The following is a 279,035-nucleotide window of genomic DNA, read 5'->3' as shown; positions in this document are numbered from 1 at the left end:
TTTGTTGTTGGACCTGAAATGGAAGAGAGTTTGTTTATCAAAAAACAGGATTAATTCCTAAAGTGTAACTAACTTAATACGTGTGGAGTTAAAAACAGAAACAAGTGTCGTTAAAGAAGGTGGGATCTTTTTTAGCGTTGTGTCTGCAGGCTGCAGATGAGTGTAGTGGTTGGCACTAGTTCAAGTAATTAAATTAAATTTGAAACTCTTCCTGTTCTTTCACTGTCTGGTTGTGATCAGTTTCAGTATGTTCACCTGTCTCACACTAATCACCAGCTCTCTCCAGCCTGCCTGAAAAAGAATTTTTACTAAAGTGCTTTTCTCTAAAATAATCTTCTGGATTGTGGATTTATTAGCTTTATAGAATGGACGTAATGCACGTGACCTGACCTCTATTCAGGGCAAAGTGAAAGAGACAAGGGGTGTGGCTTCAGCACCAAAACAACAAAAGCTGTTTTTCTCAGTGTGACAGTTCCTCCACTGCTGCTTTTCCTGACTTATAGTGTTCCCCTGTCTGCTGGAGGTTTTACTTGTAACAAAGTGACCCACCTTGTTTTCCTGCCACCAGTTTTACTTGACACTGAGCACAATTTCTGCCAATTTTTTCAGTGAAAACTACAAAAATAAAATGGGCTGCACGGTTGCGCAGTGGTTGGCACTTTTGTCTCTCAACAAGAAGGCCCCCTGTTTAAGTCCCGGCAGGGGGGCAGGAAACAGAACATCAGTGGGGGACCTTTCTGTGTGGAGTTTGCATGTTCTCCCCATGCATGCATGGGTAGGTGTGAATGTGAGAGTGCATGGGTGTGTGATTGTGGCCCTGGCACAGACTGGCGACCTGTCCAGGGTGTCCCCTGCCTTTGCCCGCTAGTGGCCGGGTTAGGCTCCGGCAGCTCCGTGACCCCTAAAGGGAAAAATAGAAGATGAATGAATGAACTACAAAAAAAAGTTTATTTTTACTAAAACTATTTATTTTTAATATTTGCCGGACTTTCACCACGAAGAACTTTAAAATTATCTAACATCAAAATTGTTCGATTTACATAAAACCAGAAAAGGCTATTATGTGGTTTTAAATACCAGGTTTTTAACAAGACTGAAGGTGAAAGTTGACTTCAAATGAAGTTTATTTTGCAAAACAATGCTATTCCTTTTGCCTCCTCTCTCCAGGGGTTTACCTCAATCACACCTGTGCATGCAGGTTTTTATTCTTTTAAGTAGGCTTTTTTGGTCTGGTGGAGGCATGTTGCAGGGTGGTTACTTGTGTAACAATAGGAACTATTGTTGTGTGTTTTGTTTCCAGTCGGACGTTGCACAGTCAGAATGAATGAGAGCATGCACCTGAGCTGCACTGTAAGAGTTTGACCTGCCTGAGTTAATCAAAAGTACTGCCCTGTTGGGTAGAATTGAAATATTCTGTGTTACGTTTCTTGGAAGAAAACCAGAATATAACATGGTGGCAGCGGCGGAGAATTATTTTTGAAAATACCAGCGCACTTGGAGTCGCGGGAAAGTCTGAGACCGGCATTGATAACGTGAAGCCATGGAAGGTCTGAAACCTCCACAGCCGCTCTGTTTTGAGTCCCGAAACCTTTCACGGATTTGGAAGACCTGAAGAGATGAATTCATCCTCTATGTGGATTTTATGGAGAGAAATTAGACTCAGTCGGATTTGTGCGTGCGTAATTTTTGATTTGTGCGTAAATTAGGATTTGTGTGTGCATATTCTTGCTTTGTGCGTGCGTCAATTAGGATTTGTGCATAAATTTGGATTTGTGCGTGATTTGTTACTCACATAATACGTTTTGTGTATAAGTTAAAAAAATATAAAATGAAAAAAATACAAAATGCAATTTACGTATGCACAAATTAAGATTACAACAGCTTGAAACTACTTACACACACACATCTTTAAAAACACGCACGAATCCCTTGTTACGCACACACGAAGCCAAAGTTACGCACGGATCTACCGTGAGACTGTTTGCTATGGAGTGATATTTCTGCCACCACGTTGCACACAAAACTTTCTAACTTTTTTGCTCAAAAATTGTTTTTTTTGCTTTCAAAAACTTTTTTTGCGTTTGCAAAACACATTTTTTTTTTTGCGTGCGTTGTGTCAAATCTCGCTTTTGTCTTATCTTTGATTTTGCTGACTACTTTGAGCGCGACTTAGCGTGATATGACTGCCACTGACATCGCCAAAAAGAAATTTGCAAGCGTTGTGTGTCATCTTACTTTTTTCCTATCTTTGCTGAGTTAAGTTTCGGTTTGACGTGACCAAGCTGCCATCAAACAGCTGATGATTGGTCCAGATTCTAACTAATCACATTGCCATATGAATCTAACATGGTGTCTGCTGCCGAGGCTCAGAGGCTGAACCAGCTCTTTTTACCCTCATTTATGTATTTTTGGATGAAGACGTTTTCATTTTTTTAAATATAATTTTAACAATAATTCATACTTTCTTTTTTTAGCATTAGTTCATTTTTATTAAGTAAAATAAAAATGACTTAATAAAAAGTCATTTTTAATTTTCAATTAGTAATTAAATTGGTCACGTCAAACTGAAACTTAACTCAGCAAAGATAGGAACAAGTGAGATGACACACAACGCTTGCAAATTTCTTTTTGGCGATGTCAGTGGCAGTCATATCACGCTAAGTCGCGCTCAAAGTAGTCAGCAAAATCAAACATAGGACAAAAGCGAGATTTGACACAACGCACGCAAAAAAATGTGTTTTGCAAACGCAAAAAACGTTTTTGAAAGCAAAAAAAAACAATTTTTGAGCAAAAAAGTTAGAAAGTTTTGTGTTCAACTTAGAAAGTTTTGTGTGCAACGTGGTGGCAAAAATATCACTCCATAGCAAACAGTCTCACGGTAGATCCGTGCGTAACTTTGGCTTCGTGTGTGTGTAACAAGGGATTCGTGCGTGTTTTTTAAAGATGTGTGTGTGTAAGTAGTTTCAAGCTGTTGTAATCTTAATTTGTGCATTCGTAAATTGCAATTTGTATTTTTTTCATTTTATATTTTTTTAACTTATACACAAAACGTATTATGTGAGTAACAGATCACGCACAAATCCAAATTTATGCACAAATCCTAATTTACACACGCACAAAGCAAGAATATGCATACACAAATCCTAATTTACCCACAAATCAAGAATTACGCACGCACAAATCCGACTGAGTCTAATTTGTCTCCATAGCGCGGGATGCATGGAAGATTGCAAACATAATTGAGAGGTTTGATGATCACTGTAGCCCAGGAACTAATGAGACAGTGGAACACTACAAGTTTTTCTCGAGGAACCAAGGTGGGGGTCAGTCAATCTACAGCTACGTCACGGAGTTGAAGCTGCTGACCAAATCCTGCAATTTCGGGACTTTAAGAGACTCTCTGATCAGAGATCGTATTGTGTTTGGAATTAACAATGCGCAAATGAGAGAAAGACTGCTGCGTGAGAAAAACATGACTCTCATCACATGGTTAGGAAGATATTTAAAAAAAAAAAAAATCTTTCCTTCAAACAGTTTTCTTATAAAATATTGAGCATCTATGATTGCAAATCACATGACAGAAATAAGGAGAAGTGCCCAGCTTATGGCAAGAAATGCAAAAAATGTGGCGAGGAGAACCATTTTGCAGTTAAGTGTAAAATGCGAGCAGAACATAGTAAAAAGAGATCAGTGCATAATGTGGCGGAATGCGACAGTGATGAATATGAAGAAATCCAATGTGTGACAGGATCAGAGGCAGAGCATGCAACAGACAGTAAAAAGGAAACAGAAACTAAACCTTTTGCTGGCATGCTCTTAGGCAAAGACATTGTAAAATTCCAAATAGATTGTGGTGCTACTTGCAATGTTATCCCAGTTAACTTACTGAATCCTGATACAAGACTGGAAGACACAAAGACACTTCTAGTCATGTACAACAAAAGCAAGCTCAGACCACTAGGAAAATGCAAACTGAATCTGAGAAACCCTCGGAACCAGAAGCTTTACAAGCTGGAGTTCCAAGTGGTGAATAAAGACTGCTCTGTGCCGCTGTTGGGCAAAAGAGCGAGTGAGGGCATGAAACTAAAGTCCATTATGAGAACATCATGGCAATAGACAGCATCGTCACACAACACAGAGTCCCTCAAAGGAGCAGTGGACATTAGAACAGATAAAGACTGAATATGCTGACGTGTTCACAGGAGATGGATGTCTGGACGGAGTTTACAAAGTTGAAATAGATAAGTCCGTCAAACCTGTGCAGCTACCAAAAAGACGTGTTCTTGTAGCAATGATGAAACAGCTGAAAGATGAACTACAAGATTTAGTGCACAGAGAAATAATCTCGCCTGTAGAGCGAAGCACAGACTGGATTAGCGGTATGGTGGTTGTCCAAAAATCAAATGGAAAACCAAGGGTTTGCATTGATCCAAGCCCCCTAAACAAAGAACTGAAGCGCAGCCATTTCCCTATGCCGACTATCGAAGATATTCTGCCGGATCTGTCCAAAGCTAAAGTTTTCACAGTGTGTGATGTCAAAAGTGGATTCTGGCATGTCAAACTGGAAGAAGAGTCCAGTTACCTGACAACATTTTCCACCCCATTTGGACGTTACCGCTGGCTCAGGATGCCAATGGGAATCAGTGCTGCACCAGAGATCTTTCAGAGGAAGTTGACACAGGCTCTGGAGAACCTACCTGGTCTGTACATAATCTCAGATGATATACTGATCACAGGCCAAGGGGAGACACAAGAGGCGGCTGAACATGATCATGATGACAAACTAAGACTGTTCTTAAACAGGTGCAGACAGTAGAACATCAAACTAAACGCAGAAAAATTGAAACTGCGTCAAAAAGAAGTTGCCTACATTGGACATCTTCTAACAGCTGATGGGTTGAAGATAGACCCTGAAAAATTGAGAGCCATCAATGAAATGCCACAACCTGCAGATGTCAAAGCAGTACAGAGGCTCTTATGAATGGTGAACTATTTAGCCAAGTTCTGCCCACATCTCTCTGACCAGTGTGAGGTGTTGAGAAAACTCACACATAAAGGCTGTGAATGGAGCTGGAACAAACAACACGAAGATGCATTTATAAAACTAAAGGAAATTTTTACTAATGCTCCTGTTCTGAAGTATTACAGCCCGGAGGAAGAACTCACGGTACAGTGTGATGCCTCAGACACAGGGTTGGGAGGAGCACTCGTGGATCTGCAGAGATATTATATGTTCTATGGTCTTCAAGGGAAAAGCAATCTCATTATGTGCAAAAAAGTCCCAAGTCCGTTGTAATGTATTGACTATGCTTGACATTTAAAATGCATTAAGTGCAAAATTCCTGGATTTGGGCCTCTCTTGCATGGGTTTAGCTTTATCCCATAGATGGTGTAGGAATTAAATTCACTACATTAACGTGGTTGTTGAGTGGTTTTAATCTCCCTTGGTGTAGCACACATCCAATTGAATGGTCAAACTGTAAATACAGAATGTTGAAAAAAAAAAACAATAATAATAATAATTCTTGGAAAAGATAAACAAATATATATATTAAACTGCTGTTAAACTGCTCCAAAATATTCCATTGTACAGACATAACCAATATTAAATTTTACATACACATTTTCAGTCATCTATAGCAAACTGACACAACTGACAAACTGTGAATACTGCGCTCAATCCACTCATCACTCAAAAAAAAAAACAGCAGATCTAACTCTTACCACGCTGGGGAGAGGATCACAAATTCTGATAAATGTTGCTGTTTCTTTAAATTTTTTTTTTCCTCCACTGCATCAAAACAAAGGCTAGAAGCTTTGAAAACTGCTCCCGCGGCAAATTCAAAATGGTGGCACCCACAACATCAACTTACAGTGGCTCTTAAATGCCAAAATAGGCAGGCGCCCAATAAACATTACTTGTAGCGGCCTCTAGCGGCCGTAACATCCCGGCCCCGATGAGCGATTGCGAAAGTAAATCGCTTATCCCTAGTTTCTACAATTCCCAAATGTATTAAAGAAGCAAATTTATAGTACTAAACAGGCAATTGCATGTGTTGCAGAATCAAATTTTAACAAGTGCTCATATATTCAAGTCTCCTTTGCATCAGTTCCTGAATCTTTGCTATGCGGTTGGCAACAAAGGTGGCAAAGCGTCGTTCTTGATTGTTAATGTAGTGAAGCACATTAGTGCTATCAGTCCAGAAGAAGGTTTGATCCACAGGAATTTCTAGATGGAGTTTGATATGCTGGTCCAGATCAGTTGCAGTGACAGCAGCGAGCAACTTCAGGCGCGGTATGGTGGTTGGGTTTAATGGGGCCAACCTAGCCTTGGACATGATGAGTGTGCACCTGTTGTTCACCCTGAGGTAGGATATAGCACCGTATGCAGCCTCTGAGGCATCAGAGAAGTGATGCAGCTGGACTTCTGAAGAATTGCCAGGCGTTGTTATTCTGAGGCATCTGGGAATAGTCAGAGCAGATAGGAGGGGTAGATCTGTCAACCACCTCCTCCACTGATCTGCAATGGCTTCTGGAAGTTGTGCATCCCAGTCCAACTTCTGACGACACAGCTCTTGGAAGAGCAATTTTGCTTTTAGTACGAAAGGACTTGCAAACCCCAAGGGGTCGTAGACGGAGCTGGTTGCGGACAGCAGACCTCTTTTTGTTGCTGGTCTGCTGATGGGTCTAGCATCAAAGGTGAAACAGTCCTGCTCCGCATTCCACAATACACCCAAGGTGCGCTCATAAGGTAAGTCGTCTTGATCAAGGTTGAGCTCGCACACAGACTTGGCCCATTCATCAGCTGGGATAAATTTCATCACCCTTTTAGAGTTGCTCAACCACTTAGTAAGCTTGAAGCCCCCGTTGGCAAGTAGTTGACGGAGTTCTGAGGCGAGTGCGATAGCCGCGTCCTCTGTGGGTAAGGACTTCAAGCAGTCTTCGACATAGAAGTTCCTCTTCACGGTTTGGACCGCATCATCCCCGTTGCTCCCTTGTTGTCTTCTCCAGCTCTTTGTAGGGCAAAGGCAGCAGCACTTGGACTCCATACACCCCCGAAAAGGTGAGCAGTCATGCGATATTGTTTGGGTGGTTTGTTTGGGTCATCATCTTGCCACCACAGGAACCGAAGTGCATCTCTTTGGTTTGGTGGTACTCTGACCTGGTAGAACATGCCTTCAATGTCGGCGTTCAGTGCAACAGGCTCTTGTCTGAACTTTAGAAGTACGCCCAGTAATTTATTAGTCAAGTCTGGGCCTTGATGTATGCGGTCGTTCAGAGAAGCTCCTTGATAGCGAGCAGCACAGTCATAGACTATGCGCACCTTGCCTGGTTTTTTAGGGTTTAGCACAGGATGGTGTGGCAAGTACCATATGGCTCCATCTACACCATCTTTATCTTTCACTTCCTCAGCATACCCTTTCTGCAAGGAGTCATTAATGCTCTGTTTGTACATCTGTTTCAGGTCTGGATCCTTAGTCAACCTTTTCCCTAATAGGTCCAGCCTGTGCTTGGCCATTTGGTAGTTGTTTGGTAGTTGAGGAGGATGCTGTTTGAAAGGTATGGGCAACACATAATGTCCATCTTCTTTGGTAACGTTCCTCTTCCAAAGTTCCAGAACTTCTCGATCAGAAGCTGATGGTAAGTCGCTATTTACATGAGCCAGATCATCAAGCTTCCAGAACTTTTCCACAACTTGCTGCAGAGCTGTCTCTGCTTGAGTGCAGTTAGCTGAAAAGTTATCTAGGACACCAGAGACTGGACCATTGAGAGTCCATCCGAGACCAGTCAAGGTTGCATAGGGCTCACCTGCCTCACCGCGTCAGACTTCACGTGGGGCCAGTATGTCAGGTTGGTCAAGCCCAATTAGCAGGTGAACCTCATTGGCTAAATCAATGTCCCCAGGACATATGTTTTCAGCGATGTCCTGTAGATGGGTAAACTGAGATATTTCCTCCACCGTGACCAGGTTGTTAAGGCTGATGTTCAGGCGGTCACGACTGAGAACACCCTTCAGCAGGTAAGATTCTCTGCGTTGATGGTCTTCCACCCGTAAATCCACAGACAGGGTGTCAACGTTGACATTCTTTGACTCCATAGTACTCAGTTTAATGTTCATCCTATGTGTCTCAAGCCGTAGTGCACGAATCAGCTGCTTGGAGCATAAGGTGGCATTTGCCCCATTATATAGAAGGGCGAAGGCGTTGATCGAGAAGTGGTTGTCTGGATCGGAGACCACGACTGGTAGAATGGGTAGAGCAACTTTCTGCCCATTAGGGTGGTTACGCTTCCTGGTAGCAGTGGCCTGGATCTCTGTTTGTTGGTTTGCAGTTGGTTCTTCTACACTGGCTGTAACAGGTGGGTTGTTGTTGGTTGTTGTGGTAGATTGGTTGTTGTTGGTTGTTGTCGCTACTATTGCAGAATGAAGCCAACTGTTATGCCTTTGTCCACACCCAGGCACCTTGCAAACCCATTTGCGGGTGCAGGTTTCTCTAGTATGCCCCGTCATGAAGCAGTTTTGGCAAAGTTTTTTCTGTCGCACCAGTGTCGGCCTGTCTTGTACTATCATGCCTCTGAAAGAGGAGCACTGGTTAAGGAAGTGTTCTCCGCTGCACTTGGGACATTTGAGGGTACCGCCTTTGGCCTTGGAGCTGGTGGCCTCTGACTCTGTGGCAAAGGACTGTGCCTTCATCGGCTTTGATGATGACTTGGATGATGTGCTGGTTGACATGCTGTGGGTGAGGAGAGATCCAAAGATGGGATCTGATCTCTTCTCAGCTTCCTCTTCAACAAGTTTAACAACATCATCCAGCCTTGGTAGGCGGCCCGATCTAGTGATCTCATAATTAACCGTCAGCCACTTCTTCTTGAGATCATATGGCAGTTTCTCTACAATTTGTAGCAGTGCACGCCCTCCATTTAATTCCTCCTCACACTTCATGGCTTTTAGTGTGTCTCTGCAGCTGCGGAGGGTGTCAGCGAAGCCTTGCAGCTGTGTGTTGTCCTTTATCGACTTGTAAGTCAGAACCTTGCCACTCCAGGCCTGGGAAATGGTGTATGGATTGCCGAATCGTTTCTTGAGCGTTGCCATGGCTTCAGTATAACCCACACTTGGCACAGGGTGATACAGACAGTGTCAGATGGCCTCCCTAGCTTGGCCGAAAATGTAGTGGTGGAGCCGAATAAGCTTTTCTTCATCTGGGACTGTGTCCTTATCGACCAGGGTGGTGAACAGTCGCATGAACTGCCAGTATTTCAGTGGCTCTCCATCAAACTTAATAATATCAGCAGGAGGTAGTCGCATTGTGTCAATATGTGCCTGGTGTTGTCGCCGTGACAACTCTAGCAGTTCGGCTACTGATGTTTCATTGTTGGCCGATGCCCCTAGTGGTGATGAAGGACCCAGGTTTCTTGTACTTGACTGCAGTTGCCTGCCAGACTGTAAATGCAGCTCACTGCGTAGTCGTTCCTCCTGCTCCACCATGAGCTTGTAGAATTCTTGCTTCTCATGTAGCCTGTGCTCACGGATCTCTTTGAGCTCAGCAAAGATCTGTTCTAGAAAAGGAGAGTCGCTGGTTGGTCGACTAGTTGATGCCTGCTCGGTCTCTTGGCCGTCATGGGTTTGTTGTCCCTCTTCATATATCCAGGTCATAGCTGCATGACGCAAGTCATGGATGTCACGTAATACAGCTGACAAATATCTGGATGAAGCATCTGTGTCGTCCTCATCTTCTAGGGTGCTGTGATATCGCATATGAGCTTCCTGGAACTTTGTTTCAGCCTCCGTAAGAGCGTGCAGCATGACCTCAGTTTCATTCAGCCGGTCTTGGATCATAAGTTCATTCACTTGGCTGATCAGGCGTGTGACAATCCCTTTTGCAGCCCCACGCTGTCGCTTGAGAGTCTGCTGCTCCTTGCCTTTTTCTTCTGACATCATGGCTTTCGCTTTGGCAGTAGTTGGGTTGATTCTCCCAGCGTGTTTGACTTTAATGTAGGAATTAAATTCACTACATTAACGTGGTTGTTGAGTGGTTTTAATCTCCCTTGGTGTAGCACACATCCAATTGAATGGTAAAACTGTAAAAACAGAATGTTGAAAAAAAACCAACAACAATAATAATAATAATTCTTGGAAAAGATAAACAAATATATATATTAAACTGCTGTTAAACTGCTCCAAAATTATGGAAGCGATTATGTAGCATAAATAAAAAGCAAAGTCAAAACCAGAAATGTTTTTTAATTTTCAAAATGAAGCTGCATTTTTTGACTCAAAAATAAAAAATAAAAAAGCAATCCACCAAAATGCTTTTTCATTTCTTTCCTCAACACAGCTTGTTCTGTCACTTAAATAAAATTAAAATGAAAATGGTATTTGACATTTCATTTTCAAGACGTTCTCTGGTAAATGTGTAGCATAATTCATTTAGAAATGTCTAATTTGACAATTAAAATGGATTAATAGAAATGCTTTTTAATTTTCAAAATGAAGCTGCATTTTTTGACTCAAAAATAAAATGAAAAAGCAATCCACCAAAATGCTTTTTCATTTCTTTCCTCAACACAGCTTGTTCTGTCACTTAAATAAAATTAAAATGAAAATGGTATTTGACATTTCATTTTCAAGACGTTCTCTGGTAAATGTGTACCAAAATTCATTTAGAAATGTCTAATTTGACAATTAAAATGGATTAACAGAAATGCTTTTTCATTTTCAAAATGTAGCTGCATTTTTTGACTCAAAATTAAAAAGAAAAAGCAATATTTCAAAATGCTTTTTCATTTTATACTTAAAACCGCTTATTCTGTGTCATTATTAAAACGAAAATGCAAAGAGGGGATTGCATTTGCATTTTAACATCCACCCTGCGCACCTTGTCGCAATATTCATTTCGAAAAAGCATTAGCAGAGGGGAGGCCGGGCGATGACGTCACTGCTTTCTCTGTGTGTCCGGCCGCTGAGCGACACACACGCACCAGGAGCAGACTGTGTTAGCGGCAGAGAAAACGGCTTTGAGTTGGTTGTGAACTTCTGATGAGTTTCCACAGCTTCTCAGGACTACATAGCAGCATGTCCGCCTTCTGCGGTCCTCCTCCGGACGCACCGCGGACAAGCTTTGTTCTGCGGACCGCCAGCTGCCTTCGCATAGCGGAGCGCAAAGCTCCAATCATGATCGCTGAAGGCGGAAATGCTGCTGCGATCTGAGAAACCATCATATGAATTTGTGTTTCCAGTGGTGTCCAGAACAAAATAAAGACTGATGTAATTCCCACATATTTACAAATTTATCTGCAGCTTCGCGCGGAATTTGCTGTTTGATGACAGCTGGAGCCCCATCAACAGATAGCAGATTTCACTGTGGTAAACGTTTGCTGCTTGGACCAAAAACACTCACTCAGCGCGAAGCTGCAGGAGACTATCTTCATAATGTGCTTTTATTACTGTCATGATTATTATTAAGGGCCTGCTCTGCTCGATCATATGTTTTTAAATCCGTGCGGTCAGACGACGCTGAAGTTGACTTGCGATTCACAGCTTCTGATTCACGAGGGCACTAAATGAACATTCTGCTGCATGTTTCACATTAAGATCACCTAAAACCGTGTCCTGTTCACAAACCTCTGGACCTGGACTGCTCAAACCTGGATCTTATTAATCAAACAGCAAATTCACCGCGAAGCTGCAAATAAATGTGTAAATATGTGGGAATTACATCAGTCTTTATTTTGTTCTGGACACCACTGGAAACACAAATTCATATGATGGTTTCTCAGATCGCAGCAGCATTTCCGCCTTCAGCGATCATGATTGGAGCTTTGCGCTCCGCTATGCGAAGGCAGCTGGCGGTCCGCAGAACAAAGCTTGTCCGCGGTGCGTCCGGAGGAGGACCGCAGAAGGCGGAAATGCTGCTATTTAGTCCTGAGAAGCTGTGGAAACTCATCAGAAGTTCACAACCAACTCAAAGCCGTTTTCTCTGCCGCTAACACAGTCTGCTCCTGGTGCGTGTGTGTCGCTCAGCGGCCGGACACACAGAGAAAGCAGTGACGTCATCGCCCCGCCTCCCCTCTGCTAATGCTTTTTCGAAATGAATATTGCGACAAGGTGCGCAGGGTGGATGTTAAAATGCAAATGCAATCCCCTCTTTGCATTTTCGTTTTAATAATGACACAGAATAAGAGGTTTTAAGTATAAAATGAAAAAGCATTTTGAAATATTGCTTTTTCTTTTTAATTTTGAGTCAAAAAATGCAGCTACATTTTGAAAATGAAAAAGCATTTCTGTTAATCCATTTTAATTGTCAAATTAGACATTTCTAAATGAATTTTGGTACACATTTACCATGGACCTTTTTTAAAATGAAATGTCAAATACCATTTTCATTATCATTTTAATTAAGTGACAGAATAATCTGTATTGAGGAAGGAAATGAAAAAGCATTTTGAAGTATTGCTTTTTATTTTTAATTTTGAGTCAAAAAATGCTGCTTCATTTTGAAAATTAAAAAGCATTTCTGGTTTTGACTTTGCTTTTTATTTATGCTACAGAATCGCTTCCATACAAAATATTTCATTGTACAGACATAACCAATATTAAATTTTACATACACATTTTCAGTCATCTATAGCAAACTGACACAACTGACAAACTGACAAACTGTGAATACTGCACTCAATCCACTCATCACTCAAAAAAAAAAAAAACCAGCAGATAGAACTCTTACCACGCTGGGGAGAGGATCACAAATTCTGATTAATGTTGCTGTTTCTTTAAAAAAAAAATGTTTCCCCCACTGCCATATAGGCAGGTGCCTAATAAATATTAATTATAGCGGCCTCTAGCGGCCGTAACAGATGGCAGCACTAGTTATCTAATATGGCAGCGCCCCTGTTAATTCAAGAAGGGCCCAAATCCAGAGACTTTAGTTTGCTAGTCCTCTGAAATTATGAAAGCGAGGTGCTTCATATTATAGTATTTGTAAGCTATACTGGTGCTAAATCTGGGTAAGGTATTAACCATTTTGTGTAGCCTACTCCATCACTGACGTCACGGCTGCAGTAAATGCATAGGGTTGTTTACTCAGTCTAGCTCAGGGGTCGGGAACCTATGGCTCGCGAGCCATATATGGCTCTTTTGATGGTCACATGTGGCTCGCAGACAAATCTTTAATTATAGTTTTTTTTTTTTCATTAGACCAGTCCTCGGGCGCGATGCGATGCCAGAGGCGCGCAGTAGTAGCAGTGCTTAGAGAGAGAAATCTGCGCCAGCGCTATCAGTTACTATTATCTATTAATTCACAGAGTTTGTACCAGCTGGAAACCTGTGAATTGACGTGCCTAAAACTGCGCGCTCCCGTCTCTGAGAAAGAGCGCGCAGATGCGGGGACGGGATGTGTGAGGGAGAAAGCAGGGGGGTGGGGCTGAGGTGTTGTGGGGACAGGCAGCAGGTGAATCGCGCAGGGATTGTAAAAACGTAAAACCCGTTGCCCGTCACTCACTGCAGCGTGTGAGTGTGTGTTTGACTCCAGATCTGCATGTGATCAGTCTGTCTCACATCTACAGAACATTCAGACCTACGATCACGTTTAAAGTCTCAACGCCTGCATGAAGCAGAAACTCACCACGTATCAACCAGACTAGACCATCAGCAAAACTACCACGAGAAATACTCACCATTTATTAGCAACAGCATAACAATGTTATTAAAAAGAATCCACAGACTTATTGTACTTTAAAAATGTTGAAATTAAATCAAATGCACACATTCACTTGTATATTTAGTTTTAAACAAATTGTCGCGGACTGAGTTGGATGGCTGTCGGGCCGCGTTAAAAGTTCTGGAGTTCATTGAACGCGTCAAGCAGAGATCTGATTGGCCCTCAGTTCTGTCGCTCAGCCTGTTGTTAGGTAGTTTGGACCAATGGGGTTCAGCTATGGGCCGAATAAGGGAAATGGGAGGGGCTGCAGCGGTAGCAGGGGAATATAAAGTTGGGAGAAGCGCACTCGTCTCGGCGGGAGAGATTCAGGAGTTGCTGAATTAATTGAACGGCGTTTGTTGCGGTCTGCAGTAATCGGAATAAAGAACTTTAAAAGAGGTTTAGTCTCCTTGCCTCAGTGTGAGAAAAGGACACTACATTATTGTATGGCTCTTTCGAAATTACATTTCAAAATATGTGGCATTTATGGCTCTCTTGGCCAAAAAGGTTCCCGACCCCTGGTCTAGCTAGTAGTTGGTAAATCTTCTCTTTTCTTAACTGCCCTGCAAATGGTGAAACTTTTCTGTATGGTTAGTCTCATAGTGGTGCTGAACGTTATATTCTTGGAGCACTGCAACCTGTTGATTATATACCAACCACACTGGTTTTACAATTGTCAATTTTCCTGGAAAGCTCTGAACTCCACTTCAACCATTTTTTCTTTTTGACAAATTTTTGGTAATTAGGGTGTCACTACTGATCCTTTTTATAGCAACGTAACAGCGGTGGGGATTACAGAGAACCAAACTGCATCTTACCCAGACACAGAGCTGTTAGGTTTCGCTTTTGGCACGTGCAAAGATATGCTTGCCGTTTCTCCTGTTTTGCTCTTCCTTTGCTCTCCCTAGTGGCGGAATTGCGCATTTTGGTTGTTTCTTTAAAAAATAACTCGCCACAGGAATGTAAGACAGAGTTTTAGTGCCAGTTTATGAAGAAACAATTTTTTTTTACTTTTAAGTTGTAAATTTACGAGAAAAAAAGTCATAACTGTTCAATTACGAGAAAGAAGTAGTGAATTTACGAGATTTAAAGTCGTAGATTTAAGAAAAAAAACTTGTAAATCTACAATAAAAAAGTCATACATTTACGTAAAAAAAACTCTACAGAGTACGATGGAGTTTTAGGGTCAGTTTACAAAAACAAATTTCATACAAACTGCTTTTCTAGGTGTGCACACACTGCAGCAGCACACTATGTCCGAATTCCGACCCTAATCCCTAACTGCAATAGTGCGGGACTATATAGTGAACTGGATTTTAAAAGCAATTCGGACACCATACTTTTTTTTTTTTTAACGGTAAAGTGAAAGTGTCATTGAAATGAGTGCAACCATTTATGAATCAACTGTGTTCTGATGATTAAAGCGTTAATATTTTATTGAAAAACTACATTTTCTTTTCAAAAATTGCTCAAACCCAATGTTTTGTGGTCTATATTCGCCAACCTAGTGTACATACACTGGTTTTTCGCAGAGACTTCTCGGAAATTTCTAAGGCACTCTATTTTGGAATTGTAGGTTGTGTCCGAATTCCTTAACTAGCGTGTTCGCCATTTTGTAGTGCTGTCCGGATCAACAATTCCAAATCGAAAATCACACCAGGATCATGTTATTGTAGAATGACAAGTGGCAATAGTTCGGTGGTTGAAAGAAGAACACTTTTATTAACACTCTCCACACACGCACCTTTATACTTGACTGCTGTAAATCACAGTGTCGTAAACCAACAGTTCTGAGCTGCATCATTCATTTTATTACATTTCCCCCTTTTTCAAAAGAAAACAAATAGTACAAAAAACATACTTCAGCATGTTTTACGTTGTAAAACATTTGTATAATATATTAAACATAAATTGAAATTGGATTTTCTAACAGAACCATTTAACTTTGAGAATAATGTCTATCTTTCTGCAAACATAGCACGTGGTAAAACAGTAGGTTCCGATACCCGAACGAATCAGTTTCAAGGAGCAATTAACCATCATCAATGAACTACATTCAAAATTCACATTTCAAACATTCATATAACTTAGACTCAGTCCATCTTTGTCTTCTGTCTTGTCTTCTTCTGTTTCTTCTCCCCCTTTTTTTTTCCCGAAAGAACCCCCCACCTCACCCAAAGGCCATATTGTGCACATTGCAGAGCATAGAGACTACAAGTCCAGTCTCTTGACAGGTTTGCTTATCTGTCCAGAATGTGTGTAGACAGTCATTGAAGCAGCTGCTAGAGAACTTGCAGCTGTGATGACCTGAGGTTGAATGGATAGATAGATAGATAGATAGATAGATAGATAGATAGATAGATAGATAGATAGATAGATAGATAGATAGATAGATAGATAGATAGATAGATAGATAGATAGATAGATAGATAGATAGATAGATAGATAGATAGATAGATAGATAGATAGATAGATAGATAGATAGATAGATAGATAGATAGATAGATAGATAGATAGATAGATAGATAGATAGATAGATAGATAGATAGATAGATAGATAGATAGATAGATAGATAGATAGATAGATAGATAGATAGATAGATAGATGACTTTATTAATCCCACTATGGGGAAATTTCATTTATCTGTGGCAGCAAAAACGACATTCAGAAATAATCTATATATGTCAACATCAAAAAAAGGACATCAAAAATGACATTAGTATTAAATTATTAAAAATTATTATGAAAATTATTATGACAATTCTGATCAAAAATGACATTCGTATTAAATAAATAAATACATAAATATTAAATAAATGCAGCTGCAAAAGTTTAAAAAACGTGATCAACTGCAAAAACATGTGATCAACTGTAAATAAATAAAAAATTTTAATGCAAAAATAAGTAAGTGATAAAGTACACACCAAAACAAACAACCGTTCAGGAACAAAAAAAACAATTGAAAAACAGCAACAACTGCAACAAAAGTAAATTAATAAGTTAGTAAAAGAAAGAAAAACACCAGCGGGAAGGTGGAGTGTCACTTTAACACGGTGTTGTACAGTCTGATGGCTGTGGGGAGGAATGACCTGCGGTAGCGCTCCTTCTTGCACTGTGGGTGCAACAGTCTCGTACTGAAGGAGCTGGTCAGCGCTTCTACAGTTTCGTGCAGGGGGTGGGAGGGGTTATCCATGATTGATGTCAGCTTAACCAACATCCTCCTGTCCGCCACCTCCTCGATGGACTCAAGTGTGCAGCCCAGAACACAGCCGGCCCTCCTAACCAGTTTGTTGAGCCTCCTCCAGTCTCTGTCTGTACTGCCACCCGCCCAGCACACAACTCCATAGAGGACCACTGAGGCCATCACAGTGTCGTAAAAGGTCCTCAGCAGCTGTCTGCACACGCCGAACGACCTCAGTCTCCTTAGCAGGTGAAGGGGACTCTGGCCCCTCCTGTACAGTCCAGTCTGTTGTTCAGGTGAACACCCAGGTATTTAAATGTGTCCACAATCTCAATGTCGGAACCCTGGATTTTCACCGGTGAGTGTGGAGTAGGAGACCTCCTGAAGACAAGGACCAGCTCCTACGTCTTGCTGGTATTTAGCAGCAGGTGGTTAATTTCACACCAGGCAACAAAGTCAGAGATGACCCCCCTGTGCTCCTGCTCGTCCCCCCCGATACACAGCCCACATTGGCACTGTCATCTGAGAACTTTTGCAGGTGACAGTGGTGGGAGTCATAGGTGAAGTCCAATGTGTACAGGGTGAACAGGAATGGGTAGAGCACAGTCCCTTGAGGTGCCCCCGTGCTGCAGACCACCACATCCGACACACAGTCACGCAGCCTCACAAACTGTGGCCTGTCTGTGAGATAGCCGATGGTCCAAGCAGCCAAATGTTGGTCCACACCTGCAACCTCCAGCTTCCTCCTCAGCAGTGATGGCTGAATTGTGTTGAAAGCACTGGAGAAATCAAAAAACATGACTCTCACAGTGCTCCCTGGGGACTCCTGGTGAGACAGGGTCCGATGCTGCAGGTAGATGATGGCATCATCCACCCCGATGCCTGGTCGATATGCAAACTGCAGTGGGTCCAGTGCTGAGCTCACTTGGGTGCAGAGATGGCTAAGGATGATCCTCTCCATGGCCTTCATCAGGTGGGAAGTTAAAGCGACATGTCTGAATGGGGAGCTTAGAGGCAGAAGCACTGGCTGAAGGAACAGGTTCCACCTCAGACGGCTCAGGTGAAGTAGGAAGCGCAGCAGTGACAACATGCTGTGGGGTGTCGCTGCGGAGATGACGACAGCTACGGCGGAACACCACTCCCTGTGGCGTTTCCAAGAGGTATGATCTTAGAGTAATTTGCTCCTTCGAGACAACTGCTGGAGTTGACCAGTTCTTTTCCTGATCCAGCTTGGTAACAACAGTGTCCACTGAACGTAGAGCAGGGAGAGACTTAGTGCCATGAGGACGGTTGTAGTAGAAAGCTTGTTTGGTCTTCTCCGCTGCATCTCTTTGAAAAACAGCCTTTCTGTCAGGCCATTTTGTTTGGAGATTCTTCTCCAAGGTGAGAAGCGTTGTGCAAATCCTTCTCCCCATGAGGAGCTCTGCAGGGGTGACTCCTGTGCTGGAGCAGGGAGTTGACCGGTAGCACATGAGAGCAATGAGTGGATCCTCCTGCCTGACAATCTTCTTAGCGGTTTGCACTGCTCTCTCTGTAAGACCGTTTCCTTGAGGGTGGTGAGGACTTGATGTAAGGTTTCGGAAATCCATGTCTTGCGAATTCTCTGAATTCCGCACAGGAAAACTGAGGTCCATTGTCGCTCACCACTTCAACTGGAATCCCGAATCTGGCAAATGTGGCCTTCAGTCCCTGAATGACTTGAAAACTTGTGGTGGATGGCAGATGTTATATTTTCAGAAACAGGAGTAGTAGTCTGATACCACAAGGTAATTAATTTTGTTGTATTCGCAGAGATCCGGTCCAATTCTGTTCCAGGGACGATCTGGCAGAGGGGTATGAGGAGGAGATGAGAGTTCGTTTTGTTGAGTACGCTTCTGTTCCTGACAGGTCTGACATTGAATCAAGGTGTTCTTTAACTCTGCTGAAAGACCAGTCCACCAAACAGATGAATTAGCTCTCTCTCTGCATTTTGTGAGCCCTTGGTGTCCTGCGTGTATTTTCTTCAGGATCTATCCCCTTTCAGACTTAGGGATAACAATTCTGCAGCCAAGAACGAGAAGGCCATTGGTCTCCACCAGCTAATTTTTTACTTTCATGTAAGCTCGGACATTTACAGGAACTTTTTCTTTGTATTCTGGCCAGCCATTTCTAAGTTTGTAGCTTGCCGTCTTTGGCTGTAGCTGCTCTGATGCTGTCTATTTGACTCTGAGAGGCAGGAATGCTTTGTTCTACCGTGGCTACACAACACTCAATCTCACTTTGCATACCTGTGGGTTCTCTGGTACGTGCCGCAGCTATCTGGGTGCAGGGGAATCTGCCAGAACACGCTAGCAACATCCAGAGATGAAAACACCATGGTACCACTCAATTTAGACGTTATCTCATACGAAGTAGGTAGGATGTACCGCTCTCTTTTCACCGACTTGTTCAGTTTTGTTAGGTCGACACAGATCCGAGCCTTGCCCGTATGCTTCTTTAAGACTGGCACCATTGGAGCGCACCAGTCTGTCGGTTGTATTACACGTATAATGATGTTGTTTTGCTCCATCCTTAAAAGCTCCTATTTCAATTTCTGTAGCATGGGGATTGGTATGCGCCTTGCTGTGTGGACTGCGTGTGATAAGGCACCTTCTTTCAGTTCTATTTTAACTGGATCTGTTTTTAAAATACCATGGTCCCCAAAGGGCTGACTGCTGGCTATTTCTTTATTTGTGTGGGTTGCGATCTCATCTACTCTTCTTACGATGTTCATTTCTACAGACAGAGTAAGCTGAGCATTTTGTTGACTTTATGCCCATGCACAACATATATTTTTAATGAGTAGCTCTTGCCTGTGTAGCCTACTGCAGCATCAAAGCAACCGAGGCACGATGGTTCTTCTCCGGGACGGTCTAATGGGAGGTCAGGAGGCTGTAAAACATTTCATGTGTCAAGGTCTGAAATTTGTCCTCATTTATAATATTGCCATTTTCAGCCCCTGTGCCAATCTTAATTTGGTCAGTAACAGATTCAACTTGGAGCAACACAGTTCATGCTTCAGACTTGTTTCTTTTTGCATTGCATATTGAGCCGAGAAAGTAGGAGGTCTGCTCCCCTTTCTCTGCTTCAGTGACCTCATTCACTGACCTGCTGCTACAACATGCTCTGGCCCAATGCCCCATCTTGTGGCAGTTATGGCACTTAGCTTTTGAAGCTGGACATTTCTCATCTCCTCTGTTTGGCAATTTTCCACATCTTCCGCATTTCTTCACAGGCTCCCCCCATTTACTGTGTACGTTAGACTTACCTGGTTTATGCTGTTGTCTCCAGTTTCTGTTTTTTATTCCTGTGCCGCACCTCTTGAACCGTCGCCTTGCTTGTGCTTGTGCTCCTATCTCTTCCGCTTGCGTTACAGTCTGAACTGTAAGCACCAAAGTTAGATCCGACTTCAACTGTAGCCTGCATGAGAGCTCTTTATCCTGGATCCCCACCACGATCTGGTCACGGATGTGCTCCTCTCTGGCTGCTCTGAAGTTGAAGTGCTCAGACAGTTCATAAGAGTGCTCAGATAAAACTCTCTGCTTTCTCCCCTATCCGCTGCATGCGCTGGTGAAAACACGCTCTCTCGTGGATCAAAAATTGTCGTCGAACTTTGCTAGGACAACCTCGATTTTGTCTCTGTTGCCCTCATCTTTAAATGTAAACGACTTAAAAATATTCTCCGCTTCCTCGCCCATTGTGTAGATAAGGCAGTTCACCTGCAACGTCCTCTCATCTTTATTAAGTTTCGTGGCAATTCTGTATATCTCAAAGCGCTGTTTCCAGTCCAGCCATTCTGTCTGCTTGTCAAAGGGAAGTTGACAGGCGGATTAAATTTAGCCATTTTGCTCAGTTCTTTGTCTCCTTACTCCGTACTCTACATAGGTTCTGTCCGGGTAACTTCTGACACCATTTAAAATGAAATTGCACTGTCCCACAGTGTCGTAAACCAACAGTTCTGAGCTGCATCGCCGCTATACGACAGTTATAAGCGAAAATAAACGCTTATTTAAAAATATTACAAATTATAGAAATTACAAACTTAGAAAAAAATTAACTACCCCCAGAGTTGTCACGAATCAAATATGCAATCATTGCTGAAATAAAATGTTTAAGCATCAGGCATGAAAGGGGCTTATTTAAGGGAGTAAATGGAAAAATGCTCACTCTAGTTGCTGCCTGGTTGAGCACTCAAGAACAGCGGGAGCCGGATGTGTTGTTTTATTTTCAAAGTAAACACTTCAACAGCTTGTTCGCTGTCAGTAAATCTAAACATACTAATACGTGTATTAATCCAATTATTCTTATAAATAAGTATAATTTAAAACTGGGCAATAAATAATTTTGTTTGTGGTATTTTGTTAATGAATTAAATTCCCACAAGGTAAAGACTTTATTGTGAAAGGATAGATCGGAAACACTGGCTCGGAGATCCTAAATTGTTCAGATGACGCTGGTTGGCTTCTGTGACGGAGGTATACTATCTACCTCAGTATTTTCTGAACCCTGCACCACCACAGACAGGAGGTCTTTCCGTTTCTTCGTCGATAGGAGCGATTAGTATTGTTCTTTCCTCGTCATTTTGCGGTTACGACTTGAGCTGGCGAATTGTGACATCTGTCTATTGCAGTAGACAGTGCAGTCTTCGCCTGGAGAAACACCTGTGCGACTGCCTCTTCTCGCAGCTGGCCGCCGTCTTCAATGTTGAGTAGGTACGTATTTAAACATGCGCCAAACACCTTAAACGAGCACGCGACGTTTTTAGTTTTTTACTTAAAGATTTTGAACGCCACAGCCCACCCAGTATTTTGGTCACTTTATTTGGATGGCAGTTGGCCTAAACACAGCAGCTGTGGTGGTCGGAGGAGTGAAAACAAAAGAGTGGAGTGTTTTCGCCCCTTATGCTGATAAGACTGGATGTAGGGGAGGATCTATCAGAGCAGCGTTGCTGGACCATTTTTGGTTAGAGTTTTCGATCACACTTGACGCATTCCACTCTTCTCTTTGTGGCTGCCTGTCCATTAACATTATAATCACACTCTAGCCCCTTTTTCAATTTTAATGGGATGGACAAACCACACGTTTCCACCATCCTCCATCTGAGGATCTGTGAAACTCCTACTGAGAAACCCATAAAGGCCTGTTAAAAAATGTGGGTGGGTTTTTCCTCACTGTTTACATAACTCACAGCTTCAGCCAGTTGCTCACTGATGGTAGGTTTCATGAAATAGTGTGCTGAAAGCTGAGCCCGAAATTGTAGTGATGGAATGATGATGATGCCTCCATGATTGTATTGATTAGGGTTGTGTATTGGCAAGAGTCTCACGGTACGATACGCATTGGGACATTGTACCGTAAATGTTTTATTTTTTTAAAGAGTATGACTTAGAAAAAAACATGTAGTGTGATAAGGCAACATGACAGGGTGAAAGAGAGCACTTGATGTGGATAAGATGCTTTATTTCCATGACAGTCTGCACTGCAGCTGTTTTCTCACACGCGAAAGTAAACACGGATTTCACCTCTTATGCCTACAACCTTGGCCTTTTTTCAGAGCGTTGTATACATCAGTCTGATCCATCAAGTCGCTGAACTAGAATATATTACTGTTAGGTTCCGAAAAACTTTGGCCTGCTATGCTGACAGCATTTTGACTGAAGCTCCATGCATGAGCCACTATGCAGCTGCAATGCTTCACTCGTTCTTATCTGAGTCCGCTACAGATGGACGATGGTATCGTCCATCGTGATGGGTGACTGACCTCACGATGGAGAGACACCATCGTGATGCCACGCCCCCGCCACGCTGCGAGTCGACACTATAAGCCGCGATTACATATGCAAAATATCTTGATCGGATCAATGGTCGGATTAGAATTCAACCGTGTACATGGGCACAGAAAAATGTTTTCAAAATATAACAAACGTTCACATGGGGTCACACTTTCGGTCGGAACAAATCATTCGCGCATGCGCAGTAGTGTTTGAAATACAGGAAAAGGAAATGAGTTCTGCCGAGCGGCTATATACATAGAAATGTCAGCTCGGTAATATACAAGATGATCTTCTAAACGTGCTTTTCTTAATGTTATGGTTATTATGAAGCACCTGTTCGCTCATTATTTTATTTTTAATCCATGTGGTCAGTGCTTTCTCTGTTGAAGAACGGAGCCGGAAAGAAGCCAGGGTTAGCAGTATGCTAACACGGACTACAATATTAGCTTTGGATGGACATAAAATCCATGCGGGAAATTCTGCAATCTGCATCTTGGCTGCACGTAAATGTGTGGGAATAACATCAGCCTTTATTTTTTCGGGACATGACTGGAAACACAAATCTACGTGATTGTTTGAACGGTTTCTAAGGACTGAGCGACATTTCTGCTTGAAAAGCTCACACACTCTCTGCCCCAAACAAAGCCTCTGTGTGTGCTGGCGGTCCGAACTCTGCTAGGACACACATTTTTAGACCCGGTTCTCCTGAGTTCCGTAGCTCGTTCACCTAGAGCTGCGCGACGGATCGCAATCCTAAGTCTCCCACACATAGTGCACACGTAACAAAGCATCCCCCCTTCCCCTCAAACACAAAGCTGTAAGTCCGCGCTCCACTGGTACACTTGACTAATTCAGTGCAGGAGCGGACTACTTCTTTGAATTCAATTCAATTTTATTTGTATAGCCCAAATTCCCAACAACAGTCGTCTAGATGGGCTTCATATCGGTAATTGAAAAAGTGAAACATAAAATCAAAAGGATCATGAATACATAGAGTTCAATAGGAAAATACTAAAAGGAATGAACAAACTGACTAAGCTATACTGGAATCCCTGCCCTTAGACCCCCCTTCGCGGTAAGGAAAAACTCCTAAACAAAACAGATTCCGGAAAAAACGAAGGAACCTCAGGGGTGCCCACATGATGGAGGGATCCTCCCCCAGGACGGACAGGCGATTTACCAGAACTCTTAGAGAAGAATTAACTTATCTAACTCTACAACTACATATTTAAAGTCCAGCAGACAAGCTTCATCCAGCCAGAGTTGGGGGGACAGTCAGGGGCCAGAGATGAGCCAGAGGCAGGATCCACAGCCAGGTGTAGAAGCAGTAGTAGAGGCGAGCCAGAGACGAGGTACACGGTCAGGAACAGGAGCACGGATGAGCCAACTGGAATCTGGAAGCACTCCCACTCCCCATGAGGGGAGAGGGAAAAAGGGACAGTACATGAATCGCACTGCACAAAACAGAGGCATGGAGAACTAAATGATGAATAATGATCAAGAATAGAGAGAGGAAGGGTAGAAGTAGATGAAAAAATTAGGGCTGCAGCTATCGATTCTTTTTGCAATCGATTAATTTAGCACTTAATCGATCGATTAATCGAGTAATCAGATAAAACGATTTGTGTGTGTTTTTGAACAACCAAAACAAATAATGCATAACAAAAATGATGTGGCTGTAAAATGAACAAGCATTTGATTTTAAAGATCCGCTCTGATGCAAATGTTACTTTTGGTGTTTTTAAGTTGGTCTTGAGAAATGTCGCTGAGCTAGAACATTTTGTATGGGGGGGGACAGAAGACTTTGAAAGGGTGACACAACACCAAAATGGAAGGCCATTAAAAATAAAAGAATCAGAAAAACATATTTGATCATTATCATTGTTTATTTTTCGTGTAAAAATAATGCTTTTGTTATTTTTGCAATGCTTAAAGAAGCCTCGCGGTCCGCCGAAAGGCGAGCTACCGCCTGTCCCAGCCCCTGCCTCTCGGCGCCCCCCCAATGCTCTTAGCTGAGTGTCCCGCGGGGTCCGAAGCGTTTACTTTGAAAAAATTAAAGTGTTCACAGCAGGCCCGGTCGCCTGAATACCGCAGCTAGGGGCTCTCGCCGCCCGCCGAGGCGGCCTGCGCTGGTCGCGGCAGAGGGGGCGCGGAGCGGCTGACACCGCCCCTCGCTCGCTGCCGGTGGCACGCGCGGGTCCCGCGCCTAAGGCCTCGGGGTTCCAGCGGTCGCGCAGATGTCTTCTGTTCAGATGCTGTTGTGGTATGCCAGCTCTATTTTGCAGTAGAGACACTGCACCTTGTTCTCTTCTTTATTAAGTGTGTAATGATCCCACACTTTAGACAATTTCTGCAGTTTATTTATAGATCTATTCTCCGCCATCGCGCCAACTAAATTCAAAAGGTCCATGTGAATAAACGGTCCGTGTGACACAATCAAATCCCTGCGTTGCGCGTATAGTGCGCGTCATAGGAATTTAACGAGGCTTCGAGGCAGAGTTTTTGCCTCGAGGAATTTTTGTAATCGAGTAACTCGAGTAACTCGAGGAATCGTTTCAGCCCTAGAAAAAATAGGGCAGGACCCCAGTGCACCATAGCTACCCAAGCTTCAACTTCTAGCAGACTACTAAAGACAAATTGTTATTGTTATTAATTTTAATTGAACAAATTAACATTAAGTTAAATAATCTCTGAATACTAACTAGTCTGGCAATAAGCCTTTCCAAAGAGGAATGTTTTCAGTCTAACTTTGAATGTACAAACTGTGTCGGTCTCTCTTACATGAGCTGGGAGCTTATTCCATAAAACAGGGACTTGGTGGCTAAACGCTCTACCTCCAACCGTACTTTTATTAACTCTAGGAACCACAAGCAGTCCTGCATTTTGTGAGCGAAGTGTTCTTTGCTATTTTGTTCATTTTTTTTTTTTGTTAAAGTCACTTCCCTCAGTTAATACTGGATCATTGCGGATGAGTCATTAGTTGGGAAATAAAATAAAAATAAAGTAATAAAGTAAAATAACTAATACTATTTATATAATAATTATTATAACGAAAAATTAACACACACACACACACCCCGACGATATCGTCCATCCCGATGGTTTACTGCAAACATCAACTACAACTACAGCCAAAGACGGCAAGCTACAAACGTCAACTGCCAATTTAAGGGACATCGCCCAACTCTACTACAAAGCACCGCAATCCGCGTTTTTAAATGGTACTGGCAGGAACATGGAAACGAGTTTCGGTTCGGTATCCTTCCTAAGTAAAAACTAAGTAGTGCATGTCTCATAAAAACAAAAAAGCTGTTTCTCGCTGAGATCTTGTAGTTGTTTTGCGTGGTGTAGAGCTGTTCAAAGAGGCTCAGTGGGCAATGCTGCCAACTAGCGGGGTTTAAGTGGAAACAAGAGTCAGACGCTGAAGGACGCTCATGTTTGTTTGTTTGTTTGTTTTCCCTTTCGGCTTTTCCCATCAGGGGTCGCCACAGCGAACGAGTCGCATGGTAAACTTGGCAATGTTTTACGCCGGATGCCCTTCCTGACGCAACCCTCTCAAAGCAACCGGGCTTGGGACCAGCACAGAAGTAGAGAAGGGAACAGGCTCATAAATAATTAAATAAATATAGTTTTGACCAATTTTGAATCGATACAGGTATCGCCAAATGAAATATCGCGAGTAGTATTGACACATTACCCAAACTGTGTCGACACTGAATTGACACTGTTTTGCTCCCTCTCTAGTGATCCCTGCAGTGGGAATGGGCGATACTGGGAATTTGGCTATTGATCCGATACCAGGTAAAAACAGGGCTAGTATCACCGACAGATACAGATACTTTTTTCTTAAACTTTTTGAATATAGAATACTTTTGGAAATACACACATTTTTGTTAATTAATTGTATTATAAAACACAGGACATAGACTTTCCTCAAATAAAAATGTTTAAGGAATTTCAAAAATCTGAACTGAACATGCATCAAACATAGAATGTGTATACAGTATTAATAATAGCATACTACAATAATAATAATAATAAAGCAGTAACTTGTGCAAAATAAAATAAAGAAACACAATGTAACAAAAAACAGCACCATAAACATATATCTTTAAAATAAAGGACACAATAAAATAAGAGTCACTAGTTTAAAAAACGGTTAAAAAAATGTTTAAAGAAAAACCGTGAGTTAAGTTAAAGACCCATTGAATGGGTTTTCTTCATTTGATTAACCTATTTGTTGTGTTAGTCAAACCTTGCCTAAACAAAAATTCTTTGCAGTTGCGTGCAAATATGTGGCTCTTAAATGACTCTCTCTGCTGTCCGATGAAGAAGGGGATCACAGGGTGTGATCAGCAGTGGAGGGGGGTGCTGTTTACATGAACCCTCCCATGAACTCTGTGAGCAAATTCAAGCTTGTTACTGTACGTATAAATAAAAAACTGTGACGAAAGTATCAATCTCATCACGCTAGTATCAATACTTCACCTTGGTATCGGTACTCAGATCGATCCACCCATCTCTACCCTGCAGTAATTGTGAAGTCATTGCATGTAAATAAAATAGGAATTAATTAATAAAAGCTGTTAAAGCCTCACTTCAATAAAAATTGTGTTTTTTTTAACATGTTCTTGCAGCATTTTTCTCATTACAGATGACATATATAAAGAAATAAAAACAATAAAAAATGTGTTTTTGAGTATTCAAAAAGTGGTGAATCAGAAGCAGACAAAAATGCCAATTGAAAAAAATAGCTCTCTTAGCAGGAGAGCTTAGAACACCAGATGATGATTTTCCATCACATTTCAGAGATGCACGTTGACTTTATATACAACATCTCACTTTGTTGTGCCTCTTTCTCTTTTTTTCCAGGAAAAAGATAACCCCAAAGTGCGGTGCCTGTTTGCAGAACAAGGAAAGGAGCAGCATAAACACTGCACAGCCAGACATCATGCAAGGAGAAACCTTCCCACGATGCACAGTGCTGAAATGTTAAGTCTGGAGAGCGAGAGGGTCAGATCAAACAAGCAGACTGTTTACGTCAGAGGCTATCATAAGAGCTGCCTGACAAAAGACTCAGCATCAGCCTGTGTTGAGGTTAAGGTCCCTTTCAATCACAACCCAGACAAGACACGTTAACGGATCTGTCGTTTTTATCAGGTTCAGCAATCCTGAAAGAATTCGGCATGGAGTGGTCACTAGAGAGCATTAGAGAGATGGTTGCTGGAGGGATGCAGTCTGTGAGGGAATGTGAGATCTGTGCTCTTTCCATTGCCATGTGTGTTCTGCTGCTGTTTATGTGGTACTGCTACAGAGTGGGCCAAGAGCATGGCTCCAGCCCACTGCGTGGGAGGTATCTTGTGGGGCCTGGCCGGATTGGAGGGGTGGTGGGGGGTTTCATGAGCTCAGACTGCCGTAACAGGGAAAAAGGAAAGCGTGGATCAATGCTGGAGGAGCAGAATGGCTTTGCTTTTTGCCAGTCATCAGAGTGCTTTCGCTGTACCAGTGCCGGCGAGAGTCTGAACCAGAGGCTCTACCACAGTCTGCAGGAGTATGCCAAGCGCTATACCTGGTCAGGTATGGGCAGGGTTCACAAAGGAGTCCGTGACCAAGGCAGATACCTTAACAGCCGACCAACTATTCAGCGTCCCGAGGTCTTCTTCCTCCCCGATCTGCCGTCTGCTCCTTTCTTTTCCAGAGAAGTTCAAAGACATGATGTGGAGCTGTTGGAACAGAGCTTCCCGGCCCTTCTCGCTGAGTTTGAAAGCATCTACCACCAGCCTCCAGCTCGCGGTGGCTCCTCCCTCCCACCAGGGTGGAAAGCTAATAACACCCCTCGTGGGCAGTGGTGGACCTACTACCTGGTCAACCAAGGTACCCCTTTGGTCCTGAATGTCAGGAGATGTCCGCGGGCATGGCGGGTGCTGGGGCAGCTGCGCACCTTCATTGCCAACAACGTATTTGGAAACGCCTGCTTCTCCGTACTGACGCCTGGAGCTCTTATTACGGAGCACTATGGTCCCACAAATGTCAGGTTGCGCTGCCACCTGGGTAAGAGAATTAAATGAACCACAAATGAAGATGCTCAGTGAATTTAACCAAAACAACAGAAGGATTTCTAGAGTAATGCCTGAAATGCACCTTATGCTAACATGTGTTATTGCTTGAACTGCACCTGAGCTTTAGATATATTTCCATCTGTACTGAATTCACTGATAAAAGTTAGGATGTATCCAGACTGGAAAAATCGTTGTTCTGGACCCAGTCGACTTAATTTGCGTTTGGTCTGTATTCAGACTGCCATGAAGCGGACTTTCCTGTTTCAAACTAAAGCTGGTAGATAAAACCACATGACTAAAGATCTCTTCACTCATTCGTCAGGAATTATGACGGCGGAACGTAGCAACTAGAGGCAGAAAATATGGAAGTCTTGCGCTTTGCAGATCTTGTCGGGATAGTTCATTCAAACTTTATATTTCGCTCACAAATTATAAACGTCTGTATCAACGCCAGGCTCCACACTTTTTACTTGCTTTTTTGGTGCGGTGGAGGCATGCTTTAGGGTGGTTACTGGCAAGAACACGTCTAAGAACATTCACTGATAAGTATTTATGACTTAGATTAAAACATGTGAGAAAAAACAGTGAGAAGCAACGTGAGCAATTGGTATCAAGTTAAAAGTTTTAATGAGCCTGCATTCATCCCACTACATTTCAAGGAGTTGCTGTGTCTCATTGTCGTGGTGTAATGGCATTGTTTTAAGAGAATTCTGTTAAGGAACTACGAGGTAGTATTTAGGATGACATCACAGCAGCATTGGGCGTGCCACGAATCGAGACACAGAAAAGCGTGCAAGACTCGTTTTCAGCTGTATTAAAACAAAACGTTCCAAAAAGTAAGGAGTTGGACCCTAACGATTGATAACATGACAATCGTTGCCTTATATTTGTCCGCGGCTCATTAGTTGCTGCATTCTTACCCTGTTTATATCCCATGACAACTAGTTACGGTGGCCGTTTGGTTCAGTTGTTCCACTCCAGGAACGGATTGTATTCAGACCGAGGAATCTCAGAGCAAACCGAAGCTTAGTCTAATTGGAAACAAACCAAGACCACCTCGAAAGATGGGTCAGAGAGCAGTTATAGATCCCTGACCAGGGTCCACTTGGGTGTATTCATTCCAGATGTTATGAACCACAGCCACAATTTAATCAACTTGCTAGTTATGCAGGTCATTTGAGATGCATGTGTCTTGACCTGGAATGACCTAAAGATTGTTTTGAATCTTTTTCTGCTAGGTCTCAGAGTACCACCATCCTGCGAGCTTGTAGTCGGCGGAGAGCCACAGTGCTGGTCTGAGGGCAGCTGTCTGCTTTTTGACGACTCGTTTCTCCACAGAGCCTTTCATGAGGGTAAGATAGGATTAACATGTTATGGGGTTTGTTTCTGTTTTCTAAATGGAGTAGAATTGATTTGAAGCAGTGCAATAATATCCAGTGATATTGAAAATCAATCAGCAAAAGTCAGAATGTCATCCTATTTGAGTGATTAATGTTTCTGCTTTTTGTGGATGCAGGTAACCTGGAGGACGGCCCCAGAGTGGTCTTCATGGTGGATCTGTGGCATCCCAATGTAGCTGCTGCTGAGAGACAAGCCTTAGACTATATTTTCACTCCAGGCCATTTAGATGACAAAGAGGGAAAATGAGTGAAACAGGTGGCAATAAGGGAAGTGTGTAAGTCGGGGAGGAACTTTACTTAGTGGGTCCTGGTTGCGGAGTGTGAAACAGAAAGGGCTGGTACAGTGGGCGGGGCAGTTGTCCCACTGCGCTCATTGACCCATTTTGACGAGCTTCTACGTCCGTTCATGTGAAGCTGAAACTCTAAGCTCAGACCTGGATCGGATTCATTCTGCATTCTACAACCAAGACTTTCTTGTAGACCGGCTTTCACCTACACTGTGTACATATAGTCCAATTTAAACAATATTGAAGGGAAATAACTGAACATTGGGCCTCTTTTATCTACTGCAGTTTCCCATGTGTTGCAGTGTAAAACAAGTAAGGGTTAATGGCCAAGGACGCCATGGAAGCCTGAATCATCCGACGCAAGGCGGAGGATGGTTAATTCTGATAATGCACACTCCGAATTTTACCATGGTAACTTACAAAAGAAATAAATATTTAATTATTTTTTAGTACTATTCTTGGTATTTTTTCGGTTTGGATCGCTTTTTCACAAAAAGCAGACTATTTGTTACGTTGTGCGCCGCATTGTCACGTTTACATGACTAATCACCACGATAGGTTAAATAAAGCATCCGTTCAGGGAGAAAGTTCTTCTCTTGCCGCTTGTTTTTGTCCAGATAAAAAATCAAAAGTTTCTTTAAAAGAAGCCAGTTATGTAGAACATTTGAGCCATGCGACCAGAACTTCTTTTTAGGCGTTTTTTCACTGTGCATTATCACTTTTTAATGTTAACCCAGCAGCCAATCAGAGTCGAGAATTCACTCGCACCATGGTATGAGCCGTAATAATAAGGCACTTCTAAAATGCACAATCAAATTTCTTGGCAACAGGAATGTTGGGATATGCCCTGTCAGACTGTTACTATTATACATTCTGCTGATCTACTCACAAACTCAAATAATTAACAAAAAGAATCTGGCAGGAAACGGTCCCATGTCAAGGAGGGATTTTCTGCAGCTCTTTGCTGTATTTTTTATTCCTAACAGACATTATCTCATTTTCTAACTGTACACTACCACTGGGTGTTTTTTCAATTTTTTCTGGCTTTTTGTGTAACCTCCTGGATGAAGCTCGGTGTCAATCTGTGGTGCAAATTCTGGCTACCCGTACCTGTATGGGTCTAGAGGTGTTTTCATGCAGGAGTTGCTGGGATCACAACTGCGTTATCTAAGAGAAATACTCTTAGGCTCAATTGTGTGTGATATCAGTCAGGATAATGTGTTTATATGGAGTCACTGGCCACAGCCTTAGCTGCTGATTTTTAATAGTGACTTAAATATACAACCGTTCAATCACACGGGAGTAGTTCATTGCATTTGCTCATGTAGGCATGGTTAAGGCGACCTGTACCAGTCCAGACAAGTTTTGTTGTGTAGAAGAGTAATTTTAAGTCAATGTGAAACTATAGATTTACTGAGATTTTCTCGTTATGCTGGAGATTATACAAAATGTTTAGCTTTTTTAATTAACCTTTAGTTTTCTGGGGGCAAATCACTGGTATGAAGAATGTTTCTGACCAAATTCCACAGCAGAAGTCCACTGCTGTTGCCAGGTCTGTAAGATCAAGAGACAGACTAGAATTCACATCAATTTGCCAGAAAAAGACAAGACTGAAAAAAATATGGTCTGATTTATATCTGTTCTGTGACAAATAGAGAATAGAGCAGAAATGCGACATGATCGATATGAAAGTACCCTGTTGTACACAACAAAACTTTTTTTTTTTGCTTTGAACTTCAGAAGATTATCCATGTCGACATAATTAAAAGCACTGAGTTGCATCCATGGGACAAGCTAATTATTTTCCTCAATATTTGAGGTATAACAAAAATCATAACTGTGTAAAAAATTTCAAAGTTCCAGTTTAGTCTGACTGGAATTACTCTTTGGCTGCTTTAGATGACCTTCCTGTAGAATGTGTTTTTTTTCCTTCAACATTAAACTCAACCCTGTACGAGACAATCTTAGTACTCTTCCACCTTGTCTTCCTCTCCAACGCTGTTGGTTTCCACCCCCTTCTAATCCTTCTCCAGTTTTGCCATGTCCTCTCAGGCCTCAGAGAACTCCCCCACATACCAGTGCACCAAAGTCCTCATGGCGTACACTGAGTTCAAATATGTGGTCCAGGCAGGCCCAGGCCTCGGCAATGGTGATGATGTTGCTCAGCATGCAGATGGCTCTACAGTGGGGGGCTGGTATTTGATGTCCGCTTGAACCCTGTTGGACACTAGTCCACAAACTGGATTCTGCACCTGGCCTTGATGGTGGCAATGACAGAATTGACGTCTTAAGGCACCGTGTCTCCACGGTACAGGAGACAGCAGGCCATGTACTTGCTGTGGCGAAGATCGCACTTTACCATCTAATTGGCTGGTTTGCAGTAGGCATTTGTGATATCTGGCACTGTTAGCTGCTAATAGGATGCTTTCCCTGCAGAGATCACAGGGGCAGAGGCGGCCAGAGGGAAGTGGATCCAAGGGGTAAGGAACTGTGTTGGTCTGGAACTCCCTCAGGTCTACGTTTAAGGTGCCATCAAATCACAGGAAGGCAGTAATGGAGGACAAAATTTGCCCAATCTGCCAGTTCAGGTTGGTGTAGTTAGGATGATCAATGACCAGGTTCCTGCACTAGATGTTGTAGATGGCCTCGGCCACCATGAAAGCACAGTCGGACTGCTCTAGGGTGGTGTGGGCGGTCAGAATGGAGTTGTAGGGTTCCACCACCGCGGTGGACATCTGAGGAGCCGGATACATGGCAGTGAACAGGAAGACCCCCCATCAGCAGAGAGGTGAAGCTTGTACTGCAAGCATAGTTGGTCGCATCTTCTTTCCCAGTGATCAGATGCTCCGGGTGGAAGAGCTGCCGGAAGGTTCCTGTATAGACCTTATCGATGGCCACCGGCTCCAGTCTTACTAAAGAAAATGTTAAAGGAGTCAAACCCTGTCCAGCTGGATGACGTGTTCCAATTAGTTGAGCTTAAACCGTCCATTACCTATGTGGGCAGTGCACCAGCTTGGCCCACATGCATTGAAATACATTCACGCATATTTTCTTAAAGAACAGTTGGTCCTCTATCGTCCGAAGTTGAAGGATTGGGCTCCAATGGCTGTCTTTAGAATATGTTTTGACACTAGTCTTGTGCTGTTTTAATACTTAGGTTCAGAGATGCAATCTTATTGTAGTAATGAAACAGTGCTTAAAACATGTTGAATACTTTTTGTGTTGGATCATCTTTACTGGAAAATAATTTCCAATATACTACATATAAATGTATGTTCTTATTTTTTGAATTTCCATTAAGACAGTTAAGTTGTTTGAAGGGGAATTGGAAAGAATATGATGATATCAATTTATAGGTTTTCCTGTTTGAGATTAATGCAACAGGATTACTCAGTAGTCATTTATCAGACATAATCAGTCTTCAGCTTTTAAAAAAGGCAAACAACACTGCAAATAATTATGAAAGGGCTTACAAAATTAATAATTTAGGGTTTTGTGTTTTTTATGTTGTAATTTGAGTTTATGGTTTGAATCATTTCCATTTTTTTTTTCTTTGCACTCATTTTCATCAGAATTTGTTAATCTGGTAATCTGATAAATGAATGAATGGCTTGCCTGCTCACAGATGGTTAATGTTCTGTGAGTGATTGTATTGCTCATTATGTCTTACATAGAAACATTAGCTGTGGTTACATGTGCAAAATATCTTTGAGTGGATCAAAGATCAGATTAGAACTGAACTGTGTACATGGGCCCAGAAAAACTTTATCTGATTACAACAAACGTTTACACATGCCACACTTTCGGTTGGAACAAATCATTTTGACATGAGTAGTACTATCTAAAATACCGGAAATGGCCGTAGAAGAAAAAATAGCGAGTTCCGTTGTAAAGAAACAAAGCTGTGGCATAGAGCGAGATGATCTTCTAAACGTGCTTTTATTGTTGTTATAATTATTATTAAGTGCCTGTTCGCTCATAATTTTTTTAATCCGTGCGGCCAGTGCTTTATTCTTGCCTGAATGAACCCAGTAGAAGCAGGGTTAGAATTGTAGTTGTAGTTAAAATCTCTGGGGGCAATGCTGCAATGTACATCTTGGCTGCGCGTAGATATGTGGGAATAATATCAGCCTTTATTTTGTCAGGACATGAGTGGTAACACAAATTCACATGATTGTTTGCACGGTTTCTCAGTACTGCCATTTTCTCATTACTGCCATGAGCAACATTCTGCATACAAAGCCACTCCTCTGCTCGGAGACACAGTTCTCCCGGGAGACATGGTTCTCATGCGTGAGCAGCTCGCTCATGCAGGGCAGCCTGACAGACTGCTGTCCGATGCATCCTCCGGATGGCACACCTTAACAAAGCAACCTCCCCTGCCCGCAAACACAAAGAAACAAAGACATGCCTCGCTTGCGTGGAGCAGCCGGCCGGCCTCCTCTGTAGTGCCACACTATCTACGCACGACGTAAGAGCCAGAACAGTTGTGACCCACTATCGGGATAAACTGTTTACATGCACCATGATCGGATCAATAATTGGCATAACCCACATATCTCGATTAGAAATATTTTTTTTTTGACTCATGAGTCTGATCGGGGAAGAGTATTTTGAACGGCATGTTTACATGACCCATTTTTATTCTGATCAGGCATTTATTCCGATTACTTTGGTCCAGGTAACTGCAGCTATTGTTGAAGTAGTTAAAATGCAATAACTAAATTACTGTTTAAATTTCACTAACCTTATCTATATGATGAGTAAATTAAGACCAAAATGGTTAAGAGATGCAGGATACTTTAGAATTTAAATGTGATAAGTTTCAATTCAAGTGCTGAAATATTTTCTATCAGTTTTCGTGTTATAAAAGTAGAACAAAACCATCCCCCAGCTTATCACTAATGAGGATGAACAGATTTTATGCGTGTGGTTTAATAATTGAGGTCCAATGTCAGCCGTGGTCAGAATATTTAGCCATTGACTCTGACTCACAGGTGTTACAGTGAATTGTGCTCCACTCTGAAAACCAGTGCCATGGTTAAATGGTTTCTTGCACATCTGAAGTGCAAGCTGTAAGTGTGGGACTGAAGATCAAGACTTTTTTGGTAAACTTCTTGACTCTTGTAATTTAGTTGCATTTGATATCAGGTTTGTATTTTTGTAAATAACCCTAAAGTGAAGAAAAAGAAAAAACTGCTCTGACTGGTCTGAGATATTTTGAAATGATTGTCTTCAGTGCTTTAACTATTGTGTTGTCTTAATTTCTATCTCAAGTGATTGAAAACCACCAACTATGAACGTCTTTTCTGACACATCCAATCAGTATATTCTGTGAAATGTTTATGAAGTCCACTCTCTGTTGTTGTGTGATGCTTTTAATTCACCAAGTAATGTTTTGATTGCACTGTATCCATTACAAAAGCCACAAACCCTTTAGCAGCTCTTCAAGAAGGTACACACTGTCAGGAAGTAAAAATGAATCTTCTGCTGCTTTGGTTGTCTGATGCAATTCAAGATACCCATCCATTCAGTTCTAATGTTTACAAAAGGTGTGGTTCTCACACACTGTTTACAACAGCAGATAACACTGACGCACACGCAGAGCAGTCCACCAATAGCTGTTTAAAATTCCCAAAGTATTGGCTTCAGATGCGGTGGATGATGGGGGCAAGAATTTTGCTTGCATTTTGATTAAGAACTTGTTTTTCTTTTTTTCAAAACATTATGTGGATTTTGAATAGTATTTCTGTAAATTTAATAAACTGTCAAGTCTCCTATTTAGGCAATCTGTGTTGGAATTCTTTATTTCACATCACTGTTTTGAATCTTCAGTTCTATAGAATTTTCTAAAATGTGAACTGCTTTCTGTCGGTGAGCTGCCCAAGCAATAACGTTTTGAAAATGAAAACTAGAAAACAAATGTTGGCGGGATTTACAGTATAGAAAGAGTGTAACAATGAATCAATTACCATACGTTTTTTGCCCAATCTGGCAACACTGTAAACAGACACTGTGCTTGCATGAACTACTTAAGTAAATTCAAGCTCTTTAGTGTATGTATTGAAGGACCTCTGAATTGTACACACTTTTCTCCCAGCAGATGGCGCCCATCTTATTAGGAGTTTTCAATGAGAGTATATATCCTTGGATACCTTACCATGGAGTATGACTTAAGGCCTTATCATCCTCATTCCAAAATCTCACAAAAATGTACTTTATATTGTCAACTGGCGACTCATCCATCTGCCTCTTTAAAAATGATTACAAAATATTGGCGTCAATATTTGCATAACGGATTCAATCTGTTCTTCACTCTATGATACACGAATCACAATCTGGATTTTTACCCAACAGACACATCTCAAATAATATTCAATTTGTAATTGATTTACTCAATTATTCATATCTAATTGCAGATAACTCTTTCATGTTGTTTCTAGATTTTTTTCAAGGCTTTTGATGCAGTGGAACATGATTTTTATATCACTCTTTACAAAAATTTGGTTTTGGCAGCTACTTCTGCAAAGTCATAAAACCTCTCTACAACAACCCTACCTGTTCTATTAGGTTAATCTCAGAAATTTGATATTAAATGTGTAATTATATCGAGATGTCCTATATCTCCCATATCTGTTTCTTCTTGTAGCTCAGGATCTCTGCGATTATATTAAATCTAGTCCATTATAAGTTAAATGGCGTAAATGTTAAATGGCATATACTTACATAGCGCTTTTCTACCAACAAGGCCCAAAGCACTTCACAGTCACAGTCCCGTTCACCAGTGCATACACACTTTCACACACTGGTGCTTGCTCCGCTGCCGAACACAGGCGCCCGCCTACCACCAGAGGCAAGGTGGGGTTCATTGTCTTGCCCACGGACGCATCGACTCATGGGCGTGCAAAGCGGTATTCGAACCTGCAAGTTTACGATCGTGGGTCGACCGCTCTACCGCTGCACCACGATAGGGCGTGGTGCAGCAATGGAACAATGGATCGCTCATAGATCCATTGTTACTAGTCCGCTTGCAGATGATACAACTCTTTTATTTTAAAGACAGCTCACAAATTCAGTAGGCAATAGATGTGGTTAAACTTTTTCTCCAACGCTTTGGGTCTTAAATTAAATCTGAAAAAATGAACTTTGGCCATATTTGAACTTAGTATGAACATTGACCAATCAAATAAAGTGATGTGAATTCATTTCTCAATATTCCTGTAAAAACTGGCACCTATCTTGGTATAAAATAACTAAAAATGAAAATGATAATGATGACACTAATTTTCTTCCAATGAAAATGAAACAAAAGATTCAACCTTTGGCTCTTATAACAGATCTATCTATTAAAGGTAGAATTCTCCTTTCCAAGGCTGAAGGGCTCTCTAGAGTCACTTATGCAGCTCAATCTCTATATATCAGCAACTTAACCCTTGTGCTATCTTGGATAACCCTTCCCTTGCATTGACGTGTTCTCCCTAGCATGACAAAGGTGGATAAAGGAGGAAAGATTTCATGTAATCCATGGACACCAGTGAAGATCACAAATCATGGAAGAAAAAAGGTTCAGAGCACTGTCTAGTGGGTCTAGATGACCCAACTCCCAATGTTAAAGTGCCTAGGATAGCACAAGGGTTACGCAAAACTGTCCATAAAATATTATTTGACTTTGTCTGGAAAAATAACACACATTAGGAAATCTGTTCTGATGAATGACTACAGTAATGGTAGCCTGAACTTTCTGAATTTTAATACTTTAAATATCCCTTTTAAGGTTAAATTTTGAGTTTTTGAAACACCCAAACTCTTTACGGAATTTTATCCCCAACTCTCTCAGCTGGGTGGCCTGGACTTCCCACTGCTCTGCACCTGTAAGGCTGACAAAATGCCCATCAAACTCTTTAATAAAACCAAGACCTTAAGGTAATTATAACTATACATTTTGGGAACAATATGAAGAAACATTATTACACATATTTTGAACCTGTAAGCACACTTAACTGATTTGGAACAAGTTGTCAACTCCAAATATAATTTTCTATAACTGGGCATGCCACACCCATCATTAATGGCTGTGGCTACATACATATCTAAAGAGGGAGAACTGCATTGACTCATGGGCATGCTCTCCTCATTCTCCCTGGGGATTGATCACCTGTGATGGGGCCAAAATCCCACTAACGATTAGAAAAAAATCGTATTTTTTACAACGGTATTAGAGTTTGGTGTGATGGGTTAAAACACCTGGTAAAAGACAAAAGTTAAGTCGTTGCTTTCCCCTATAATTCAAAATCCTGATTTTCCTGCTGGTCTGGGCCCATCTGTGTTCTCCTCCTGGCGTAATTTAGGGATTAATGTATTCGGGGAATTAATTAAAGACAACACTGTTATGTCCTTTCAACAACATTTTTTTGCATATCTCCAACTGAGACATTTTATTTCTTCTCATCTTATGTACACCTCCGCTGTTAATGATGTAGAAAAGTCGTTGTTCACAAATCTGTCTAAATCTGTGATAGTGAACACTTCTCCTTTGCCAAGACAATCCATCCCACCTCGCAGGTGTGCCATATCAAGATGCTGATTAGACAGCATGATTATTGCACAGGTGTGCCTTAGACTGGCCACAAGAAAAGGCCACTCTGAAATCTTCAGTTTTGTTTTATTGAGGGGGTCAGGGGACTCAGACAACCAGTCAGTATCTGGTGTGACCACCATTTGCCTCATGAAGTGCGACACATCTCCTTTGCATAGAGTTGATCAGGTTGTCTATTGTGGCCTGTGAAATGTTGGTCCACTCTTCTTCAATGGCTGTGCGAAGTTGCTAGATATTGGCAGGAACTGGAACACGCTGTCGTATACGCGCATCCCAAACATGCTCAATGTGTGACATGTCCGGTGAGTATGCTGGCCATGCAAGAACTGGGATGTTTTCAGCTTCCAAGAATTGTGTACAGATCCTTGCAACATGGGGCCATGCATTATTATGCTGCAACATGAGGTGATGTTGTTGGATGTACGGCACAACAATGGGCCCCAGGATCTCGCCATGGTATCTCTGTGCATTCAAAATGCCATCAATGAAATGCACCTGTGTTCTTCGCCCATAACATATGCCTGCCCATACCATAACCCCACCACCACCATGGGCTACTCGATCCACAACATTGACATCAGAAAACCCCTGACCCACACAACGCCACACACGCTGTCTGCCATCTGCCCTGAACAGTGTAAACCGGGAGTCATCTGTGAAGAGAACACCTCTCCAACGTGCCAGACGCCATCGCATGTGAGCATTTGCCCACTCAAGTTACGACGACGAACTGGAGTGAGGTCGAGACCTCGATGAGGACGACGAGCATGCAGATGAGCTTCCCTGAGACGGTTTCTGACAGTTTGTGCAGAAATTCTGTGGTTATGCAAACCGATTGTTTCAGCAGCTGTCCGAGTGGCTGGTCTCAGATGATCTTGGAGGTGGACATGCTGGATGTGGAGGTCTTGGGCTGGTGTGGTTACACGTGGTCTGCGGTTGTGAGGCCGGTTAGATGTGCTGCCAAATTCTCGGAAACGCCTTTGGAGACGGCTTATGGTGGAGAAATGGAAATTTAATTCCCTAGCAACAGCTCTGGTGGACATTCCTGCCATCAGCATGCCAATTGCACGCTCCCTCAAAACTTGCGACATCTGTGGCATTATGCTGTGTGATACAACTGAAGATTTCAGAGTGGCCTTTTCTTGTGGCCAGTCTAAGGCACACCTGTGCAATAATCATGCTGTCTAATCAGCATCTTGATATGGCACACCTGCAAGGTGGGATGGATTGTCTTGGCAAAGGAGAAGTGCTCACTATCACAGATTTAGACAGATTTGTGAACAATATTTCAGAGAACTAGTTATTTTGTGTATGTGTAAAATGTTTCACTGAGTGTCTTTGAGTTCATACCATTAAAAAATGGGAGCAATAACAAAAGTGTTGCGTTTATATTTTTGGTCAGTATATATATATATATATATATTTATTTATTTTTATTTTTTTTTTCTTTTAATTATTTTACTTGTATGGCTGTCTCAAGTTGAAGGGCGGGGTGGGGTGGGGGAGTTGACATCTTTTTGATGCTTGATGCTTAAATTGTTCAAATTTTTTTGTGATCGAATTGTTCAAATTTTGAAAACAATAATAAAAAAAAAAGATCTCCAAAATGTAAGGAGTGCCCTATGTGCTGCCATAAAGTGTTGTTGTGTGACTTCGGTAAAGAGGACGTTGGTAAAGACAGAATGAGAACGATAAGGAGGGAAGTGCGGACGTGAAAGAAGACCCCCCATCCCGCCCAATAGTACAAAGATGCAGGTATATGTTTGATAGATATAGAAATGCCGCCTGCAAAGAGACACAACGATGAACCACAGTTTAAACTGCAGGCTATCAGCTACGCAGAGGAACGTGGGAATCAAGCAGCTGCGAAAGAATTCAAGATTAATGCCTTGGTTCGCAAGAGGAGGAAGCTGGAAAACGAACTTTGAAAGATCAAGAAGATACAGCTGAGTTTCCGTGGAAATAAGGCTAGGTTGGAAGATCAACTCAAGTGCAGCAACTTCTAGCAGATTAAAATGAAAAGCTGTCCATCTTCCGCTCCTTTTAATTTCGTTTTTTCTCCTTTTTTAAAACACACACTAGCATGCATGTTTTACCGTTATGTTTTAACATTAAATGCACAAAAAAACACCCATAACTTAAACTGCGCACTTTAATCCAGTGATATTGTATTGTAAGTAGAGGAGTAGAGGAGTGTGTTATTGGAAATAATATGGCTTAATTCTGTGTTTGTGTGTGTATGTCTTCAGTGTTTGATGTGGCTTTTTGACTATCACAGTCAAAAATTTCAGCTCTATGTGTTAAACTTGTTTGCCACCCCTGTTTTATAGGCTTTAATAGCATAAAAAACAGCTGATGTAAAGTGGATTAAAATGTTAATCAACGACCCAAGACCAAGGTAAGAAAGTGCAGCAGGTTTTTCTTGCTGTAAGTTTTTCTCATGTGAGAACTGTATTTGTGTATTCGTTAACGTTTCAATCCACTTTACATCCCCCATTATTATTCTATTTAAGCCTCTAAAAAATGAAAGTCCCGCCCCACTGCCATTTGACATGCAAATTTCGGCCAGTCAGATCAACCAGAAAGGTTACCGCCCCCAAGTGTCAAACACCCCCCCTGGACACCACCCCCAAGTGACAAAAACACCCCTTTAACACTGCACGCAAACCCAGTGAGTGCGCAGGATCGCCGCTCAGTTAGGATTGCAGTTGTTAAATGCGGGGTTGCTCGGTTAGCATTGCGCTTGCGCGGTTGTAAGGTTCGCTTACTCAGATCTTCAATCCACTTGCGCAGTTATCTTTGCGCTTGTTCAATTAATGACAGCCATGAAACGCCATAACAAGCAGGTCTGTCCCTTATATTCGTGAACAGATAATCTGCCTCTCAACAGTCTTGAAAGCTCCTGTATTCTATCTTTCGTTTGGCCATTTTTGTGGAGGGTGAAATTAATTTGCCCGATGTGACTGGAGCATGGCTGTCAGTATACAGTATGGTATGTACTGTGAGCCAGCTCTAATGCACATTTGATATGGTCTCGCAGGCCAATTATAATCACACTGGGCCTAAGTTTGACACATGTGATTTAACCCTTGTGCTATCTTAGATGACCCCACCCTTGCATTGACTTGTTCTCCCTGCCATGACAAAGGTGGATAAAAGTGGAAAGATTTCATGTAATCCATGGACACCAGTGAGGTTCACAAATCATTGAAGAAAAAAGGTTCAGCGCACTGTCCAGTGGGTCTACATGACCCAACTCCCAATGTTAAAGTGCCTAGGATAGCACAAGGGTTAAAGTAACCAATTAACCTTTGAAGCATGTTTTTGGATGGTGGAAGTCTCAAAACGGGGAGAAGATGCAAACTCCACACAGAAAGGTACCATATTAGTGTTCTGTTTCAGGTCCCCAAGCCGGGACATCACCATGACCTCTTTGGGAATCATGGGAAATCATGTCCCAGTAGCCAATGGGCTTAAAGCCCTGCTCCACTTAAAATTTGGATCAGCTTCACAGCGAAAACTTAAAAACTGAATTGAAACAGAAAACAGAACTGAAAAAGAAGAGGCAGAAATGAAAACAAAAGTTGAAAATACAAATAAACATATTTTGTTACAGTTTTGGGTTTGCATTTTTCTTTTTATTCAAGTTTTAAATTTACATATATGTTTTCAAATGAATATTAAGTTTAAATCTACAATATATATTTTTTTAATTCACTATTTTATTTTTCAAATTTTCAATAATTTAGGACAGGTACATTATGGTCTATGTTTTCATCCAAGTCCTGAATTATTAAAGCAAACAATGCAGGTTTTTATATTTTTTCATGGAAGAGTTTTCTCTCTGGAAAGCTTAAGGACACGCACAAATAGGACATTATTTTTTAGAAAATGAGAGCAAATCTTTAATAAATTGATGACCATTTATATTTCTGATTTAAATTCGGGAGTATGTTTGTGTTATGTCGTTCTTTCCTACGTCACAGTAACGGTGCCATAAAAGAAAAGGGGGAAAAAACACATTAATGAACAGGTGACGCGCTCTGCGGCTCCGCCGTCTGGCAGAGTGAATGAGATCCGGCGCAATGAGCACCTCCTTCCCGAAATCTGAATCCACGACCTCCCTCCTGAAGTCTGCGGCAAAAAAACCGACACACCACCCCGAGCGCGCGGCTGAAAGCCATAGGGGGCAATATCACCATCAACACCAGCATCGCCACCGTCCCGCCGAACTCCAAGGCAACGGGAGAACGGAAGAATCCTTCCACACGGCCGACGGTGACGTAAGTGCCCGCAGACCACTGTGCCACCCCTCTACGGTGGGCGCCTGCCAGGACGGCCACAACTCGACCACGCGGAGCGAGTGCAAATCACGTGCGTGTTCAAACCAAGTCCCCGATCCGCTGGCGGCGAACAGCGAGGCAGGCCAAGGTGAGGGGGAGCGCTGCAGGACCTCCAAACATCGCCACCATCGCCGCAGGAGGCACCACCGCGAGGACCGAGCTCCGGCTGAAGCGTCCGAACCGCAGCGTCCCAGCCGGGGCCACGCGCGCTCCCACCCGGTCCCGAGAGCACCCTCCCTGTCAGATAGCAATGACGACAGGGTCCCGCTGTGTGAGCCTAGGGCCCACAAGGGGAGCCGTCTGACCAAAGGCAGCAGTCCATCCACGTCTTCCTGCTCTCTTGTCCCGCAGTCCAACAGGTCGTCCCGCCGCGCACGGAGGCCGAGCCTGGTTTCATCTGCGTCTGATATCAATCTGAGAACCATCATCAGTTCACTCTTTGGTCAGGTGAGACTCCAAACAAAAACAAACCTTCGGCAGGGTTTAGCAGGATTTAGAAGATTGATATTTGAAATTAATTTGAGGAAGACAGTCTGGAAATCCCTGGCAAATCGTGACAGTGTTGGTGTCTTTTAGTACTCCAAGGGGTGGCTAGATATAAAACACATACAAGGCTTCAGTTTGATCTGAAAGCATCTAAAGCCTCCCATGCTTTGCTGTTTTGATCTTTGCTGTTGTTCTACCTGCCTATCAGACAAACAGCTCCCATCACCATTTTTTTCTCCTTATGTAATTTGTAAAATACTGCTTCCTCCTACAGACTGCACTCTATCAGGCAGCTTTCTTTTTGAAGTGGATGTAGGACAAGTTGGATGTTCCACTAGCAGAGAGGTGGAAGTCTGATGTGCAAATGTTTCTTTTGTTGAAAGCACGGGCTTCGTGCTTTGTTCATCTTCCTGCAACCCTCCATCAGGAACACTGCATCTATTGTGTTTTTGTGTTTGAAGATGATCAGTGATGCTGGAGGCTCTATTTTTGAGCTGAGGATCTATTTGAGTCCCCTTAAACCATTAGCATAATTTGGGTCTGGTGACGAAATTTTCTCTTTTACATCTTCCAGAGGTCAGATTTTATTTGCTTCCTTGTATGGTACTCACTTTTGAACAGGAAATGATTACCATGAGCTGAACAGGGAATCTTTCTGTCATTGATCAGTTCCGTCATGGAAACGCAGAATTAGTCCTTTGTGGGTTGAAAAGAAACTTCTTCTAGTACTGATAGTATAAAAGCCATCTCTGCAAATAGCCAGTGAGTCAGACTGTGAGCAGCTCTGCGAAAACATTACCGTGACCCCTAAAATGCTCTTTGATTACACACCCACTGTCAATGGTGAGGAGTTCAGTCATGGGCAAGAAATGGAAAGCTCCATTTGAGAGCAACATACACACAATACATTAAAAATTGATGCAATTTTTCTTCTATTTGCAACTACCTGTGCACACCTGCAGATGACACTGTCTCTGCAAATGTCAGTTGCTGCTTTGCTGCTTTGTGTGCTTGTGTTTGGTGCCACACAGTGTGTGCAGGTCAGAGTAACCTTGCCATTGCCTGTGAAGGACACACAAACAGCCACATGGTGAAAATGTGAAATTCTGCATCAAATGCGTATTGACAAAATGTTTTTTATAAGAAAAAAGCATCAGGTCCTAACATTTTTTTAGACCGGAGGAGGGTTTTTTTAATGGTCAAGGTCACCTCAATATGCGTGCAACCCAGACGGCCTCTCTGGTGGGAAGACTGGAGACAGTTTTGTCAATTTTTTTTTATATGCATACTTTGTGTAATTTGTGTTTTCTGTAGTTTGGCTGGTGTGTCAGCAGTGTGCAATATCTTTCAGACATCTCCTCTCCTTTAATAGGCATTATTCCGTTTCCTTCCTTGGTCCACATCCCTCCCTCGTCTGTTTTCTTCTCCTCTCTCCCTCACTCGATGGTGTCCCTACTGTTGCAACATTCATTTACCCCAGAAGCTCAGTGGACTAAAGTTCCAACATATTTGTCCTGCTTTAGATTTTATTAGAATCTTTGGTTTCATGGGTCTTGCTAAAAGTAGAGTTTGTCTTCCTCACAAAACCCAAACTGCAAACCTGGTGGAGAAAAATTCCTTATGGTCGTATTTAATGTCTTTTTTCTCCTTTGGAATGGGAAACTGCTTAGACTGGCCTCTGAGAGCGGTAAGATTTTAAAAAACAAACTTCACACCCTGAAATTTCCTAGACTTTAGCGCTTTTAAAGGTTAATTGTAACATATTACTTTCTTTGCTTTGGACTTAGGATGACTTAGGTCATTTTTGCGCAATTTTTGAAACTCCGTACAGCTAAAAAGATTCAATTCATGCTTCAGTTTGAGTAGATTTATTTTAGATTCAGGCCATGGTGTCATGAGTTTGTTGAGAAGGAAGTGTTACTTGTTCGTCTCTCCTGCTTTGAGATTCTTAAAGTCCTAATGTAGATGTGATATTGGATTTTGGCAAGCCTCGGCTGTTCAACAGGAGCCACTTACTAATGAGAGCTCAATGTCCTGTAGAAGAAAATGTGCCTGCAGTGAAAGTCTTAGCCTGCTCCCTACTGCTTTCATTCTACTTTTTCTGCTTCTGTTTACTCTTTGTCAGACAGTGTATAGGTGTGAGGTGCCAGTCTGTACAAGTGGCAAGTAAACTGTTATGAGCAATGGGTGGAAAGTTGGCAACATGCTGTTTTATAGATGTATTTAGGTGATTTTTCCACCATGTTTTCATGTAGATGACATTGTTTTCTTACATAGGCTCTTGTATAACACACAGATATATTGTGCATCGGGCTTTATTTATTAGGGTTTTTTTCCGTAAAATGTAAAAAAAGTGTACACCAACAACTTTTTTTCTCTGCCCACCCATTGGAAGATGGTCCAGGATGCTGAGAGGAGACTGAGGCTGGTGCTGTCATGTGCAGAGATTGCCCAGTCAGGGTATCTTGGGCCTTATCAGGACTCCATTGTTTCCATGACACAAAACTGCGTTCTCGTGAGCAACCTATTGGGACAAACCTGTGTCTTCCTGAGTAAAGGCATGGCAAAGTGCATGCAGGCTGTACGTAAGTCTGAACAAACACGGTTTTTATCTGTGTTCAAAAATAACCACAGTATTGTGATCATTATCCTGTCACATTAGATGAGTGCTCTCTACTTTTCAGGCGTATAAAAGCCCAGATTTAGACAGTCCACCTTTTACTTTGTCCCTCTGACTCTCATAAACACATAAACTATTATCACCACTGTTTTCTCAGATAAATATCCTTCAATTCTCCGCTTTTAGGAACCCACACACCAGTGACAACAAAGCTCTAAAGCAAGGTGCACACCTGCCATATATGGTCTAGTGTTTAAAAAGAAACTAATGGAGAGAAAACGACTGACAGATTTGTAACTACTTGAAAATTTGCTGACCATAAAGCTGTAACCTGCATAAATTGGCTTTGTACAAAGTCAGGAGTAAGAGCTCCTGTCTAAGCTTTTTATTCCAAAAAACTGTGATGTCACAAATAAATTAGGATATGATGTGATTGAGATTTTTTTCTCATCAAGGGTCAGAAACACTCACCCCGCTATTTCCATTCTTTGTGCAAATAAAAAGCAAATAGCCATCTAAAAAGCCTTTCAGGTCTGAATGCCAGAATCAAGTCATCATTAATAGAACATTTAGCCATCTGTTTTGCATTATGTCAGTTTTACACAGAATAAGCACAAAGAGCTCTTATGAGTCCTTGTTTTGTTGCGTTAGAACATAGGAAAAAACTTCCTATGTCTCGACGATGGCTTGAATATGTCTGTAAAACTGTCAGTGACTGCTGATGTGGGATGAGCTGGCAGGGATTGACTGACAGAAGAAGCGCTGATGGTCCTCTGCAAACGTTGGTTGTTTTGGGCGCATGCCGTTTCGGTCAGTGATTCTGTTCAGACGTCACCGCTTTGTGTTTAGACTTCTCTCTTCGTCTACTGTTAACCCCTGGTGGCTCTGGAGTGTGTCTGCCTCTTTCTGTCCTTTAAAGGTTGCATTCATTATAAACAAGAAGCAGAAAAAATGTATATGTAAGTGCTAGTGTTGTTCTGTCCTGCTTGATAGTGATCAGTATTTTCTTTAAGAGCACATCAATATGGGTGGTAGTTTTACCCAACTGTTATTTCGCTGCAGTTCATTAAAATGTGTAGATTTAGATTTGGGCACCACTTAAGTCAAGGGTTAAGGATAGCTTTCAGTGGAAAGCTTACATGAAGCTCATAAGCTTTTTCTAAAAGCTGACATTGAGTTTTTATACTGATCACTAATAGTATTTCTTTACAGGATAGAGAGCTGCGACCAGAAGAAATGGATGGTAAGATGCTCTTCACTTTAAACTCAATCCAATGTGTTTTGAAAATAATAAAGCAAAGTAAACACCATTTTAGAATAAATCCAGCTATAAATGAAGACATTTAATTCCTGCGTTGATATACATGCTATTTTTACAGAACTGCGAGATGCTTTCAAAGAGTTTGACAAAGACAAAGATGGTTTTATCAGCTGCAAAGATCTAGGAAACTGTATGAGGACCATGGGATACATGCCTACTGAAATGGAGCTGATAGAGCTGAGTCAACAGATAAACATGAACTGTAGGCATATCTTCATTTGACATTTACATGACTGTTTGGAGTAAATTATTTCAAGTTTGAAGTTTTATTATTTGTCTTTAGTGGGAGGTCATGTGGATTTTGACGATTTTGTGGAATTGATGGGTCCCAAACTCCTTGCTGAAACTGCCGACATGATTGGCATTAAGGAGTTGAAAGATGCTTTTCGAGAGGTAAGAGTTTAAATGCTGATTTTTGTTGTGTGTATTTTTTTATTCTTTATTTCTGTTGTGTGCTGTTCTTAGTTTGACACAAATGGAGATGGAGCCATAAGCACATCTGAGCTCCGAGATGCAATGAGGAAACTGTTGGGCCAGCAAGTAAGAACTGGGCCAAACTAAGACTTGATAGCTCAAAACCGCACGCATGTTTCCTGACCTCGTTCATTTGTTTGTTATGCAGGTTGGTCTAAAAGAAGTAGAGGACATCCTGAGGGACGTGGATTTGAACGGTGACGGACTTGTTGACTTTGAAGGTAAAACATCTTTCACAAAGCACTCGTCAAAGCGCACTGTCGAGTGTTGAGCAGCAGTATTTAATGCTCCTTATCTCTTCTTACAGAGTTCGTACGAATGATGTCTCGCTGAGATCATACAAATGATCAGCACTGAATGTGAAGCTATGTCCTTTTTGTCCTCCCGACCACATAGAAGCAGGGACATGCCGAAACCCTCTGAGCCATTTAGATCTAAACCACACTGGAATTAAAACTATTTGAAGCAAAGAATCACCTCACTCTTTCAATCAATAAGTGTTCTTCCAGAAAACAGAAGTCTCGTTTGAACTGAGGCGGAATTTGCTGTAGCATAGCTCATAATTGCCTAAAATATGTTTTTTTTTTTCTTTTTTGCACTTTAATTGTCACCAAATAAGTCTCCATCTGACTAGCTCATGTCCTGTCTCATCATGTGTGAAGCACCTCCAAATGTCGCCTTCGATGTTCAGTAACATCAGAATCAGACTCGATGCTGAAAGGATGTCAAACAATCAGCTCTGTTGAATGTTTCTGTAAGAATCCACTTCCTATGCATTGTATAAGAAGTTGTATGTACCTTTGCATAATATTGGTGCTCCACCAACACAGTCATGTGGTAGACTCAGATCTGTATGTAACTGTACGTTTTCACTGTGCAAGTCCAGTTAATCAAAACAGTCACTGTCTGAGATGCAGCAAAGATCTATTTTATATGCCTTGCATACAGTCAGGACCATATATATTTGGACAGAGACATTTTTTCTAATTTAGTTTCTGTACATTACCACAGTGAATTTTAAATAAAACAACTCAGATGCCATTGAAGTGCAGACTTTCAGCTTTTATTCCATGAGCTGAACAAAAAGATTGCATAAAAATGTGAAAAACTAAAGCATTTTTGAAATACAATCCTTTCATTTCATGGGCTCGTAAGTAATTGGACAAATGAAATAACTGAAAACAAAATGGTCATTACTAAGATTTGGTTGAAAGCCCTTGTTGGCAATGACAGCCTGAAGTCTTGAAGTCATGGACATCATCATATGCTGGGGTTTCTCTTTCTGGATGCTCTGCCAGGCCTTTACTGCAGCGGCTTTCAGTTGCTGTTTGTTTGTGGGCCTTTCTGTCTAAAGTTTAGTCTTCAACAAGTGAAATGCATGCTCAAATGGGTTAAAATCAAGTGACTGACTTGGCCATTCAAGAATATTCCACTTCTTTGCTTTAATAAACTCCTGAGTTGCTTTGGCTGTATGTTTTGGGTCGTTGTCCATCTGTATTATGAAACGCCGCCCAATCAGTTTGGCTGCATTCACCTGGATCTGCGCAGATGGTATGTCTCTGAACACCTCAGAATTCATTGCTTCTGTCCTGTGTCACATCATCAATAAACACTAGTGTACCAGTGCCACTAGCAGCCATGCACGCCCAGGCCATCACACTGCCTCCACAGTGTTTTACTGATACTGTAGTGTGCTTTGGATCATGAGCTTCTCCACGCTTTCTCCATACGTTTCTCTTGCCATCATTCTGGTAGAGGTTGATTTTGGTTTCATCTGTCCAAAGAATGTTTTCCAGAACTGTGCTGGCTTTTTTAGATGCTTTTTAGCAAAGTCCAATCTAGCTTTCCTATTCTTGAGGCTTATGAGTGGTTTGCATCTTGCAGTGTACCCTCTGTATCTACTTTCATGCAGTCTTCTTTTTATGGTAGACTTGGATATTGATACGCCTACCTCCTGGAGAGTGTTGTTCACTGGGTTGGCTGTTGTGAACAGGTTCCTCTTCACCATGGAAATGATTCTGCGATCATCCATTACTGTTGTCTTCCGTGGACGTCCAGGTTTTTTTGCGTTGCCGAGTTCACCAGTGCTTTCTTTCTCAGGATGTACCACACTGTTGATTTTGCCACTCCTAATACTGTAGCAATTTCTGGCATGTTTTTTTCCCGGTTTTCTCAGCTTAATAATGGCTCCTTTCACCTGCTTTGAGAGCTCCTTTGACCGCATGTTGTCTGTTCACAGCAAAATCTTCAAAATGCAAGCACAAGTCCTTTAACCCTTGTGTAACCCTTCACATTTTCACATTGGGAGTTGGGTCATCTAGGCCCACTAGACAGTGCGCTGAACCTTTTTTCTTCAATGATTTGTGAACCTCACTGGTGTCCATGGATTACATGAAATCTTTCCACCTTAATAAACTTTGTCATGGTAGGGAGAACACGTCAATGTAACGGTGGGGTTATCTAAGATAGCACAAGGGCTAATCAACTCCAGGCCTTTTATCTGTTTCACTCATAATGACATAACAAGGGAATTGCCCACACCTGCCCATGCAATAGCATGAAAGTCAATTGTCCAACTACTTACAAGTCCATGAAATGAAGGGATTGTGTTCAAAAAATGCTTTAGTTTTTCACATTTTTATGCAATCTTTTTGTTCAGCCCATGGAATAAAAGCTGAAAGTCTGCACTTCAATGGAATCTGAGTTGTTTTATTTAAAATTCACTGTGGTAATGTACAGAAACTAAATAAGAAAAAATGTGTCTCTGTCCAAATATTTATAGTCCTGACTGTATGTATTGTCTACTCATGTTTGTACGACAGTGGTACAATCAAAATACCTTATAAAATGTGCTGCTCTTCTAAAGTTAAAATAAAGAAAGCCAAGTGCTCATGCACCCAGAGAAGTAGCGGCTTGCAGCAATATGGACCATTTCTAGACTTTAAGTTTTTAAAGGCTCACATGTTTAAATTCAATAAAACTATTGGAGCTGTATTTTTTTAATGTCCCAGCATTTACTAGAATAGATTACATAAGTAAACTGTATTTGCAGTTGATCTAACTATGTTGTATTTGTACTGTATGTTACTATCATTGGGTTTGTAGGTGTGGTAATGTACCACACGTGTTATTATTTTGTATGCATGCCAAAGAATGACATTCATTGAACTTCGTATGCACATTTGTACTTTGGTCCAAAAAAATATTTCGCCATTGTAGACAAATAAAATATGTTTACATTTGAGCTTTATTTTACTGTTATGTTGGGGGACAAACTTTTGTGTTGTTAAAAGGACAATGTTAAGAAAGAACCTTCATACAATAATGATTTAACTGTAAGCAGTGGCAGTTCTAGCTTGAATTTTACCCTGAGAAAACTACTCCACATGGCTTACCCTCTGAAAAAGGTTTATTTGACGTAGCAAAGTTAGGTGGTACTTTATTTGATCTCAAGGATAAAACTGCGTCCAATTTTTATCAGTGATACTTAAAATCTTAAATATAAACTTAAAACTTAACAACAACAAAAACTTCCATCATTGAGAGCATTAAGGATTAAACATGGCTTGATCTTCCAGCATGACAATGATTCCAATCACATCATCTAGGTCAGTGGTCGCCAACCTTTTTCAGGCCCGGATCGGTTTCATCTCAGACAATATTTTCATGGACCTGTCTAGGAAAGTTTCTATTAAATGAAGTTTGTATTTAATATTTTTAAGATTCCGGATTATAAAAAAAACTGTTTTTCAAATGAAAAAGTTACAACAAGGAATTGTGTTTAAAAAACATCTGAAAACATTAGTAATTTTGTTTTTACAGATGACAAAGATTCAATAAAACAAAGTTGTTGATTTGTAGAAGTTGTTTCTGATTTGCAAACAATTCAATAAAAGCAACATTCGTGTTTTTTTTGTCCTAGAATATTATTATAACACTAAAACCCAACCAAATCTATGATCATCTTTCAAGGCAAAAAGATTAATCAATTTTTTTTTAAACATAAATCCTGACTAACTTTGTTTTTTTAACACAGAGGATCATTTGCTGTGCTGACGTTTTTTAACAGATACCTGCTTAATTCTGCCTTGCTGTAGGAAAAATTCATAAATGTTCTTTTTACAAGTTTTGCGGTTTTAACTTAGACTTTGTAATGAAAATTTTACCTTTAAAATCAAAGTGGATGCTAACAACCAGACACTAACTTTTAAGCTGCGTCTGACTTTAAGGTGTTATGGATAAATGAAGAAAAATGAAATGACACAACTGTCGTAAAACTAGTATTTTCTAAATACAATAACAAACATGTCTATGTCTGAAACTTTATTATCTGCGTTTGTGAAACATTCAGACATTAGTTGCTGCATATTAGGCAGAGCGAGGAGCATCTGATCAGTAAATCCTTATTTGGAGAAGGACTCCCATTTTTTTCTGTAAATAGTAGCTTTATTTTTCTTTGAACTCAAAGGCTGTTCTTCGGTTTCCTCACACTAACTCTTTCCAAATATGTTTTAGTGTTTCTACCAACTTTGCTGTCCACACAGCTACTTAAAGTCATGTCATGCATCGAGCCAGACGGATGAAGTAGAATCTGGCAGTTTTCCAAAATAAAACTTCCTTTAGTATCAGAAGATAAACGTAACAAAAATAATCGAAGTTGTATGCATCTTTTTTCTGTCAGCGGCCCTGTACCAAGTGGCCCACGGACCGGTACCAGTTCACAGCCCATGGGTTGGGGACCACTGATCTAGACAACAAAGTAGCTGCTAAGTAAAAAGCATTTCAAGGTTCAGCAGTAGCATAGCCAGTCTTTGGACCTCAATCCAGCAAAAAATCTGGAGGGAGTTGAAAGTCTGTGTTGCCACAAAGCATCAAAAAGCATCACAGCCCCTGAGAATATGTACATGGAAAAATGGACCAAAATATGGTACGGTGTGAGCAAGCCTGGTGAAGACCTACAAGAAACCTTTAACCTATACCATTGTCAACCAGGCTTACATCCCAACGTCTTAAGGTGAACTTTTGTTATTGATCAAATACTTATTTTCTGCACAATCTGTCACTGGTAGTTCATGTTCATGACTTCTATAAATAGTTTTTTCTCAAACTGTATTTGTGTTTTGTTTTTTAGTATTGCTGTTGAGTGTTCCTTCCATTGTGTTGGCATTCTGAGGGACTGCAGATGCTAAGTAATTTATTAGTGGGCAGTAGCTCGGGAGGTTGAGCAGGTTGGCCGAGGATCCCCCCTCCCCCCTTTCTTTACTCAAGAAAAGTGGAACTAGATGGGTCTTGATTTTCATCTTCTGGTTCGGACAACATATCAGATTTTAAGGACAGCTGCTAAGCGAATGAGGAAATAACACACACAAAAGAATTTTCCATCAGTGAAAATTAAACATGGCTGGATCATCCAGCATGACAATAATCCCAAACATATCAGTTCAGTTTCAATTTAACTAGAAGCAGAAACATGTTTTAAAGATGCCCAAAAGTGCTCTGAAAAAAGTACAGGAGTTTGACATCCAAAAATGTATTTTTTTCTGATTTTATACACCACGTCAATTAAAGTTTACCAGAATAACAACTTGACTGGTTAATCTGTAATTGCATTGTAGGTTGTGCACTCTAAATATACCTAAGAAAAATCATATATTTTTGCCCTAAAAGTAACAGCAGTTGAAGTAAAACTGCAGAGCATGAACATGTTAAAATTACTTTAATTAAAAGCCTCTCTACTGACAGGAGAAGAGTAGCTCTGTACATAACTTTGTGTTGGGTATCTTTCTCCTCTTATGCTTTTCTTTTGTTCCTAATTGAGAAATGTGATGGTTTAGCGCCTTCTTTCATATCTAAAATGAAATTGTTGCTCATATAAATTATAAAGCTCATCCTAATGCTTTTATACTTTTGCTTTTGCCCCCCTAAAAACTACGTCTGGCAGGATGCTGCCCTGGGTGATTGCCCACAATGCCAATCCCTTAATCCGCTTGACTGTAAATCTTGAAATGAAAGTGCCCTACCTGCAGCAGTGGAGTGATGGTATCTTTCTTTGAAAAATGTCAAATAGGAAACTATGCTGGCTTATTGTCTGGCCTTTGGCTTCCTGACCGTTAATCTGACAGATTATTCCGACATAAATGAATAAAATGGGGTTTCCTGTTTCCAGAAAATTTTATGAAGATACAATATTTATTTTAAAGACATGGAAACATTTAATCAAGAATATTTATTTATTACATGATAAAAATAATTTACAATAATGTAAAACAAAGAATAGTGAGGCAAACTAATATGAAAAGTCAAATTCACAAGCATATTTGTGGCATTTATTTATTTTTGAGAAGGTACATTTTTAAAACGGGTATCAAGAAAACACAAAAGATACAGGGTAGTATTATGAGTTTGTTTGTTTGTTTGTTTGATTTTATTGTATTACTGTGTTTTTTATTATTTGTCCCTTCCTTGCTGTTCTTGCACTGATGGCGATCCTTAAATCTCATAACTATGCACAATGACAATAAAGCAAATCTAATCTAATGTGTGAGAAGGTAATTTGATTATTATAGGTAAACAATTTCCCTCATGATTATTTATGTCAACCTGTGTCTGGAAAAAGCTTCTAGGAGCAATTTTAGTGTAAACTGGCAAAAATGTGCTTATAAAATCAAGCTGTCATCTACAGGGCCGTCGCCGTAGTAACTATCCAGTCATTTTCCAGCACAGCGTGCGCGTTGCGTTGGACCTCTCTGATTGGACAAGAAAAGGACTATACCAAACTGGAAAAGATTAGGGGGTCGTAGCGACTCCTTTGAGAACACGTGTAAGACGCTCTGGTTAAAATATGTTTCAACATCTTTAATAAATCGTAAATCTAGTGATAATATCATTGACACCGAAATAGTCTACAAATATTAAACATGATTTAATAATATATTTCTATCTATTGCAATGAAGGTTATCAAAACTATTGGAAAATAAGACCTATAATTTCGCCCCGCCTGCATCGGTGAATTGAGGATAAAAAAAAAAGTATATTTTCTTATCGAACGGTAATTTTTCATGCCAGTATGTTCAAATGAAAATTGTACTAAATAAAAACATTTTTAAAGTAACAGTAGAAAACACTAAAACTAAAACATTTTTTTCACAACAACCAGGAAGCATTAAATGGAGGATGTGATTCGACATTGTAGCTGTCAATCATCGGTCATTGTAAACGTCATGTTAGGTAGCACTTTAGCTAGCAAAAGAGCAAACGTTAAAATCGAGATTGAATGAATGTCAGTGATAGAGGCTGTGGCCAGCTGCCGCAGAAAGGAAAGTTGTTTTACTCAGTACTCCTTGTGTGTGACACTGACCCAAGCAGAAATACGACTGCTGCACACTGACAAAAAATAGGTTTAAATTGTTGTGGAAGGGAAAGGTAAGAGATACATCTGTAGCCGTCCACAGACACACACACCAAGAATTTCTGGTTAAGCAGGTACGTTAGCTAGATCATGGACTACAAAAGCGAAATCGTTAACTACTGCCAGTTCCTCTTTGTCTTCTGTTTTTCTGTGTAGAATTAGAATGTTTTGAATTAGTTCCGCTGGAGTCTGTAAAATATTTATTACTCATCTGTGTCAAAACTATCGTTACTACTGTTAACGTTAGCACACTGGCTAACTTTAAATATCATGTTTCATGTCACTTACATGCTGGCTAGCTCCTTTTGCTTGCTAATCCCGTGTTCTGTCAATTTCATTCGAAAGGGCTTCGTGTTGGTGTAAACCGACGCTGTCCTGTGAGTGTGTGTGTCGGAGCAGACTGCTGTAAGGTGCGAGAATGCAGCGGCTCACGGCACAGCTTGTCGCCGGTCTGGTCGCAGCGCTTCTGTCGCTGCTGACCAAGCACTGCGTGGCGAACGGCGGGGGCCCCAACCTCGCAGAGCGGGTTATCTGGGCTGTAAATGCCGGTGGTGAAGCACATGTAGACGTACATGGTATTCATTTTAAAAAGGACCCGTTGGAAGGAAAAGTTGGTAAAGGTGAGCATTGGTATTAATCAGTTATTATTTATTTTATTTTTTCATAAGCGTGGCTGGGCTTCAGCTGTCAATTGCAACGGTTGGTGTTGGCTAACTTGGAGTAACGTACGTTTCCAGCATAAACCTTTCCATGCATGTCTTCCGCAAGTGACTACAAACTAATGAGGAGTCAGCATTGAGGGCCGCAGCCCCGCCCCTCTTTGCATGTAAAGGAAGTAGGTGATATGATCAAACGGCAGTATTCATTCCTGGCCCAATTTATAAAACATCAATTATTTAAAGACCCACTGCAATGTAAATCGTGTTTTTAATATCTTCTTGTAACATTTTCTCATGATGGAGCACAGAAATAAAGAAAAATGGGCCTAAAATTAAATTTCTGAGTTAAATTTTTAAATTCAACTTGTAAATCAGGAGCAGACAAAAAAAAAAGCAGTTTAAAATAGCTTTGATGTTGTTGCTACAATCGGTAGGCCACAAGCTCCCTGCTCTGCTCCATTCTGATGCATCCACTTGCAGACGACCAGTTCCATGTACGTCTTTGTTTTCCTGGCCTGAGCTGGTATCTGGCTCAAAACTGCACAGCTGGACAGCTCCAATATTGCTCGTCATTTTTACAGCGCCGCCAATGTTAGGTTGGGGTTGTGAGTGGGTTTAAGCTAGCAGGAGAGTGTAAACAGATGGATGATGGGAAGTGGGGGCTTGCTTGCTCAGTGCCAACTGTCCCACCCCCAACCCGGAGGTTAATTTCTAAAGAACTACTTTTCCTCTGCAGAAACTATGTAAAAGAAAACAGACAGGTTTTTTACTTTGACTAAAAACGGCAAAATCATAATTCAAAGACCACTGGTAACACTTCTTTATAATGGATCAAAAGATGATTGGAGTGGATCTATAACCCAATGCTATATTTCGATGAATAGCTGTTTTTTGTGGTATCTATACGTTTTGAACAGCACTTGATGCTGTTTTCCTTCTATAGCATCTGATTATGGTGTACGCCTCCCAATACTACGCTCCAGTCCAGAGGACCAGATTCTGTACCAGACAGAGCGCTACAATGAGGACACTTTTGGTTATGACATTCCCATTCGTGAGGAAGGAAACTATATATTAGTCTTGAAATTTTCAGAGGTCTACTTTGCACAGTCGCAGCAAAAAGTAAGTTTAATTTCCTCTTAAAATGTAAATACTGTAAAAAGCACGTGATTCAAAACTATTCTTGTTCATTTGGCAAGGATGTGGGTTTTTTATTGATGTAGGAACTACAATTATATAAATGTAAACATTGTGAAAATGTGTCTCTAGGTGTTTGATGTTCGCCTAAACGGCCATGTGGTGGTAAAAGATCTGGACATCTTTGATCGAGTGGGTCACAGTACTGCTCATGATGAGATAGTGCCCTTCTCCATTAACCGAGGCAAACTGACCGTGCAAGGAGAGGTGTCCACTTTTAATGGCAAGCTCGCTGTGGAGTTTGTAAAGGTGAGTTTAGTTTAATATGCTGGTGTAAGACGCACTGTGCTTCTCATTTAATGATGAATCTTTGCTAATAACGTGGAGAGGTTGTTTAATACAACATCAGTGTAAAGTTTAGATGTTTACTTGTTTGTTGGTCTTACCGGAATAGGTTTTTGCTGAAAATCAATTTAAATTTAAAAAAAAAAAACTTCTGAAATGTGCTTACCGGAAAGGAAACATAATAAAATAATTTATTATTTTATTCTCATGTGTTTTTATTTATTTATATAATTTTAGAAATTTATGACTCTTTTTGCACAATTAAAAAAAGTTTTGTCACAGATCTGTTGAAAGTAATGTTTTTGTGTTACACTTTTGAACAGCAAACACGTTAAAAGGCTTATATCATGCTTTTCTTAAACCTTTCAAAGTAAACTATATCCATATGTATGATCATATATTACCTTTTGGCACACTGAGCTAATTTTCCTACCCGGAAGTAAGATCTCGATCTCTGAGGCACCGGCCTTCTCTCCGTCTGGGTGCTGCCTATTTCATGAAGTCAACCTAGAGTCGGCCTTAGCAGCATCTCTGCGTTTCGCTCACAAAAACAAACAATATCCAATTTTTTGCAAAGATGGATGTACATATTGTGCATATAAAATAAAAGAGTTTTTGCATATCACCACTAGCTCTGCGTAGAAAGTGGGTGTTTGTGTTAGCCTGGGGGTGGTGCTGACTGCACAGACTCTTCCTGGAAGGGGCTGTTCTCACTTTCATACTTATGAATGTGAGAACCCACTCATTTTTGCGGATTGGGAGCAGGTTTTTAGAGGAATGCTCAGGAATGCATGAATGGAGCAAATGACTGCTCTGGGTTTTTTTGTAAGGATTTAACATTGATATTAAAATTAAGTATTTATCCAAAAACACACTTCATAGGTTAATTGGCTGCTTAAAGTGTGCATAGGTGTGGATGGGAGGGATTGTGTGTCCTTTGACAGACTGGTGACCTGTCTAACGGATGGATGTATTTTTACCCCGTGCTTCAGACTGTTTCAGCACACCTAAATACATTTTTTTTTTTTTTTTTTTTTTTACAATTTTCAAGTTACTCTTTATGGGGGAAAAGTAAAATTCACATTTGTTTTTTTTTTGATAATTACCCTACATATATTTGTTAGCAATATATACAATAGGTTTGTGCAGCAACATCCTTTTTCTTTTTGTGACATCTGTTTTTTTAAGAGGTATATTTTACTGTTTCCTTTCCAGTTTTTAAAATCAATTCCAGCTCTACCACGTTGCACATGGTTCAAATTTAACCCTTGTGCTATCCTAATCACTTTAACGTGGGGAGTTGGGTCATCTAGATCCACTAGACAGTGCTCTAAACCTTTTTTCTTCAATGATTTGTGATCTTCACTGGTGTCCATGGATTACATGAAATCTTTCCACCTTCATCCACCTTTGTCATGGTAGGGAGAACACGTCAATGTAAGGGTGGGGTCATCTAAGATAGCACAAGTTTATATCTACAGGCTGAAGGACTTACTTTTAAGGTGAAAGCATAAAAAAGTCTAAATAAGTTGGATGAAGTAAAAGTTTTCTTGCATTAAATATGTGGATCTTAAGATGACACCAACTAATCTTTATAGACTCTGTTAACTCTGATTTGCTTCTTTTTTATTTTCAGGGTTATTATGACAACCCCAAGATTTGTGCTCTATATGTGATGAAAGGGACTCTAGGAGGTGAATTGGATTCATTGTTTCTGTGTAATTTTGGTGATGAAGAGCAATCAAACTCTGAATGATACATTTGAGTCTCAGTTTCTTAATGATTTTTAGCTAACTTAACCTGTTTTTTGTTTTTGTTTTTTTACCTGACAGATGTACCAAAACTCCAACCTCACCCTGGCTTGGAGAAGCATGATGAAGGTGAGGACGACGACGATGACGAAAGTGAAGGAGGTGAAGAGGGCGGCAAGAAGCCCGTCTTGTCTCGTTCCAAGAACAGGGTCCAATCAGGCCCCAGAACACCAAATCCTTACGCAGCTGACAACAGCAGCTTAATGTTTCCTATCCTTGTTGCTTTTGGGGTGTTCATCCCAACACTGTTCTGCCTATGTCGGCTGTGAGAATGAAAACAAACAAGCAGAGGGACAGAGAGAAATCGGGGCTTAATGGACACAAGACGATGAAGAGAAAAAGGGAGAAAGTGGGAAAGAAGTTGAGCTGACAACAGCAGCACAGGTAAAAACATACAAACAAGAGAGAGGTGAAGAAGGCTGGGGGCAAAAATTGGAACAGCAGAGGATAAAGAGACAAAAAGCCACTGCCAGGTGAAGTAAACGTTACCTCTGGAAGATGAGGAGACGCAGCAAGTGTGTGGCGTGAGATTCTGCGTCTGTTTCGCATCCACCTCTCTGCTGACCTTTTTTTTCTTCTTCTTTGTTTTTGAACAATGTTAGTCAATTTTACGCAGAGGTTGGGCAGGATTTATAGATCCCAGTCTTCGTGGATTAAAGCCACATTTCTGTAGCTCAGAGCTCAGAATTGATGGATATGAACTCAATTTTTTAACCCGGAGAGTTTTTTTACCGGGTGCCCTTCAGATTGAGCGCGGTGGTGTTAAATACAGGTTAAACTGAATAAAAGTCATCAAAGGTAATGGTAAACTCTTTTCCCATTTTACAGCTCCTTCCTTTTTTTTCACAATGTAGTTGGCCTTTTTATGGATGTGCCATCATTTATCTTCCATAAGAAGCTGAAAGCCCCAATTGTGCAACGGGCAGTATAAGCACTGCCCACATCTTCTCCTTTCCATAAACAAAGATTGGATTTATCTAGAAGAATTATCTTTGACATTCTTCCACCTAATAATTTAGGTTGAATAAAAAATGTTTAAAATGCTGTGTTTTTCCCTCAAAAGCTGGATACATTTTGAAAATCATGTTTAACCCTGATAGGCTTTAATATTAATAATTGGTGCTTTCTTTTTTTTATATTTTTTTTTACTCTTATTGCATGCCTGCCTTTTTTGTGTCACTAAAAGAATGCCTTTTTACTGTGTAAGAAATGGAGAACACAGTGGCCTCTTTATTTAAAAAAATGATTACAGATAAGGTTTTCTGAACTGGACAAAAGTAGTGATATAGGCTCTGTAGGAATTGATAAAAGCAATAGGTTAAAATGTATACATTTTTGGTATGTGAGATTTTTCCTTCAAAAAAGCTTTTGAGTTAAGAATGATTTCAACTACTGAGCCATAAACAGTTTCTCTATATGCAGAAAAGGCTAATTAAAAAAGCACAAAAATGAATTAAAGCTGAAAATTTTATTTACCAAATTTCATCAACTTTTGTTCAGTTCTTCAAATCTTTCAACCTTTTTAGTTCGGTTTTCTGACAACATTCATTTTGATTTTGAATCATTTGTAGCTGAATGGAAAGCAGTTTGTTATTCGCCTTTGGCTAAGTTTTTCTTCACTTTAGCGTTTGTCTGTGAAATTGCCTCCTTAAGTGCTTAGATCTTCTCCAACAAGGATGACTTTGCCTCCACCTGAAACCCTCCTTCACCTCACTAGTTCAGCTGTTCCGACTTGGATAAGAAAAAACAAAAATCCAGGAGCTGTGCGTCTTTCCTAACGAACTCTTTTTTTTTTTTATATACATTTTTTGTCATTCTCATAAACGGTTTACTTGATGTCTGCGATGAAATGTCTTTCTTTTGTACACATCAATTCATTTTGAACTCATGAGCACCTTTCTGTTTTTGGAAAAAAAAGTTTTGATTTTTAGCACCAAAGTCACCAGTCTGGCTTTTCTACACAGTTGCATGTGTATATACGGTACAGAAACACCATTTTTGTTGCATCAGTTGTCCTTCCATTTGTTTTGTGTCAAAGTTGATGTGTTAGATTTTTTTTTCTGAAGACTTGTGGCCTTTCTTTTTGGGGAGAACGTGAACATTTTTTTCAAATTTATTTTATTTTTATTTTTTTTACAGTCAGCCTCATAAACTGACTGATAAAGTCAAATAAATGAAATTGTGAGACTGAACTATGTGATCTTCCATTTTATGAAATATAACTTAAATTGGTGAGGGGCTGACCTGATGTTTTATAATTTGTACATTTTTTTTCTGCTCAGGATCTCTGTCTTTTAAACCGTGATATTTTATTAGTGTGACATTTTGCACTGCTTGATACATTTTAAACTGATTTTTTTTCTTTTGCTTTTTTCCTCGTCTTTGATGCCTTGATTTATTGACTAAATTGTGCTTTATCCTAATTGTTTGCCTTGACATTTTTCTTGGAGGTTTATAGTAAAGCAAGACTTTGTTTGTTTTTGATCCTGTCAAAGTTTTCATGGTTATTTATTCCACACATTTTGACTTTTGACGATATAAGATCAAGAATTTTAAATTTAAAAATCAAAACTTATTTACCTTGGCTGTTTCTTAATTTGACATTAAACAGGAAAAAATGCCTTCTTTTTTTTAAATCCATCCTGATTTGTCAGTTATGCTGCAGTGGGAACTCAAATATTTAAAGTGTGTTTGTGAGTGTGGGTGCTTGTTTTGGTCACTTAAGAACCAAAGAATTGTCCCCATTTCATCAAAGTGTTTTTACAGTGACCAACCATTGTTTTTGAGAGGCTTTTTTTCTATCATATAAAAAAAGAGGCTAATAAACACAATGAATGTCATGAGATTTGGTTAAAAATTATTAAAAGCAAATAAAAGCCAGTGAATCTGTTGTGTTTTTAATAGAAATGTATATATTTTTTTTCCTCTAAAAATTAATTCAAGGCCTATTTGAAGTGGGATGGTGGAACATCCAGGCAGCAAATCACACACTAAAAGAACCATGTCGGGTTTTGATTTATCCTGTCAAACTGTAGAGACATTTGTTGGATAAATCGTAGTTCTTCGGGAGCTTGAGGCAGCAGCCGGATTGGGAAAAAATTGTAAAACCTTTGATCTTCTGCATCACAAGTGGCATACTGCTGCAAAACGGGGACATGCTGATTAATACTGTCTTTTTAATAAATGTGCTATTTTATCATAAAATCTGTCTGCTGTTTTTATTATTTTGTTTCTTTTATCTTCATTCCTCTCTAAAGGTAAACAGAAACTGATGGAAGGTTATGAAATGTTTTGGTCAATTTGCTGACATTACAAAAGGTAAGATGTGGGATGCAAACTGATCTGGGGGGTATTCCAGAAAGCAGGTTATGCTAGCTCCCACGGTAAGTTTGAGGCTAATGAAGTTGATAACCTCAGCTTTCGGTTCCAGAAATGGAGGTATGTTTCAGGATATGTCAAGTTGCCATTGTAACTCATGCTCTGAACATAACCTGGTCTGGAGCAGGTTTAGTTGAAGGTTAGTTTGTTTTGAGAGAGGTGAAGCAGCATGGCGTGTCCATTTGAAGATGATTTAGTGGATGAAGAAGCTCAGATAATACTTTTTCCACCGTGAGAGGGTGATAACACCACATATGGATGTTGGAAAAGTTAACTTTTTTACATTGTTGATCTAACTTAATTATTTGCTTCAGTTAAGATCATTAAAAATCTTTTTTTAAGTCAGTTTAAAAATAACACGTAGTTTTCAGACAGTTATTTTATTTTCATTCAAATTAATTCAATTAAGTAGGTGTAACTTTGGTGCTGCTGTTAGATCGGCACCGAAGGGATTGTAGGAAACCATTCCCTTTGCTTGTCTGGACGGATTTGGTTTTAAGTGTGGGTTTTTGACCAAATGTGTTTAGTTGTTTAGCTGTTTTACTGTGTTTTACCGTGTTTTGCAGAGTTATTTTGTCCTACTTTGCTTTAGTCTCTGCACCATAAGGGAGAGGGAGGGAGAGGATGATGACTTTATATAGCACCCCTACATTGAACCCTGTTATAACAACGTTAGAAAATACCTAAAAGGATACATGTATTTTTTCATTCAACTCAGCAAAAAAATGAATGAATACAAAATGCGAATGTTTGTACTTTGTATATTATTTCGTTCTTTTTATTGTTATAAAAATGAGTATATCTGCCGGCTCAAACTTAGACATATGAGAGTTCAAGAATTATAATTTATTAAGATGGAAAAAATGTTAATTGAATTGGAGTAATATGACATTTAGTTAAATAAATATGTAAATTTGAGTTGTATAAACAATTAGAGTTTTATAGACGTAATAAATTAGGTTGAATAAATTTAACTGAAGTACTTGTTACCAATAGAAGTAATTTATTTAAGGATAAAAAAATTGGATAAGCTATATATATATATATATATATATATATATATATATATATATATATATATATGCGTCACAAGGAAAATGGAAAAAAGATCAGAAACTCGTGCGTTTACTTTGTCTGTTCTTCTACTACAAGCAGAAACTCTTTCTTTTGCTGATGCAGCAAACTTTTTTGATGGACGTATAATCTTCATACGCCGTCATTAATCTCAGACTCCGTCTCACTGAAGTGTAGCGCTCTCTTTTTTTCACCACGCGTTTCCATGGTGACTCCGGAAATCGGCGATCCATTGAGAATGTCTTCATGTACCTGCTGTGCACGTGCATTAACCCAGGGTTACCAAGTCGAGCGTAATTACGCCAACTCATATCCGGTCTTTTGGAACCGACATACCCAGAGTAAGCAAGTTCAGGCGGATTTCAGCCAGAGTTTAGGTTTAAAGTCAGGCTAGTTTAAACATGCTTCCTGGAATACCCCCCTGTTTGTTCCCTTAGTTGTTAGTTCTTGTTTTTTGCCCATTATCTGTTAAAATGCCCTTTAACCCTTGCGCTATCCTAGGCACTTTAACATTGGGAGTTGGGTCATCTAGACCCACTAAACAGTGTGCTGAACCATTTTTCTACAATGATTTGTGAACCTCACTGTTGTCCATGGATTACATGACATCTTTCCACCTTTATTCACCTTTGTCATGGTAGGAATAAGATGTCAATGTAAGGGTGGGGTCATTTAACCCTTGTGCTATCTTAGATGACCCCACCCTTACATTGACATCTTATTCCTACCATGACAAAGGTGGATAAAGGTGGAAAGATTTCATATAATCCATGGACACCAGTGAACATCACAAATCATTGAAGAAAAAAGGTTCAGCGCACTGTCTAGTGGGTGTAGATGACCCAACTTCCAATGTTAAAGTGCCTAGGATAGCACAAGGGTTACAAGTGGAAAACCAAAGTAAATGACATTTTTCTTACACGAAAAACCACACAAACTACTAAAATATTTACAATTGTTTTTATACATTTATGGCTTAAAAAAACATAAATAAATCATTGAAGTGCATACTTTTATGTTTGGGGACAAATGTCCATGAGGGGGGATATTTTAAATGTCTTATCTGTAGTACAGAACCATGAAAGGAGTGTGTGAGAGTTGAATGCTTCTTCTTCCACAGGGTACCCAAGAACCAGCCTTTCTGCAACCCAAGATCAAGCCCAGATCCAGAGCCGGTAGTGTGCTGGCAAGCCCTTCCCCCCACATTTCATCATGGGGGTCCCCCGGTGGATCCTCGCCGGAGAAGAGCATTGACTGTCGAATGTTTGTCAAGCTGGAGCCTCGTCCAGCACCACCTATCGACCTCTGCAGACTCTGGAAGAGGAAGAGGAGGTCCACCCTGAGCTCCACAGTGTCACCGCGTGACCCCACGCTATACCTGGAGGAGATGTTAGACAGCTGGCTTTACAACAAAACCCAGAGGACCACAGCAAACCTCGACACCAATCGCTTTAAAGCATTTTGAAGGGGTTTACCTGGTGGGGAGGTTGTGTTTGGACAAAAACTGAATCACTGGGAGGAAATCCACATTTTGATGAAGATGAAGGTGAAGGTGAAGCTCAGCTCTCATAACTGCCAGTGCCAAAATATCTCTTGTGAGGACAAACTCCACGACTGAATCTAAAGAGGAGGAAGAATGGAAGTTCAGCACACATCCTGATTTATGACATGATCAATTACAAAATGTGCCACTGGACAAGACTAATCTGCCAGCAGGCTCTCAGTTATAGTAAACAAGTTGAGACTCATTTGTATCCAGACTTCAGACTAAATTGGAACATTTTGAGTTTATAATATATATAAATATATAATGAATATAAAAAGTAAACCTAAAGTATAGTCTCATTTTTGTTATAGACTCAGCATAGTACATTTGAATAGAGCACTTTTTCTGAGGGTTGCGTTAAAGCTTAACCTAGAAATTCTACAAAAAGGCTGGCTTAAATCTTGTCTCATGCATCTCTCCCTTCATTTTGTGTCTGTTTAGTCTCAGCCATTGTGTCACTTTCATTCACAGAAACTTTCTCAAACTTGTCCTACTTTGTGTTTGTGGAGCTTCAAACTCCCAGAATTTTCCCAAATGGGGGTTGCTTTCAAAACCTGGGTCATTAATTCTTGAAATGATCCCAATATCATCAATACAGAGAAAATTTGCTAATTATCTGGTCTCTTACCTCCTCTCTTGCTGCCTTGGATGCCTCTGACGTCCCTGCAGATCACTCCGTCTTGACAACAACGATAGACCCGTCGGATAAAACTGAAAAGATTCTTTCCAGGAAAAACCAAAGCACTTGAGGTGCCCGGAGAGAACGGCCGCACACGAAGCTGCAGCAACGTGGCCAGAAGAGTTCCGGGAGCTTCCTGCGCGTTTTCCAGCCATGGCGCAGTCAGCTTTGCGCATCTCTCCCAGTGCGTGTCCGTGCGTAAAGCCAGATCAGAACCTGCTGCGTTTGAAGCCTGTGACAGAAATCCCAACGAGTCCACTGAGCGAGCGCATACTCCAGTGTCACTTGTCATGACAGAGATGAAAAATGAAGCAATCCAAATGCAGCGTGAGACAGTCATAGTGAGCGCCAGGATCCTGGATGATCCTCTTTCCAGCTCTCCAACGTTTTCCTTTGTAGCGTCTCGTCCGCGCTATATACCCCACTGACAAAGGGAACAACTTTACAATTTGAATCCTGTCCCTCCCCGCAGACCCTGCCCCTCACCGCTCCTTTTTACCCTCACGGCTTTCTCTTAATGCACGTACATAATTAGGCGCCCCGAAGCGCAGCGACCGCATCTATTCAGATTTAAACACTTAGCTAATGACTCTAATCACTCCTTATAAGAACCATCAAGAAGCTGCTTAAAAACACCACGCATGGCACATACTTAAACACCGAAGAAAAAAATCATTTAACTTCATATCAATGCGCACACGCACTCCAATGAGACACTTTGGAGGTGGAGACCACCAAGAGCTGTTCCCATAAAGAACAGTAATCAGAAAAAAGAAAACTTACAAGGGCATTTTTAAATTTGATTTTTTTTTCATTTAAAATAAGCTTCAACAAAACAAGCAACTGAAGCCGCAAACAAAAATGACACTCATGTTTGTAGATTAAATGTTCTTCATAAAATGGAAACTTACAACAACAAAGTTGAGGTTTTCTGCAGCAAAAAATCATCAGAATGTGCAGGAAAAATGCTTAAGTTTGATCTGAAATTTCAGGTTTAGTTTCTGACACATTAACATTTATGTTCTTATCTTGAAGTCATGGAATGTTTATGCAGAAAAAATGAGGTTATATTTGAGCTCAATATAGTAAATGTAAATGTTTTTGAGGAAAAACCAACTCTTTATAAATACTAAGTTCAGGCGTCCTGATACTGTGCAGTCAGAGCAGGTTCACTCCATGTTTCAACAGTCGATGTCGAGCTTTGCTCGGCAGTGAAAAAGCGCTGTCCTGGTGGTTTGGGATACCCGAGTTCCTCGGGGGTCCACCGAGCTGCTGGAAGAAAGTTTCCTGCGCCACGTTGCGGGTTCCATACACTGCAGTGCCAGCACTCCTGGATGAGGGAGGGGGAGAGTCACATGTCAAAAAGAGAGAACACAAGTAAACAGTTGGGATGTTGCTTAAACAGTAAAGAAAAAAAAAACATTTTTCAGGATGAGTGCAGTACAACAAAGTGACAAATATATCCCCACCCCCAACTAGACAAAAAGGGCTCCCCCTAAGACATCAGAGTTGGGCTGACCTGATAATAGCCTCCTGCAGAGTTTCTGTGCTACAGAAATGCGAGTGAAGCAGCGACGTGGCTCTGACAAAAGGATGCTCTAGGGCTCCAACCGCTCGGCCAGACACGTTGGCTGCAGAGGCACAAAATAACAGAGGACCATTAACCTGGACAGACTTGCCTGCTGCACAAAAGAATGTTGATCACAGTCTAAGTAATTATGCGTTAGCTAGCTCATTCAGAGACAAATATAAAGTACAACCTCCCCACAAACCAGATAAACCGGCAGATTTTCCTGATTTTATTTATTTTTGTGAAAAAGAAAGACTAGGCAGAACAGAGATGGAGATGAATAAAGTGACAGCAGGACCTTACTTGTTAGAGTGTTCTGAATGCAGTCATAGTGGGCAAATAAGTATTGTCCTGCAGGTTCTGGTGCTGCTGGGGAGATGGTATGCAGATGGGCTTCCAGTCCATTGAGTGAAGCCAGGCTGCTGTGATACTGATCATAAAGGAAATGCATTATAATGCAAATCTACAGAAAACACGGGAACAAAAACATAATGAAATGCTACTTTTCTCACCACTTCCTCAATAGAAGCCGTGTCATTCAAGAAATGAGGTTCTACTAGCAGAGCCAGCACCAAGCTGTTGACCCGGTGGACGTAGAGCGTCATGGCGATCAGAGAACTCTGCTCATTGCTCTCTAACGTATGAGGGTGAGGAAGAGTGAGGTGCTTCACCTCTGTCATGTGATCTTTAGTACTCCTGCAGCAGGCTTCATTATCTCCAGACACCGTCTTAACATTGGCAGAAGGTCCACTAAAGTCAAATTCTGTCTCGCAAGCTCCGTCACCTCCATTTAGATGGAGGTTTCCTTCACATGTGGAGCTTTCTTCACCTTCTATCTGGCTGACTCCTCTTGTGCTATCGTGAAAACTTTGATAGTAGAACTTGTGCAAAGTTTCCTCCTCAGCTTTATGGGAGTTTCTCCTCTGTGAGGAAGAAGGCCTCTGTGCCCGAGGTGAGCAGGTGGTTGAACCTGCAGCACTCTGTGTTGGAGTTGGGCTAAACACTGAATTATCCAACTCTGACCAATGAGGGTGGACGCTTAGCTTTTGAGAAGAGTGAGGGGAAGTTGGATCTGATGGCTCTGGCTCACTGGAGGGAGTGTCTGACAGTGTTCTGGAGAGGCGGCTCCTCCTTGGCAGAGCATCCTTTTGGGAAGAAGAGTGGGAGCTGAGGGTGGAAACATTTTTGAGACAGTCAGAAGTTTCTTCAAAGTCACTCAAGACACAATGAAAATTCTTTCAAGCGGAAAAAAAGTGAAGAAGTGAAGAGAGAACCTTGAATCTTTGTTGACAGGAGGAGACCGCAGGTGTTGCAGTTCAGGAGGAGTCAGAAACACACCTGTGGAGCTGACAGCACACCCAAATGAACCTGGTGCGCTTGTGCCGTTTGTCCTTTGGGCCTTCATACAAAATACAACATATATTGTATTTATTTTAGATAAAAGTTAGAAAATACAATTATAATGCAGTCCATTTGTATCTAAAGTTTTGATCAAACCAGGATTAACCTGTCCTACCAGTTAGAAAGAAGCTAAATTTACAAAAAAAGTCCAGGGCTGCAATTGGCGCCACCAGGTGTCACCTCAGTGGCCACCCCACAGCCATCCCACTAGCCACTAGCATCAGTTATGCATTTAATCCCAAATACCCAGCAATCCAGGTGACAAGTTGCTTTGACCACGTAACTCGGCCCCTCCCCCCTCCCCTCCCTGCTGTCTTCGCGGACGCAGACTGCTATAGCTCAAGACGTGCCGCTGGACGCAGAAAATGATTAAGACTTATTATTCTTTTTTTTTTAGCGAAAGGAGAGGGGTAATATTTGACTGTGCTTTTTAAGTGCCAAATGGTTATTCTAACAAGTGCTTTTCAATAATTTTTTTTGTACAACCCATTCACAGTCATTTGGGCTAAAGTGCATTTAGATGTGTTTATGGTTTATGTGAAGAAATAAAAAAAAAACACTGCAATGAAAATGTTAATTAACTTTTCAATTGCATTTAATCTTATTAAAAATAGTTCAAGAACGCAGGCCAAATGGTTGGCCCTCACGCAGTTTCACCACACTAAAGCGATTGACAGTTCGCATTAAAAAATTCTTTTATTGTCTAAATGTAAAATACTTTTGTTAAGTAAACCTTTGCTAGGAAGGTAATTTGTCAAAATACTAACAAAGCTATAAAGACAAAAAAGAGTTTATGGGGCTGGCAAATTAACAGTCCAAAATGGATAATTCCTTTGAAGACAGCTGGATGAAACTTTTATGTCCTACCTTGTTATACATTTCCCTCTCATGAACCATGACCTTCATCGTCAGTTCGGGAGACAGTTGTGTGCTAACAACTCTTAAAGGACAGAGATGATTCACATATTTCAGAACCAATCATAAAAAACATTCTGATAGAGATGCAAATATGAAAAATATCTTGTTACCTTCCTTTGAAGATAATGCAGCCTGCTAACACTAGAGGGCAGCGCTGACACGCCTGAAGGATGAGAGCAGCTTTGAGGAGGAGAAGCGGGTCCACCTGAGAACAGGAAGCATAATGTTAGGGTGTTTGTGTTTCTGTTTGTGCAGGGAAACATTCTCCATTTGCATAGAAAATTGACCAGTTTAAGTTTATCAACTAAATACATTTTCACAGCTATGCAGATGAGGCCCAGATCACATCTCCACCAAACCACACTCTGCTCACCCACCTGCCTCCATCACTAGCTGTCTTCACTCATTAAAATCCTGGTTCACCTCTAATTTCCTCAAACTAAAAAGCAATAAAACAGAACTTCTACTTGTGGGCACCACGTCCACTCTCAGTAAAATTAATCATTTCATAATTCCTTTTGATTACTCCCTAATTTTCCCCTCCCCTCATGTTAAGAGCCTCGACAGCACTCATTCCTTCACTTCTCACATCAACAACGTCACCTGGACTGCCTACTTCCACCTCCGGAACACCCCCGTCGTCGCTGAATGCAGGGCATTCACTCACTCTGCCCCACAACTCTGGAACTCCCAACCCCCTAACCTGCGGATTATGGACTCACTCCGTGAGTCATCTCCAGCCTCAAAACTCATCGTTTCAGACTAGCCTACTCATCCTGATTGTAGTGTATTTGTCTTTTTAAACTTTTAACCTAACATTTATGTTTTTTGAAATTTGTGCTTTTATCCCTGTTCGGTGACATTGAGTTCAGAGAAAGGCACCTACTAAAATTTACTACTATTATTATTATTAAACATTTAATGAGACAGGTAGGTTTAAGATTAAATACACCACAGATTAAATCACATATTCCTACTTTCTGCTGTTTAAATCTATTCTACAAACAAACACTATAATAAAGTATTTTTATGCTGCTAATATGAACACTACAATAGTGTTATATGTTTATAAAGACAAAAACAATGAAAAATTAAGAGCTGCAACGGACTGGTGACCTGTCCAAGGCGTAACTCGTTTTTGCGCAACAATAGCTGGGACAGGCTGTGGCAACCCCTTGACCCCAAATAACATTCAAACTACTTTAATTTCTTTTTAGGGGCAGGTTTCTATAAGCTATGGTTCTGCCTGTTCTATTTCAAACATGTTTTGTTTTACTGTTATGTTTTTGATGTTGTAGCTATTATTCTTAAACTACTAAGTTTGCATGACATTGACTGTATAATCATTTTAAACAATTGTTAAAACATATGTAATTTTAAGAATTGTTAATTGTATGTCATTATGATGCTTTTTTTGGTGCGTGCCCGATCACGGTTTGCCTTTTTCTTTTCTCAGAAATGTATTGCCTTATTTAAAATACTTTTCCATTTATCTATTTATACATGTTAACTAAACTAAAAAAAGGTATTAAAGGCTATAGAAAACCCTAAATCAAAGTTCTGAAGCAGTTCCGAAGGCTTGAAATGTTCCCACCTTGATTACCGTGGAGTCCCAACTTGTTCATAATTCAAAAAACAAATGCGACCTTGTGCAATCACACAATCAACCAATAGATCTCTCATAAATATATAAAAAGATCATGAAATTTGGAAAAGCTTGCACACACATTTTAAATTACCCATTATTTTATTAAATATATTTCATTTGTCTTTAAAAACCTGTTCATTATTTTAAAACAGCATTTTAAAATATTTATTTTTAATCATGTTGAATATTATTATAATTCTATGGCTTTTTTGGAAACTCAGATTTCAAAATCAATATTTTCTAAAGTAGCTTTGTTTTTATTTTACATTTCTGTTTTTCAGAATGACTTATTTATTTCATGATGGGCTTTTTCAGCAGAATGAGTCTGTCAATCAAACCACACAAGGCTGAGACTTTTTTGTGATTGGATACTCCTTTACTCAGACATATATAAAATAATGGGATGGGGATAATCAACAATATACAGCCGTTTTGTTTTTTCTTCCTACTGGACAGGTCCGGTAATATTTTCAAAATAAAAGATAGTTCAGACTCGTAATAAAATGAATACAGTATTCAATATTTCTTCAGCGGACGGGCCTGGTGGTTGGGGGTTGTACAAATTTTGGAGCATGCTGTTCATTTTATTCAAGGATTTTTTTCTGATAAGTACAGCAGCATTTCTGGAAAATGCACAGGTTTAATCCGAAAAAGTGGCTCGACTGCCGATAGGTCAGTAAATTCTGCAAACCACTGTATTTGAAGCTAAATGCAGCATGTCAGAGTTTATGTTCCTCCTAATATAAACTCTGATAAATCTGTCTTTTATCACAAACACTGACATCACAAGCCTGATGGCTCTGTGAGGGGAACGGACAACCGAAAAGACCTTTGATTCACAAGTAAAGCTCATTAAATGACATTTTCAGTTTTAAATAAGATGTAATTTTTGAGAGCAACTCACTCAAAAAGCTTTACAATGGGTAACTTTATGAATTATAATTTATAATTGCTACATATTTTTACATTACGTGTCTGAAAATTTACTTTGAGAATATACACTTTTTTTTATTTTCTATGTTTCAAAAACAACTTGATTCAAATGATTAACCAAGATGATAAGATTGAAAGAAACTTTGTCATCTGTTAGGGTTTTCAATAAAGCACAACGTTTCATGTCATTGGACACCATTTTTATCCCCATTCGCGTAAAAACTAAGTAAAATCTCCAAATTGCATTTGCAATAAAGTTGCAAAAATGGTCTGTTTGCACAATAAACCATTTGCTGGTTGCTTACACAACATTGCAGTGTGCACAGTGACAGTCATATCCTGACCTGTGTGAAGAAGCAGAATTGAACTCTAAGCAAAAGCAGAACTTTGTTGATATCCTGTACATACGTTAGTCAAATCCATGGTCCTCAAACAGCTGAAGATGTAGTGCAGCGGTGATTGTGCTGACAGCAGGTGTGACAGGAAGCAAGTCCACCTCGCTGCCAGAGTTTCCCGACTGTTAAGCTATTGGAAAAAACATGTACATATTTAATAACGATAAAATAATAGACAAAAAGCATTTATAAGTGTTTTTGCTTAACCCTTGTGTGGTGTTCATATTGTTGTTACTCAGCCAGTGTTCGTGGGTCTGGTGGACCCGTTGCATGTTGTGGTTTTTAATGCCTCACAATCAAACACTTTGATGTTAAAATACTCGACAGATGTTTACCTCATCCAATTACAATCAGTATATTTGGTTGATATTTGCCCTTTACCTTTGTTAGATCACATTCATAACTCATTATTTAAAACGTGATAAAGAAAATCAATTAAAATCAAGATATGAGTGGAAACAAATTTTCAAGTGAAGCAAGGGATTTCAAACCTCCGGCCTTTATTTATTTGAACACAGAAACTGAACCCATTCAGGTGCACAACACAAGCTGAACACATAGAGTAAACCTATTAGTCAAGACAACACATCAGCCCCATTGAACACATGGCCTTCTAGCCACTAGCCTGTACAACACATGGTCCTGGCTGCTGATGGCCTGGTCCTGTGGCTGGGTGCTGATGGCTTCGTTTTGGAACTGGCTGATGCTCAATCTGAATGGTAAATTGCAAATGGCATATACTTATATAGCGCCTTTCTTCCTACAAGAACAAAGCGCTTTACAGTCACAGACCCAGTCACACACACATTCACTCACTGGTGGCGGCTCCGCTGCCAAACACAGGTGCCCGCCTACCACCAGAGGCAAGGTGGGGTTCAGTGTCTTGCCCAAGGACACTTCGACTCATGGGCGTGCAAGGCGGGAATCGAACCTGCAATATTACGATCATGGGTCGACCGCCCTACCGCTGCACCACGGCTGCCCCAATCTAATCATCTTCTTCAGAGTCACTGTCAGACTCTGAATTTTCAGAAATGTGATCCTCTAATTCTGAAACCTCCTCTTCTGAATCGTCTCCCTCTACATCATCCTCAAAAACGTCTCTCTCTTCTAAAATCAATTCCAGGGCCCTCTGCGCAGAAAGTCTTTTGGCCATTTTGATCAGTTGTGATGAGAAACCACACTGGCAAAGCTATATTTATAGTGTCCCGCCTCCAATTTGTAGCAGATAAAGAGCGAGATATTAAAGATTCCCGCAAGAAAGTCAAATGGTCAAATGTGCGGGAGAACGGGAGCAAACAGAGTTGATGCTTGAATTATTCTAACAATGTTGCAACCTCGTGCGGGAACCGCAGGTGCAGAAACAGAACTCACATTTACAGTGAATCTTTCTCTCTCTGCCACTTTCTCTCTCTCTTTCTCACTGGTCACACACACACACATACACACCTACACACACCCACACACACACAGCAGGCCCAGACAGGTGGAGGACAGAGAGTAGGTACATAAAACATCAATTTCCACACTTCTATTAGCCCCGGGTCCAGTGGACCCGAACATCTTATATGTAATAGAAATGTGTTGGGGGGGTATACGGTGTGTGGTCATTAAAAATGTATTCTGATATCTGTTCTTCACAGAAAATGAGCCAAGGTCAGTGAGTCTGAGTTTGAAAAATTAATTAATTGTATCATTTTTCTTTTGAAAAAAAATGAAAACGGGTCCCACAGACCCGAACACCACATAAGGGTTAACTTGCAAGCATATAACCATTTAGCAATATGTCTAAGATTATAAGAAAGAAGAGAAACAACTTTTTGAATCTGAAATAACTGATAAAAGTAGACATTTTTTATGATTTTTTGACTTGATCTTGAGAATAATGAAGACTCTATGCATAGAACAAAAGAGCAGCAGGCTGCACCTCATAGCTCATGCGAACAGGGCCGTTATAGAAGCAGAAGAGGTTTATGAGCTGATGCAGGAGCTCGCAGACACTGACAGTGGGGGTATCCACCGAGCAGCCCAGAGCCTGAGGGAGACAAGAAAACTCAAAGTCAGAAAGACCCTTAGATTTTGCTACTGAACTGTCTGGAAGAGTCCTCACTCACCCAGAAAAAGTCATCCTTCATCCGTATAGCGAACTTGCAGCGTCGCAGCCTGAGAGTGCTCACCTGAGAGGAGGACAGCTCAGACACACAGCGGCCAACACCAGCCAGCTGACTGCAGAGCAAGTCCTGCTTATCTAAAGGAGTCTGTCAAGGGGAAAACAATGATAGAATCAGCTCTGAGGGGTTCACGATCACCATACACACTGCTTCCACAAGCAACTAAGTCCTGTGAAGCTCAGACCTCCTCAGGGTAGAAGTAACAGATTCCCTTTCTTGTAGGATCGTCTTCTCCTCTGACTTTGGATCCATCATAGAGGAAGAAATAATGACACCTGCAACATTAAAGCAAACTGAATATGTAAATTGACAATGATTTACCATGAACTCCTATGTTACAAACAGAAATGTTTAAGATCACAGCAGTAATGATCACTAATCCTGCAGAGTTTCTGAAGAAGATCAGAACCTCAGACAGACAGTCTCACCTTCTCGAGTCTGGCAGTATGAGTTCAGCCATGGGTTATTCTATCTATGTAAGCAGGTTATGGATAACAAAAAAAAAAACGAGTTACACCATTCAGACTCGGTCAGACCCTCCCGCGAACCATGGAATGATGGCGGCAGATCCACGTCAGGTCACGCAGCGGGACACGCGCCTTCGGACAACTAAATATTTGCATTCCGCAGCCGACATGAAAACATGGCACTAAGTTAAGAACCGATAGTGACACTGAAGGAATGCAGGCCAGTCACACGCAGTGGAAGTCATGTGAAAGTACGGCGAGCAAACAAGGACAAAATACTCTCGATTTCAGAAAATTTTTTGAGAACTCAACAATAACACACACTTTTCTCTGGAAAATAAAAGTTTTTATTTTATTTTATTATTTTTTTTTTGTACCTCTGTGGTTTAGTTCTTTGTTTACGTAATTTTGTTTGCCACAAAGACATGACGTCACTGTATTGCCTATTTTATGGGTTGGTTAAGATTTATATGAACAACATAAGTTGAATATTTATTGTGAGATAATGATGATCAGGAAATCGAGTGTCATAATTGAGCTAAAAATACTAATAATAAACAAGAAAAGCAACTTAAAATAATCTTAACAAATGATCACAAAAAATGATTGTACATGTTGATTTTAAAGTTTTATTCCTACTTTTTCTCTCGATTCTGTAAATAACTGGGTCAGAAAATGTCTGTCACATTGATACTGCATAAAACAGTCATTCCAGTGGAATAGTTTTGTAGATAATGAAAATTCAATGTAGTGTTAACCAGATCATTTATGTTTTTTTTTATCTGTTCTCCAACAATGGTAGTCTTGTCAGTCTCTATAAAATTGTTAATTAAATTAACTACATACACCCTTAAACATTCACATGTTCTCATATTTTCTCCAACATATGAGACTTAGTAGAACATGAAACCAAATTAACATTAAATTTAACATTTAAACAACCACAGTAGGTGGTAACTTTTTGTCTGATTTAGTAAGTAAAAGTGAGCATCTAAAATCAAAACATGTTTCAATTTCCAGTTTTAACAAAATAAATTCTGCTTTCCAAATGCTTGTGGGCCAATACTAGAAATTTTTTAACTGAAAAACTTTCTTTTTTAATTGTTATTTTTTGCAGACATCTTCTAGGAATGTCTAAAATGATTTAAATTACTCACACAAAATATGAATTATAAAGTGTGTGTTTCTGAGATCCAAGTTTCGTCCACAGTGCGCATGGAAGTGTGAGGCTTTCACGAATCACGTCTTCGTATTTCGATTAACCACGTCTGCATGTGCAAACTGTAAACGCCCATTAGCGGCTTCGATGAAGCAGGAAGTGTTTACTCTGGAGGAAAGCTTTCACGTTTTTCTTTTTTTTTTTTTTTTGTATTGAACAATTGCAACATACAAAACAAGAAAATACAACAATTATGCACATATAATGTACAATAGAATTCTGAATACAGAACAAACGTGTTACATTCTTTAAAAAATACTAATTAAATACAATTTCAAAATACGTATCACATCTTTACAGGGATCTTAAAACGACAGCTGTCCTGACAGTACTGCTGTATTAAATTAACTATTAGCTGAAAAAGCAAGTGGCATTTTGAAACAGAAATGTGAAAATTTATCAACAGAAGAGATAAGTTGGGAATTAAAAACCACTAATTCAACAAATCACTATAGCAATGATGGATTGACCACATAATTATATTACAGATACTCAACGGATGTTTCTGAATTTTCCCCACCTGTTAATCTTTCACGCAATGAAGCAAGGCGTTATAACAATGCAAAAAAACAAAATTGGATCCTTTAATCATAGACAATTGGCATGGAATTACATTATTGAATAATGACTATTATATTTACTGGCTCTGGTGTTAGCTAAAACACAAAAAAATGGATTACGTGCCATCATCCATGAGTCCCATAATGGTTCTATGCTTGGTCGGCACATTTCTGATAACATTAGACTTAGCGTTCGATCAATGACTTTTAAAGACTAATTGATTACTTTTCTTTAGTTACTGTATAAAATTGTAATTAAATTACTTTACTCATTCTTCAATTTAAAAAAGTGATTCTCTACTTGCTACTTTACATTTTTCCACTCACATTAAAATTCTCAAGGGACTAAAACTAGCACAAACAAGATACCTTTGTAAAATGCACAAAACAAAAACAGAGGCTACACAAGGGCAATCAGGCTTTTTAGCACCACCTTGTTAATTTGAACACACAAACATAAAAAATGTACATTTTTTAGTAGCCAACATAGCGGATAGACAGGTTGCTCGTTGACACCAAGGCAGTGGAAAGCAGTTCATCTCCAGGGGCCTGTTGCACAAAAGTAGAATTAAGACATCCGGGATAAATGACTGAGCTGAGCTCAATGAAGCCAAAACATGTGCTTCCAGGCTTAATTGGTTGCACAAAGACCAAGCCAGGATGAGCAGACACGGATTCATCAAGCCAGGGGCCTGTTTCAGAAAGGAGGTTAAGTGTAAACTCTGAGTGCGTTAACCCTGAAATCAGGGAAACCCTGGGTTTTCCGTTTCAGAATGGGATGTTTCTTAAACCAAAGAAAGCAGAGTAAGTCAAACCCGTTTCTGAAAGAGAGGTAATTTATACTCTGAGTCAGTGTCCATGGTTACTTATGCTGTGAACCTAACCTGGTCAGGAGCAGGTTTTATTCTCTAAACTCAAGGTTTCTGCCGGTCCCCTCCCCTTTTTAAAGACGAAGCGGTATTTTTTGCTTTAACCTTCATTGTCCAAACTTCCGTCACACAGAGACAAGTGACAAGAATGTCTTGTCCTTTTTTGGAGGACCCAATAGACGAGGAGGCTGCATTAATTCCTAGAGAATTACATTTACGTCGTGGGAGGATTTTGAGACCTAGACTCGATTTTTTGTCATTTCCCCATACGTTTTTGTTTGAGCGTTACCGTTTTTCGGTGCAGTCAATTACATATATACAATGAAAACAACATTAGGTATTGCTATGTAGATGTTTCATATGTCAAATATTGTCAACAAAGCCTACATCTATGACATGCTCAAATTTGACCTGATTGAATTATGTTTTTATACTTCATTTTTAGCTGCTGCCATGTTCTTTTAATTCCTGCAGGATTGCATCTACATGAAAATGAAATCAGGGACATTGAATTAGATTAATGTAACAATTACTTTTTGGAAACACAATTTCCTAGTACTGCTTACTTTCTTAATCCCATATAAACCTATACCACTCGATCAATACAAGGGTAGACAAAAGTTCACTTTTAAAAACACAATTCTGTAGCAGCCCATGCAGTGTCTCATGTTCATGCATTTACTACTGCAGTTACGGTAGTGGGACTGTAGGGGGCATGTGTTCTGCTGTGTAAGATTTATAATAAAGAGACATGTGGAGTGAACAGACGTGTGTGTCTGAGCGCCATAATTTCATTCACATCTACCGACACCGAACCCTGTGAGGCCGGCTACAATTGCATGTATTAATATTAAACTGACCAACGTTTGCAAGAGGGGAAGGTTAACAAAAAATTCCTCTAAACATTACCGACGTTAAATGCATTTTTCCCCCAGATTGGTTCTGTACACTATGCAGCATTTCCTGCAATTACACCAGGAATAACACTTCAAAAGTACACCTAAATTTCGCCATTTTTTATTTCACACCTTACGCTATTTAAAAAGTTATTACAACCAAAATTTTTATTGATTGATTTAAATGCAAACTTACGCATTAACTTGAGCAGCTACGTTTTCCCACGCTAACTGTCTCTGTTTTGCAGATGCAGCGGTGTTGCTTTTCTTCTGGAATATGTGCTCATTTTCACTGTAACTCTGCAGCAGCACGTCAAGTTCAGCTGGCGAAAAATAAGCAGACCTCTTTTTTTCACGGTTGCCATGGTGACTCGTGATATCTGCGCTCCATTGATAATGGCTTCTTATAGTCGCGGTGCGCACGCTTAACTCCGAATCAGTCCACTCAGAATTGATTGACCTAACTCCAATCAGCTTCTCTGAAACAGAAAACTCAGAGTTGTTAATCTCTCGATTGACCAACTCAGAGTTCAAGTTTAACCTCAGAGTTGGTTGAACCTCCTTTCTGAAACAGGCCCCAGGTGTAACCAATCCTGGATAGGTGCGCGCTCACGGCTCACTCAAATAGACCCTGCCACAGATCACAGATAAACTGATTTACCATGGCAACTAGAGCCGCGTACTTTTCCCTGTCGGAAGCACAAATCCTCATGGAGGCATACGAGGAGGTTAAAGATATAATTAAGAAGAAAGGCAACACCGCCAAAGTGATAAAGCACACTCAAAAAGAATTTAAATTAAATTTCCAGCCAATTAAGTTTACGAAAATGTAACTTGTCATTTCAACCAGAAAACTTTATGTTTGTAAATCTTACGTGAATGAATCGTGTCGATCGTACATAAAAATAATCCATTTAAAAGTTACTAATTTCAATCATGTTGATCCAATATGATACTATTAAATTGGATACATTATTAATTGCAAGGAATTGTGGGATTCCATTTTCTTTGTCTATCTGGGCAGATTGGGGTCTTTTTGTCCATGGGTTTTATTGTCTAGCTGTTTTACTCTGTTTTAACTAGTGATTTAAACTGATATGTTTATTTCTTTTCTGCACCATGAGTTAGAGTGTGGGAGAGGATGATGCTCCACCCCCTTGTGCGGTAAACTGTTCATGTAACATAAAACAGAAATCGCCTTATTTAAACTCCTGTCTTGTGATGTGGGACATTACTGCGTATTTCATGTCTCTGATGTGAAAATTAAAAGACCCGTTGGTTGAAACTTTGGAAAACCTTATCAATGTCAGATGTATAAATAAAATTAAAGCAAAAAATTAAGTTATATCAACATAAATTGTGTTAGGTAGTCATACAAATTTAAGTTGAATAAACTTAATTTAATGAGGTGTGACCAATTGAAGTGATTCAGTTAAGTTGGATCAACTTTTATCTTTTCAGAGTGAGCAACAATATTAATTTAAAGTTGGGTCCAACTGCAGTATTTAGATTGAATCAACTTAAATTTATTAGTTTGAACCTAAGTACATTAAGTAGGACCAATATGATTCATTTTTGTTCAAGTCACCCTATCTAATCATGTGGAAATCATTTCCATAATTTTCTTATGTTCATTCAAAGTGAACCTTTTTTTGAGTGTAATTTACCTGCTTTACTTTGTCCTTATTCAATAAAGGAACATAATGTTACACATTGTGTTTTAAATGGAATGTATATTATTTTATATGACAGAGTACTAGGGCCCACTAAGGAAAAAAGGATAAAGTCATAAATTTATGAGGCTGGTTCCTTCTGCAGAAAAGCAACATATTCTTTTTACAGTTTTGATAGTGATACTCCATATTCTGGCACATCAGCATGTCTTCGTTTATGAAACCATACTGAAGCACAATTTCACGAAATGCCCCACATCTGTCATTTTAACAACTGTCCTCCTTTAAAACAACTGGTTACAATATTATGACTTGTCATTTTTTCCCGTCTGTGGCCCTAATATTCTATTATTTTACATATAGCCTTATAGTCTATGGGAAACTGTAAATTATCTGATGATAGCAACATCATCTAAAACTAGTCTAGTTTTAGATATAACTAGTCTAGTTATATGTGATAACAATGTATAGTGAGCAGTGAAATAACTATTGGTTTCCAGTTGTGGCGACTGCTGACTGACATTAGGGATGAGATTAAATAGATCCTGGAATTTAGCCTGGTCTGGAGCAGGCTAGCTCCACAGAATAAATCTCCATGGTAATTTATACCATAACATATCCTCCTGCCCCCTATCCAGCTTTAGTGCAACCGGATTGGGGATCAATTGAGCCAGGATCACCAAGATATCCTGGCTTAATCCCTTATCCTACTTTTGTGCAACAGGCCCCAGGACATAAAATTAACTGAAATGTTATTGCCTTTGTTTTCAACAAAATGAAAATAAACAACATATCTCCAGTTGCCGAATGCCCCTACGAATGTCCATTTCCATATTTTCTGTCTTTTCATCTTACTTTGATCAATCTCCAACTCTGCATTAGCACACATGCGAAGTGTTTACACAAATTAATTTGTTTATTAGTCATCTATGGTTTCACTGCACCAAAATGTGACTAATGAAGTAATGAGGGTTTCTGTAGTCTAGTTATTGTGATTTAAATATTACAATTTGAACTGTAATTTGTGAACTTACTCCTTACTGACAAAAGTAATGAAATTACAGTAATTCGTTACCCCCAAATCTGGTACTGGACTTGATGGAATATGGTATATAGAAATGATCCCTGGAGATCCTGTAATTCTCTTTTTAGATTTTTAGAAAGCTTTTGACACAGTTAACCATCAATTTATTATCGACACCTCATCTTTTTCAAACATTTGTCAGTTTTTCATTAAAGCCTTTGAAATTCCCTACAATAATAGTGCTGTTCAACTTTGGCACTTCTAGTAGATTTAACATTAACAAAGGAGTCCAACAAGGATGTCCAGCCTCCCCCATATTGTTTTACTTGTTGGCCAAATGGAAAAGGAATTAAGTTACTTGATAAAGATTTTAACATTTTTCAACTTGCAAACAATACTACAATTTTTTAAGAGATATCAAAGGACCTCTGGGGGCTTTATCTGTAATAACTACGCTTTCAAGTGTTTCTGGATTAAAACCTAATTTAAAAAACTGTGAAATTTTACCTTTAAAATATGTACTGCTAATGACATTTGTGGTATTCCTGAGAAAGAAATCAGTTACATATTGAGGTATTAAAGTATAAAAGAACGTAAAGATGTGGATGGAAATCTTACCTGTTACTGAGTCTATCAAAAATAAGTTTAATGGCTGGTCAACCACCAGGGACTTATCAATACATTGTAGAGTTTAATTAACTGTTGTGCTATCAAAGGCACTTTAACATTGGGAGTGGGGTCATCTGTACCCCACAAGACAGTGCGCTGAACCTTTTTTCTTCAATTATTTGTGATCTTCACTGATGTCCATGGATTACATGAAATCCTCCTTACCTTTATCCACCTTTGTCATGGCAGGGAAAACACGTCAATGTTAGGGTGGGGTCATCTGGACCCACTAAGATAGCAGCACCAAGGTTAAGCAAAGCAGAAGAGATGTCTCAAGCTTCTTATTTTTTTGCGCCACTAGAGGTCATCAAAACTCAAAGTTCCAACTTGGATAAAATCTTGTTTAATTTTCTATGGAAAAACAAAACTCACAAACTCAGATTAACTGTTCTATATAACTCCTTATCTGATGAAGGATTAGGTGACCTTTAGCCTTTACTGACTTTAATCAGATTCTAAAAATTAGTTGGATTAAAAGATTTCTTAAGAATCCAAACAGTCTATGGACATTTTCCCCATAGTAATTCTTTGGTAAATTGTTCAATCTAAATTTCTCGCTGAAATTTTCATTTTTCGTTGGGAAGCTTCCAGTCAAATTGTCTCATTTTCATCAACAATCAACAAGTTCCAATATGCTAATAGAACTTGTTGATAATAATAAAATAATAATTGGAATTTGTTTGATTGGATTTATCTGCGCTTTTCAAGACACTCAAAGCGCTTACATTGTGTCCATTATTCATTCACTCCTCATTCATACTTGGTGATGGTAAGCTATGGTTGTAGCCACAGCTGCCCTGGGGCAGACTGACAGATGAATGTGTTGCCTTTATAAATATGTTATTAACAATAGAATCACATAATGTATTTTATACATACAGTACAGACCAAAAGTTTGGACACATCTTCTCATTCAAAGAGTTTTTTTTTATTTTCATAAATATAAAAATTGTAGATTCACACTGAAGGCTTCAAAACTGAATTAACACATTTGGAATTATATACATAACAAAAAAGTGTAAATCAACTGAAAATATGTCCTATTGTAGGTTCTTCATAGTAGCCACTTTTTGCTTTGATTACTGCTTTGTACACTCTTGGCATTCTCTTGATGAGCTTCAAGAGGTAGTCACCTGAAATGGTCTTCCAACAGTCTTGAAGGTGTTCCCAGAGATGCTTAGCACTTGTTGACCCTTTTGCCTTCACTCTGCGGTCCAGCTCACCCCAAACTATCTCAATTGGGTTCAGGTCCGATAACTGTGATGGTCAGGTCATCTGGCGCAGCACCCCATTGCTCTTATTCTTGGTCAAATAGTCCTTACACAGTCTGGAGGTGTGATGGAGTCATTGTCTTGTTGAAAAATACAAAATGCTACTAGATGCAAACTGGATGGAATAGCATGCTGCAGCAAGATGCTGTTGTAGCCATGCTGGTTCAGTATGCCTTCAATTTTGAATAAATCCCCAACAGTGTCACCAGCAAAGCACCCCCACACCATCACACCTCCTCCTCCATGTTTCATGGTGGGAACCAGACATGTAGAGTCCATCCATTCACCTTTTCTGCATCGCACAAAGACATGGTGGTTGGAACCAAAAATCTCAAATTTGGACTCATCAGACCAAAGCACAGATTTCCACTGGTCTAATGTTCATTCATTGTGTTCTTCAGCCCAAACAAGTCCCTTCTGCTTGTTGCCTTCTTTAGCAGTGGTTTCCTAGCAGATATTCTACCATGAAGGCCTGATTCACACAGTCTCTTTTTAACAGTTAATTTAGAGCTGTGTCTGCTGCTAGAACTCTGTGTGCCATTGACCTGGTCTCTAATCTGAGCTGCTGTTAACCTGCGATTTCTGAGGCTGGTGACTCAGATGAATTTATCCTCCGCAGCAGAGGTGACTCTTGGTCTTCCTTTCCTGAGCCAGTTTCTTTGTAGCGCTTGATGGTTTTTGTGACTGCAATTGGGGACACTTTCAAAGTTTTCCAAATTTTTTGGACTGACTGACATTCATTTCTGAAAGTACGGATGGCCACCTGTTTTTCTGTACTTCTCTGCTTTTTTCTTGCCACAATTCAAATTCTAACAGTCTATTCGGTAGGACTATCAGCTGTGTATCCACATGACTTCTCCACAACACAACTGGTGGTCCCAACCACATTTATAAGGCAAGAAATCCCACTTATTAAACCTGACAGGGCACACCTGTGAAGTGAAAAACATTTCAAGCTCATTAAGAGAATGCCAAGAGTGTGCAAAGTCAAAACGTGGCTTTAAAACCTGACCTTGATTTTAAGGTTTGATTTTGCAGGTTCACAACTACCTGGTGTTCTTGGGATGACACTTGCACTTGTCAGATAAAGGGATGGCACTCTTTGGATGTGCGTAGACTACTACCCATTAAATGCCAAGACCAGAAAGGATGCGTTCCCATTGTCCCATATTAAGGAATCTTTGGATTTGTTGACAGGTGCCCACTGGTTCACAACCATGGACTTGGCTAGTGGCTATAACCAGGTCCCAGTGGCAGAAGCCTAATGACATAAAACGGCCTTCTGCCCCCCTTTTGAATCGTTTGAATGTAATCGAATGCCATTTGGACTATGTAATGCTCCCAGCACCTTTCAAAGATGAATGCAAAGGATTTTTGGTGATCAACAAGGCCAGTCTTTGCTCCTCTACCTTCTTGATATAATGGTATTCTCTTCGACCATACCTCCACATCTAGAGAGGTTGGAGGTGGTGCTGGGGTGCCTTCAATCAAAAAGCTTGAAGGTGAAGCTATCCAAAGGTGCATTCTTCCAGTGAGAGGTGCATTCCCCACTGCTCGCTTTGTCACTATGGGGAGCAGAGCTTTCAGCTGCTCTGACCCCAGGCTCTGGAACTCACTACCTCCTGACCTCAGAAACATTGGCTCTTTCTCACAATTCACCAAGAAACTAAAAACTCACCTTTTCCAACTTGCCTATTTCCCTCCATAACTTGTTATTCCTGGCCTATTTTAAATGTTCATTTTATTGCTTTTATTTTTATTTTCACTTTTATGTACGGCGACCTTGGGTTCCTAGAAAGGCGCCTAACATTATTATTATTATTATTATTTTTACGTGGGTCATTTCTGACCGGCGTGTCTATACTGACCTGGCTAACTGGAACCCCCTAAGACAGCATTGGAGCTGCGTTCATTTTGGGGTTTGCCAGTTACTATCGACGATTTATGGAGGGTTATGCCAAGCTTGCTGACTTGCTTATTTATTATACTTATTTACTTCTGGGTTTTTCTTAAACTATTTTGTTTAACCACTTTTTAACCTGAATGTAATATAAATTTATGTCTACTTTTAATTCTGTCTTCAACTCTAACATTGCACAGACTGTGCCTTGGCATTAGTGTTTCCTTGTGCCAAAATCCCAAGGTGGCATTGTTAAATAAGTCTGAAGGTTCTCAGACGAATCCCTATTGCCACTATAACACCATGGTCAGTCAGTGGTGCAGCAGAAATTAAACTCTGTAATTTAAGATGTGACTAGTCTGGTAACCAACCAGTGATTGATCGTAGATTTCAGAAAAACTTTTCAAAAACTGTATTTGGGTGACTATATTTGGTGGGAAATTTGTCTAAGAAATCATGAAATCACCACCAACTATGATATTGAGTATTTATTTTGAAGTTCTTCTAAGTCCAACTGAGTGAAGTCCTCTTACTAAAAAGTTTTAATGAAACCGATTTAAAAATGTATTTGGCCTCCTCAGAAAAATTAAAAATATAAAATCGCACAATATCCAAAACATTCAAACTACTAAAAGCTTTTAAATTAATTTATAATTTGTAAACCCATATCCGTAATTCCTCGATTTTTAACCTTTTTTTGTTATTTCATCATGTTTTTTTTTTATTATGGGTCGACTACGTAGTAAAAAGGTATTGTTAAACTTTTTTATATTGTGATTTTTGCTGTACTTGAAGATATATGTATATAAGTACGCCTATACTACAATTTGTTTATTGTATTGTAATTTTGTCATTTAAAAAACTGCGTTCATTCCCAAGCAGCCACGCTTCTGTGTGGCTCACTGGCAGGACATCCAGACCTTAGTGAGGACTGAGAGCAAGCGTGGGCAGTTTCAATTCCCTACGAGAATTATAAATTGTATACAACTGTGGGCTTCTTCTATCCTCTGGAAAGTTTTAATATAATTTTAATAGACATTACATAAAGAAACACTTTCCTGTGGAAAATCCGCCTATAATCTATCAATAAAGGCATAAAAAGCCACAATATCTGGGAATATTTTCCTTAATGTTTCACACACAGCAAGCCCTCAGCTAAGTGAACATTTTCTTCTTTTGTTTTTAATGTTTTCAAGCAAACTTTGTTGGGTTTTAGTTATAAAACTACATGATTCCAATACATTTCCAATAATATAATAATTTTTCAGTCATAGCTAATATAAAATATCAAATGAAACTAAAAATTCCAAATTATTTAATAGCTGCAACAACAAAAATCCTCCAAAAATCATGTTTCCCATATTCATGAGTCAAATAAATAAAACAACAAATAGAAACACAATTTTGGTTGAACTGATATATTTACAACTTCATTCAAATAAATTACAAGCATTAATACCTAAATACAATGTGAAATAAATACAGTTTAAAAAACAAAACAAAAAACAAGTGCTTCTAGTTAGAAAATATATTTCCAATTCTTTTGGGACCATTTAACACCTGTGTTCCTTCCTACCCCTTTCGTTAAAGTTAAGCAACAGGAAATAAGGTCTCCACAATGTTTCTAGTCTTCTCTGCACAAATTAACAAGCCAGTGGTTTTACTAAGCAACAAAAACTAATTTAAAATCCACACTAAAAAGTCAATAAAGTTCAGTGAGTGAATGCAGGCATGCTGCATGTCTACATGTATGTTCATTGCTCATGGATATTTTTGTGTTGAAATGCATCCAAACTGCAGCTTCCATTATCCATCCATTCCTGAGGTTTTCTGTTAGTGCTCCCTGCTTGGCACAGTTGGAAGAAAAGTACATTATTTTAACATTTCAGAATGTGTCCTATCTTTTCATTTTTTGTTTCTCTTAAAAGTCATCAAATACTTTTCTGGACCAGGATGAAAGGCATATGAAAATGTGTCTCCATGGGAACAACCTGACCGCATCACATGAGGCTGCACAACACTGTGCAGCATTCAAGACCCATCCTGGGGAAAATCTTGTTTTTGGTGTGTTTAACATCTTTTTTTATATGATGGAGGACTTATGTAAAGAAAGTTAAGCTTAACATTTCATTTCTGAGTTTTTTTAATTATTTTTTTTATCAAATCGGAAATCAGGGGGAGACAAAAATGCTGTATTTGTTGCACTGGTAATGTCACGTTGGGGTTGTGAGAGGCTGTGAGCTAGCATGAGAACACGCAAACAGACGAGTGATAGGAAGTGGGGGAAGGTTTGCCCCTTAACCATCAGTCCCACCCACAACTTAGAGGCAAATTTCTTTTGAACTCCTGCTGCTCTGCAGAAATGATGTCCAAGAAAACTATGCAGTCTTATTGATTTTGGCTAAAATGGCACAATCATAATTAAAAGACTACTGGGAACTCTTTTACAAGAGGTCCAAAAGATGATAGGTGATTTTGTTGCTGTCTGGCCTGATGTTAAAATGTATTCTTTATTATTGTGGATGGACTTTAAAAAAGCGGTTTCACTGTCACATGAGCTGTTTGTCAAGTAACTGAATTTCTTTTTCCAGCTTCCTCATTTTAAGTGCTCTGTATGCCATTTCCTGGTCCCGGTTATCCATTTCCTTTTTGAGATAGGAGCAGTAAAGAGTCTTTAGGTCTTCTGTCTGCTTCTGAGAAAATTATAACGAACAAAAACACGTTTTAGCATGTTAAGTTAAATAATCATTTTCAAAAACATGTTTTTGGATTAATAATCATTAGTATCATTAGCAAAGCTCTGTGCTGACTCACACATGTCATCTCATGGCTGCTGCCCCCACTTGTAGCTCCTTCAGAGTTCCCTTCCTCCTGGAAGCTGCTGTGGTGCACTTCCTAAGAAAAGCAAGCTGTATGATTTGAAGGAATATCTTTGAAGAATTTCCATCTGCAGGTGCTCACCCCATTAAGATGAGTCTCACTGATGTCCGTGTCATCCCCACTCAAGCTCTCTGGTTCAGTCTTGGCTACAGGCAGGAGGAGGACCGGATGGCCAGACACTTTAATCATAGAGGGAGGACACAATGAAGCTATGGTGTAAAGTTGAGAGGATTTACTTTTCAAAGAAACTAAAATGAAGCTACCACTCATGAAAGAGCTGTCAGATCCACTCATGGGGCAGATGCAGGCCCCCCCAGGCAGGACTTCTACTCTGAATGCACTGTCCCTGTGATGCAGCACGTCCTCCTCAGCAGAGGTCAGAGAGGGTGTGACCGAAACCCCCTCAGCCCTCATCACCTCTGCGATCTTTCTTTTTGCTGCATCAGGACAGATTTAAACATTGTAAATCCGAAAAAATAATTGAATGTAAGATGAATAAATTTGATTTAGAAGTGTTCTTTGATTCTGTGGTTTCCAGATTCAAATACCTGTCTGGACAATGTTCTTGTGTTTGACTTTGACTTGTTGCCATGTCCTTTCATATCCACTATCTGAAGCTCTGGGAAGAGTAAATGCATTATCACTGCACTCATCCTGGCTACATTAGCCAACTACTTAATCTGTTAAAATACAGTGGTGGACAAAATTGTTGGTACCCCTCAGTTAAAAAAAGAAAGTCCACAATGCTCACTGAAATGACTTGAAACATTCAAAAGTAACAATAAATTAAAATGTATTGAAAATTAAATAATCAAAATCAGCCATTACTTTTGAGTTGTTAACAGAATTATAAAAAAAAAAAAAAAAACCTAATGAAATAGGGCTGGACAAAAATGATTGTACCTCCATAAAAGACTGAGAACTAATTGCCCGGGGGGTCATAATGATCTCAGGTATGTCCTTTAATTGACATCACAGCTGTTTTCAAACCCATAATCAGTCAGTCTGCCTATTTAAAGGGAGGTGGCCTGGCCTGGTCAGACGGCGGTTGCAATTGAAAAGATCGGAATCAGGACGGCATACCCAAGTGGCCTGGGTCGCATTTGAAAAGATTGGATCTGTGTCGTTCAGACTGTCATGAAAAGATCGGAATTGGGTCGCATTGGGGCAAAAAAATCGGAATTGGGTCGTTTCAGCCTGCAGTGTGAACCTAGACAAATAGTCACATTGCTGTTTGGTGAAAAGGTGTGTAACAACAGAAAGCCAAGGAGAGAATTGTCCCAGGACATTAGAAACAAAGTTGTAGAAAAACATCGTAAAGGTAAAGGCTATAAAACCATCTCTAAGCAGCTTGAAGTTCCAGTGACGGCAGTGGCACATATTATTCAGAAGTTTAAGACCCACGAGACAGTAGCCAACATCGCTGGACGTGGCCGGAAGAGGAGAATTGATGACAAATTGAGGAGACGGATAGTTGGAACTGTATCCAAAGAGCCCAGAACAACCTCCAAAGACATTAAAGGTGAACTCCTAGATCAAGGTACATCAGTGTCAGATCGCACCATTCATCGTTGTTTGAGCCAGAGTGAACTTCAGGGGAGACGACCAAGGAGGACACCACTGTTGAAAGGAAATCAGAAAAAAAGCCAGACTGGAATTTGTAAAAAATGAGACAAAACTGGAGCTTTTTGGTAAGGCACATCAGCTCTATGCTCGTAGACTCAAAAATGAAGCATACAATGAAAAGAACACTGTCCCTACCGTGAAACATGGAGGAGGCTCAGTTATGTTTTGGGGCTGCTTTGCTGCATCTGGCACAGGGTGTCTTGAAGTTGTGCAAGGTCAAATGGAATCTCAAGATTATCAAGGCATTTTGGATAGAAATGTGTTGCCTACTGTCAGAAAGCTTGGTCTCAGTCGCAGGTCTTCCAACAGGACAACGATCCAAAACACAAAGCCAAAAACACCCAAGAACGGCTAAGAGAAAAGCGTTGGACTATTCTGAAGTGGCCTTCTATGAGCCCAGATCTGAATCCCATTGAACATCTGTGGAAGGAGCTGAAACATGCCATGTGGAGAAGACAAATGGAGACAACTGGAGCAGTTTGCTCATGAGGAGTGGGCCAAAATACATGTGGACAAGTGCAGAAGGCTCATTGACAAATACAGAAGCAGTTTAATAGCAGTGACTGCCTCAAAAGGTTGTGCAACAAAATAGTCAGTTATGGGTACCATCATTTTTGTCCAGCCCTATTTCATTTTTTTTTTATAATTCTGTTAATCAACAACTCAAAAGTAATGGCTGATTTTGATTATTTAATTTTCAATACATTTTAATTTATTGTTACTTTTAAACGTTTCAAGTCATTTCAGTGAGAATTGTGGACTTTCTTTAACTGAGGGGTACCAACAATTTTGTCCACCACTGTAAATAGCCCTAATCTGAGTCCGGATTATGAAAAGTTTTCATCAATATATTTTGTAGGATTTCTTTATTTCAAAGAAAAATTAAGAATTGAACTCGTAGATTTGCGAATATACAGATGTTTTTTCTCAAATGCAGCAATCTCCATGTCACAGGTATTCTTACGCATTTATTTTATCAGCGATTCTCTGCCAGGCTTCCTCCCTGAGTTTGGAGGCGCTGGTGGTGTTGGATTTAGCTGTGAGGATCTCTCGCTCTTCTTCATACAACTTCAGAATAAGTTCCTGTTCTTTGGAGCTGAAGAAGTGCGCCCTCTCCTGTTTTTTAATCATCTGGAAGTCTACACACAAAAACCAAAACAAAGGAGCCCACAGTAAAGTGAAGGATGTGCCATCGTAGTGATTTCGGTTGTTTTTATTTTCGTATTTTCCCACATTTTCTCACCTCTGTCCGAGTTCATCATCATCATGATCTCGCTCTCGGTGTTCGATTGCTCTCCCCTTACGCGGCTGAGCGGCCGCGCGCAGTTATCCGAGATGTTAGAATGCTAGATTCAGAAATCGAATCGTAACTCACGTCCTAGTGTAGTTGATGACGCCGGAGTGTGAGCTCCCACTGGCATGTCGCACCGAAAAGTCCTCTGAGAGGCGGGAACGGGGCACAGATAAGCAGCGACATCAGGCAATAAAGCGACAGGCTTTGTTAACCCAGGATTTTCTAATTCGGTTTAAGGCGCGTTCACGTGAAAGGGGTGGAGTCTGGAACAAAGAGGGAGTGACGTGTCCCGTGGTAGCATCATAGTCGTGTATCTGAAAACAAATAAACCATTACCATACGGATTAAGGTTTAAGCCTGTTTCTACCTTCATATGCCGTGTCACCTTTGATCATTCTGCTTTTACATTGATCCCCTGCTGCTTAATGCTGTTCAGAGAAATCACCGTTTAGAAAAACCCATTAATTACTTGAATTGTAATATATCAATGTAACTTCTGTATTTATTCTCTGACTTATCAAAATAAGCAGTGAAATAAAAAAATATCTAAAGTGACAATTGTGGCACATATTGATTTTAGAAGTGAGCTTCCAGCCTCAGTTTCCTTCATTTTAGAACGTGTTAATGTGTGCTTAGAATGTTACAGAATTGATAACCTGAGGCCTATGTGGCTGCAAGACCAAAGTCAATTGAGTTTTTTCATGTGCCTTTTTGTGCTTTAAACAAATAAATATTGGTGGTGTTATAGTATAAGATTTTGTCAACATGTCCTGGATAAATCATTTATTGTGCCATTATTCACATTTCACCATAATTGTAATACATATTTGGCATTGTAATGCTCTTAACTGTACTGTACCCATTCTAAACTAATCCAGAAAACAGCAATATAACCCACTGCTCGTTCCTAATCTGCCCTGGGTGGACCTAGTTCTAATCAATTTATCACAGTAAATTAAATGAATTATATTAGGCTCCATGACACTTCTAGCTAAGTGGAAAGTTTTTCCCCTGCTACAAATTCAAGTGGAGGTTAGTTATTCTATGGCTTTTACTGGGAAAGGAAAAAGCTGGTTGGGTTTGGGGCCACAGCTGGTACCAGTACTTTTATTTTACCAAAGTGACATTTATTGGTCATTCTGGGACTTTAGACTGTGCAAAGTGATGTATAAGCATCCCTGGCTCCTTGTAAGAAGTGCAACCTCCACATCTAAGCAAAGTAAGAGTGTGACCACATGTTATCCATCCAACATCTCTACAAGGACAAGATTAAAAATAACGTTTTTTTTCTAATTTTACTTTTTTTAACCAGCATGATTCCGCATCACCCTATAGACAAAAGTGCAGCAGAAAACTTGTTAATTTAACACCAATGTCCAGGTTCTTTGACATCATTTTCCTTCCTCATCTAACATCTAAAACCTGAAGTGTAATAAATAGAAAACAAAACACACAACTAAGATAACAATATTTTATTTATGCTAGTTCAATTGTAGCTGACATTTTGTTTTTAATGGTCCACAAAAGTGGAATTATTATTTTGTTTTTTTGGTGCTCCGTGCTGAAAGCACAGAGGTAAAAGCAACAAAAGCATGACAAAGAGTAAACTGTAAATAGGAGTATGGTCCTCTAACAGTTGCCGACAAAGGACTTGAGTGACTTTATGAAGGTTTACTCGTCATGTCCTTCGTAACCATCAGGAAGAGCGTTCACATGTGGGTTGTGGAAAAGGCTTTTGTTGCCATCTCCCCAGGGAAAACGCTAAACAAAAGAACCATGACAAGATTAAACCAATATTGAGATTGCTTCTGTAAATGTGCCGATTGCTGTGAATTGGTCAGACCTTTGAACGAATGCGAAGATGGGAATATGGAACAAATTCTGGTTGTGTATGTTCATGGTGTTGCTCCTTTAAGAAGGTGTTTAACATGCACACGGCGACACCAGGCAGAGCAACGATGAAAGTCAGGATCTTCCATGTTTTGGCTGTAGAAGAATGAAATCATTTAGCCTGTTGAACCTCAAAAAAATGAAATCAACTAACATTTGGAAATAGGACAGCAAAAATCTTTATCCAACCATTAATAAATAGATAAATGAAAAATTCTTAATTTTTATTATTTTAAATCCAAACATTTTACTCATAGAAAACAGTTTAAGTCATTAATATCATGTTCAGAATAGCTCAAAAAGACTCATTTTAACTTTATTTTTTTTGTATTTGTACAGCAAACCAAGGAACCTAAAAGCAACAGAATTCAATGTTCAAATATTCAACAATAAGAAAAAAATTTATTGTTCACACATGATCACTATCTTAAGTGGAGAGACAAATCACACAAACAAGGTTCCTACTTTCTTTTACACTTATGTCTAATGGTTTAAGAGTTGTCGCCAAAATAATGAACAAAAAGAAGTCTTCCATGTTGGCCCTATCGTATCTTTTCTAAATAATTTCTTGCAGCAGTTTAAACTTGTAACAGCAAAAACTAATTTTTCAGTCACCTTTATTCCGACAACAAATTACGCTAATGCTAACAGGACAAGCTAGCAGTAGCTTAGCAAGGTCACTTTCAGTACAAATTGGATTTCTTCTTCCTGTAAATACATAAGACACTAAGAATGACACAGATGAAAGTTTAACATTTACCTGAATGCTCCCCTCCCTCAGCAGCAGCAGCAGCGAGCTGACGCCGAGTTTGGTTCAAAGAAGACCGCAGCAGCACCTTGGAGAAGCGCCCGAGAGTCGCCATTTTCGTTTCTGACTTCCCCATTTCTTTTTCTTCCTGCTTTTCTGGGTAACCACAGATCAACATCTTCATCCATAGCGCTCTCTAGCGTTCAGGCTGTGCACTAACAAGGCTAAAAACGTTGCATTGAAAAGCCCAATGCATGCACAAGCAACTCTTGATTTTATTTATTTATTTTTATTTATTTAACCTTACTTTGTCCAGACAAAACAGATTACGAAAAAAAAATCCGCTGTGGCCTGGCAAAATGCAAGACCATTTGAGATCATTAGTGAAAAAGATCATACTGTTGAAACGACAATAAATAAATGTTAAAAAACAAACAAAAAATTTGGTAAAATGTAAAGAGCAAATAGTACAGTTGGATTTCTATAAAACTTCACAAAAAAGATTTTATAGACTGTGAGTTTCATGTTTCTTGTTCTTTTCCTTTCAGCTTCCTCCATCCACTGTCTTCTGCATACTCCACCTCAGACAAAATTTTTATGGACCAGTCCGAACGGGGAAAAAGTTTGAGTTTGATTTTTTTAAAGCTTCCGGTTTCTGAAAAACCTATCTTCCAAATAAAAATGCTACAAGTGGTTTAGTTTTTTTTTTTTAAACCGGAAAACATTAGTCGATTTTTTTTTTTCAGATGACAAAGATTAAATGTACGACGGAGTATTAGGGCCACCAAAAAAAAGTAAAATTACGACATTTTATCTCGTAATTTTACTCGTAAAAATTCATAGATTAACAAGGAGAAAACACCAAAGTTGTCCGTTTATCGAAGCATCGCTTGAAGATGAAAGATGTGGAGCCATTTGTGAAGCTTTATTTCCAGGTTTATTATCGGTTTTAAACAAAGAGATTCTGAACCTTTGGCGACTCAAAATCAGATTATTGTCAGTGGAGCCGGTTTTCCGGGGTTCAGTGTCAGTAAAGCGGAGTTTCATATGTAAAAGGAGCTCAGAGACACGTTTGGGTGCAGAGGATCGTTGCAGCTTTTATTCTCCTTTTCATTCACAAACCCTGAAGTTCATCTGTCACCTTACGTCATGAACCTGTCATCAGATCCGAACACCAATGCGGAAGTAAACGTCCCGTTATATCATCAAACAACAAAGATGAATGAAAATAGTCTATTATATTAGCATTAGAACGTTGAAAATGCCAAAAAAGTGATCCTCCTCCTCAGACGGACGCGTCACACAATTGTAGAGATCTTGTTTTTGGTGGAGGAAGAAAGGATTCAAGTGACCGCGGTCAAGTGAGCCGACATCCGCGGAAGTGCGGTCTCGCTAGCCGTCACTAACTTTCTGCATGCGCGTTTACATCATAGTTTACGGTGCACACCGCCAGCGAGCTGAAAAGACGGTATAAAGCGCTAATATCACCCATGTCACAGTTACTCATTATCAAATAACATGTACTGTGCTCAGAAATCAATGAGAGACATTGCAGCTCTATATTGTCATTTGATGTACAGATTTATTCATTTATATTGCATGTCTGACCATTCTATAATGAACTACCAAGAATAAAGTGTTTGTTTGAAATATATGCATTAAGTCAGATTCTAAAAGTGAGTTTGAACACTAACAAGAGTGTTTTGTGTGTTGTTGAGCATGGCATGGAATGGAATGAAACAGTATAACTGCAAGTTTGAAGAAGATTTACTGTATAAAATTAGAGATATTATCATTATAGTCTCATTCAGGCCTCCTCATTCATAGTCAGAGTGTAACATGGACACCCCCCAAAATGCCACTTTATTGAAAGATTACACAAAAGTTTCACTGGATTATTGTTGGTAACGATCTTAACTAATATCACAGCAAGTTTGAAGAAGATTTACTGTATAAAATTAGAGCTATTGTCATTATAGTCTCATTCAGGCTGTCTCATTGAGCCAGCATATAACATGGAAACCACCCAAAATACCACTTTATTAAAAGATTACACAAAAATTCAAGTGGATTATTGTTAGTTATGATATTCATGATCATCTCAGCAAGTTTGAAGAATATTGACTGGAGAAAATTAGAGAATTTCAAGTTTTAGTTCTCCTAAGCCAGTGTTTTTCAACCTTTTTTGAGCCACGGCACACTTTAACCTTGACAAAAATCCCGCGGCACACCAGCATCCAAAAAAAAAACAGAAATTCATGGTCTGTATTGATCGACAGCCCCCCCCCCCCCCCCCCCCCCCGCCCGCCCGCCCGCAATCTCACGTGCATTTTTGTGATAATTGTGGCCGGAAAAGCAGGAAGTTGCGGCTGTTTTTTCTAAGAGATGAAATGAAAGTTAAATTAGAAAATTTAGAAACTGTTTGTTTGTTGTGGTTTCAAGGCGTTTCTCAAGGACAACTCATTGTGACACTGGCCCTTTAAGCCAATGCATCATGGGAGATGTAGTGTGAAAACTGCCGAAAACTTGCAGAAAGACTCGCGTCTCTGAGCTTCATTGTATTGTTCACTTGTTCCACGGTCTGACAACGGACTCTGTGGAAAGCTACACCGCTAAAGAAGAGCTTTAGCTGGTATTTTTGTTAGAACTGAGTGACTTTATCAGCAGAATTAAGAACAAGGAAGTGAAGACTTTAACCACTTCTGATTGGTCAGACTGATGACATGTGATTAAGACTTCAAGAATGATTGGTGGAGACAGTTAAAGGGGCGGGACCTTTCCGCAAACTGTCATAGCTGCAGGTAAATCGCGGTAACATCATTCTTATCAAAATGTCTTTAATAGAATTAAATAAACACAAAGAAAAAAGTAATTTTAAGATCTTTTATATTCCTAACTACTCAGTGTTTTATCAGGGCCAGTTTGGATGAACAAAGAGCTGATTTCCTGGAGATGGGAAATGTTTTTAGATCAGTTAATGATTAATGAGGGCAATTTCCCACGGCACACTTTACCATCTCCCACGGCACACTAGTGTGCCGCGGCACACTGGTTGAAAAACACTGTCCTAAGCATCCTGCCTTTATAGTTAAAGAAGAACATTTGATCCACCCAAAATGCCACTTTTTCCAAAGGTGATGTAAAACTTCCACTGGATTATTGTTGGTGATGATGTTCACTAACATCACAGCAAGTTTGAAGTAGATTGACTGGAGAAAATTAGAGAAATTGATCTAATAGACCGATCCAGGCCTCTTCATTCATAGTCAGAGTGTAACATGTAAACTATCTAAAATGCTACTTTATTAAAAGGTGACGCTAAAATTTCACTGGATTATTGTTGGTGATGATGTTCATGTTCATCACAGCAAGTTTGAAGAAGATTTACTGCAGAAAAATACTCTAACCATGTATTTACTTAATATAGAGGTTTATAAACATTTTATACTATGAAAAAGGAGGCCTGAATTGGTCTATTATGTAAATATCTTTACTTTTCTACAGTCATTCTTCTTCAAACTTGCTGTGATGATGATGATGGACACCATTACTAACAATAATCTAGTGAACGTTTAGCGTCACCTTTGAAAAAAGGGGTATTTTGTAAGGTTTAAATATTACACTGTGAATGTGAATTGGTCTATAACTTGACTTTCTCTAATTTTCTCCAGTCAAATTTGTTCAAACTTGCCGTGATGTTAATGAACGACACTTACAACAATAATATGTTAAATGTTTGGCGTCACCTTTGTAACAAATTTTATTTTGAAAGGTCATAAGTAATACTATGACTGTAAAGGCAGCATGCATAAGTGTACTATAACTTTGATTTCTCTAATTTTATACAGTAAATATTCTTCAAACTTGCTGTGATATTAGTTAAGATCCTTACCAACAATAATCCAGTGAAACTTTTGTGTAATCTTTTAATAAAGTGGCATTTTGGGTGGTTTCCATGTTACACTCTGACTATGAATGAGGAGGCCTGAATGAGACTATAATGATAATATCTCTAATTTTATACAGTAAATCTTCTTCAAACTTGATGTGATATTAGTGAACATAATTAACAACAATATTCCATTGAAAGTTTTGTGTAACCTTTTTATAAAGTGGCATTTTGGGTGGTTTCCATGTTACACTATGACCATGAATGAGGAGGCCTGAATGAGACTATAATGATAATATCTCTAATTTTATACAGTAAATCTTCTTCAAACTTGCTGTGATATTAGTTAAGATCCTTAACAACAATAATCCAGTGAAACTTTTGTGTAATCTTTCAATAAAGTGGCATTTTGGGTGGTTTCCATGTTATATGCTGACTGTGAATGAGGAGGCCTGAATGAGACTATAATGACAATATCTGTAATTTTATACAGTAAATCTTCTTCAAACCTGCTGTGATATTAGTGAACATCATTAACAACAATATTCCATTGAAAGTTTTGTGTAATCTTTTAATAAAGTGGCATTTTGGGTGGTTTCCATGTTACACTGACTATGAATGAGGAGGCCTGAATGGGACTATAATGACAATATCTCTAATTTTATACAGTAAATCTTTTTCAAACTTGCTGTGATATTAGTTAAGATGCTAACCAACAATAATCCAGTGAAACTTTTGTGTAATCTTTTAATAAAGTGGCATTTTGGGTGGTTTCCATGTTATATGCTGACTGAATAAGGAGGCCTGAATGAGACTATAATGACAATATCTCTAATTTTATACAGTAAATCTTCTTCAAACTTGCTGTGATATTAGTTAAGATGCTAACCAACAATATTCCATTGAAAGTTTTGTGTAATCTTTTAATAAAGTGGCATTTTGGGTGGTTTCCATGTTATATGCTGTCTCAATGAGACAGCCTGAATGAGACTATAATGACAATATCTCTAATTTTATACAGTAAATCTTCTTCAAACTTGCTGTTATATTAGTTAAGATCCTTACCAACAATAATCCAGTGAAACTTTTGTGTAATCTTTTAATAAAGTGGCATTTTGGGTGGTTTCCATGTTACACTCTGACTATGAATGAGACAGCCCGAATGAGACTATAATGGCAATATCTCTAATTTTATACAGTAAATCTTCTTCAAACTTTCTGTGATATTAGTTAAGATCGTTACCAACAATATTCCATTGAAAGTTTTGTGTAATCTTAGACAGAAGCCACTTTAGAATGAATTGACATGACTGGACCAGATGTGGCATTTTACGTGGAGAATCTTTATCTCTGTTTCAGTCCATTCCATGCCATGCTCAACAACACACAAAACACTCTTGTTAGTGTTCAAACTCACTTTTAGAATCTGACTCAATGCATATATTTCAAACAAACACTTTATTTTTGGTAGTTCATTATAGAATGGTCAGACATGCAATATAAATGAATAAATCTGTACATCAAATGACAATATAGAGCTGCAATGTCTCTCATTGATTTCTGAACACAGTACATGTTATTTGATAATGAGTAACTGTGACATGGGTGATATTAGCGCTTTATACCGTCTTTTCAGCTCGCTGGCGGTGTGCACCGTAAACTATGATGTAAACGCGCATGCAGAAAGTTAGTGACGGCTAGCGAGACCGCACTTCCGCAGATGTTGGCTCACTTGACCGCGGTTTCAAGTGGAAAACTGCAGGGACACCGATGGCTTCATCGGGCTGCAGGGATCCTGCAAACCAACCATCAATAAATAAAACTTTAATAAATTGTAAATCAAACAAATGAGTTTCCAGATATTTGGAACGTTCACCTGCTGCTCTGTATGCACACTTGCACTTAATATCGTAAATTTACGATTTTTTTTCTCATAAATTTACGACTTAAAATCTTGTAAAATTACGAGTTTTTTCTCATAAATTTAGGAGATCAAATACGACGGAGTATTAGGGCCACCAAAAAAAAAAAAAAAAAATTAGAACCACCAAAAAAAGAAAAGTAATTTATCGTAATTTTATACGAGATTTTATCTCGTAAATTTAGGAGATAAAAACTCGTAAATTTAGGAGAAAAAAACTCGTAATTTTAGGAGATTACAGTGGAAGTGAGCATGCAGAGCAGCAGGTGAACGCCGTGCAGCAGCAGAGCAGACCGACTAAACTTTGTTGAACAGGTGAGCTGAATGTTTATTGATAACGTTCCAAATGTCTGGAAGGTCATTTGTTTGATTTACGATTCATTAAAGTTTTATTTATTGATGGTTGGTTTGCAGGATCTCTGCAGCCCGATGAAGCCGTCGTCGGTGTCCCTGCAGCTGTTCGCTTGAATCCTTTCTTCCTCCACCAAAGACAAGACTCTACGTCTGTGTGACGCTTCCGTCACACAAAAGGAGGAGCACTTTTTTTTGGCATTTTCAACGTTCCAAAGCTAATATAAAACACTATTTTCATTCCTCTTTATTGTTTTATGCTGAAACGGGACATTTCATCTGCAGGAGGGGGCGTTTGTAACACTGTTTACTTCCGCATTGGTGTTGGGATGACAGGTTCATGACGTAATGAGACAAATGAACTTCAGAAAATGTGAATGAAAAGGAGAATAAAGGCTGCAGCGATTGTCTACACCCAAACATGTCTCTGAGCTCCTTATTTTACATATTAAACTCCGCTTTACTGACACTGAACCCCGGAAAGACTGCTACACGGAAACTAATCTGATTTTGAGTCGCCAAAAGGTTCAGAATCTCTTTGTTTTAAACCTATAATAATCCGGAAATGAAGCTTCACAAAAGGCTCCACATACTTCATCTTCAAGCTAGGCTCCAATAAACGGACAACTTCGGTGTTTTTTCCTTAATCTACGACTTTTTTCTCTTAAATTTATGAGATTTTAAGTCGTAAATTTATGAGATAAAAAGTCGTAAATTTACGAGTTTTTATCTCCTAAATTTACGAGATAAAATCTCGTAATTTTACTTTTTTTTTTTTTGGTGGCTCTAATTTTTTTTTTTTGGTGGCCCTAATACTCCGTCGTATAAATGAAACAAAGATGCTGATCTGTAGAAGTTGTTTCTGATTTGTAAATGATTTTATAAAAGCAACGTTAGTTTATTTTATTTTTTTTCATGGAACACTATTATAAAACGTGAAACTCAACCCTTACTCAGACCATCTTTCAGGGCAAAGAGACTGATCATATTTTGTTTTTACTTAAATGCTGGTTGTGTATTTTTTTACACAGAGGAACATTTTCTGTGCTGGAGTTTCTTAACTAATACCTGCCTAATTCAGCCTTGCTGTTGGAAAATTCATTAATGTCCTCTTCACAAGTTTCCACTTTATTTGATTGAATCTTAATTCTCTGTAAAATGTTTGCTGCTTGTTTAAACAAACCTTGTGATGAAGATTTTCCCTTTAACGTCAAAGTGGATGCTAACAACCGGACGCTAACTTTAGCCGCATCCAACTTTTAATGGTGGAGAAATAAAGCAAAATGAAATGACACAACTGTCGTAAAACTAGTATTTTCTAAATATAATAATAAACACGCATCCACTGTGTCTGAAATGTTATTATTTGCAAGTGTGAAACATTCAAGTCAGTCGCTGCATCTTCAGCAAAGCGGTTACATTTTGAGATAGCAGCTTTATTTTTCTTTGAAGTCTTTCTTTTCTTCGGGTTCCTCCCTGGCTCCCCAAAGAAACTGTCCATATATGTTTAATTGTTTGGCTTTTATCAGCTTTTTAGCTTTGGGCTACTAACTTAGCGGTCCAAGTGGCTGCTCAAAGTCATGTGACGCTCCAAGACAAACGGATGTGCTGAACACACAGACTCTAGACTCAGCATCCTAGTATTAGTATATTCACCATCTCTCCTCCGGACATGTCCATACCATCTCACTCTGGCCTCTCTGACTTTATCTCCAAAACCTCTGACATGCGCTCTCCCTTCGATCTACACATTCCTGAATCCATCCTGGTCACTCCCAAAGAGAACCTCAGCATCTTCATCTCTGCTACCTCCAGCTCTGCCTCCTGTCTTTTCCTCCGGACCACTGTCTTTAGGTTGAATAACATGGCTGGTCTCACCACATTTTTGTAAACCTTTCCTTTCATTTGAGCTGAAACTCTCCTATCACATATCCCATCTGACACTTTTCTCCATCCATTCCAACCTGCCTGCACTCACTTCTTCACTTCTTTTACACTCTATCCATTACTCTGAACTGTTGACCCTAGATACTTTAAATTCTCCACCTTCTTTATCTCTTCTTTCTGTAGCTTCACTCCATTTTGACGTGGCTAACCTTCATTTCTCTCTAGCTTCTCCTCCACCTGTTCCCTGCTCTCACTACAATATCATCTGCAAACATCATAGTCCTTCCAAACCTCCTTCCATCAGCAAGGGCTTTGAAGATGAAACATGGCTGGGTCTTTCACCGTGACAATGATCCCAAACACACTGATCGATGAGAAGCATTTCAAGATCCTGGAGTGGCCTAGCCAGTCTCCAGATCTCAACCCCATAGAAAATCTTTGGAGGGAGTTGAAAGTCCGTGTTGGCCAGCGACAACCTTAAAACATCATTCGTCTAGAGGAGATCTGAATGGAGGAAAAATACCAGCAACAGTTTGTGAAAACCTTGTGAAGACTTACAGAAAAAGTTTGACTGCTGTCATTGCAAACAAAGGGCATATAACAAACTATAGAGTTGAACTTTTGTTACTGACCAAATACTTATTTTCCACCAAAATGTACAAAGAAATTCTTGGAAAATCGTACAATGTGATTCTCTAGATTATTCTTCTCATTTTGTCTCTCATAGTTGAGGTATACCTATAAGGAAAATTGCAGACCTCTCACCTGTTTTTGAGTAAGAGAACTGGCACAATTGGTGGCTGACTAAAAACCTTTTTGCCCCACTATATATTCAATTCATTTCTGAAACAAATTGTAACAAACCAAGAACTGTTTGGAGCTGTGAGAAATTAGGTGCCGCTGTTTGAAATTAATGTGTAGCAACATTTTTTAACCTTTACAAAAAAAAATCTTTGAATAGCCAGATGTTTGCTGCAAAAAACTGCAATTGTCAATTACAGTGGTGATGTAAACGCTGGAAGAGACTGGTGGGAAAGAAACATTTGAAAAATTGAATCCTTTCTTGTCAGCAGCTTTGCAAAGACATTCATTTCTATCAAATTTAAAAGATTTAACAATTTTAACATTTTATTGAAGATGCAGTGGACTTAAAAAAGTATATCCCCAATGGTAAAATTGACTGTTCTTTTAAAATCACATTTGAATTGTTCCGATTTCCAACCAGCTTGACTTCTTTTCACAAATTTGGACAAATAAGACTGGGAAGAAAAAGGGAAAAACGTTTTTGTGATTAAGAATTATTTATTGACAAGTATGACTTAAAATAGTTTGTATGAAAAACAGTCTTGCAAGTGTCTAAAATCAGGCATACAAGTTAGTCCAGTTTCAATAAAAGAAAATCAACAGCTGTTCATTTCAACCCTTTTCAAAATAAAAGGCTGAGTGGTGCCACTGAAGTCTATATTGGCTTGTAAAGGAGAGTGGTCACATACTTCTTCTTGTATCGGTGAGTTGCGCTGAGAACCATCACGCCATCCTGAAACAAACATAGCAACATGAGAGCTGCATTTAAGCCTGGTCTGAAAAAACAACAAAAGCATGAATTGATAGTCTGTTGATTGTATCAAGATAAGCACCTTTGAGTTCCTACTTCACTTATATATATATAAAAAAAAACACACATTTAACTACTTGACATTAGTAGTTTAAAAATATTCCCACATTCATCGCAGCAAAGGGCATGCACATGATGCCACAGGTTGATTGGTGCCATTTTGGCTGGATGTCTTATGAAGAGTTGAAGGGAACTCTAAAAAATATGGTTAATTCCTCTAAAGCTGCTGGATGTCGTGGTACTTGTGATGATAAAATGGAGTCAGCCAAAACTGTGGGTCCTAAGAGGCAAAAAACAGTGAATTCAAACTATTAAATGCAAAAGCCGGCATACTGAAATCTGTGGATCTGCAGTAAATGCTCATCAGCAGAAAGTGGGTCAGGTTATCAGCTGATTGTGTGAATCTTCAAAGCATTCACACAATCATTGAGATTCTCCTGCTGCTTTTTGTACGTTTTTCAGCTATTTCAGCAATCTTGGTCTCAAAACCTTCAGCTCGTTCAGGGCATTAGTGCTTGTAATCTTGGTAGTCATAAACTATACAGTATTTAAAATATTTGGAAAAATTTGCCCCATAGGAAATGAAAGAAAAATTCTTCAAATCCTTCAAAAATGTGCACTTGAAACGTATAAACTTCTGCTTACTTTTAGCTATCGACACCATTCAAACTTTAAAATCTTGAGGGAAGATTGATCAATTTACATGTATTCAGCTTTTCAAAATAACTTGTGTTTTTTATGCAAATATAGTTTACAGTTTGTGCAAATTTTAGGTCATTTCAAATACCCGACTGTTCAAAATCTGCCTGCTGCTTCTCACACCAAATCATGTTTTTCACTTGGGATTGTGAGAACATACTTAAACCTATAGACATGAAACTTTCACACGTTGTAGACCAAAGCATTGTGATTTTCACAATGGTTAGGATAAGTGAAACAGTTTTGAAGATATGAACATTTGTTTGGAGGTTGTGAAAGTCACAACTCATCCAGAGTGTCACAAAACAGGCAGATGGCTGGTTCCGATTGAAGTTTGTTACCTCAGCTAAAAATCCACAAAGCTAAATCAGGGTCAGGCAGGCAGGTATGGAAGCATACTGTATGTGTCTCATATTTGTGGTGCAGCGGTAAAGCGGTCGACCTCTGATCGGAAGAATGCAGATTCATTTCCCGTCGAAGTGTCCCTGGGCAAGACACTGAACCCCACCTTACCTCTGATGGAATGTGGCGCCAGTGTTGGCAGGGGAGCCGCCACCAGCGTGTGGATTGGTTTGTGACTGTAAAGCGCTTTGGGCCTTTGAGGAAGGTAGAAAGCGCTATACAAGTAAACACCATTTACCGGAAATGCTTTTTAATTTTTACAATAAAGCTGCATTCATTGACTCAAAAATAAAATTAAAAATCAGTTCGCCAAATGGCCTTTACTTTTTATTCTTCATTTAATTAAAATGATAAAGAAAATGGTATTTAACATTTCATTTTCAAAAAGTTCTCTTGTAAATGTGTAGCAAAATTGAATAAGAAATATCTAATATGACAATTAAAATGGATTAACAGAAATGCTTTTTCATTTTGGCACTGGAAAAAAGAGGGACGACGCAATAATATAAGAGTGGGGACCAAGAGGTTGGGAAATTTTGTCAGAAGCTATAGATTGCTTAAGCTTACAATGTGGAATAAAGTTTTATTCAAAAAAAGCACATGAGCAAGCAGCCGCTGTGACTGGAAGTAGCGGAAGTGCTAGGTCCAGTAGCTGCTCCCCAAATCCCTCTGCCGCCCCATTCGAAAGCGAGTCATGTGACGGCTTCATGGCGACTGTTCACGCGCCTGCCCCTGAAGGAGAATGGACGTTTTAACTGGGCTTTAACTTAAAGAAAAAAACAGACAAAAGGTCGGATAATATAAACACATGATTTATTTTGATGTCTATATTCATTGCTGTCAAATTATTTCCTCCATCCATCTTCTAACCCGCTTAATCCCTGCAGGGGTTACGGGAGTCTTGCTGTCACAGGCAACATACTGTGAAACTTTTCGTAACTCCAACTGGGAAGGTAATCCCAACAAGAATTGTGCACATATGTGAGAACGCCAGGTCGTTTGCTGGTAGGGCCAACAATGCAGAAGAAGAGTGAGCACGGATTTCTTCGCCCCACCTACCTCCTGGAACTGCTGACCGGAATTGAATTATGCAACACTTTTCATGCAGCGGATGTGAAATCAAAAATGCAATCCCCTTTTTGCATAATCGCTTTAATTATGTCACAAAATTAGCGGTCTTAAGGTAAAAAAATGAAAAAGCATTTTGGAGGATTGATTTTTTTTTTTGAGTCAATTGATGCAGTTACATTGTGGAAATGAAAGAGCCTTTCTGTTAATCCATTTTAATTGTCAGATTAGATATTTCTAATTGAATTTTACTATACATTTACTAGAGAACTTTTTGAAAATGAAATGTCAAATACCATTTTCTTTAGCATTTTTATTAAGTGACAGAATAAGCGGTGTTGAAGAAGAAGAAAATAATCTATTTGATGTTTCATTTTATTTTTGAGTCAATGAACGCAGCTTTATTGCAAAAATGAAAAAAGCATGGGAGTATATACTTTTATTTCGAAATGAGACAAATTTGCTTCCATTTTACTTGCTTCTTTATATACACGAATATTGTGTGTTGTAATTACGACTGCAAGCGGAACCGGCACGCACCACCATATAAGGACATGGAAGTGCTGAAGGCTGTTTATGCTTTTTGTCTGTGCTGAATTGCTTATCGAACAGAAAAGAAACATCTGTCCTTCACACCTGGAACTGTTGGTCTCTTAATCTTGTGCTTGTACGGATAGACACAGAGCTATTGTAGGACTTGATTCACACATGTTATTCCGTTGGATAGTAAAACTGCCTGCCGTGGGGTTTTGAGCTCAGATCAGAAGCAGAGCACTTTTTTGCAGATCAACCTGGCTCTCCCATTGCAAAGGTTTGAAACTTTATGCAGTGTGTGATTTTTTTCTTTTCCCACAGCTCATTAGGTTTTTAGTGTCCTTAACCATCTGAACCTAAGAAGGCCTTACGCCAACAGACAGATGGACGGAGAGACAGATAGATAGGATAGATTAAGCTTACAATGTGGAATAAAGTTTTATTCCAAAAAGCGCATGATCAAGCGGCCGCTGTGACTGGAAGTAGCAGAAGTGCTAGGTGCAGTAGCTGCTACAGACAGGTAGGTTGATCTTTTGTTCATGTTTTTAAAGGAAGGCTCAAAACCTACCTTTTAAATCTTGCTTTTAATTGAAATTTAGGAATTTATTGGATATTTTTATTTTCCCTTTTTTTCAATTTGATATGTATATGTGTATATAGCTATTTTTTAAATCAATCTATTTATTCATTTTAATGTATTTACTCACTTTTACCATTTTATATGTCTACTAAGGTTTATTTCTGTACTTATTTTCCTTTTAATTTATTTTATCTTTTATTTTACTCCTTTGACATTTTAGCTGTAATTCCAGTTTTCCTCCACATCGCTGCAACGGGATCTCTCAGGTCTGGCTCTTTGTCTAGATCTGGGGGATCCTGTCTGTGGTAGTGGACTCTGTGAACCTGGGTTGGGTGTCACCGAGGTGGACATGTCCTCAAAACTTAGTTTCCTCAACCTCAGTACAAAGCCAGGTTTTTTTACATTGCATCTTTTTGTCTTTTATCACAGCGAGTGAGTATATGTGTGTGTGTGTGTGGGGTGGGGGGTTTGGCATTGTGCCGGTTTTTAATTACATATTTGTTTGTCTTGTCCTTTGTTTTTAAATTTCATCTTGTAAAACACGTTGTATGCCTTGTGTTTTAAAGGTGCTATACAAATAAACTTTGATTTGATTTGATCTTTTGATGCTTGTCATCTCAAAAGTAGCTGGCATGCCAAAAAAGTGTGGGCATCCCTGAACTAATCTAATGCAGCTGTGGACTCTGTGGCGGTTTATGATATGGGCGATATGGGCCGTTGCTCAGGGTGGAATTTTCCAAGGGGCCGACGAGGGAAAATAATCATTCAGTTTTTCATTTCTATATTTTAGAAATGCTACAATGAAGGAGGCAGGGTGACGGAATAAGAAATACTTTGAGTTTTTATTTTGAAATGCATAACGTTTTACATCGCACCAGGGTGATCATCCTCTCCCCTCCCCACACTCATGGTGCAAAAAAAGAAGAAGTAAGAACAACAGGATGAAATAACTAAGGGTGAAACAACATAAAACAGCCACATAAAAGGGCACATGGGCAAAAGAAAAACCTGTGCTCAACCCCCTTTCGACCAGAGCAGGCAAAGGGATTGTATCCCACAATTCCCTGCTTTACCAGCTCCGACAGCAGACCCAGCGTGCACGTGACCGCCCCTACCATATGAATAGCTAAGCACGTCCATCATTGTCATCTGAAGGTTTCATTTTAAATGTTACACTGAGCCCTCTGCTGCACGACACTGAAACATGCGCCCACACTAGAGGGCTGCATTGGGATCGGGTCCCGCGGGACCCAACCCAAATCTCGCGGGATTGGGCGGTTTGGATTGTGCTGCGGGCGGGAGCGGGCGGCAAAAAATAAACCCCGCGGGATCAGTGCTGGCATGAATATCTCATGAATATATATTAGCGGATTACGTTAGGCTGTGTGGCTGTTGGATTCTTATGTACTGAAGCTCCGTGAAGGCACCAGGTAGAGACGCCCAATGGGCTCTGTCATGTAACCTGATGTTGGGGGTGCGCCCCGCCCCGCCTCTTACTAAGAGTGCGCTTCAGGCCGTCTGTCTGCGCGCGCACACACGGACACTTTTAACCGAACAGGATTTGTGAAAATATATTTAATATTTAAGTTGCACATTACACAAGAGGAATGCATCAAAAGATGAGGCTGGAGGAGGGACATGAATCTCTTTAGTAATATCAATAAAAATACGTGTTTTTTTCCTGCGGGACGGGGGACGATACAAAATCAATGCATCTCTATTACTGTGCGGGACTGAATTCTCTGAGTTTTGCGGGTGCGGGCGGGAGTGGACATACATATTGCGGGAGCGGGCGGGAGTGTAACGCATACGTTGCGGGAGCGGGCGGGATTGGTCAAAAATTCAGCGGGCGCGGGCGGGAGCGGGATGAAGAAAATAGTCCCGCGCAGGGCTCTAGCCCACACCTCTTTGCGTCACTCTTTGGAACACAAGTCCAAAAATTCGAGAGGGGTCGCAATTCCCGGTGGCTGAGTAAATCACACACAAACACAGGTAATTGGAAGTCTTTTTCAGGCTATCATCTCTAGCTCAAACTACCTTCATATCAAATTACGGACAGCATTCACCATGAATGTATTTGTAAAACCCAATTCCAATCTATCAATCATACTAAGAAGTATTGGCTATTAGCCAAGCTGATGTGCTAAGCGGTAGTTGGTGTCAGAATATGCTAACTTGTTTGTTTTCGTGAGCACAATAAAATGAAAAGGACAAAACCATCCGGTGCTCAATTTAGAAAAAATAAGAAAGAAGACCAAGAGAAACTTTTTACTGGCATTACTTAAACCTAAGACAACTTTATTAAACATGCACAATAATATTTGAAGAGTAGTTAGGCTAAGGCTTTTGTTAGCCAAAACTTTTAGTTAATCCAAACTGAATTTGTGCAATAAATTCAGCTAATTAAATACAATTTTATATTCACTCATATCTAACCAATCACTAAACTCGTGCTTTTATTAAAATAGCTTAATACGACATGATGATTTGCTTTCAAATTATTTAGATATTTGTAATTACATATATTCAGTACTATGTCTCTTATTCTCAGTATTATTAGAATTATTTTGTGGTGGTTCCTCAGCTTGTTGCCAGAAATTGCATTTTTTTAAACAGTTTTAATCCCCTCTACTTTGTTATATGTGTCTAAATATTTTGTAAGAATGTTCTGTTTTTCCTTTCATATTAGATGCACTTCTAAAATATTTTGAAGCACCTGCTACCGTCCAAGACGAAAATGATGTCCCACAGCCATCTACCTCAGTCTGTCACTCAAAGAGACTGAAACCACTTCAGAACCCGTTTTGGAAGATCAGGATGCAGAGCCAAACATTTCCAAAGACACTGAAGGCCCATTTGCATCTGATCCACAACAGCAAGAAACATCAGCTTTGCACATCATGTAAGTTACTAGTGCAGTATAAATAAAATAAATAAAATTGAAAGTAGATATAGTATATATTTACATTGTCAGTCACAGTGTGAACATAATTTCATAAAATGTATGACAATCCATACTGCCTCAACAAATTCCGCAAACACTAATTTATTCACAATGTATGTGCCTTTTTTAGGATTACAAACACACAAAAAATCTCCATCCATTATGGGGGTTCAGTTGATGAAAAACTGCCCACTGACCAAGCTAACTGGCCCTCATCTATGATTGACAGGAATCGAACAGATCTGGTTTGCACATTTTTTTCCCCCAAGAATGATAACGATGGAAGAAGCTGTCATCACCAGTACTTAAAAAACATTAAGTTAATGGAGAAGAGGTGAAAAGAACATGGTTGGTGTATTCGGTGCTGCAAACTCTTTTCCAAAAAGAAAATTAGTTTAACAAACCCTGGATTCAATGACTGGAAGCATGCCAGTTCTTTGATCACCTCACATGACAATAGCCCAGATCCTATCCACTGCATAAAAACTTGGAAAGAATTAGCTATAAGGATAAAAATAAAAAGCATTCATGCTAGCACTATCGCAGGTAATGCATCTTTTCTAGTTTTTTTTGTTTACATTTCTGATTGCTGGATTTTTTTTTTTTTTGCAGCATGAAAGTTAGCTGACCACACATCTAGTTATTTTTCACCTGTTAAATAATTTAATCTAAAGCCAGCAACATTAAAAATCTGACAGGTGAGAGTAGGGTTAAGGTGCTGTGTGTTTGTGTGCAATTGAGTGTTATTGGATGATACGCTTCACCCCTCTCAATGCAAGTTCCTTGTTCACTGTTTATCACTGGCATCACAAGTGATGCTCGTCTATCGCAAACTTGGCGTCAATAATTCTTCTCCTACCTGACCTTTCCTCAGACAAAGAGGTTAGAATGAGAACAACATTGAATTACTTTGGAAAATTTAGAGCATAAAGAAGCATAAACACTAATCAAAGCCATGGCTCCTGAAAGCCTTCAAATTCTGTACTGTGTGGTGTGACTGTGTAAATATCAGCAGGTAGGATTACCGATTTCCACAGCTCTGTCAACATTGATTTTGGCAGAAAATATAGGTCAATCTGTCGAGTTAAATGAACATTTTTGAAGTAAACGGTCCTGGCTTTGTCTTTTAAGTGGTCTACTTCTCCAGATAGAGTGAGATCAGAGTAATTTTGAGATATCTTGATAAGTTTAATGCTGGGGCACTTCAACTACACTACAGCTACCCCACTAATAGGGTGAGGTAAACAAAGTTACATAAGTGCACACACTTTATAGCTCAGAGTAAAAAAAGGAAAGTATTTTCTCTCTAACCTTGATAGAAAGGGCGTACAGGTGGTTGAGCATGACGTGGTTGGGTTCTGGAAGCAGCGTTGGATCACACTGATGAGAGATTAAGAAAGTTCTTACAGGATTTGCTTCATGGAAAGATGAACAAGCATGCAAGCTTAACCTACAGAGATCCCCGTGTCCTTGTTGAGCAGCACCTGGAGCAGGTGAGGGGGCAGGATGGGGGGCTGTTTGAGTTTGTCCTCTGGCTTCATCACATATGCGTTTTGTTGGTAGGGGCCTGGTGGGGAGCTTGATAGGTCTGAAACAACAAAAACAACAATATAATTATTTTAGAAAATCTGAACACTGACAATGACACCGACACCATCCCAACCATCACCTGTTCCTACTGCTACCGTCAGAACGGCGGTACAGAACACACAAAGCTCGCACCAATAGACTAAAAAAAAGTTTTTTTCCCAGAGCTGTCAACGTCCTGAACAAAATGTGAACCTCAAAATAAAAACACTGTGACATCTGTATACCAATCATGTGCAATATCTAATAGTCCGGAAGTACAATAAAAGTTACGTGCAATACATATATTTAAGTTGTATCAATGTATATATCCATAGTTCCACATAGTTCAACACAAAGGATCAATGACCAAAACTCCAATCATCACCTGATCTATTGTAAAAGCGTTCCCAGTGGTCTTTTAATTATGATTATGCTGTTTTTAGCCAAAATAAAAAAAAACTTGTGTTGTTTACTGGGACATAGGTTCTGCAGAGCGGTGGGTGGTTGTGGGAGGGACTGTTGGCACTAAGTAACCCCGCCCCCTTCACCTCCCCATAGCTGAGAACTCTCTGTTTACACGCTCTCCTGCCTGCTGCTATTGAATTTCCCTATGGGGATTAACAAAGTTTATCTTAATCTTAATATTAGTTTGCAGCCCCTCACATCCCTAAACTAACATTACCGGAGCAACAAAAATAGCGAACAAATGTTGAAGCTATCAAGCCATACAGTTTTGAGCCAGATGCCATTACAGATAAGGAAAACAGAGACATAGACAGATTTCGTCGTCTACAAGTGGATACATCAGTATGGAGCGGATCAGGGAGTTTCCGGCACGCCCAGTGTATTTTCTACATCACAAACACAGTCTTTTTCAAAATGCATTTTTTTCTTCTGCTCCTGATTCACAATAATTAAAATAAAGAAATACAATTTTATGCTTAATTTTCTTTATATATGTCCTCAATCATCAGAAAAATGTCACAAAAACATGTTCACCAAAAACAGGATTTTCATGGGAGTAGGCCATTAACTTTGGTGTTATAACTTCGTGCTTAACTCTAAGAAAATCAAATTCTAAAAATTAATACCAGATACTATCATGCATTTACGTCGACATGAGAAAACAGTTTTTCAATAAAGACCCAATTGGAATGAAAAGTCTTAGGGAAAACTATTGCAGTTAAATCCGCAGCTGCTGGAATACGCACAGGGTTAAACAGGCAAGAAAGACAGGATGTTTGAGTCAGTGGAAACACTTATAAGCACGTTCATTTTAAAACTGTATTAGATGGTAAATGGCGTATACTTATATAGCGCCTTTCTTCCTACAAGGACAAAGTGCTTTACAGTCACAGACCCATTCACCCAGTCACACACACATTCACACACTGGTGGCGGCTCCGCTGCCAAACACAGGCGCCCGCCTACCACCAGAGGCAAGGTGGGGTTCAGTGTCTTGCCCAAGGACACTTCGACTCATGGGCATGCAAGGCGGGAATCGAACCTGTAATATTACGATCATGGGTCGACCGCCCATGATGCACCACGGCCACCCCACATGATGATTTGATGAAGCATATATTCCGTAAATCTGGACAGAATTTGCTCAGAAATTAACTTCATGGTTCCACTTGTAATTCTAAGTGAGAATTGTTGGTAGAAGAGCAGAAAAGTCAACAAATGCTCCAGAGTGTCCCATTCACATTACTGGATTTTTAAATCGGGGGCGGACTTAAAAAAAAAAATGTTAAACCAAATGGGGTTTTAATTACGTTTTTGTTCTACCTTAAAGATTTCTCAAATCATCAATCAAATCATCAAAGGTATGCTGTAGTTTTTTTCAGTGCGTTTACCTGCATGTCGCAGTCCCAATGCACATTTGTTTCAGGAGGAAGCTGCATGCTGACAACGCTTTCAAGCAAAAAATGTGGTATCAGTCTTTGTCCCAAAGACCAAAATAGTCATGACATCAACCAGCCAATACATTTCATGTCCCTGGTTGCTGGCACGAATTTAAGGGAGAACAAGGTGGGAATAGTGGCTGTGAAGTTTTGCAGGTGGAAATATTTCAGAGGTTTGAGACATTTTGCGGGTTAGAAACAAACAATGAAAGGAGAAGAGCCAAGCAGAACGAGACAAGTGTTCTCGAGTGCCCATCGTCACAGATGATGACAAAAATTTGAACAAAGGGTAGACTGAAATGCAAACGCCGCCTCCAGGTAGACTAAATCAGGAGGGAGTCAGCTTGGAAATGTCAGATTAGTGATGTGGCCCTGTTTATGCAACTGGACAGAAACTAGTCTTTGGAATGATACTAAGCATTTCTATGAGAACTACAGCATTTCTAAATGAAATGAGTTTTTCTGAAAGGTTTCTATTCAGTTTTTCGTAATGGAAATGCAGAAAACTGCTAAAATGTTGCCAGTATTTGTTTTTTTAAAAGTTGTGTATTGCTTTGTCGTTGGTCAAACTTTGAACACGCTTGTGATGTGCTCATGTGTGTTCAAATGAAGAAAAGATTTTTTGGGAGGGTCCACAATTATTTATTTTATTATTTATTTTAATCAATTTAATTTTGAAACCTCTTTTAGGAATAGCAGTACAAAAGCGCTTGAGACATTGGCTGCATTTTAATGTGAAAAGCTGCTTTTAACATTGTAGTTTGCAATAGTTACAGTTTCCTATAGTTTTCTCATATATACTCATTCTCATATATTTTCATTTTAAGCAAACAAGAAAAAAAGGTCCTTTTTGTGATTTTCACAATAAAAAAATTAAATTTTATACTTTAATTTGGCTTTTTGAGTTATGTTCAGTGTGTTAAAACAGTTTGGCAAACTGAGAAAACAAACAAACTGTAAGGTCACACAGCCGTGGTTATGCCAGAAAATGATACCAAAAAAGAAGCTCTTTTTAAGGTTAATGTATAAAGGTAAAAGAAAATAATCAAAATCAGCCAATTATATCCTGGAGTCCTAAAAGTTAACATACTTCAAAAACAAGACCATTTGTAAAAATAGTAAACATTTTCTGCCTTAAAAAAACTGCTTACAATCATTATTAAAAAAAAGTTTGCGAACATGTTGATTAATGTGGGTGCCCTCACCAGACATGTCGGCTGAATCCTCAGAGTCTATCCTGAGGGCATCGAAGACCTCAAAGTCAGTTCTCTTCACCTGTATGACATTGTTCACTGATCCAGTTTTAGATGTAGCCACAGCCTACAGGTCAGCAAAAACAGAAACAATTCTCAACATACAGTACATGTTTTCACACCAAGAAAAAAAAGGGCACTTCTTAACTCCTCCACTCACCCCAGCCGGATCCAAAGTCCACTGACCATCCACGCAGAACTTGTACTGGTGATCTCCCTCCGGCAGGTCAACGATCGCCACAAAGTTTTTCTGGCTGCATTTGAAAAACAATTACGTTTAACTCCAAGGTTCATTCATAAGGCTTCCTCTAATTTTGCTTTTTGGGGAGTCAGACCTTCTATTCAGGGGGATCTTGGTGGCCCAATTGTTGAAAGATCCAGAAACAAAGACTTCCTTGGCTGCCCCGGCCCATCTGAACACAGTCGGTCTGGCATGCGTTGGACTTTTGCTGTCACAGTCCAAGTCCTCCTGCCACGCCAGGAACTCCTGCATCTCCTGTGGGGCCTGAGAAGAACCGGATTTGAAACACAAACTTTCTTTACCAGCTGACGAAACAGATGTGAGACTAAGGGGAAGATAATGCATTTATTAAGCCAATGAGACCCTACACAAAATCAAATGAAACTGCTTGGTCCTGAAAGTCAGTGATGCTGGACCTGGAATAATAAATGTTTGTTTTACTCTGTTTAAATTTGCAGAACCTATCATTAATGTAAATCCTGTTTTTGGTGTTTTTTAACATGTTCTTGTGGCATTTTTCTGGTGATTGGGGACATATATAAAGACAATTAAGAATAAAACTGTATTCTGTATATTTTATTCAAATTGTTGTGAATCAGGAGCAGATGTAAAAATGCCATCTCAAAGAGCTCAAAGATGTGACATAGAAGCTACTACAGGAAGCCACAAGCTACCTGCTCTGATCCATTCTGATGCAAGCACTAGCAGACGACTAGATATGCAAGTGCTCTAAATGACACCGGGTTTTTTTCTCTAAAACAGCATAATCATAATTGAAAGACCTCTAGGAACACTTTTACAAAAGATAAAGAGAGGTTTGGAGTGAGGGGTCAAAAGAAAGTAATGTTTGTGAAAAGAGATGATTCACTGCACATCAAATTCAAAGTAAGCAGGTAAAAGAAGCATTTATATCCATGAGTGGCTGAAATGAGCTCCTTTCGTAGGGTGGCTGGGCCTCCTTAGAGATAGGGTGAAGAGCTCGGTTGGAGGTGAGCCGCTGCCCTCCACATGGAGAGGATCCAGATGAGGTGGCTTAAGTTGGGGATCTGGTCCGGATGGGAGGTGTTCTGGGCATGTCTCACTGGGTGGAGGCCACGGGGAAGACCCAGGACACACTGAAGAGGCTACATATCTCAGATAGTCTGGGATCGTCTCAGGGTCCCTCAGGAGTGGGAGGAAGTGGCCAAGGAGAACGAAGTTTGGGCATCTTTGCTTAGCCCCTGTGCTATCCTCCAAGGCACGTTAACGTTGGGAGTGGGGTCATCTGGAACCCAGGTCCCTGAACTTTTCCTTCAGTTAATTTTTAAAATCTTTACTGGTGTAAATGGCAGACATGGAATCCTGTCGTCATGGGAGGGATAACACGTCAATGCAAGATAGCACGAGGGGTTTAAACTGCTGCCCCTGCGACCCAGCCAGTCCGGATAACCGGAAGAAGATGGATTGATTAAATGTTTGTTTTGTTTAATAATTGCACGATATTAGTGGCTTAAATTCCTTCCCACACCTTGGCATCTTCCCTCTGGAAGAGGTCTGCATCCTCGCTGCTATCCATCATGATGTTGGGTCGCGTCTCCTTCCCTCCGGGCTGTCCATCTCGGTATAACCGTTCCCCGCTGGACCTGTCGCTGCTGCTGTTGCCCATCCTCCGTCCTTTACCGGGTGGTTCTCTGTCAATCCAACCAGGAGTTTAAACAAAAATCGCGCGGAAATCCTGTTTACGACTAATGTAACCGTTGGACTGCAAAGGGAAATGGCTCATGAAAAAAACGAACTTTTCTCGAGTAAATAAAAAGTCGTATGCTAATGTTCGGTTGTCTACATCAGCCTGAGGTCCAAAGGTCTGCAGGTCCCGATCGACGACCTTCCTGTTGTTCCAGGCTGAACTACATGAGTTTGGTCTGGAATAGTTGAAAACAACAACAATTAAGTCCTAAGCGCGAGACTGTTCCTGTGCGCACGCGACGGCTCAGCAGTAACGTAACCTAGTTTAGAGCGCGGGTTTTTCCTCCTTCCCTCTGGTTGTTTGCCGTTTCATCCCGTTTCTCATCGTTTATTAGGCGTGTTTGAGATTTGAGATGAACCAGCGCCTCGCCTGGATGATCGTTGGCGAGACTAGGTGGCTGCAGCAGGCGGAGGCGGGGAAAGGCGAACGCGGAACTGCAGCGAGACTGCACGAGAACAGGAAGTTGGAGTTAAAAAAAAAACTTTATTAACCATACATGGAACAACAATTTCAATGCAATTTTCTTTATTTCAAGCACAAATGTACTGAGCTCGTGTCCTGACATTAAAAAAATAAAATTTTTCTTGTTCCCACAAATTAATATCTTGTTCGCACGAAATAATATTCCGTTCCCACAATATAATATTCCGCTCCCACGAAATACCATTTTGTTCCATCGAAATAATTAATTCGTGCGAACGAAAGAATTAATTTGTGCGAACGGAATAGCTGTTCACGTCATAAGTAATTCATAAACACGGATATGCTCTCCATCCGGCCGCAAAAGCCGCTTTCAGCTGTAACTTCCGTGTCTCTGTGACACTTCTGCATCTATGCAGAAGTGACATTTTTGTTTTTAGTGACAATTTCTTGCCTTGTACAGTTCCATCAGTGACATCTTTTAGATTTTTTTGAATGCATTTAAACTTTTGGTTTGTTTTTAACTTTCGTCCAATCCGTTCCATAAATCCACACTACAAATTGATAACCCCTTTACTTTTTGTAGTGCGAATGCACGGCTTTTTGAAGTTCAGCATCCATTCAGAGTTCCCATCTGTGTCCTTGAACATTTCTTGTAAGTTTATTGTTAGCAAGTTATTTCTGGCTTTATTGGATGAGTGCTGTTTTAAGTTTTACAAGTTACCATAATTTCAATAAACCTGACTTTAAAAATAGTGCATTTGTGTCCCATAATCCACACCATGAACTATTCGAATAGTTTTTTTTTGTAATGTAGTGGCGGTCACATGCACGTTGGGTCTGCTGGCAGCAGGGGATTGTGGGATGCGGTCCCCTGCTAAAAATAGGGCTGAGCACGAGTGTTTCTTTTTGCCCACGTTTTTTTTCATATGGCAGTTTTGTTCTTCCTGTTATGTTTGTTTCTTTTTGTTGCACCATGAGTATGGGAAGGGGAGAGGATGATAATCCATGTGTGATGTTCAGTGTTGTGTTTTTTCAAAATAAATGGGCTTAATGCCGGAAAAGAGGTTACGCATTCAGCTTCTGTTACTGCCTTCTCCTCTTTGAGACTGTTCGGAGTCGTGCGGCGTATGGGACACGGCTCAGTTGACTGACAGCTTGGCTCTCATTTTCCTCGCTACGAGTGACGTACCAGCTGGGTCGTTACAGTATGTACAAACATTGTAGATTTGTTTTATAAGACTTTAACACTGTATTGTAAATGTGGTAGTATTATCGATGAATATATTAGTAGACATGCTTTGTGAGTGAATGTATGATGCGTTTTTCCCAACACTGCTATGCTTTTAGCAAGTTTAGCTCTGACTTGCTTTATTTGTGGCTTCCATCTTATTTTGTCATCCGTAATTAGGACTTGAGAGTGGAATGAATCTTGATGCGTAGGCGAGGCAGGCTGGACGGTTCGGCGGCAGAAACAGGAGTTCTTGGCAGGATGTCAGGACCGGACGAGGAGCATGGACTGAAGACTGCGACCAGAGGAGCACCTGTGGTGATAATTCCTGGGGGTAAGTAGCAGAGAGGAATATTAACGTGGCAAAGTTAGGCAAGAACAAGAACATGAGTTGACCAGACTGTGCACCGTAGAAGAACAACGAACTGGCGTTGAATACTGGTCTTGGATCTCATTATGAAGCTGCATGCTGATGAGGTGAATGGAACCAGCTGGTCGCAGAGCAGAGCAGAGAGGGGGAGGGGGAGAGTAGCTGACAGAGGCACCATGACAGTCCGACAATAGTTTAAGTTTCTCAACAATATTGGCCTCCAGCCAACGCACAATCTGCCCTTCTGGCTCCTTGAAGGACATCAGCCATTGAAGTGCTGAGTGGTCAGTACGGACAGTCCACACAGGTAATATTTAAAGAGGCTAACTGCTCTCACAATGGCAAGGAGTTCTCTGCACATCACGCAGCAGCGGCTCTCTGCTTTGTTGAAAGTACGACTGAAGTACGCCACCACTCTCTCTCCCACTGGTCCAACTTGGCTCAGTCCTGCCCCCATCCCTACCTCACTGGCATCTGTGTCTAAAATGAACGGAAGATTAGCTATACAAGAGAAGCCACGCATAAATCATCTGTAGTAGTAAGCCAGGGCAATGAAACTCTTCAGCTCTCTCAGATAGATGGGGGTTGGCCAGTCTCTCACTGCTTGCACTTTCTCCTCCAGTGTGCTGGTGCCCTCTCCACCAATCCTGTGCTCCAGAAACTCAAGCTCTCTTTTCATAAAGCAACATTTGTGAGGGTGGAGCTTCAGACCTCCTGCAACTATTCTCCATTTGCCACAGAGACCCCAAAGCTGTCTCAAAGGAGCTCCCGTGGACAAGAATGTCGTCCAAATAGATCAGACATTCCTGTCGTGGGGAGTCGGCCAGCACCTTCTCCATTAAATGTTCAAAGGTGGAAAGTCCAGTCCCAATATGCAGGGATCTGCATTGCTGCAACCCACACCTTAAAGTCTACAGACAGTTCCTCAATCCGTATGGCTATCCGTATGGCTGGTTCCTTTCTCCAGCATAGGGTCGAGCTCACCAGACACTGTCCGCAGTTTCACAATCTGAGGTTCCAGCTGTGTTCCCACTGGAACCAGGTCAGGTCTCAAAAGCGTAGCTGTGGAGCCGCTGTCACTCAGAGCTATGCAAGGGGTCCCGGCCAGGGCAACGGGCGTGTTACAAAAATCCCTTTTATTAGTCCGGCCCACCACCCTCAATGACTCTGTGTTGTCGTCATCTGTCTTTGGCTACAGTGAAGCTCTGTTCAAACTGCTAAAGTGAGCTTCATCCAGGGGGAGCGAGGCAGGGGGGCCTGTGTTGTCCCATCTACACAGGCCCGGAGTCATTTCCCTAAACACCAGCCTGCTTTGGGCATTGCACGCTAATTAGGCCAGGTTGGCCGCACACCCAGCAAACGGGAGGGTCCCAGCGAGAGCAAGTGCCACTACGTGGTGGTTGTAATGACACCGCTCGGATCAGTTCAGTCAATTCGTCAGCCCATACTTGCTTTTCTTGGCTTGAGTCTGGGTGCACCCCTGTCCTTAGAACTGGACCGCTGCCAACATAGTCGTTCTCTGTTGCTGCTGCTCTTACGATCTCTTGCTCCAGAGCCTCTTGCAGGCTAGAGGGGTGTGCCAATTGTGTCTGTATCCGCAGCTCTCTGGGGTTTATGGCTCTGATGAACTGGGGGGTATTCCAGGAAGCATGTTTAAACTACCCTGACTTTAAGCCTGAACTCTGGCTGAAATCAGCCTTAACTTGCTTACTCTGGATATGTCGGTTCCAAAAGACCGGATACGAGTTAGCGTAATTACGCTCGACTTGGTAACCCTGGCTTAATGCACGTGCTCGTCAAGTACATAAAGACATTCTCAATGGATTGCCGATTTCCGGAATCACCATGGAAATGCGTGGTGGAAAAAAAGAGCGCTACACTACAGTGAGACGGAGTCTGAGATTAATGAGGGTGTATGAAGATTATAAGACCATCAAAAAAGTAATACGGCTGCATCAGCAAAAGAAAGAGTTTCTGCTTGTAAGAACAAAGTAAACGCACGAGTTTCTGATCTTATTTCCATTTTCCTTGTGATGCATATATATAACCTTTGTCCAATTTTGCCACCTTCAATGAATTACTTCTATTGGTAACAAGTAATTGAGTTAAATTTATTCAACCTAATTTCTTACGTCTATAAAACTCATTAAGTGTTTATACAACTCAAATTTACATATTTATTTAACTAAATGTCATATTACTTCAAATTCAATTAATTTTTTTTTTCCATCTTAATGAATTACAATTTTTGAACTCTCATGTGTCTAAGTTTGAGCCGGCAGATGTGCATCATTTTTATAATGATAAAAAGAATTAATCAATATGTGATAAGTGCATATATTCGTGGGAGTGGGGTCTTTTTTTCCAACCTTGTCAATACACCACTTGTCTGTAGGGGTGCTATATAAACTAATCATCCTCTCCCTCTCTCTCATGGTGCAAAGGCTTAAGCAAAGTAGGACAAAATAACTCGGCAAAACACAGTAAAACAGCTAAACAACTAAACACATTTTGTCAAAAACCCACACTTAAACCCAAATCTGTCCAGACAGGCAAAGGGAATGGTGTCCCACAATCCCTTGCGATGCCGCTCTAACAGCAGCACCAAAGTTACATCTACTTAACTGAATTAATTTGAAAGAAAGTAAAATAACTGTCTGAAAACTACGTGTTATTTTTAAACTGACTTAACAACAAATGATTTATCTTAACTGAAGAAAATAATTAAGTTAGATCAACACTGTAAAAAAGTGGTAACACTTTATATTAAGATTCCTTAACAAGCTTTGTTAACACATTAACAAGCATTATAAATTAATTCATAGGGTGTTAGTAAAACATTTATTAGTACAATAAGTCTAATAAGGTTTATTAAATTACTTAGTTAACACATTTACAAGCATTATTATTAGGATGTTTTCAAGATGCTAATGATGCATTTACTGATATTATAGGTGCTTAACAAATATGTCAGTGTTAATAAGCTTAATAAGATTTATTAACAACCTTTGTTAACAAATTAAGAAGTATTATTATTGTTTGGGGTTCTAGTAAGATATTTATTAGCATTATAGATGCCTGACACAAGCCTAAGTGTTCATAAGCTTAATAAGTTTTATTAACTAACGTAACAAATTAATAGGCTTTATTAATGTGTCAGATGCTTGGAAGATATTTATTAGCATTATAGATGTCTTGCAAATACCTGAAAGTGTTAATAAGATTTATTAACATCTAAAGTCAGACCATTGTCTTCTAAATCCATATTACTAAACTGCTTATAAGCTTTACAAATGTATTAATTAACTTTGTTAATAGTTTATTAATTGTTTTGCAGCACCCCATCTAAAGTGTGGACGTTTTTTACCACAAACAACCACAAAGCATAAAGATTGTAAAAAGAACTTTATGACATTAAAACAGACTAAACATACACAAATCGTTCTGTAAAAGATATATACAAATTTAATTCAGACAAATAAAAGTTTTGTTAAAACATATATACTGGTGTTGGATGACTAGCATCATAGCTAATAAGGATAAAGTATTAGCATCTATCCTGAGTGAAACATTCATTGCAAATCCCATCACCTGGAGACAATTCTCTGCATTCAATGCCAACAGCATTCAACCACTGTTGCCTTGCTTCAAAGTCGACAAGAAAGTTGAACAAGCCAGTAATTTTGGAAGAACGAAGACAATAAACCTACAGGAGCCATGCTAAAGCTAACACGCTAACGACCGACCGGTACAGAATCAAAGATGGGCGGGGCTTTTTTCGTCACCTGTGTGAAAGCAAAGTCTAAGAGGCCATTCAATTGGCTGAAAGTGAGCACGCTTGTTTTGCTGATGAGTTTGATTGACAGATTCATTAGCCAATGGTGACATTAGTTAACCTGCCCATCTTTGATTATGAATCAAAGATGGGCAGGTTAGCGTGTTAGCTTTAGCATGGCTCCTGTAGGTTTATTGTCTTCGTTCTTCAAAAATTGGCTTGTGCAACTTACTTTCTTGTGGACTTTGAAGCAAGGCAACAGTGGTTGAATGCTGTTGGCATTGAATGCAGAAAATTGTCTCCTGGTGATGGGATTTGCAATGAATGTTTCACTCAGGATAGATGCTAATACTTATCCTTATTAGATATGATGCTAGTCATCCAACACCAGTATATATGTTTTAAAAATGTTTTTATTTGTCTGAATTAGATTATTAAATATCTTTTACAGAACGATTTGTGTATGTTTAGTCTGTTTTAATGTCATAAAGTTCTTTTTACAATCTTTATGCTTTGTGGTTGCTTGTGGTAAAAAACGTCCACACTTTAGATGGGGTGCTGCAAAACAATTAATAAACTATTAACAAAGATAATTAATACATTTGTAAAGCTAATAAGCAGTTTAGTAATATGGATTTAGAAGAATATGGTCTGACATCAATGGGGGACCTTTCTGTGTGGAGTTTGCATGTTCTCCCCGTGCATGCGTGGGTTCTCTCCGGGGTCTCCGGCTTCCTCCCACCATCTAAAAACATGCTTCATAGGTTAATTGGCAACTCTAAATTGACCATAGGTGTGAGTGCGAGAGTGAATGGATGTGTGAGTGAGGACATTCTACCCTGCAACAAACTGGCGACTTGTTCAGGGTGTCCCCCCTGCCTTCGCCCACAAGTGGCCGGGATAGGCTCCGGCAGCCCCGTGACCCCGAAAGGGATAAAACGGTTAAGAAAATGAATGAATGAATGGTCTGACATTAGATATTAATAAATCTTATTAACACTTTCAGGTATTTGCAAGACATCTATAATGCTAATAAATATCTTCCTAGCATCTGACATATTAATAAAGCCCATTAATTTGTTACGTTAGTTAATAAAACTTATTAAGCTTATGAACACTTAGGCTTGTGTCAGGCATCTATAATGCTAATAAATATCTTACTAGAACCCCAAACAATAATAATACTTCTTAATTTGTTAACAAAGGTTGTTAATAAATCTTATTAAGCTTATTAACACTGACACATTTGTTAGGCACCTATATCAGTAAATGCATCATTAGCATCTTGAAAACATCCTAATAATAATGCTTGTAAATGTGTTAACTAAGTAATTTAATAAACCTTATTAGACTTCTTGTACTAATATATGTCTTACTAACACCCTATAAATTAATTTATAATGCTTGTTAATGTGTTAACAAAGCTTGTTAAAAGTTTATTTTTCCAACATCCATATGTGGTCTTATCACCCTCTCACGGTGGAAAAAGTATTATCTGAGCTTCTTCATCCACTAAATCATCTTCAAATGAACACGCCATGCTGCTTCACCTCACTGAAAACAAACTAACCTTCAACTAAACCTGCTCCAGACCAGGTTATGTTCAGAGCATGAGTTGCCATGGCAACTTGACATACCCTGAAACATACCTCCATTTCTGGAACCGAAAGCTGAGGTTATCAACTTCCTTAGCCTCAAACTTACCGTGGGAGCTAGCATAACCTGCTTTCTGGAATACACCCCTGATCTCTGGCCAGTTCACTCTGCACATAAGCAGGCATGTGTTAAGGTTTCAATGTCATTGGCCAATACACGGAGCGGCTTACCGTCATGTGTCCGTCTGTTTGCCAACTCCGAACGAAGAACACTGGGTCTGCAATACCGTCTAAACCGTCGCTGTAGAGCACTGACAAAAGGTATATGATCACCACTTTCTGCAGGGCTAAGCAGCAGCAGGTATGTTAATGCTTTGTCTGTGAGGCACATGGCGAGCTGCAGAGCTTTAACATCTTCTGACCAGCCCGCAGCCCACGCTAAAAGTTCTAACTGGGCATGGAAGGCCTCCCAAGCTGCTTTGCCGGAGTATTTCGGAGTTTTCATTTGGATCTGGCCGGACAAGGCACCGCTATCTTTGTTTACATTCGACCTGACACCACTATCCGCACGTTTTTTGTGCCGGCGCTGGCTCCCTCGCTGACGGGCTACGTGTTAATCAGCGTGGCTCAATCACACGAGATGGCCAGAAAGACCAGCGTGATCGTGTACCGCCTCCTCCTAAATTTTGTGACGAGCGTCGAGTTTTCCTCGTGGCGTTGCCATCTTCTCCGAGTTGCAATGCACAGTGAGGACGAACAGACTAGCAGCGAGGTGAGTCAGAACTTCCAGTTTCTACCTTTTTTTTGAATTTTTTTTTCCCCTCAGACACCAATGTGGAGTTCCAAAGAATGCAGATGCTGGTTTTACCACAAACTCCTGGTTTATTCACGAACAGCTCTCATTACTGTCAGCCGTAACCACGCCATACAACCAAGAGAACCTACAAAAAGAACAAACTTCCCTCTGGTCTCGCGGCTTTACTCTCTCTCGCCACGCCCACAGTCCTCCACCAACAGAGCACTGAGAACAGAACACAGGGATGTCACAATATTTCACACAAGTAGCAAACATGAAAATGGTTTGAGGAAAGTTTTAACTTATGAACATCGTATTTCTAAGTTTTAAACTTCATCTAAACTAGTGAGAGCAAAGTCTGCCGCTTACCGTCCTCACAGAGACGGAGTGGAATGCCGCGAAAGAACAAGAAGTAGCAGTGAACCATCAAAATAAAACTATCAGCTTAGAACATTTTCATACAAACAACAAAAAAAAAAGACAAGGGGCAATTTTGGTGAAACAACAAATATTACATGGGCTACACATGCATTTCTCAGTTGTCATCCATGGGTCTTTATTATATTGTTTTCTATTACAGTATTTTGTATGGTGGTGCAGTGGTTAGCGCTCTTGCTTCACAGCAAGAAGGCCCCCGGTTTGAGTGAAACAGAACATCAAAGGGGGGGAACCTTTCTGTGTAGAGTTTGCATGTTCTCCCCGTGCATACGTGGATTTTCTCCGGGGACTCAGGCTTTCTCCAACCGTCCAAAAACATACATCATAGGTTAATTGTTTACCCTGAATTATAGGTAAAACGCTCATTTTAATTAGATTTTAACTTTGTGAAATCAATGATGTCATGTCCGCCGTTAAAAAAAAAAAAAAAAAAAAAAAAGTAGTGAGCATGGTGTCCGAATTGCTTTTAAAATTCACAGTTAGGGTGGGAATTCAGACACAACCCATGTTTCTCATGTATTAGTGTGTCAACGACTGTACAGCCAATCAAATATTACAAAGTAATCACTAGTCGAGCACAGACATCACATTGTTCTGTCATTTCTGTCAACTCTTTGCTGAGACCTGGCCACCAAACTGACTACTTGTGTGACCGAATGCCGTCTCACATTCACACCCCAAATGGAGACTAGATTTGGTAGTAGCAAGAATATATAATTTATGAAAAACCTGACAGAAGTAACAGAAAAGAAAGAAGTTACAATATAACACTGAATGAGGGCAGCTGCCTCCAAGGACTCTACGGCCCCACTGCACAAGTGGGTAGCCAACTCATAACGCGAATGGAGATCTCCAATCAACCTCTTCACCAGGAGTACCTGCTCAGGGCCCCAATACAAACACACCATAACCCCAACAGTGATTAAAAGAAAACACAAAATAGAGGAGGTGCACCTGAGCAGGACACCACCACTTGTGGGCCGAAACAGGGGGGTCCCCCTTTACACCACACTACCATATGGCAACCACAGCAAGGATGAAGGGAGAAGGCAGCCACCTCCAACCAGGTCCAACCACCAAAAAAACTAAGATGGGCACACAGTTTAAAATGGATAAAAACAAGGGTGTCAAGCTCGATTAAAACATTAAAAACAATGGCTAAAAACACTACAAGCAAAACAGCAGTGGCAACTCTGCTGGAAAAAAAATAAAAATAAATGAGTTCTCCCTGGGACATGTTTACGAACCCTATTTTACCTCTCATGACCCATGGTCAGAACTCATATCGCCACCTGTTAATATAAATTAGGGATGGCCCGTTTGACACGGCGCTTCGGCGCGCGTTTCACTTTCATGAAACGGAGTGTTTCGGCACAATGTTTCGGGGCGTGTGTCAACTAGCGCAGATCACGTGATTGATGACGCATGACGCGCCAAATCCTTCGTTTTTGTCGAACCACGGTTCAGATCTTACTTTGTTACTAACAGTTGGGCGCGCTATTCTTTAGAAACACGAAATGAATCCCGAACATTTCCCGACCAGTTCTATTGTTTCCCCTGTATCAGAATCAGCGTCAGTTCATGGCACTTTACCATGACTCCTAGTAAGAAACATACTGTGGCTCAAGATCGTTTGTACTCGATTTTTCCTAATAAAACAATGCACTGGGAAGACAAGTTAGCATCAGCAGCGATAGCTCAGTGGAACGGTCGATGGGAGTCACATCCAGGGATTCTGGATTCAAGGCCAGCAATTTACAGTTGTTTTTTTTTGCTTTGCGTTTTTTTTCTTCACGAGATGTGTGTGTTGCTGTCAAACACTTCTCACAGAAAACGTCACATGTTGTGTTGTTTTACATTGTTCTTTTTAATAATCATTAACAACATTGTTTTGTTTTACGTTTTTTCATCATCATTTCCACATTGAAGTGTTACAAGGAGCTTAGTTGAAGCATATGATATACGTCCAGTCCACCACCAGATGCCGCTGTTCTGTGTGGTTTCAAAGCACTGAAGGGTGGTTCATTTTTCCGGCACAATTACATGAACCCCAAAGGAAGCTTCATGGGGCTTCAATTCCCATCCTTAATATAAATAGTTTAAAATGTTGCCAACACAAATTCTTAAAAACTTTAGTAAAAGGTTCACAAAAGATCACTCACCTTGGTCAAGCCAGGAAACCAGAGTCTAGTTGGGACTTCCACAGCTGCTATTTATCAGCCTAGTGGGCCAATCACAGCTTAACAGACAGGTGGTGGCCATGAAGGTTAGCCTATGGTGCACCATGAGGACAAACTATCCCCCACAGCCCTGTCTGTTAGACTTGGCTCTTGCTCTGCACTTAGGCCGCATTTACACTGCATGGTTCAAGTGACCCAATTCCGATTTTTTCCTCTCATGCGCCACAGATTGGATATGACCGGTGAACGTGTAAGCAGGACAAAAGCGCATGGATTCCGTTTTTCTCAGATCGGATCCAGGCCTCACTCATATGTGGAAATAAATCGGATACGGATCAGATACGTGCATTTGCGTGTGCCATGTAAGCAGACAAATCGGATATTCCCCAGTAAATGCGAGTCGTACGTCAGTGACATCAACTCAGGACACCACCAACTGAGATCACATGACTTATGAAGGTGCTTTTGTGCACTGATTTTGCTGTCAGCGTGTTACCTTTCAGCCTCAGGCTTCAGACCGTAGGCGGAAACCGCTGTTATTTCCGGTCCGGTCCCGGTCGGGACGCAAACGGTAACTAATCAAGCGGGACACCGTTGCTCTGGAACAGGCTAGAAGCTGTTTATTTATTTGCTTGCATTGCGGAGTGTGGGCGTGTATGATGGCGACCGCGCGTGCTGTGTGTGTGTGTAAGGAGAGGAGAGGGGGTGTGAGCGCTTAGCGGCAGAGTGTCGGAAAACCGTAATAAAAAGAAGGTGTCTCCCCCAAAAGAATTTTTTGGAGTCTTTCTTAACCCACTCTGTGCAGAATCCGCCTTCGGCCCTTGAGAAAATCTCCCGTGCGCTTCTGACCACGGTCGGAAAAAGAAGTCATTGCGCAGAAAAGGTTCAACACTTGGATCAAACTGTAAGTACAACACATCTGCAAACACTTCCTCATTCAAAACTTAGAGAGAGCACATAAGACGGCCGAGCAGCCCTCCTTTTACTCCCCCGTGCATCCCCTCAGGAGTGCCCAAGGCAACGCCTCCTTCCGTCGCTGCGTTGCCTCCATGAAAACCGCAGTCACACAATAGTCCAAACGAGGTCTGCGGAATGCGGAAATGCTTATTAAGGGCTTGCGGATTAATTTTTTTAATCCGTGCAGTTAGTGCTCAGGTCCGCGGAAGGCGGAAATACTGCTACGTAGTCCTCAGAACGTCTACGTTTGATAGTTTCAGCATTGTATAGTTTAAATGCAAATATCGGATACAGGTCACTTTTAAAAGATGATGTAAGCGGGTCGTCAAAAAAAATCGGATATAGTCAGAAAATCGGATATGGGCATCAAGACCTGCAGTGTAAATGCAGCCTTAGTTATCCCCAGATTTTCTTTGTGCAGCTTTGAAAGACTGTCCTTCAGTGATTCTGGAATCACTATTCTACTATTGTAAAGTAGCAAACCACTGTGAACTGAGAGATCTCCAGAGAACTGCAAGTAAGACTGCAGGGACCTTTAAGCTGAGAATGTATCAGGCCATCCTTCCATGCAACACTTTTTGAGTTGCTGAATAACAATGTTATTCTCCTGATGTGTCTTGATTTGCTGAAGCCTGCTCTCAGTAGTTGGTAGGCTGCTTATAACCATGTCCACATACAGGTTTATGTCTTCCTTTGGTAATTCAATATGTTTCCCTCCAACAGGAGCTCTTGACAGAACATCTGCAGTCGATGTTTTTGCCTGCCACTTTCACGGCGGGGGAGGCTCGAGAGCCGGAAGGACCCAGACGCAGAGGCGGAGGCACACGGTTCAAGGACAAGGGGTTTAATACAAACAAAAAGCGCTGCAGAGCAGAATTACAAAGAAAAAAAAACTTACTTTGGCGTGGCTTGAAACATGGAACAAGAGCGTGGCAAAAACATGGAACAAGGCATGAAGACAAGATGACAAAAACACCATGACAAAGCTAATGGACCAGCACAGGAGGAAGGCAGAGACAAGACTTAAATACAGACAGGGCAGACAAGACACAGGTGAACACGATCAGGGCAGATGGGGACCAAAGGAAGTAAAACTCAAGAAACAAGACAAGACAGGAAACTTTTCAAAACAAAACAGGAAACAGAACCAAACAAGACAGAACAAGAACTAAAACGAAAAACAAGACACAACAAACTCAAACCATGACAGCCACATGAGAGATGGTAAAAGAAAACCCTTATCAGTCTCATGTGTAACTGTGTATGGGGTGTGGCAGCTCATCCAATTTATGACTCCTTCACATTCACACTTCAACCCATTTTGGTCTGTCAGGGTCAAAATAAGGTCAATGAAACCTCCAGGTTTACCTGGGTTTACTTAGAATGTTATTCCAAAGATTTCCTGCCTATTTGCTGAATGCCAGACAGAAAGTGTAAAGCTGAACTATTGTTTTTGAAGTTATATTTACCTTTTGTCAAAGACTTTCATGTGTCAGCTTAATTATTGATCTGGATCAACATGCTTAAATACTAGATACTTTTTATTTTTTACTTCTTTGGGTTAAATGGGCTAACGTTGTAATTGTTTTATTATGGTCTTTTGCATTTTAACTTCAGACCTGTTTTTCTAAATGAATTGTTTTGTGAAGGATACTAGACCCTTGTCAGTTCTGTAATATTTCAGACATGGCTCTTCCTGAACTCAGCAATACTAAATCCTCTGCATAGTTATGAAAGTTCTACTTTTGCTAACTACTGTGAAGAAGAATTAATCATTCCTTTCACCTTGCAATAATAAAACTTTTGGAATATAGTTTCATTACAATGTAATTTACACAACCCCAGAACCCAAAGTGCATCCAACAGTGAAGTGAGCTGTTAATGACAGACGCAGAGCCCCCCCTACAGCCAGCAAAGCCCATCTCACCAATGCAGTCTAAATTTCTTCTCCACTTTTACAGATCCCATGCTGTAGGAAGAAAAAAGTGTGTTAATTATCGGATCATGGGTGCCCTGCATATACGCCGCAGTAAAGTGTACATTCACGTCTACATTAAGGATCACAAGATCAAATTTCTTAACTGAACATATGGAGCCTCCCTAGTCCAGTAATAGAGGAGAGACCATGATACTGATGAGGCACAGAAACCAGCGAGCTGGCCCCTCATGGCGTCCTGTAATGTCCCGTAAGATGGCAAATATGAGGGCCAAAGCCACAGCTCTGAGACACTGGGAGTGTGGAGTTGAAAGGAGGGAAGAGGATGCAGCGAAGCAGAGAAAATGGAAGAGAGAAATTATCCATCAGAGCAGGTTATGAGAGGGACTCAGAAGACATAAACAAAATGAGGAAATGAGCCCAATACATATAATGCTGGTTTCAAACATATGATGTATTAATTCACAAATGTGCCTTTTTTGACAAACAAAAAATAGAGTTGTTGGTGGTTGTTTGATTTCAAGTAAGATGACGTAATACAAAATTGGTGAAGTAAAAATATTGAACAAATATTCATTGATTTTTTTTTTTTATCAAATTGTTTTGTAGTCCTTTGACAATTCCTACAAGAATCTCGGTTGATGTATCTGTGAATTCTGGTCTGAAACAATATCACATAAATGCAATACAGGCATTTTTATTATTCATTCATCTTCTAAACCCATTTTGTCCCTTTCGGGGTCATGGGGCTGCCGGAGCCTATCCCGGCCACTCGGGAGCAGACAGAGGCAGAAGACATCCTGGACAGGTCGTCAGTCTGTCGCAGGACCACAAATCACACACCCATACACTCTCACATTCACACCTATGGAGAATGTAGAGCAGGTTGGAAATGTCAAATAACCCAAGAAACAGTTAAAACAAATGCCGACAGACAGTAATCACGAAAAAAAGAAAAAACAAACACAGCCAACATGACAAAAACAAAAACGCACAGAAAAAAATATTTAATTGTGGTGCTGTTGTGTAAAGTGACATGTTTCTTTTGCTTTTTTAAAGTATCAGATTATTCGGCTGGATGTGGCTGACACAAGGACCAGTGAGGTGAAGTTTCAATCATCACTGACAGGACACACTGACAGACGGGCCAGATCAGCTCTGTAGCAGCTTCTAACCCTTCCAGCTTTCAGTCTGCAGTTCTGCACTGAAACACAAAGCAGCTGGATCACTTACTGGTCAGGTAACAGGTGTTTTTCAGATGTTGCATTGAAGAAAAAGACAAGTAGAAGAGCAGTGACTTACACTCTCAGTGGTAGCCGTTAGTGAAGGCTGTTGCAGTCAAAGGGCCCTGTGGAACCAAGCATGCAACGTTTAATGCTTTCAACCCAAATTGAAAACAGTCCATCTGTTCTAAAATGTTCTAAAATTGTGAATAATTAATCTACAACATATAAACATAAAAAATAAAAAAAAGATAAAACCAAGCTAGTGTATATGAAACAAAATTTATACTAAACAAAGCCATAGATTCCCACCAACAAAGCTGAGGTTGTCTTAGGAAGTGAATGTCTAATTCCTTCTACAAAGCCCTGTGAGCATGTTTGCCACGTTCTCCTTCAATTACACTTTAAACAACTGTGAATGTTTTTAAGAGCTTAGATTCTAGCATCTAGAATATAGCCCTTCCTTCTCAGTTTTTAGATAAAGTAAATATAAACGCAAATAGTGTAAATATACACTTATCAGTAAAAAGCTGGTGATTAACAATGCTTTGAAAAATCCTTTGAGGAGCTCGAGTACAGCTTCACACACAAGAATAAGAAGTATCTAAATAACTTAAACATTATACACAGATACACAAAAAAGCCAATAAGGTTTAATTAAAAATACTTTTTTCAAATGATTATTTTTGTGTCTTTTGAATGTACTTATAAAACTTTCTTCCTAGTTGTCTTTCTTTTTCTGGGTCACCTAGGAACCTTAAATACAGAGTTGTGTCAGGAAGGGCACACAGCATAAAAAACTCACTGCCAAACCACCTGTGTGAATCATTGCTGTGGCGACCCCTGACAAGATGTGCCAGGTTGAAATAATTATCTAGCAGACATGTGACATAACAATTTACATAAAATCATTTACCGTCACTTTAGTACATTTTGAGAAAAATGTTACTCCACTAAATATTTCTGTTGCTCCTTAAGTTTTACTTTTAATTCCTAACTTTAGGAAAAAAAATGCTATACATCAATTTTGTAATATGTTCAAAGTAGACATGCCCCTTTTTTATTTTAAAGGTCATTGAAAACCCATGATTTCAAGAAATCTAGGTCTATGATAGGGCAGCAGTGTTAAGCCTGAGTGTTTTTCTTCTCTGTAAACATAATTTTGTGTGAAATAAAGTGAAATGGGTGCTGAACCGTGGCGCAGCGGGTAGCACTCTCGCTTCACAGCAAGAAGGCTGGCGTTGAATCCCAGCTGGGTCCCTTCTGTGTGGAGTTTGCATGTTCTCCTCATGCATGGATGGGTTTCCTCTGGGCACCCGTCTCTTTCCACAATCAAAAAACACAGGTTTATTGTTGTCTCAAAATTGCCCTTAAGTGTGCAAGTGAGTGTGAGAATGGCCCTGCAACAGACTGACAACCTGTTCAGGGTGTACTCCGTCTTAACCCAACAGTGGCTCGGTAGGATACAGCAGCCCCAAGACACCAAAAGGGATTCAGTGTGTTCTAAAGATAAATAGATGGATGAAATGAAATATGGGGACAAGTGTGTTCGTTATAATGTCGTTCAATAATTAATCTAGACCAGGTGTCTGCAACCTTAACCACTCAAAGAGCCATTTGGACCAGTTTCCCACAGAAATTAAAACAAAGGGAGCCGCAATACCCTTTGGAAAACCTGGTGTTTCCAGTGAATTTCATCATTTCAGTCATTTTTAAATTTCGTGAAGAGATGTTCATTTTTTCTGTATCCTCTATCATTTAATTGGTTTCCAAGGAGAACTACTTCCTGAGAGGCCACAAAACGAGCAAATATGTGGTAATCAACTAGCAGTTAATCCGCTTCTACAATAGATTTTTGTCAACAAACAACATTTTTTCTCATCTCAATCAGGATGTTGGGCCAAAGCTGCATGCTTATTATGGATTGTCTTGCCATTTGAGACTTTTTTTATTTGCTTATTCCTCATTACATATCAACTGTAAAAGTCATTGAAAGCAAACAAATCTGCCCAGGTGCCATTAAATGTACTGTTTTCTTCAGGAACTTCAAAGTTTTAAAAATTCACCATCGTTGTCCTACCTGGGTCGGAACATTGTTGGGATTACACGCCGGCGGGAGTTCTGGCGGTGACGCAGGTCAATAGTCACAAATTTTTACCTAAAAAATGTCAACATTTAGATTTTGTTTTAAACCTAATACTCAGCCCATTAGTTTTTTGTTTTGTTTTTTAAAAATATTTGTATGAACTTCTCCTGTTTACTGTTTGCTGACGTAGTCGTTGGCACAAGGGAGCTGCTCCAAGGATGAGCAGCTCGCCTGGTTCCGACCCACTCCTGGTTCAGCCTTGCTCACAAAAATACAACTGGTCGACACTTCTCATTCAACATGTACAGTCTTTTTAAAAGAATTTTCCATCCCATGGCCAACTATACCTGGGTGCAGTGGGCAGACCAAGGCGTGGTACAATGTAGGCGGGGTTACACATGTTTAACAAAAGAGGACAAAACGGCTCTTATCTCATATAAATATTGTAACGACCCAGGGTTTGGACAGAGCTGCAGGTGGCTGGCGCCCCCCTCTTTCTGTCAGTTGCTAAACCACAGTGTGTGTCAATCAGCGGTGGGCTGGTGACTGATGGGAGAGAGGGGGCGGGGTCTACCTGTGGGTGTGTGTGTGTTCGGTGAACGCGCTCGCTGAAGTTAGTAGAAGCTGGCTGTGCCTGTTGGTCATGCTGTACCCGTTTTGAGATAGAGAAATATTATTAAAGAGCTGTTTGACAACCGGCCGCCTAAGGAGCTTCCTTGCAATCACTACACTGGTGTCAGAAGTGATTTCGGACGCGGGGCGGCGTACTGACGGTCAGACTGGTTCACGCCGGCGCTCGGATTAGCTGTGCTAGCTGGAGCTAGCTTTGGAAGCATGGCCGTGCGGCGAAAGACTAAAGTAAAAGAAGAGGTGAGCGGAGAAACGGGGGAAGACGGCGCATGCGGCTGGTCGGATGACGCAGTCAAGGAGTTCGCTAAAGCTACAAGTGAAGGAAGAGACCGCGTGAGGGAGGCCGCAGTGAGAATGGCTGACGCAGCGGGACTAACTCCATTGGCACGCGACACTTCTATCCGCTCCGGAATCGGCGGCCATGATGCAGCCTTGAGCGGGAACGTCGGCTCTAGAACGCCAGTTGTTGTCTCAACCACCAAGATCCCCAAGTACACCGGTAGGTCAGATTGGGAAGCGTTTCTGGCGCAATTTGAGCTGTTGGCGGAAGCTGAAGGATGGACTGTTCAAAAGAAGGCTCTAAACCTGGCACTTTCCCTCACCGATGATGCGTTGTCCTGTCTTTTGCTGCTGAACCCGGCTGACAGACGTGATTATGGAGCACTAGTGGGTGCTCTACAGCGACATTTTGGACAGTGCTTACAACCTGAACTCCTGCGCAATGAACTGAGTAACCGGGTCAGGAAGTCTGGTGAGCCACTACGGTTGTTGGCCAACGATGTGGAAAACCTGACCCGGCGGGCCTATGCACACATGTCCCCTGGCGTACAGAGCGAGTTGGCGCGGGACCAGTTCATTAGAGCTCTCACACCCTCAGAGCTGCGCATTCAGATGCAGCTGCTGCACCCTCAGACCCTGCAGGCAGCCCTGGAGATGGCAGTGGAGAGGGAGAATGTGTGGGGAGTGTCGGTTTCTGGTGGGCCCGGTTCTTATGGAGACCGCCCTGCCAGGGGAACTGCAGAGTCATACAGTGGAGAAGCCGGCCTGGGTGAGTGAAATGACTGAACTGTTGAGAGCTGTATCATTACAGACAGCCCGCTGACCTCACCCAGGTCCCAAGGCCTGCTGTGGATGTGGTCAGCCTGGACATTTGGTCAGAGAGTGTCCCAACTCAAACAGACTGCAGGGAAACGACTCTGGGTCTGCATAAAGGGGGATATGCAGACCCAGACCTCTGCTTTGCATGTGCCACCCCAGCTAATTCTCTCGCTACCACCAGGAGGCGCAGCCTTCCCCAGAAGCAGACGCCACCACACACTGGGAGCCAATCATCACGGTGGGACGTGCCGGCACTGGAGACTCTTGCTACGTTCCTGTCACAGTTGAAGGGGTTCCCTGTTTGGCGCTAATGGATACAGGGTCAACAGTCACTGTAGTGAGACCTGACGTGGTTCCAGAGGGAACCGTGCTGGAGCCCACTTTGGTACGTCTACGCACTGTCACAGGTGAGCTGGCCCCAATGAAAGGCAAAGGTGTGCTCTCTTGGACTGTTGGGGGGAGAACACTTCGCCACACCGCTTGGATAGCGGCAGTGCAGGACCCGTGTATTCTGGGCCTGGATTTTTTAAGGGCTGCAGGCTGTCAGTTAGATCTGTTAAGAGGGACTGTGAACTTCTTCGCGGGGTCGGTTTTCACCTTGTTTCCTAGGTGTAGTGAAGAAGGACACCCAGAGCGGCTAACAGCTAGGGCCGCAGACACAGTTGGTGTCACTCCCTTCCAAGAGTCACCTTCTGGGAGTAACAGCGGTTGTGCCACTTCAAGCAGACATTTTTGCGCATCAACCTCTCCTGCTGGAGCTCAAATGGAGAGAGAGGGAGCGGTGGAGGTGATAAGAGAAATATGGGAGAAAAACTGCGAGGGTCTTGAACCACAACAACGGGACCGGTTGTGGGAACTGCTAGTGGAGTTTCAGGACTGTTTTGCCATGAGTGATGAAGAGGTGGGGAGGACGGAGCTGGTGCAACATGAGATTGACACGGGTGATGCACGGCCTATTAAGTCCCGCCCGCGTCGACTCCCACTGGCTCGACAGCAGGCATGTGATGAGGCTGTGACCAAAATGCTGCAGGCAGACATAATCGAACCTTCAGACAGTCCATGGGCGGCAGCTGTGGTCATGGTCCCAAAGAAGGTGTCAGGTTGGCGTCTCTGCTCTGACTACAGGCCTCTGAACTCTGTGACAAAGAAAGACTCGTACCCGCTTCCGCGCATTGATGAGTCGCTAGATCTGGTTTCAGGGTCCTCCTGGTTTTCCTCCTTAGACCTCCGCAGTGGGTATTACCAAGTGCCTCTGTTTTGTACTGGACGACGCTTGTGGCAGTTCAAGGTCCTTTGTTTTGGACTCTGTAATGCCCCAGCTACTTTTGCCAGACTGATGGACAAAGTTCTGGCCGATGTACCCCGCCAACAATGTCTGGTCTATCTGGATGACATACTTGTGCATGGCAGCTCCTTTGAGGCAGCCTTGGGTTCCTTGCAGCTGGTCCTGACAAGAATCAGGATGGCTGGCCTGAAGTTACATCCAGACAAGTGTCACTTCATGCAGTGGGAGGTGTTCTTTCTGGGACATAAGGTGGGAGGAGAGGGGATTGGCACTATGAAGGAAAAGGTGCAGGCTGTAACTGACTGGCCCACTCCAACCACTCAGAAACAACTGAAGAGTTTTTTAGGCCTGGCGTCATACTACCGTATGTTCGTACGGGGTTTTGCATGCACAGCCGCTCCTTTGTTTCAGCTTATGCAAAAGGACAGAGACTATGTATGGACCGAGGCATGCCAGGAGGCTTTCAGTTGCCTACAGCGTGCATTGAGTGAAGCTCCAGTGTTGGCTCCGGCTGATCCCTCCTTACCCTTCATCTTAGACACAGATGCTAGCAGTATTGGAGTGGGAGGCGTGTTGTCCCAGGCGGGGCCAGAAGGGGAGCGGGTGGTCGCTTATTTTAGCCGGGATTTTAACAAGCACGAAAAGCGGTATTGCGTCACCCGCAGAGAACTGCTAGCAGTGGTGCTGTCAATCAGACATTTTAAATACTACCTGTGTGGATTAAGATTCACAGTGAGGACTGATCACTCTGCACTGCAATTGCTCATGATGTTCAAGGAGCCTGAAGAGCTCCAAGCTTTTGACTTTAAGGTGGAGCATAGGGCTGGGGCACGCCACGCTAATAAAGAAGCTCTCTCTCGCCGTCCATGTGCAGCAGATGCTTGTCGATTTTGTGAGAAGAGGGAGGCCAGAGAAAAGGAGCTACAGGAGGTAGGAATGGGGGCCACAGAGCAGCCAGTAGTCGAGTGGACTTGCCGGGGGCTGCAGACTGTAGACATGGGAGAGTGGAAACGGCAACAGGAGCAGGATGTGGACCTACAGCCTGTGCTGCAGTGGGTTGTCGCACAGCAGCGCCGACCGTGGGAGGAAGTGGCAGCACTATCCACCGCAAGCAAGGGGTTTTGGTCTAAGTTTGAGGCTCTGCGGTTAGAACAGGGTGTCTTACAGCGGGCATGGGTGGCGCCTGCAACGGGTGAGAAGAAGTGGCAGATCGTGGTCCCAAAGGGCCTTCAATTGGAGGTGCTGCGGGCCATGCATGGAGTGGCGGGGTCTGGACATTTTTTCAGGCCAGTCACATGCTCCTCTCCAACCATTTCAGGTGGGAGGGCCGATGTAGAGGGTGGCTGTTGACATTGTGGGCCCGTTGCCGCACTCTTCTAGAGGTAACCGTTATGTTCTTTCTGCTATAGATTATTTTACTCGGTGGCCAGAGGCGTACGCATTGCCTGACCAGGAGGCAGAAACGGTGGTGGATGCCCTTCTGGGGGGCATGATCAGCCGTTTTGGGGTTCCGGAGACCATACACTCCGACCAGGGCCGGAACTTTGAGTCTCGGGTGTTTGCCCTCATGTGCGATCGCCTTGGTGCCCACAAGACTCGCACCACCCCCTTGCGACCGCAGAGTGATGGATTGGTGGAAAGATTTCACCGCACCTTGGGGCAGCAACTAGCTATCATCACATCAAAGCACCAAAATGACTGGGATGACCACCTTCCCCTGGTGCTAATGGCATGTCGGTCAGCTGTGCAGGAATCCACATCCTGTACACCTGCTCTTCTCATGTTGGGAAGAGAGCTCCGTACACCGGCCATGATGGCTTTTGGCCGGCCACCCGATTCTGAAGACACGAGTCTGGGGCCTGAGTATGCTTGGAAACTTCAGGAGCGTCTGGACTCCGCACATACTCTTGCTCGGGAACAGCAGCGAAGTGCCGGACAGAGACAAAAGCGCCACTATGATGTGAAAGCTAAAGGAAGACATTTCGTAGTTGACGAGCCAGTGTGGGTTTACAGCCCCCAACGCAAAAAGGGACGATGTCTAAAGCTGGACAGCCAGTGGATTGGGCCATACAGGGTCCTAGAGAGGCTAGGAGAAGTCGTTTATAGGGTGCAGTTTCCACACAGAGGGAGAAAGGGGATTCTCCACAGAGACAGACTGGCTCCCTATCGGGGTATCTCTGCTGCGCCTACACAGACAACGCCAGCTGTCCCATCCTTGCTGGTTTCTACACCAAGTCCCTTTTCTGCCCCTCCAGCTTCTCCAGATCCACTTCCAGCGGCAGCAACACCAACCCTCTTAACCCTGTTGCCTCCGCGGGGTAGGCCGCAGCGTCAGAGGAAAGTTCCAAGCCGATTCAGAGACTTTGTTGCTTCCTTTTAGCAGGGAAAGTTGTTAATGGTGGGACAGTTTGTTTTAGAGGGCAAGAATGCGCCCTGGTCCCTCCGGAAGGTCTGGTGGTCTACCCAAACCTTCTTTAAAAAAAAAAGAAAAAAGAAAAAAAAAAGAGGAAAACTGTGTTGATGATGATGGTTCTGTCCCGTTTTTCTTTACACGTTCCTGGTGTGTAAAATTGTGGGTCAGGTAATATGTGTCCCACGTGGGCGAGGGACTTGGTGGGGGGGGGGGGGGGGTAGTGAAACGACCCAGGGTTTGGACAGAGCTGCAGGCTGCTGGCGCCCCCCTCTTTCTGTCAGTTGCTAGACCACAGTGTGTGTCAATCAGCGGTGGGCTGGTGACTGATGGGAGAGAGGGGGCGGGGTCTACCTGTGGGTGTGTGTGTGTTCGGTAAACGCGCTCGCTGAAGTTAGTAGAAGCTGGCTGTGCCTGTTGGTCATGCTGTACCCGTTCTGTATGGAGTCCTATACTGTTCATAATTAAATAAATAAATATTTAATTAAATAAATAAATATGACCTCATGCAAATACACAATTAACCAATAAATCTCTCATAAATATATAAAAAGATCAGGAAATTGTGAAAAACCTGCATACTGATTTTATATAAGCCATTATATTATTCAATATATTTCATTTTGCTTTAAAAACCTGTTCATTATTTTAAAACAGCATTTTAAAATATTAATTTTTAATCATGTGGAATATTATTATAATTCTGTCTTTTTTCAGAAGCTCGTATTTCAAAATCAATATTTTCCAAAGTAGCTTTGTTTTTATTTCATGTTGCTGTTTTTCACAATGGCTTATTTATTTCATGAAGAGCTTTTTCTGGAGAATAGGTTTGTCTGTCAATCAGTGATAGTGGGCGGGATCTAAACGCTCATTGGCTCATCCATGGAAATCGACTCATATTCCTCGATACCAACTCAGCGGTGTGCCAGTCAGAGAGATTACATGTTTCAGCGATATCCGCGCGGCTTTGCTGACATTAGAGATCAAATAGAGACAAGCTATCTGTCTGCTGCAGCAAACATCTACGACTCTGTTTTTGTAGTTTGAGGGTTTGTGTGGACCAAACCACAGAGGAGCTCCGGGGGGTATTCCAGAAAGCAGGTTATGCTAGCTCCCACGATAAGTTTGAGGCTAAGGAAGTTGATAAACTCAGCTTTCGGTTCCAGAAATGGAGGTATGTTTCAGGGTAGGTCAAGTTACCATGGCAACTCATGCTCTGAACATAACCTGGTCCGGAGCAGGTTTAGTTGAAGATTAGTTTGTTTACAGAGAGGTGAAACAGCATGGCGTGTCCGTTTGAAGATGATTTAGTGGATGAAAAAGCTCAGATAATACTTTCTCCACCATGAGAGGGTGATAAGACCACATATGGATGTTGGAAAGATAAACTTTTTTACTTTGATCTAACTTAATTATTTGCTTCAGTTAAGATAAATCATCTTTTTGTTAGGTCACCTTAAAAATAACACATAGTTTTCAGACAATTATTTTCCTTTCGTTCAAATTAATTCAATTAAGTAGGTGTAACTTTGATGCTGCTGTTAGATCGGCACCGCAAGGGATCCTGGGATATCATTCCCTTTGCCTGTCTGGACGGATTTGGGTTTAAGTGTGGGTTTTTTACAAAATGTGTTTAGTTGTATAGCTGTTTTACCGTGTTTTGCCGAGCTATTTTGTCCTACTATGCTTAAGTCTCTGCACCATGAGTGAGAGTAAAGTAGAGGATGATGAGTTTATATAGCACCTCTACCACCCAAACCTGTTATGACAGTGATGGAATATTCTGTGATGAATTTTAGCACTCCGTGCATTTTTTTCCGTTCTTTTTATAGTTATAAAAATGAGCATATCTGCCGGCTCAAACTTTCCGTTCTTTTTATTGTTATAAAAATGAGCATGTCTGCCGGCTCAAACTTAGACATATGAAAGTTCAAGAAATATAAGTAATTAAGATGGAAAAAAGATTAATGAAGTAATGTGACATTTAGTTAGATAAATACGTAAATTTGAGTTGTATAAACAATTATTAAGTTTGAATAAATTTAACTAAATTATCTTTCAGCCGTGTTACTTTTTTGATGGACTTATAATTTCTATCCGCCGTCATTAAAATCTCAGACTCCGTCTCACTTCCGTCTCAAGTGTCGCGCTTTCTTTTTTTTTTTTTTTCTCCACGCGTTTCCATGGTGACTCCAGAAATCGTCGATCTATTGAGAATGTCTTTATTTACCGTGCGTTAACCCAGGGTTACCTAGTCGAGCGTAATTACGCCAACTCATATCCGGTCTTTTGGAACCGACATACCCAGAGTAAGCAAGTTCAGGCGGATTTCAGCCAGAGTTCAGGCTTAAAGTCAGGCTAGTTTAAACATGCTTCCTGGAATACCCCCCGGGGCCTGTTTCAGAAAGGAGGTTCAACCAACTCTGAGGTTAAACTTGAACTCTGAGTTGGTCAATCGAGAGATTAACAACTCTGAGTTTTCTGTTTCAGAGAAGCTGATCGGAGTTAGGTCAATCAACTCTGAGTGGACTGATTCGGAGTTAAGCGTGCGCACCGCACGCTTAACTCCGAGGTTAACTACGAGGTCTCCGTATTTTTCGCCAGCTGAACTTGACGTGCTTGTGCAGAGTTGCAGTGAATATGAGCACATATTCCGGAAGAAAAGCAACACTGCTGCATCTGCAAAACAGAGACACTTAGCGTGGGAAAACATAGCTGTTCAAGTTAATGCGTAAGTTTGCATTTAAATCATTGTTATAAAATATTGGCTGTAATAACTTTCTAAATAGCGTAAGGTGTGAAATAAAAATGGCGATATTTATACAATATACAATATTTGACATATGAAACATCTACATAGCAATAGATATCTAATGTTGTTTTCATTGTATATATGTAATTGATTGCAACGAAAGACGGTAACGCTCAAACAAAAACGTATGGGGAAATGACAAAAAAATCGAGTCTAGGTCTCAAAATCCTCGCACGACGTAAATGTAATTCTCTACGAATGAATGCAGCCTCCTCGTCTATTGGGTCCTCCAAAAAAAAGGACAAGCCATTCTTGTCACTTAGACCGTCTCTGTGTGACGGAAATGTGGGCAATGTTTTGTTTCAATGGTTAAAGCAAATAATACCGCTTCGTCTTTAAAAAGGGGAGGGGACCAGCAGAAACCTTGAGTTTAGGGAATAAAACCTGCTCCTGACCAGGTTAGGTTTACAGCGTAAGTGACCATGGACACTGACTCCGAGTATAAGTTACCTCTCTTTCAGAAACGGGTTTGACTTACTCTGCTTACTCTGGTTTAACAAACCTCCCATTCTGAAACGGAAAACCCAGGGTTTCCCTGATTTCAGTGTTAACGCACTCAGAGTTTACACTTAACCTCCTTTCTGAAACAGGCCCCTGGAATACCCCCTGTTGTGGATCAAAGCTTGTAAACAAAACCATGTGACTAAAGATCTCTTAAGTCATTGGCCAGGAATTAAGAAGGCAGGGCAAACCAACTGGAGGCAGAAATTATGGAAGTCTTGCGCTTTGCAGTCCTTGTCAGTATAGTTTATTTATTCAAACTTTATATGTCGCTGACCAATTTTCAACGCCTGTATCAAGATCTGGTACAACACCTTTTAACTTTTTTTTGGGGTATGGTGGAGTCATGCTGCAAGACAAGGTTAGTGGCAAAAGAACAACTAAGAAGGTATGCTAATAAATGTTTATCACATATAGATTGTAGGGAAAACAGTGAGGAGCATATGTATCACATTAAAAGTTGTTTTGATGAGCCTGCATTCATCTGACCAAATTTCAATTATTTGCGGGATCTCATAGTTGTGGTGTTATGGCATTGTTTTTAAAAGAATTCTGTAACTACAAGGTAGCTTTTAGGGATGACGACGCAGCAGCACCGGGCACGAGCTGCTTTAGGAGACACAGAGAAGCATGTAAGAAGTACTTTCAGCTGTGTCAAATAAACGTTCTAACAAGTTAACAGTTGGACTCTTTTTTTTCTGTTTGATAACACTACAATCTCTTGTTCACTTTAAGCAAACCAAATGCGTCCAGGTTGAAAACACCCTCAGTCTGAAAACAATCCATTCTCAGCAGAACAGTTGGATCAAAATGGCCACCGTAGCTGGTGATGTGATGTATGTGATGTAAACAGATTAGGAATGAAGAAACCGATGAGCCATGACGATTGTCAGCAGTACGCACCCAATGCTGATGTAATGTCATCAAAAAGCTACCATGTGGTTCCTTAACATATTTAACTTTAAAACAATGCCATGAGGCCACGATGATGAGACACAGCATCTCATGTGGTTGAATGAACGCAGACTTGTTAAAACAACTTTAAACATGATACATATTGCTTACACCAGGGGTGGGCAAACTATGGCCCGCGGGCCGGATCAAGCCCGCCTCCATGTTTGGTCCGGCCCACTGAACAATATTAGAGAAGCACGATTTTATTTTATCTGGCCATACTATCAAGACCTGCATAGAACATTTATTCCACCATTCTGCAGTCTATACTCCGGTCTGAATCCCTCTAAAATCCCTGTCAAACAGAACAGAAGGCATTCCTACCTTTCTATGCACATCTTACGTGGTTTTGCTCGTTCTTTTAGAGCAATTATGCTGCTTTTTTGTTTTGTTTCAAACAGCGCACAGTGTTCTGTGTCCTGATTGGCTGAAGACCTTGTCAATAAATCTCCTCCATGCCGTGTCTCCTGTACAGAAACGCGGAGCTCTTCAGGGGGGTATTCCAGAAAGCAGGTTATCCTAGCTCCCACGGTAAGTTTGAGGCTAAGGAAGTCATTGAAGCCATTGAAGAAGAGTGGACCAACATTCCAGAGGCCACAATAGACAACCTGATCAACTCTATGCGAAGGAGATGTGTCGCTCTTCATGAGGCAAATGGTGGTCACAACAGATACTGACTGGTTGTCTGAGTCCCCTGACCCCCTCAATAAAACAAAACTGAAGATTTCAGAGTGGCCTTTTCTTGTGGCCAGTCTAAGGCATGTGTAATAATCATGCTGTCTAATCAGCATCTTTATATGGCACATCTGCGAGGTGGGATGGATTGTCTTGGCAAAGGAGAAGTGCTCACTATCACAGTTTTAGACAGATTTGTGAACAATATTTCAGAGAACTGGTTATTTTGTGCATGTGGAAAATGTTTCACATCATTGAGTTCATACCATAAAAAATGGGAGCAATAACAAAAGTGTTGCATTTATATTTTTGGTCAGTGTACTTTCATTCAAATTAATTCAATTAAGTAGGTGTAAATTTGGTGCTGCTGTTAGATCGGCACCGCAAAGGATTGTGGGATACCATTCCCTTTGCATGTCTGGACGGATTTGGGTTTAAGTGTGGGTTTTTGACCAAATGTGTTTAGTTTTTTAGCTATTTTACAGTGTTTTGCCGAGTTATTTTGTCCTTCTATGCTTAAGCCTATGCACCTTGAGTGAGAGGGAGGAAGAAGATGATGAGGTTATATAGCACCCCTACCAACTCATTATTGTAGTGACAATGATGGAAATATATGAATGGATTCATGCACCCTAGGCATATTGTTTCGTTCTTTTTATTGTTATACAAATGAGTATATCTGCCGGCTCAAACTTAGACATAGTTCAAGAATTATAATTAATTAAGATGGAAGAAATATTAGTTGAATTGGAGTAATATGACATTTAGTTAGATACATATGTAAATTTGAGTTGATAAACAATTAATGAATTTCATAGAGTAGACGTAAGAAATTAGGTTGAATAAATTTAACTCAATTACTTGTTACCAATAGAAGTAATTCATTTAAGTTGGCAAAATTGGATAAGTTATATATATATATGCGTCACAAGGAAAATGGAAAGCAGAAACTCTTTTTTGCTGATATAGCAGTATTACTTTTTTGATGGACATCCTCATAATCCTCATACGCCGTCATTTAAATCTCCGACTCTGTCTCACTGAAGTGTAGCGCTTTTTTTTTTCCCACCACGCGTTTCCATTGTGACTCCGGAAATTGGCGATCCATTGAGAATGTCTTTATATACACGCCGTTCACGTGCATTAACCCAGGGTTACCAAGTCGAGCATAATTACGCTAACTCATATCCGGTCTTTTGGAACCGACATACCTGGAGTAAGCAAGTTCAGGCGGATTTCAGCCAGAGTTCAGGGTTTAAGTCAAGGTAGTTTAAACATGCTTCCTGGAATACCCCCCAGATCTACTGAAATCTTTGATCGTGATCAGATCTTTGTTTTCCTTCTAAGATCCTGGACTTATTTTCTATGAAAGTTTGAACATTGAGAATTTAAACAAGAGAAAAGGGTGAAAATTCTCATGTCTGTCTGAGAAAAGGATAGTGTGTAGTGTTAAACTTTTCCTGCGTGGTTTTCTGACCGTGGTTGGAAGACGCTAGGGAATCTTCTCAAGGGCCGAAGGCGGATCTGCCTTTGGGGTTCACTTCCCCATTCAAACCCTCAGAGACTCCAGAGTGGGTCAACAGATGAACCAATCTATTATTTTTGGAGAAAATTTCTAATTACTTATTTTCCGTAACTCAATCACAAAAATTGAATGCGCACTCCAAACACTCACTCTCGCTCCAGCCCCCCTCCTTCCTGCACACGCGCAAGCGCACACACACCGGCTTCAACACACACCCACACATTGATCTCACAACACTAGTGAGGAGTTTTCCTTTGCGGAATTCACCGATCATGGGTTATTTTTAGAATGTAACTCCTGCAATAAACAAAGGAGCTCTGTACTGGTGAAAAGGTAACGCAGATATATGCCTAGCTGCAGCAGGTGACATAAATGTGCTTTTTTTTCATTATTACTGGATGAGAAACAGACATGCAGGACACAACGCAGCTGCTCAGTAATATTCTGGAAGTTTAGTGCAAACTCTGAGACGTATGAGGAGCTGCAGTCCTCAAGGTCTCAACGCGACTATAATGGGAGAGGATAGACTATTGTTCTTTTTAAAGTCTATCAGTATTGTTTTTCCTGACTTTTTGTCTTTGAAAATCAAAGTTATTATTAAAATTATTTGGTCATTTTTTATTTCAGAAATTGTGTTATTTATTTTTCTAAAATATCATGAATGAATGAGAGAATGAATGAAACTTTATTCATGTAGCACTTTACAACTCCCCAAACGGCTTCACAATAAAAGAAAAACAAGCGAAGTTTAAAGTTTTAAAGAAAAAGAGTTATTGTGGCCCTCACTAGAAAAAGTTTGGGGACCCTGCTAGCATCCATGTGGTGTTGGAAGATTTGATGTTTTTCATTCTTACGATCATTCAAACACCACATGTCTCATTTCTCTAAATTTTACATGTAGTACATCAAGCCATTGGTGCAACTGGCTCTAAAATGAGAACAAGTTTTAAACTAAAAACTCTAAGATGTTCTGTTTTAAAATATAATTTTCAATCCAAATGTTTTCATCCAGATTCCACGTTATTTCTTTCTCACCCCACCCATCTGCTCCTGGTCCAGCCCTCCTATCGAATTTTAGAACCCTATCTGGCCCACGAGTCAAATAGTTTGCCCATCCCTGGCTTACACTGTTTTCTGGACAATTTATGTCATTTACACTTATCAGTGTACGTTCATAGCCAATGTCTCTTTGGCAGCCACCTTCCAGCATGACTCTGCCGTACCAAAGTAGCAGTTAAAGGTGTTGTACCTGATGTTGAAACAGGCGTTAAAAATTGTTCCATGAAGTATAAAGTTTGAATAAGTGAACTATCCCAACAAGGATTGCAAAGTGCAAGACTTCCATAATTTGTAGCTTTAGTTGCCTTGCCTGTCCCTCGTAATTTCTGGACACTGACTGAAGAGACCTTTAGGCATGGTTTTGTTCACAAACTTTGGTTCAAAGCAGGAAAGTCCTCTTGATGGCTGTCTGAATACAGACCAAATGAATGGTTTAGGACTCGATCCGGACCAAATTAAGCGGAGTCGGTCTGGACTAGATGATTTTCCAGTCTAGGTGAAAGCACAGGTAAAAGATTCCTGCGTGGTGTTTCTACATGACGCATCTCCGCCAGTAGGGCAGCTGCAGGCTCATCAGCCAGAAGCCACTCTTCATTGATGTTTCGGTCCATTAATCCCGGAACATCTCACGGTGGTGAAGCAACGGCAGAGACGTCTCCCTGCCGCCGCCTGCAGCTGCCCCTAGGACCCATTTTTTCCCCATGAACTGTCCCTCCTCCTTAACCATAACCAGAAACTGGCTTTTTCCACCTCTTCCACCAAGTCCTTGAGTGCCTTCTTCAACTTCTACCCAGTCACTGCCATCTTCCTAAGCATGAGCTTGGTGGATGTTCCAACAAAGCCCCTGCAACCAACCTCAACCGGGCAGATGATGGTTGATCACCCAGTCTCTCTGCACTCAGCTCAGCGTATTTGTCCATCTTCCTTTCGTATGCAGCCTCCATTCCTCCCTCCCAAGGGATTGTGAGCTCTGCTCACTGGAACTTAAGCTGACGGTCATGGTCCACCCTTAAGTTCCAGTCACATCCTGGTGTTAGTAGTGATGGTGTCCCTCTCTGGATGGTGTTCTGTGCTCCAGCCCCTTCTCCAACAAAGTGAATCAATGTAGGTGTCTTTGTGAGATGATCTTTGGCTGCCTCTATCCTCCGTACTTCAAGGGCCTTAGCCAGTTTCCTCAAGACTTGGTTGTGCCGCCATGTGTACCTACCCTGGGCCAGAGCTGCCTTGCAACTGGATAGGATGTGTTGTAACGTAGGGTTTGTAGTGCTGCAGAGATGGCAGTTGGGGCTGGGTAGGGTGTCATAGGTGGCCCTGATGAGGAAGCTCAGTCTTGCTTGGTAGTTTGTCATAGGTGGCCCTGATGAGGAAGCTCAGTCTTGCTTGAGGCATCTTCCACATGTTGGACCACCTGATGGTCCTATTAACCAAGCCTTCCCATGTTGTCCATCGCCCTTGTTGTGGCTGGCTGAGTGCTTTGATCTTGTACTGGTTTTCTTAGCTCCTGGTCATCTCTTCAATCACTGTCTTTTTCCTCTCCCGTCTTGTGGCTTTGGACCAGAACTTGGGGGCTGTTCCCCAGCCTAAGCCCGCTTTTCCTGACTGCGTCCTTCCCACAAATTTGTTGTGTTTATGCTTGCTGATGGCCTTAATGACGGCCTCTTTTGCCTCCATTTGCACCTGGTTCGGACAGGTGGCTTGGTGTTTCTTACAAAAGGGTCGGTTGGCTGAGACTCTCAGCTCAAGCACAAGCCTCGCCTTCTCCTGTCTGTAGCCCAGGCTGATGGACTTCTGTGGCAGCTGGAGTGTGTTTTTCCCAAAGAGACCTAGTCTAAAGACATTGTGAAAACCACAAAAAGGAGCATTGTTTTTGTTTTGTTTTCTAGAAGGGTTTTGGTAACGATTGTTAAAATGGTTATAAAATTTAATGATCACATAATTGTTAGCATCGTAACGCACGAGTAAAATGTCAACCTTCTGCTTTCTAGAACTCCTTTTTTATTTTTGTGTAACTAACTGTAACTTCTTAAAATAAATATTCATGTATAACCCGATTTCAAATGTTTTGACTTTGTGAGCAGGTTTAGATTGAAAATGTGAGCAGGTTTAGATTCCCTGCACCCTCACAGGTGGTTTCAAACTCACAATTTCCTCTGTTTCTGTTGGAATCCCTGTGTCATGTTTTGAGTTTGTTGTGTCTTGTTTTTCGTCTTGGTTCTTGTTCTGTCTTGTTTGGTTCTGTTTCCTGTTTTATTTTGAAAGGTTTCCTGTCTTGTCTTGGTTCTTGAGTTTAACTTCCTTTGGTCCCCATCTGCCCTGATTGTTTTCACCTGTGTCTTGTCTGCCCTGTCTGTATTTAAGTCTTGTCTATGCCTTCCTCCTGTGCTGGTCCATTACCTTTTGTCATGGTGTTCATGTCTCCATGTTTTTGCCACGTCATGTTTCCATGTCCCTCGCCACGCCACAGTAAGTTTTTGTTTGTTCTGAAATCCTGCTCTGCAGCGCTTTTTGTTCATTAAACCCTCTTGTCCCTGAACTCTGTGCCTCCGCCTCTGCATCTGGGTCCTACCGGCTATCGAGCCAACCCCTCATCGTGACAGAATGGACCAGCCATATTTTCTGGACCCAGCAGAGCGGGACATGCGGCTGCACAACCCTCATCCAATGGTGGTCAGGGATGCACCCCGACCCGTCCCGGCTCCCAGGAGGGTGCCGCCTGCACCCCGACCCGTCCCGGCTCCCAGGAGGGTGCCGCCTGCACCCCGACCCGTCCCGGCTCCCAGGAGGGTGCCGCCTGCACCCCGACCTGTCCCGGCTCCCAGGAGGGTGCCGCCTGCACCCCGACCCGTCCCGGCTCCCAGGGGGATGCCGGCTGCACCCCGCCCGGTCCCTGCTCCCAGGGGGTTGTCGGCTGCACCCTGACCGGTCCCCGCTTCCAACGGCTCCACGCCTGACCCGCCGGAGCTCGGCTCCACGCCCGACCCGCCAGAGCTCGGCTCCACGCCCGACCCGCCGGCCGACTGCTGGCCCGACCCGCCGGCCGACTGCTGGCCCGACCCGCCGGCCGACTGCATGCCGGCCGACTGCATGCCGGCCGTCCGCATGCGGCATGCCGTCCGCATGCACCGCCTGCACCCCGACCTGTCCCGGCTCCCAGGAGGGTGCCGCCTGCACCCCGACCCGTCCCGGCTCCCAGGGGGATGCCGGCTGCACCCCGCCCGGTCCCTGCTCCCAGGGGGTTGTCGGCTGCACCCTGACCGGTCCCAGCTTCCAACGGCTCCACGCCTGACCCGCCGGAGCTCGGCTCCACACCCGTCCCGCCGGAGCTCGGCTCCACGCCCGACCCGCCGGAGCTCGGCTCCACGCCCGACCCGCCGGAGCTCGGCTCCACGCCCGACCCGCCGGAGCTCGGCTCCACGCCCGACCCGCCGGAGCTCGGCTCCACGCCCGACCCGCCGGAGCTCGGCTCCACGCCCGACCCGCCAGAGCTCGGCTCCACGCCCGACCCGCCGGCCGACTGCTGGCCCGACCCGCCGGCCGACTGCTGGCCCGACCCGCCGGCCGACTGCTGGCCCGACCCGCCGGCCGACCGCTGGCCCGACCCGCCGGCCGACTGCATGCCGGCCGACTGCATGCCGGCCGACTGCATGCCGGCCGACTGCATGCCGGCCGACTGCATGCCGGCCGACTGCATGCCGGCCGGCCGCATGCGGCATGCCATCCGCATGCCGGCCGACCCCCTGCCGGCCGACCCCCTGCTGGCCGACCCCCTGCCTGATGACCCCCTGCCTGACGACCCCATGCCTGACCGGCCCGCCGACTCCACGCCTGCCGCCTCGCCTGATCTGCCTCGCCGGACCGCTCGGCCCCCCAGCTGTCCTCCGGACCTGCCTCGCCGGACGGCGCGGACCCCCAGCCGTCCTCTGGAGTCTTTGGACTCTTATGCCCGTCGAGGTTTGTCCTCCGGGGCCCCCCCCTTGGGACACTTTTGGAACCTCAGAGCGGTTCCTTGAGGGGGGGTACTGTCAGGTTTTGAGTTTGTGTCTTGTTTTTCGTCTTGGTTCTTGTTTTGTCTTGTTTGGTTCTGTTTCCTGTTTTATTTTGAAAGGTTTCCTGTCTTGTCTTGGTTCTTGAGTTTTACTTCCTTTGGTCCCCATCTGCCCTGATCGTTTTCACCTGTGTCTTGTCTGCCCTGTCTGTATTTAAGTCTTGTCTCTGCCTTCCTCCTGTGCTGGTCCATTACCTTTTGTCATGGTATTCGTGTCTCCATGTTTTTGCCACACTCATGTTTCCATGTCCCTCGCCACGCCACAGTAAGTTTTTGTTTGTTCTGAAATCCTGCTCTGCAGCGCTTTTTGTTCATTAAACCCTCTAGTCCCTGAACTCTGTGCCTCCGCCTCTGCATCTGGGTCCTACCGGCTCTCGAGCCAACCCCTCATCGTGACACCCTGTGCTCTTTCGTCCACCTCTTGTTTCCTGTCAAACACTGGCAGGAATGATAAGTTGGAGCTCTAAGGAAAAAAGGGCAAAACCAAATGGGCAAAAACCTCAGAGTTAAAGCGGTCTTTTATCTTTGCTCTCTCTTTTCAGATTAAAATGCTTACTTTTTCTGAATGGATTAACCTGTACCATTCTCAGGTTCAGCCCATCAGCACCTTTTTATGTCGAGCTCTTGTTACCCCACCCCACCATTGGGAAGATGGCATTATATTGTATTTGGAAGGGGTAACAGAACTGCCTCTATCTTCCTGAGACATGCCACTGACCTGTAATTAAGTTCCATTGTACTATTCTGGGGAAACTCTTCACCCAGGCGGACAGAGGGCAGTGTGCTCAGACTTCCAGCAGCTCCGACAGTGCTGTGACTAATGCTCCATCACTCAGGCCAGGTTTATCAAAAAGGAACACATGCAGCACACAATAGAGCTCGCATTTTTTCTCGACACAGAACTCAAAGCTGCGGTGATTGGTATTGGGACAATCCAAACTGTCCATCTCTCATTAGTACGCCATTGCTGGCGGTCTCTCTGTATGTCCTCCAGTTTGTCACTACCTCAACCTAGTGTGCTGCCCCCTCCTCTCCCCACCCCCAGTTCCACCATTCAACTCCATTGATCATGCATGCAGAAATTTAACACACCCCTTAATTCCTGTCCAAATAGCCTCTGTCCCACTTCCAAAGCTTCATCTATTCTGCAGAGAGAAGGCCTACGTGCAGGCAGGACACTCGCTGCTACGCTCAATGTGTTGGAGAGAACAATGTGTCTGCACAGCTACACTCTTTCGGCCGGTCTCAGTAAGTTATGTGTTTCAATGGATAACAGCGCTCCAAAAAAATAAGCAAAACCAACTTCAAACTTAAGTTTTAGAGTCTCAAACCTCATCTCAAACAAATGCCAGGACAGCATCTGGTCTGTAAATCAATTCGACTTTGTTTAAATTTCTGTGGCTATTGATAATGATCGGCCTTAACGCTAGTTACCAGGTCACATGTTGAGTCAATGTTTAGAAGATTAGCTGGAGCTGGCTTTGGTGCCGATTAAATACTTAAAGCCCACCAATGAATGAGCACACAAACTTCTTAGCATAAGCCAGTTTGCAATATGGGGCACATTTAAAAAGGGGGACACATTCCTGATTGCACTGTAGTCAAAAACATAGACGCACATATATTCTTCCTACATTTATAGATTTTGAAACTGTCTGTTTATAAATTGTCAAATTTGGAAAAATCAGAGTTATTAGACAAAGTTATGCAATTTGGTCCCACATCTGACGGGATGTTTTAATGGAGCGCCCACAAAAACAAAAAGGAAGAAAGGAAGAAAAAATAAAAAAATGCAAAAAAAATGTCTATTCACATGTAACTTTTGAAATATGTGCGGCAAGTCCTGAACTTTTTTTCTTGGGGGCACTGACCTAGAGGAAGGGTTAAGGATACGATTAGGGTTTTATGGTTAAATGGTTCCTGAGTCCGGCTGTTTCTGCTGCTCACCAGTCCTACATGGGATTGACCAAATGAAGGAGAACACATTTCACACACTTAGGTGTGTGTGGGAACTAATGGGACTTACATTTTAAGTTTCATTTTAATTACATGAGGCCAACAGCAAAATGCAACCTTGGACATACGTATTACGTGTGGCCAACGTGATGAATTTCCATCAATTTTTGTGCTGATCGCACGTAAATACGTGCGAATCACATCAGCCAAAAGAAGAAACATCATTTCTGCAACTCTAAAAGCCTCTCTCCTGTATGTGTGTGTAGGTGTGACACACACCTTGAATAAAAATGCTTGTTTTTATTTGTTAGAATGTGTAGTTTTGGTCCGTGCGCATGTACCCTGTGCACATACGCCCAGTGCTGGCGTTTAAACTCCACTCCTGCTGTATGGATTCTTTTGACTACTGTAACTTTTCAACTATTAACATAATTATCATGATTCCAGCAGATTCTGAAGCAGAGAAAAGCAGCTTCGCGTCGCAGCTCTCTACGATATTAATGTGTTGCATATCGGTGCAAAGGCAGAAATAAAAGCCGCTTTTCTCTGCGTTAGAATCAGCTGATTCACAGTGATCGTGTGAATGGCTGAAGATTTACTGTCTATAAAAAAAAAACCTATATTAGGTGACGTTTTAAAAATAAATAACAATAAAAATAAAACGTTTCAGAAAACAAAAGTACTTTCCAGAAAATAAAAAGAAATGTTAAGCAAAGAAAAAATTAAGCAAAGATGAAATTGGAAAAGGTAGGTATTGTAGCATCAGCACTGACTGGATAATGACGTTTGTGCATCATTTTAACAGACAATTATTAGACATGAAAGCGCCTTTAACCAAAAACACGAATGTTATTGCTGACCCAAACATACAGTACATTTGCTGTTGCTACTGAAAAATCTTTTAATTCAGGACATAACTATGAAGTGATTCTGGATATGCTCTGTACTAATCACAAAACAAGTTATTTAGTTTTTAAGTTGAAATTTCACTTCAGTGAAGCATTTCAAAGTCCCACTCCGATCATCTTTTGATCTACAAGTGTTCCCAGTGGTCTTTTAATTATGATTATGCCGTTTTTAAGTTAAATCAAAAAATCCGTGTAGTTTTCTAGGATATAGTTTCTGCAGAGCAGCAACAGTTCATCAGAAAATCACCTTTGATTTGTGGGCAGGACTGTTGGCGCGGAAGTAACCCTGCTGATATCCAATGAAATCTTTGATTACATTCTCTCCTGCTAGCTTACAGCCCCTGACAACTCCAATATAAATTTTCGGTGCAACAAAAATGGCGGGCAATATTTGAACTATCCAGCTGTACAGTTTTGCGCCAAATACCAGCTCAGACAAGTAAAATGAAGACATACACGGATCTATTTGTCTGCAAGTGGATCCATCAGAATGAGGCAGAGCAGGGAGACATTAGTCCACCCATTTCACTTGCTGCATCACAAATTTGAGCTTTTCAAACAGCATGTTTTTATTTACTCAGATCTGAATAAAGACATACTCAGAAATGCAGTTTTAATCTTAAATTCTTTTATATTTGTCCTCTATCTTTACATTCTACAAGAACATGTTTAAAACACCAAAAGCTTGGATTTCATTGGAGTAGGACTTTAAACACCAACTTTTTCATGTCATTTATCATTATTGCAGATTAAAGGGCTTTATGTTTACCAGATTGTCTGTTAATTATTTTCAAGGCTTAATTCTTATACCGCAATTAAAAAGGAAAAGAACTGTGTAAATCTGCTAAGCTAAATACAATGTGGTTGAGAAGGTGGCTGCACCAAACTTTCGTGCTGGTGCACCTAAGAAATAAAGTTAGGCACACCAGTGCAACCAGTGCAAAAATTTCGTCTAGAGCCCAGTTATGTTTGGGCTATTATGAAGATGACTATATGACAAAGCATATATGTAAGAAACCACACATCATTAATATAAAGTTTGAAGTCTGTCAAACTTTCACTGCACTCTCTCACCTCCTTTATCTGTTGAAACAGCTTCAAGAAGAATTCTGAACAGGTTAGGATAAAACCAAAGACAACTACCTTTATCGTTCCCTGTGGGGGAAAATTTAGTCATGGCTTGCCAGAATACGGCAGGAGTAAACAAACTTTTTCTTCACAATAATGACCCAGTATTGGTTAAATAAATATATAAATGAATGAATGAATGAATAAATAAAATAAAAAAACAAACAAATAAAATAAATATTGTTGTTTCTAGGTCAATTTACATGACTACAAATATCTGAGATTGCTTTAATCAGATCTGATGTGTTGCATCAAAAACATTAAGTTACATGGCTTAATCTTAAAATAGAATACGTACTTAAAAAAAGCTTTGTGCACATATATTTAAGCATCCATTTTTCTGATTACTTTTATACAGCTAGCATCTTACCATGGTATTATGGTTCGTACCGCCTTTGAAAAAAGAAGTTTAACCTGGTTACCTGATCATTTGAATAATCTGATAACTCAAACAAACTGAAAGTGCCACTTTTCTGCTTTCATGAATTTATTTCTTTAACAGTTCACACCACATGTGGCAGCAAAGTTAACTTTTTTTAACTTCAGCCAGAACTCATTGAAAAATTTGGCTAATCATACCATTTTACACACTTTTAGAGACAGTATTAGTGTTTAAAACTGTAAAATACTTGAATTCCAGTCACATAAATTAATTATAATAATTACATGCAAATATGAGAAGTCTGGTCAAAACTAATTATTAATAAATGTTATTGATAAACTTATTAGGGACGAGTAAAGGCAAAAAAAACTGCACTTTAGTTTAAGTATGAGTAGAGTTGCATCAAAAAATATTATTTAAGTAGCATTAATACAAAGTTATCCTTAGACCTTATTATTAGATGATGATTATTATAGTAACATGAAATTGCTTTTATGATGCTTTTACGTTGAAATATGTACCTAAAGCGGTGGTGCTAGCAGCAGCTAGCTGGACGCCGGGCGGCGTGCCTTGGTGGTGGGATGAGAGAGGGACAGCAGCAGGGACTGAGTGGAGGAGGTGGAGTCTGTCCCAGCCTGCATCTGGCCCGCTCCCCTTTCTGTCACCCCGGGCCAAACCCGCCCAGCTCCTCTCACTCACTCTCCGCCTGTTATCCCGGACGACTCGGCCCGGACCCACGCAGCGGCATCCAGACCCCCACACACGGCTCGAGGACACGGAATGGAGACAGAAGGGAGCCAGAGCAGCCTGTCCAACGCGGACTCTCCCCACGACCCCTGGTAATAAGAAGAAACTTTTGTGTTTTTTTCCCCCTAGTTTTCTTTTCTTTTCAAACTTTGCGTCGTCCCGCGCGCCTTAGAAAAACAATCCCGGTGCTGTACCACCTTCTCACTCATTCGTATACACACCTCCATTAGCGTAAAAGCAGAAACGATACTCTTCAAATCCGGCCGTTACTCCTGGAGTACACTCTGAAAACCTCAGTAACAACTTCGCTATGACTGGGACTGCAAGGAAACATTCTGACCCTTTGTTGAAACGTAAATATTTCTCTTCTCTTTCACAGTAAAATGTTCATAGGTGGACTAAGCTGGCAGACAACACAAGGTAAATCAGTTTCCACTTGTAGCTCTAAATGAAGTCAGGGTGTTAGTTTTTTTATTGTACCAAATATTTTTTTTAGAGTTTCTGTTTCCTCTAATTAAAATAGTTTCCTCTGTGGAATTTTGCTGTGAAACCTGCTTCTAAATGAATACCCTCATTCATCACATACTGGTAATTCATAAAAACATGTTAGAATTTGAAATGATTAAACCCTCATCTTGTTGAATATATGTTGACACCTTTCATCCAAAAATGATTGAAGTTTTATGACAAAGAATAAATAAATAAATCTCAGCCTTAACTCTTTGCAAATTTTTATTTTTAAAAATCAAATTTGATTACTTTAGACATAATGATTATTTTCATGCCACTTTTTTGTTTTTGTTTCCCAGAGGGTCTGAAGGAGTACTTCTGCAAGTATGGCGAAGTGAAAGAGTGCATGGTGATGCGGGATCCAGTTACTAAGCGTTCGAGGTGAGGGAGCTGCATGCCCAGCTCCTCCGCAGGAGCTGAAAGTTTATCTGGCCTGCGTGATTCCTTGCTTCTCCTCATGTAACATCACTTCCTATGTCAGTAATAATCTGCTCTCCTAATTTCCTACAGGGGGTTTGGATTTGTCACTTTTGTTGACCAGGCCGGCGTGGATAAAGTTTTGGCTCAGAGCAGGCATGAGCTGGACTCAAAAACAGTGAGTTCTCTGTATTTACTTCCCACCACTGACTAATCCCATTGCTCACTGTTTGATTAGTGGATTTTCCAATAATCTGCCAAAGAGGTGTAACATTGCTGCATTTGAGCGAGTTTGCTAAGGTTTGATGGTGCTGTTGCTCCTCTCTTTGTCATCAGTGAACACATTGAGGCCGCCTGCTGCAGCGCTTTATATGTTCAAACTATCGCTCATCTGACACATGGGGAAAGTGTTTTCTTTTCCTCTCTCCTCTGATTAACAAGAAGGCAAGAAAATGTCACCCAGTGTCAATTTCCATAGAAACAAGGGGAACAGGACGGGCTTGTATTCGCTGCCAATCTCTGAATTGGACTCATTGGATGGGTGAACCAAGACTTGTTTTATTTTCTATCCCCTGGGGGGTCGAATTGACCTAAAAAAAGTTTCTCAGTGGAAGAAGTAAAATGCAACCTGATTCCATCAAGGTGTGACAGCAACAATCAGATGCTTGATCTCAGGGAGCATAAAGTGACAAGTTTAAGTCAGTGAAGCACGTCCTTCCACCTGTGCAAACTGTAACTTGAAATGTAATAACGGGCTCTTTTGCAGAGTGTGTGATTGTGTATGTGTGTGTATGCTTCTTTTTTTTTGTCAGTAATGAATGTGGGCTGGTGTAGGAACAATGTGGCCCGTTGGTCGCCATAGGGACCACTGCCCCCGCCTCTCTCCTCAGTGGGAGTGGTGATGGCTGAGGGTTAGTCACTGTATTGAAATGAGGATAGCCTGTTTCTTCTTCCCCCTTTTGTGCTTTGAGCGATGCACCTTTGTGAGCATTTAAAGCTTGAGGTTGCAATAGAAAGTCAATGGAGGGACAAATTCATTGGTTGTTTTAGAAAGTTGCAACCCATTGAACATTATTCCCAATTTGGATAAGAAATTACTTTTTTCCTGATTTTAATGTTTTGATATTTTCCAGTTTGTTATCCCTGTGGTATAGTGTCACTTGCAGGCATGACAGCTATGATGAGTAGTGCCATCATGGCTGGATGCCACCAACTCACCATGGGATTTGTTTCCATAGTGACACCCCCTTTCCACGATTGAAGAATGGCTTGGTCACAGAAAGACAAAATAACCATATTTATCCCTTACAACCACTTTAAAATACCCCAAATCAAACTGCATTGATGCTCCCTTAGTGAGGAACTCTGTCAGCGCTGCTTCCCACCACCTCTCTTGATGAGCAACTTATTAAGTTGAATCAGATCATAGTTCACAAACACGCAAAAAGTCTGCCCTAGGGACAGAAGGCCTGTTCCTGCACAGGCTAGTGGGCCATGGCAGGGTCTCCTGTGAGTTGCACTCAGGTGTGATGGTAGCCTTTGCCAAGGGCCCATGGCGGTCTCAGCAAGTCCGTGTTTGTCACAGAAAGGGCTCAGTGATCAGCCACGGGGGTTTGATGGTGAGTAGAGTGGGCCTTTCAGACCACTCCTCCCCCCTCTCTCTTTCATGAGAGGAGGTTATCCTGTTAGAGAGGGGCAAGAGAAAAGTTCTCCAGTGGCAACAGAAAGAATGTGCCACACTGCCACCGACTGAACAGCTACAGCTTTACGCAGCCATGAGCCTGAGGAGGAAAATACAGTCTTGCACAAGTATTTATTGGCACTCATTGTGTTAAAGGACAGATGCTATCCAGTTTTTACCGGCGCAGTAGGTCAAGAGCTGGATTTACTGCGGTCTATATTAACTGCTGATACCCTTCAGGTTCCTTCTAACTCAGAGATGCAAGTTGCACCTTTTTGAAGCAAGTTTTCAGTCAGCAGTGTTTCGGAACAAAGACTGAGATGCATTAGACATTTGTTGTGACCCACTCTATTTCTTCCAGAGTTGGAAAAAAAGTGCTCCTAATGTTTTAGTCTGTTAGAAGGGAGGGTGGGGGTGGCGTTGGATAACCCCATCTGTGATTACTATGGTTCTCCTAACTAATAGGATTGAAGTCATCAAGCTAGAGTTGTTCCTCTGAGATGTTGAGTGCTGCCCAATCGGCAGGTTGTGTTAAGTGTGTTTCCAGCTCAGACTGTGACAGGCAGCACACTCAGCCAACTGTTGCTTTGCTGGGATGTAGCTGGTTAAAAAGGATTACCCTGATTTCATAAACCCCTTTTGGAATTACCTTCAGCCTCTTCGCTGTTTCTTTACCATGTTGTGCTTTTGTAAGACTTCCATCCAAACAACACATGGAAAGGATCAGTAATTTCTAGTGGCCTTATACAAGAGGAGGTTTTCACTGAGCTCTTAAACTAATCGCCAGTGTTTCATATGGCATGAATTTTGTTTATCTTTGTAAAAACTTTGAACGCGAGAATATTTGTCCAACAAGATCCACTACACAAGTTCCAGTTTTTGGTCACGACAAAAGAAAAATTACCTTCAATCATTTAATTTACTGATTATGCTTATATCTTATTTAGATATATATGTCTTATTTTTATTAGATTTGATTTTGAAAGATTTCTAGTTGAAATGAATTCTTACAAACTTGTAAATTCTTTGTCGTCCAGTTATATAAAAATACTGGTAGGTCTGACTTTCACTGCTAAACTATTGCATCATCTCAATTCTGGTTCAACTAGATTCTAGAAGCTTTTCATTTTTTTGAATATACACCTCTAAAATGCATTTTTTTGGTTGTGAAAAACTGTTTTCATGTAACTGTTGGTATACAAAGGTGAAATGCTAACTCATATTATTAAAGCTCGTATTAAAAACTAATGGAAAAGCCAATTTACTTGATAGAATAAATTGCTTCCAAAGAAATCAATGGTTTTGATACATTGACACAACATTTAGTGGAGATTGATTGCACTTTAAGCGAACATTTCTTTAAACTCATCTTAAATTGGAATACTGTTATGGAAATGTGACCTTTTTGAATTCATCAGATTAAACTACATTCTAAAAGTCTTACAGAATTTAACTTTGATGTTCTTCGCGTTGAGTATAGTTAATGAACCGACACTTTATTAAGATATTTTGGGTTATATGGTTGGTTAAATTCAAATGATTGATGATGACTTTAGAAAAAGTGACCTAAAAATTCTAAAGATATGTGTGAACAACTAAACCCGGACCTATCCCTTCAAACTGACCTCGAAGAACTGGCCATCACTGCATCCAGCCGCCTCAATGAAAACTGAAGGTCTGACAGTTTGCTGCTTAGAAGTTGTTTGTGTGTGATAACACAAGGACGCCATCAAAGGACAATAGTTGTTGCTGATATCCATCTCTCTTGCAGTGGTTGGAATATCATTTCCAAAAAGTTTGGAGCCTAATGTCTCTGTAGAGAAAAATAAAGACAAAGAAGACTCTTCCAAGAACAATGTCAAAACCTAGTGGTAGTCTTCAGAGTAGTTGCTTTTTTTTCATGATGGAGGACATATATAAGAAAAATTAAGATTAAAATTGCATTTCTGAGTATTTCTCTATTGAAATTGTTACGAATCAAGAGGAGGCTAAAAAATTGGAAAAAGCTTGTAACTTTGACGTAGAACCTACAATCGGCAGGCCACAAGCTCCCTGCTGCGCTCCATTCGGATAGATCCACTTGTAGACGAGTAGATCCATTTATGTCTTTGTTTTCCTCGTCTGAGCTGGCTAAAAACTGTACGTTTGGATAGCTCCAATATTGCTTGCCATATTGTTTCATCGTTTATGTTAGGTTGGGGTTGTAAGGGGATGTAAGCTAGTGGGAGAGCACGTAAACATGGATGACAGGATGACAGGATGTGGGGACGGGGTTACTCTGCTGCAACACTCCCACCCACAACTCAGAGGCAAATTTCTAATGAACTCCTGCCGCTCTGGAGAAACCATGTACAAGAAAACGACACAGGTTTTTAAAAGACCACTGCTGAGGCTTTTAATATAGATCTAAAGATAATCGGAGTCGGACTTTAAAAAAATAAATGTTGTTCAGCTCTCAGCATATTCTGGAGTAACAGCACTAGCCAGATATACTGGGAACTAAACTGTAAAGCACGGCAGTGGAATTGTGGTGCCATGGGCTTATTTTGCCTCTGCAGGACTTTTGCAGTTGAGAAAAAAGCAGTACATTATAAGAGATACTTTATTAATCCTACAATGGGGAAATTCTTCTCCGCATTTGGCCCATCCCCTGGGGGGGTGGTGAGCTGCAGCCGAGCCGCGCTCGGGACGCAGCAGCGTTGAGGGTCTAGCCCAAGGGCCCCCACTGGGTGATGTGAATTGCTCGCCTTTGATATGGTAATTGCCCCCATTACCATTGTTTATTCCCCTTCCAGAATAGAGCCCTGGATTCCTGCGTGACAGCCTTCTACCTTACCAACCGAGCTACCCAGCTGCCAAATAATTTAATAATTTAATAATTTAAATAATTCACTGCTTTTACCTCAACTACAAAAGTCCTGCAGAGGCAAAATAAGCCAATGGCACCACAATTCCACTGCCTTGTTTTAGCAGTAAATTATTTTATTCCAGAGTATGTGAAATCTAATCTGAGCCCCTCAGCCTACTAAAAAAAAACCACTTAAAGCAAAGTAGTACTGTGTAAATAGACAATCGTTCCTTAAAATATCTGCAAATTATCAATAGAATGTCTGGAAAGCGGAGAATTGGGCTGCATTTACACTGTAGGTCTTGATACCCAAATCTGATTTTCTGACTATATCCGATTTTTTTGACGACCCGCTTACATCATCTTTTAAAAGTGACCCATATCCGATTTTTGCATTTACACCATACAATGTTGAAACTATCAAACGTAGACGTTCTGAGGACTACGTAGCAGTATTTCCGCCTTCCGCGGACCTGAGCACTAACTGCACGGATTAAAAAAATTAATCCGCAAGCCCTTAATAATAATAATAAGAGTAATAAAAGCACATTTAGTAGATGCGTGTTGGTCCAAACGGCAAACGTTTAGCATGGTGAAATCTGCTAGAGCTGCTTGTTAGCAGCTTAGCTTCCCCCCCCTTTTTTTGTTGTGTTTCTTTTGTGTGACTGCGGTTGTCATGGAGGCAATGCAGCGACGGAAGGAGGCGTTCACTTGGGCGCTCCTGGAAGAGGCAGGCGCACGAAAGGGGATGCGCAGGAGAGGAAAAAGGAGGGCTGCTCTGCTGTATGTGGTCTCTCTGAGTTTTGATTGAGGAAGTGTTTGCAGACGTTGTGCTGTACTAACAGTTTGATCCAAGCGAAGAAATAAATGGCTTCTAGCCTGTTCCAGAGCAACGGTGTCCCACTTGAACAGCAAAATCAGCACACAAAAGCACCTTAATAAGTCATGTGATCTCAGTTGGTGGTGTCCTGAGTTGACGTCACTGAGGTACGATTCGCATTTACTGGGGAATATCCGATTTGTCTGCTTACATGGCACACGCAAAGGCACGTATCCGATTCGTTTCCGATTTATTTCCACAAATGAATGAGGCGTCAATCCGATCTGAAAAAATCGGAATCCATGCGCTTTTTTCCTGCTTTACACGTTCACCGGTCTTATCCGATCTGTGCCACATGAGAGTAAAAAATCGGAATTGGGTCACTTGAACCATGCAGTGTAAATGGGGCCTTGGAGTGGTGCAGAGCTCAAAGTCCAGAGCTATATTGGACTCAGGAAATTAAGTAAAGAAAGAAAAACTTTTTCCACTACTTTTTCTACTAAAACTACTTCTTTTTTCTATTTGTTGTTTATCATTTTTTTTCTTTTGTATTTGCTTCCTTGAGGTATTTTGGTAGTGTATTGTCATGAGTGGTTCACCGGGGGGTATTTACCTTTTAGGATTTGGGGTCTGTACCATGAAGCTGGATTAGGGGCTTAGTGAGGTAAATTTAGGTTCAACTGTTCAAGTGTCACGGAGCTAGTTGGTTTATCACCATGGCAGCCCATGCTGGAAACATAAACTGATCCAGAGCAAGCTGGTTTTTAGATAAGAAATCAACATATGTAACAGGACTGCTTGTTGACCTACCTGGTAGTGAAATCATCAAAGCATAATGTGTGTGGATGCTAGAAGCGGATGACTCCTCTGTGTCATAAGGAAACCACTTTGTTTGTTTTTTTGTAGTCTCTTTTTTGTGTTATCATTTGTTTTTGGTTACCGGATAGCAACTTTACTTCTTAATTTGATGTTGCTTAATTAATGACCTGATACAAGCATTGTTGCACTACTTTATCCAATGTTGATTGTGAATGGTTACTCAGGGAGAGCACTTAATTCTTGGATGCATCAAACTAAAAGCAGGTTCCAATATTTCACCCCATCTTGCTTCTACACCAAATGTTTGTTTGTAGATACACAATTTTAGGTACCGGTAAGTAAAACATGTAAGAAAGGGGAGGAGTTTTGAACTTAATCTCTTGCAGTCAACACTTGTTCGCAGGAATCAAATCCCCTTTTCATTCATGCGGCAACCTAATCTGTTTAATGTCCACACTTTACTCCACTCGGATGTGCTGTGGGCTGTCATGTGTTTGATTTATTTGTTTGTGTGTGTGTTTGTTTGTTTTTGAATGTGACAGGAGTGTTGGACATCGGGAGGGTTGGTGACCGGAGGTGACTATCAGAGTAGTCTAGCCACCATAGAGACTAAACAGTAGACTCTGCATCTGATCCTCAAGTTTTTAGCATCTAGTTTTCTCACTCTGCTCTCTAGAACAGAAATAATAAAAAAGAGAAGAACTTAAACTTGCGGTGATGTCAACATTGTTGCCATTATTCTGGTAAACACATGTGGTTTACCATAGAGGCTCTAGCTCTACTGTAGTTCAACTCTACCCTCTCATGGTTACAGACTAATCACAGCCCTGTACGGTCTCACTGTCTGTTAGTGTAACAGCAGTACAGTGTGGTGTAGTCTAGCTGTTCTCTAGCTCTATTAGACCAGTTTAGACTAATATAGAAGTCTTAAACTCCAATTTTACAGCCTGTTTGTGATTGCATCCTAAAGGCATGGCGTAGATCTTAACCTTGGTGACAATCACTGGGCCAGTTTGCTGTTTTAGATTGTGTTGGTAGAGATTCAGAAGATTGAAGCTGGTAACAAAGGTGAAACTTCTTCTCTTTCCTGGGAACAAAAGCAAGCACAACGACAGGGCAGAGGACGATCCAGATCGCCTAAAGCAGGACAGAATCATATAGTCCTTTTTATCCTGTCTTTAAAAATAAATGAAGCAAGCGAACCCAAACAAAGTCGTGCTGCCATCAGTGAGCCATGATTGACGGCTTCTGTTTTCTCTGAAACCTAGTTTTTCTCTCACTCCCTCTCAGACACACTCTCAGTGCTCCTCACTGAGGACGTGAGGCGTGTATGTGATTGTGGTGCCTGTGTGAGATTCCAGGAGATCACATGTCACAGGATGGTGACAATAGAGGCTGGGGTTCACTGGACGTTCCCAGGGATCCAATCTTAATACTCACGTGCATAAACACGCACAAAGGTGTTTGTGTTTATTAGAAAATACAATCACAAGCATAGTCACATTCAAGAATAGAATGAAGATGGTTAAAAAGACAAATTAAAGCCGCAAGTGGCGTTGTATGGCCCGCATACGCAACCCGCCTTCCACGCCCAACTCTACGCACCACCGCCGCCCTCTCCGCCCTCACCTTCAACAAATTAAAAGCTAGTCAAGGCTGGATTTTCTAATTATGCTAACTATGCTAATGTGGCTAAAAGTGCTAGCTTTGCAATCAGCATCATCAACTCTCTCAGAAAAACACATTGCTCAAAATGCTAATTATGCTAACTATGTTAGTTATGCTAATGTGGCTAAAACTGCTAGCATTGTGATCAGCATCATCAACTCTCTCAGAAAAACACATTACCTAAAATGCTATTTATGCTAACTATGCTAGCTATGCTAATGTGGATAAAAGTGTTAGCATTGAAGTCAAAGGTTGACGAAACTCCAGAGGTGATTGTAGACTTAGGCTAGGTACATGCAAGTCAAATTTCGTGAAAATCGCTCGAAAAAAAGTTCCTTTTTCCATATCGTGTAAAAACGCGAAAATCTCAAAATGGCAGATTTTGGCACAAAATGGCCGCCAAACCATAGGTCGTGTCGCCATCACGCAATGATTTCAAAACTTTGTTTGGATATACCCGACAAACTTATCTGGGTTTCGTTAACCGATTCCTAAAAAAAAAATCCAGATTTTTTTTTTTTTTGCCGAGTCGGCACATTTTTTTGCGACATTTTTTTGCTTACCACGCCCTCATTCCTTCATCGATCTTGTCGTGCATGACTTCGTTTTGTTCAGCGTGGGCCAGGGAATCGCATATTTCCTCTTCACGACATTCCGATAAAAGATGTGCGAGCTAGCTAAGAACGCAACGGTTGAGTATCCGCCACGCGCACGCCGTTCAAAATTTACAACTTCTAATTCCAACATTTTGTCCGCATCACCTTGCTATGGATGCCTAAGAAATTACGAGACAATGGCGAAAAATCCCTAAGACGAAGACAAAAATCGCCAATTCTCAGAGTTCGCCACAAAATGGCCGCCAGGCCGTAGGTCGTGTGGCCGTCCCGTAATGATTTCAAAACTTCTTTAGGATATCCCCAAAACGTGTGTTTGGGTTTCGCAACTGTATTCTGAAGTACATTTTGTTCGGCCCCATACGCGATTTTCGGCCCATTCATTTTTTTGACGGGATCGCTGGCCGTGATGTCATCGTCTTCGGGGGGGTGACGTTGACTTTGTGGAAAATTCATTCGCAATTTATCCCAGGTGTGTGCACATTTTGGTGACTTTTCGAGCATGCGGCGGGGGTCACATTCTCGCTGAAAGGCGGCAAAGTCGTCGTTTCAACTGCGAAAACAATATGGTCCTTGCAGTCAGTGACTGCTGCTGCGGGCCATAATAATAGGTTTTTAAGCTCTTTCTATCCAAATTGACATGAGGAGTTACATTAGATATTTTAAAGTCTGTAAAAGGGATTATTGGTTTCAAATATTAAGTGATCAACAGAGCTTTTTTAAATGTGCTCTTTTACATGGGGAAAATAATTTGGTTATTTGAAAAAATAAAAGTGTTCTTATATGCATAAATCACTGCTCAGTGGTGATTGTGAAAATGTTTGGATGTTCTAAGCTGTTGAAACGTTGTAGCAAAAACACTTTTTAATGAAGCAGATGTCATTTTATTTTCTGAGAAAAACATCTTATTTTTACATTTATCCACAATATGTCAATCCTTTAATTTTTCTGCTTATAAACTGATTTTTAAAATTTTCGAGACTATTTTTTGCAACAACAAAAATGTTTCCATCACTTCTTCTCTGTAATGTTATTATCATTATTCTATTGGTTTTACCAGATAATATATATATATATATATATATATATATATATATATATATATATATATATATATATATATATATATATATATATATATATATATATATATATATATATATATATAATCTGGTAAAACCAATAGAATAATGAGATTGTGCATGCATATGAGATTTGAACAAAAGACAAAATTGCACTTTTTATTTGGGAAAGACAATGTCAAAACCTGAGTGAGAAATATGTGAAGCCTACAACCGTATGGCTTTCGTTGGACGCTCGCAGCTACAATCATTTTTGTCTTTGACAGAGGTGAAGTAGTGTTTGTGCTGATTTGGAGTGTGTGCGTTTGTCCCATCTCTTATCTACAAGCTAATCAGACATACATATATATATATATATATATATATATATATATATATATATATATATATATATATATATATATATATATATATATATATATATATATATATATATATATATATATATATATATATATATATATATATATAATTTTTTTTTCTTGCATTTTTATAAAGAGAAAAAGAATTCTGGCTTTAACATATAACATCAAATTTCACAAAATAATTATTTTATATTTATAAGCTAGATTGAAGCTTGTGTGTGAATGTTTGTCCATCTAAAATGTTCTGAATACACCTGTAGAAATGCTCCTTGTTTATAAGCATGACATTGAGGTTAAATGTTAGACATTACAGCATAAAGAAGGAGAGCAACAGGTCTTCTATTCTGTACATACATTTCACTAACCAGTTCTCTCTATTTCTGTATCCTCTAGATTGATCCAAAAGTGGCCTTCCCTCGAAGAGCTCAACCCAAGGTGAGCTAAATTGTCTTCTGTTGTGTATTGTTTGCAGCAGGTTCGTGCATGTGGAGCATTTCAATCTCTTATCTAGGCTAATGCTATGTAATCTGATGAACACGAGCGTGGTTGACTACTCTGAAGATTTATGTGAGACCATGTTAACAAAAATCTTTACAATTTTAACTTTTATCCCTTCTTTTAGGGTGTTTGGAATTTGCTGTCTCTTTCTGTGTCATTTTCTCTTTTTTTTACTTGTAGACATACATTTAGGTAGAAAGCAAGGTAGAAAACAAGAAATTAACCTGCCATAAAATTCGAAGTGGTCGTTTTTTACTTAACGGTAGCTGGAAGTTAAAGCTGCTTTGAAACATTGTGGTCAGCTCTGCAAACTGTTACACTTTACTCCATACTGGTTAAAACTATTTGTTTTTTTTTAAATAATAAACTTCTGGATTTTTAACTTTACACATCTTTGAGTTTTCATGGTGATAAACATTGTTTAAAAAAAATATGTGTTGGCTCTGATAGAATATGAAAAAAATAATCAAAGCTGTGCATTTTTGTGTCATTTAATATCATAACTTTGGTGGTTGCGTTACTTTGTTGCTGCATGCATTACATAGAGCTGTTTGAAAGCAACCAAAGCAGACTGAGGTCTAAATTCAGATCTTTCTAATTAGCCAAGTTGGTGAGTACATCCTCGTCTGCTTTCAGCTGGTGACTCGAACTAAGAAGATCTTTGTGGGCGGCCTGTCAGTGAACACAACCATCGAGGACGTCAAACAATACTTTGACCAGTTTGGAAAGGTGAGTGATGTTTTGAAAAGTTTGTCAAAGCGGTCATGAAGATACCAATAAGAAAATCTCAAGTAGATTTATATTTAAAAGATGAGTCGTAGTGGGACTTCCTTTTTTAGTGGCATTAGTGCTGATAAAAGCAAACTAACAGCTCAGAAACACATATTTCCACATCCCACCATCTCGGCTAACTCTATTCACCACAAATTCTGAGAAAATTTTCACTTTGAGTATATCAGCTGCTTGGAGATTAAGGAGTTACTGCAAGTAAGATGAGGAAGGCAAGAATGGAGGGAGAAAAAGAACTGTAAAGGCCCGTACACACCGGGACGAATATTCGGCAGGCGTTATTCGCCAGCGTTTTTCGCCACATTTTTTGTGTTCACACCCAGGCGATTTTCACTGACGATGAGCCGAGCGAACATGCAATTTCATTCCCTGACATTAGATGGCGCTTAATGTAAACAGAAATACTCCTGTACACAAGGTGGCGCTGCCCAACTTTACGCTTCTTAAAGTCGCTTTTGACTCAGAAGAAGAGAGCAAGCATTTACACGCTTGTCAGAATAATACAAAGAAAACATGAATATTTCAAGCACCAGTAGCTCCAACTGATGCTTGGTTCGGGGATATTTTAGAATGTCCATCATTATTTCTTCGCGGCAGTGTAGACGCTACTTGGCGTCTATCTTCTTCGCTGGTATGTGTGCTCAGCAAGGCAGTTTTGTGTTTGAGCGCCCCCAAGTTATGTTTTACTGTAACCTCAGAAGCTCCAGACACGTGTGCAAAAGCGCCATTCTCATTGGTCGAATAGATTTCGACGCGAGGCGTCAAAAAAAAAAAACGAACCCGAGGCGTTTGTTTTTTTTTTGACGCTTTGACGCGTGGCGTTTTTTCGCGTCGGTGTGCACACTCACATTGGTGCCCTTTGTTTAGTCACGAGGCGTTAAACGTCGGCGAAAATCGCCGGCGAAATCGGGCCTTAAGAAAGTAGGAAAAAGAATGAGGCTGTGAGGCTCCCCGAGCAGCAGGCAAACTTAGGAGAACTGGTAGAGGGTGCTGAGAAAGAAAGGGAATGGTGGGAGGTGAAGGCGGTAGGAGGGAGATTTGGAGATGGAGTGGGGGGTCACAAAAGTTTTCTACTGAGTGTGTGGTGATGGTGAGGAAAGAGGAGGGATTATCAGAATCTAAATTAATCTGATGTAACAGCTGCTATTACCCACAACCCCCTCCTAGCCCGTTACCGTGGTGACCGGGTTTGCCCATTGTCCCTGAGTAACTCTGTGGGTAAGGGGTTTTTGTTCTGAAGGAGAAGAGATGAGGTGGTGTTTGGGGGAGTTTGAATGAGGTGGGAGTGTGTGTGTATGTGTGTGTGTGTGGGGGGGGGGTAAATTTAGATTTGAAAACCAAAGAAATATGCAAGTTAAGAGCTTCTTGAATTGTTTCTAGCAAATGTGTCCCACTGTTGCCATATTTGTTTCTAAAATCATTTTCGTTCTAGAAGTTTTTATAAGTTTCTTATTCGTAATTTAGAAGACTGAAAGCTTTGAGTCAGAGAAAAGATGATGGGCTGACAAAGGGCCTAGCTGGTGAGGGAGGGTCCGGTGGAGGCATAGGAGAGGGAACTGGGGCAAAGATGGAGCATTTGTGTGCTGGGGGGTGGAAACAAGTGCATTTCGTCGCTACACAAAGCTAGGCAAATATTTTGTTAGTTTGTTTAGAACCTATCAGCATACTGAACTTTCTTCGGCCAAACTTGCTTTTTAATTGACAAACGAGCACAGATTTTATTGTTTGGTAAATCTTTTAATGGAAACAGCAGAAAGAAAGTTGAAAAAAAACTTTTTTTAAGTCACTTCACCGTTACTCTGAAAACATTCACAGGTTGGAGAAGCCAATGCCGGTGTTTTGCATTCAGTGTCCGACGATGCTGTACTTTATCTTTAGTGCCGAAGCTTTAGCCTCGAGTTTCTCTGTGCTCCCTCTTCAATCATAATGTCTAGATGAATTTTTGTGAAGAGAGATATCGAGGGATGGATGGTGAAATGTAAGCTGCAGCCATCCATGGAAGTTCCTGATTAGACTGCCTCAGTGGATCTTTTGTGTCCCGTCCTGGTGTGCACAAAGAAGTGTGGAGAGGGATGGGCAGCGGAAAACCAGGAAGATGAGAGTTACGATGAAAAAAAAGAATGAGGGGGAATATTGTTTGGCACAAAGTCATTAAAAATGTCCAGTGTTTGAAATGCTGACCAGCAGTTTTGTTTGTGGAGTTGAATGTAGTTATTTCACTGAAGTCTTATTGTATGATTTGAAACAGAATAAAGTCATAATTATGGTGTGTACTCTGTGCAAGCTCTATTCCCTTCTTCTTCTGGTCAGACTGTGTTTTGTGGTTTTGATTGTTCTGAGTTGAAATGATCTGTTTTGTGTGAAAGTTTGTCGTTAAAGGTAACATCTAACGTTGAATAAAAATGAACCAATGTCAAATTGAAAAGATGGAGTGGCTTGAGAGGTGGACTAAAAGGTCCTCTTTCCCGCTGACAGTCTTCCTTCACCTTTGACCTTTGAGTGGGCAAAGTGCCCCCAGGGTTCTCACACACACTTACACACTCCTGCTGTCCTATCACTGACACTCCTCTGCCTACTGTGACAGATCATTCTGTGGAGCACATCCAGTGCACTTATTATAGACTGAGAGCTCAGATTGATTTGCCAAATGTTGACGCGTTTAGACGCAATCATGTATGCTTGTAATTTGAGAAAAGTGCAAGCAAAATAAAAGAATAAACTTTTACACAAGAAGTGAGATTGTGCATTGAATAGACACCGGTGTCCTAGCTCCATAAGGGAGGCTGGGCCAGAGTAAGAGGTCAAAGCGGGAAGAGGAGGAGGAATTATGGCTGACTGTGCCAACAAACAAAGCCTCCAGGGCTCTTTGTTCTCCCTCTCCCTTTGTTTCTTCCTTTTCTTCCCTTTCCACTTTGACCCAATCTTTCTCTCATACAGGACTCTCTGTACTCTTTCACCATATCTCCACCTGCCTCTACTCCGCAAACTATCAGCTCTCCTCTATCATCAGGTCTCCACCTGCTTGCCAGATTTACCTTTCTGCTTGTGACTACTTGTGTGTAAAAGTTTCTCTCTTTGCAGTCCTCTGTCTCCCACCATTCATAAAAACACATTTGATGTTGGAGTGAGTTTTTAAGCAGTTGCCATGGAAATACCAAACTTGAGAGAGGGTGTTTAAATTTTATGAACATTGAGAGTTTATCAACACGACTTCCAGCTTTCTCTTTCTCTGGTACATCTGTTGGTGGCACACAGTACTGGGGCTTGTCGTATGATTTTCAGCATATTTTCCCATCTTTTGCCCCCTGGGCTTCCCTTTGTAACCTGTCGCTCCTCTCCAGTCCCCTCATCCCCCCTCTCTTCCGCCTTTCTGTCCATCTGTTGCTGAGCCTCCCTGCAGAACTTGAGAAGGGCTGAGGTCAGGCAATATGCATGTGGCAGGCAAGCGTTGTGTAAAATAAAGTGTTGTTTTTTTTTCTCCTAAGGTCGACGATGCTATGCTCATGTTTGACAAGACCACAAACAGACATAGAGGTGAGATGAACCGACCCTTCTCTCCAGCCATCTTTTCCCCACCTCCCTTATTTTCTGTTCCTATGTTTTTCTTCAATCTGCAACCCTTCCTCCAGTACTTCTTGGGTGTCTATTGATCCTCCTTTACCCCCCGCAGGAGTCTCCTTCCTGTGGGTTGAGCTGGAGGAGGCAAACGAGGCTAGTCTAATTAGCCAGTCCGTTAATCAGGATCAGGATAAAGCCTCTTTAAGCACCTCCTCTTCATCCTTGGTTTGATCGATTATGACAGGCTACCAGCTTTTCCTGGTCCTGGCCAGGAAGGGAGGGTAGAAAAGATGAGTGCAGAAAAGCAGTACTGAATAAAAGGGGGAGGGGAAAAACATGTTAAGAGGCTATTGCAACACTAATTACTGCAAACTCCTTAGCTCTATTACTGTACAGATGGGCCTACCGTCTAAGTCAAGGATGCCCACACTTTTTTGGCATGCAAGCTACTTTTGAGACAACTAGCTCCAGTGCAGGACATGTAGAACAATACTACTCATGGTCTGGAGTTATGCGCCAAAGTCACTTTATTCCACTTCAAAATTGACAACTTCTAATACATTTTCTGTCTAAAATATTATTTTTATGTACCAATAACAAAAACTACACAGTAAGAGTACACAAATCTTTGTGAAGAAAAAGCTTTGTCGTGTGTATTCATATTATTTTGTAGTAATACCTAATTAGAACAGAAAAGGTGTTTCATTATGAAGACAGAAAGCAGTGATGATCTTGTCTTATGATTTGCTGTAAACATAATGAGGGGAGCATTACATTTCTAAAGTGCGGCTGGTTTAACCACGGCTGATCAAACAGCGGAGGGCTTGAGAACCACGTGCTTGTGGACAGTACTGCTTGAGTGGGCTCGGATCCCTCTGCCAGGAACCGTGGAACCGGCAGCAGGCCCCGTGGTAGGATGGCGGGGTCAGACGGGGCGTCTCAGACTTCCGATCGAGGATGCGGGCCGGCTCGCAGGCCTCAATAAACTGTGGGCTGGAGTGGTCTTTCGCCGGGGACCTGGCTCGCAGCGGGCCAACATAAGCGCCAATGCGTGCCGGGAGAAGAAAGAAAGGAAGAAAAAGAAAGTGCACTCAGTGTAGTTAAACACAGTGACGTATGTTTCAGATTGGCCATTCTGTATGTCACTTGGTGTCAATCAAGTGGCATATTACATGGTGACAGTGATGATTTGTCGATGGATTTAAAAAAAAAACACATTTTTTTTGTTTATTTAATCTTGGATGGCCCACGATTCACCGTCATGTCTTTCGACGTAATGAGCACCCCCGGTCTTATTCCACCATACTGTGTCAATTATTCTGAACTTTCTTTTTGCTCTTTAGGATTTGGGTTTGTGACGTTTGAGAATGAAGATGTGGTTGAAAAAGTCTGCGAAATTCACTTCCACGAGATCAACAACAAAATGGTGAGCAGCTCAGATTAATTTCCACCAACGCTTTCCAAATGCACGGTCTGATTTTTCCCAACTCTGGAAACAGGTGGAGTGTAAAAAAGCCCAGCCCAAGGAGGTGATGTCTCCCACAGGCTCAGCTAGGGGACGCTCTCGGGTTATGCCATACGGTATGGACGCCTTCATGCTGGGCATTGGCATGCTGGGTAAGTTGATATTGATCAGGACAGAAGGGACAGAACCACAAACCTGAAGCTAATAGTTTTCACTTCAACAGTAGAAGAGCTGCAGCCTCAAAAGTCACATGGACAATCCCATGGAGTTTGTTGAAAAGTGAAGTGAACTGCTGACTTTAGCTAGGTTTTTTCTCACCATACAGCTTGGATTACATCTCAAGAGATTAAAAGTGGGGAGAAAACAGGTTTTATAAGAGATTTGTTTTGAGTTTTCTACCTGTTATTGATCATGCTCCCGTTATTAAATGTTAGCTTTTTTTGTTTTAAATTAGTTTTTTTTAAAGCCATTTGATAGCCAAGATATCGTGTTACCTTCTCAAGCATCTCATTATTAAACGTTTTGACAGGATTTCTCAAATGTTGAATTTTTTTTTATATGCTTTATTCTGTTAACCCATGTGCTATTAGGCACTTTGACAATTGGAGTGGGGTCATCTAGAGCCCACTAGACAATGCGCTGAACCTTTTTTCTTCAATGATTTGTGATCTTCTATAGTGTCCATGGATTACATGAAATCCTCTCCACCTATATCCACCTGTGTCATAGTAGGACTAACACGTCAATGGCCATTTGACCCCATAGGATAGCACAAGGGTTAACTCATTTTTCCAAGTTTGGTTTTGACTGTAGCTTGATCCCTGAACGCTGGTCTTGCTGCACTAATGCCACCACCTACTGTCCAGTCTGAAAACTGCTTTCTTCTGTGTTGTAGTTCTTTAATCAGCCATTAAAGATGACGAGATGTCAACTGCACTGAGAAGAAATAAAACGTGAATACTTGCATTCAGTTGTGCTGTAATATGGTAGTTGTCCCTTTGAGTGTTGTCACCAAATCAGTTCATAAAGTGTAGGAGTGCAACTGAAAATCTTTAGTGTGACAAACTGGTGAACTATTGAGTCATATCCTTGTAAAAGAAATCCCTTCCAGAAGTATCACCCAGCTGCATGTTAATTGTAAAGCACTCTGGTATTAATAAAATTGGACTTAATCTTAAATTCAGAGGCTATATCTGATTTTCTTCTGCCTGCAGGTTATCCAGGCTTCCAGACTGCCACTTACACCAGCCGGAGCTATGCAGGCATCACTCCCGGATACACCTACCAGTTCCCTGGTAATCAGCTCTCACACTGACAAAGAAAGGCGCAGCCATATTTAGTCAGCATAGGCAACTATTAAATTCATGGTGGAAAGAGCGTAGTTGGCAGTTTTTTTTGAAAAACAACGAAACAGAGACACAAAGTGAAAATAGAAATTATGACAAAAATTTTACAAAAACCAATTTTGTACAGACTTCATGTTAAAATTGTAAAAAAAAAAAAAGATCTTGTAATGTAAACTAATGTAAAATGTTCTTATTTTTAGTCAAGCAGTTGGTTTCGGCAGTAAAACTTGCAGCTCTACTCCTCTGCATCTCCCATTGTGTCCATTAAAATCTGTTTGCAGCTTTGGAGCTATATATAAGCATTCAGAAGAACTGCAGAGGTCGGAATTTCCAACTAACACAGAAAAAAGTACAGCAATGAGAAGGATTCTTAGAAGTAATGAAAAAAGTTAGAGCTAAGTACTGGTACTAGGAATTCATTTCTTTTTTAAGTTATGTTGTAAAAAGCAAAATGAAATGACGATTTATCACCTGATCTGAACTAAATGCTGGGAAATCCTAATCTGACCTGGCTATGTTATAATTTGACTAATCTAAATGACATATTTCGGACTTATACAACCTCCACAAAAGTGACATGGTTGTGCTATATCTAAATTGTTGTATTTAATTTATTTACAGATAGATTTTTTTTTATTTAATGTTACTTTTGAGTTTAATCAGAACAGTTTGAAAAATACTAAGAGCAAAGAATGAGTGGTGCTTCATTACCTTTTGAGAAAACCTTTTGCAAAATCTTTAAATGGAAAACCAACCTGTTTATGCTGAACAAATACAAACATGAAACACTGGAAATGTAAATGGCTGCTTGTAAAAATCAGGGAGAGGAAACGCTTTGTGTGAGTGTGTGCATGCATGCTAGACTTCCACCAAAGAAAACTTTAGTCAATTGTTTTGCCTTTAAGAAAAAAACGTGAAGCTGCTAGTTAATTAAATGAAATGACATCTGCCTTATTTCTTAGTGTTATAGAATGATCACTCTGTTTGGACTGTCAAGCCTCTTTCCATCCTTTAACCCCTGTTTGCGTTCCTCCAGCCTTGTGTGCTTACCTGCTCACATGTGAGGTGTTCCCCAGGCTTTGAAGTGTGTGCGTGCTGTCCTTGCTGGTGACGGCAGTGTGAGTCTCAACAGCACTCTGATGTTTCTGTTTTAGAGTTCCACTTAGAGAGGACTCCCCTTCTGACTTCACCCCACCCCCCTGAGCTCACAGGTCAGTCAGACCCTCCTCTGGACTTTACAAGCAGCATGCTGTCAGTCTGCCACACCACACATTAGCATAATCACCTCTGGTTTGCATGTTTGTGTTTGTTGATCCTCCTTGTCTTCCATCTGAAGGCAGCACGACTCACATGATGTAGACATTGCGATTTGCTTTGAAGCGTCCCTCCACTGGATTTACCAGAGGCCTTTTTCAGTTATTTGACTTTCTGGGGTGACTGTACTGCAATGGAATCTTGACGTTTCTGTCTTTTCAGCCATTCCTCTTACAGCATACGGACCGATGGCTGCAGCAGCAGCGGCAGCAGCAGTTGTCAGAGGTATAATCATATGAACAGTCAGTAAACACATTGACTTCTGGGAAATGTTTTAAATCTCCCTACAGATGTGTCCAATAGCTAATGCATTTTTGCTTAACATTTAACTAAGGTTAATTTCTTATAAAAATGGTCCTATCCACTGACTGTATATGAGACCTGGGCTGAGTGACCCCTCCCCCCTCGCATTAATAGGAAGTATCTGCTGGTTTCAAGAAGCCAAAACTCCATAGACTCCTATTGAAAAATAAACAGCTATTACTCAGTTATTAAAGTATGTGGTCTCACGTTCAAAACGTTTGATTGACATGTCCTCCCAAGCCTGCTTTCAAGTGGTAGGGGTGTGGCCTTCCAACAAGCTCACTTCTGATTGGCAAGAGTGGTTGCCATATAAATGTTGACTCAGACCAACTCACACCAATCACTGTTTGTTGATTATTTCTGGTTTCAACGTGGCGGCAAACGTATTGTGAAAAAATGTAACCAGAAGTAAGCTATTTTCTATGGGTGATGTCACACTCGGTCCAGGTGTCTTAGACAGTCAATGATCCAAGCATGCCATTTTACATCTTACATACCTTTATACCAGAATTACTTTTTCAATGGACCAAAGACCTTGTACTTTATCTGCTATTCCTAAAAATTGTCACCAGGACATTTATGGTCTTTTATGACGTTATGGTCCAAATTGAGGCCGGGTCTACCTCCACAGAAACACCAACAACAAGGGGGAGATTTGTAAAAACACAAAAAAACTAAGGCCATCCATTTTTCTGAAGCTTCAGCTAAAACCTCTTTATTCCTTGAAAGCTCTGGAGTCCTTTTTACATAAAAATGTAGCTATAGAGATATTAGCATAAAAAAAGTCAAATGAGATAGTTCATATGGAGCTGTTGTTGTAAAGAGAAGAGTATTGAAAATAATCTGCAAAACACTAAATACTAAAAATAATACAAAAAAGTTCAGCTTTTCTGGCCAATGCCTATGGCTGAATCCAAAATGCTTCCCTACCTCTACAGCTTCTCCCTACCCTTATATTTATCCATCCAAGCGGAGAAATGTGGAAAAAAATAGCGTCTTCAAATTCGGTCATTACTACCGATCGATGACTCAATAGTAGCCGGTCATCTACTTGGTGCTACGTTAGTGTGTGGCTGTGTTTCTCTGCATGTAGCGGACAGCTACGTAAGTGTGTAGCTTGCCAGTGCTTGGAAAATACATATACATACAATCAGCACAAACACGTATTGACCAATTATGAGCGGCTTGAGGAGAAAAAGAAGTAAGAAAGAGTGAAGGACAGTGTGGCCACACACTGGCGGCTCTTGTAGTTCGCTTTAAAGAGCCAAGGGATCGGCCATGATTGCACCAGTCGTATCCACACTCGCGCGTTGTTTGGATCTGCCTGCGACTATGATCGTCTCCAGGGTTTATAACATAAATGACATCCTGATCATTGACTTGCTGCGTCTGCGAACGCGCTGAGGATGGGGGGAGGGTGGTGTGTCCGTCCACTGAGCAGAAGCAGGGAATGCAGAGGCAAAAAAAAGAAGCGAATTGCATTTTCTATTCAAGTGCAAAATATGAGATATATTTATATGAGATAAGAGCCGTTTTGTTCTCTGGGTTAAACATGTGTAACCCCGCCCACATTGAACCACGCTTCGGTTTGCACACTGCACCCAGGTATAGTTAGCTATGGGATGGAAAGTTTTTCTAAAAAGACAGTACATGTTGAATGAGAAGTGAATAAAACCCTGAACCTGGTCATCTGTCGACCAGCTGTATTTTTGTGAGCAAGTCTGAACCAGGAGTGGGTCGGAACCAGGCGAGCTGCTTGTCCTTGGAGCAGCTCCATTGTGCCAACAACTACGTCAGCAAACAGTAAACAGGAGAAGTTCATAAAAATATTCTTAAAAAACAAAACAAAAAAACTAACGGGCTGAGTATTAGGTTTAAAACAAAATCTAAATGTTGGCATTTTTTAAGTAAAGTTTTGTGACCATTGACCTGCGTCACCGCCAGAACTCCCGCCGGCGTGTAATCCCAACAATGTTCCGACCCAGGTAGGACAACGATGGTGAATTTTTAAAACTTTGAAGTTCCTGGAGAAAACAGTACGTTTAATGGCACCTGGGCAGATTTGTTTGCTTTCAATGACTTTACCAAGTACAGTTGATATGTAATGAGGAATAAGCAAACAACGAAAGTCTCAAATGGCAAGACAATCCATAATAAGCATGCAGCTTTGGCCCAACATCCTGATTGAGATGAGAAAAAAAGTTGTTTGTTGACAAAAATCTATTGTAGAAGCGGATTAACTGCTAGTTAATTTAATTTAATTCAATTTTATTTGTATAGCCCAAATTCACAACAACAGTTGTTTCGATGGGCTTCGTATCGGTAATTGAAAAAGTTAAACATAAAAGCATCATAAATACATAGAATTCAAAAGGAAAATACTCAGTTGAACTAACAAACTGACTAAGCTAAACGGGGCATCCCTGCCCTTAGACCCCGCTTCTTTTAGGAAAAACCCCCAAAAAAAAACGGATTCTGGAAAAAAAGAAGAAACATCAGGGGTGCCCGCATGAAGAAGGGATCTTTCCCCAGGACAGACTGGTGATTTACCAGAACTTAGCACTGTCTAGTGGGTCTAGATGACCCAACTCCCAACGTTAAAGTGCCTAGGATAGCACAAGGGTTATAGGCATTTTCTGTAAAGTTTGGAATTAAAAGTAAAACCTAAAGAGCAACAGAACTATTTGGTGGAGTAACATTTTTCTCAAAATGTACTAAAGTAAAGGTAACTGAGTTTATGCAAATTGTTATGTCACATGTCTGCTAGATAATAGTTTAATTAGTTATTTTTGATAGCAAGATATTTTAGTAGAGACACAGTCGTAGGTCGTCTTTAAATATTTTCTATTTTGATTGCTCTTTTCGTTCTCTGAACTGAGTGGCCTCTCAGCCTAAAAGAGACACACATGAGCTTGGTTTAAAATTATTTGAAATCCTTACAGATTTAAAAAATTTACATATTTATGATTTTTTTGATTTAATTTAATCATAGATGTCCTAACTGTAAAACTCAATGGAAATGTGTTTTTTCCTTCCTTTTTATGAAAGAAACCATACTTTTTAAGACAAACATTTTTAAAAATCTGCGTTTTCTAAATGGGATTTTATTATTGTTTTGGGCCTTGATTGTATTTAAGAAGTAACATTGTATTTTGCTTTTAGGTTCCACTCCTTCTCGTTCAGCTGGATTCTTAGGTACAAGCAGCCCAGGTCCAATGGCTGACCTTTATGGAACAGCCAGTCAGGAGTCAGCTGTTAGCAGTTACCTCAGCGCTGCCAGCCCCGCACCAAGCACTGGATTCAGCCACAGTTTGGGGGTGAGTGACTGTCTCCACTTATGAGTTTGACCTTCAACCTGCAGGTTATGTGTCCAATGTACTCCTTTTGAAATAAATAGGATTTTTTGTCATTTTTAACCTATGATATATGGACTAAATGCATAACATTTTTATTGGAAACACAAAGCATATTTTTATTTTTAAAAAAAAGCATATTTGATTATGAACAATTTGGTTCACAGTGCCTGTTTGTTGCACCCACACAAACAAGAAACAGCAATCTAAATCAGGATTTATCTTATATTTTTAGACTTTTACACGTTATTTAAACTAAAAGGTCTTCTTTAGTTTGTAGGGATTTGTGTAAAACACTCTACAAGGTCAGTTATTGTTTGGGTCACAGTCTCAGAGAAGCCAGAAATGTTGGTTTTATGGTGTAAAGGTAACAGAGATGTTTTGTAAACCAAGCCTTAAACAAGTGTTATGTCTCATAAGAAGGCATTTAATTTCATATTTCATATTTTTTCCTTAATGTTCTCCTAAATATAATTCACTGTTAAATGTGCAGCAAACTATTTAGTTTTTTTATGCCACTGTACTTGTTCACCTTTTGGCACATCCTGTCAGGGGTCGCCACGGCAATGATTCACACAGGTGGTTTGGCAGTGAGTTTTATGCTGGGTGCCCTTCCTGACACAACTGTGTGTTTAAGGTTCCTAGGAGACCCAGAAACAGTTAGGCCGCAGCTTGAAGGGTCTTACCTAAGGACTCACACTGGACTGTACTCATTGCATGCCCTGGAAGGTAAACCCAGGTTTCAAGCGTGCCAGTCCAACACCAACAGCCGACTGAGCCATCCAGCCACTTTTTTTATGCTACTGTACTAATGAGGAAAATCTAATCACCATTTTCAACATAATTGGATAAGAAGAAATACAACTAGGAAGAAAGTTTTATAAGTACATTCAAAAGACACAAAATGATAATTTGAAAAAAGTATTTTTAATTAAATCGTATTGGCTTTTTTGTGTATCTGTGTATAATGTTTAAGTTATATAGATACTTCTTATTCTTGTGTACGAAGCTGTACTCGAGCTCCTCAAAGGATTTTTCAAAGCTTTTTATACATTTTCAATCACCAGCTTTTTACTGATAACTGTATATTTACACCATTTTCATTTATATTTACTTTATCTAAAAACTGAAAAGGAAGCACAAGATTCTAGCAGCTAGAATCTAAGCTCTTAAAAACATTCACAGTTGTTTAAAGTGTAATTGAAGGAGAACATGGTGAACATGCTCACAGGGCTTTGTAGAAGGAATTAGACATTCACTTCATAAGACAACCTCAGCTTTGTTGGTGGGAATCTATGACTTTGTTTAGTATAACTTTTGTTTCATAGACACTAGCTTGGTTTTATCTTTTATTTATTTTTATTTTTTTAGTTCTTCCTAAAGATTCAGCGACTCTTGTAAAGAAATATTAAAATTAACCACTTTCTGGAAAAAAATGTTTTTATATATTGTGGATTTATTATTCACAATTTTAGAACATTTTAGAACAGATGGACTGTTTTCAATTTGGGTTGAAAGCATCAAACCACATGTGTCAAACTCAAGGCCCGCGGGCCAAATGTTGCCCGCCATGTCATTTTATGTGGCCCGCGAGAGCAAAAGAAAACACAAAATTGGTTTGTATTTATTCATATCTAGGGGGAATCAGACTTGAAATATCAGATTGGGTAACTATAAATTAGGAGTTAAACACTGTCAATATTACCCAACCTCGCAGAATGCATTTTAAAAGGATTTATGCTAGAGTAACAAGCAAACATATGTTTTTTATGCAACTGTAATTGTCACATTAAAAGGTTATAATAACTAAATATTGAGTTATTTAACATTGAGTAGTTTTCCATTACATTTAGTTACACGTATAAGTTATATCTGGCCCTTTGAGGACAGCCACGATGCTGATGTGGCCCCCGGTGAAAATGAGTTTGACACCCCTGAATTAAACGTTGCATGCTTGGTTCCATAGGGCCCTTTGATTGCAACAGCCTTCACTAACGGCTACCACTGAGAGTGTAAGTCATTGCTCTTTTACTTGTCGTTTTCTTCAATGCAACATCTGAAAAACACCTGTTACCTGACCAGTAAGTGATCCAGCTGCTTTGTGTTTCAGTGCAGAACTGCAGACTGAGAGCTGGAAGGAGTAGAAGCTGCTCCAGAGCTGATCTGGCCCGTCTCTCTCAGTGATGACTGAACTTTCACCCCACCGGTCCTTGTATCAGCCACATCCAGCCGAATAATCTGATACTTTAAACCGACAAATAAAAAAATAAAACAAAAAAAGTAAGAAAACTTTGCAAAACTTGGGAAAAAAACATAAAAAAGCAAAAGAAACATGTCACTTCACACAACAGCACCACATTGAAATCTTTTTTCTTTGCGCTTTTATTTTTGTCATGTTGGCTGGGTTTGTTTCTTCTGTTTTCATGATGACTGTCTGTCAGCATTTGTTTTAACTGTTTCTTGGGTTATTCGACCTTTCCAACCTCATCTCTGAGATACACTGCATCTCTGAGGAGTCCTGCTGGAAGCCTGGGGCCTGGAGCTAGAAAATAACTGGAAAACAATATTTATCTCTAGTTCATACTTAATTTTGACATTTGGTATTAATTCTATTTCTTGAAAATATGTCATGAATTGTATATCTTGTTAGTTTTCAACAATAACTTGCTACTCTAACACCAGTCAGACAAGATGGTCATTAGTTTCTCAACTAGTCCTGGCAAACTGTACAAATTTTGTAAAATATTGTAAATAGGACTGGTTTTGGCGTGGCAGGGATCTGCTAAAGTTTGTGTCCGGGAGGCTGAATACTTTTTAAGTGGTATGATTACTTAGTCATGTTTTAAAGCTTGACTGTTACATATTAAAGTCCCAGCTGGAGGTCGAGGACATTTTGATTTGTCTGTCTATGTTAGACCAGCTATACACTGTATTTCTCTTCAGGCATCTGGGAATCATGTGTTCTGAAAATCAGATGCTGTCTTTTGGGGAGTGTAAAGACGCTCCTCGTTCAGCAGAGGAGGCAGGCTTTTGACGCTGTTCTCGTTATACCGTTTTCAAATGTGCTGATGATTTGTGAAGGAACTAGAGGGGTTACCTTGCAGGGTCTGTCATGCACAGTTCATGGCTGAATCCCTCTGTAGGGTGTGTTGATCTTCGAGCAAGATTGTCATGTTTTTAAACACATTGGTTTTCAATGTGCCATGTGCAGATTTTTTGCAAATGGTTCCTCGGTTAAAAAAAATGTGAATTGTACTTTTTTTTTTGTATGTCAGAGTGTGGATAGGTAAACCTTTCTGAAACCGGCTCCTCCACACAGGTTACTCCCACCCTTATCCATTACTGTATATCCACTGGAAGTCACAGACTGAAGCAATGTGACGTCTCTTTGTAGACCAAACCAAGAGTTACTGAGATGTGACACTGCCTAATTACAAATAAATGTATTTTTCTTAAAGACAACAGCTTAAGAACAAAAGTACCCTCAATCTGCAAACACCAGGTTTTAAATTTTGATACTATCACTGCTGCAGATGTGTCAGACTTTGATGCTGACTAATAACAACCTTGTCAACACTGTAACATTTAATGATTTTCGTTTTTCCTGTCATGGTTTTCTTATGAGGGGGAAAAACTTTTTAAAATTCCTAATAAATTATTCCAAAACATTCCAATTTTGGTGTCTGTCATTTTTTACATTTTATTATGAGATTTGGTTATTTGGTTCTTTAGTTTTTCAATCATTTAGAAAACAATTATCACAATGTTTTTTACTAAGTCTCATCAATTGCTACCCTGGATGACCAAAAAGGTCAGGCTACTCCTAAAAGGCCATGCCACTGCCTTTAGGTCAGGGAACAAGGATCTGTACAGGACCTCCAGAGCTGACCGGAAGAGAGGGATCAGGAAGGCCAAATTGGATTACAAAAGACAAATAGAGGACCACTTCTCCAACAACAACCCTCGGTGTGGCAGGAACTACAACAGCTGACCAACTTCAGGGGACAGACCAGCACCGAAACACACTCCAGCGCTGCACTAGCGGAGGAGCTGAACGCGTTCTTCTCGCGCTTCGAGACCACACCACTGCAGTCTGAAGTCCCATCACCTCATCCTCTCTCTGCTTCCAGCTCCGAACCCCTGACGCTGCAGACACAGGACGTGGCATGGATGTTCAGCAGGGTAAACCTCAGGAAAGCGGTTGGACCTGATGGAGTCCCTGGGAAGGCTTTGCGGGCCTGCGCCGACCAGCTCCCCCAGGTCTTCACAAAAATCTTTAACCTGTCGCAAGCACAGGCTTTCATCCCTGCTTGCCTGAAGTCATCCATCATCATTCCAATACCCAAAAAGTCATCCACAGCCTACCTCACGGACTACCGTCCAGTTGCACTCACCCCTGTCATCACCAAGTGTGTGGAACGGCTGCTCCTAGGATGCATGAAAGAATGCCTTCCTCCAACCTTTAACCCCCTCCAGTTCGCTTACAAACCAAACAGATCAACGGAGGATGTCCTATCCATCACTCTCCTCACTGCGCTGAGCCACCTGGAACACAGAGACACCTACACCAGGGTGCTCTTTGTTGACTATAGCTCAGCCTTTAATACCATCATTCCTGACATTCTGTTCAGCAAACTGCCTGACCTAGGACTCCACCCACTCACCTGTACCTGGATCAAGGACTTCCTTACAAACAGACCACAGACAGTCAAACACAGTCCCTACTTCTCCTCCACCCGGATGCTGAACACAGGCTCCCCATAGGGATGTGTGCTGAGTCCTCTGCTGTACACGCTCCACACAGCAGACTGCAGACCAGCCCACACCAGCAACACCATAGTGAAGTTTGCAGAAGACCCTACTGTGGTGGGGCTGCTCTCTGGGGGTGATGAGACAGCCTACAGAGATGAAGTCCTGAAACTGTCCAGTTGGTGTCAGGCTACTAACCTCACCCTGAACACCACCAAGACCAAGGAGATCATCTTGGACTTCAAGAAGAACAGAGCAGACCCACCCCCACTCTACATCAACGAAAACTGTGTGGACAGGGTCCACAGCTTCACCCTCCTGGGCACCACCATCTCGGCTGACCTTGCATGGTCTATCAACACCATGGCTGTCATCAGAAAGGCACAGCAGCGTCGGTACTTCCTGAGAAGGCTCAGGAAGAACAATGTGAGCCAGGAGCTGCTGGTAACCTTCGACGCTCAACCATCGAGAGCATCCTGTCATACTGCATCACAGCGTACAAAATGGAAACTTATGCCAACAAAATACTAATATGTGCACACAAAATGCTAATTTATGCTTACAAACTACTAATTTGTGTGCACAAAAGGCTAATTTGTGCCTACAAAATACTAATTTGTGTGCACAAACTGCTGAAAAAATGCTAATTGTGCCTGCAAAATGCAAATGAAATGTTCATTTATGGCCACAAAATGCTAATAAAATGCTAAATTGTGGCCACACAATGCGAATTTGCGTACACAATAATTTGTGGGTACAAATGATCTATTTGAGGGAACAATAAAAAAGACAAGAAACTAATAAAAGCGTTGGATGGTTCACCCACTTAAAGGAAACATGAGCTGGGATTAGACCGTCGTGAGCAGCCAAAAGAACAAAGGTTGTTATTTTTTTTTTTTTTACCTTGTCCTGTCCAACAGCTGGGCAAACAGATGAGAGCTGAGGGCCTCTTGTGTTGGACATATTTTACTTTAACAAGAGGGGTTATTAATCTTCAGACAAACCAAAGGTATGTCTGAATAAACCCCTTTTGTAATTGAGGCCAAACTTTATTAATTTCAAACATGTTTGAAGATCTTTGGTGTTGGACCGGACGGAAAAGGAAAGAGGGGAAGAAGAGAGAGGGACGTTAGAGAGAGGGGGGGAAGGAGGGTGATAGTAGGAGGGGAAGGGGGATAAGACCATGAAGCAGCATAAAGCAACAAGTTTACTGGTTGTTAATCACCATGGTAAGGCTCAAATGCAGTACAAAAAGGGCGGAGCCTGTCCACACACACACCCAAGTGTCAAACACACCTGCTAGCTGCAAAAATGTCCATCTGTCGACATGTACACAAAACAGATAGTGCTCACACGCATACTTATGCCTTAAAACCAACTAGTGTGAAACATTTCAGTCATTCAGTCACGCAAACCGCCAGTGCAAAGGTGAGCCAACACCCGTGCTCAGGTGAGTGCTCATGTTCTTCTAAAATGGATGGTGGAATGTGTAAAGAAGGAGGGAGAGCGCCCAGCCATCCCCACCCCAAGACCCCCACCGCAGCAGCAGCGGCAGCCGGAATCCCCCCCACGCCACACGGAAACCGGCAGGGAACAACCGCCGCCCGGGCGACCAAGCCCGCCACCCAGGCCAGGGCCAGCAGGACCGCCGCAAGGCCCCCAGAGCCAGAGAGCAGGGAGGCACGGAGGGAAAGAGAGGGCCGCCCCAGCCCAACCAGGAGAACAGCCCCCCCGCCGCGCCGGGAGAACCCAACGCAGGGCCCCACCGGAGAGGGACGCCCACAGCCCCAGACGAGCACCCCACCACCACCCAGGAGTTCTGGGCATCCCCCCGCCCCAACCCCAGGTACGAGCCAGGACCCCCCAAGGGAGACCCGCTCCGCACTCCAGGCAGCCATCCGCCCGGCCCACGGTTGGTCCAGGGAGGAGCAAGGCAGGGGCCCGCCGCCCCCGCCCAGGAGGGGGGAACCCCGGGGAAAAAAGAGGGCCCACAAGGGGTGTTGTAAATAACAACAAAGGTTGTTATTTAATATTTTTTTTAAATGGGCTACCAGTGGCACAGTGGTTAGTACTCTGGCTAGAAGGCCCAGTTCGAGCCCCAGCTAGGGGATCTGAAACATCAGGGGCTTCTCTGTGTGGAGTTTACATGTTCACCCCATGCATTCGTGGGTTTTTCGGGGACTCTGGCTTCCAAAAACATGCTTCATAGGTTAATTGGTTGCTCTAAATCTTGGGTGTCAAACATACGTGTCCGGCCCGCCAGATGGCTTAATCCGGCCCACTCATGAAGAGTAAAAATTGTTAGTATGTTTTTAAAAAAAAAAGGAAATTTCTATCCCATTTCTGTGGCGAGTTATCTTTTTAAAGAAATAACCGAAATGTGCAATTCCACCACTAAGAAGACCAAAACAGGTAGAGATATTAGCATTAAAAAAGAAGATGAGATAGTTCATGTGGAGCTATTTTTTTGTGAAGAGATGCATGTTATAAAATAATCCGCAAAACGCGGCTTTCTTTTTTTTTTTTACTTAAATTTTATTTATTTTTTTCAAGCAAGACATAACACAAATGTACATGATATCAAGCAAAATAAGTTTTCAAACAAAGAGAAGAAGAGTAAAAAAATAATAATCATAAATGAAAAAGAAAAGGGGGGAAATAAGACACGACAGCAGCCGTTCCAAAAGTATAAACAGAAAAATCATGCAATGACCAGAGATTTTTTTATATTCAGACCATCTGTCCCATTTTTTCTTGAATTTTCCTTCTGTCAGTCTTAAAGCAAAACATAGTTTTCCATGATGTTGATCTCCTCCACTATTTCAGTCTGTGATGCGTGGGGGTTCTGGCTTCAGCCATTGTCTAGTTATTGCCTTCCTTGCTGCAATTAGCAATATTTTTACCAGATACTGATCTTTAACTATGACCGTTTCAGACATTTTACCCAGATGTAATACTAACTGAGTGGGATTGTATAGTGCAGAATTTGTGTTTAAACACGATGGATGCAATGCCAAAATGGCCCTATTTGCAAACAGATCCAGAAGATATGGGAATGGTTTGCATTTACTGTATCACATTTTTTCTCCAACACGTCTGTGGATTTGCTGATTGTTTGCTTTTGATTGAAGGGGTAATAAAGAAGCGCATGAGGTTTTTCCAGTTAAATTCCCTCCATTTCAGTAATGTGGTAGAAGACTGAGTTAATGCACACATTAAGTACCATTCTTTCTCTGAAATAGTGATGGACATTTCCTTCTCCCCCTTTTCTTTAACATGTAAAGTAATGGGGCGTCGGGAGTTGGGAGCGCGTGGGGCAAGGGACCCTGCTCGGATAGTTGCTGTCTCATCCCCCGGCTTTTCGGGACTGCTCAAGGTCCGGGAGGAGGGCTCGCCTGCCTCCGGGGCTGGGCCCCCGTCATCTCTGGTCCCGGGGGGTTGTTGGTGCTGTCCTGGTTGGCCTGCCTGTGCCATTGGGCGCCTCCTGTTGGCTTGGCCGGGGCTGCTGGGGGTTGGGGGTGGAACACTCGGTTGCCTGGGGGGGATGGGGATGATGTGATCGGGGGACGTCTGATGGGTCCGGGGTTCAGGCGCCAGGGAACCAGAGCTCCCATTGGGGACCCGGTTGCCTGGGGCTGGGGCTCTGTTCTAAAATTGGTGGAAGCATCAACCAATTTTAATTGGACCCCTCCTAGAACATACACCACACACTAAGCACCAACATACACAAGACACTCATGTAGGGCCCTGTGGTGGACACACTTGGATGATCAGATTCTGCTGTTGTAGAATGGAAGAGTTTGTATCGCCCCTGTCCACCAATTTTAACTGCACCTCTTAAAACGCACACACGTATACAAACACAACGAGAGGGGGATGTTCACATTGCTCCCTGTCCCCTACCCCCCACGCTGAGTAGGATTGGCCGGCATCTGCTGCCGGGGTGTTGGTGGCGCCGTGGGGGCTCCTGCGTCCCTGATCTTGCAGCTCTTTCTCCGTGCAGGAAGGGAGTCTACAAAATCTGAGCGGGCTGGACGGCATCACCTGGGGCCGGGTGGGGCTCCTCTATTGGGCATACCGGGACACCCCAATCTTTTCCATCATTGCTTACAGCAACTAGAGCCTGGTCCTCAGGGTCACCGTCCCCTGGCCCTGTCTGGGGCCTCCGCTGGTCGCCTGCGTCCGCCTTTCCACTCGGGCGGTCGGTTTCTACCGCTTCCCCCCTCTTGACCTCGGTGGGGCTGGCGGGCAGGTTGCACGGGTGCGCAGTGTGGGCTGACCATGGGCTGCGCTGGCCTGCCTCTGGGGTTGGGGGCGGGTGGGGGCTCAGGACTCCCGGGGGGTGGCGTGCCTCTCATCTGGGCTCCGGCGTAGGTCTCGAGCGGCTGGGGCATTGGGCAGAGGCCCGGTGCGCCTTGGGGCGGGGCGGGTCCCTGCTGGGGCCGGGGCTCCGGCTCAGCGTGTTCTCTGTTTCTCTTTCTCCTCGACCGGGGGGCTACTGGGTCATGACCTCCGTCTCCGTTTCTATCTTTCGGGGTCAGGTGCACGGGAGGGTGGTTGCTCTTGGATCTTTGTCTGACGGTGAGGCTCTTGGATGCCTGGATCGGCCGGGTTGCTGTGCTGTCTGCCTCTAGCTCTGGGGTGTGGGGTGCCCGGGCCTCCTGCCTTTGCAGGAGCATTTAGTGTAATCAAGGTGCACTCTAAAATGTACACATTCATTCAACCCACCCGCTTATTCACCTTTTAAACTGACCAACGTTTGCAAGAGGGGAAGGTTAACAAAAAAGTCCCTAAACATTACCGACGTTAAATGCATTTTTCCCCCAGATTGGTTCTGTACACTATGCAGCATTTCATGCAATTACACCAGGAATAACACTTCAAAAGTACACCTAAATGTCGCCATTTTTATTTCACACCTTACGCTATTTAAAAAGTTATTACAGCCAATATTTTATAACAATGATTTAAATGCAAACTTGCGCATTAACTTGAGCAGCTATGTTTTCCCACGCTAACTGTCTCTGTTTTGCAGATGCAGCGGTGTTGCTTTTCTTCTGGAATATGTGCTCATATTCACTGTAACTCTGCAGCAGCACGTCAAGTTCAGCTGGCGAAAAATACGCAGACCTCTTTTTTCCCACAGTTGCCATGGTGACTCGTAATATCTGCGCTCCATTGATAATGGCTTCTTGTAGTCGCGGTGCGCACGCTTACCTCCGAATCAGTCCACTCAGAGTTGATTGACCTAACTCCAATCAGCTTCTCAGAAACAGAAAACTCAGAGTTGTTAATATCTCGATTGACCAACTCAGAGTTCAAGTTTAACCTCAGAGTTGGTTGAACCTCCTTTCTGAAACAGGCCCCAGGGGCCTGTTTCTGAAAGGAGGTTAAGTGTAAACTCTGAGTGCGTTAACCCTGAAATCAGGGAAACCCTGGGTTTTCCGTTTCAGAATGGGAGGTTTGTTAAACCAGAGAAAGCAGAGTAACCCGTTTCTGAAAGAGAGGTAACTTATACTCTGAGTCAGTGTCCATGGTTACTTATGCTGTGAACCTAACCTGGTCGGGAGCAGGTTTTATCCTCTAAACTCAAGGTTTCTGCCGGTCCCCTCCCCTTTTTAAAGACGAAGCGGTATTTTTCGCTTTAACCTTCATTGCCCACATTTCTGTCACACAGAGACGGTCTAAGTGACAAGAATGGCTTGTCCTTTTTTGGAGGACCCAATAGACGAGGAGGCTGCATTCATTCATAGAGAATTATATTTACCTCGTGCGAGGATTTTGAGAAGACTCGATTTTTTGTCATTTCCCCATACGTTTTTGTTTGAGCTTTACCGTTTTTCGTTGCAGTCAATTACATATATACAATGAAAACAACATTAGATATTGCTATGTAGATGTTTCATATGTCAAATATTGTCAACAAAGCCTACATTCATGACATGCTCACATTTGACCTGATTGAATTATGTTTTTATACTTCATTTTTAGCTGCTGCCATGTTCTTTTAATTCCTGCAGGATTGCATCTACATGAAAATGAAATCAGGGACATTGAATTAGATTAATGTAACAATTACTTTTTGGAAACACAATTTGCTAGCACTGCTTACTTTCTTAATCCCATATAAACCTATACCACTTGATCAATACAAGGGTAGTGTTGCAGCGTGTGTGTGCTGAGCGGGGTGCGATCCACGAGAGACAAGGGGAGGGGCGAGTGCAGGTGCAGATGGGGGGGGGGGGGGGGGGTGAGCACGGAGCAGAGGTGTGTGCGTGGTATATATTGTGTGTTTGGAGGACGGAGCACTTAGTTAAATAAAGAGAAGGTGTCATTCCCAGAATAACTGTTTTGGAGTCATTCTTAATCCGCTCTGGAGGTTGAGGGTTTCCCACGGGAAGTGAACCCCGAAGGAGAATTCCCTTCGGCCCTGAAGGAAATCTCCCCTGCGCTTCTGACCACGGTCGGTCGGAAAGACGAGAGAAAAGAAAGGAGAAGTCTTCGCGCAGCGAAAGGTTCAACAGTAGACAAAGGTTCACTTTTAAAGACACAATTGCATGTATTAATATTAAACTGACTAACGTTTGCATGAGGGGAAGGTTAACAAAAAAGTCCTCTAAACATTACCGACTTTAAATGCATTTTCCCCCAGATTGGTTCTGTACACTATGCAGCATTTCATAAAATTACACCAGGAATAACACTTCAAAAGTACACCTAAATATCGCCATTTTTTATTTCACACCTTACGCTATTTAGAAAGTTATTACAGCCAATATTTTACAACAATGACTAAATGCAAACTTAGGCATTAACTTGAGCAGCTATGTTTTCCCACGCTAACTGTCTCTGTTTTGCAGATGCAGCGGTGTTGCTTTTCTTCTGGAATATGTGCTCATATTCACTGTAACTCTGCAGCAGCACGTCAAGTTCAGCTGGCGAAAAATATGCAGACCTCTTTGTTTTCACGGTTGCCATGGTGACTCGTGATATCTGCGCTCCATTGGTAATGGCTTCTTATAGTCGCAGTGCGCACGCTCACCTCCGAATCAGTCCACTCAGAATTGATTGACCTAACTCCGATCAGCTTCTCTGAAACAGAAAACTCAGAGTTGTTAATCTCTCGATTGACCAACTCAGAGTTCAAGTTTAACCTCAGAGTTGGTTGAACCTCCTTTCTGAAACAGGCCCCTGGTCTTTGATGGAGGAAGAAAGGATTCAAGTGGACATCTGCAGGGAAACCCGGCCGATGGGCTGCGGAGATCCTGCAAACCAACCATCAATAAATAAAACTTTAATAAATTGTAAATCAAACAAATGAGCTTCCAAACATCTGGAAAGTTAAATGTAAAGTGTAAAACACCAAGTACTTATCAACAAAGATTTATGATGTCAAGTTTAGTCTACAGCAGCATTGCCTTGCTGTCTTTTAGTTCTCCTTCTCAGGGTGCTGGATTTGGGATGGAACCCTCCATGTATGGGGAGAAGCTTTCGGCCATCTTATTATTCCTGCAGGGTATCTGATAACTGGCAGTGCGTAACAGTTTATTGCCCGGGTCTTGTTCTTGCCATTGAGCTGGCTTTTCAGGACTTGCCTTACTCGTTGCAGGTATTTGGCTGTCGCAGTTTTCCTTGTTGCCTGTTCTAGGTTGCCATTTGCCTGTGGAAATCCAAGATACATGTTACTGTCCTCAATGTCTGCTATTGTTCCTTCTGGGAGTGAGACACCTCCTGTGTGGACTACCTAGCCTCTCTTTGTCACCATCCAAATGCATTTCTCTAGCCAGAATAACGTCCCAATGTCAGTACTTTAGATCCTGGTGTAGATCAGGGAGTCAATGTCACACTCACTCTTAGCATATAGCTTGATGTCATCCATGTGGAGGCGAATGATGGTGGCCCCAATTCTAAGTCGTTATCCATAGCCAGTTTTATTTGGCTGAGGGGGTTCAGACCTATGCAGAACAGCAGTGGGGACAGAGCTTCACCTTGGTACATCCCACATTTGATGGACACTTGTGCAAGTGCCTTGCCATAGGCTTCAAGGGTGGTTTTCCACAGTTTTGAGCTTCCTATGAAGGCTCTTAAGAGTCCTGTTGATGTTGTGAGTGTGGGTGTATGTAGGTAGATCTATAAATAAAAAGTGTGAGCAGCCCTGCACTACAAAGATAGAGACTGAAGCCTGGAGGTTTTGATGAAAACATATACAACAGCGCCCTCTACTGGAAAATATGGGGAGGTAGAAAAACGTTTTCTTACACTAATTTTTGCAGTCCTTTGGTCTAAGCTTTTTAAAAAATGTGAATACGGTATAGCATAAGGAAATAAGTCAAAGTTCCAAAAATGTTGTTTAGTTGTGAAAGTGAAGTGTTTGTGAAGAAGTTAAATCTCTGCAGCTTCTCCTCTCATGTCATTTGTGTTATTTTTTTCGTTTTTTGCTTGATGCAGTGTGCTGAGGGTTTTGCAGATGTGCAGTTCTATACTTTTATTTTGATTTTTCTTTAAACTGCACTTTGGTCACTGTTGGGGACTGAGGGAGTGGGTACAAAGTTCACAGGGCGCTTGTAAGGAGGAGGGGGTGAAGAGGAGGCAGGTTAAAAAAAAAGAAAATTGACCTTTGAAAGCAAAACAGCAGGTGGAGAGCTAAAACCAGGCAGCTCAGGAAGCATTGGGAAGAAATTCAACAGGGAAAACTAAAAGTGCATTTTTTTCCTAAACTGAGGAGGGACTGCAGGTGTGACAATGAGGCTCTGCGTTGACTGTCTGGCCTCCTTTTGACCGAGGTTGAGCACATGCGAGCAGAGTTTGCTTGTGAGGAAGTAGCAACGTAAGGCAAAGGACTAATGGAGGGAGACGAGAGGGCCGGTGGAGTCAAAGTGAGGCCGGGGCGTTTGACTGCCCTGCAGGAGCAGCTGATCTGGGCCCTGCTGGAATCCGGACTTTCCAGAGACATCCTGGTCCAAGCTGTGGGGGAAATGGAAAAAAACAGAGCGAGTGTTGGTGCAGAGAGAGGAGAAAGAGGAGATGGAGAGAGTTCTGAGGAGGGGGAAACCGATTTCCCACCTCCTATATTCCGTGAGATAGAGAAGCTTCCTGCGGATGAAGTGTCAAAGCTGAGGACTGAAGTCGACCAGTTACTGCAGTGAGTAGATCCCATGCTTCTCTGTAAACTCCAGGGCAACATCATCTTCACAACTATGACACTGAACTTATCTGATCTGTTAAAATCTAGGAAAAGTGACTGCATCATCATCAACGCTGCTTAATTATCTTGCTCCTACTTTGACTTTGCCCACAAAAACGCAGATCCCCCTGCATATTGAAGCACCAGTTTACCTGTCTGCATCCATATTTTCTAATTCTTCCAGGCTGAGCTCACCTTTCTTTTCAAAATCCTCCCTCCTTCCTTTACATGCTCCTCTGTCTCTCTCTGCATTCTGGCTCCTGAGGCGAATTTAAAGAGGGTTCCTCCTTTGCTAGTTACTAATTACCCACTCCCATCATTATTCCTTTGCCATTTCTTAATATATACGCTACAAGCATACAGGTAGGTGAAGATTAATGGAGTTGGGCTGGTCTCGAGGACTTGAAATCCTTCAACAATTTTTTAGCACCCAGTTTTGAAAATAAGTTAAGAAAATCCAAAAAGTTTTTACAAGTTTTAACAAGTTCATATGAAATGTTTATATGGGAAATAGAACACATTCATAAACATGTCAGATATCACATTAGTTATTTTAACTTTTATATCTATCACTAAAATTTTATAAAGTTGAAAATATTCAAATTATCATGCATTTTTCCTGATCAAAATTGTGAGTTGAACTGTCAAATGAGTCCTCATAAACCTTTCACACATTTTTCCCCTCCACTGGTCTGAAAGAGCTGGACTTTGCTCCAGTGTGCTCTCCCTTATCTCTCTCTGTCAATACTCTGGAACTTCCCCCTGAATGTTCACACTCTGAGCTTCATGTTGTTACAACCTGCAAAACTGCAGAACTAGCACAGGGGTTTAAAAAAAGAAAAATGCTCATCTTATTCTACTAAAAGTACAAAACTGATAGAATGGCAGACAGGGTCTATTTTTAATGTATATGGAGTCGTGTAACACATTATATAATGAAGCATTCAAACAAGGATACTCAACTAAAACTTCAATGATTTTGATGGTTTTGTTTTCCAGTCCATCATCAAATAATACATTTTAAAATGTGTCTCTTTACTGGGGACACCGTGAATGTACTGAAATTAATATAGACCTGAAGTCCCATCAATTCTTTCACACCTGGATGTGTGAAATGTACCCCCCCCCCCCCCCCCCCCCATAACACTGGATGTCAACCAGGGAAACACTGGGACCGATTTGTAGTTAAGTGTTCAGTATTTGAGTCTTTACCATGAAATGACCCTTCAAATCTCAAGACGGACACTCTACCACTATGTCACTGTGGAGAATGTGTTTAGATTAAAATTTAAATTACAATACAGCAATTCCATTAACAATACAAGACAAATCATGTTCAAATAGAACTTAAATGATTTTATTGGCAAAATCAAACTAAAATATGTTTTTTTTAAGTCCTTTTAAATAATTTAACATAATTTATTAAGTCATTGGTGCATCACATGTTTTTGTTGCAGTTGCTTGAAAAAGCATCTGTAACAGATTGGCCACAAGATGTAAATGGAAGATTTTTCATTTTTGAAACACAGATATGCTTTAAATCAAATTGTTGTAATAAATTTTTTGTTAAAATTAAATGGGAGAATTTTAGAATAAACAATGATATTTAATGATGAGTAAAATAAATGCATCATGTAGTTATTCACAAAATGAGATGACACCTAGATCTCAAGAAAACATTGAAGTTTTTTTTAATTTTATGTTGTATTGGAAAGTTGATGAGAGACATTCTTTCTTTTGCAAATAAGCAAACAAATTATCTTTGACTGAAATTTGGTGGGAACAAAAGAAGCATACTGGATCCTGGCCGAAATTGTGAAACTCATCATTCATCACAAAGGTGGCTGAGTCTAATGCATGCAAAAACGGCCCTTCTGTGTAACAGGGAGGAGCCCTGGCACGTTGCAAAAATGGTGAAAAGCTACATGCAGCAGCACAACTTACCTCAGAGAGAAGTGGTGGAGTCGACAGGGCTCAACCAGTCCCACTTGTCCCAGCATCTCAACAAAGGCACACCTATGAAGAACCAAAAGAGAGCTGCTCTGTACAGCTGGTATGTCAAGAAGCAGTACGAGATCAGCCAGCGTGAGTACACAACTCTCCCAGTCCGATCATTCTCCGAGACTGAGACATATGTCTTACAGAAAATGTTATCTAATTGCAGAGTTTACCAATGCCAAACATGGCCTTACAATGGTAGAGGAGCAGGGAGACGAGAGCAAGAAGGGACGGAGGAACCGGTTCAAGTGGGGTCCTGCATCTCTGCAGATCCTGTTTCAGGCTTACGAGCGACAGAAGAACCCCAGCAAAGAGGAAAGAGAGGGGCTGGTAGAGGAGTGCAACAGGTGAGGGAGGATGCTTTCATTTTCAACTTTTCATCATCAATATATCATCTGTTACAGATGATAAATTGTCTTGTATTTGCAGAGTTGAGCTGCAATCAAATCTTTTGGATGGCCTTTGTTTTTTTTAGGGCAGAGTGTCTCCAAAGGGGCGTGTCTCCCTCTCAGCTTGCTGGCCTGGGCTCAAACCTGGTTACCGAAGTCCGAGTCTACAATTGGTTTGCCAACCGCCGTAAAGAAGACGCTTTCAAACACAGGCTGTCCCTCGACACACCTTACGCCAACCAATCAGCTTCCTCTAACACCGCCCTTTCTGCAAGTCCCGAGCATGGTAACTCCTCCGTTTCCAGATCTACAGAAATACATCCTAGCTATAAAAGCTGTAAATCATGTTAACTTTTATTTCTCAGGTGTGAAGTTCACCCAACAGATGTCAGGTGACACAGTGAGTTCAGCTAGAGGCAATGGAGGGGAGAGGGCAGGGCGCCTCATGGTCAGTCCCATCCAGCTGGAGCCCAGCCACACACTCCTTGAGAGCCATAACCCCAAGCTGGTGAGAATCTGCCTGGTGATTCTTCACCACTTTAGACAAAATGTTCTGCTGCCATGACAACCGGGCTTACCTGTGACTGCAGGTGTCCAGTAGTGGCCCGCTGCCTCCAGTAAGCACCCTGACCTCTCTGCACAGCCTCTCTGCCTCTCCTGCTTCCTCCCAGAGCCTCATCATGGCTTCTGTGCCTGGCGTCATGAGCCTGGGGGAGTCCTCTCTTCTCATTGGTAATGCGGACTCTAGGAAAACTCAATTTCCTTTCTGCTGACCACAATTATGATTTTTTCTGGAATTTTTCAGGTTTGGCCTCCACACAGCCTCAAACTGTGCCCGTTATCAACAACATGGGGGGTGGGTTCACGACCTTGCAACCAATCTCCTTCCAGCAGCAGCTTCATGCATCTCACCAACAGCCCATATCACAGCAGCTCCAGGGTCACATGGCTGCCAGTCCATTGATGGCTACCATGGCTCAGCTGCCATACCACAGTAAGGTTGAGCCCCCACCTCCAAGCTAGCTGAGACACTGATGTATAGACTCATTCATCTGCTTCTCCTCACAGTGTACAAGTCAGACTCACCCCCATATCACTCATCCAGTTTGCTGTCACAGGCCATGGTCATTGCTGACAGCAGCGGTCTAGGGACTCTGACGAGCCTCGCCGCAGTCAGACAGGTACCTGGACAGGTTTCTTGTTCGGTTTACAACCTAGTCAATTCTACTTTTTAACCCTGACTTGAAATTTTCCCCCTGGAAGATTCTCACGACTGACCCAGAAGAACAGACAGACCCGCCTCTACAGGAAGACTCTATGCATCTGCAGCCGCACACACCTGTGCCAGGTAGAGTGAACAATGAAGAAAAGTGACAATACTTGAAAAACTATTATTATTTATTAGTTAAAAAACATTTACAAAAGTAAAAAATTAAAAATGTTATTTTAATAATTCAATTTAGATGGGACACTGTGGAATTTAATGAAAAGTCTCACTTTCTTTTAACCAAGAATATTTATTTTGGCTTTTTTGCCAGCGAAAAAGATCAAAAAGTGGGTTAAAATACACTGAAGTAAAATCAACATGCATACACACTTTTATACAAACTTTACAAATATTTGTAGGAAAAGAGGCAATAACAAAACACTCATATAGTGCTTTTGTACCTTGCTTTAAGGTCAAACGCACTTCACCCATGCACACACAAATTCACACACTGATGGTGTCTTACAATGGTGCCAAGCTCAACCATCCTAAACCTCATGGAGCAATGCGGGTTCAGTGTCTTGCCCAAGAACACTTAAACACACGTGACCACCAGTCAGAGGTCCACTGTTCTTTCCCTGCACCACAGCCGTCCTTTAACCCTTATATGGTGTTCGGGTCTGTGGGACCCGTTTTCATTTTTTATTAAAAGAAAAATGAAAGAAATAATTACTTTTTCAAACTCAGACTCACTGGCCTTGGCTCATTTTCTGTGAAGAACAGATATCAGAATACATTTTTAATGACCACACACCGTACACCCCCCCAACACATTTCTATTACATTTAAGATGTTCGGGTCCACTGGACCCGGGGCTAATAGAAGTGTGGAAATTGATGTTTTGTGTACATATACTCTGTCCTCCACCTGTCTGGGCCTGCTGTGTGTGTGTGTGTGAGTCTGTGACCAGTGAGAAAGAGAGAGAGAGACTGGCAGAGAGAGAAAGATTGACTGTAAATGTCAATTCTGTGTTTCTGGACCTGCGGTTCCGCACAAGGTTATAACATTGTTGCAAAATTCAAGCATCAACTCTATTTCCTCTCGTTCTCCCGCACATTTGACCATTTGACTTTCTTGCGGGAATCTTTAATTTCTCACTCTTTATCTGCTACAAATTGGAGGCGGGACACTATAAATATAGTTTGGCCAGTGTGGTTTCTTATCAGAACTGATCAAAATGGCCAAAAGACAGTCTGCGCAGAGGGCCCTGGAATTGATTTTAGAAGAGAGAACAGTTTTTGATGATGATGTAGAGGGAGAGGATTCAGAAGAGAAAGTTTCAGAATTAGAGGATCACATTTCTGAAAATTCAGAACAGTGTAAAACCCTGGGCCAAATGTCACCATTGATGAACAGCTGATGCCATTTAGGGGCCGCTGCCCCTTTCGGCAGTATATACCATCTAAACCTGCAAAGTATGGTATAAAGATCTGGGCTGCCTGTGATGCCACTTCCTCATATGCTTGGGATTTACAAGTCTACACAGGGAAACCTGATGGAGGAGCCCCTGAGAAAAACCAAGGAATGAGATTTGTCCTGGACATGTCTCAGGGCATCAGTGGACAAAATATCACATGCAACAACTATTTTACCTCGTACAAGCTGGGAAAGGAGTTCCTAAAGAGGAAGCTGACCATGGTGGGAACAATACGGAAAAACAAGTCATTAGTTTTGAAAACTCTTGCTTCAATTGAAAATGTGTTTCCTCTCATATCTTGATTTTAATTGATTTTCTTTATCACGTTTTAAATAATGAGTTATGAATGTGATCTAACAAAGGTAAAGGGCAAATATTGACCAAATATACTGCTTGTAATTGGATGAGGTAAAGATCTGTCGAGTATTTTAACATCAAAGTGTTTGATTGTGAGGCATTTAAAACCACAACATGCAACGGGTCCACCAGACCCACGAACACTGGCTGAGTAACAACAATATGAACACCACACAAGGGTTAAATAACGTTTAAAACTACCCTTTTCTTCCAAATCTGCAGAAGTGACTTTCCTCAAATGCTTCCAAATTATCCTAGGACAACTGCAAGGAAAGAAGTGAGAGCATTGAGAATACAAAGAGAAGTTGTGAGAGTATTAACCCTTGTGCTATCTTAGATGACCCCACCCTTGCATTGACGTGTTATTCCTACCATGACAAAGGTGGGAAGATTTCACGTAATCCGTGGACACCAGTGAAGATCACAAATCATTGAAGAAGAAAGGTTCATCGCAGTGGGTCTAGATGACTCAACTCCCATTGTTAAAGTGCCTGGGATAGCACAAGGGTTAAGCAGCATCTCTCTCCCAAAACAACATTGAGATAGTTTCAGTTCAGTTCAGAGATGAAATTCTGCTAGCCGTGATGCTCTACTATCTCTTCAGACTGGGCTGAGCAGATTAACCAGACTATCATCAGAATTTGGGCATGGATCACACCAAATGACGTCTCATTCAACTCTTTTGACTTGCCTGAGCCAGACTGACTGCCAAAGGCACACAGATTTTATCACAAGTGTTTGGAAAATAGTCATCAATCCACAGCAGTGGATCTCATTTTTTGTTAAATTAACTTTTAAACTCATCACTCATCTTGTTTTCTCCAATTGTTTTCAACAATCCAGTCCATCAAACAAAAACAATTCCCATTTGTGCAATTTTTACATTTACAGAACATTTCTCAGAGAAGGGTTACTTTTTGAAAAGGAAATTGCACAAGCTTTAACTTATTTAATGTTTGCTTTGTATTTATGCCCATAGCTGCATTTAGAGATTTATGGTCTTGATATAAAAAGTGCACTTAATTCAGGTGTAAGGATTTATTCAACAAAACAATGAACAATACAGATGTAGCTTATAAAAAATGCTAAAAAATAATTCTGCTAGCTCAGGAGCGGGCAAATTTATAGACTCATGGGCCACAATGAATTCTAAAATTTGGCAAAGGGGCCGGACCAAAAGCAGATCAGATGCGTGTTTTGGTAATCCACTTCATAAGACAATACCATGGAGTCTGGACAAAAATATGCTTTCATTTTGAATAAAAATAAATGTATATATTTTAAAACAGAACATTTTGGAGTTTTTATTTAAAAACTGTGGCTTTTGTTCTAATTTTGGTGCCGATTGCATTGATGGGTTGATGTCCCTCAGGGAAAAATGCAACTTAGAGAAATGCTGCGTTCATGTGGCGTAGGAATGATCGGAAAAATGACTGCCGGACTTGGAAAACACACATGAACATGAAAAAAATCCCACAAATCTTCCAACATCAATGCAGAATAACTTTCTGCACCTAAACAAAGGTCAGTTACGGTAATTTTTAGTTCACCATCTATGGGGACACACTAGAAAATAAAACATTAAGTATTATCAGCGTGATTTACTCCAGTTTGGCTGGCCAGATAATAGTTTCATGGTTAGAAATGGCCATAGTTTGCCCACCCCTGTGCTAGCTTCTATGGCAAAACACTAACATTTTAAGTAGAAAAATCTTCTTAAGAACTAATAACATAAGTTATTCATTACTGTTCAAGGACTTTAAACTTGATTGTTTTCTTTCACGTATTGGTCATTTCCTAGGAGCACAGAAGAAATAAGACACTTTAAAATCTCACATGTGGTTCAAAAGATTTCCTCAGAAATTGAAGCTAACCTGTGATTTTTCTTTTGTTTTGAAAAGCGTCTTCTGAAAGTCTGGAGCTTTATTCTTCCTCTCAGACCACGGAGCGTCATCAGTCTCTCCTCCTCTCACCATCACAGACAGACATCAGCTCCTATATGCCTACACAAATGGTGTCCACAGCACAGTAAAACCTCGCTGCTGATGTGAGGTTTTCTTCCTTTCTGCCGGAAATTTCCAAAGAAACCTGGGGACGGGGGACGCCATAGAGATCACACCTGAGACTGACTGACTCATTCTTTATTAGAACATGCTCTAGAGGATATTCATCTTTGAAACAACAGACAATCAAGTCATGATCAACACTGAAATGTACTTTTTTATTCAAATGTTTTGTAATATTAAAACAAAAAGTAAATTAAGTAAAACCTGACAACAATGTTTGTTTGTTTTATTTTCAATCATAAAAATAACTTTACATGTAGAAAAGAACAATGTGATAAAAACAGCAGCCCATTGGATTCTAAACGTTTTCTGTATAAGACGTTATAAAGTTCAATCACCTTAAGACTACGTCTGTAACAAAAAATACATCCCAAAGCAGTGGATAGTTATTTAAAAATATAAATACATGTTTAGCTTTGTCTTTCCGATTTTCTTTTTACCTTGACAGGAGTGAGTTCACACTGCACTCCAACTGCTTTGGAATTACAAGCGGAATTTTGTTCAGTCTCTTAATTATTTAGTCTTTCCTTTTCTTCTTTTTCTTGGGATTCTCTTCTCGTTTAGCTGCATTTTTCTTTATTTTTTCCAGGCCTACAGGCTCTGTTAAGGAAGACAGGAGAGCGGATGCGGGTACAAGATCCTCCACAGACACAGCTGTCTCCCTCAACCTCATTTCCATCTCACTGTCGCTGTCACTGCTCAGGGGAAATTTTTAAGTAGAAGGATCAGAATAGAACTATACAAAGTAACTCAACATTGTAATCAAAGTAATCAAGAAGACCTTGAACTTGGGATGGGTCGCCGCCTCACAGTAGATGGAAGCTCGGTAACTTTCTGTCCTGGGATAGATGTTGAAAATAGACGAAACCCTAAAGAACATAAAAAGTCATCCTTAAAACTATAAAAGGTTAAACAAAAAGCAAAGTTTGAAGGAAGCAACAAAACTTTACCTCCGTCATCATCACCATCTTCGCAGTTTGTTAATGTCAGATAGTTTGAAGTTTTAGACCGCGTCTCTGAAAGGCAACTGAAAAAAACCACAATAGTACTGGGGTTTACAATTTTTGATAAAGCATTTTAAAAAATCCCACATCACTGTACCTGTCGAGATAATGTCCCAGTTTTTTAGCCACGTGTTTTTGAAACCCTTGGGTGACTTGGAGCTCATTTTTGGCATCATGATCATGCCCCGCGACAACAACACTGTTTTCAACAAAAAGTAAAAAAGAAATCAAACTCAAATTTTAAAAAGGCTAAGTCATCCTTAACGCACGCACGGGCACACACATTCGTTGAAATGAAAAAATAATTTTCTTCAACCGGTACTTACCGCTTTGACTCTTTCTCATTGCTGTCCGCATCTTAAATATGCAGAAGTGCTCAATGATCAGAAACAATAAAAGTTAAATGACAAACTTGCATTTTTGTAAAACAAGTTTAGCTAAATGAATTTAAGCCTCAAAAATCCTACTACAAACCAACATTATGGTAATTTCATATCTGAATTACGTCTTTTCCCAACATGTTTAACCTATTCACGTGAATGAATGTGCAGCAAAACATACGGAGAATTCACGGAGCTACACATTTTTGCAGGCTACACGGACCTGCATGAATGGTTCATCTTTTTATTGACACAAAAATGAGAAAATAAATATTCACCCTTCGCTTTGTGAATATGCGTGTCCCAGACTGCTTCCCTACATTTTTTCAGCTCTTCGTCGTCGCTACTGCTACTATCTGCCGCCATGTTGAATCAGTTGCTTGTTCTGGTCAATGAGTTATATCACTAGAGGAGACATCACGTGGTTCCTCATGGGAGGAGAGCACCGCTATCTTGGTGAGGTCAAGTTACTGCTGCAGTGAATGCATTTGAACACATTTCTGACTCAGTGACTGAACTTTTCTTGCAGGTATCCAAGAGGTATGATGTATGTATGTATGTATATATATATATATATATATATATATATATATATATATATATATATATATATATATATATATATATATATATATATAAATATATTATATTTTATGTGTATGTATATATATATATATATATATATATATATATATATATATATATATATATATATATATATATATACATACACATAAAATATAATATATTTATATATATATATATATATATATATATATATATATACACATAAAATATAATATATATATATATACACATAAAATATAATATATATATACACATAAAATATAATATATTTATATATATATATATATATATATATATATATATATATATATATACACATAAAATATAATATATATATATATATATATATATATATATATATATATATATATATATATATATATATATATATATATATACACATAAAATATAATATATTTATATATATATGTATAAATACATTTAAATCTAAAAATATATACAGTTTATAAAAGCTACTTAGACACCACTAAAATCAATAGAAATCAATGTCATGTGGGCGTCGTCGACCTCACCAAGATGGCGTCGCGCTCCGCCACCGTCGGCCAGGCTTCTAAAGTGGGCGTGTCTCCTCTAGTGATATAACTCATTGGCTGTGTCCGAATTACTGCCCTAACCCCTAACTACTAAAACCCTATATAGTGCGGCACTATATAGTTCTCTATATAGTTCTCTGAATTTTCAAAGCAATTCGGACACCCGTGCTCACTAGTTTTCTCTTTCGGGTGTTTTCAAATGGCGCTTGGCACGGAAACAAAGTGGCGCATTACCGCCACCACCTGGTCTGGAGGGGAACTACTTCTATTTAATGCGGAGAATGACACCCATTTGTCAAATTAAAAATACAATAAATATGAACATTTTATGAAGACTATTTATGAATCTGCTGTGTTCTGATCATGGAAAATGTGGCTGATTTATAAATAATAAAATTACAAACACATTGGTGGTGATTTTATGTATTTGTTGATAAATAAACCCCCATGTTATTACTCCATGGCAATATTTATTTTTGTGCCGCTGAACGATTTACGGGCTCTTGCGAGGAGGCATTTTTTTTCTGTTGTTTTCTCTTCTACCTTACTGAAAATAGCTTTATATATGAATCTGTCCGTGTTCCTGGCAATAATTCCACCGTTTTTCATGGGATCAAACCAAAAACGAGCAGATATGCAGCATCACAGGACAGCAAGGAGAAGCAGACGTCTCAGAAGATTTCCCCTGGATGCCCCTGACCAGACATGAACAACTTGTGAGTTAAACTTAAAGTTTTTTATTAGATCAATTTAGGCATTTGTCACTAATTGTGCTCAAGGTTACACAGTCTGCTGGGTAACCAGCAGACTGTTTGGCGCGTGGCGTTTTTTCGCGTCGGTGTGCACACTCTCATTGGTGCCCTTTGTTTAGTCACGAGGCGTTAAAGGTCGGCGAAAATCGCCGGCGAAATTCGTCCCGGTGTGAACAGGCCTTTAGAGTTTAAAATTCTTTTTCAACACTGGATTATGAGTTGTATAGTCTAACTACATGAAACACTTGTGAGATCAAAGTTTAGTATTTTTTATTCAGTCAAACCATATCACTTGTTTTAAACAAAAATACTTTAATTTTTAAATATTTATATAAAAATCCAAAAACCCAGCCAAAAAAAACCACGAGATTTTCCAGCATTTATAAATACGTCATAAACTAAAATGTAAGACATCAGAATAAAATGAAACATTCAAAAAAATCAGATTTAATTTTCTAAATGAAATAATTATTTTTCTATTTTACAGGGTCTTCCACGTCTCTACTACTTTGCCAACATATAGGTGTCTGTCGTGGCCCTTCACGCTGACGCTCAGTCCGACACAAGACCAGACCGGCAGACCCGCAGATCGGTTGACCCGCAGGACCATTGAGCATCTGGTGGAGCAGCTTGTGTTTCTTTTCTGGCTGGCATGTGGCACATCTTACGGTGTGGTAGCCAGGGCCTTTGACATGACACGGTCCACTGTGAGTGACATTGTCCACAGGACGGCAGACCGCATCCTCCAGCTGATGAGCAGGGTCACCCAGCATCCAGTGGGAATGAACTGCCATTAGTCACCTCTGGTTTTTAGCAGCTTCCTTGGTCTTCCACCTTCCAAAAGGTCGTAGGGAGCATTGATGGCTGCCACCGAAGAATAAAGGCCCTAAAAGAAAATGCAGCTTTTTTATTCCATTCAACTGCAGGCTGTACATGACTAATGCCAAATTTAGAGATATTTTTGTTGGGAATCAAGGATCAGTCCACAGTTCACAGGTTCTACGTCAAAGCCCAATTTATGTAAATCAAACATTACCCACCTGAAGGATCCTTTTGGGTGATGGTGGGTATCCCTGCATTGCTCATCCCATCACGCTGCTGACACCCTACAGGGAACCCGTGAGGAATGCGGTTCAGGCCCGTTACAACCAGCACCACGCCAAGGCACGCTCTGTGGTGGAGAGAGAGCATTTGGCAAATGAGGAGGAGAGCAATATTTCTGGGGCACTGGAAGTAAAACCAACCTCTGCAATGAAAATCATTGCCTGCAGTTCAGTTCTGCACAATCTGTGCATCAGAGAAGGGGACTGCTGGGAGCCACAGATGTTGAGCCACAGTAGGAACCAGTAGGACGGGTAAAGTGGCGTCCGTCTGCGAGGACAAATCTCTGCTTTCCTTTCAGCTCCAACTGTGACACACATGACTCTAGAAAACCAGGATTATTGTTAAGATGTATAAAAATAAATGTTAACATAAAACGAAAATGTAAATATGTACATTTGATATTTATATGAAAATCCTCAGATTTAAATAATACATGTAAATAATTCATTTTTGTTACTGCATTTATTAAACAAATTGCAAAAACAACGACGACGTTACATTTTGTGAACAATATTTTAAAATCAGGTAAGCTTAACAGACTCTCCTGTCACTCTTTGTCCCTTCTTGCTCTCTCCTCCTCTCCTCTTTCAACAACAACCTTTACCCCAACATGACAACGATTACAGTTTAATGATAAATAAATACAAATCTGATCAAGTGTCTTACTTCCATCCGGCACGAGCTTGCCTGAAAACAAACAGGCTTTCTCCATCCACAGATGGATCAGATTTTCCTCATCCTCGTCTGTCCCTACATATATAAACACATTTTTAAAATGTGTTAATAACTTATGACTACGGTTAGAACTCACTGCTTTTTGATGTACTATCAACAGCGTTTGTTTTTAGCCTTCAATGCTAATTCGCGCTAGCGTTAGCTTTAGCATTACCGAAATTGATGAGCTTCAAAACAATGTAGATAGTCGATTGAGGAATAAAACATATTAAACACACCATCTTACGTATTTACAAATATATTTTACAACATATACAAGATACTTTTAAATATACTTACATTTTTAAGTCCTCTTTCTAGCGCAACCGTCCGCCATCTTCGAATAATTCAAACGCAGTGTATTGTGGGTCACGCGCAATGCATTCTGGTATGAACGCAGTGCATTCTGGGCAATATTCGCCTATCGAGTGAGCATCGATCCACACTGGTTTTTCGTAGAGAATTCTGGGAAATTTCTAGTGCACGTGATTTTTGAACTGTAGATTCGGACAGCACTACAAAATGGCGACCGCACTATATAGTGCACTATATAGGGGTTAGGGCGGTAATTCGGACACAGCCATTGGTTCTGGTGTAGTGTTTTCAGAAGAGCACTATGGGAAATGTATATTTTCAACTACAAAAAGGGGAGGAAGCGCATTTGAAAGACGATTCTTGTGTTTTACAGTAATTGTTAAAAAATAGCACCAATATAATAAAGTTAACTTATTTCCAAATCAATAGCTACTACTTTAAAGATAAGGCAGCTGGTTAGCTAGCAAGTCAAAACAATAACAATCCCGCTAATACATCAAAAACCTACATTAAGGATATTAGAAGTAAAAATTATAACCAGACATTCTATTTTTGTCAGGCTTATTTATTAACAACAGTCATGATAATACACCAATGTGTCACTTTGAAAATAAGCCACTATAAAAACTGGACTGCACCAGATTCACATCACAGTCTTCCTATGCAGTTTATATGCTGCTCCACAGAAAAGAGGGTTTAAAAACCCAGAAACAATGACACAATGAATGGTAAAGTAGACTCCCAGCACGTTCACACTAAGTGAGCCAGGGTAAAGAGGAAAAAGACTTGCAACAATGCAAAAAGCTCATGTGACCACATTTCTCATGAACCCGATAGCTGGTTTGCTTTTTGTGTCATTCCCATTGATCATTACGGATCTTTTTTAACTGTAGCAATAATTTAAAAAATTGCCTACTGTATAAAAATCACATAACACAAAACATTTTACTTCATACAAAACAGTATAGCATATATACTGAGATATGATTGGTGAACTTTCCCTCTGCTCAGTGCCATTATACCTGTAAGCAAGGTTTCTTTACCATGAATTAAGGCACATACAAGTACTAAACAGTGCTAATGAATATATGTAGATCATGTCTGAGTTAACAAGGGATTATCACTTGACATGACGCATATTCAGACATATAGAAATGCAGCCTGCCAACTAGTTCCAAAATTATCCATATTTTTCTTTTGTCTCTTCTAAAAAGGAAGAATACAGTTCAATGGTCCCAAAGCAAAGCCCCCTTCCCACCAAGTCTGAAGTTTAATACATACAAGACATTCTATCATATTATCTTATAAAGTTTTCTGTGAGAAGAAGAACAAAATGGTATCTAGGTTTTACATCTACGATCATTTAGATAATAACTAACAAGCTGCATCTCTCCACACCATCAGGTTGTGTGCTGCTGCAGAAACCTTTCATCTGTAACCACTAAACCCAAGACTCCAGTAGCCGACCAGAATCACACTCCTATCACATGTACAACCGTAAACCAGGTAGACAGCCTAAAGACTCTAGCCAAAGTAAAGTGGACAAAGGCAACAACACCAGATATGTCACAGATATAGAAAGACACAATGTTCTTTCAGATCCAGGAAGCCCAGGGGTCCCTCTCAGAAAGTTAAGATTTTACTACAACCATTGAAAAGATGGAATTGGACCACAGGAAAAGGTCTTTAACCCTGAAAATGTATCATAAAAAGTGGGAACCCTGTCTAATAGTAGAAGAATGTCACTGAATACAACTTATAATGTGTACAAGGCAAAACTTTTTAGTCCTTCTAGCAAACACAGAAAAACAAAAATCTACTTTAAAAAAGACTTACCCATGCTACACCTTCATCTGCTCCTAACAATACTGAAGGGCATACACTAGAGCTTGCTTTCCTGTAAGATACAAAGAACATCTTCTGCATTTCAGTAATGTCAAACCAAGCCAGTCTAAAGGTGGAGCTTTTAGAATTCTGTGAGTCAAAGTGTTCCCTTCCAGCAGAGACAACCTTAGCCCAAAATCAAACAAATATTACCAATAATGCTGGAATGACAAACAAAAATCAAGACAAGCAGATTTCATAAAAGAAACATTGAAGGAAACATATTTTTGAAACCTAGAACTTGAGCTCTTTATAGTGCTGTTTGACAAATCCTCGGTTACAGTTGAAGGCAGAGCTGGCCTGTCGAACATCGAGCAGGTCTGTTAAAAATTGTTAAAAAAGATACCTCTGTGCCCTTGAAAATTAAACTGTGGATAGATATTATCCAAGAGTCTATCCCTTGGAAGAAAAAGCAACCATTCTGCCATCAGAGCCCACCATTATAGGCATAATCAGCCTTGTTGTGCATGATGAGTTTATTGTCCACAAAGTAGAAACTGTCTGATCTGGTCTCATACGGGTGGGCCACCATTTGGCGAACTGAACAACAAGAAAGAGAAACAAAGAATAATAAATAATAAACATTTTTATTACATATTTATTGACAGACTGCACATGACTGAAACTGAAAAAAACTCACTGAGGTCATCTGGAAGCTGCGGAAACTCATAAATGTGTTCACATGTATTGCGGCTGTTTGGTATACAAAAACCAAAGTCAAAATCGAAATTCTTGAGAAGGCGACCCTGAAAATAATGCCTCTCAATCATTCGAAAGCTGTTTATGGGTCGGTCGCCAACTGTGAATTCAACACTACAATTGGAGAGAGACAACAAACAAACATTATGTTTTAAAGTCAACCATAGTGAGAACATTTAAGCTGTTTCCCCAAAAACACAGTCTGTTTACTTACGTTGCACCAACCGTGCGCAACTTTAGAAACGCCGGTGTGAATTGGTATCTGACAAAACGTCCCGCAGCGACATCCAAATCCATACTGTCCTTTTCATTCACCACAGAACCTAATCAAAACAACAGACTCAGCAGGTCAGCTATGGAAGCATTTGTGTAGCATATTTAAATCTATAAGTCAAAACCAGAAATGCTTTTTCATTTTCAAAATGAAGCTGCATTTTTTGACTCAAAATTAAAATGAAAAAGCAATCCGCCAAAATGCTTTTTCATTTTCTTCTTCAACACTGCTTATTCTGTCACTTAATTAAAATGATAAAGAAAATGTTATTTGACATTTCATTTTCAAAAAGTTCTCTAGTAAATGTAGCAAAATTCATTTAGAAATATCTAATTTGACAATTAAAATGGATAAACAGAAATACTTTTTCATTTTTAAAATGTAACTGTATCACATGACTCAAAAATAAAATTAAAAATCAATACTTCAAAATGCTTTTTTCATTTTCTGAGATCTGAGAAACTCTAAACTATCATATGAATTTGTGGCGTCCAGACAAAATAAAGGCTGATGTAATTCCCACATATTTACTGGATTTACTCATTGCTGGATTGACCACCCAGAGTTATGTTCCTCCACGGCTAATGTTTTTTCCACGTATTAGCCTAATGCTAACCCTTCTTCTTCTAAAAGCACATTTAGAAGATAGTCTCCTCCAGCTTTCCACTGTTTGCTGTTTGAGGTCAACTGGAGCCCCATCAACAGCTCTAGCAGATTTGCCATGCTAAATGTTTGCAGTTTGCTGGTTGGACCAACATGTATCTTCTAAATGTGCTTTTATTACTGTTATGATTATTATTAAGGGCCTGGTCGTTCATATTTTTTTTAATCCGTGCGGTCAGTGCTTTTTTTCTTGGCTGCAAGGTCCCTTCCCGTTTGGAAATGCTAATTGGAATTGAATTATGCAACAGTTTTCGCAGGGTGGATGTGAAAATGAAAATGCAATCTCCTCTTTACACTTCTGTTTTAATTATAACACAGAATAATCCGTTTTTAAGTAAAAAGGAAAAAACATTTTGAAGTATTGATTATTACTTTTATTTTTAAGTCATTTGATGCAGTTTTGAGTCAAAAAATGCAGCTTGATTTTGAAAATGAAAAAGCATTTCTGGTGTTGACTTTTAATTATGCTACACATGAGGATTTCTGTATGCTGATTTTAGGCACCACAAATATCCGTATATTATGCTACTTCTCATTTACAGTTATCTTGCATTTTCCATTAGCTTATTAACCTTCTGGTTAGAAATACTTGTTGAACCGTTTATGATTTTATGACAGCATATTTTGGAAGTTGTATTTGGTGTCAGTCTGCTTGAGAAGAAAAAAAAAGAACAACTCATTTAGAATTTTAAAACTTACCACAATTTGAATTTTCAAACTTTTATTTCAATGCTTTTCGTGACTTTCTTTTAGTTAAATTATATTTTATCAATTTTTGGCTATATAAAGATCTGTAGCCACAACACTGTTTATATTTTGGAAAGTCTTAATGGATGACTTACCACTGTTCGGAGGTTTGGCTATCTCAAACAGCACTGTTTCTGTGTCAAGATCTCTGATTTTAAAACGCGTGAAGTCAATGTTGTAGATATTGTCCTCGAGTCTGCAAAGATAATCTGAAACATAAAACAGGATACTGAGTAAAAATTTTTTACTTGATGTATTCATTGATAATAAATTATGCATTCTACACAAGTAAAAGTTCAAACCCCTTGTAGATCACTACAGTACAGTAGTGTAGAGCTACAAATGAAAAAGTAAAACAGAGTATATGGTGTAGCTTCAATTTTAGTATTTTACTAAAACCCCGCACAACTACCTATGCATTGATTATATTTTTATTTTCAACCATTAAATTCATATTATATAACTCATTTTCTGTCCATTTTCCCTACAGACAAAAATAAGCCATTCATTGATTCATTTTTGCTGCTGTGTTCTTTGATGTAGGTCTCATTTGATGTTGCGACACGTTCTCACTCCCAACTCTGCATATATTGACACAGTGGTAGGGACCCCTCGGTGTCACATATGGACGCTTTGGGTGACCCCAACTCGTTTTTTAACATGCTACCTGATCCCATTAAATTACTTCAGTAAAGTTAGAATGTGTTTACATATTCTGAGTTCTGCCCCTATATTTATTTATTTTAAGTGTTTGAGAATTTTTTTTTTCAAACAGGGCTTCTAATATGTTGCTTTTGAAATAACAGAAGTCCCTAATCCCCCTATGAACTGGCACCATAACATAGTGGAGGGGTTTGAGAGCTTGAGTGATTCCAGGAGCTAAGCCGAGGTCAGCTAAGGGTCTCCAATGGCAGACAGGACCTGGGTGATGAGCCAGACAAAGAGCAGTTCAGAACCCCCTTTATCAGAAGCACATCTAAAGATTCCACATCGCCCAGATTGGTGTCCCGGGGCCCCACTCTGGAGCCAGGCTTGGGGTTGGGGTTCACTGGTGAGTCCTGGCCTCTTCCCACGGGCCCCGAAAAAATGATGTGGGATCACTCTCCCATGGGCCCACCACTTGTAGGAGCGCTCCGAAGGGGCCAAATGTGCTTTGGGTGGCAGTCGAAGGTGGGTGCCTCGGCAGCCCAAACACTGGTCATGGCACTGGGCTTTTGGGACATGGAACATCACCTCTCTGGGAGGGAAGGAACCTGAGCTTGTGTGGGAGGTTGAGAGGTACCAGCTAGATATAGTTAGGCTCACCTCCATGCACAGTCTTGGCTCTGAAAATCAGTCCCTCGAACGGGGTTGGACTCTACCAATCTGCAGTTGCTCATGGTGAGAGGCGGCAGGCTGGTGTGGGCTTACTCATGAGCCCTCAGCTCAGCCGCCAAGTGGTGGAGTTTACCCCGGAGGACGTGAGGGTCATGGTCCTTCTTAGGGTAGGGGGACAAGTCTCTGGCTGTGGTTTCAGCCTACAGGCGGAACACCAGTTTGGAGTTCCCGGCCTTCTTGTTGTCTCTCGATGGGGTACTGGGAAGTGCCGCTACAAGGGACTTCCTTGTCCTCCTGGGGGACTTCAATGCCCCGGTGGGCAATGACAGCGGCACCTGGAGCCGCATGATTGGTAGGAATGGCCTCCCTGATCTGAACCTGAACGGTGTTTTGTTGATGGACTGCTGTGCTCATCACAGTTTGTCTATAACAAACTATATGTTTGAACATGTGGCATCAGGACACTCTAGTCAGGAGGTCAATGATCAACTTTGCGAACTCCCACAAACCCACCAGAGTGTTGGTGGGTTCGTGGGAGTTCACTCATCCAGTCCAGGTGTTTTGTGGATTTGGAGAAGGCGTTCAACAGCGTCCCTCGTGGTGTCCTAAAGAGGGTGCTCTGGGAATCTGGGGTCCGGGGAGCCTTACTGAGGGCTTTCTGGTCTAGGAGAGAAGCTTGGTTCGTATAGCCGGCTGTAAGTTGAATCTGTTCCCGGTGCAGGGCTGCTCTTTATCACCGGTTCTGTTCATAGTCTTTATGGACAGAATATCTAGGCACAGCCATGGGGAGAAGAGGATCTGGTTTGAGGACCACAGGATTTCCTCTACTTTCTTTGCAGATTATGTTATCCTGTTGGCTTTATCAAGCCAGGACCTCCAGCATGCATTGGGGCAGTTTGCGGCCAAGTGTGAAGCGACTGGGATGAGGGTCAGTCCCGCCAAATTTGAAGCCATGGTTCTTGACTGGAGATAGGTAGTTTGCCTTTTCTGGGTGGGTGGAATGCCCCTGCCCCTGGTGGAGGAGTTTATTTATCTTGGGGTCTTGTTCACGAATGAGGGAGAAAGGAGCATGAAATTGACAGGTGGATTGGAGCGGCGTCCGCCATTATGCGGTAGCTGTACTGGTCCATTGTGGAGAGAGAGCTTAGGCAGAAAGCAAAGCGGTCCATCTTAATGGTCGATCTTCGTTCCAATACTTTGGAATAATTTGGTCATGAGCTCTGGGTCATGACCGAAGGAACAACGTGTACAAGTGGCTGAAATTAGCTTCCTCCATAGGGTGGCTGGGTGCTTCAGAACCCCCTATATGAGAAGCTTGGTCACCCGCAGAGAGCTTGGAGTAGTCTCTGCTCCTCCACAGTTGAGAGGAGCCAGTTGAGATGGCTCGGGCATCTGGTCCGATGCCTACTGGACGCCTCCCTGGGGGGGGTTTCCGGGCATTTCTCACGAGGCGGAGGCCCCAAGGAAGACCCAGGACACGCTGGAGAGATTACATCTCTCGGCTGTCCTGGGAACGTCTCGGGTCCCTGCAGAGGTGGTGAAGGAAGTGGCCGGGGAGCTGTGGCTATTTCAATTTCAAATGAAATAAATACATTAAAAATATTGTTTTGTCGTTGAAATCGGATTTTTCTTTGTGTGTTGGATTCGTTTGACAGTCTGAAAATAAAAGTTTCATATTTTCACTAACTTCTGAAGCAGATATATCAGTTTTTGAGCTTCTTTTTAATCGGGCAACTAATATGTTGGTTTTTAAATAACAGGAAATGCTTCCTGATAATGAACTTTCAGAATTAAAGTTGTTGCTATTTAGAAAAAGGAAAAGAAAAGGTTTTGACTCATGTACTGTCTATTTTATTGATTTACCTTAATCTGTCTTTTTGGTTGGCATTGTTGTATTGAAATGTTTAAAATAGTTTAAAGATTAACATTAACTTTATTTAGCCCTGCATTCTTTGTCTCAATTGAACAGAGCAACTACATGGATTTTATTTATAACAATAATAATAATAATAAACATTCTCCAACACCAACAATACCTTTAGTGACAGTCCGAAGACCCAGCACATGGTCCGGGGAAATTTCTTTCCCCAGTGCCCGGAGTTCATCCTCCGTGACCACAGGCCACTTCTCCGTTTGGCTGCGCCTCGACTTCAGCTTTTTCAGCATGCCTCCACCACTTTTTCAATCTTCCTGCTTCGTCTCCAAACCGTCGTCTGCTTCCCTACCTCCTTTTCTGGTCACCTGTAAGGGCTTATTTCGAGAAACGTTCATATCCCAGAAACCATAAGTATAAAAACAGTTTTTCTCTTCTTAAGAAAAACGGTGAGTGTAGATTCAAGATGGCGTGAAAGATCTCACAAAAAGAGTTTGATTGGTTGAAAGCGACTGTCGTTGTCATGGTTACCAAAAGGGTCTGAATAATTTATTTTTCGAGTTTCCCCGTTTTCTTTGAGCGTGTGTTGTGAGTTAAACGGTCAAAGTTTTACTTTATTTTTAATTATAGCAGTTAATTTTTGTCTTTTTTTCCTTGTTATTTCTTTTCTTTGTCATTTCCTACGTTTGTGAAACAACTTTATCTCCTATTAGGATTCCTAAATTGTCATTTGGTTGGGAGACGTACTTCCGTGTTGCCCCGTGTCATAAGCCAAGTGCACCTAGAATCCCAGCCATACCCACAGGGCGGTGCTAGCCGAAGGACCCGGATCTGTTGACGGAAATACTCTGAACGGCATCGCAGAAGAAGCCATGGTGCGGGTGAAGTCGAGGTAAAACGTGCTCCTTTAAAGACTTTATTCCATATTTTTTGTTATTGTAGGTTATTATTCACTAAACGTGTTCCCATTATCATCAGATATTTGCTGTGCGAGGTTAATGTTTCGGAGAGCAGGGACCTGTTGCTTCTGGATGACCGTGCTGTTGCAGGGGCAGTGAGATCAGCGGTGGCCCGCATGCACGGTGACTACGGGGCGGCACTCTGTAGTATACGATTATCTGGTGAGTATTTGCGCAAGATTTGTGCATTTTTTTTTGTTTTCTCATTTCTTGAGTAAGGAAATATTAAAGATTAAAACTACAAAAATAAGAAAAATATTTAAATACAAAATATAGCAGCAATACTGAAATAAACATTACACCAAGAAATGAATCTGTTAGACAGTGTAAACTGTTACATTAATTCATACAATGTAAAGATTTCAAATACTTTTTAAAAAAAAATACATGAAATGCGTTTTTTTAATTAAATGAGTGCTTATTAAATAAAATTTTTAACTCCTAATTTCTGACAAGTTTTTCTTTGTGTTATAGTTTCATTTTTTTCTCTTCATGCACCTTTTTATTTAAATTTTCCTTTTTTAAATGTCTGCATCCATCTTTACTTCAGCATACACAAAAAAGATAGAAGTATGTTGTGAATCCATTTAACTATAACATTGTTTGGAACAAATGTTAAGACACTTGTTTCTTTACCTTTTCTGTATGTCCTTTTTTATAGTGAAATACCTAAATGTTCACAATGGAATGGTGTTTCTACGTTTCCCTAAAAGCTGTTACCAACTCCTCTGGTCTGCATTACCTTTCATCACCAATATTGAAAGTCGAGGGCAACAAATCCCATGTTTTCTGAACTGTTTGCATGTAGGAGGTAGGACATGCATGCTCTGCTTAGAAGGAACCTTACTTGCATGTGTTACCATGAGTTGTAAATAAAAGCCTTTCTAATTCACTTTTGTTTTTCTGATCTTTTTCAGGAACAATTAGAACATGTCAGAAATTTTTAATCCGCTACAACACCCAGCAGCTCCAACGAATTCTCCCTAAATGTAAAAATGCAGGTAACAATTAAGCTGAATAAAGACCTTCATGCTGAATCCTTTTTCACATTTTTCAGCATTACTAACTAAAATTCTTAGTAATTAATTTGGAATCAAATTTTGGAATTGGTTTAGTATTGATTTAGTTAAGTAAAAAGAAAACTATTCAAATGTTTCTTAATGTATTTTTTATTTCGCAGCAGAAAAAGATCAAGTTTGTCAAGAAATTCTTAATTGCCTTCCAACACGTGGAAGCAAACCAACATACGAGGGTGGATCTGAGTTTGAAGATGAAAGAGAGTGATCAAAGTGGATACCTGGTGGATAGTGCCCCCTCTTCACCAATTGGCTTACACACTCCTATTTTGAAAAACAGCAGAAATGTTGAATTAGCAGATAATAATTTGGATTTAATGTTTTGTTGCATGTGGTATTATTCATATTTTAGGGTCAAACCAAAAGGCTCGCATTTCTATATACTTTGTTTCAAAATAGTTTTTGTTTGGGCAACGGAATAATGTAAATATTCCTTTGTTTTGTTTTTAACAAAGTTGTACTTACGGAAGGGTATTGCAGTACTTGTAATAAGGACAAATAAAAGTTTGATAACATTTTGATGAGTTTGACTGTGTTGATGTGTCTTTTATCTTTAATGAAAAACCAAATGTTTCAAACGTCTTGTCAATGTCATTTTTGTGTTTTAAAGATTAATATTGTCTATTATATTTATAATATTTGACCTAAAGTTAAGTTGTGCTAAATTAATAATTTTACTACATCTCCCATACTGCCCTGCTGTTTGGGACACGGTACAAGAAACATCCGGGGCTCTCGGGTTCTTGTCTGGCGACCCGTCGCCATTACAGCACGCCTTGGATTTTCGATACAGATTTCTGGCTAAATCTTTCAAATAGCGCGTTTTCCACTTTGTGGAAGACACTTAACGCTCTGTTAAGGCCAACTATTATTCCTTTACAAGCGAACTCTGTTAGGTTCGGGAGGGGTTGGCCTCGCGTGGCGAACTTTCGTTCTTTCCTTTGACAGCGCGTAACTTGAGACGCCAAAATCGTGTCTCTATTTTTTCCCCTCTGGTTTGTTTATAGTCAAGATGTCGCCGTGATGGGGTCTCCGCGTTTGACAGAAATGAACCAGGGCCGTCGTCGCCTTACTTACGCTCACTGCAACCCATTTTCCGTTTTTGATGCTAGAGAGCTCAGCGGCTCTCTTCACGGAGCTCTGCCTCAACACAGCTCACTGCACGGAGAAAAACATGGAGAAAAACCCCAACAGTACCAAGGTTCCGCCCCGTTGGACTTCTGCGGGTCCCACACCGGGCGAATCTAAACCCAAAACCGGTAAAGTCTTTATTCTGAACACTTCGCTACATGCACGAGGCGCTGTGAGCGTATAAGCTCCGCATTGTGGCCTTTTGGGGCCTAGCTGTACTGCACAAGTTGTTTATCAGCAAGTGACGTCACTCCCAAACCATTTGACCTATCAGCTCTTGGAGCTGCAGCTGGCATCTGCTCTTTCAAGCAATTGACTTCCATGATCTTTATCCAATTTTAGATGCGTCACCCATAAGTGACTTGCTCTGGAAATAGTTACAATTAAAAGTTAGTTACATTACATTAATAGTTACATTTAATAAACTTCTGAAGCCGATAAAAGTTTTAGAACTTATTTTCAATCAGAACTTCTATTAAGTTGGTTTTTAAAATAACAGAAATTCTTACTGATTATGAACTTTCAGAATTAAAGTTACTGAGATTAATTTGTAATGCTTATTAACGTTTCTTTGTCAAGTGACAAATTACAAGGACAATAACGATCTCTAATATACAGTCTTGAGATAATGAGTTTCAGATTAAACTATATATATCAAAGGCATTCTTTCTTTACTTTCAAGTTTATTTATGATTAGGGAAAATAACAGAACTTTTAAGAACATTACTTATTGCCATGATTCTAATCAGAAGCTCTTTGTTTAATCAAATAAAGCACACGATTAGATTTTAATTTTAACTATTCAACTCCTATAATAATTTGTGCTTGACGATGGGATTCATAGTCGTTATTTGCTCATTTTGAACTCATATTTAATACAGTCCGATTCTCTGACCTAAAATTGAATCATAGAAATATAATGGTTGATTTAGTTGATTATGCGTTATACCCCTGTTTATAAAAACAAAACTTTTTAAAAAGCATATTGAAGCTTTTATTAAACAATTTTTTTATCTTTTAATCTAAATTTCAGATGGTAAAAATAATGGAGGGTCGAAACGTTTCAGTCGTAAGCGTGAGCCCCCCTTTCCTAAAGCAGAAAGTTTTCCTGGTCCTCGTCGCACCAATACACAGAAAAGCAAAAATTTTGACAAGAGACCCCCTCAGAGAGGTGGAGGACGACAGTATGGAGCTGCAGGTGGAGGACGACGCGAAGAGGTTGGTTATATAAAGAACAAATGCTCCTTGAATGTACAGAGAAAGCAACATTTTTTGTAACTCATCAATTTCTGGCTTCCCAGGTAGCAGAGACACGCCGGGCTGAGTTTAGCCCGGCTCAGTTTGCTGGACCGAAGAAGATAAGCTTGAACCACCTGCTTAACTTCACTTTTGAACCTCGTGGAGGTAATGGTGGCATCGGAGATGGGGGACCCTCTTGTTGGGGTCGCCGTAACAAATGGGGCCACAAGAACAAGCCTTTCAACAAGGAGCTTTTTCTGCAGGCCAAGTAAGCAGGTTTTGAGGCTATCAAACTTTTATCTGTGAATGTTAAGCATGTGTATGTCATCCTGTCTTTGTGGTTCAGTTGCCAGTTTGTGGTGTCTGATGACCAGGACTACAAGGCTCACTTCACTGATCCAGACACTCTTGTCAACTGGGACTGTGTGCAGCAAGTTGTAAGTATCTGTTGCTTTTGATTGAAGAAATCAATCATTCTTAGAACAGAAAAATAACAAATATTCTAGAAAGTTAGTTTTAAGTTCTTTATTCTTGTACCGAAGCACCTCAAAATCCAACGTTTATGATGACAAACCATTATTGAACAATTATAGCGCATCCATAGCCATGAGGTGCCCTCTTGCCCCATCTGCCTGTACCCTCCTGTGGCAGCTCGCATCACCCGGTGTGGGCACATATTCTGCTGGCCGTGCATGTTGCACTACTTGTCTCTCAGTGACAAGAGCTGGTCCAAGTGTCCCATCTGCTATGAAGCCGTGCACACTGCAGATCTGAAGAGGTAAGGAAGACAGAAATAACTAACAAAACAAAATCCTGAAGTAAAATACTAAAATAATGAGTCAAAAAACAATAAATCTGCTATCATTTAATCTTCAAATTCCAATTAAAACCCCCCAGAAAATAACAGTTTGTATTTTAAGATTTGCATGTTTAAAATAAACAAATTAAGCATAAAAAGCTTGCAGACAGAGGCTCCTGTGACAAAATGAGAAAATGTTAAGTATACTACAAGGAAATTTCTTTTTCTGCTAAAACAAGAAGTAACTTGTTAAAATCATGTTGACTACTTTTCCTTTTTATTTTCATTATTTTTATATAATTCATTTGTATTGTAAACTCGAAGACTTATTGTTTTTTATTATTGGAATTTTTTTCCTTTTTTAATGCCAAAATGAGCGTGGTAAACACAAAGATCAGTTACAATTGAGTTTTTAACTACTACTTTGGTTTTAGTGTGGTTGCGATGGAGACACGGCAATATGTGGTTGGAGATGTCATCACCATGCGCCTGATGAGAAGAGAAAAGGGGGCTCTGGTGGCCATGCCGAGCTCCCAGTGGGTGAAGGTTGAGGAGCCTGTTCGCTTTGAAGGTATGGATCTTTAATTTATAGATCTTTAATTTAATTTGCCTTTTAACCATTTAAATTGGGTAAAAGAGCAGTAAAAGAAAAAAAGTCAAGTTTAATGCATTCAAAGTTGTGGATTGTGTGTTTTGTAGATGCTTGTTTGAGCCCATATTCCAAGCTGCTTCTCACATCCCCGGTGCAAGTTTTGAGCCTTGTCACAGAGGAGAAGGCGATCCTGCAGGCTCAGCTGACCCAGGAAGAGGAAGCTCAAGGCTGCTTCATTCAGAATGCTCTTTGTCTTTTGCAGGTAGACAAACACAACCCACCAAACTGTTCAGATGTTGGGATATTACATAATCTTAATAAATGTTATACGGAAGCCAAAAACCCTACTTTTTTTGTTTTTCTCAAGTGTTTTATCATTATTAAAACCCAAGTCCCGACTGACACACAGTCATTCTTTCCTCCCCCTACATGCATCAGTAGCCGCGGTTACATGGACAAAAGTAATTGGAATGAACGCCTGTTCAGAAGAAAAATGCGTCATGCAAGCATGCCGTTCGGAATACTCTGCCCCGATCAGACTAATTCATGTTAAAATATCTTTCTGAATGAGATAGGTGGGTTATGCCGATTGTTGATCCGATCGTGGTGCATGTAAACAGTTCATTCCGATCGTGGGTCGTTACTGCTCTGGCTTTGCATCATGCATAGACGGTGTGGTGTTCCAGAGGAGGCTTTTGAGCGCAAACAGGACCGGCCGGCTGCTCTGCGCGTAAAAACCATGTCTCTGAGCATTGCAGCGTAAACGTTTGTTATAATCGGAAATAGTTTTTCTGGGAGCACGTGCGAAGTTCAATTCTAATCCGATCTGTGATCCGATCGAAGACATTTTGCACATGTAACAGCAGCAGCTATTCTGTAACCGTTTAGATCAGTGGTCCCCAACCACTGGGCCGCGGGACACTTGGCACCAGGACGAACAGAAAGAAAAAATAATTTCCATTTTATTGTTTTTCTCGAAAAAAACGTTTTATTTTGAAAAGTGACCGAATTCTCTCTGTTACATCCGTCACACTTAACGCACATCAAAGTCGCGACACACCAAACATCATGTGATACACCCCGCTAAAATTAAACCCAAACAACCAAAATGTGCAAAAAACAAGGGGAAATGGTCCAATGAAGGGACAGAAGAGGAACCTGCACCCGCTAAAAAACCTGGAAAATCTGGAAATCTGCCTTTAACAGGCAACGGTAAACGTGCTTTGCGCTGCACCTCAACCCCCCACCCCCACCCCCACCCCACCCCCACCGGTCCGCGGTAAACGTGTGTTGCGTTGTACCGGTCCGCGGTGACAAAAAGGTTGGGGACCACTGGTTTAGATGGCCTGATCCCTTCATCTGATCATTGATGAAATTGACAGCAACCGCAGGGTCACTGAACAGCAGCCGCCTGCCCAGCTGTAGCCGCACTAAACTTTTCCTTAAGTGACAATGACTGATTTGGACTCTGTTTATATGACCAACATCAGCAAAAACTCTGCCGACCTTAATTAAAGTGATCAATTAGAAATCAATCGGTTCCTCTGGTGTTCAAAAATTTCTCTGACAAAATGGTTTGTTTTGCAGCGGATTGTAGAAAAAAAGGATTGTATTTGGCTGCGTTGGGCTGGGTGGCTGTTTGGGTACTGCTAATGTCCAGAGCTCAGTGAACGCACCAGGCAGAGACGTTTGTGGGCCCTGGGTTCTGTCATTCAACTTGTTGTCTGTGGTTTTAGGATAATAAAGGGAAGGGTGCCTGGTCCATGAAACAGCATTCAGGAATCAGAGGAGCGCAGCTCAATTTATAAATAAATAAAATAACCAGCATAAAAAACTTTTGAAGAGCGTTTCTTTTGCTGTTGTTGAGAGTTGTTGGCGAAAGCTGTACAGTGTTGGTTACAGCCTACAGTAACCATAAAATAAAGGGACATAAAACAGAAACGTCTCTGCGTCTCAGTGTGAGGAGACACGGACACTATACTTTATTCTTCTTTATCACAAGAAAATGAATTTTGTTTAACGAGATAGATGTTGTTTTTACGAGAAAACTCTCCCAAAAAAAGTAGGGTTGGCCGTTTTTGGCTTCTGTAATGTTAAACAAAGCTGAAGTGATTCAGTTAAATTTTTTACATTCACAATTTTAGTAGAAAAAACTTTGCGCTAATTAATATCAAAATAAAAAGTGTGTATTTTTGCATTATAGGAGGAGGAAGAAAAGCTTCTGAAACAGCAAATGGATTGCGTCAACACCCCTGTCTTGTCCTCTCTGACTCTGAAAGAACCTCCTTTCCTTGTTGAGGAAGTGGTTACTATCATTGGCAGTGCTAAGGTATACACATTTTATCGTTTCACTTTTACACAATATTAACATATTTTTCAGTCTTCATGCACGTTTATCCGAAAAATATCTTGATTTATATGGAGCAATTTGTTCCCTGCAGCCTGTACTGCAGTACTCTTCAGCATTTGATGATGAAGTGGAAGAGCTTACAGAAGAACTGCCAAACTGTCCAGAACCCAATCTGGAGAACGAGCTGGAAAACCCTCCTGAGAGTGGGCTGGGTGCTGCCTGTGAGCCTCAGCTTGATGTGGTGATCCCAGCCAATCAGGGAGAGTCTGTTCACCCTTCAACCGGTGTGGTGCATGGACCTTACTACTACTTCTACCAGGGTAATTTTTTTCTTGCCCCCTTTTTTCTTTTTTAAACTTTTGTGCTTTCATTTTGACCACAATAATGATTATGATGATAATTTCAGATTACACGCATAATCTCGTTTTTTTATGGGGAAGCTAAAGTATATCCTTGTGTAGCTACAAACTTGATCTACAAAACAGTTCAGCTGGCTCCTGTTTACATAACATGGTACTGATTTTAGGTTAAACTAGGTTGAACTCCTGGATTACTAGACTGTTTTTAGGTTATGGTGTCATTTAGAGTAGCAGTTTTATGTCTTGTATTAATAATTCTAAATGTCCTGCAAGTTTTTTAAACTTTTCTAAAATAGATTTTCCCTTTCTGTGTTTTTTCCTTCAGCTGAGGACTGCCAGCAGATGTTCCTTCATCCTCTGAATGTTCGCTGTCTTTTGCGTGAATATGGCAGCTTGGAGGCCTGTCCTGACTCCATCACTGCCACTGTAGTGGAGATAGTTGGACACACAGTCACTGAGGCATGAAAAAAATAAAGAAAAAAAGACCTCAGTCCATGTATCTTTGTGCTGTTAGTCTTTGTTTATTCATTTGTCCACTATTTGTTGCAGGATATTCGTCGTCGGCATCGCTATCTGGCTCATCTGCCTCTCACATGTGAATTCAGCATTTGTGAGTTAGTTCTTGAGCCGCCAGTTGTTTCCAAAGAGACTCTGGATACATTTGCAGGTTGGAACATGCCAAATTCAGTTTCAGAGATGATTTTTGTTGTTTTTTTTTCTCTCTCTCGAAAGTCACTATTTAAAATTAACAACTTTTAGATGACTTGGAGAAAAGAAGGCGCATGAGGCAGAAGAAAGTAAGAGATGAGAAACGCAGGGAGAAAAGAATTGAAATTGAGGAGAACAAAAAGCAGGGTAAATGTAAGTGCAGCCCCTGACAAGTTACTACTAAAAATGTTGTATCCTCTCCATTTTTTATTTTCAATTTGCATTTGTTGATGTTCCTGAGTGTCTTTACTGTTCCAGATCCAGAGGTGCACATTGGACTGGAGAACTTCCATCATTTCCCAGCATTTGGCTCTCCTCCTCACAACTTTAGTCCTCCGATTCAGTCTGATCTAATTTTTTCCCCTCCATCCCCCCTCAGCAGCAGTCCCTCCTCTGGTAAGAAATGTCATTTTATCTGTTATTTGCTGTTCTGTCTTAGATATCTGGAAATGAACAAAGACTATTTATTAGTAACGTTTTTGAGCCAGAATTGCCCAGTCCTCATGGGTCAGTGTACCGCTTAACTTGTGATTACCTGAATCCGGTGTGTTCCAATAGCAGAAGCTACAATGACAGAATAGATAAAAAGGAAGCAGGTACTGACCCCTTGAGGGCTGAGATTTAACCACTCTCATCCAAAGTTAATGTAAGGAGAACTTCTAATAAAAATGTCCTTATTTTTAGATGGTGTGAGACTCCTGACTCCGCAGACAGTGGGCAGCCTGGAGGAGGATTCTCACTGCATGTCTTTTGCACAGGTGTGCATAGTGATGCCATTACTAAAGGCCTCTGGTGTCTTTAAGAGGAAACCCTGAGATAACACCACATGATGTGAATTTCTGTCTTTCAAAGATGCTAAGAGATGGAAAAGCCAGGGTTGATGTTGGACCCAAAATCACTCAAAAGAAAGGTAACCTAAATAGGAAACTGTTGTTCTCAATAGTTGTATTGCTTAAAGTTGTTGTCCATTTTAAATTAACATGCAAGATTTATCAAATGGTATTGATGCATTTAACTAATGTCTGAGAATAATGATTCCTACTTTGTTTTCTGGACACACTGTTTTTCACAAAGTAAAATGTATATAAAATAAATCTCTTGTAAAAAGTACCTGTTTAGATGTAAATGTTTTTGTAAACTCAGCAACCCCATGTACATGGAGCACCGCAAACCGCATTAATGAACGTCACTCAAAATATGACCTTAATTGAGAAAATTCAGAAAATCCCCACAGACAAACAAAGCAAGCATTACTTGTGTCTCTGTTGATCATAATATTTAACCCTTTTCCAAAATAATATCAATGTAAAGGAAACCTCTGATTATTCATATGCCCTATATTTGAAGAGTTTTCTAGAAATTTAATGTTTTTATACATTTTTAAAGTTGTACCCTGGTTGCTCAAAACCTCTTTCCTAGAGTATCCTCATTACTTTGGGGAATTATAATGGAGTCTTTGAGAAGAGTTTAAAGAATGTCACTTTTTTTTGGTAAAAATTATTTAACATATGTGTGTGTATTTATTTTTATTTTTTTTACAAAAGAATCAGAAACACCCCAAATGTTTCCAGAATTTCACACAATTATACATCTGTTGCAGATAAGCTGCTCGCCCCCCCAGCAGCCGACAGTGATGGCGAGAGCGACGGATCAGAGCGTGTTCCTGTTCCCAGCTTTCAGAATTCCTTCAGCCAGGCTTTTGAGAAGGCTCTTCTGGAGTTGGACAACGGAACAGCTTCACCACCTCAAATGGTGGTCGAACCCGGTCTGTGAATTTAACATTACCAAAGTCTTGTTAATTCAGGTTTGTTGCTTCTGCTCATTTGATGGTTTTGGTTTCTTCTTTATTTTAGATGAAAAAGGTGGAAAGAAGAAGAAGAAAAAGCATAAACTGCTTTTCAGCACTTCCATCGTTCACACAAAATAGGCAACACTGAAGTTCATCCATTCATATTGTTCACAGAGGGTGTTCCTTTGTTTATTTAGTTCCCTGGTAATTTTTCTTGAAAAAGGGGGGCTGGTTTGTAGCTAGCATTTTTGCTGCTGTAGCGTTTTTTTTTCTTTTCAGTTTATGGGTATTTCAACCCATTGGTGTTCTTAAGAGTAATTTTGGTCTAAGCTTGTGTGTCATTCTCATGTCCTGCTGAAGGCCTTAAGGTAATAAGTAGTTCACAAATGAAAAGAAGCTGCTGGCGCTAACAGTTTATGTGCTTCAAACGTCAGAATAATTCGGATGTGACCATTTTCTCAGACTAACCCCCAGCACTGCACCTACATGATGTAAACTATGGGATACTTTGCAGACAAATTACATTAAAAGATTTAAGGGTGCTTTTTACTCAAGTAGCAGTCAGCCAGCTGCAGGAACATTGCACCTCTTAAATCTCTGCGACATTTAACCCTCCACAGTATGTTTGAAACCTAACATTGCTACACAAGCAAAAACATATTTTCATGTTTAAAGATCATAGATAACAACTTGGGTTTGCTCCTCTGTAAGCCATCTTAAAAGTAATGCAAATGTTATCGCTGCAGTATTTAGCAACAAATGCTTTCCTAGAATAAAGGTAAAGCGATTTCATCATCATCCATATTCTGCTTGTTTAGAATATAAACTCACTTTATTTTTTAGTTGTTTCACCATTGGCTTAATTCTTTCCTTTACTTTTTCTCCGCTAATTTTTTTTCAGTGTTGAAATCTGGTGATGGAGGTTTTCTGAGATTAAACAATTGTTAAACCTGAATGGAGATAACAGATGTGTGGGAGTTCTTTTTGTTTTTGAGCAGGTTAATAGACTAGTAAGGGAACTAGTCTTTTGTATTAAATAAAGACTTGTGCACAATCAGTGAATGTTATGTTTGTTTCCTTTAACAAATTAACAGTGTTTACATTACTTATTTTTTCCACGTGTGGCTAGTATCAGTAAGTTTTATTGTGACTGGTACAGTTCTGCGCCAGGAGATCCAGCTTGGAGGGTTTTTTTTTCTTTAATGACTTACTGTAGTTATTTTTCAATCATCTGATCAGATGATTGTCTTCTTTAGAAAAAAAAATCTACAAATTGGCTTTTATTTTGACAGCAATGGCGTAACAACCGGAACCTTCATGCTCCTAAACCAGTCGGACTGCATCTCCTGCCCACAGCTGTCTAGTAGTCGGTCTTGTCAACAACAGTGCAACCTGAGTCGGGGATAGCCAGTCATTTGGCTAGCTTAGTAAACTAGCTTATTCAGCCCCTGCGTTGGTCTCAGCATTAATTAACTGTGACGTCTCTTGATTCTTTTTTGGATGTGTCTGGATTTTCCACAATTTTCTCGGAGACCAGAAGAGAAATCTTAGTTACACCGTTCGGTAAGTCTGCCTCACTTTAAACGATCGTAAATGCAGTCCGTGTTCCATTTTGTGACTTCAGCATCTTGAGTTGTTAGCTTATGGTTGCTAGCGAACAACTTGTTGTTGCATTTAGAACTTCTGACTTGAAATATTGGACATTAGTCTAGTAGACTTTCCTAACTTCAAAGTTTCACTTTGAATGAGTCTTACCTTTTTCTGCACTTGTGTACAACGCATCACTGCTTCTTATCTTTGTCTCATAAAACAGGTAATGTACTGTTCACAATGAGAGGTGGAAAGAAACAGGGGGGGGGGGGAATTTTTTTCTTAAACGTTTTTCCCCGTAAATCGCCATATTATCTTGATATAATTTCGTTTTGGCAAATTTGTCGCCGTTAAAGTTAACGCCGTTAAAGTCGCTTCAGCTTGTTCCAAAGTTGTTTAAAAGTCGGCTTTTGTGAGTAAACGCCGTACTGTATACGTTTGTGCTCAATCAATGGTAGTCTGCAGGTGTTTATCGGATGTTTTATACCAAACTAGTTTGTTTTGAACCCTGTCACTGTCGGTAAAGTGTTGTAAACACACCTAAAGTTATCTGCGTTTTGACAACAGCTGCGTGTTCATTGTACAGCTTTATTTCATAACAAAGCTCTCTCAGTGAACTTCGGGTTGTTGGATGAGTTGGTTTGAACCTTGTTGTCCCATGTAAGGAAACTTCCTCTGTGGAACTGGATAGACCAGGTTATTGGCTTGTCTACTGTGAAAACACAACTTATTGTATCCCAGCTTCACCCACATGGAGTTCTGGAATTTTTTTAACGAAGACAGAGCGGATTTTTTATAATTTTAACCCCTGCCAAATGTATTTAATTTATTTTTTACGATTGACAGGAATAACTTAGATTTTTATCAGGGCATTACGTGAAGTTAGTGTGTTTCTGAACATTCAAAGTAGAAACTTCCTCAGTCCAGGCTGTTGTTTTGCTTGACCCACCATCACTGAATATTTTGCATTCCATCAAGGAAAAACTGTTTCCTGGCAACTTGGAAAGAAAAGTTTTCAGCTTTTGCAGTTTTTTTTTCAGTAAATCTTATCACATTATTTTTTAGTAACGGTTCAATTTTTTTGACCACCTCAGATTGAGTTTATCCAAATACATTATTAAAGGATTGGTGTCATGAGATGTGAAGTGTAATCGAGGTCATAATGCAAATATATGTACTGGAAAGGTTGCAGAGCTGCATTAATGAATTTCCTGGAGCATTGCACAAAATGCATCTGCTCAAATGTCTGGGTGTGACTGTTTGCTTAGCCTTTGCTTGGTGCATCATCTATCAGTTTATAGGAAAGCAGGCAGTAAAATAGAATTTGAGTTTTGCTGTGATTTTTTTTTCTCTCTGATTCATTGTCTCTGACAAGCTTGTGTGCTTTGACTCAACGTGTGTTTCCTTTAGGTTTCCTCAACGTGTTGCTTCTTTGTGCTATGACATAGTGGCTCTTCAGCAGGAGGTTGTCATCTGGATAGGTATGTAAAACTGGGATTTTATTTATTTTTTCAGCAATTATGTCTTTTTTGTTTGTCCAAAATACCTATCAGATGTTGATAAAAAAAGTAACAGCAACATGTGGAAGGCATGATCAAATGTGAAACCTTAACGGGCCAGTATTGTTTCCTAGGTTTTTCATGTTTTTTAAAATTAAAAAAAAGATTTTACTGTCAAAATCCACGTTGTAAGCAAATCAGGCAAATTGACGTGTTTTTTTTAAAGATAACCATATCTTCTTAGTAAATGGGAAGACGGTATTACCAACTAATTGAAAAAGTTGTGGAGCTCAATCGTTGAATGTCTTTAAACATAAGCAGGTATGTATTTATGGAAGAGTTCATTTCAATGATTAATCCCTGGAGTGAAAACAAGGAAGGAACACGATGGCACTTTGTAGAACTTTACTTTCTGCACAATGTAGGTACATATAAAAAATTTAAATACAAACAAAAACTAGATTTATTAGTTAATTTAGTTTAAAATTCAAATCATACATTATTTGGGTTCATTACTCAAAAGCTGATTTATTTCAAGTATTTACTCCAACATACTTTTTACAATAATAATTTGAAACTTAATTTTGTATTGCAGGAAATTTCCATAAAGGCCTATGTTTTATACTCATGGTGTCACACGTGATCAGAAAATAACTTTAAAACTTTAACAGTCAGTATGCATCAACAGGCCATATAATCCCCGAAAAGATTTTCAAACAGTTGTCCGCAAGATGTTCATTAATATCAAAAAGGGAAAGATACACAGTGTCGTACACAAAGCTCAGAGTGTACAGTAAATCAGAGTTGGAGTGAAGGAAAAATATTAAAAAAGGCAAAACAAGTAATAGAGAAAACTCCAGCTTTAAGAGGAACAACATTCACTTGATAATGGATTCAAAAGAAATGGACATGGTCACTGAGGGAGCAGACCACCAGGAGATCAATAAAGTTTCCTTTGCATTGCAGAAGTATCTCCTCTTTGCTTGCTGATGTTTTCACTCACATCTGCGCTTTGCGAGAGACCGACGGACAGACTTCACTCCAAACAACGGTAGCACAAGACGGCAGAGAGCTGGGAAAATAAAATATTGATTTTTCCCAAAAATTAATCATCTAAAATGACAAATGTGAATTAATCAATGAAATTGCTAAATCACCCAGCCCTAGTTCTAAGTATTGAGCAACACAGTTTCACCTACTCTTAACATCAGCACAAAAGCCATTCTGACTGTAGTCTCCTTTTGTTTCTCTTAGACATTTATAGATGTCATTGTAAATAAATCACTCCATTGTAAATTATTCTCACAGTCTAAATACATCACCTATTAGTGGCTTTCCAGGAGTTTGTGGTAAATGGACTTGAACCAAAGCGTTTAATACATTAGACTTATGAAAGAGTTGATTCTATTATTAGATATGAAGAGGTTGGTGACCTGTTTAAACATGATCTGTTGGCATGTAAGAATTTATTCAGTATATTAACATTTACACTTTATATATGGTAAAAAATACATGTGATTTCTTGTTTCCAAGTCCCATTGATCTTTTAGCACAGCGGTCAGGCTTTAATGGAAAATGACAAGTTTAACTTTTTAAACAGTCTTTGTTTCCTTTTAAGTTTATTACACCCACCATTGAGAAACATTACAGCACTGCATCACTGGGTTCTTCTTATACACAGGAAACTGCACCCACTGGATAGGCTGAGTGACAGTTGGTCTTTTGTTTTACCATTAAAGCTCAATTTAGTTACAAAAAATTATTAGAAGACCCTTATATATTGTGATTGAGCTAAGGTAGGAGGCACTCCCTGAACAAAGTCTGAAAAGGTTTCACATAGTGACAATATTTGCCTTTTGTTATCGAGCTATGATAAAAAATAACTTTTAAATTCTCCCTTTTTATTAAGCTCTTCTGCTTTTTGTTCCTTTAAAGGGATGGCTGCTCAAGTGGATGTTCAACCTGGAGAGTTGGGGTTAACGGTGGCAGCAGCAGGACTTCATCTGAGTCCACTTTCTGATTCCAGCAATAAGAGTTGCATTGAGATCCCATCTGTTGACAAATCTAAAGTCATTGCATCTGAACCAAGCAAACCTGTCTCAACTCAAAAGGCTAGACTTACTCCCAAACCATTTGTTGTAGAGAGAAACCTGACTATTAAGCCCATAATTGCCCCTAAGCCCCAAAGCAAACCTAGACCAGAGTCCACCCGAATGGCTGGGCACAAACCATATCTGCCAAGTACTCCAAAACTAAACACAAAGCCTTTGTTAGCCAACTCCACTCAGCCGGCTCCTACCTTCTATAAAACATCAAACAAGTTAAATTCTGCGCAGACAACAAAGCCAGTTGCCCAGCCATTTAAATCAGCCTCTCCATTTGATCCAGATGATCAGGATAAGCCGACTTCTTCTTCATCAGCCAAGAGACAAAAACCTGTTGTGTCAAGTTTTGTCTATTCCAAGAGTTTTGCAGTACCTTCAGCAGCAGAGTGGTGTGGCACTACTGTAAAGGAGAAAGAGACCAATGTGAAGTCAAAAAATAAAGTTGGAGCTTCAATTACAAGAGCCAAGTCAATGGGGTTTCTTGATGAAGTAGGGTTTGATAAAGAAGAAAAAGATGAAGCTAAGCATGAAGTATCAGTACGACTGCGACCCAAAAGCTCCAGGCCCAGACCTGTATCCGCTATCTTTCCAGATAGTTTAAATAAGGTAGAGAAACCTGTTCCTGCTCCTCGGAGGGCTGGGAGGAGACCCCTCTCTGCTGATCTCACATCCAAGTTTGAGTCAATTGGTCTGTCACTCCACCGTAAAAGTAATAATGTGAATACTCAAGAAAATGCTCCAGCAGAGAAGGTACTGCCCCAAAAAATTGAAGATGCCCCAGATCCAGCCCTAAAGAGTGAAAAGAAGACTGAAGAAAACGTGGTGAAAGAGACTGAAGAGGAAAATCAGAGGCCTAAGATCAAGTCCTGCATCAGTCACCCTTTCGATTCTTCATCTTTGTCTGTGGCAGGGTTCACAGGCCAGGGGTTGGATCCTCAATCTCCAGTGCAGTCGAATCCTGAGACTGAAACATCTGTTGGTGTTAAACAGCTGATTAAACAGCTGACTGAGGATCCAACTCAGAGGCCAGCCATGAAGCCAACACCAAAACCTCGCCCTTTGTCCATTGACCTTACCAAAAGGTGAGAACCTCACTTTGACCTCTTTTGTTTGTCTGTGTTTCGTGTCTCTGTTCATGAGTTCCATTTGTCATGCATGCTCTTTGTCATGTGATGTATGTTCATCAGGTTTTCATCCGAGAAATCACCAGACTTAAATACTGTCACTGATGCAGCAGACCGCCATGAGATCAGTAAAGTTTCTCAAAGAGAGGTAAGAGAAGGAAAAGTTCTGTAGGACTAGGTTCTAGATGGGTTCACTCTACTTTTAGTTTGCAGAATTAATAACAGAGGACATGATTTTACATCTCAAGGGGCTTGGAGCAGTTTTCAGTCAAACCTGTAATCATGGGAGCATATATATATATATATATATATATATATATATATATATATACACACACACATATACACACACATATACACATATACACACCTGCTCCAGGTTGCCATTTGCCTGTGGGATTCCAAGGTACTTTTAACTGTCCTCAATGTCTGCTATTGTTCCTTCTGGGAGTGAGACCCCTCCTGTGTGGACTACCTTGCCTGTCTTTGTCACCATCCGGCTGCATTTCTCGAGCCCGAATGACATCCCAATGTCAGTACTGTAGATCCTGGTGGTGTGGATCAGGGAGTCAATGTCACGCTCGCTCTTAGCATATAGCTCGATGTCATCCATGTAGAGGAGGTGACTGATGTTGGCCCCATTTCTGAGTCGGTATCCATAGCCAGTCTTGTTGATTATTTGGCTGAGGGGGTTCAGACCTATGCAGAACAGCAGTGGGGACAGAGCATCACCTTGGTATATCCCACATTTGATGGACACTTGTGCAAGTGGCTTCCCATTGGCTTCAAGGGTGGTTTTCCACAGCTTCATCGAGTTTCCTATGAAGGCTCTTAGAGTCCTGTTGATGTTGTACAGCTCCAAGCATTCAGTGATCCATGTGTGTGGCATTGAGTCATAGGCCTTCTTGTAATCAATCCAGGCTGTGCACAGGTTGGTATGTCGTGACTTGCAGTCTTGGGCGACTGTTCTGTCGACCAGGAGTTGGTGTTTGGCTCCTCTGGAGTCTCTACCAATGCCCTTCTGTGTGTTACTCATGAATTGATCCATGTGCCTGTTTATCTTGGTTGCAATGATGCCTGACATGAGCTTCCATGTTGTGGACAGACAGGTTATTGGCCGGTAGTTGGATGGGATTGCACCCTTTGAGGGATCCTTCTGGATCAGGATCGTTCGCCCTTCCGTTAGCCATTCGGGGTGAGTCCCATCTCTAAGCAGCTGGTTCATTTGTGCTGCCAGGCGCTCGTGGAGTGCGGTAAGCTTCTTTAGCCAGTAGGCATGTATCATGTCAGGGCCCGGTGCTGTCCAGTTCTTCATACCTGAGACTCTTTCTTGGATGTCAGCCACTGTGATGGTTACTGGATTCTGTTCAGGGAGGTTGCTATGTTCTTTTCTCAGAGAGACCAGCCACTGGGCATTGCTGTTATGTGCTGTCTCTTTCTCCCATATACTTTTCCAGTACTGTTCAGTTTCCAGCCTCGGTGGGTCTGCTCGGCTGTTTTGACCCTGCCACTGAGCATACACTTTTGCAGGTTGAGTTGCGAAGAGCCTGTTTATTCGTCTGGCTTCATTGTCTCTTGTGTACCTCTTTAGGCGGCTGCTCATGGCTAGGAGCCTTTGTTTGGCAGTTTCCAGTGCTTCAGGTATGGACATCTGGCTGTATCTCTTAGGTACTTGCTTTCTCATTGTACCTCTTTGAGCCTCTGTCAGCTTACTCACATCCTTCCGAGTTGCCTTGATTTTGGCCTCTAACCGTTGCTTCCATGGTGGGTACTGTTTTCTTCCATGGTTGCTCTTATAGCCAAGCATCTCAAGGATCACTGCTGCTGAAGTGTAAACCAGTTCATTGGTTTCTGTGATGGTTGTGGTAGGAATTGCCCTCAATGCTTCATTCACAGTTTCCAGTAGACTTTCAGGCGGTACATCACTTAACCGTTGTAGCTGGTGTCGGGGTTGCCTAGTGTTCATTGTAGACATGATCTTGTCTTTCAGGTCAGTTGCTGCCTCGCTCAGTGTAATTGTGGTTGTTGGGGCTGTGTACCCAATCTCAGGGTGGGAGTGTGGTATAACCTCCTCTCTGACCTGTTGTTCTGGCTCTCCCGTGGCATTGTATTGTATTGCTTCAATCTCAAGTTGTGATAGGAGTTGCCGTTTGTGGATGTTAGAGCACTGGGCTACCAGTTGTTTGGCAGTTAGCCCTGATTGTGGGTTTCGAAGCATCCATTCATTCCACATTCTCTGCATGTAACCCCTCTGGGTGGGATTACTTGAGTAGTAGCATTCTAACAGAACCTTGTTCTCACATCTAGTCCATTTCCGTCTTGTTCCAGTAGCCCACTTTCCATCAGGGTGCTCTGGTCCCTCAGCACCTGACGCAAGGACCCTCACTGGGTGATGTTAATTGCCCGTCATTGTTATGGTAATTGCCCCATTTCCATTGTCATGGTAATTGCCCCATTTTTCATTGCCATTAATTGTTCATTCCGCCCTGGGAATCGAACCCGGGTTTCCTGCATGACAGTCCTGCGCCTTACCATATATATATATATATATATATATATATATATATATATATATTTTTTTTTTTTTTTTAAACGCCCCTCTCACCCTTCCGCGGGTGGTTTCTCACCCAAGTTCGGGTCCTCTACCAGAGGCCTGGGAGCTTGAGGGTCCTGCGCAGTATCTTAGCTGTTCCTAGCACTGCTCTTTTCTGGACTAAGAGCTCTGAGGTCTTTCCAGGGATCTGTTGTAGCCACTCCTCCAGCTTGGGGGTTACTGCCCTGAGTACTCCAATTACCAGGGGCACCACTGTCACCTTCACTTTCCATGCTTTGTCCAGTTCTTCTCTGAGTCCCTGGTATTTCTCCATGCTCCTTCTTCCTGATGTTCCCATCGCTTGGCACTGCCACATCCACCACAACGGTTTTCCTCTGTTCTTTATCCACCACTACAATGTCTGGTTGGTTCGCTATTAACATCCTATCAGTCTGGATGTCCCACAGGATCTTTGCTCTCTCATTCTCTACCACTTTTGGAGGTTTTTGAGGTTTCCAGTCCATATTCTTCACACATGTTTCTGTATATTATTCCAGCCACTTGATTGTGGCGCTCCATGTATGCTTTCCCTGCCAGCATCTTACACCCTGCAGTTATGTGCTGGATTGTTTCAGGCGCCTCTTTGCACAGCCTACACCTTGGGTCTTGTCTGGTGGGGTAGATCTGAGCGTCTATCGCTCTTGTGCTCAGGGCTTGTTCCTGAGCTGCCAGGATGAGTGCTTCAGTGCCGTCCTATAGGCCAGCCCTTTCTAGCCATTGGTAGGACTTCTTGATATCAGCCACTTCAGTTATGGTCCGGTGGTACATCCCATGCAGGGGTTTGTCCTCCCATGAGGTTCTGTCCTCCAGCACTGTATCCTCTGCTCTCCATTGCCTGAGACATTCACTGAGCACACTGTCAGTTGGGGCCTTGAGCTTGATGTATTTATGCATCTTGGATGTTTTATCCAGGATAGTGGCTTCAACGCTCACTAGTCCTTGGGCTCCTTCCTTGCGGCTAGCATACAGTCTCAGGGTGCCTGATTTGGGATGGAACCCTCCATGTATGGTGAGGTGCTTTCATGTCTTAACACCCGTGGACTGTATCTCTTCCTTTGGCCATCTTATTATTCCTGCAGGGTATCTGATAACTGGCAGTGTGTAGCTGTTTATTGCCTGGGTCTTGTTCTTGCCATTGAGCAGGTATAGTCTGGGTGAAATATAAGACTGTTTAAACACTTCTTATTAGTAAAGTTCAAGTTGATTTTTTTTCCATTATTGTTAACAAATGTGCTTTCTTAATTTAAGATATATTTTCAATTTTTTTTACTAAGATCTAAAGGGTTTTTGTGTCAATGATATTACTTGAAAATTTGGCTATTGTAACAACAAACACAAAAGTGCATAAGACGCACAAAGCTACCTGGGAAACCCAAGATGGCTACAATGACTTGTCCCAGGTGGCTTAGGGTTATGAAACACCAAAAACAGATTGTGGGAAAGAGGTCACTTCAGAAAACCTTCGATAACTTTTTCATCACCACACCTACTGTTATGACATCCGTGCACATCAAGAAGGTACTAGTAATGCTCACAAAATCCTTTAAAGACCCACTCTGATGAAAATAGTCTTTTTTTGGGTTTTTAAAATGTTCTTGTGGCATTTTTCTGATGATGCAGGATATATTTATCAAACAAAAATAAGCTAAAAAATGCAATTTCTGAGTCTTTATTTAAATTTTTGTGAATTAGGAGCAGATGAAAATTGATGTTTGAAAAAGAGCGTATTTGTGAAAATGCAATGGGTGGGCCACAAACTCCCTGCTCCAAGCTCTCAGCAATGGGAATGAGAAGGGGGCGGGGTAGCTCCACTCCAGCATTCCTGTCTTTCTTTCATAATATACCCATATTTTCTTTTTTTTGGTTTATTTTCTTATTTTGCAAAGTGTCCTGCTTTCTAAAGACTTATTCATGTTGAAATCATGCATGTCAGAAGCAAAGTATAGGTCAAAGCATAATTTAATCAGTAAAGAGTTCAAAGGGCTTGTTCTCATTTCTGCAGGATGAAGAGTTGGCTAACACTCCCAACGAAAACAAGATTCTTTATAATTTGAAAGAATCTGAAGAGCAGCTCAAGGATGACTGCACATCATCTGAAAAAGAGACAAGCAACCCCTCCCAGAATGGTGGTCCTGCTGGTGAATTACACACTTTGCGAGCATTTGTGTTTGATATAGAGAGGCACATTGTGACAATGTCAGAGAAGAACTCTGCAAGCATGGCAAAGAATTTTTCCAGGAATCCTTCATTCAAGAGAGAAACTATGGATGGAGCACTGCCCCCCTTTGCTTTCAAAGAACCTGCATCCCCATCCAGTCCTCTTCGTGTGGTGCCTGCTTTTGACACAGTCCAGGCGATTGAAGAGAAAAGGGCAGTTAGTGAGAGCGTCCCATCAGCTCAATGGGAAGATAAGGCCATGACACTCCGCTACAGCCGTTCGGACATGAGCAGACCGGGGGTCGAATGGATGGATCAGCCGCAAATACAGCCCCCTGTAGAAGTGATGCCAGTGCCGCGGTTTTTGAGAGTAGGAGCTTTACCAAAGTGGACAATGGCTGATCTCAACCAAGACCTGAGTTTGGAGAAAGGGACAGAAAAGGAATTTCAAAGGGATTCGCCAGTGGATAAAGAAGGTGATAGACAGAGATGGGCAGAAGAGGAAGAAGGTGCTGCTGCACATAATTATTTAACAAGGGAGAAAGAAGAACACCTGAAACCAAGGGCAACTTACTTTGCTTTGACTGGACAAATGCAGGAGCCTAGTTCTCCCAAAGATGCAGGAACAAGCTTTGGAGAAATGACTGTGCCTTCTGATTATTTCCCTGTAAGGTCAGCTCTGGTGGGCTCACAAGGTAAAATTATTTCCGTCAAGAGGAATGTGTCTTTAGAGGAAGCCTTAGAGAGGAGTGCTTCTTCTCTGCAACAGCTTGAAGCAATGATGAGAAGGCAGTTGTCTCCCATGGACACCACATCACACACAGACAAACAGACCAAAGAAAAAATAATAGAAGTTGTGGAGAAAACAGAGCAACAAATCGAGAAAGAAAACCAAGAAACAGAAATACAAAATCTACAAGAACGTGTGAGGGAGCCGGCCTATCAGGCGCAAAGACAACTGGAGGAGGAGAAGAAAAGAAGTTTGGAGAGAATTATAGAACTAGAAAGACAAGAGCTTTTAGAGATTAAAAAACCCAAGCTAAAAGAGAAGGAAAGATCACAGCTTCATGAGCTAGAGAGACCGAAACAAAAAGAGAACATCAAAGAGGCAGAAAAAATAAAGATGACGGATCAAGAAATGGTAAAAGACCTTGAAAAACAAAGGGAAACTGAGAGAGAAAGGCAGAAACAGAAGCAGCAGGAAAGGAAAAATGAGATTCAGCAAGAGCAAGAAAGACGAGACCTAGAAAGGCAAAGGGAAAAGAGAGAAAAGTTGCTGGGAAAGGAGAGACAGAGGAAAAGGGATGAAGCGAGGCAAAGAGAGTTGGACAAGGAGCAACAGCTCCTTGAAATGCAAAAGCAGAAACAGAAAATGAAAGAAACGGAGAAAAAAGAGCTGGAGAGGCAACAGTTAGAACTGCAGAAAGAGAGGGAGAATCAGTGGCTTGTTGAAGAGGCAGAAAAAATCAAACTGGTGGCATTGGAAAAAGAATGGATGAGATTTAAACAGCTGGAAAAAGAGAGGGCAAGGCAAAAAGAACTAGAGCATCAGAGAGAAGTTGAAAGAGAAACGCAAAAAGAGATGCAGAGAAAGAGGTGGCTGGAAATTGAAAACCTCAGGCAGAGGGAGGAAAAAGAACGACAGTGGCAGTTGGAGAAAGAAAAAGAAGAGTTGGGAATTGAAAGGGCAAGGCAAAAAGAACTAGAGCAAGAAAGAGAGCTGGCAAAGGAGAGACAGAGTAAAAGGGATGAAGAGAGGCAAAGAGAGTTGGACAAGGAGCAGCAACACCTTGAAATGCAAAAGCAGAAACAGAAAATGGAAGAAACAGAGAAAAAAGAGCTGGAGAGGCAACCGTTAGAACTGCAGAAAGAGAGGGAGAATCAGTGGCTTGTTGAAGAGGCAGAAAAAATCAAACTGGTGGCATTGGAAAAAGAATGGATGAGATTTAGAGAGCTGGAAAAAGAGAGGGCAAGGCAAAAAGAACTAGAGCATCAGAGAGAAGTTGAAAGGGAAAATCAAAAAGAGATGCAGAGAAAGAGGTGGCTGGAAATTGAAAAGCTAAGGCAGAGGGATGAAAAAGAACGACAGTGGCATTTGGAGAAAGAAAAAGAAGAGCTGGAAAGACTGAGAGAAATTGAAAGGGAAAAATTACAGGAGCAAAAGAGAGAGCAGGCAAAAGAGAGGCAAAGGGATGAAGAAAGGCAAAGAGAGTTGGACAGGGAAAGGCTGCAACTGGAAATGCAACAGGAAAAACACAAAAAAGAGGAAGAAAAAAGGGAGCTGGAAAGGCAACAGCTTGAACTGCAAAAACAAAAGCAAAGAGAGTTGGAGAGGCAGCTGCTTGCTGAAGAGGCTGAACAATTAAGAAAGGTTGCACAAGAACAAGAACTTTTAAAACTAAAAGAGCTTGAAAAAGAAAGGCAAAAACAGTTGGACAGGGAAAGGCTGCAACTGGAAATGCAACAGAAAAATCACAAAAAAGAGGTAGAAAAAAGGGAGCTGGAAAGGCAACAGCTGGAACTGCAAAAACAAAAGCAAAAAGAGTTGGAGAGGCAGCTGCTTGCTGAAGAGGCTGAACAATTAAGACAGGTTGCACTAGAACAAGAACTTTTAAAACTAAAAGAGCTTGAAAAAGAACGGGAAAAACAAAGTGAAATTGAGCTTCAGAAAGAGGTGACAAGACAAAAGCTGAGAAAGCGGGAGAATCAGCTAGATTTAGATGAGCACGAATTTGAAAGCCAAAAGTTGAGCAAACAAGAATTAAAAGAGAAGATGGAAAAAGAAGAAGCTGAAAAAATAAGACAAGTTGCCAAACAGCAAGAGGTGGAAAGACGGCGACTCAGAGAAAAGCAGCGGAAGGATGAGGAGCGACTAAAATTGGAATCATCAGCCATGAGGCCGAGGGTGCTGGATTTGGACTCGGTGCTCAGAGATGAGTTGTTGCATAAAGCCTCTTCCCATCACGGGGACCCCTCCATGCGCTGGAGGGAGCCACACAAGCCTGCTATTCTCGACATAGACTCTCCTAAACCTGAAGCACAACCCTCCCCAAACAAAGACTTGTTTCCAGTGTCTGATATTCAGGAACTTGATGCTGCATTCGGGTTTAAGTCAAATTCTGTGCCCGAAAGAGATTTAAACTGGAAAGTACCACCGCAGGCTACTGCTGTATGGACAATGTCTCCTCAGGATCCATGGGAGCTACAGCCTGTAGAGGTGACAGTAGACAAACCTGTGGTTGAACTCAGAAAGTCAATCTGCGCCATCAGCCCCACACAGGTGTTCTGCAAACAAGACGAACAACACCAAAATCGACAGAATGACTGGCCCGCTTTTCTGAATGAGCGTTTTCACACCAGCCCTCTTTCCGGGGCAGAAGAAAAAATTAGGAATTCTCTTGGAGCCTTTTCTGCCAGCCCTCGGGGAGAAGAGATTTGGATTCCTAGAGAATCACAAAGCAGAAGCCCCAGGAGATCGCAGGGATCTCAGGTGAGAGAAAAAAGGGACACACATTACTAAGGAAATGCTTCTCTTTCAAATGTCAAATAAGGAGAACAAATTTCACACACCTAGGTGCTGATGGGACTTTAACTATGACTTTAGTTTTCACGGTTAACTGTTATAATTACCGTAAATTCCGGACTACAAAGCGCACCCGATTACAAGCCGCACCCACCCTTTTTGACGTGTTTAATTAGTTTTATACATACACAAGCCGCGTCAGAGTACAAGCCGCGCATGTGTTAGGCGATATAGTCATCCTGACAGATCACGGCCAGCATCCCAGAGTGAGTGCAATTCATTAGCACATTGTGGGTGGTGCCAGCTTTGCCTCTGGCTCATGTATTTGAGTGGATCGACATCTGTCAAACAGCATGGACCTCTATTCTGTTCACAAGTTCCTCAGTTATGGTGTTTTTATTTCATTTTTTTTTTTACTTATTGACAATCTAGGTATCATACATAAAATTACAAACAGTAACCATATAATCAACATTACATCCCTCAGTTATGATGAGGAAATTTACATCCGCGATTCCACATTTCCCATGAGTCTTAGGGGCTAAAGGCGGGGCCAATGCCCGGCTCGCCATTCTGTTGTACGTGTTTAAGAATGAGCAAGTATCAGCAGTGCATGGAGGGGTGAACGGGAAAAGCTCTCCTTCCGCTTGTGTCGCGGCAGCGTTATGGGAGTAACAGGGCTGGTTAAAAAACACACCGGTAAAATACAGCAGCGGCGACTGAAAAGCGCGCGCCTCAGCGTGATACGCGCGCCTCAGTGCGGCGCGTGCGTCAGAATTCAGAAGCCTCTGCACTCCGCGGACGCCTCTGCGCTCCGCTCCCGCCCCGCGCGCTCCTTGTCTCCCCTTCCTATCTACTCCGACACCTCTGGCCAGGGCGGCTTCAAGGAGGAGCACTTCGTCCCCGTTGCGCCGGTGGATGGAGCAAATCGTTTCTGTGCAAAGCAATTGGACTTAATACTGTACGTTTTGTGTATGAGGGGCGGGTGCGTTGTTACGTGTGGGAGCCTTCAGACTGCCATCGGCCCCGCAGCTCTATAAGAGCAGCAGGAGGAGAAGATGTCTCCAGCTCACAAGGAGGCTGTGAGCTTTTCAAAGCAAAATTCCGCTTTTACGGTTTCCTTACAAACCGTAAATGGAGTGTAAATTCACTCCATGCGCTGTTCTCTCCGTCACGCAGCAAACCGGCTTTTCCAAACCCGTTGGTGTCGGTGGACTTTTTTACGCTGCTTTTAACGATTGCTTTTAACTTGAAAGCTTCATCATATTGTAGTGGCGATCACGTGCACGTTGGGTCTAATGGCACCAAAGGATTCTGGGATGCGGCCGGGCATGCGTGTTTCATTTTGTTGAACCATGACTGAAGTGTCTAAGACCTGAAGTCAGTCCATGCTGTTTGGCTGCTTAGAGGTGTGTTGAATATAAATGCCTTGTGCTTGGTGTTAGATAAGGAATTCAAACTATTCACTGAGTTTGAAAGTACGTACATGGCTGCCGCTAATTAAATCCATAAATTAGCCGCGTCACTGAATAAGCCGCAGGGCTGTAAGCGCAGGAAAAAAGTAGCGGCTTGTAGTCCGGAAATTACGGTATATAACTTAGTTATTTATTTTTAAAACACCTGTCCCAAATGGAAGCAAGGCCAAATATTATGAATAAAAGTGGAGCAAAACAGTCAAATAAAAACTTTTCTATTAAAGCTTTGAGTGTCTTTTGACCGTAATAAAAATGAATCAGCAATTTCTACAGTCATCCATAAAATACAGGTTAGCCCAAAATTCAAAACATGTGTATGGACTTTGAAGATTTCAATTTCCAGGTTCATTGAAGGCTAAATGGTTGCAGGTAGCTAAGACTGAGGAGAAAAAAATAAAAGCACTTAAAAACAGGAATTAATAATTAATTTAGCTTAACTGTATATGAAATTTTCTTTTTTTTAAATGACTTTTGTTTGTTTGTATAAAATCAAATATTGACCATCTGCTTTTGTTGGCAGTCCAGACTATAGCTATTCAGGCACACCTGAACAGGGTTGTGCCTAAACCTCAACCACTGGCAGCCAGACCCAGAGAATCCCATCTCTTTCTGAAGTTGATTTGTTTCCAAATCTTTATCATCTGAAGTATAAAGAGCAGGCGGTAATTCATTCATTAAAAAATCAATTCATTAAAAAGATCATTTGAGACCTCAAGTAAAGCAGTCTTTGGAGAATGCTTTTTACAAATCTGTGTTTGATGTTTTACATATTATACATCTATTTTCTTTTTGAAAGGAGCTGAATAGGATGCGTTCCAGAAGTATGTCGCGAAAATCTGCACGCTCAAACAGCTCAGTGGAGGAAAGTCTCTCCAGGATGAGAAGTCGCAGTGCTAACAGAGAGCACGAAAGCCATAGCTGGGTAAGTAAAGCGAAGAGAGATGAATAACAAACTGCTGCTCCTGCTGATGTTAGAAACATTTAAATTCAGATTGTATACCCCAATATCACCGGGCTTTGTAAAGTTATCAAATGAATAAGAATACAAAGGTGCCCTTTTGAGTTTGAGATGTATCTACAAATATAAAAACTTCATCCATGACTTTATTTCAATACTTAACACTAAATATTACTTTTACCAATTTACAGTAAACATCATTTTACATCAAAATAAAGGGATAAAGTAATTTAGACAATTTAGTATTCAAACATTGAAATCTTCTATTTTTGAATTTGTCTTCAGAAAACACTAAACGCCTCTTTACTCTATGATAATAGTCAATATTTTATGCGGCCACCGTGGTCTTTCCATAACTTAGTGCGAAAGGCACTCGCACTGCTTCTACTCCGGTCCAGCCTCTCTGGCGCTCCATTTGTTGTCTCCAAACTTTGGCCAGACGCCGGCGTGAACAGAGAAATTTTTTGTGGAGTTGGGGCTAATTAAACAACCTCATCCGGAAATCATAAGAGCGAGTGTGAGGTACATCCAGTACGTTTTTTAAAAATAAAACATATTTTCTGCTGTATTTGCTGTTTTCACCTTGGTGAAAACCCATTACTTCATTTCCGCTGACCCAGGATTACAAACTTTGTGGTAGAGCATCAAATCGGTAATTTCACACTATGGATGATCAGAGGCTGATCACAGAGGTCCAGAACCAACCCATCGTTTATGACACTGCATGTTTTTTTATAAGGATAGCAACGAAAAGGACAGAGCCTGGGCTGCAGCAGGACTGCAGCAATCCGTAGCCAATACGAGTCATCTACAGTAACTAGACCAGACCCGGACTCGATGCAGTGTGAGCCCAGGGTCAGGGTGTATTCAGACTGGACACATTTGGTTCGCTTAAAGTGAACCAGTGTTCGTTTCCTCCGGAGTCCAGAACAAATTTTCAGTTTGAAACACCCAAGTGGACCCTGGTCCAGGACCACGAACCGCTCTCTGAACCAACTTTCGATGTGGTCTCTATTCATTTCCAATGGGACTGAGCTTCGGTTCACTCTGAGAAATTTAAATTCTAGGGGTGGTACAGTGGAAGGGCGGTCGACCTCCGATCAGAATATTGCGGGCTCAATTCCTGCCTTGCCAGCCCATGTGTCGAAGAGTCCTTGGGCAAGACACTGAAGCTGGTAAAACCACCACCTTGCCTCTTGTGGAAGGTTGGTGCCAGTGTGGGTGGATGGGTCTGTGACTGAAAAGCGCTTTGGGTAGAAAAGCGCTATATAAGTACACAACATTTACCATTTTCCATAAAGTCTGAATATAATCTGTTCCCGGAGCGGAACAACTGGACCAAAACGGTCATCTTGTAAAGGGGTAAGACAAATGGGGATAAATATCGAAAAAGAAAAGTAATATAAGGTAAATATAGGAATAAATAAACAAAACTAAATTAAAATGACTAAATAAAAATGCAACAGTTGTTCCGGTGTGACAGTTTCTGTGGTTTTGTTCTGTGTTCTTGAGTGGTCAGGAGTTTATTAGAGTGACGGCTCGGGGGAAGAAGCTGTCTTTGTGGGGAGTGGTCCTAAAGCGCCGCCCTGATGGGAGGAGGCTGAAAAGGCAGTGTCCGGGATAAGAGGGTTTTTTTGTGATTCTGCCAGCCCGCTTCCTGACCCTGGATCGGTACAGGTCCTGAATGGAGGGAAGGCTGGAACCAATAATCCTCTCAGCGGATCTGATGGTTCTCTGCAATATGTTCCTGTTGTGTGTACTTGCTGATCCAAACAAGACCGTGATGGATGTGGTCAGGACAGATTGGATTATTGCAGTGTAGAAGATGGTCAGCAGCTCCTGAGGCTGGTTGAACTTCTTGAGTTGTTGCAGGAAGTGCAACCTCTGCTGAGCCTTTTTCCGAAGTTTAGTGAGAGGTCCACTTAAGGTCCCGTGAGATGGTGGACCCTTGGAACCTGTTTGAGTCTGTTGAGGGGACAGTGCTGTGGAGATTTGTGAGTTGTGGGGTGGGGGGGTCCTCCTGAAGTCATCTCCCCCGTTTTAAGTGGGTTCTACTCCAGGTGGTTCCGGCTAGCCGCTCCACTTCTCTGTATGCAGCCTCTCACCGTCCCGGATGAGCCCAATGACTGTGGTGTCGTCTGCAAACTTCAAGAGTTTCACGCAGGGGGCAACAGTCGTTTGTGTAGAGGGAGAAAACCAGAGAGGGGGGACAACACAGCCCTGGGGGTGTTAAGGTTCCGGGTCCTGGATGTGAAGTGTCCCAGTCTCACCTGCTGCCTCCTGTCAGTGAGGAAACTGGTGATCCACTGAAAGGTAGGGAGAGTCACAGTGAGCTGGGACAGTTTGTGGTGGAAGAGCTCTGGGACGATGGTATTAAATGCAGAGCTAAAGTCCACCAATAGGTCATCAAACTGAAAACAAAAGTCCAACTGCTGATGTTTATTTTAACAGCTTAAATGCTTAATGCTAAAATGCTTTTTACATGCTTTTCTGTGTCTCGATAGGCAGCACATGCGGAGCGCTGCTGTGATGTCAACCCCCAAAAGCCATTTTGTAGTTTCCTTAATGGAATCCCTTAAAAAACAATGCTATCATACCACAATGATGAGACACAACAACTCCTTGAAATGTAGTGAGAGGAATGCAGGCTCATTAAAACAACTTTTAAAGATAAAGACATTGCTTTTCACTGTTTTCCTGACAATCTATGTGCCATAAACACTTAGTAGCATACCTTCTTACCCGACATCTCCTCAGCATTGCAGTTGCTTGCATCCACTGAGTTAAAGCACACACTACATGTCTCCTTGCAGGACCGCCTTGCAGCTTGCCTATGCCGTACCAAAGTAATAGATAAAAAGTTTTGTTCCAGACATTCAACAGTTAAACTTATTAAACTTAAGTCGAATTTTAATAAGTTAGCAGTCCCTATAATAATTGTAAAGCGCAACACGTCTGTCTTTCTCTTGTTTTTTTGACTTCGTTGTTCCTGGCCAATGAGTGAAGAGATCTTTAGTCACATGGTTTTGTTTGCAAGCTTTGATCCCTAACAGAAGGGCCTGCTTGATGCCAGTCTGAATGCAGACCAAACACAAGGTTCGGGACTCGATGCGGAACAAATTAAGTGGATAACAAATGATTTTTCCAGTCTGAATACACCCTTAAACTAGCTTCTTTTATCAAGCAGTATAACTTTTGAAGGCTTTACTTAACCAAATGTCACAAACTTTATCACAAAATTATTTTGCGATTCTAGTATTTTTATTTTAGTCTCTCTATTCTGAAAAACAATGAAGCTAAATAAAAGCTAGTTGCTGTTTAGCCTCAGTAATGAAAGACTTTCAGGGGCTGATTACTTTATTTTCACCTGTTTTACATCTTAGACTTTAGACAAAAGTTATAAAACTCCTCCAGTTAGAGATACTCAGGATTAGATAAGAAAACTATTAAATAGTATTTGTTTCTTTACTTTTTCCCCTGATTTTTAACAGAAGATTTATGTTTCTCCTGTACCTGTTATACCTGCTTTTCCTTTAAACCTGTTGCTGGCAGTTATTTTTCTTAGATTTCTATATGAGATAAAAACAAATGCAACTCCAGATCTACTATTCATTAGTTCTGTTTACACACATGCATTTAGGTCAAGGGTGCTCTTTTGATCATTTGTACTGGGTAAGGTTTACTCTGCTCTTAGTCATTGATACAGTAATTGTGAGCTGGCTTTGGAAGCAGGGATTCTGCTGTGCTGTGTAAAGGCAGGGCTGCTACTGAAGTTCGGGTCAGTACACGATCAACAGCTTCATCTAGAGGCGAAGTCCGGATTCATGAGCACCACCAGTACTTCTAGGATCTAGAACAGTGCTTCTCTTTTCTGGTCCTCAGATCTATCACTAGGGCTGGGTTGATATAATCAATTAATCAATCAGACTTGATCCAAGATGAATGAATCAATAATCGATTCATAAAAGTAGAGATCGATCTTTTATGTCTTTCATTTTCAGGTGACCTACCACATACCCAAAGTCCACTAACTTGATACGTACGTATAATAGAATTTTCCATAGAACGGGTAATGCTAACACTTGTTCGACCTAAACAAATATTGCTGACTTGATGAACAGCTTTACAAACTCACAGGCATGACTTCTCCAAACTCTTCCAAGAGTTTTTTTCCCCAAAGTAACCATTTGTGTTCTAAAACACAGTTTTTTTCTAAAATCTCCTGGAATAAAGTGTTATGCTATAGGGTGAGCTCCCCCTAATGGCTAAAGTGAAATGCCCTCATAGGCAAAACAATGATCTGCACGTTTTTGTTGGAGCTTCTCCTTTTTATAGTTTTACCAGTGGCGGACCGTGCATTACACACCCAGGCCTTCAGTCGTGCTACGTCTGAATCATTCAACCCCTCATTAACCATTTTACGATGCAGAAACTAGCTTTGCATTGCATATTGAAAATTCCTGTAGCCACAATAAATGCCTCTAAATAAACGGAATAAACAAAACGGTAAACAAATCTCGTTTTGCAACTACAGCCAGCAAAAAAAAAAAAAAATACCACATAAATTGGGAATATTATTTATTATGATATTTATTATTTCACTCATCAAAAAATCTGATTATTTGAAGACAAAATCCATCCTCCCCTCTTTCTACAAAAACAGTTGATCACCCTGTCATGTAGATTATTGCGCTTCAGTTCCGTCAAGAGGTCCTTTTCTATACCATCAAGGCCAGTGCTTAGAGTCAAGTCTGTCCAGCTGTGTTTCTGCGTAGGTTTTAATTCGCTTTAGGGCCGAAAATTTCCGCTCGACGGATGCAGTGGACACGAGGATGGTCAGCGCCAAACACACAACTCTGTCCTGCTGCTCATGCTCTCGCTCAGATTTTTCTGATGAAGGAAGTCAAGGAGATCAGTGGAAGATTTTCCTGCAAAATCATCCATGGCGTACATTACAGTTAGCTCTGTTTTAACTGAGACGAATCAAAAAGTTCTCTTTGTCAAACTGGGCAAGGCTGCATGTAGGAAATGTTTCCTGTATTCCTTAAACGTCTGTCAAATCAGTCGGTCTGACAACTGTGACTTTGCCTAAGCCTGCTAGATGGCCCTTCTGACACCAACTCAAAATCTGATTGGTTGTAAGAAATTAATCTCTGACATTTATTTTGCATTAGAAGGCCTTCAGAACTCATGGTGAAGGCCTCTTTGGCTCTGACCCTGCTTGGCAACAAAGGACAGCTGAAATGGAATTGATTAAATCCTGCAATATGAAAATACGTCTGTCTATAAGCAGCATAACCCTCATAAACACAATAAAAGGGAATGGACAGACCATTTGGAATGATTTAAGGAGTATGCATGGACAAAATATAATTAACAGATGATTCAGATATTTTTTAGGCCTTCAGAGAACGCCTTGAAGGCCCTGACCGCCCACCACTGAGTTTTACAGTATGTGAACTGGTAAATGGTAAATGGCGTATACTTATATAGCGCCTTTCTTCCTACAAGGACAAAGCGCTTTACAGTCACAGACCCATTCACCCAGTCACACACACATTCACACACACAGTCACACACTGGTGGTCGCTCCGCTGCCAAACACAGGCGCCCGCCTACCACCAGAGGCAAGGTGGGGTTCAGTGTCTTGCCCAAGGACACTTCGACTCATGGGCGTGCAAGGCGGGAATCGAACCTGCAACCTTACGATCATGGGACGACCGCCCTACCGCTGCACCACGGCCGCCACCACTGGCATCCAAATTAATATAAATATGTCCACACCATATATAGATTATTAATGTATTTTTATATAATCTAAATGCATAAACCTTGTAAATTCCAATTCAATATGAAAGATCATAAAATAGTTTTTTCTCTGTGTTTATTTGATTTTATTAAAGACATTTTGATAAGAATGGCGGTACCGCGATTTAGCTGCAGCTATAACTGTGTTTTGAAAAGTCCTGCCCCTTTAACTGTCTCCACCAATCATTCTTGGAGGCTTAATCATACGTCATCAGCCTGACCAATCAGAAGTGGTTAAAGTCTTCACTTCCTTGTTCTGATTCTGCTCATAAAGTCGCTCAGTTCCAACAAATATACCTGCTAAAGCTCGTCTTTAGTGGCGATTTTCGCTGACGATGAGCCGAGCGAACATGCAATTTCATTCCCTGACATTAGATGGCGCTTAATGTAAAACAGAAATACTCCTGTACACAAGGTGGCCCTGCGCAACTTTACGCTTCTTAGTCGCTTTTCACTCAGAAGAAGAGAGCAAGTATTTACGTGCTTGTCAGAATCATACAAAGAAAACATGAATATTTCAAGCACCAGTTGCTCCAACTGGAGCTTGGTTCGGGGATATTTTAGAATGTCCGTCATTATTTCTTCGCGGCAGTGTTCGCTGGTATATGTGCTCAGAAAGGCAGTTTTGTGTTTGAGCGCCCCCAAGTTGTGTTATACTGTAACTTTAGAAGCTCTAGACATGTGTGCAAAAGCGCCATTCTTATTGGTCGTATAGTTTTCGACGCGGCGCGTCAAACCAAAAAAACGAACCCGAGGCGTTTTTTAAAAAATGACGCTTTTACGCGTGACTTTTTTTCGCGTTGGTGTGCACACTCACATTGGTGCCCTTTGTTTAGTCATGAGGCGTTAAACGTCGGCGAATATTGCGGGCGAAATTCGTCCCGGTGTGTACGGGCCTTTAGACCGTGGAAAAAGTGAGCAAAATAATGAAGCTCAGAGATGCTAGTCTTTCTGCGTTCGGCGGCTGTTTGCACTACATCTCCCATGATGCATTGGGTTAAAGTGACAACGTCTCAGCGCACAATGAGCCGTTTTTTGTTAAACGTCTTGAAACCACAACGAACACACATCAAACAGTTTTTAAATCTTTTAACTTAACTTTTCTTACATCTTTCAGAAAAAACAGCTGCAGCTTCCAGCTTTTTCTGCCACAATTATCACAAAAATGCATGTGAGATTGCGGAGGGGTTGTAGATCAATACAGACTGAGTTTCTCCTATTTTTTTAAATTTTGGGATGCTGGTGTGCCGCGGGATTTTTGTCAAGGTTAAGGTGTACCGTGGCTCAAAAAACGTTTAAAAACACTGATCTAGAGGACTTTCTGTCCCTGACCAAAGCTTGTAAACAAACCATGAGACTAAAGATCTCTTTGGTCATTGGCCAGAATGTATGAGGGCGGAGTAAAGCAACTAGAGGCAGAGGTTGTGGAAGTCCTGCACTTTGTAATCGTTGGGATAGTTTTCTTATTCAAACATTATATGTTGCTGCTCAGCTACAACACGTTTTACTTGCTTTCTTTTTTTCTTTTTTTTTGGTATGGTGTAAGCATGCTGCAAGGTTGTTACTGGCAAGAAGATGACTGATGTACGCTGATAAGTGTTTATCACATATACATAGTCAGGAAAGCAGCGAGAATAATAATGCATCACAATAAAAGTTGTTTTGATCAGCCTGCATTCATCTGACCAAATTTCAATGAGTTGCTGTGTCTCATTGTTGTGGTTTTATGGCATTGTTTTTAAGAGAATTCTGTTAAGGAACTACAAGGTAGCTTTTTTCAGGATGAAATGAGACAGTGAAGCATGTAAGAAGCGCTTTCAGCTGCAAAAGAAACATCCTATCAAGTAAACAGTTGGACCCTTTTTTCTGTTTGATAACACCACAATCTTTGCTTTATGACCGGCTATGGTGGCCGTTTTGATTCAATTCTTCGGCTCCGGGCATGGACCATATTAAGACTCAGGAATTTCAAAGCCATCCCAAACTCAGTCCGATTGTAAATGAATCTAGACCACCTTGGAAGATGGGTCAGAGAGCAATTCATGGTCCTGGACCAGGGTCCGCTTGGGTGTATCCAGACTGAAAATTTGTTCCGGATTATCGGGGGAAATGAACTCTGGTTCACTTTAAGCAAACCAAATGTGTCCAGTCTGAAAACACTCAGATGCTTTAAATATTTTAAACGTATTTTCAAGAAAACAAATAAAATAAATAAAAACATATAGTTTGCATCTTGTGTCTTAATATTGTTGTTGCACAATCTTCTGTGAGTAATGCAACTCTAGCAATAATGGCCAGCCATATTGTCTAGTTCAGAATAAGGGTGCTGGAAAGACAGGTATGCTCCACTTAGAAACTTCCCCTCTGACTTTATCTTTGAGCTATCATGTGTTTATATTAAAGTCTGTGCTGCCTAAGTGTTTTCCTTCTCACCTATTTTGCACTTTATAACATATGTTATTGAGAGCATCAAAGACAACAGTAGTTTTTTTAATGAGGAAGCAGCTGACTAAGCCTTCTGAAAAGCTCAAGTAAATACCAGAATGAGACCTAAAATCCCTGATTAGTTGCAGAGCAGATGCCCTGAACGCAAAAAAAAGATTAAAGCAGATGAAAAAGCCCCCAACTTTCAGGCCAAGATTAGGCAGCTAAAGAAAAATGCTTGGAGTACAGAGTCAATTAAATCAGCTGCCTCAGTCTCAATAATATAGGTAATCATCTGAAGCACATATATAAATGAATATTAAAAATATTTATGTGCTGTCTAAGTTGTCTAATCATCCTAACTCACAGATATTCACAATTATTAAAGAATCCACAATTATTAAAGAGTCTTTTGTTTGGAGGTCGATGACTTTGTTTTTAAGTCACTGAAAGTTGGCAGTTTTGAAGCACATGCGGGCAATTTTTGACCTTGTTTTAGCCCGTTTCCACTCATTTGCTCAGAGGCTAATGCAGCATCTTATTCAGGCATTCAATGTAACAAAATCCTGTGAGTTCATGTCAGGAAGGGCTGCTCTGTTGTTTGCATAAGCTGAGCTGAGTGGAAGTAGATCAAACATTTGCTTGCCTTTGAGGAATCTTGGTTTTAGTCAAACTAGTTTAGTATGCGGTTAAATCTACTTTTTTATTATCGTATTATCATTGTACCTGCTGCTTCTGAACTGGGCTGGATCAGGAGAGCACTGCAAAAAATTCATCACCCATCTCCTCTTTCTCCCCCTCCCTTTGCCTCTCTGAATCAGGGACCTCCCATTCTCCATCTCACTCTCCCTGAATCTGTTCCCTCCCTCTCTCCACCCAGTTTCTCCTTGACAGTGAGTCCTGTAAAGCAGACTACAAATAGCAACTGCTGACGCATTTTCTCATACCCGCTGTTGCCTGCAAAAAAGTTAAACGGAGGCAATTTGCTCTTCTTTTCCTGCATGTGTTTTTTTCCCCTTCACACTATACGCTCTCTTTTTGTCTTTTGCTGCTGTCTGTTTTTCCTCAACGGAGTACTAAAGACTTTAGCATCTCTTCGTTTTTACCACCAGCTGTGAAATCCTTCTGCAGCTCTGAACACTGCACCACCAGGAGGTAGCCTTGTCAGACGGATGGATTATTTAACTCCAAACCTGAGCCTTATTTTTGGATATGAATGTGTCGGTGTCAGCTCTGGGACAATAGTACCTGTGCGGGGATTTTGGTTGTAGGTCAGGGCAGAAGTTCACAGTTGATTAACTCAAAGGGATTTGGCTAAACATTACAAATGAGTTTTTTTTTTTGTTTTTTAAGTAAACGTCCTTCCAAACACATAGAAATGTTTTTTTTTCTTTTAGTTCAGAGGTGATTAAAGGCTTTAAAAATATAGAAAACCTTTTAGAGGGCGTGAAGCAGTTTGACTGAGCCTTGTTCTTTATGTGTTCTGGCCTTTTGTAACCTCTGGGTTGCTGTTTGTATGTTGTAGCAGAGGTATCATAGCAGGCATATCTTGTAAGCATTGAAATAGACATTAGAAAGCTTCCATGTTCAGCTGGGACAGACTGAGTGGAGCCTTAGTTCTGATGTGTTGAAACAAGAATCCCAGTGGCTCCGGCGGGACTGCCCTTATGAGTGAAACTGGGAGTGTCCCGGTCTCTGGATGACTTGTGATATCTGTGCTGAATCACGACCTGGGGGTGAATGAGCTTTGTCGTTGCTCCCTCCGTCACCTTCCTCGTTGCTGCAGCATTGACCCAGCGTCAGTAAAGACTTGAGACTCCATCCCTGGACTGCTGTCTCTCCCGCATATGTAGCTTCTAATGTTCCTCCGCTACTGTGATAGCAAGAGTCCAAGCTCAGATTGAAGCCTCTCTTCAGCCAGCAGAGCATCGTGATGGAGTACCTTGGATATAAGCTGTCAGTGGCTCACTCTCACGTGTCAGAGTGGGTTGGAAATGTCCGTCGCTCCCTTCACGGGTCGTTTAACTTTCTGTCCATCTCGGTGGAGAGGGGAGGAAGAGAAGACAATGAAGTGGAAGGCTTTAAGAGGACTAACTACTTACGCTCCCTAGCATCCCACAGCAGGGAGTCCATCCGCAGGTTTTCTTTGCGCAGCCAGCAGCACTTGTCCTTACGTAGACGAGCAGCGCCCAACACCCCCAGTGATGTAAGACGCTATTCACATTTAGCAGGTGTAACCTGCATTTAGCAGCACATTTATGGTACAGACAGACACATATCTTTTAAAGCTTCTTTATGATGCATTAGTTGCATGTTTAGAAGTCTGAACATCTGCCAGACTCAAATAAAGTTTAAGTTATTTTGTAGTAATGTCCATGTGTTGGTGGTAATAGCTGCTGTTTTATTAGGCATGTGGCCCAGAGTTAAACATGCTGCTTCTTCTGTCTTTACATGCTTCCATCATATTTCTCTCTTACTTTACTGTTACTCCAGAATGTGTAACTGATATGTTACTCCATGGAGTCTATGAAGTCTGACAATCATTTCAAACTTTAGTTTTTCTGTTGAGCTACATATACACTGGGAACACTTGATACGAATTCAGGAAGAAGTCAAGTTTGGCCCATTGTGTTCACATTAGACAAGCAGGGAGAGGATTTTTGCTGCTGTTTACTAGTGCATGTCTGCCACCTACAGTTGGAAGAGGCTTGGTGCAGAATGTCTAAGCGGTTTCAGGGGTTGACATAGCCCAGAAATTTGCACTGGCCCACAGGGCCAGTAGTTTTTGAAACTTACTGGCCCTGCCTGAAAGTTACTGGCCCGACACCGCGCATAGCGGGACCCGCCGCTTCGCAGGTGCTTGCAACTTTAGGGGGGTCCGGGGGCATGCCCCCCCGGAAACTATTAATATGGTGCAATTTGGTGCATTCTGGTGACATCACTTATTTCTACACTTTTCAATGACTGAAAATAGACCATATCAAACTTAAATCTGCTCTAGTCTGTTTCAGATGTTTTGAAGAGAGCACTGCAGTGTAGTAGGTAACACTAGTTCAGAAGTTTTCATGGTGCTTTTAACGGCAAATATCGCAATAAATCATAAATCTTAAATGTGTTAAAACAATCTAATGGCAGCTTGAACCATTTAACGAATCAAATAAATCCCTTAATGCATTTGACCAATCGGATGGACGCCTTCACATTGTTGACCAATCAGATGGAGCCCTGTTATGTTAGATGTTTGTAACCTATGTCAACGAGGGTCATTTGGAGTATAATTTTTAAACTGGGAATGGTTATTTGGTTATTTTGCTGTTTGTTTATATGGGAGCTGGTTTAGCTCGTGCTGGTTTGCGGCGCCTTCCGTCCATGAAACCAGGGTTCGACTCCGGGCTGCTCCCTGTTCCCTTCTCTACCTCTGAGCCGGTCCCGAGCCCGGTTTGAGAAGGTTGCGTCAGGAAGGGCATCCGGCATAAAACATTGCCAAATTTACCATGCAACTTGTTCGCTGTGGCGACCCCTGATGGGAGAAGCCGAAAGTGGAAGAAGAATGCTGTTTGTTTATATACCGCAAATTATATCGTTATCGCAATTTTAATCTCTGATATCGCATATCGCGAGTTTTCCTCATATTGTGCAGGTCTAACTGAGATCATTCAGCTAACTAGAAATACTTACTGCTTACAGTGTTGTAAAGAAAAACAAAATTAAGTAGTTTAACATTCTACTGCATTTGAGTCTGAGATTCAGGTATTTGGAGTTGCCTTTGATTCTTTGACATTCAGCTTAAAGCTTAGTGGATACAGTTTCATCTTCAATGCATTCATTAAATATCTTGCTGTCCATACTACTAATTATACCCACTACTCCATCCAACATATTCCTATCTATTCCTGCCATGTCTTCCACATCTCTGACATGCTTCAGTCTCTCTTCAGTGACGGTGTCGGATTTATAATCAAATGTAATAATAACCCACTGGCTTGTGCCTTAGTTGTTGCTGTTTAACATTGTTTTGTATTGAATTGTTACATTCAATAAAGTTTGAAAAAAAAAGTAGTGAGCGCGTGCCGCGTGGTGCTCGGCAGTGAAAGCCGCGCGCGCGCAGGCGGGAGAGGAGAAGTGATCAAAGGTTTCCCATAGAAACCCTTGAAGTCTGAACACAGGACTAGCAGAAAAACTACATTATGAAGACGAGGTAAATCTACACGTTTTCGCAAAATTTACTTTATTGAAAAAGGTGAAGAATATATAAACCGTTAGATATTTTAGTGGCCCGAGCGGACAAGTGAAAAGTAAAGTCTTGTGGTCCGCACTGCTCGAAAAACAGGACCGGGCCAGCGGACAAATGGCTATGTCGAGCCCTGGGTTTAAATCTTACGATTTGGGCACAATATGGAAACGGTTCGGTTCATTGCTAGCGTCCTTTTAATGGCAGATATAGATTACCATCACTTCAGAAGAGTGGCCTTGGTTTATGTTTATTTGAAAAACAAACGCAGACATTGTCAGGCTTGTCACAGTGTCTGGGTTCACAAGATACGGTTAACCAAATCCCTACATCACTACCAAACCCGAGTCTCTGAGTTTTTCAAAGTTCGACCTGGTTTAACTTGTAGTGCGTGTTCAATGGTCTCTTATACATAGAGCCCCAAAACATTGTAAAAATTTGCTTAGCTATGTGTAAACATGAGGCTTTTAAAGACAGAATCCCAAAATGCAAGTTTCTGCAATAGATTTTTCATTGGAAGTGGCTGCTTGAACATGGACAGTTCAGAACATTCTAGTTGTTTTTTTGTTTTCATTCAAGTGTCAAACATTTGCTGGTTTTAGGTCACGTTGAAGGTTGTAGACATACATTTGCTTAAAAAATAGGAAAATAGCTCCTAATTTTTTTCAGTAGTTTTAACTCTTAAATTGCGTTTCTATAGATTTTTTTAAATTCCTTGCTGGTCATTCTTCAGGATTAATGCACACGTCATTCTGATTAAGGATCAATTTGTGGTTATTCATTTGTAACAAATAAAATGAAGATGTCTGACCATTGTTCTGTGACAGAGATGGCACCTGTTTGGATTGGTCCCTCTACAGTATCCTGTGTCATTTTGTTTACTTCTGTCATTAGAAATTGGTGAAGTGTGATGATTATTGAAATATGATCTATATTCAGCTTCATTTTGCCTTTATTATGACCTTTAGGCTTTTTGATGGTCATACAAACTGTAGAAGTCTCTTATAGGAATTTATACATTGCAGAGAAACTGCTTTGCACAAATACCTGTTTCTTCAAGTGCAGCACACCTCATGAGTCAAAATTTTTATGAGTGAGAGGTGTTGTCACTGCCTAGGGGTTATGTCTTAGGCAAAGTCCGAATTCCCACCCTAACCCCTAACTACTAAAAAACAATAAAGTGCGGCACTATGTAGTGCCCTGAATTTTAAAAGCAATTCGCACCCCATGCTCACTACTTTTTTTCTTTTTCTTTCAAACGGCGGATAGATAGATAGATAGATAGATAGATAGATGACTTTATTAATCCCACAATGGGGAAATTTCATTTCTGTGGCAGCAACACGACATTCAGAAATAATCTATATAATATAACATCAATAAAGGACATCACAAGTGACATTTATATTAGATAATTAAAAATATTACTAAAATTATTATGAAAAATTATTATCAAAAATGAGATTCTTATTAAATAAAGAAATAAATATTAAATAAATACAGCTGCAAAAGTGTAAAAAACATGCGGTCTGCAAAACATGTAAAATGTAAAAAAACATTACAAATTTTTTCAAAATACAGAAATAACTAATGAAGTTCACACCAAAAACAAAAACAAACAACTGTTCAGGAACAAAAAACAATTTAAAATTGAAAAACAACAACTACAACAAAAGTAAATGAATCAATTACTAAACAGAAAAACACCCCTGGGACTGTGGAGTGTCACTTTGACACGGTGTTGTACAGTCTGATGGCTGTGGGGAGGAATGACCTGCGGTAGCGCTCCTTCTTACACTGAGGGTGCAACAGTCTTGTGCTGAAGGAGCTGGTCAGCGCCTCTACAGTTTGGTGCAGGGGGTGGGAGGGGTTATCCATGATGGATGTCAGCTTAGCTAACATCCTCCTGTCCGCCACCTCCTCGATGGACTCAAGTGTGCAGCCCAGGACAGACCCGGCCCTCCTAACCAGTTTGTTAAGCCTCTTCAAGTCTCAGCCTGCACTGCCCCCCGCCCAGCACACAATTCCATAAAGGACCACTGAGGCCACCACAGTGTCGTAAAAGGTCCTCAGCAGCTGTCTGCACACGCCAAAGGACCTCAGTCTCCTCAGCAGGTGAAGGCGACTCTGGCCCCTCCTGTACAGAGCATCCGTGTTGTTGGACCAGTCCAGTCTGTTGTTCAGGTGAACACCCAGATATTTAAATGTGTCCACGACCTCAATGTCTGAACCCTGGATGTTCACCGGTGACTGTGATGGTGAGGACCTCTTGAAGTCCAGGATCAGCTCCTTTGTCTTGCTGGTGTTAAGCAGCAGCTGGTTAACTTCACACCAGCTAACAAAGTCAGTGATGACCCCCCTGTACTCCTGCTCATCCCCCCCTGATACACAGCCCACAATGGCACTGTCGTCTGAGAACTTCTGCAGATGACAGTGGTGGGAGTCGTAGGTGAAGTCTGATGTGTACAGGGTAAACAGGAATGGGGAGAGCAAAGTCCCTTGAGGTGCCCCATGCTGCAGACCACCACATCAGACACACAGTCACACAGCCTCACAAACTGTGGCCTGTCTGTGAGGTAGTTGATGGTCCAAGCAACCAGATGTTGGTCCACACCTGCTACCTCCAGCTTCCTCCTCAGCAGTGATGGCTGAATTGTGTTGAAAGCACTGGAGAAATCAAAAAACATGACTCTCACAGTGCTCCCAGGGGCCTCCAGGTGAGACAGGGCCCGATGCTGCAGGTAGATGATGGCGTCATCCACCCCGATGCCTGGTCGATATGCAAACTGCAGCAGGTCCAGTGCCGAGCTCACCTGAGTGCGGAGATGGCTGAGGATGATCCTCTCCATAGCCTTCATCAGGTGGGGAGTCAAGGCGACAGGTCTGAAGTGGTTCGGTTCCGTAGGACGAGGTACCTTTGGAACCGGAACCAGGCAGGAAGTCCTCCAGAGGACTGGTACCTTCTGCAGTCTGAGGCTCATATTTAATATGAACAGCATCACCACACAGAGCTGGTCTGCACACTCCCTGAGGAGCCTATGAGGAGGAGGATATGACGTCATCAATTTAACGTAGTTAAAATCTAATTGATATGAGTGTTTTGCGACAATTATTTATGAGTCTACTGTCTTCTGAAGATAAATATGTTGATGATTTATTAAAACAATACATTTAAATACATTTTTTTGTGGCAAAAATTGTTCCGACACAATGCATTGTGGTCTACATTCGCCGATATAGTGAGCATCAATGTACACTGGTTTTTCGCAGAGACTTCTGGGAACTTTCTAGGGCTTTTGATTTTGGAATTGTAAATTCGGACAGCACTACAAAATGGCGAACACACTATGTAGTGCATAATAAAGGGGTTAGGGTGAGAATTCGGACATAGCCATAGTTTAAGATAACGGCTGTTATTCTGTTTCTTTTAGAAGCAGCATCAGAGTATAAATGGCGGTAGAGGTCAGTTTGTCAGACACATACCAATAAGTCTTTATACAGATGAGAGGCTTTGGCATCTTTCATTTACATATTAGTGTCATTAGCAGGTATTTCAAAAAATGCTGTTTTATTTATTAACTGGACATTATTTACTCAACTGAAGAAAATGTATTTACACTCTGTTACTTACTGTAACCGTTAGTGACTGTAAATGATGGAAACATTTAAGAAAGGGGTCAGCAACCTTTATCACTCAAAGAGCCAATTGGATCAGTTTCCCACAGAAATGAAAGCACAGGGAGCCGCAACACTGGGGTTTTCGAAAAAATCGTTTCACCAAAATATCGCGATAATTCATTTGGCAATACTTGTATTGCTTCCAAATGCTGTCAGGATGTTTATTTAATTATGTGCCCCGTACGAGATTACCACTGACTGTGTTTTTAGAAGAACTTTCCATCCTATAACTGACCCTGGTCGGCGTTCACGCTGCTCTCTTCTTCCTGCCCACTCACACTACCTGACGGTGTTAAAGGCACCACAACAATCTGAGAACATGGTAGGTATTTTACAATCCACAGAGAGCCGTAACACAAGGATGAAAGAGCCGCAGGTTGCTGACCCCTGATCTAAGACATGTATGTGAAGGCACTTGTAGCTCTATGACATAAGTGGATTTAAAGGTTATATGTACTGTCAAGCTAAACTAGACTGAGCCCATTCATTCTGATCATGCAGTTAAACTAAAAGGAATAATCTATCAGGAAGAAGCATAAATGACCTGAAAATGCATTAATTACTAGAACATGATGAGAAATGGCAGTTAAGACAAACAGCTGCTCTTTCTGCAATTTAGGCTAGATGTTATGATCACTGAGGATAGCTGCTTGCATTTGGAAAACACCTCTGCATCAGGTTCAGTTCACCGTGAGAAAAACTTTTAAGACAAGTCAGGATTTGACATTCTTCATCTCTGTTGTGTGTGCAGTGTTTGCTTGTTAACTTTTGTGTTAGCTTTTTGTGTGCTCTGCTGTTCTCTACATAGCCGAATCTGTATTTCAGTGTGCTCAGACATGGAACTTGGATTTTCATCTGCTAGCATGAGATCAAACTCATAGAAGCAGTGCGTACGGAGAATGTTCGCACTGATGGGTTATGGTTAATGGGTTACACTTAATTTTTTCCATCCCACCCATCCCAGAGTCGGTCCACAGATTTGGACAGATGAGTACAAAGTGTGATGACACACTGCAAGTACAATTTACAGCTGTTAAGAGACATCACCTTTATTAGAAGGTAACATCAGGTTTGCTCATTTTTTTTTAAAATACAAAAGTATTTAAAGAGAAAGATTTATAGTTTACCGCTGTCTGTTCACAAATAATAACCCTGAAAGGAACCCGCCGACTGCATTGAAAACCAGGTTTCTGCCACAACCGCTATGTGCATGCAAACGCATGTATTATGTGTCCACAGTAGTTGCTCACTCCGTTGTAGTCCCTGATGTAACCGCTTTTTTTAGGCGCTAGACCAGAGCTTTGCTTTTTCAGCTCACCATCTGCAGACTGCTGTTGTTGGTTAATGTGCAGCAAACAGTCCGTTATCAAGGAGAATTTTCCACACGCTTGTTCCTGCTCCTTCCTTCAACGCCTTCTGTCCTTTGTCCTTCCTTTTATCCACCCTTTGTGTTATTTCCCTTTGACACACCCTTCATATCCAGATGATGTTAGCTTTTGCCAACGATATTGAAAGTTTTCTTTATGGTAATTGTTTTTATACGTTTGTGATGAATTATGAATCCTAAAAACCTTAAGAATCATCATAACGTTATAATTTAGAAATGATCGTGTAGCATGAAACAAATTATGTTGGATTATAAACCCTCATTATATCCATCATTCAGTTCCTGCACTGCAGTGCCTTTCTTCAGCATGTTGAAGCAAAGGCCTTGTTGCAGCCTTCGCAGATCAGGTAAAAGTTTGGCTGCTCTAAACAATTACACAGGCCTGGAATTTTTATAGGCAGAAATTTGTGAGACCTGGTTTGGCAGCTGTGTTAGCAACCTACATCAACATGTAGCAGATGGGTGGATGACATGATAAAACGCTCATATTAATTAGATTTTGACTTTGTGATATCGATGACGTCATATCCGCTGTTTAAAAAATAAAATAAAAGTAGTGAGCATGGTGTCCGAATTGCTTTTAAAATTCAAGGCACAACATAGTGCTGCACTACAGTACAGACCAAAAGTTTGGACACACCTTCCCATTCATTTGAATGAGAAGGTTTGTCCAAACTGTACTGTATATAGTTTTTTAGTAGCTAGGGGTAGCTAAGGAGTTGGGACACAACATATGTTTGCAGCCTGAAATGTGGCAAAAGGGGGAAAGGTTCAAGGGGGCCGAATACTTTCGCAAGGCACTGTATCACCAGCTAAGGGCTCACTGTCAACCAGAGTCAGGTGTATTAAATGTTACAGATGTCCCCTTAAGCGACTTCTGGTGACAGGATCTTCTACTGTGGTTCTCCCTGCCCATATAGGCCAGGGTTATCAGTTCATGTGCAGGCCATCCCTCCTGAGAGCTGTTTGGTTTTTAGACAATATATCCTCTACACCAGCCTCATTATAAGAGGCAAGGTTCAGTAAACTGCAAACACGCTCACCCTTCCGCCTCTCTTTGTACCCACTCTACTCATGTCTCTATTAACTCATCCATTACCCTTCTTGCCACCACTGACATCCTGCTGCTCCATCATCATTACTCCTGACACCTCACTAACAACAACCTTCACATCCTCATCTGTAGCCTGTATCTAACCTACACTTGTTCAGGATTTGGAGAATTTTTTTTAGTTCCTTCATTTGTCTCTGTCTTTACTCTAGCATCTTACAAGTTCTCTCCCCGACTGTTTTTTATGGTAAAAGGCCTTTTTAAGGGCCAAAATACAGTCAGGACCATAAATATTTGGACAGAGACACATTTTTTCTACACTGTACATTACTACAGTGAATTTTAAATAAAACAACTCAGATGCCATTGAAGTGCAGACTTTTAGCTTTTATTCCATGGGTTGAACAAAAAGATTGCATACAAATGTGAAAAACTAAAGCATTTTTTAAACACAATCCCTTCATTTCATGGGCTCGTAAGTAATTGGACAATTGACTTCCATGCTATTGCATGGGCAAGTGTGGGCAATTCCCTTGTGATGTCATCATGAGTGGAGCAGATAAAAGGGCTGGAGTTGATTAGAAGACTCGTGCTTGCATTTTGAAGATTTTGCTGTGAACAGACTACATGCAGTCAAAGGAGCTCATGCAGGTGAAAGGAGCCATCATTAAGCTGAGAAAACAGAAAAAAACCATGCGAGAAATTGCTGCAGTATTAGAAGTGGCAAAATCAACAGTGTGGTCCATCCTGAGAAAGAAAGAAAGCACTAGTGAACTCTGCATCGCAAAAAAACCCTGGACGTCCACAGAAGACAACAGTGGTGGATGATGGCAGAATCATTTCCATGGTGAAGAGGAACCCATTCACAACAGCCATCCAAGTGAACAACACTCTCCAGGAGGTAGGCGTATCAATATCCAAGTCTACCATAAAAAGAAGACTGCATGTAAGTAGATACAGAGGGTACACTGCAAGATGCAAACCACTCATAAGCCTCAAGAATAGGAAGGCTAGATTGGACTTTGCCAAAAAGCCTCTAAAAAAGCCAGCACAGTTCTGGTAAAACATTCTTTGGACAGATGAAACCAAAATCAACCTCTACCAGAATGATGGCAGGAGAAAAGCATGGAGAAGGCGTGGAGAAGCTCATGATCCAAAGCACACTACATCATCAGTAAAACACTGAAGGCAGTGTGATGGCCTGGGCGTGCATGGCTGCTAGTGGCACTGGTACACTAGTGTTTATTGATGACGTGACACAGGACAGATGCAACCGAATGAATTCTGAGCTGTTCAGAGACATACCATCTGCGCAGATCCAGGTGAATGCAGCCAAACTGATTGGGCGGCGTTTCATAATACAGATGGACAACAACCCAAAACATACAGCCAAAGCAACTCAGGAGTTTATTATAGCAAAGAAGTGGCTTATTCTTGAATAGTCAAGTCAGTCACCTGATCTTAACCCATTTGAGCATGCATTTCACTTTTTGAAGACTAAACCTTAGACAGAAAGGCCCACAAACAAACAGCAACTGAAAGCCGCTGCAGTAAAGGCCTGGCAGAGCATCCAGAAGGAGAAAACCCAGAAGGAGAAAACCCCACATCTGGTGATGTCCAGGAGTTCAAGACTTCAGGCTGTCATTGCCAACAAGGGCTTTCAACCAAATATTAGTAATAACCATTTTGTTTTCAGTTATTTCATTTGTCCAATTACTTATGAGCCCATGAAATGAAGGGATTGTGTTTAAAAAATGCTTTAGTTTTTCACATTTGCATGCAATTTTTTTGTTCAGCCCATGGAATAAAAGCTGAAAGTCTGCACTTCAATGGCACCTGAGATGTTTTATTTTTAAATTCACTGTAGTAATGTACAGAAACAAAATTAGACAAATGATTCTCTGTCCAAATATTTATGGTCCTGACTGTATTATACTACACATCATTTTATTTTATTCAGTGGATCATAAATTATTCATTGTCTTATAAATTTTCACTGAAGCAGCTTTCAGCATTAGTTAACTTCCTGTTTCTTCTCTCTCCTTGTTGCAGCAAACACAAAGTGGTGAAGAGGAAAGGAAACAGAAACACTCTGAAACGCCAGTTCGTGAGACTGACAGTCAGTATGGAACCTGGGAGACGGAACTGCGATCCGATGACAGGTAAAAACACACTTCACTGTATGCAGTAATTGTTGTGTCAATGAGGGATCAAACTTTATTGTGTTAAGTGCTTTTACTGGAATTTTATATCTGCAAAATGTATGATCTTTAAGATTTGAATCGTGTTCCAAATCTGTACAAACTTGGGGTGGGTTTTGTTCTCTTCTGGAATAAAAGAAAGTCAAATCCTATTAAAGTGAATGGTTTTAGACAGCATCTTTAGTGTAAATGTATGTATTATTAGTATGAAGAGTAGAATCTTAAAAAGAAGAATAATTTGAAAATCAAAAGCTTGAGCTGACATTTTTCTAAATAAAAGACTCATCAGGTGAGACTTCAAATTCTGACTGTATCTGTTTATCATGGAGTCACTGATTTCTTTCAAATCCCATTTTCAGGGCTCGAGGTATTTTCTAAACACTGTTTTACCAAAGTAAATAAACATATAGGAATTTTTTGTTGCATTTTTTTTGTGTACTAAAATTGTACCTTTTCCAAGGGAGCTTATAGGCATCTTTGCTCCCTGAGATGTTAGTTATCAGTCTGAAATATTTATCTTTTCATGATCAGGAATGGTGTTTTTCCAAAAGTAAACATTCATTTATCTGATAATGATTCATTGGTGTTTTTGTCTAATACATACAAAATTACAGTTACAGTTTACCTGCACAGATTTGATAAATAGTTCCTGCTTTGCTTTGCAATGTCAGGCTTCCCATAAAAAGTTCAGACACCGTTACAGCTCCAAATGCTTTTATAATTGGAACAATCAGGTAGGGGAAGAATTCAGATTCAGCCATAGATGTTAATGAATTTAGATCTTTGTGGCTCTAGGACATTTTTTGTGCCATCCCTCTCAAAAAGTTTGACTCTGCAATGTCAATAGGGCAGCTGTGGTGCAGAGGTGGACCTCTGATCGAAAGATCACAGGTTTGTTTCCCGCCTTGCCCGCTCATGTGTTGAAGTGTCCTTGGGCAAGACACTGAACCCCACATTAATGCTGGTGGTTGTTGGTTGGCAGACGTAGTTGAGTCAAATGAAAACACTACAAAAGCGAGCTACGGGGGAGCAACACTGAATACAAAGCACTGCAAATCTTTTATTGATGGGAAATTAATTAAAGACTGCATGATGAAAAAAGTGGAGAACATTTCCTCTGAGAAGAAGCAGGAGTTCGCTAATGTTTCCCTGGCTTGTAAAGCTGTGGTCTGGAGAATTGAAGACTTTTCTTCAGATATTAAGAGACTGTTGGAGCCAAAAGGAGAACAGTTTTTATTTTTCAGTAGCCTTCGATGAAAACAGACTTTTCCGACTCATTTTGTTTTAGAGGAGTGAACAATTTCTCTGTGACGCTCCTGCAGATGAAGCTCAGTGAGTGTCGCTCCCTCTTGCCAACTTTTACTCTTAACTGGATAAAGGGAGCTTTCAACAGATGTGAACATTTGCTAAGAAAATGCTGAGCTTGTTTGGCTCCACATACTTGTGCAAGAAGACATGTTCTTTCATTAACTTAAACATGAACTGCGTGAGGACAAGAGTAAAGGACTCTCACTTGTGGGACATCTTGCGCATCAAAACCATAGTCTTTGAGCCAGATCTGATCTTTTTGATGCAATTCAGATCTCAGCATCAGCCATTACATTAGAGCAGATAAGTTATTTGTTCAGTCTCTTGTGGTGAATCAATTATGAAATCGCAGTATTTGTCTGTGTGTGATTAAAACTAGTGGTTTGTACTAAAAAAGATAGCTGTGTTAAGTTTTCCTATTCAAACAGTTTAAATGTAGAAATCCACAGTGAGCATTTAATGTGAATAAAATGTAACATTTCATATGAACCCAGATTTATTGTCGATCAATTTTAATTTTCAGACAGACTTTTTCTTTAATTTATTTCTAGTCTTCAAATGGGGAATTCATTTTTATTTTGGTTTAAATGTATGTGTTTGTGTTCTATGTGACAAAGTGAAAATACCACTGCAAGGCTGGATAGCTCAGTTCGCTTTGGGTGTAGTACTGTCACGTAAGAAGCTCTGGGTTTGCTTCCCAAGGTGGACAAGGTCTCAAGACCCTTCACACTGCTGCCTACCTCCCAGGGTCATACAGGATTTTGTCAGGAAGGGCTGACAGGGTGGGTTAACAACTGCATTTGCCTGCGTGCATAACCAATTTAATGAAATAGTTGAAGAATGCAGATGGAATGGTCTCACACAGTTTCACCACACCAAATCTGGCCTCAGCTCCCTTTCCATTCAAACCTTTGGAGGGTCCCACCAAATGGGTCAAAACACGTCCTGCAGTTTGAAATACTACATTTGACCTGTGTAAACAAAGTATACATTTACATTTTAACAATTTTCTCAGGTTCAAATACTTTTTCGCAGCAGTAGCACACAAATAAATCAGTTAAAAAATCATGCAACGTGATTTCCAGATTTTTTTAAAGATTATGTCTCACACTGGACATACACGAAGATAAAAATGTCAGACCCCTTTAAAATATCATAAAACATTTTTTTAAGGTGCTATCAAAAACTGCCCTTGCAAAATTAATTAATTTTTAATTTTTTTATTCTTTGTTGCCTCCTTCTGGTCAAAGTAATCAATTTAAGCACTAATAAGAACAAACAAGAGGGCAGTTTGTATTAAAAAAAAAAAGAAAAGTGCAAAAGTTTTACATAAAATATATAAACTACTTTGTTACAAATTAGGTTTAAAGCTTTTTGCTGCACTGTTGCAGTAATTTGGAAATTCTGACAGTTAAGATTCAGATTCTGAGCTATTTTACTATTTGACCCAAACTGTTTCATGGGTTTAAAAAAATATTTTGTCTTGGCAGCCTGACGTCTATCACTCCTAGTTCAGACAGCTTTCTTAGTCTGTCACAAAGAAAGTCATCTCCACCAACTTCCCTCTGTGATAACGGACTGCTGTCTGACAAAGACACTTTGGATGGCCTTCCTCCCCCCTCTTCATCAGAAACACAGCCTCTCACATTTCCTGAAGTAAGTGTTTTGAGCTGTAGTTCATGTAAAATATGCTTCACTACAAATGGGTTCTTGAACATTTATTTGCTCTACCTTTTTTTGTCTCGACATTTAGGCTCCAACCACTTTGTTGGACAACAGTGCTCTTCGCTCCAAAGCCCAGCTGGGGAAGAAACGGGCACCACGCATGCGGCCCACCAGAGCAGTACGACAGAGCGCTGCACCACCTGCAGCAACCACAGAGGACTGGCTTTATCGGGATTCAACAGGTTTGTCTGACGCTCTGATATTTTATTAATTTTCATCTCGCTGAAAAAAGATTCTTAAGTTTCTATTCTAGAAAATACTTTGTACTTTGTGAAAAATCAAGGAAAAGCTAATTTACAGGTTTGCATGAAAATATATTAAAAAATTAATTTTCGCTTTGTTAAATAATGTTGCGTAAAACTAAGGTTTTACAGTAATTAGATAATGCAGGACTCCTGTCTGTACAATCTTTATTTTAACATCTAACATGTTTATAAACATTTAAAGGATTTACATCCATCAAAGCTTTTAATGCTAAAATGTTTAACATCCCAAAAATATATTCAAGAAAAAACTGCAGGATTTACATGTTGAGAAAGTTGATCATGATAAAAATAGATTTTTCCAACTTTTTTTTCTGGTCTTTTAAAAAAAGATTTTTGTTTGTATTTTCCTTCTTTCTTTATTGCTTAAAATGAAACGTTAAATATAATCTAATAAAATTTGACTTCCTTGTTATTGTATATGATAAATTGGGCATGATATGCAATTCAGGCAATATCTAGAGCTACTTTAAAAAGATTAAGATCAAATAAGGCCTGTATAGAACTATGATAAATCAGACTTTAATGTCAGGATTTATCATGTATATATTAATATACAAGAAAATATAGAACCTTTTTGCACACTAAGCATCTTTTATGAAATTATTTTCGCAGCTCATTTTCCTACCCAGAAGTACCAGCTTTTGCTCCTCTTGGGTGCTGCCCATTTCATGGCATCAACCAAGACATGCTGTCTTGAACATCTGAACTTTTGCTTTTTTGTGTGTGTGTTAGCCTGGGGGCAGTGCTGGCAGCCTTGACACTTCCTGGAAGAGGCTGTTCCCCGCTTTGTGACTGCTGTGGGATTTTTTGTGTGGAATTAAAATTATAATACACTTAAGAGCTAAAAATAATTTTTGATTTTGCATGATATAATCCCTTTAAACAAACATCCAGGCAGTTTCCGGTTTAGAATCTGTCAAAGTGTATCTTTAGTGAACACACCTTTTAGCTATTTTAGAGCACTGACTTCTTCTCATTATCTGATAAGAGGTTGCAACTTTTTAACCAAAAACACTACTCATTTTAGACATTTCTTATCACCTTTTTGTTTTTAGTGTTGCACTGAAAAATTCCCTTTGTTTATGCTTGTTCATCCGGAATAAAGGAATTTCGGTGAGTGAAGTTATAAACCTGCGAATGAAGACATAAACTACCTTATGTGTCTCCTTACAACAGAAGCAAAGCCTGAGAGTCAGGAGACTGAGCTGGAATCTGAGAAGCCCACCAGAGGAGTTGATGTTGGCCTCAGTGTTCCTTCACAGCTACAAAGGGTCGCAGTGTTTCCCGTCTTAGACCCTTCAGCGCTAAAGGTGATGCAGCAGTTCTAGGTCCATGTCTTTCTCTATATCTGTTATTTACCATCAGTCCCAATGCTGTAACTGATGACAGACATTCATAGTGTTTTATTCACTAGAAGAGAATGTGCCATAGTTAAAAAATCAAAGAGTTCTGTCTGGATCTGTTTGGTTGTGCCAGAAACACCATTTTACCTCTTCACCCAACTGTATTCTATTACAATTGCTACCACAAAGGGGCAGGAAGGTCTCTGGGATCTTCAGTTGCCTTTTGCTGGGGTCGGCCCATATCACAAAAAAGACTAATAATATAGGAAGGCTGATGACTGATATAGTAGAGGTTGACTGCAGACTTGTTTTTACATGGAAGCAAGCAAATCTGCCTTGAATCAATCGCAGAAAAGAAACTGGCAGTTTTAGTTTTTATTTCAAAATTGTCGCTTTATAATTTTAGCTATATAATTTTAGAGTACAGTAGTGTATTCATCAAATCATCAGATGCAAACAAATTCTTAACTAATTTCTAAACTAATTTGAATGAATTGTATTTATCTAACTATTGTCAATTTGGAATCTCTGAAAGTGGACTCATAACTGATGAAGTACTTTTTTTATTCTAGCTAAATCACTCCAACAGTTTAAGAGAAAAATGATCTGAACAAAAAACACTTTCAATCTTTTTAATAGTATTTTTAGGTAAGGAATCAAAAAGGAAGTTCTGTCTTTCTGAAGAGCTGTTCTTTCACATGAGATCCAATGCTTTAGTTTTTCACATTTGTATGCAATCGTTTTGTTCAACCCATGGAATAAAAGCTGAAAGTCTGCACTTCAGTGGCATCTGAGTTGTTTTATTTAAAATTTACTGTGGAAATGTACAGAAACTAAATCAGAAAAATGTGTCTCTGTCCAAATATTTATGGTCCTCTGACTGTATATTATAGTTTTTCATTGTCAAATAATGGAATCATTTATTTGGCAGATTTTTTTTATCTACCAGTCAAAAAGTCAAAAATTAGGGTTTGGTCACTGGAGTTGTGATTTCAAACATCAAATCACACGCAGTAAAATCTGTCTCAAGGAAGTTGCCATCAAAAACGCTCTGCGGAGCGCATTCTAGTTTTTCTCTTTATGAGATTCTCAAGCTAGCGATAGCTCACAAAACGTGCTGCAATGTTCTAGAAACATTTTACAGCTTGCATTTAGTTGAACTTTGTGTTATAGCCAATTTCCAAAGGTGATTCTAAAATAAAATAGTTTTTGTTAAATATTTTCCACAATTTCTCATTTTTGTTAAAGAAAGTAAAAGCAGTGAGAAAAAATAGATTAAAATCAAAATTTGAATTTGGAAGGAAAAAATCGGAGATTTTATTTTTTGGCCATATCGCCCAGCTCTAGTTTATCCTCACATTTTAAAGAGCAACCATGAAGGGTGTACAGTACAACACAGTACTATGATGTACAGTAGTCGGTCATTTATCACGATATGTGAAATCCATAGTAGTCTTTATTTTTTACACTTATTATAGATATTTTACTGCTGTCAAACTCCTCACAACACATTTTATCAGTCTTTTCTCAGACAGATTTTGACACTTTTCTCTCTTGTTTAAACTCAGAGTCCAAACCTTAATAGAAAAATAAGTTCAGTATTAAAGAATAAAAACAAAGATCTGCTTGCGATAGAAAATATATGTACATTTGGAAAACTGAACACATTCCGTACAGGAGACACAGCATGGAGATTAATTGACGAGATCTGCCAATCAGGACACATTACACAATGAGCTGTAAAAAAAAAACATGCAATAAATATACTGAAAAAAATCTGCGAGACGCTGAAAGGTGAACCATTATATAGCGAAGTACTACCAAACTGAGCTTATTAAAATTTAAAGAAAAAGGTGTACAATTGTTTCTCCATCATGACACGCTGAAAGTTTACCAGCTTTACTAACTTCTTCCTTTTTTGTCATCAGGCTCAATTGAAGAGGAGGAGTGACTCAGACAATCAAACTGATGGACCTGCTCCGTCTCCATCCCAGCCGACCCGCTCTCCCAAGTCTCCATTCCTCCCTCAAGCAACCCGCGTGCTTCCGCCACTTGGCGGGAAAGAAAATGGGTAAGCCAATAACCCAGTAAATTCAGGGGAATTTTGGGGAGTTGTCACACCTAAAGTTTTCCCACTCCTTGTCTCTTCCAGAGAGAAAGACTCCCCCAAGTGGTTGAAAGAGCTAAAATCCAAGAAGCGTTTTAGTCAATATGAAAATGAAAACAATTAAACTAGTAGGTAAAAAGAAATTCAACTCTGCAGCCCTAATTCTTGATAAACAAGCAAATTTAAAGCAAAGTTATTAATGTTTCACCTTTGACATATGTCCTCTTCATTCTCTCCTAAAGGTTGCCTTAACAGATGAATCTTTGATAATCAGAAGCCTTTGACCCAGAGAGTCGGAAGGTTAGATCCACAGCTGCTGATGTGAATATATATATTATAAATATTCTTTGTTAACTTTTTTTTTTTTTTCTTCCATTCTGGGTCAATAAATGTGTATGGTGCCTTTTTGCCAAGTGGAAAAAGAAAACGAACAAGGAGAATAAACATCTTCATGTTTTCGATGCTTGAACCTGTGAAGCTCTGCTTCATTTGGACAGACTTCACACAAACATTTGAACAGGGACCAGGAGACATGACAAAATGTGTTGTACGTCATGAGGTTTTTGGTTTTTTTTGTCAGGCACCTTTTTGGGACGTCTAAGTTGCGGGACCTTTTTACTATACATTTATCATTGCAGCCAGCAAAATATGTGCAAGTACTTTGAATCTGCATCCACATGTTGTGGGATAGTGGTGCAAGTTGTTAACGGAATCCAACCCTTTTTTTTCCTTTTTTTTTTTTTTGGTTGCTATCGGGTATAATTTCATTCATTAATGAACTGTTGGAGAAGAAGCACCTCTAACTTGATTGATCGATAACTAACGAATGTAACGATGTAATATATTTGGTTTTTCACACACTTAGAAATCATTTTTGCAATGAAAAATTACACCTAGAGGCTATTTGCTACATGCTGTGTATATATATATATACACATGTATGTATATATATATATATATATATATATATATATATATATATATATATGTGTGTATATGTATGTCTGATTAGCTTGTAGATAAGAGATGGGACAAACGCACACACTCCAAATCAGCACAAACACTACTTCACTTCTGTCAAAGACAAAAATGATTGTAGCTGCGAGCGTCCAACGAAAGCCATACGGTTGTAGGCTTCACATATTTCTCACTCAGGTTTTGACATTGTCTTTCCCAAATAAAAAGTGCAATTTTGTCTTTTGTTCAAATCTCATATGCATGCACAATCTTCCTAGTTTGGTTGAGCTCCAGTGTCTTACTCTCCTCTGGTGGAAGTTTTCCCACAGCACTGATTAATGAGTCCACTTTGCCGTTTTTAATGCTCCAAACAAACATGAATGTCGGATTTATGGCTTTACCTCCTAATGATGTTTGCCATCAGCCACTCCACTCTACACTTCCTGCTAAGCACTTTTTCACTTGATGCACTACAGCTCTGATGTGTGCCCTCTCTTTTTGAGCCTCTAATAGAAGTGATGGTGTTCATTGAGGCTTCGGAGTGACTGTCCAAGGTTTCTAGATGTATACAGATATTTTTCTTTATCCTGGAGTGTGAGGTTTTTTTTCATATCCTACTTTGGCCCTTTTTATTTGAAAGTAACCATGTATATTGCACTGTTTTTTTGGCCAGTGTCCTCAAATGCAACAAATTCTAAATAAAAGTTTACTTGTACTCGGTTTTGAGTCTGTTATGGTTTTCTTTAAAAAAGTTAAAATACGGGTGTATTTTTCCTTCTCACATGATTCGATACGCATCTCGATACATGGTCCATGAATCAATCCATAAAAGATTAAACTAACTTTTCATCAATACAATACAGTCCAATTCTTTTAATTTAATTAATTTTATATAAATTTATATAGCCCAATATTTACAACAATAGTCATCTCAATGGGCTTACCTAAATGGATACGATCTAGACATTTATTATTCATTTGTCATTTAAAAAGGTTTTTTTTCAGGCACTTCATATTTTAAGCAACAAAAACTGTCTTTGACATAACAGCTTCATTAAAAGTCATTGTAAAGGTAGGTTCTGCTAAACAGTGAGGTAAAAAAAATCAAGAAATTGACTTTAAAGTATTTATATACATTGATTTGAAGGGAAATAAGAATTTAGTCTTCTTCGTGTTATTTTTCTTCGTGGCACCTTTTTAATGTCATGAAACGAAAAAAATCTCCCTCTCTATTTTGGCTCTTTAAAAGAGCCTTTGATCTTTGGAGCAAGGTTGGACATTTGTGATGATGCCACCCCTGGACTTCAGTTGACCCTTCACAGGTCTGGAGTTTGGACTCTGGAACAGCTGTTGACTGGAGACGATGTTGCAAACTTCGGCAACTTGTGTTTTTTCTACAATTCCACAAAATTGCTATAACTTTTGCCATAAAAAATACATGGGGAAGGCTCTTCTGCAAATTCAAACTTTCTGCAATCCTAACGTCTGCATTCGTGCTATTCAAAAAATTCAAACATTCATTTGTTCTGTTTTTTGTGGACTTTTCTGTTGTCACTAAACAATCTTGGAAATATTTATAGTTATCCAAATAACTGAAGTATTTTATAATATCGAATATAATAGAAGTCAATTATAGGAGTCCGCTTTTACTTCACTGTTTTTGAAATGTATCTCCTCCTACAATTTTTCAGGTAAGATGCCATAAAATTTTCAAATGTAGTGGAGGCTTTGGCCTTTGCAAGAATGCTTTTATTTGAGATATTTCAATTAGGTTTTGACTGCAGCCGTTTGAAATTAGGCAATTTTTGGCCGTTCGTTGGATTATAATATTAGTGTGTATTGTGGAATGTTGGCATACCTAGAGCAGGTGACATAATCGCTACAGTGTAGACAGGTTTTAAGGCAAAACGTGTAAGGGTTAATTGCCGGCAAAGTCTGCATTATCAGAAATTAATGCCTGAACCATCTGACTTAAAGCGGAGGATGGTTGCTTCATGGACTTTTAAGAAACATTATAATCCCTAAGCAACTTTTTAGAGATTGCGTTCTCTATTATCCTTTTTCTGCCATTTATAGACAATTTTCTAACTTCTGAATCTTGCGGTTTTTCTTTATGGCTTTTCTGCAATGTAACTTAACTGCAGCATTACAATGGAAAAACCTTTCCTGCAGGTTTACACTCATGGTCTTGAATATTTCTGCAAAGTTTTGTCAAACATCTTCAGCAATTTTTTCAAGTTTCTTGTTTCAATAAACCTCAGTTTCCTACCCGGAAATAAAACTACTCAATCTCTCTTGATTTGTGAGGAATGAACATTTTAATACACTTGAAAGCTCAAAAAATTGATTTTGCATGGTATAGACCCTTTTAAGGAAAAAGATTGTAGACCTCCGCAAGACCGTAATGGGCTGCAAAACTATCAGCAAGAATCTGGAGGTTAATGGGACAATTGTTGGTGTAAAAATGCAAGAATTACAACATGACCAACAATCCAAACTTGATCTCAGAACAGTGAGAAATGGGCATAAAACAACATGGCAGGAGTTAGTTCATCATCTTAAAGCAGCTGGGACCACAGTCACCAAGAAAACCATTATAAATACTTTATATTGCAGTGGTTTAACATTTTACAGTGCCCGCACAGTGCCCGTATATATGAAGGCACGTGTACAGACCTGCCTGAAGTTTGCCAGTGAACACCTTCATGATTTAGAGAGTGATTGGGAGAAGGTACTGTGGTCCTGTGATCCCGAGAACACCATCCCCACCAGGCACAGACAGGGCCCTAGGGGTACTTAAGCATTCATTTTCACAATGGTTTGGATTTAAATCTTTTGAATCACTCAATCAATTAGCTCACATTGGCACTAATAGATGGCATGATTGAATGAAGTATTTCACACTAGTTGGCTTGTATGCATAAGTACGCGTGTGTAAACAATATTTGTATTGTGTACATGTTGACATGTGGACATTATTGCAGCTAACAGGTGTGTTTTTAACATTTGAGTGTGTGTGTGGACAGGCCCCGTCCCTTTGAGATTTGCATCTGAACCTTACCATAATGATTTCAATCATCCAGTAGCCTGTTGCTTTATGCTGCTTCATGGTTTTACCCCCCTCCCCCCTCCTATGATCACCCTCCTATCCCCCTCTCTAACATCCCTCTCTTTTCTTCCCTTCTTTCCTTTTCCGTCCGGTCCAACACAAAACATTTTCAAATACGATTAAAATGAATAAAGTTTGGCCTTGATTACAAAAGGGGTTTATTTCAGACATACCTCTGATTTGTCAGAAGATTCATAACCCCTGTTGTTAAGGTAAAATATGTCCAACACAAGAGGCCTTCAGCTCTCATCTGTTTGCCCAGCTGATAAGCCTGTGTTAGGGGGATAGGATCCAAAAGAGAATTTAGCTGGCTGTGAATCCCAGAACCCCACTTTCTGCACAGGGCTACTTCACCGTGTGGATGGGAAGATGGATGGAGCCTCGTACTGTCAAATCATGTGAAAACCTCCTTCCCTTTGCCAGGAGGCTTAAAATGGGTTGTGCATGGGTCTTCCAATAGGATAAAGACCCAACTCTTACAGCCAAGGCAACCAAGGAATGGTAAAGAACAAACATATAAAGGTCATGAGTGGCCCAGCCAGTCTCTGGACCTAAGTCCAATGGAAAACCTACAGAGAGAGCTGAAACTTGGAGTTGCCAAATGCTAGCTACAAAAAATGATTTAGAAGTCTTTTGCATAGAAGAGTGGACCAAATTCTTCCTGATATGTGCAAAAACCTGCTTTAACAACTGCAAGAAACGTCTTAACTCTGTGCTTGATAATAAGGATTTTGCCGCAAAGTACTGAGAAGTTTTTAATTTCTTACTTCTCTCACTAAAATGCAAAGAAATTCAGACAATTCTTTAAAGTCTATCTTGATTTTCCTGGTGATTTTCAATCTCTCACTGTTAAATATGAACTAACGATTAAGATTGGATTGAGATTGGTGGTAGCTTGGGTGGGGGGTGGGGGTGTCCATGCATTTGTGTGTTTGCGCTGAGCAGGCCTGTTTGCTGATTCCTCTTGGCTCTCTTTCCCTGTGCCCGCACACAGCGCTTGCTGGCAGCTAAGCGGACAGGCAGGGCAGAGTGTGCCAACACAGCTGCCTATTGAGAGGCAGTGTGTCGGACACAATGTGAGCGACAGACTTGCTGTATCAACAGCTCCCCATTTTTTTGCTGTTGTGGCCAGAAATAAACCATAAATACCCTCCCCGTCCCTGCCCTCTAATGGCTCAAACCCACCAAACACCAAGTGGCACTGAAAAAGAAGGGCACTACCACATCTTAGCAGGTAAATCCATGTAAATAGATTTTTGATACATCAAGGGTAGAGAGTTTGCAATGGAGCTACACAACGCTTTAATGTGAATACCTGAATTTCTGAGATTATTGTTTCTTGTTTTTTGTTTGTGAAATAAATTAGGAATATGGTATAAAATCAGAAGGAAAAAATAAACAAAGAAATTACTTTTTTGTCTGTGTTTATATTCCTGATGGATGGTGCTATTTGCTGCCAAAAACAGTGGAGAAGGAGAGAATCAGAAGGATGTCTGAGCAGCAGAGTGCCCCAGAGCAGCTGGCTGTAGGAAAAAGCCAGGGTGGAGCTGGAGCTACATATAAGGTACTTTATTTGCCTCTTACCAGACATAAAAAACTCCACTCCACAAAAATTAGGTGCCTCAATATCCAAAGAAAGGGGATATTGAGACTTAAGTAAGCTGTGATTTTAGTGTTTCTCTATGTGTACCTTTGCCCTCCTTTTGTCTTTACTATCACCATATGTGCAGAAATAAACACCTATTTCCATAAAATAAATTATGTCTGTGAAACAGGTGGTGCTTTTTGAGTTTGAAAACTTCCAGGGCTGCAAGGCAGAGATTTTTGCAGAATGTAAAGGCGTGACGGAGAAGGGGCTGGAGAAGGTCGGCTCTCTGATTGTTGAGTCAGGACCGTAAGTTATACAAAAAGCCTAATATTTTTCTTTGCTGAGGTGCAATGAGGATGAAGTATGATCCTCCTCCCAGATGGGTGGGTTATGATCGGCATGGGTTTACTGGGGAGCAGTTTGTTTTGGAGAAGGGCGAGTACCCACGCTGGGACACCTGGACCAACAGTCAAAGCAGCTACTCCCTCTTGTCTCTAAGGCCTCTCAAAGTGGTGAGTGTCCAAATCTGGCTGAAAAGAGCACACAAAAAACTTATTTTGATCTCATGATGTGAGAAATGTAAAGGATTCTGAGGTTTCCTAATGTCTGGTTCTCTTCTTTTAGGATAGCGCAGAACACAAGCTACACTTGTTTGAGAACCCTAAGTTTACTGGGAGAAAGATGGAGATTGTTGATGATGACGTGCCAAGTTTGTGGGGCCATGGTTTTCAGGACCGTGTAGCTAGTGTCAAATCTCTGAATGGAACGTAAGCGACTTCAGTCATATTATAAATATTTAGATGCTTGTACCCTCACACACACGTGTCACAGTGATAGTTCTCTTTATTTTTCTTTCAGATGGGTTGGCTATATGTACCCTGGCTACAGGGGACAACAGTTCATCTTTGAGCGGGGAGACTTTAAGCACTGGAATGACTGGGAGGCCCCTGCTCCTCAGATCCAATCTGTCCGAAGGGTGCGGGACATGCAGTGGCACAAGAGGGGTTGTTTCATCCTTCCAGACCCTGCTCCTGCCCCTGGCCCGGATCCTGATCCCACCCCAGGACCTCCTGTTCTTCCTGCTTCGGCTGGAACCAGCTGAGCAGGATCCTGACATACCTCCAAGCCCCCTGTTGCCCACAGTTTCTGCCCTCTGCCTACCCAACCATGGCAAACACTGCTTGTGCTCTGTGACCATTGCCATGTTTATTTCAGTGGGGAATAAAAGCTGTTTGATCTGGCCTTTTTTTATTTGGTGGTGTTGTGCTTTCAAAGCGTCAACCTCTGCGATCTGGACGAACTACAGCAAGAGCTACAGATCCTGAGATCTTTGCAGTCTATTTAGCCAACCTCAAGATAACTTCAAAGAGCTTAAAAATTCATCCAGATGGAAGAGGGCATAAGCCTGATATTCTGTTGATCTGCATATCAGTATTGACAATGGTGTCATGCTGTATGTATGCTATGCTATTGAAACACAGTGTACTGTACCCCTCTATACTCATGAATTTACCATTAAATATCATGTTGACAACACCTGCTCAACAGGTATACTTCAGAGTGCAAAGAAAACCAAATGCTTTAAACCAGAATGATAATAGAACATATCTTAAAATGTTTCTAATAGTTTTTTTTAAACAATTTTACAATTTTTCTAGGTTTGTTCTGAACTGAGAGCAAAATAGTTAACATTTCTAGGTACTCTGATTCAACTCTTATAGTTTTAAAGAGGCTGTCTAATCTGATTGGGCACAGTATTTTGGAGATAAATCAATAGGATTGAACCACCTGGATTGGATCCTGATCTGAAATTGTGTATTTCAAGCCATATTTGATCCCGTAGATTAGAAATTGTATTTACAATCCTGCCTTTAATCCGTATTCAAGGATTGAAGAGTATCTCAAAACTTTGGATTGAATCCTGGATCATTTTGATTCTAAAAATTAGGATTATTCTGATCCTAGTTGAGAACAGGATCTGAGGCTGTTCCTGTGTTGGTTTCTCCTTCTAATGACAAAAATAAAAAAAACACATGAACTCCTGCAGATCCAGAGCAAGTCGGTTCACTATGCTTCGTTTTACCACTTTTTTTTTAATAATTGCTTTGAATCATCATTTAATCTCTGCCGGTGTTGCTAGATAGTCATGGTTTTCCATCCCAAAAGTAATCCAAAAACCAACAGACCCAACAAAAAAACACCCAAAATATAAATCAGTAATTAATTAGCAGTAATTTATCATCCATTATGTATTTCTTCCTAATTTGATTTAAAGTCCAACTTTAGCACATTTTGAATATATTACATCAACCATTTTTGCAGTCAGTCAGAGAAAAACATGAACTACTGGAATCCAATTGAACTTTACCGACAACTACTGATACTTTTGCTCAAATATTAAGAACAATCAAAAAAGGTAAGGGAAAACAACCCACAAATAATTAAAGAATAGGAGTTCACCAGGAGTTCTAGTTCAACTTATTAGCCTATCGTGAACAAAAGTCAACTGGAAAGACTACAGGAAAATCCCTTTCTATCCATAGAGACATGTACTCCAACCATCTTCTCCTCTATAAAGACTCCATCTCCAATGCCAAATCTCCATATTACTTCAGCATAATAAACTCAAGCGATGGAAATTTCAAAGTCCTTTACGCTATACTCTCAAATAACGGAACCATCAAAGTCAGTTTCTCCTCACCTACCGTATTTTCCAGACCATAAGTCGCCACTTTTGTTACCAACTTTTGACCCTTCAGCTTATTCAATGATGTGGCTAATTTATGCTTTTATTTATCAGCCGCCGGGTGCACACTGGCAGTCTCAGAGTGGAGACTGCCTGCACAATTCTATGTTCAGCATCAAGCGTGATTGCTTTGACACGCACTCAAGAAGCCACACAGTATGGACCTCACTTCAATTGTTAGTCATGGTGCAATACAAGAAACACCCATGATCAGCTGCATCCCACAATCCTTTGGTGCCATTAGACCCAACGTACACGTAAACCGCCACTACAATATGATATATTGTAGCCACTATAATATAATTTCAAGTTAAAAGCAATCGTTAAAAGCAGTGTGAAAAAATCCACCATCACCAACGGTTTTGGAAAAGCCGGTCTGCTGGGTGCCAGAGCCGCGTAGAGCGCTCATAGGCGCGTGCCGCGCGCGCTTATAAGACTGCTGCTCTCTTTTACTGGAATGTTTTTTCAACCAGCCCTGTTATTTCCACATTGCTGCCGTGTTACTGCCGGAAGGAGGGAAGAGCTGCTCTCGCGTTCCGCTGCAGCTCCTTGCTCCTTCTTAAACATGCACGCGGTTTCAGCACATACACATCCTCAATCTACAACACAGTGTGGTGAACTGGGGGTTAGCCCCGCCTTAAACCCTTTAGACTTATGGGAAGGGGGGAATATGAAGGAAAATTTCCACACCATAAGTGAGGTAAATGTGAGCTGAAGTGAGGTCCATGCTGTTTGGCAGATGTGGGTGTGTTCAAATAAATAGGTTAAACTACTGGTTACCCTGCCCTCTCTGATACTACTGTGGTCTCAGTGACTTGCCAATTGAATTGCCACAACATGCAGCTTGCATACAAGTGCGGCTTGTGCATGTAGAAAATGGTTAATCCTCATTAAATTGGTAGGGCGCAGCTTGCACTCAGGTGCGCTATATAACCTAGCAATTACGTTACATACTTTAGATTTTTGCAACACCCTTACATCCTTTTTCCCTTCCAAAATAGAACTCATAACCCAGCAGCTCATACTTATCCCTGGTCCTAACCTACCTCCGCTAGTTCCCATCACCTCCAGACTGTTTACTTTCAGTATTTGTTTGGTGAACACCAACAAACCCGATGGCTAATCACATTACGGCCTCTCCTCCTTTCGGTGAGATTACTTAACCCTTGTGCTATCCTATGAGCCCACCCTTACATTGACGTGTTATCCCTACCATGACAAAGGTGGATAAAGGTGAAGAGGATTTCATGTAATCCATGGACACCAGTGAAGATCACAAATCATTGAAGAAAAAAGGTTCAGCGCACTGTCTAGTG

The 279,035-nt window shown here is 40.8% G+C and overlaps 16 protein-coding genes, 5 long non-coding RNA genes and 1 pseudogene across 32 annotated transcripts; 9 read left to right on the top strand and 13 right to left on the bottom strand.

The window, feature by feature from the left end:
• Nucleotides 1-18,996: 18,996 nt before the first annotated feature.
• On the bottom strand, nt 18,997-21,093 carry LOC144994561 (uncharacterized). The gene is made up of 2 exons (XR_013658122.1): nt 20,163-21,093; nt 18,997-19,786 (listed from the first exon to the last, which is right to left on the bottom strand). It is a non-coding gene; the product is annotated as an uncharacterized LOC144994561 (long non-coding RNA).
• Nucleotides 21,094-21,339: 246 nt separating this feature from the next.
• asphd2 (aspartate beta-hydroxylase domain containing 2) lies at nt 21,340-36,203 on the top strand. 5 transcript variants are annotated; one of them, XM_078952688.1, is made up of 6 exons: nt 21,340-21,606; nt 26,148-26,323; nt 26,413-26,469; nt 27,541-28,719; nt 29,966-30,079; nt 30,244-36,203. In XM_078952688.1, exons 4-6 carry the CDS (start codon nt 27,855-27,857, stop codon nt 30,372-30,374), a joined length of 1,110 nt encoding a protein of 369 aa, XP_078808814.1. In that variant the 5' UTR covers nt 21,340-21,606; nt 26,148-26,323; nt 26,413-26,469; nt 27,541-27,854; the 3' UTR covers nt 30,375-36,203. The 5 variants fall into 5 exon arrangements, with proteins under 5 accessions (XP_078808814.1, XP_020561807.1, XP_004072596.1 ...); XM_020706148.2 differs by lacking the exon at nt 26,148-26,323 and having other exon boundaries at nt 21,340-21,602; XM_004072548.4 differs by lacking the exon at nt 26,148-26,323.
• On the bottom strand, nt 32,379-33,460 carry LOC110015637 (tubulin alpha chain-like; annotated as a pseudogene).
• Nucleotides 36,204-43,011: 6,808 nt separating the features above from the next.
• cabp1a (calcium binding protein 1a) lies at nt 43,012-51,498 on the top strand. 4 transcript variants are annotated; one of them, XM_078952687.1, is made up of 8 exons: nt 45,217-45,526; nt 46,235-46,420; nt 47,672-47,702; nt 47,839-47,982; nt 48,064-48,173; nt 48,246-48,320; nt 48,403-48,475; nt 48,562-51,498. In XM_078952687.1, exons 1-8 carry the CDS (start codon nt 45,386-45,388, stop codon nt 48,585-48,587), a joined length of 786 nt encoding a protein of 261 aa, XP_078808813.1. In that variant the 5' UTR covers nt 45,217-45,385; the 3' UTR covers nt 48,588-51,498. The 4 variants fall into 4 exon arrangements, with proteins under 4 accessions (XP_004072784.2, XP_078808813.1, XP_078808812.1 ...); XM_004072736.5 differs by lacking the exons at nt 45,217-45,526; nt 46,235-46,420 and adding an exon at nt 43,012-43,800; XM_078952686.1 differs by lacking the exon at nt 46,235-46,420 and having other exon boundaries at nt 45,244-45,526.
• A 3,948-nt stretch (nt 51,499-55,446) lies between these two features.
• mlec (malectin) lies at nt 55,447-62,819 on the top strand. 2 transcript variants are annotated; one of them, XM_011479459.4, is made up of 6 exons: nt 55,447-55,737; nt 56,009-56,283; nt 57,266-57,444; nt 57,592-57,768; nt 59,441-59,498; nt 59,637-62,819. In XM_011479459.4, the coding sequence occupies exons 2-6, from the start codon at nt 56,082-56,084 to the stop codon at nt 59,882-59,884; spliced, it is 864 nt and encodes a 287-aa protein (XP_011477761.1). In that variant the 5' UTR covers nt 55,447-55,737; nt 56,009-56,081; the 3' UTR covers nt 59,885-62,819. The 2 variants fall into 2 exon arrangements, with proteins under 2 accessions (XP_011477761.1, XP_004072597.1); XM_004072549.5 differs by having other exon boundaries at nt 55,450-55,677.
• Nucleotides 62,820-65,008: 2,189 nt separating this feature from the next.
• LOC101170276 (uncharacterized) lies at nt 65,009-66,780 on the bottom strand. Its single transcript, XM_023958660.2, has 3 exons — nt 66,242-66,780; nt 65,543-65,687; nt 65,009-65,445 (listed from the first exon to the last, which is right to left on the bottom strand). The coding sequence occupies exons 1-3, from the start codon at nt 66,630-66,632 to the stop codon at nt 65,127-65,129; spliced, it is 855 nt and encodes a 284-aa protein (XP_023814428.1). The 5' UTR covers nt 66,633-66,780; the 3' UTR covers nt 65,009-65,126.
• A 302-nt stretch (nt 66,781-67,082) lies between these two features.
• Nucleotides 67,083-76,053, bottom strand: hps4 (HPS4 biogenesis of lysosomal organelles complex 3 subunit 2). Its single transcript, XM_011479460.4, has 12 exons — nt 75,757-76,053; nt 75,513-75,603; nt 75,272-75,415; nt 75,085-75,192; nt 73,171-73,287; nt 70,292-70,386; nt 70,131-70,203; nt 69,137-69,261; nt 68,375-69,029; nt 68,166-68,292; nt 67,812-67,923; nt 67,083-67,622 (listed from the first exon to the last, which is right to left on the bottom strand). Exons 1-12 carry the CDS (start codon nt 75,786-75,788, stop codon nt 67,451-67,453), a joined length of 1,851 nt encoding a protein of 616 aa, XP_011477762.1. The 5' UTR covers nt 75,789-76,053; the 3' UTR covers nt 67,083-67,450.
• An 11,225-nt stretch (nt 76,054-87,278) lies between these two features.
• On the bottom strand, nt 87,279-92,920 carry si:ch211-107p11.3 (uncharacterized). 2 transcript variants are annotated; one of them, XM_020706152.3, is made up of 7 exons: nt 91,626-92,920; nt 91,347-91,521; nt 89,305-89,375; nt 89,020-89,193; nt 88,838-88,935; nt 88,691-88,771; nt 87,279-88,569 (listed from the first exon to the last, which is right to left on the bottom strand). In XM_020706152.3, exons 1-7 carry the CDS (start codon nt 91,648-91,650, stop codon nt 88,426-88,428), a joined length of 768 nt encoding a protein of 255 aa, XP_020561811.1. In that variant the 5' UTR covers nt 91,651-92,920; the 3' UTR covers nt 87,279-88,425. The 2 variants fall into 2 exon arrangements, with proteins under 2 accessions (XP_020561811.1, XP_020561812.1); XM_020706153.3 differs by having other exon boundaries at nt 87,279-88,566; nt 91,626-92,066.
• A 213-nt stretch (nt 92,921-93,133) lies between these two features.
• cox6a1 (cytochrome c oxidase subunit 6A1) lies at nt 93,134-94,492 on the bottom strand. Its single transcript, XM_078952690.1, has 3 exons — nt 94,327-94,492; nt 93,520-93,662; nt 93,134-93,437 (listed from the first exon to the last, which is right to left on the bottom strand). Exons 1-3 carry the CDS (start codon nt 94,490-94,492, stop codon nt 93,348-93,350), a joined length of 399 nt encoding a protein of 132 aa, XP_078808816.1. The 3' UTR covers nt 93,134-93,347.
• A 9,152-nt stretch (nt 94,493-103,644) lies between these two features.
• Nucleotides 103,645-117,346, bottom strand: prkab1b (protein kinase, AMP-activated, beta 1 non-catalytic subunit, b). Its single transcript, XM_004072551.5, has 7 exons — nt 116,679-117,346; nt 115,266-115,435; nt 115,091-115,184; nt 114,883-114,997; nt 111,659-111,792; nt 111,516-111,584; nt 103,645-103,899 (listed from the first exon to the last, which is right to left on the bottom strand). Exons 1-7 carry the CDS (start codon nt 116,814-116,816, stop codon nt 103,822-103,824), a joined length of 798 nt encoding a protein of 265 aa, XP_004072599.1. The 5' UTR covers nt 116,817-117,346; the 3' UTR covers nt 103,645-103,821.
• Nucleotides 117,347-131,659: 14,313 nt separating this feature from the next.
• Nucleotides 131,660-155,933, bottom strand: LOC144994556 (uncharacterized). Of its 2 annotated transcripts, none has more exons than XR_013658117.1 (3): nt 155,794-155,933; nt 131,898-131,943; nt 131,660-131,799 (listed from the first exon to the last, which is right to left on the bottom strand). It is a non-coding gene; the product is annotated as an uncharacterized LOC144994556 (long non-coding RNA). The 2 variants fall into 2 exon arrangements; XR_013658118.1 differs by lacking the exon at nt 155,794-155,933 and adding an exon at nt 133,013-133,147.
• LOC144994557 (uncharacterized) lies at nt 133,183-134,209 on the bottom strand. The gene is made up of 3 exons (XR_013658119.1): nt 134,080-134,209; nt 133,899-133,976; nt 133,183-133,321 (listed from the first exon to the last, which is right to left on the bottom strand). It is a non-coding gene; the product is annotated as an uncharacterized LOC144994557 (long non-coding RNA).
• On the top strand, nt 155,717-183,143 carry msi1b (musashi RNA binding protein 1b). Of its 2 annotated transcripts, XM_023958661.2 has the most exons (15): nt 155,717-156,111; nt 156,399-156,439; nt 156,829-156,910; nt 157,040-157,124; nt 167,237-167,278; nt 167,978-168,070; nt 171,616-171,664; nt 173,032-173,114; nt 173,188-173,305; nt 174,368-174,448; nt 175,654-175,710; nt 175,976-176,038; nt 179,279-179,433; nt 181,436-181,481; nt 181,580-183,143. In XM_023958661.2, exons 1-14 carry the CDS (start codon nt 156,053-156,055, stop codon nt 181,475-181,477), a joined length of 1,050 nt encoding a protein of 349 aa, XP_023814429.1. In that variant the 5' UTR covers nt 155,717-156,052; the 3' UTR covers nt 181,478-181,481; nt 181,580-183,143. The 2 variants fall into 2 exon arrangements, with proteins under 2 accessions (XP_023814429.1, XP_023814430.1); XM_023958662.2 differs by lacking the exon at nt 175,654-175,710.
• An 8,117-nt stretch (nt 183,144-191,260) lies between these two features.
• LOC144994555 (uncharacterized) lies at nt 191,261-191,775 on the bottom strand. The gene is made up of 3 exons (XR_013658116.1): nt 191,637-191,775; nt 191,390-191,483; nt 191,261-191,310 (listed from the first exon to the last, which is right to left on the bottom strand). It is a non-coding gene; the product is annotated as an uncharacterized LOC144994555 (long non-coding RNA).
• A 1,064-nt stretch (nt 191,776-192,839) lies between these two features.
• hnf1a (HNF1 homeobox a) lies at nt 192,840-201,110 on the top strand. Its single transcript, XM_023958663.2, has 10 exons — nt 192,840-193,360; nt 195,288-195,487; nt 195,567-195,747; nt 195,876-196,075; nt 196,155-196,297; nt 196,380-196,521; nt 196,595-196,783; nt 196,858-196,970; nt 197,053-197,137; nt 200,732-201,110. Exons 1-10 carry the CDS (start codon nt 193,062-193,064, stop codon nt 200,860-200,862), a joined length of 1,683 nt encoding a protein of 560 aa, XP_023814431.1. The 5' UTR covers nt 192,840-193,061; the 3' UTR covers nt 200,863-201,110.
• On the bottom strand, nt 200,957-202,706 carry c9h12orf43 (chromosome 9 C12orf43 homolog). The gene is made up of 6 exons (XM_004072554.4): nt 202,559-202,706; nt 202,227-202,257; nt 201,998-202,099; nt 201,847-201,923; nt 201,678-201,765; nt 200,957-201,591 (listed from the first exon to the last, which is right to left on the bottom strand). Exons 1-6 carry the CDS (start codon nt 202,644-202,646, stop codon nt 201,414-201,416), a joined length of 564 nt encoding a protein of 187 aa, XP_004072602.1. The 5' UTR covers nt 202,647-202,706; the 3' UTR covers nt 200,957-201,413.
• A 1,721-nt stretch (nt 202,707-204,427) lies between these two features.
• On the bottom strand, nt 204,428-206,381 carry LOC111947919 (uncharacterized). Its single transcript, XR_002873878.2, has 4 exons — nt 206,293-206,381; nt 205,419-205,599; nt 205,215-205,345; nt 204,428-205,060 (listed from the first exon to the last, which is right to left on the bottom strand). It is a non-coding gene; the product is annotated as an uncharacterized LOC111947919 (long non-coding RNA).
• A 470-nt stretch (nt 206,382-206,851) lies between these two features.
• Nucleotides 206,852-214,484, bottom strand: unc119b (unc-119 lipid binding chaperone B). Its single transcript, XM_004072553.4, has 5 exons — nt 213,928-214,484; nt 210,670-210,783; nt 209,105-209,213; nt 208,832-209,004; nt 206,852-208,731 (listed from the first exon to the last, which is right to left on the bottom strand). The coding sequence occupies exons 1-5, from the start codon at nt 214,055-214,057 to the stop codon at nt 208,619-208,621; spliced, it is 639 nt and encodes a 212-aa protein (XP_004072601.1). The 5' UTR covers nt 214,058-214,484; the 3' UTR covers nt 206,852-208,618.
• Nucleotides 214,485-216,859: 2,375 nt separating this feature from the next.
• Nucleotides 216,860-225,823, top strand: rnf10 (ring finger protein 10). Its single transcript, XM_004072556.5, has 17 exons — nt 216,860-217,058; nt 217,964-218,148; nt 218,232-218,437; nt 218,516-218,606; nt 218,763-218,947; nt 219,403-219,539; nt 219,668-219,822; nt 221,764-221,889; nt 222,002-222,230; nt 222,595-222,728; nt 222,819-222,936; nt 223,029-223,130; nt 223,236-223,373; nt 223,662-223,735; nt 223,830-223,887; nt 224,578-224,742; nt 224,831-225,823. Exons 1-17 carry the CDS (start codon nt 216,905-216,907, stop codon nt 224,902-224,904), a joined length of 2,331 nt encoding a protein of 776 aa, XP_004072604.1. The 5' UTR covers nt 216,860-216,904; the 3' UTR covers nt 224,905-225,823.
• Nucleotides 225,824-226,095: 272 nt separating this feature from the next.
• LOC144994554 (uncharacterized) lies at nt 226,096-246,280 on the top strand. Its single transcript, XM_078952682.1, has 7 exons — nt 226,096-226,329; nt 227,767-227,837; nt 229,791-231,042; nt 231,148-231,232; nt 235,680-239,324; nt 241,629-241,754; nt 244,295-246,280. Exons 3-7 carry the CDS (start codon nt 229,793-229,795, stop codon nt 244,367-244,369), a joined length of 5,181 nt encoding a protein of 1,726 aa, XP_078808808.1. The 5' UTR covers nt 226,096-226,329; nt 227,767-227,837; nt 229,791-229,792; the 3' UTR covers nt 244,370-246,280.
• A 4,652-nt stretch (nt 246,281-250,932) lies between these two features.
• Nucleotides 250,933-270,996, top strand: si:ch73-138n13.1 (uncharacterized protein KIAA1671 homolog). Its single transcript, XM_023958670.2, has 8 exons — nt 250,933-252,228; nt 262,422-262,531; nt 265,369-265,534; nt 265,632-265,785; nt 267,046-267,179; nt 269,141-269,283; nt 269,365-269,451; nt 269,562-270,996. Exons 1-7 carry the CDS (start codon nt 251,956-251,958, stop codon nt 269,441-269,443), a joined length of 1,059 nt encoding a protein of 352 aa, XP_023814438.1. The 5' UTR covers nt 250,933-251,955; the 3' UTR covers nt 269,444-269,451; nt 269,562-270,996.
• Nucleotides 270,997-274,499: 3,503 nt separating this feature from the next.
• Nucleotides 274,500-276,214, top strand: LOC101166723 (beta-crystallin B3). Its single transcript, XM_004072557.5, has 6 exons — nt 274,500-274,619; nt 274,852-274,949; nt 275,161-275,279; nt 275,353-275,485; nt 275,598-275,740; nt 275,832-276,214. Exons 1-6 carry the CDS (start codon nt 274,556-274,558, stop codon nt 276,073-276,075), a joined length of 801 nt encoding a protein of 266 aa, XP_004072605.2. The 5' UTR covers nt 274,500-274,555; the 3' UTR covers nt 276,076-276,214.
• Nucleotides 276,215-279,035: the final 2,821 nt, after the last annotated feature.

This window comes from Oryzias latipes, chromosome 9 (assembly GCF_053564925.1).
Source record: "Oryzias latipes strain Hd-rR chromosome 9, Olatipes_Hd-rR_3.1".
Classification (NCBI taxonomy): Eukaryota; Metazoa; Chordata; class Actinopteri; order Beloniformes; family Adrianichthyidae; genus Oryzias; species Oryzias latipes.
This window is presented reverse-complemented; position numbering and strand designations above follow the sequence as displayed.

Coding starts and splice junctions, on each gene's coding strand:
- asphd2 (XM_011479456.3), top strand. CDS start 27,855: ATGGAGTGGTCACTAGAGAGCATTAGAGAGATGGTTGCTGGAGGGATG. Junction 28,720..29,965: donor CAGGTTGCGCTGCCACCTGG/GTAAGAGAATTA, acceptor TTTTTCTGCTAG/GTCTCAGAGTACCACCATCC. Junction 30,080..30,243: donor CCACAGAGCCTTTCATGAGG/GTAAGATAGGAT, acceptor TTGTGGATGCAG/GTAACCTGGAGGACGGCCCC.
- cabp1a (XM_004072736.5), top strand. CDS start 43,081: ATGAGATCCGGCGCAATGAGCACCTCCTTCCCGAAATCTGAATCCACG. Junction 43,801..47,671: donor TCAGTTCACTCTTTGGTCAG/GTGAGACTCCAA, acceptor ATTTCTTTACAG/GATAGAGAGCTGCGACCAGA. Junction 48,174..48,245: donor TGAAAGATGCTTTTCGAGAG/GTAAGAGTTTAA, acceptor TGCTGTTCTTAG/TTTGACACAAATGGAGATGG.
- mlec (XM_011479459.4), top strand. CDS start 56,082: ATGCAGCGGCTCACGGCACAGCTTGTCGCCGGTCTGGTCGCAGCGCTT. Junction 57,445..57,591: donor TTGCACAGTCGCAGCAAAAA/GTAAGTTTAATT, acceptor ATGTGTCTCTAG/GTGTTTGATGTTCGCCTAAA. Junction 59,499..59,636: donor GATGAAAGGGACTCTAGGAG/GTGAATTGGATT, acceptor TTTACCTGACAG/ATGTACCAAAACTCCAACCT.
- LOC101170276 (XM_023958660.2), bottom strand. CDS start 66,632: ATGACTGTCTCACGCTGCATTTGGATTGCTTCATTTTTCATCTCTGTC. Junction 65,688..66,241: donor CCAAGGCAGCAAGAGAGGAG/GTAAGAGACCAG, acceptor CCTCCTCTTTAG/ATTCAGTCGTGGAGTTTGTC. Junction 65,446..65,542: donor AAACACAACCTCCCCACCAG/GTAAACCCCTTC, acceptor CATCTCCTCCAG/GTATAGCGTGGGGTCACGCG.
- hps4 (XM_011479460.4), bottom strand. CDS start 75,788: ATGGCTGAACTCATACTGCCAGACTCGAGAAG. Junction 75,416..75,512: donor GTTACTTCTACCCTGAGGAG/GTCTGAGCTTCA, acceptor TCCCCTTGACAG/ACTCCTTTAGATAAGCAGGA. Junction 70,204..70,291: donor TGCATTATCTTCAAAGGAAG/GTAACAAGATAT, acceptor CTGTCCTTTAAG/AGTTGTTAGCACACAACTGT.
- si:ch211-107p11.3 (XM_020706152.3), bottom strand. CDS start 91,650: ATGATGATGATGAACTCGGACAGAG. Junction 91,522..91,625: donor GATGATGAACTCGGACAGAG/GTGAGAAAATGT, acceptor TTTTGTGTGTAG/ACTTCCAGATGATTAAAAAA. Junction 88,570..88,690: donor GCAGCCATGAGATGACATGT/GTGAGTCAGCAC, acceptor TAATTTTCTCAG/AAGCAGACAGAAGACCTAAA.
- cox6a1 (XM_078952690.1), bottom strand. CDS start 94,492: ATGTTGATCTGTGGTTACCCAGAAAAGCAGGAAGAAAAAGAAATGGGG. Junction 93,663..94,326: donor TGAGGGAGGGGAGCATTCAG/GTAAATGTTAAA, acceptor ATTCTTCTACAG/CCAAAACATGGAAGATCCTG. Junction 93,438..93,519: donor ATCTTCGCATTCGTTCAAAG/GTCTGACCAATT, acceptor TCTTTTGTTTAG/CGTTTTCCCTGGGGAGATGG.
- prkab1b (XM_004072551.5), bottom strand. CDS start 116,816: ATGGGCAACAGCAGCAGCGACAGGTCCAGCGGGGAACGGTTATACCGA. Junction 115,436..116,678: donor TCCAGAGGGAAGATGCCAAG/GTGTGGGAAGGA, acceptor GGTTCTTCTCAG/GCCCCACAGGAGATGCAGGA. Junction 111,585..111,658: donor ACAAGGACACGGGGATCTCT/GTAGGTTAAGCT, acceptor ATCTCTCATCAG/TGTGATCCAACGCTGCTTCC.
- msi1b (XM_023958661.2), top strand. CDS start 156,053: ATGGAGACAGAAGGGAGCCAGAGCAGCCTGTCCAACGCGGACTCTCCC. Junction 156,440..156,828: donor AAGCTGGCAGACAACACAAG/GTAAATCAGTTT, acceptor TTTGTTTCCCAG/AGGGTCTGAAGGAGTACTTC. Junction 179,434..181,435: donor GATTCAGCCACAGTTTGGGG/GTGAGTGACTGT, acceptor TTGGTTCCATAG/GGCCCTTTGATTGCAACAGC.
- hnf1a (XM_023958663.2), top strand. CDS start 193,062: ATGGAGGGAGACGAGAGGGCCGGTGGAGTCAAAGTGAGGCCGGGGCGT. Junction 195,748..195,875: donor CTGGTAGAGGAGTGCAACAG/GTGAGGGAGGAT, acceptor TGTTTTTTTTAG/GGCAGAGTGTCTCCAAAGGG. Junction 196,298..196,379: donor AGAGCCATAACCCCAAGCTG/GTGAGAATCTGC, acceptor CTGTGACTGCAG/GTGTCCAGTAGTGGCCCGCT.
- c9h12orf43 (XM_004072554.4), bottom strand. CDS start 202,646: ATGGCGGCAGATAGTAGCAGTAGCGACGACGAAGAGCTGAAAAAATGT. Junction 202,100..202,226: donor AATGAGAAAGAGTCAAAGCG/GTAAGTACCGGT, acceptor TGTTGAAAACAG/TGTTGTTGTCGCGGGGCATG. Junction 201,592..201,677: donor CGACCCATCCCAAGTTCAAG/GTCTTCTTGATT, acceptor TCCCCTGAGCAG/TGACAGCGACAGTGAGATGG.
- unc119b (XM_004072553.4), bottom strand. CDS start 214,057: ATGCTGAAAAAGCTGAAGTCGAGGCGCAGCCAAACGGAGAAGTGGCCT. Junction 210,784..213,927: donor TCTTCGGACTGTCACTAAAG/GTATTGTTGGTG, acceptor TTTATGTTTCAG/ATTATCTTTGCAGACTCGAG. Junction 209,005..209,104: donor TTGCGCACGGTTGGTGCAAC/GTAAGTAAACAG, acceptor CTCCAATTGTAG/TGTTGAATTCACAGTTGGCG.
- rnf10 (XM_004072556.5), top strand. CDS start 216,905: ATGCTAGAGAGCTCAGCGGCTCTCTTCACGGAGCTCTGCCTCAACACA. Junction 218,149..218,231: donor GTGGAGGACGACGCGAAGAG/GTTGGTTATATA, acceptor CTGGCTTCCCAG/GTAGCAGAGACACGCCGGGC. Junction 223,131..223,235: donor GAACAAAAAGCAGGGTAAAT/GTAAGTGCAGCC, acceptor TTACTGTTCCAG/ATCCAGAGGTGCACATTGGA.
- LOC144994554 (XM_078952682.1), top strand. CDS start 229,793: ATGGCTGCTCAAGTGGATGTTCAACCTGGAGAGTTGGGGTTAACGGTG. Junction 239,325..241,628: donor GGAGATCGCAGGGATCTCAG/GTGAGAGAAAAA, acceptor TCTTTTTGAAAG/GAGCTGAATAGGATGCGTTC. Junction 241,755..244,294: donor AGCACGAAAGCCATAGCTGG/GTAAGTAAAGCG, acceptor GTGTCTCGATAG/GCAGCACATGCGGAGCGCTG.
- si:ch73-138n13.1 (XM_023958670.2), top strand. CDS start 251,956: ATGGAGTACCTTGGATATAAGCTGTCAGTGGCTCACTCTCACGTGTCA. Junction 252,229..262,421: donor CGCCCAACACCCCCAGTGAT/GTAAGACGCTAT, acceptor TCCTTGTTGCAG/CAAACACAAAGTGGTGAAGA. Junction 265,786..267,045: donor GCTTTATCGGGATTCAACAG/GTTTGTCTGACG, acceptor TCCTTACAACAG/AAGCAAAGCCTGAGAGTCAG.
- LOC101166723 (XM_004072557.5), top strand. CDS start 274,556: ATGGCTCAAACCCACCAAACACCAAGTGGCACTGAAAAAGAAGGGCAC. Junction 274,620..274,851: donor GCACTACCACATCTTAGCAG/GTAAATCCATGT, acceptor TGCCAAAAACAG/TGGAGAAGGAGAGAATCAGA. Junction 275,741..275,831: donor GTCAAATCTCTGAATGGAAC/GTAAGCGACTTC, acceptor TTTTTCTTTCAG/ATGGGTTGGCTATATGTACC.